A 288,358-nucleotide genomic window follows, 5' to 3' on the forward strand; every position below is an offset into this window, starting at 1 on the left:
ATTATATGCAGAGCTCATGTTTCTGAATGATGGTGCTGGCAGTGGGGTCTTTATACCAATATCAGATAATGTAGAATAAGAATAATTATATTGCACATCCTCATTTCTGTAATTTTCTTTATTCTAATCAACTTTAATAGGTATCAAATGAAAAATAGAATCATGGTTAAATAGGCCTTATTGTGCGCAATAACCTAATTCTGTTGAATTTTAAGTTCTGGTTTTTATGTTTCTAATGAATCCCCATATTTAATGCATATGTATGTTTAAGAATCACACATATATTCAGACTGATTTGTTAATGAAACATTCAGACGAATTTGTGAATCAGTTAGAAAGACTTGTTAAAAAAAATACAATACGAAAATAACAGACTCAAATGAATATAACTGGAGATTATATAATTACTCTCAATAAGCAAGCAGATTAAATATTTAAAAGCCTTTTAACTAGAAACACATACGGCATACCCATTATAGAAATTCCTATGAGTTTTTCATGGATTTATTTACAGATTTAGGTTAGAACATCCAGTATATTTCAGTAACATTAAGCCCATTTGATGAGTATGGAAAACAAATATCAGTAATTCAGTACCGTAAGAACTTGTCAATGAATATTAATTATCCTCATTTCAGAAAACATAATGACTATCTAGCTGCTTCTGTTCTTGGGGTGTATTCTATGAAATGAGAGTACACAGTACAATATTAAATTGATTATCATAAATCACTACTCAGGCATTTCAGGCACTTTGTTTACCAGCACTGACTAAATTAGAACATTTTTTCTAGGGGTAAAGTTTCTAGAATTGTTTCGCTGTGTTGTCTAGACGTCACTCCCTTGAGAGATTGTCTGACCTGCATTCTGTCACGAGGAACAAGATTGCAAGGAAATTCTGTTGGACATTGTTAATAATCAGATTGTAGTGTTGGTTAATTAAACATTTTATTCTGCTGCAAGTTAAGTATATTGTTCAGGATGCGACCGAAGTGAAGATTATCATAAAATCATGGAAAATAACATTAAAATACTTTCATGTTGAAAGCTGATTCTACAGACAAGTGGGCCCATCTGCAAACCAAAAGGCATAAATGTCACTTCTAGTGAAATCAGTGTCACTTCGTGCTGCTTGTCAGCATGTCTCAGTTCTGACACTTCCTTCATGCCAAGCAGTTTTGTTTAAAAGGCATTATATCTGTAAACACTCATAAAATGTCTTGCTTCCCACAAATTTATTTTCATTTGCAAATTTATCTTTATTTCTTATCTATTTATAAGTGAAACATGCAGCATTTCTAGCAGCGTCAAGCACGGGAATATTCAGCAATCATGGTTGTTTTCAGAAAGCTTGAAAATAAGTCGAACCCTCAAGCACGATGTGTTTACAACAAACTGCGGTGAACACAAATCAGACTATTTTGAGATGTGCATTTGAATATTTGCATTCGATTTAAACCAGCTTACACGATGATTACCCTTAAACAGGGATAGATTGTGTATTGTGTGATACACAGATTGTGTATCACCTGTTAAAAGTGTTGTTTATATTCCAAGGGTCAACAAGACCACCTTTTTCTAAACAGGTAATTTTATAGACGTCACCGAATGTCTCCAGCACAGAGCACCAGTATGATTCTGCATACACCTAATTACATTTGACCAGTTGGATAACAAGATAATGTTTCATCCTCTTTGGCATATGAGAGTCTGTGAGAGATATGAGAGTGTCAAATAATGAAATAAGGTGAGAACAGGCATTCAAGCAAGAACCTCAGCAAATTGCTGCATGTTTGTTTTCTACTTGTCATCTCGACTGTTGAGGTTTGTAAGATGCTTCTTATGCTCTCCAGATTGATGTGTAGTCATGATACGTCTAGCTACAATCTGTTTTTTTTTTACATTTTCTTTTCCTTGTAGTTGTTTTGTTTTCCGAACACTACTGTTCAAAAGTTTCATGTCAGTTATTCTTTTTTAATGAATTGAAGTTTATGTTCACCAAGGCTGCCTTTTTGGTCAAATACATTTAAAAAGGTAATATTGTGAATTATTGCTACAATTTAAAATAACTGCTTTAATATATATTTTAAAGTGTTATTTATTCCTGTGACTCCTTGCCATTACTCCAGTCTTCAGATGATGATCTACATTTACATGATCCTTCAGAAATCATTCGAATATGCTTATTTAAACATTTGTGTTTTTAATATCTTTGCTGAAAACTTGATCTTTTCGCAGGATTGTTTAATAAATAGAATAATTAAAAGGACAGTGTTACTGTCACTTTTGACCAATTTAAAGCATCATATTATTTATTTAAAAAATAAAACTGACCCCAAATTTTTGAATGGTAGTGTATATGTAACTGAAGATTTAACCTGCAGCATGAGTTAAACCTTGTTGCTCTTAATGAAACTGAATGGTGCATCTGACTTTATTATTTATATATAAATGGCTCAAAGTACATTAAATAAATATATAAATAGCTCAAAGCATTCACATAAGCTCTGATCTGGAAGCACTACACAATTAGACCATGCAAATAATGATGTGTGATTGTTGCACCAAAGGACTCTCCACTTGCAAGCTCTTCAGATGTGTGGTGCAGTGTTTCGTCTCTGAGCCCTTGGGGGCGAAAAGGGTTTCTGTATGCTCATTTAACCCACCGTGCATTATGCAAGTTTATGCAATTCTTTGAAGGGAGGGTAAGTTGAGTTAAAATGAGTCCTCTGACTAAAACCCGGAGAATTACTCATCAGCTATAATCTAATAAACCTGCACAAAACATCACAGACAGCTGAAATTTCTGCAGGTTGGATTGTTTGAAAGGTAATTTGAATTGAAACCCATTGATGTTGTAAGGTCTTCATATTATGGGACTTTTAAATATTACAACTGATATTCAGTTAGCATCCTGTTAGCACATAGCATAGTGGGATACAAAATGGAAAGTCCTTGCAAAAGCAAGGCCACAAAGATACATTCAAGCTTTAACAGTGTTTCTGTCTAACACTTGAAATAAACCCAAGTAGTCTTACAAAACATTGTGTTTATGGTCAAATTATGTTGTCACATGACTCTTTGGCGGATGTTCAAAAATGTGGCTTGGAAATTGAGCTGTAGATGTTGTTCCACTGAAGTGTAGTTTAGTGGCACATTTCCTGTTGCTTGTGTTGTGCGTTAGATCCTAGATACGGAGCAGGCAGTCTGGAGACATGTTTTATGTAAGCAAAATAACTTTTGTAAACCAGTGTCTGGATAATGTTTACTTTACAACTGTAATCAGTTCTCTACAGCTGTCTGACCAAACCATGCAGCTCTGTAGCTTTGTTTCCATTACGAAACAGCTCCTGTTAAGGTTTTTGAGAACATTATTAAAGACCAGATCACTTTGAGCAATCATTCTATTAATGTTACTGGAAGAATGATTGTTAATAACTTACAGAGCATTTCGCCAGATCATGAGCCAAATTTCTGAGAATGTTTCCTTTTGAGCTGGAGGGATGGCATGGACTTTTTGGATGAATTATGTCTTTAAATATATTCAACTGTCAATTCTTTTTGTGTGGATTAGAGGCTGGAAAGAGTGAAAGAGAAAATGATCAGTTCAGCTATATTTCATGATCAAGCCATTGATCTAGGTCGTAGGAAACACAAAAACCACCTCTGTAAAAACCGTGCTGCCTCGACACACTGAATGCAGCTGTTGCCATGCCAGTGTGTAAAATGTGGATTAATTGCAGCTTTTCATTCTCTGATTTGCATATTCCTCTATAAAGGGGAGTGAGCAGCTTTTCTCATTCCTGATGGAACTGGATGAAACCCAGACAAGAGAAAAGGGTGATCTGTCTCTTTCTTTCATACCAACAAATGCAAACACACACATAAACACACAAACCGAGAACAAAGCAGAAAATGACAGTAAGCACAGCCAGAATAAAATTGAACAGAATTTGTGATGAGGATGATGGTGACAGATCTGAGGACAGAAAAAATCAAAAGCTGGTGAATCACACTCATTTAAGTTCCTTTGTGGATTGTATTGCTTTGTTTCGAAGTTTTTCTTGTTTTGAATGAAGCAAATAAGGAATGTCTTTTTATAGTGCTTCCCATCTGATGTGTGAAAAAATGCCATACTTCGATATTTGAAAATTAGATTGAGTTTCTTTTGCACCTTCAGAATGTAGGTGTATATTAAATTATTCTGCAGGAACCATAAACAGCAGTCACTTTAAATGTTCATATTTTGACATTACTTTTAGATTGTGTTTAGTAGTTATTTTTAATCAATTAATTTGAATTAATAATACGTATTATTTTCAGATGACCCTTGGTAAACCATCTTCTTTGAATAATGTTGTCCCTGTCTTAACTAGCTTGACCATCAAGATATCTTTGTTTAGCCTAGTTAATCTAGACCAGCACGAAACCAGCCTTGACAAACATTGCAGTTCATTCTGGTTTAAACTTGCCTTTTCAGTTGGTAGGGCTCTTTGATATATAACTAATTATTCTGTCAGACTAACTGAAGTGCTGTTACTAAAAGCTAAATTACTGACATTTAGAGAGAGGCTCTAACTCCTGTCTAGCCACAGTCAGCATGACACAGATAAATTTGTCTCAGGTTTGAGACCTGTTCTATAGGAGAAAGCTACTTCTGAAGCACATCTCTCATCCTTTCTCGTTTCCACAGACGGAGTGGATGGTTCACCTCACAGACATGCTAATTTGCATTTTTACTGTTAGTGAGTAGATATTTCTTTCAGAGACCTGAATGAATGAATGATCGTTTAGTTCCCTTTATTGTAAATTATTGTGACAACCACTGCGCATGATTATTTACCCAAAGCAGACTGAGAAATATTCAGCTGTCACTGAATATCACACCTGGTTCATATTAATTGATGCAATCAGTTCTCGTAGCAATGTGTGTGTGTGTGTGTGTGTGATAAATGGTGGTTTTGTGAATGACTGACCATCTTATCAGACATGAAAAGTCAGATTGCTTATGGGCTTTGTTGCCATTAGATTGGCTGGAACAGATAAAGCATTTGCATGAATTTTGCCTGATTAAAATGACCACTTTTTTGTTGGTAGTCCAAGTCCAAATCCATCCCGAGTTCGAATCCCAGCTTGAAGACCTTTCCCGAAGGGAAATTATGTTATATGTGAAGTTTGCCAAAATAAAATCTTTAAATAATTTCCATAAAGAGACTTTTCTCAGCAAATACTGATATATGCAATTAATTCATTTTATGTAATTAATTATAATAAAATGTTTTTTTTTTAAATGAATTTAGCTATAGAAAATGCACAAAACAGCACAAATAATTAAAGTATTTGATTTTCAGATATAATATGATGGCATTTTTTGGAAAAATTGTCAGTTAAACTACACTCTCACATATTTGTGTAGACCTTTATTTATTATTATTATTTTTTTGTGTGGTTTATGAAACACGTTTGCAAAAGACTTGCTCCTGGGTTCTGACACTTGCGCTGATAGAGCTATAAAAAGCACAGGATATGTTCTAAACCAAAGATTGATCAATTAAAAGCCAGGTTGAGTAAAGCGGCAGCTTGGGCGTTTTTAGTTTTTGTTTTTTTCTGTTAGACTTTGAACTTATCCTCATGGAACATCATTCTACATTCTGTTCTGTTCTGTTCCTTAGACAGTTAGTGTAGGAGTTTGTGTGTCCCACAGTTTCATCATTCACTGATGGCTCCTCAGGGAGCAGATCCTTCTAACCACGAAGTGAGACATGTCAACTTCTCCACACAGCCTCTGATCCCCAACGTGTGAACTCTGAGTACTTACACTTCAGCCCGTGTCACTTCCTGTTTGATATGTGCAATGGTGTTATTGCAGCTATAGTCACTAATGACTGTTTCATTACTAAGAAGAACAGAAATTGTATTTGGCATGAAGTAACACGCAGCTTTGAAATTCTGAAAGACCACAAATGTATATGCATCCATTTAATAGAACAAGTCCAAAGAATTTCCACCTTTTAATTTGGAGAAATCCCAAACTGTAAAGTTCACAAAGCAAAATACAGCAGCAACTGATTTTTAATCATCTGCTAGTTTATTTTAGCAGTCTCTGGGAAGCATCACCTGAAAGGAATCTCCTGCTGCAGATTGTTGAATGATTCAGTCATTCAAACAGATGAAAGTATCTCAGGAACAAGGAAAGAGATTCATTGCCATTATGAAGGTTCAGTTATGTAATGGGAATCTACTTTCAATCATGTTTACGGATATAGCAACTTCAGCATCCTGCAAAATGGTGACAAAGCATGTTTTAGCAAATTCATTTTAAAACTGAGCTAAATGAATAAATCCATCCATCTGTTAGATGTCGCCCTGTGTTATCACACATAGCAAAGGTATATTTCATTCAGCTTATCCACATAAGTCACATTTAAAAAAAACATTTTGTTGAATAGAACCATCATCTAGTATCTCAGTAGTCATCTATAATGAAAATCACTTTTTACAGTCACTCTTTTGTATGCATAATAGGAAATAGTTTCATCCTTGTGATGCCACTTGTTAGACAGAGAGCTCTCTTTACAAGGAAACACTGACATGCTTTGACACTGTACCTTTTTTCTTGCTTACACTGTCTGGTTGCCAAATGAGAGAGAGTAATACAAACCATCACCATCATTTTATAAATCATAATCTGTGCCCCGGTCACTGTCTCAGTATAACTTGTAGATATGTCTCTGGTCTATAAGATACATATCTGTTGGAAATGGCAAAGCATTCACAAGGTCTCCTATAAGATTTAATGAGTAGCATGGCTTCTACTCTCACATGACCGTTGTCTACAAAGAACCAATATAAATGTTAAGCAGCCAGTAAACCAAATCAGTTTCGATGAGGGCTCTTTTGCTTGCATTTTAATTCTGCTGTTTCCTCACAGATCAGATCAACATTCAATGATTTCATGACACACGTTTTAAAACAGAAGGTGCTCCTTAAGGTTACATGACAAACTAGGGTGTAGTTTGAAGGATAGCCATGCAGGACTAAGGCCAGTGACCTTTTAATCCAAGTAAACATTTGGTTTCATGTGATGCAGTGAACGTTGTTGTAAATGTCACTATGGTATAATATGGTATAATATGGTAATGTTTTGCACCATATACCATCACTTTCCAATGACTGAGTTCTACACATTCTTTTATTAATTTAAAATGTATTAAAATCAATTAGGACCCTGCACTAACTATACCTACATTCATTATACTTTTTCAACCAATCTGCTGCTAAATAAGCTTCTGTTTGGGCAGTTTGCTTGTTGTCAAATTGTTTAGCTTGCCTGAGTGCTTATATACAGAGTCACAGTTCAATTAATTCAGGCTGTGGTGGCTTTAGAACCTGGACATTAACTCTTTCATAGCCATTGTTCTTCAGAACAGCAGCTTAAAACCAGTAGATGGAAACTGAAGAGACTGGATTACAATGATCTTGAAAGTCAAATGAGGCTAAAACTGATGCCTGTATAAAAAAAAAAAAAAAAAGTGTGTGTGTGTGTGTGTGTGTGTAATATTCGCAACAAGCTGATCTGTGTTGCTGTTTTTAAATGTGTCTTCTAAAAGTAAAGTTAAAAATACATTTTTTTTTAAAGCAGTTAGGAATGTGACCGTTTTTATTACAGCGCCATCTATTGACTCATAAACATTTTTCTGCTAAACAAAACTCTTCTTGGTTTGAATAAAAGAGAGCAGTTCTGGGTGAATCTGATATGTGTGCTTTACGGATTTATAACATTGCATTTCTTGTAAGATATAATGCAAGCATTTAGGCATGCAATCTTAGGTTTCTAAAAATAATGATATTTAAATTGTTGCATGTCTCTAAAGTGGACACAAGAGGGCGGTTCAGAGCTATTTACAATCTAACTTCACAGTCACAGCTGAGAAAAAAAAATATTATTACATTTATATACTTTAAGGCTGTTTTCTTTACACATGTGTTTTCCTTAAAAAAACGTACTGCATAAAAAGTAAAGCAACTTTGATAATATTAAATATAGCATTTTTACCACTTGGTAGGCTTTAGTAGTAGCAGAATTACATTGTTTTGGGTGACTTTCTCAAGAGCATAGTGGTGATAAAACAGGATCGACTTTTTGTCAGGCTACCATGAAATGAACAATAATATGTTAAAAAACTAGACTTAAAGTAGATTCAAAGTAATCTGACATGATTAGCCATGGTTAAAAATCTATGTTGGTTCTGAACATTCAGCCGAGATGGTGTAACGTCTTTAGGTAAATGGGAATTCAAAATCTGAATAGTTCTGTACCTTAAGATGTAGAATAGGCCTACCTGTAAATACCGGTTCATCCACTCAACATAAAAAAAAGAAAGAAGAAAAACCTCAATCCCGGCCTCGAGGCAGATATTTTGGACTGTATAGTGTCATACCTGCTGCTAAGTCTAGTGGAAAAAGCTTAACTTTTGGAACTTTTGAGCAGCTCAATGAAAGATTAATGTTGCGCCTAATTAATGCCAAGCAGGGAACAGTGAAAATATTTTTGTCAACCCCAAAACAAACCAGCATTAGCCACCATTGATGTTAATCTTTAAAAGGCAGTTCGACAGCTCACTAAAATGCTTAAACTGTTCTCTGTGCAGTATTGACATTTGTTTTTTGTATATATATATATATATATATATATATATATAGAGAGAGAGAGAGAGAGAGAGAGAGAGAGAGAGAGAGAGAGAGAGATACTCATAAAAACATACATCAGAAACAGTTTTTTTAAGAATGTGGTATGCAGTGTTATGCAAAAAAAAATAAAATATATTCATTAAAAAAGCACTTACAGACCTTGGTTACTCGTTTATTTATTTATTTATTTTTTTGACAGACTCGTTAAGTGATTCTATGTGGGTAGATGAAAGGGACGATGGCATTTGCAAAATGTAATTTTCACTTTTTTCATCCAACAAGAAAAAAACCTTTTTACTAGGAGCCATAAAAAACCAAAACATCTCAAACAAACAGTGTACACTATTATACAATGTGAGATAAAACCATTTGAAATTAAATATTTATGTGTTATAGACCTTGTAGGCTTTCAGAACTCTATAATAAGAAAAATATTTATGCAAAAGAATTTTCTTTCCACAGTGTAGCCTACTGCAGTATAGTGTGGATATACGGCATGTGCTGGGTTTAGAGTCCATTGGGCAGAAATTGTATCGTGCTGGGTGTGGACATAGATTTGGCCCAAAGCAGGATTAGAACAGGTGACCCCAACTGCGCCTTACTGACCACAGAACAGCTGGAGGCCTTGAGACTTATTAACAAATGTTTAAATGTTTAGGGTGTTAAGGGTTTCTCTTGAGTGAGCTTGTTTTATAACCGAGTAACTCCTGATGTTAATTATCTATGACTAATTTATTTCTAAGCGCCTCCTCCGGCACAACTATAATGTGAATTTATCTTTCTGCTCATTACTATTTCAGCATCACTTATCACTCTCATCTCATACAAATATGGTTTGAGGCCATATGTGAGCATTTCAAAGCAAGATATTAGTAGATAAATCACATTAATGGAGTTTAATATAATGTAAGTAAACCACTTTAATTAAAATAACTGTTATTAGAGATAGTTTTAACTTTAAAAATCTATTTAGGTATGGAATTTGTGTTATACACTCCAATTCAAAGTCAATAAGATTGTATTTTAAAAGATGTCAATATGTTCAAATGTTTTTACTCAGCAAGGATGCATTAAATTGATCATATATGTGTGTGTGTGTGTATGTGTGTGTGTGTACATACATAAACATATACATTTACACACATTTGCAACAGTAGTATATCTTTTAAATTGATGTAAAGGTAGTTTAGATGAGATGTAGGTGAGAATAGGATCATTTATATCCAGCTAAGCCTAGAAACTGCAGTGACTTCATAGCAATTCCCAGAGACTCTCATTAAAACAATTTTAGAAGCATTTTGTGCAAATGCATATGAACAATACAGCTTGATAGCATTTGGCTGTAGAACTTTTTAACATCTTCATAATTATAGAGGATACTTTCTTTGATGTTTTCACTCCCAGTCATCACTCCTCAACCATTTCCTTAGTCTCAAAGACAAGCCCAGACATTTGCACCTCTGACATATTCTGTTGTGACCCCTGTTTGCTGACCTGAACACATCTGTCATAAAAATTGTGTAGACATGTTTTAACAACAAACTTCCCTCGTCCAGCAGGAGAGCATGTCCAATCAAACACAGGCCATACCCGGTGAACTAAAATAGCACTAATGATGAACCGAGTGCATTTTGCAGGCAAAAAATAGACCTGATAAGCTCGGCGATTGTTGCAGTGGAAAGACTGAATGACAACTGCGATGCTTGGCAGCTATGAAAGTTGAATTCCACGTGGAAAATCAGCAGCATCACAGAGTCAAAGTCAAAGATGTCAAAGTTATTCATTTGTCCTGTTAAGCCACCTTAAACTATTTTAATCTTAATTTATAGGCTAATGATTTAAATGTAAGACAAATCCTGCTTTTATTCTTCAACATATTTGATTCCACCACAGGAAAATTTGTGCCAGGTAGTTGATTTCATTGTTGAAAAATGTCTGTAAAACTATAGTGATTTTTTTTCTTCTTCTTTTTTCGCTTGAGGAAACTCAATAATTCACAAATGCATGAAAGGCATTGCTTTTAGAGTTACAGTACCTGAGTTGCCTTGTTTTGTCTGTTTGCATGCTTTAATATTTTATGAACTCGTAGAAAGCATGCCGCAGCATCTGTTTTTAAATAGCTAAAAACAGTCAAACATGACCATGAAATATGTAAATTAGTTATGTTATTTAACATTAGAACAATGTAATGTTAAAAAGCCTCAGATCGTACTTGGGTTCTTTGTGCATTTTCCAGTAGTGTTAAAGTCCTTGAAGAAGCATTTAAGTTGAATAATGATCTGATTAATTAAACCACAAAGTAAATGAGATTTACAGTATATATTGTGCACAGATTTATACTACTGTTAAAATGCTTGGATACATTTTGAAAGAAGTTTCTGACCAAAATACAGTAAAAATTAAATATTGTGTTATATTATAATTTCTAATAACTTATGTTTTATTTTATTTTAAAATGTAATTTATTCTTGTGATAATATCAAAGCTGATATTTCAGCAGCCATCACTCCAGTATTTTAAAGAAATCTCGAAACAATTGTGCTTCCACAAATGTTTTATGAACAGAAAGTTCAAAAGAAAAGCATTTATTTGTAACATAAATCTTTTGTAGCATTGTACATGTCTTTACTGTCTTTTAAGGCATTTTTCCAAATAAATTAATTTCTGTATTTTAAATAAATAAATAAATAACGCCCCAAACTTTTGAGTGGTGTTGTATGTGGCGTGAAGTGACCAGGTGTACGTACCCCCTCGGGGCCAAATGTCCTCCTGAATAACAATCATCCAAGACGTCAAGTCTAGGCACACAAGTGATGTTCTGGAAACTCTAAAAGAAGATGAACCGCTATAATGTCCGGTGGCAAAGTACGTTTATCATGTCAAGGAAGGGGTATTCTTAAATCAAGCCAGGAAGAGAACATAAAATCCTGAGTGGAAAGTCCCCTGGAGGAAGCGCTTTGGTGAGTATATGGGTTTGAATAGAGCCCAGGTAATGCTGGGTTTATACACTACAGAGATGTAGAGAACTCATGCTGTAATTGACGAGTTGGATCAGACTAAGGTAATGACAATAATCTGGGGATGTAGGAAGTATTACAGTCTATTTACTGTTACAAGACTTTATCACCACTAGCAAAATAAATGTAAAAGACTGACATGTATAAGAGTGCATTTCATAGAAAAGTATAAGTGTAATATCTGTTTTAAATACACATGATAATGCAGACAAGCTAACGTTCGAACTGCTGACTGTTTCCCTGCTGTCTTTCATCTTTTGAGAACATCTGCAGCTTCCTCCATATCCAATAAAACCAAAATAATCATTATGTTAAACACAGGACAGCAGCTGGGTGATAATAAACACTCCTAGAGCTTTCACTTTGCCCATTTCCCTGAAGTCAGTGTTGGAAAAGCTTTTTTTATTCTTCACGCAAGTCAAAAGTGAGATAGCTCTATACCGTATTAATTGTGTCATATTCAATTACGACCATTGAAGCTCTTCTGATTGTGCATTACAAGTAGAAAATTGCAAATCTCGAGAATGGATAATAGATCCATAAATCAGCACTAGGCACCTCTAATCTGATCTGTCTGATTCACACTGGGGGTGTTGACAGGGCTGAATTCCTCTGTGAAGTGCATAATTTTAAGCCTTACTGGAAACATCAGCCAAACAGCAGGATGCCAGAATAGTTGGCTGTCTGAGTTTGTGTGACTGTGTGTGTGTGTGTGTGTGTGTGTGTGTGTGTGTGTGGATGGAGCTTTCTTTGTGCATTTATGGTATTTCTCAGTAAGAACGCTTAACTCTCAGGGTTATTCAAAAATACCATTGGTTGAAATTGGTCTCAACTAAATTATCATTTATCATAAATGATTTTACACTGGCATTTGTTGATTGAAATTAAAAAAGCATTAAAAATTTTAATATAAAAGGCAATAACTCTTTGTATCCCCTATATTTAATAAACACTTGCTTTTATAATTTACCATGCAGCCATTATTGTATTTCACACAAGTTTCGATGCATTGATCAAATAAAATATAAAGATATGGTTTGTAAAGACCATTGTTGAGTGTATTATCTTCATTCATGTCTCTCTCTCTCTCTCTCTCTCTCTCTCTCTCTCGCGCGCTCTCTCTCGCTCTCTCTCCAACACCTGCTCTCTTCTCTCACATCCTTTGGCAGCTGCACAAAAAGATGTGCACATCTTATCAGTCAATAAAACCCATCACATGTGTGAAATGCAGCTATAGTCCCAAGAAACATTTGACCTAAATAACTGACATACCTGATTTAGTGTCTCATTTTGGGGGTATCATACACCTTAACTGAAATAGAACAATACAGGACTATTTGAATGACATAGATTATATCACTATGGGGGTTTTACATTTTATTTCATTTATTTATTTATTTTATGCAGAAGAATCCAAATGTATATATATTTAGATTTAAATAGGCTTGTATGTGGAAAATATTTATTTTGTATCAACAGGGTGGCTTTTTTCTTTCCAATGTTACAGCAATGTAAGTTTAAAATATTTAATTTCCAAAATAATAATAATGACAATAATAATTTAGTCCAGTTGATTATCTTTGCATTTTTTTTCTTCTTTTTTCTTTTACCACAGTGAAGTTCATGGTTTTCTTTTTCACCACCAGAGAGAGCTGGCACAATGCACAGCGCCTATCATTCAAATCAGACCATTATAGAAAGGAAAAGGCCTTTACATTATCTTACCCTTTGATCTTTTGTTTTATTTCATTTCTGCTTTCTCACATTTTTTTCACTTTATTTGATACTGCCTCAACATAAAAAAGCACCAGGAAATGTTTATTTTATATATTTATTTACTTTATTTTATCTATTTATTTATTTATTTGAATATTTAATGAAAGTGAAGAACAAAAAACTTTCTGACCAAGTCAGTTTGATTGCCTTTGCTCTCGTGAAGTGAAGCATTCTCCTTTCCAGTGCAGACTGTGAGCCAGGATCAATTAAGAAGGCTACACTGAGGTAATAAGATGTATGACTGGATGAGTCGCTTTTATTCTTTCGGTTTTTCTAGGAAAAAAGTACACGAAGCCATATAATAACTAAAAATAGATATGCCTACTAGTTATTTTAAAGGAAGGAATGCTAAAACGGCTTGCCATAATATGCCACAACAAGTTATTCCTTCTGAATTCATGCAGATCTGTCCCCACTTGCCTTTGTGTGACACTGTTTGCGACCAATCAGAGCACTCTGGACGCATTCCATCGTAAACGTCAGCCAATAGCGTGAGAGCGGGGCGTGATTTCCCTCGCACGGCTCCGCGAGGCATGAAGTTTATTCGGAGTGCGAGCTGGTCAGAGAGAATGATGCACCTTTGCGTGGATGCGAATGGGCGATATTTCTGTTGTGCGCTTTAACTTTTTCCACTTTCTCATCTAGCCACGGATTGTGCCGAACGTGTTGTAGTAATTCTGGCTCGCATCACAAATGGCTCGAAGTATTACAGAGCAGCGGCAACGTAGAGCGTTTCATGTGCACTTGTTTCTCTTTATACTGACTTTGTTTCGCGATGCATCTGCACAGGGATTTGAGAGTTTGGGATTAACGTACGGTTTAAGATCTGAACTTTCAGAGGATGCTATTCTTGTTGCCAATAATGGAATACGGGTTCCTTTCGGTAGATCTGTCTATATTGATCCAATCAATGACCTGGTTACCCAAGTTCAGCCCGGAGACAAGTGCATCATAACAGTTCTGGATAATGACCCGCTGTCACAGAGACCGGGACAGCTGTCCCCGAAAAAGTTTCCTTGTGAATTTGGTCCCAATGATGTAAAATACTCGCATTTCGGATCCAGGAGCCCTTCAAAAGACAGAGTAAGACTTCAGCTCAGATATGATACTCAGACTGATACGGTCATCATTCCCTTTATGATGGAAGTTGAGGTGATTTTCACTCAGCTTGAGATTCTCACCAAACACATGCCTGTAACTGTAGAGAAACTGCTTGGAATGAGTAATCCTATTGATAAGAAAATCCTGGAGTTTACTTATGATAGAAATGCTCATTTATGTAAAGTTACATCTTTGGCCAGTGGCAGCTCATTACCCAGGTATGGAAAGCTGATTGATAATGGAAAATTGGGGAAACCTGTGGGTTGTGATGAATTTGTCAGGATGGACATTCGCTATCAGCACACTTTTGCACATCGTTCTCCAAACCGAGATTATATTCCGATGTATTTAGAGTTACAAGACAAAGAAGCAAATGTACTGAAGCAAGAGTTTTTCCAAATTGTGGTGCTTATAAAAGAGGGTGAGGAAAACACAGCTCCTAAACCGAGTTTTGTGGCAATGATGATGATGGAAGTTGACCAGTTTGTAATGACTGCTATAACCTACGATATGCTTGCCGCTGAGGATGTGGAATCTAATCCTGATGATTTAATCTTCAACATCACTTCCCCGCTGTCCTTTGAGGAGGGCTACATTGTGAGCACGGATGACCGGAATTTGCCCATCACGTCGTTTTATCAAGCAGACCTGAAAGATCTTAAAATAGCCTATAAGCCTCCATCTGTGGATTCGGATGTGGAGAGAATTTTCCAAATTGAATTTGAAGTTGTAGACACTGAGGGGGCTATATCAGATCCCTTTGCATTTATGATAGTGGTTAAACCTATGAACACTCTAGCACCGGTCGTGACCCGTAACACTGGCCAATTGCTTTATGAGGGTCAGTCCAGGCCACTGTCCAGCTCACAAAACCTGCAAATTAGTGACGAGGACAATTTAGACAATGTCCAAATCACAGTTATTAATGGACTTCGCCATGGAGAGCTCACCGTTCTGGGGTCCAGGCGAAAATTCTTCACCCCAGCAGATCTTGATGTAGGGAGCGTCATCTACCAGCATGATGGCAGCGATACATACAGCGATAATATAATTTTCAGAATGACAGATGGAAAAAATGAAGTTGAGTTTTTATTTCCCATTACAGTGGTGCCAACTGATGATGAACCTCCCATAATCAATGCCAACACAGGCTTAGTTTTGTTTAAAAACCAAATGATGCCCATTTCTCCTTTAATGCTTAGTGCAGCAGACATAGACTCTGAGGATTCAACTATTAAGTTCATCATGGTGCCTCCCTACTCTACTATTGGAGAAGTCATACTTCGTCAATCAGATGCACCGGAGGATCCATCCACATGGAGGTTCAATTCCGTGGATGAGATGTATGAAAAAGTAGTGACAGAATGGTTCCAGCAGGACATCACAGAAGGCAAGCTGTTTTACAGGCATATTGGACCACATAATACAAAGACCATCATGGACCAGTTTGTTTTCCGTGTGCAAGATGACAACGACCCACCGAACCAATCAGGTGAGAACTCTTTCATCATCAAAGTTCTCCCCATTGATGATATCCCCCCAGAGCTCTATCCTGGGACCACTCTTCAAGTGACCGTTCATGAGTACCAACTCACCTATTTCCAAAAAAAGTTATTGCGCTACACAGACTTAGACTCAGAAGACAGAGACTTGAAATACACAATTACCCAGCCACCCACTGACACAGATGAGAACAGCCCTGGCATTCTAGGAAGCATCGTTTTAACTGAGAGTCCAAACTCAGAAGTCACCGAGTTCACTCAGGCGCAGATAAATCATCACAAGATAGCTTACAGACCTCCTGATCTAGAGCTTGGAATAACCCCGCATGTGGTGCAGTTCCATTACAAAGTTGAGGACACGGCGGGAAACAGCGTCAATGGAGTTTTCACTATATTTTTACAGCCGGTTGACAACAAGCCTCCCCAGATCACCAACACAGGCTTTACCATTCAAGAACGAGGGGCACACGTCATCACACGCGCCGAGCTGGACACCACAGATGCCGACACGGACAGCTCACAGATTCTGTTTACAATCACCCAGCCTCCAAAGCACGGCCAGGTTAAGTACACATTCACTGATATGACTAAAGGGAAGTCATTCAATTTGGATGATATATCTAATGGCAGAATATCTTACATTCATAATGGTGATGAGTCAACCAGCGATTTCTTCCAGCTGGATGTCAGTGACGGTGTCCACGTTGTCACAATCACGGTTAGGATCAACGTAAGGCCTATTGATGACGAAGCACCAACCATCAACCTTCCAGAGGGCACTATCGGTTCTTACATAGATGTACTGGAGAACGGAGTGACTGAGATCACTACCAACGTCATTCAGGGTCGGGACGAGGACACTGATGACCTCAGGCTGACCTTTATCGTAGAAGATCCCCCAGTGTTTGGTGAAATATTAGTGAATGGTGTGCCCTCCAATAGGTTCACTCAAGCAGACATCATTAGTGGCTTGGTAGTATATGCCCATAATAGTGGAGAAATTGGTTTGACAACAAAACATGACTTCTTTAATCTTACACTTACCGATATGTCTGATGAATGGACAGTTGGGGGAAATAAAATCAAAGGGGTTCGTGTGCAGGTCACCATTTTGCCTTTGGACAGTCAGGCCCCTGAGGTCTTTGTGGGCCCCCAATTCATTGTCGTAGAAGGTGAGAAAAGTGTTATAGAAATTTTGCATATTAGTGCTAATGACATTGACAGCCCTAATGATGATCTACTTTGCACAATTATTGTGCAGCCCACCTCAGGCTACATAGAAAACATCTCCCCTGCACCAGGCTCTGAAAAATCCAGATCTGGGATGGCTATTAGTGCTTTCACGATTAAAAACATTCGGGAAAACCACATTTTTTATGTGCAAAGTATTCATAAAGGTGTCGAGCCAGTCGAGGACAGGTTTACTTTCAGGTGTTCAGATGGGATAAACTTTTCAGAGAGACACTTTTTCCCAATCGTGATAATCCCATGCAATGATGAAAAGCCAGAGATCCATATGAGAGAGTTTGTTGTGATGGAAGGCATGAACATTGTGATTGACACTCCAATATTAAACGGGGCTGATGCTGATGTTCCAGCGGATGAGCTCACGTTTATCATTTCAAAACCTCCGAAACATGGATATATCCTCAATCAGTTAACCTCAGGCACCATTCCTGTGGCAAACTTCACTCTTGATCAGATACGAGAGGCTTCAAGTATTGTCTACGAGCATGATGATTCAGAAACCACAGAGGATAGTTTTGATGTTCTGCTTACTGATGGGAAATTCATAGTGGAGAAAACCGTCATGATTATGATAATTTTGGTTGATGATGAAACACCAAGGATGGCGATTAATGATGGCCTTGAAATAGAAGTAGGAGAGGTCAAAATAATCAACAATAATGTTTTAAAAGCCACCGATCTGGATACAGAAGACAGCATTCTGACCTACATCATCCGTTATGGTCCAAATCAAGGGTTTTTACAAAAGCGAACACCATTTGGAACATTTGAAAACATAACCGTTGGAATGAACTTCACACAAAATGAGATCGACCAAGATATGATCATGTACATTCACAATGGACAAGAGGGAGTTCGGGACCTTATCAAATTTGATGTCACTGATGGCATTAACCCTTTGATTGACAGGTATTTCTATGTAACTGTGGGTGGGATAGACATGGTGTTCCCTGATGTGATCAGCAAAGGTGTTTCTCTGAAAGAAGGAGGAAGGGTCACTCTAACCACTGACCTGCTCAGCACTAGTGATCATAACAGCCCTGATGAACACTTGGTGTTCACTATCACACGTGCCCCTATACGAGGACACTTAGAGTGCACTGATGTTCCAGGGATGCCCATTAGTTTGTTCACTCAGCTTCAACTAGCTGGGAATAAAATCTACTACATCCATACTGCTGATGATGAGGTAAAGATGGACAGCTTTGAGTTTGAAGTGACCGATGGTTACAATCCTGTCTTCCGCACCTTCCGTGTGTCCATTACGGATGTGGACAACAAAAAGCCTGTGGTCACAATTCATGGACTTGTCGTTAATGAAGGTGAAAATAAGTTAATCACTCCTTTTGAGTTGACAGTGGAGGACCGTGATACTGTCGATCACCTTTTAAAGTTTACAATCACCCAGGTTCCTGTACATGGCAAGTTGCTGTTTAACAACACCCGTCCTGTCACATCTTTCACCAAGCAGGATCTGAATGAAAACATGATACGTTATAAACACGATGGAACCGAGTCTGCTTCCGACAGCTTCTCATTTACTGTTACCGATGGAACTCACACAGACTTTTATGTGTTCCCTGACACAGTTTATGCAACTCGCAAACCCCAGATGATGAAAATAAGAATTTATCCAGTGGACAATGGAGTTCCACAGGTTGTGACTAATAAGGGTGGTACCACATTAAGGATTCTCCCTACTGGTCACCTTGGGTTCCTTATCACTAGTAAAATACTAAAGGCAGAGGACAGAGACAGCCTTCATGGAGCAGTGACTTTTAAAATTACTGTGGCCGCTGAGCATGGCTACCTCATTGACTTGGGGAAAGGGAATGCCACTATCACCACATTCACCCAAGGTAAGTTGTATTATGTCAGTTTAATAGAATATGCTGTGTTTATTAAAAAAAATTTTCAAATGAATTAGTGGTACTGGTAGATTAATACTTAGTGTATTGGCATAGTATATGAAAAAATATTGGGCTAACATAAATGTGAGAATACTGTATTAAAGGGATAGCTCATGCAAAAATAAAAGTACTGTGATTATTTATTCACCCCCATGTCATTCCATAAAGGGCTTTCTTTCTTTAATGCACAAAAGGTGATATTTTTGAAGAATATCTTGATTACTCATTTACATACAGTAAAAGTGTCTGTCAATGCCTGCTTGAAAAGAAATAAATCAATCAATACAAATATGATTAAAGTTTGTCATCTGATCACCCAGCCTGACCAGAAGCAAAGTTCCTAGGACTAGGAGACTGACGAACAAGCTTCGGTTGTTTTATTTATTTATTTATTTTATTTTGTTCGGCAGGGCAGTTACAAAAAAAAAAAAAAAAAAATCAATTATCAAAAAAGTATTCTGTACACTGGTTTAGTTTGTCTCTTGACAAAATTACGTAAATGACAATAGTCTGAGTTTTGAGAGCTAGTGCAGATGGGACAATTTCTTTTTAGTGAAAAAGTAAGTCTGTTCATCACAGAAACATATATAAAGTGCTTTTTCCATTTTGGAACCGGACAGGATCTTTCATTATTATTTTATGGAAAGGAGTATCCAGGATGGGAGGGTGAATAAATTACAGCAATTTTCATTTTTGTGCGAGCTGTTTTAAGATTCTAAATAATAAGTCTTATTCTAAATAGTCTTATAAAGGAATATTTCTGCTGAAATAATGAAAGGTATCTGGAAAAGTGCAAATATTGTGACACAATGCACACAAAACGTTTTTGCCTTCAAAAAAGACCAGTATAGTACTCATGGGTAAAATAAGTCTTTTTCTCCAACGGAGAGTGCAAAGCAAATAGCTGTTATTGTCATAGAATGATAGTAAAGGCCCAAGCTCTCAAGCCTTAGTATAGTTTTAAAAAATGTGTAAATGTCAAAACTAGCAGGGGACATGCTCAACTTGCCACTGTGCTTCCCCTTTCTAAACAAGCTCCTTTTTTAGGATTCTCTTTGAATATTTCAAGGGAATTTCACACAGTTGGGGGTGGGGGGTGGGCTACTGACAGTAAATAAAGTTGCTGCTCCCTTGTGGGCATTTGAAAATGATGGGCTTACATTTTTATGAGCTGGCCGCTTTGAAGAGAAATGTTTTGACATCAAATATTGAAGATAGGCTGGCACTGTGGTAACACCCTCTCAGAAAAACCCACGTACATGAAATGCACTCCAAAGTCTGAGCACAAGAAAGGGTGGTGGAGAAATTAATAGATGGGTGCCAGTTGGAGACCTGCTGCTCTTTGTGGCTCCTTTCAGTCAGAAGGGAATTGATGTGTCACGGCTTCAGTGCTTCATATTTCTTTCAGTCTAAATTAAACACTGCCCAGTTGATAAATCTCAGACATAATGCGGTTTGGTGCCTGCAGCTCTCTGTGAAGGAGCAGATGGGCAAAATGCCCTTATTTGAAAGTGCCTTTCAATCTGGTCCATATAGAACCTGTCCCAAATGGCACCCTCCTCCTCCTCAGAGTTTGACACTTTGACACATGCGCTGTTGGTAATGGTTCCTGTGGAGTTCAAGTGGGCCATCTGGGTCAGGGCTACACTTTTAGGACAAAATAGCAACAATTGTACATTTAGGGGAGTGTCTTTGTGCCTTCTCTACCCCATGGTGCGCATTACTACCTTAAAAGCAGTGCTGGGGAAAGTTACTTGAAGTAATGTGTTACAGTACTGGGTTACTCCAAAAAAAGTAACCAATTACATTAGTTATTTAGAGTTTATGGAAGTAATGCATTACGTTACTTTTTGTCATCTGGGCTAGGCTTGCGTTTTTTTTTTTTAAAACAAGGGCAACTGTAAATGTAAACCAAAAGTGTAATTAATAAGCATCAGACTGAAGTAAGTGCCTCTGGTTTGCACCGCATTCCCAATTTCTCTCATCATGGGACAGGAGAGATGAAAAGTAACTCAGATATTTTCTTGTAAATTTAAAAGTAATGTGTTTCTTCACTAGTTACGTGAAATAAGTAATCTGATTGCGTAACTGGCGTTACTTGTAATGTGTTGCCCCCAACACTGCTTAAGAGTAACTGGAGTCCAGCAGCGACCCACAGTGAAATCTATTTATTTATTTATCATTTTAGTTTAGTGCAATGATAGCACAATTGCCAATTTCTGAATTTTTAATACCACACACTTACTATTTTTTTCTTTACCAGTCCTAATTGGTCTTAAAATATACTGTATAGCTGCCTTCATATATTTGGATACTTCTGAAACAAATCTCTCTGGAGTACTTGATTTTGGTTTGGTCATTCTGACAAAAAAAATAAAATAAAATCGATGTTGATTTAGTATTTTGTGCATCCCAACTTAATTTAGAATATAATATAGTTTCAAAAGTAACTAATCCTTTGAATATTTTTCCTTCTTCAGCTGACATCAATGACATGCATATATGCTATGTGCTTCGAGACGGAGACAATGCCACAAGCGACACATTCCGCTTTTCCATCGAAGACAGTGGTAAGATTTTTCAACCTTATTGTTTTGGCCTCAGGATGTTTCAAATAAAACTAGTTGGATTACAGACGTGTGCATTCCTATCTGCATCATCCTTCATTTCTTCGTGTGCCCACCCATTGCTTGAGAAGGTGTTACTGTGCGAGAGCAATAACTAAAATCTGTGCACGCTAGTTCCTTCTGGGATGTCTTTTGATTGACACGTTGGCATATTGAACTGGAAAACTTGAATAGATCTTTGGTTGGGTTTTAATCATTTTATTGAAAAACATTTTTCAATCTCAAACTTTCTTTGATGGGTTGAGTGAAACTGGCCAATTACAAACCTGCCAAGTGCACTTGCAGAAAGCATTATTAAAGACTTATTGCTTGACTGCCAAAAGAATTTTAGCTGATATGTTAGAAACAAGTGCTCCACTTTGAAGATGACTTGCGTGATGAAATCTTTTGTCTATATTTAGCCACCATAATATCATTTTGAGAAGGTGATTGATGACCACCATTGTCAGGCTAATTAGGTAATGCTAAATAAGTTTTATGATAGTTTTGTTTGAAATTCTGATAGATTAGATACATTTTTACAAAGATCAACTCCTTTCCCTTATTATTTGATTTTCTTGCAAATCTATCATCCTACTTGTCTTTCTTCCTTTCTTTTTGTATACATCCCACTTCAAAACATTAAAGGCTTCCGATTTTTACGTATGCAAATGCCAATCTCTTCTTTTAGTGGGCATTGTGTATGCTTTACATTTCAGAGACCCTTCTGACAGCCTGTTCATTGTTCTCCTACGCCATGGCTATAAAGAAACACACTGTTTTATGATGGCACGGCTCTCTTTTCCCAGGAATATGAAAAAAATGCTCTCACCTCCCACTCCCAATCTTCTGCAGCCACAGTGGAATCATCTGGTGTAAACCAGTGTCATTTCACACGGTTCTGGATGAAAAATGTACTGGAGATAGATCATTTTTAAAGTGGATGGGACAAGACTAAATCAAAGTGTTGTGCATGGTTTAGTTTGGTCAGTATAATCTGAAATGTGAGTTAAAACTCTTCCTGAGAAGGTTAATTTGTTAATCTTTTTTATCATAAAAGCATTAGATGAAGACTGACTTGGTTTTTATGGATTTGGCAATCAAATGCTGTTGTTCTACGTGCATGCTAATTAGATTATTCATTCGCTAAGTCAATTGACTGGCACAAAGAGCCTGTGTCTAACAGAAGTTGGCACGAGATGTGTGTGTCTTCTGAAGTTTGGCAACTATACAATGGGATTCTGCAGAATGTTGTTGCATGCACTCCTTTCAGAAAGGGTTCAAGATGCCCTCATTGTGTCTTGTGGCACTTGTTTGTTTTCTAAATGAAGTTTTCTCTTTTTCAGTTGACTGCTTGTCAAATGATTAGGAATCGTGCGCTTCTTCAGTTATTAAGTCTCAAGACTGCATTTATTTGACCAAAAATACAGTAAAAACAGTAGTATTTAAAAATTGTGCCGCTTAATGTTTTGTGTGAAACTATTAAGTTTTGTGTGAAATCAGTTTAATACATCCTTGTAATTAAAGTAATTAATAAAGTAATTCATTTCTTAAAAAAAAGAAAAAAAAGAGTACTAACCCCCAAAATTTTGAACAGAATCGTACATTCATAAATGTTTGTATTAATTTTTGTGTATACTGTAACTAGGTACTGTAAGTTACCTTGATGTTTTCTCTTTCAGTAGAACTTTATTAGTGGCAAAATTTTAAATTTGTTAGAAATTATGCCTCAATTGAGGGACGTGGGTTATAAAAAGGAGCTTGATTTCCAAACGCCAAGAACTTCTGTTTGTATTCAGTGTGCAGCTTCTTAGAATGGTTTGCACCTCCTTAAATAGACAGAATTTGTCCTCACCCTCATGAAACATCCATGAAATGGACTTGATAAGATCTAGAGGGCCCACTGGACCCTCATATGCCTCAAGTATGCCTTAACATTTGCTCACTGGTGAGTGCTCATGTTCCTTACATGTTTAAAATTGTGCCCTCCAGGTGTGGTCACTTTTTCCCACCTATAGTGCAAGTGGTTACCTTAATCGTATTGGACATTTTCATTAACCATTCATTAGTCTTAGCGCCTACCCAATTCCCTACTCATTTGATTCATTTTGGGGCTTTTTCATACTGTCTAGCCGTGAAAGTACACATATTGGGATGCAGGGAGTGTTATTAGATATTTAACCTGACCCGGAGTCAGTTTTCAGAATTTAATTTGTGAATCGTGTGCTTACGAAACTCTAATACAGAATCATTGATAGCGTGGCTGCCAGGCTGCTGATGTTATTTGTAGGCATGAGAGCCACTGTGTGGCAGCCACACTAATTCCCCAGGTACCCCCTGCGGCTGTGTATCAGGCAGCCGTGCTGGATTGTGAGTGTTCAGACACAGCTGTATCCTGTCATGTTCCAGCAGCCAAAACCACTCTGCAGGTAGTGCCCTAATATTAAGAAAGAAAATGGAGATGAATTCAAGGGCCTGTTTAGGCTTTATCTTAATGCAACACTGCAGTAAATCTCATACAGGTTGTAAAATAGGACATTTTTGTTGCTTGTAAAGATTAAGCATTGGTTTATATAATGTTTATTTAGACTAAGCCGAATAGTCAAGTCAAGAAAATGCTTTTAGTTGTGTGGTCAGGTTTGTTTTATAAGGCATTACTGGGTTTAAATATGTATCTGCCTCGTCAAATAAATATGTTTTAATCTCAGCCGTGAGCTGGTTGGAAATTAAGCCCGTCGTACTGGAAAAACAACAACATCAGTTTTCCCTGTCAATTCGCTTGGGGGTTCGCTTTCAGAATTACAATAAGATTTCATGTCTGTTAGCCAAGTAAGTTACACATACAGGGATTTGGCAACAAAGAACACATGGAATATGTAGTACTCTTGATATAACATAACATATGTATATACAGTACATATATGGGGTGTATAAATTATATTGTACAGAAGATGCACTATAGCCATTTATTGAGTTGAATTATACCTGAATGCATATATGATCCAGTATTATTAGTACTAGAGTTTGACTTAAGTATGATTTGATTTTAATTGCGAAAGAAATTTGTGGTTAAGTGGTTGACAATGTCAAAATTAATTTGTCGCCAATAACCTTTGTCCTTCTTCTACTCTAATGGAGGCCAAATTACAACAAGTTCAGTAATTCATCAACATCATTTAATGAAAGGAGTTGAAATTGCCCTTCAAATTAATGCTGTTAGTTGGCAGCAGATTCTTTAGTAGAGTTGTCCTAAAAGCGGAGTAAATGATTTGGCTCAGATTCCCAGTGAGAAATATAATTGGTCTCCCAGAGGATTATTAAGTTTGCAAACTTTGACACAGATATCAGCAGGTGGTTAATGAAGGATTCAAAGTTGATGATGGTTTTTGGATGATTCCAATTTCTTACTATTTGGGGAAGTGGTTACATTGCCAAAAGCATGCCAGATGATGAATGCTTGAAGATTAAATTTTGATAAAGCTTTGTGCGTGTGAGGCTAATGCAAATTCCATGTTCTTTGGCAAACTGGGATGCGAATGTTCTCCGCACTGATCCGTGAACAAAAAGTTTAGTTTGTGACCTAAAAACAGAACAGCAAAAACCTGAGGTGATTAAAAAAGCAGAGATATTATTCTTTTTGCTTCCAAATTAAGATGTTGATGCTCGGTTTTCTGAAAGCAAGTTTAAGAATGGCCTAGTTGGAATCTGAAATGCTTTGAGCACTCTTAGACAGTCGGAAGGATTTTAAAGTATAAATGTGTTTGAATTGGATCGCAAGATTTCCATATTAACATATGGAATTCTTTTCTAAATGTTTTCATTGTGATGTTAGTGTTTGAGTTGCTTGCGGGTGTGATGAATTGCTGAGTCCTTGCACAGATCTGTCAAGGGACTGATGATGGTCTTGTTGCGCCGTGATTTATTTTAGCTTCAAAAATGCTCACAGCCTTCAGTGAGAATAGAGGAAACATTGTTGTGACTAGGTGGTTCTGATTTGATCAAAAGTGCTAAGAAAAAAAAAAAGGTTTGAGAAGCACCGTTCTGCCTTTTTCAATTCCCTCTGGAGTTATTCAATACAGTTTCAGACGAAAACTGCTCAACAAAGAACAGATGAGTATGACTTGTCATGTTGCCAAATAAACTTGGAAAATAGCACTCTTACCTGAAGGCACCTCGTGAAATCCTCAGTGAAGTTTTGTGAAATGTTTGTCTGGCCTCTCAAATAGTCTAGTGGCTCATTTAATGTTGAGTCAGGCAACAAAATCTTGACTTTGCTCTGACCTTCTAATTTTTGAGAAATAATACTCTCTTTTCATCAGGCACAATAATCTTTACCACACCTTTGCATTTGTTTGAATAAAGGAAGCTGCTAAGCTGCATTTTTTATTTTTTTTATGGTATTAAGCCATTGAATTGGAGGCAAAAGTGGCGGTAATTTGTGAGACCTGCCAGGTTGCTGATGTGAGATGAACTGAGAGTGGTTCCTTGTGCTTCAGAAAACTCTCACCTTTGTCTGTACAGCTTCCCCTCACCACTGGTCAGGCTATGGAGACTGTGTGGATAAAGATACAGTACCTTGTCTGGTTTTTGTTTTGTAGATGGACATAGAGGCCCAGGGGCCATTTTTTGGCATGTTTGCTCACTTCATTGTTCTGTGCAGCCACCTTAACCCCTCCCTTTCATTTTGCCCTCTGATTCTTCTCCTCCTTCCCGGTAAATTGAGCTTGCCTGAGCACACACAAGTTCTAGCACTGCCTGTGGGTTGTTTGTGGAGCTTTAGAAGAGCTGTCTGCCTCCAACCTCTAATCCACTCAGTCAGTCAGCGGAGGAGACGTCCCCACTGACAGATTCCCGCCTGCACCTTGCTCTTTGTTTTCAATTCCTGCCTTTTCTTACTCTCTCTCTCTCTTTCTCATTCTCACTTTACCTTCTTGTTAGTCTCTGTTCTTCCACCTCTTGTGTCCATGGAGGCTTGTTTTCTCAATTTGTGTAGAGGAATACACACATCGAGTATGAATTAATTTTGCATCTTTTCATGTTTATTTGATCCTGGGATTTGCGGTGGATTGATTTTATATATATATATATATATATATATATATATATATATATATATATATGTCTGTGCAGTATAATTGTTAACTGTTTTCTTTACATGTCAGAATTCTTTTTTCGAGACAAAGACGACAAAGAATCCAACAATACAACCAGTTTGCATGGATGCTTCCTCAACTCATATAACTAAACTTTTATAGTGAGAAAATATATGACCCACAAACTTTAAAAAAATAAAGTTCTACTATAAGCGAAAAACTTCGCTACAAATATTTTGCTCATGTTCAGATTTGTCTCACCAATTCATCAGTTTGACCAACAAAAATCTGCTTGGTTTGCAAGATACTTCTGCTTGGTCTATCTGTTAACAACAGACAACAATCATTGCCAATGAAATCTGAATGCATCTTTAGTTTGCAAGTATTACCGTAAAACCACAAAACACATTGGGGTAAATTCACCGAACAGAGCAGTGGATTTTTTTATTGTTAAAGGGAATGTTCAAGTCACGTAGCCTTGCAAATCCATACACAAGCATTGATCGCTCAACACAAAACTTTTGTGTTCATTCATAGCCATTGACAGTGGAGGGTTTCTTTCCAGCTCATCTCTGAAGCACAACCTCTCTCCGATCTCAGGTTAGCTGAAGGATTATGTTTCACCACATGCCATGAGGTGCTACGAAGACAACAAGCTCATACATGCACCGTTCAGGTCAAAGAGTCTCTAACAGCCTTTATCCTTCATCTTCACAGCACAGGATGTGCATAGATCAGCATATTTTTTTCCACTCTCTCATCTGTTCACATTCCATTATTAATGAAAATACCACCTTTGGCTTGAATGCTGCTTTAGCGGTGGTACAGATCCTCCAGCGATTAGAGCAAAGTCCTTCATAATTACAGGTTAAGCACAATCATAAATCGCTGCAACCTATTTCAGGCAATAAACAAAAGCATGCTGTTTGGCACATTTCATTGACGGCAGGCTGTGTAAGTAGTGATTTTGACTTTATAGACACGGATTCACATAAACCATCTGGTCTCGGATTATAGACCATACAGGTAACATCTGCTGCCCACAAGGGTGTCATTATTATTTTCCTGGATTGACGCATTGTTGAAGAAAATAAAATGTGAAGTGGTTTGATTTGAATATCTCTTCAGCTTCCATATCCACTATCTGGAAACATACAGAAGGCTCTGGAAATATAGGAGTTACTGTACACTTGTTGCCATTACAGATGCTTCCTCGTCCTCCTCTGCACACTTGTTCTGCACAGCAGTACCTTCAGTACTCTTGAGTGGGAGTTATGTTTCTCAGCAGCGTAGCTTGCTTACAAATACATGAGGTTAGCGGGTCATGAGAGCACAGCTTGTACTCCATTGCCATCTGTATCTGTTCTTTTGCCTGTCCGTGAATTGAATGCTTTAACACTGGGGTTTGTGTTGTGCATCTCAAGTAGGAACTGTAAAAATAGGGTAACTGTCACTGTACTGTTGATTGTTAGCTTTCTATAGCTGGCAGACCTGGTTATGTTAACGCCACAATAAATTGGTACCATATCAGCTATTTGATAGATATTAGAGATATTGTTTAATTTGGCGGTATTGGTTAAGATTGATTTAGTGATTATTCATGCCCCCCCCCCCCCCCAATCTTATAATTGGACTAACTTTGCATTATTTAGCAATCTTAATCTTTTATCTTTAACATTGATATTGTATGTTCATAATGTACGTGATAATGTTGTGATACCTTATTTAACTTAAACACTCTGAGAAAATAGTTACAACGCTGTCACTGGGGCAATATCCTAAGGTACAAAAGCTAAAAGGTACATGTTTGTACCTCATTTATCTCTAAAGAAGGTACAGTTGAGAATAGGGGTGTTATTCTTTGTCATATTGTGCCCTAGAGCAAGCATTTAACCCTAGGATTCTCTAAGATGAGACTTTCTGGAGACTGGAATGGATTGTAAATCACTTCAAATCCAAATAACTAAAACTGTCAGTTGACAAAAGGGAGTTGAAATGAACTTGATATGGTAACTAAATTCGGATGGTCTTCCTGGTCAAATTCTAGCTGTGAAGTCAACAAGATGTCAACCTTAATCCTTTCTCTGTATATCGTCTTTGTACTGAAATAGTGTTTTAGGGTCTCTGCCGGGGTTTGCGTGCCCGACACATATTATCCCCATTCTGTCCAGACTTGCCCCGCCGGATCATTCAGAGTGTCGTCATTCCCTCCCTCAGGATGTTGCTCTTGTATTGGAGGGTTTGAAGACGAGTTTTTACCAGGCTGCACATTCCATTCCAAAATCAAAGTTTACAGAAAACCAGCTATTAAACTGGGTCAGTTTTTCCATGCCAGTGCACCTCAAGACCTGTTCTGCTGAGAAAACTGGATATTTAAATATGGAGTAGGGCTTTGAAGTATACATATATATGCTTTATCATATTTGACCATGGACCACAAAACCAGTGGTGTCTTAAAGGTACAATTTGTAAGATATCTGAAGTAAAATATCAAAAAAACACTAGGCTAGTGTTATATATTTTGTCCAGCTGAAGAAACTGAAAAAAGCACAAATATCAGGGCATGACAAAACTTCCCCAGGCCCCAAAAGACTCAAAGACTTCAAAATTGAGATTTATACATCATGTGAAAGCTGAATAAATAAGTTTTCCAATGGATGTATGGTTTATTAGGATCAGACAGTATTTGGCCGAGATACACCTATTTGAAAATCTGGAATCTGAGAGTGCAAAAAAATCAAAATACTGAGAAAATCGCTTTTGAAAGTGAAAAAGTGACGTGACATTCAGCCAAGTATGGTGACCCATACTCAGAATTTGTGCTCTGCATTTAACCCATCCGAAATGCACACACACAGAGCAGTGAACACACACACACACAGTGAGCAGTGGGCAGCCATTTATGCTGCGGCACCCGGGGAGCAGTTGGGGGTTCGATGCCTTGCTCAAGGACACCTAAGTCATGGTATTGAAGGTGGAGAGAGAACTGTATATGCACTCCCCCCGCCCACAATTCCATCTGGCCCAAGACTAGAACCCACAACCCTTCGATTGGGAGTCCAACCCTCTAACCATTAGGCCACGACTTCCCCGCGACTATTCATATGGACAACTTTTGAAGTTGTCCATATGAATCCTTAGCAAAGCATATTACTAATCAAAAATTAAGTTTTTATACATTACAGTATGAAATATCTTCATGGAACATGATCTTTACTTAATATCCTAATGATTTTGGCAAAAAAGAAAAATATTTATAAGCAACTTAAGATTGGCTTTGTGGTCCAGGGTCACAAATAATATGATATATATATATATATATATATATATATATATATATATATATATATATATATATATATATATATATATATATATATATATATATATATATATATATATATATATATATATATATATATATATATATATATATATATATATATTCATGCACACAATCTTTCATTAAAATATTTTTCGTCAGTAATACTTCTTGTCTTTGAAAAAGTATTTTATGCTCGCCATGGCTGCATTTATTTGATCAGAAATACAGTAAAAACAGCAATGGTGTGAAATACTATTACAAATGAAAAGAACTGGTTTTATTTTAATATATTTTGAAATGTTGTTTATTCCTGTAATGAGAAAAATGAATTGTCAGCCTCCATTACCTTAGTCATCAGTGTCACATGATGCTTCTTATCAACCTTATCAAAGCATATTCAACATTTTGTGTAATTTTATATTGCCTACAATATAATTGCAGTTATATTTTAAATATTAAATATATTGCCCAACACTAGTTAAATATCCAATGTGAGTGTGACATTTCCAAAACATATTGTCTAGAACCACCAAAATAGACTTGACAATGACAGCATGGTAACTATGACACAATGTATGATACACTGTCAGGGATACAGTTTTCTTGTTGGCACATGAATACCTCTGTATGGTAAAGCCAATCTTTCATCTTATTTCTGTGGGCCTCAGTCATGGTTTTCAAAGGTAATATCCCACAAACAAAAAGACCTTGTTTGCTGTTCTTTCTGATGGCCCAGTGCTGCAGACACGCTGTCACTCTGCATATGTAAGCCTAGCACTATCACTCAATACATCAGGCTACATAATTCTTCCCTAGGCCTTCGGTTTCTAACCGCCTCCTTCCTGCTTCTGTCTTTGAGGAGCTGCTGACAACCTGGGCCAGGCTGCAATCTCGCAGTCCCTTCCCACAGGGCCTGGGTGCCTTGATTCAAATCTGACAAGCCTTCCTTCCCCCCGCCTCGCTCTCTCTTACCCTCCTACTTACTGACATGGGCTGAAAGTGATAGCTCACCTCAGCGTACATCTCCTTCAGAACACTGTACCATCTTGAGAGTTTGGAGAGAAATGAAATCCTGTCTGTATTCCTCGTATAAAGATGTAGGTGTTGTGTGGTGCTGTCCAGTGTGGAATCAAGTGTTGGAAATGTTATTCTTGGACTGCAGGATCTTTGTAACAAAAATGTGAGATTTGACTTTTTCCTACAAATGTTTACAATAAAAGAATAAAATAAAATAAATATATAAAATGTAAATAAAATGTAATTACATAAAAAAATAAAAAAATAATACTTAAAAGTTAATTTAATTTAATTTAATTTTATTCCTAATGGTCAGAGACTTTCAGATTCCTCTATACCAGTGGAAAATCTTGTCTAATATTTTGTATGGTGCTGTCTAGTATAGAATAATATTTGAAATGTTAGTTTTGGATGACAGGATCTTTGACAGTAGCATAACATTTTTTTAGATGACATTTAATTTTTTAATAAAAATAAATACAATTTATACATTATTTTATTTTTATTTTTTTATTTACTTTATAATTTTTTAAATTTTTTCACTAATGGTCGGAGACTTATGGTTACCATTTTCCACTATACCAGTGGGATATTCCATCCAAATTACTGTTATGAAGATGTAGGTTATTTTTTGTACTGTCTAGTATGAAAAGTGTTTGAATTGATGGTTTTGGACTGCGGAATCTTTGACAGTGGTGTAAACAAATATAAAACTTTTTCTTGAAAAAATAAATTGCAGAATAATAAAAAAAAAATGTGCCCACTCTAATGCTTCCGAGCTGCCCTGTATGTTCTGGCACTGTTCAGTGGTATCTCAGGGGAAGTAGTTGTGAGTAGCCGGTGCTGTTGAGCATCTTCTCCAGGGAGTCGACCTGCGAAGCACTACCCACCTGCCCCCGCCTCCACCTCCCCTCGGGATAAGGGAATTTTTAGAGCTGTGTAATGACTGGAAGGAAGTGCAGAGGGAGATGAAAGATAGAGAAGTGGCTCAATCCCTTGTAGTGGTTATGAGCAACTTCCTAAAGCCCTGAGCCATGTCACGCCATTCTTTCATACTGTTGCCTCAAATAAATTCTAATTTCAGACTTCTGGCTATTTACTGTTACGTGGCTCTTCCGAAAAAGTGCTCAGTTGAAAAGAAAAGCACAGTTTAGTTTCGTTCTGGATATTCTTATAGGATTAGTTCGCCCCAGAATGAAAATTCTGTCATCATTTACTCATCCTCGTGTCGTTCCGATCCTATATGGCTTTTTCCTGTGGAACATAAAAGAAGTAATTTTAAAGACTTGTAATGTTGACTGAGGCTTTCATGGTTCGAAGCGGATGCAAAGGAATCATAAAAATAGTTCATATGACTCATGCTCTATATTCAAAATCGTATGAAACCATGCAGTACTTTTGTGTGAGAAACAGGCCGAAATCGAAGTTATTAAACATTTAGTTATTCACCTTAGCATCCATTGATGTGTTAATGAGAGAAGTAGAGATGTCTGATTTGTGAACAAATTATTCTTTTGAATAGGATATTTTCAATGAAACAGGTTTGAAGGATTTGTTCAGACTTCTTGTTCAGGAATTGACTCTGTTTTCAGTTTGCAGAGGTTAAAGGTTCACTGAAAGATTACTGGTGAAATAAAGTTTTAAATATGTGCGAGTTTTAAAAACGATACCGTTATTGCCTACGAAAAAGCACATTTTTGAAAATGGTGATATCATCAGCATGCATATTATATGTTCAAAAAGTGTTGCTCTACCAAAATGTCATTGCCAACTACTGGCCTGGCATACATAATGCAGCATTTTAAGTCATTTTTTGTGTTCTGTATGTGGAAAAACTACAAGTCGTCATGTAAACTTACTGTAAATATTGTTTCACATCTGCATATCAGAAAGGATTGCTTTCATGCTAACTCAGAACCAGACTGTTGCCTCCCATTTTCAAGGTGTTATTCGAGAAATAGTTTTTATACTAACTAAACTAACTAATATTTGACACACAACACGACCAGACTTGTTACTCAACTACAGCTGAAAATGCCTTAAAATTGAATCCTAGTGTTCTGGATGACACCAGTACTCATTAACATGAATGATGAGCACTGTGACTGAACTGCTTTAAGTACCATGAGGGTTAAAGCTAATGAAAGGACAGGCTTTGCAGCAGCAAAGTGAAGTTTCTTTTTTCCTCCATTCAGTCAGTTTATTTATTCATTTATTCATGATTAGTCAATAGATGTCGTTAACACTGCATGTCTTTAGCACTTGTCTAATCATCAGTCAACGCCTTTGCCCAAGCTGTAGCACTTTTTGCCGCTGTCCTCATAACCTTGAGTTTTACAAGTAACTAAAGGGGATTTAGCGCATGTTGCAGACTGTGAAAGAGCCATCAGCGAGTGCAGCCCAATCCCAGGGGATGAAAGTCAATCTGTCCTGGCTGTGAGTGTAACCTTCGTCCTGTAAATCAATGACACGCACACTGACCGCCTCTTCAAGCCCCAGGACAGCAGCGTGAGCACCTTAGTTTGTTAAAACTGCACTGCCTTTCCTACTCACTGCTCTTCTTCATAGCGCTGTATATATGCGCAAGCTTCAGCATGCCTTTTTTGCCCTACTAAATCAAGTAAATCACTTGATTTATGTGTTTTATGTGTCACTGGGGCTTTAGTCTGTTTGGGAACATGTACAGTATGGCCTATGTTTAACAATATGTATTTACATAGCACTAAGATGAATTGATATTTAGATATTTAAATTCAAGGGTCATTACTTCACCTGGACTTTTTTTACTCCAGAGTATTGGGCTGCAATTACAGCTTCAGGAAATGTTTGTGAACCCTTTGTACTTGTTTCACGTGAGAAGCAGTGTTTTTATACTGTAGGTCAGACTGGATCTGATCAACACCTTCCATCTTGTCGCAGTGTTTGAACTCCAGGTTAATTAACCCTTGAGCTTAGTTACCCTTTAAAGTCATCGGTTTAGGGATTTATATACTTTTTCCAGTCTGTACTGTGAATGTTTACACAGTGAAATTATTCGTAGCACAACAGTTTGTCTGTTAAAATTAGTACCCATAGTTACATTTACTTTATGATAAGTACACTACAAATGTATTTTCATATTTATAAAAAATACCCTGCTATTGTACTTTTAGTATACTAAACTGGTATACTTAGGGCCAGATTTACAGTCAGTTTGCACCATAGTGCACGCTAGGGGTGTGACGGTTAGTATATAACCGTGAGACCGGCGGTTATAGTTGAACACCGTCATTAGAACTCTATAACCGCCAAAACCGTGTCATTAAAATATTTTTTACAAACATTTTTTAGATAGGATCATAAGATGCGCAATATATCGGGAGACATGGTTTTTACCACTTAATGAAGTTTTGTAAATCGTCAGACATGATATTTACCACTTCATAAAATTTTGCTTTGTAGAAAACCTTTCTTAAAAACGAATTTCGTTTTGTACAAATTTTGTCTTAATTTTAATAAATGTTTCATCAACCAATTGCGTGTATTTTAATAAATAAAAAGCAAATATAGCAGACAATGATAACCGACATGGAAGCACCAGCGTTCACTTGCACTGCACTAGAGCGCATCTCATCGCAAATGAAACTCAGCGTAGGCCTATGCCTCATACAATAGCATTAAATATCTTTGCTGCATCCTTTCTAGAACAGACAATGGCATTTTTTTTTGCGACTCGCATCAGCAAAGCATTGCATGGCCATAGACCGCAAAACAATCAACGGATGGCGGGTGGGTGCGGCTTTGAAATTTGCTCCAAAAACGTTGGCTCGGATGATGAGTTTTGTGACCGATCTCCTTAATAAATGGAGGTCTGAAATCTCTGCCCCTTTACCGATCAGAGCGCGCGCTGACACGGAGTTAACCCGCTATCTCCAAGAACAACCAATTGACTCTACGGTAGATCCACTAACCCCCCCCCCCCCCCCCCCCGACGGTTATGTTATGAACCGTCACATTTGACTCACGTCATAACCGTCATCACCAATTCTGAAACCGGCACACCCCTAGTGCACGCCCTTAATTGGTATTAAAACTACTGTCAGGATATACTAAAAAAATGCAGTGGGAAATTAGCACTAAAAAGGCATGGACATTTTTGTGACTTAACTTGTTGAATAAACATTTGTAGGAGTTTCCATTTTGACAAGTACATTTATTGGAGGAGAGTATTTAAATGAATCACACAACCTGATTTAAGATTTGCAGTAGTCACTACAATGGTATCTGGCGATAATTTGTGCCGCTTTTGGTAGATTGCGCTGATCATTCTGGAAATAAGTTATTTATTTCGTGTTCTTTAAATGCACCTTGTCAGTAAATCACTCGCAGAATTTTTCCCCTCCCATCAGCGCTTTTATGGAATTGCGCTCTAACGCTAATTTTCCCCGTTTAGTAAATCTGGCCCTTGAAGGAGACCCCTTTAACGTCTGATAAAGTAGAACAACTAATTTTGTGCCCAATGCTCTTTAATTGTGCAGAAGTAATGCTGAAGTCCAACTAAAGATACAGAATTATATTTGAATGTACTATTTTGTGGAACTGTTGCAAGTATACTTTATGCTTTTAAAGACCAATATTATTCAAAAATCATAAAATCCTCCCCAAAAGTGACATTAAAACACATTTTAGGCTTAAATAGTAGGAAATGTGCATTGTGCACATGTAGAACTCCAAATAAAAGTTTAATTATAATTTTTATTGCAGTAATTCTTAAGCGATATATGAGTAAATATGTTAACAGATTTGAACAGTATTTAAAAAAAAGAAAAAAAAAAAAAACCTTGCCATATATTGGACATCTTTAATTGTGACATTTTAAGATCAGATCAAATTTCATTGCTTGTTTATCACTGAAAATCTACATTGTCTTGTATCTTACCCTTATTCAGAGGTTTTTTGATTGTCTGTTCTTCCACCCAGCTGTGTTTCTCTTCTGCTTTTCACAGCTTTCTAAGTGGAGTTAGAAATGGCACCCTTAATACCACTTTTCAGAGAAAAGGTCACCGACTGTCCAGAATGCATCAGCATGCCACTTCAGAACATGGTAGTGGCCTTTCACGCTTGTGCACTGGGAAAGTTAAGGGCAATGTTCATTTTTAGCCACTCTTAAGGTCTGTGTACACATTATCTGTCAGACTACTCTGCTGTGATGCTCACTGTGTAATATTATATTACATCAATCCATTGTTCTTCTTAATGATAATAATTTTGACAGACTTCCTTCTTGTCTTCTAGCTTTATTTGCTTCTTTTCAGTATGTAGGAACCACAAAGTATTACACATCCAGAGATGTTATCCTAGTGTTTTAGACTTCAGTTTGTTCTCAAGTGAAAGTCTTTGGATGAGGGAGATGAATGGGATAGAGTTTCATGGCAGACAGGGAATAAACTAGGCTTATACTGAATTAACTCGGACTTCGTCAGTCCCATTTAGAAGTTTATTAGCCTCTGGAGTGAGACCGAAAGGGACATGATGGACATTTGGAGACTTTGTTTAGAGCACTTTGTTTAGAGGGTTTTTATGGTGTGCTTTAAAACCAAATAGAGCCATTTGAAATAAAGTCTCTTTTGAATGCTCTGAAAATTCACATCTTTGGTGATAAGCAGGGAAGTGGTTGCATTTAATTAGCTGTGATGAAAGAACAGTGTTTAAAAGCATAAATATGTGTTTTGACTGCTGCTTGCATTTACGGATAAGTGTTAACTGATAAATCTAATATGAAACATTTATTTGCATGTCAGTTAAAAAATAAATTGACCAAAGGAACATGTTGCTTTGCTGTATTGTTTATATATACAAAAAATATAGGGTAAATCCATAGATTTTCAGCAAGATTTCTGATGTTTCAAGTTGCTTTTATTTGATAAAAATAAATTAAAAACTATTTAAAATAGTTTTCTGTTTTAATATATTTTAATATATAATTTATTTATGTGATCGCAAAGCTGAATTTTAGAATCGTAACTCTTCAGAATCACAGGATCCTTCAGAAATCTTTCTAATATGCTGATATTGTGCTTGAGAAACATTGTGTATTATTATAAATGTTGAAAACGGTTTTCTCATTCTTTTACAAATAGAAAGTTAAAAACAGCATTTATTTCAAAGAGAAGTATTTTGCAACATTATACAGGTGCATTTCAATAAATTAGAATGTCGGGGAAAAGTTCATTTATTTCAGTAATTAAACTCAAATTGTGAAACTTCTGTATTAAATAAATTCAGTGCACACAGACTGAAATAGTTTAAGTCTTTTGTTATTTTAATCATGATGATTTGGACTCACATTTAACAAAAACCCACTGATCACTATCTCAACAAATATGGTGACATGCCAATCAGCTAATCAACTCAAAACACCTGTAAACGTTTCCTGAGCCATCAGTCTCTCAGTTTGGTTCACTAGGATACACAATCATAGGGAAGACTGATGATTTGACAGTTGTCCTCAAAAGAATCATTGACACCCTTCACAAAGAGGATAAGCCACAAACATTTATTGCCAAAGAAGCTGGCTGTTCACAGAGTGCTGTATCCAAGCATGTTAACAGAAAGTTGAGTTGGAGGACAAAAGTGTGGAGACAAAAAAGCACTTCATGCTTCCTTTTGCTGAACAGCTTTTTGAAGATGCTGATTTCATTTTCCAGCAGGATTTGGCACCTGCTCACACTGCCAAAATCACCAAAAGATGGTTAAATGACCATGGTGCAAGTGTGCTCGACTGGCCAGCAAACTCACCAGACCTGAACCCCAGAGAAAATCTATGGGGAATTGTCAAGAAAAATTGTCAACAATTCACAAAAAATTTTTTATTGGTCTTATGAAGCATTCTAATTTGTTGAGATAGTGAATTGGTGTTTTTTTGTTAAATGTGAGCCAAAATCATTACAGTTTAAATAACCAAAGACTTAAACTACTTCAGTCTGTGTTCATTGAATTTATTTAATACAGGAGTTTCATAATCTGAGTTGAATTACTGAAATAAATTAACTTTTCTAATTTATTGAGATCAGCTGTAAATGTCTTTACTGTGATTTTTGGATGGCAATGTACCTAAAACATATTAAATTTCCACACTTATGAAAAGTACTAGCTGCCTCTACATTATCAATTTCCGGAAGTACTGTTACTCCAGTATGCTCTGCTTTTTTTTAATTATTTTTTTTATTATCCTCTCCTGCGTGTTATGCACTTGAATCTTGCATCAAATATACCAATGTTTCTCATTTTAATCACTCCAACAACACAGAAACTCCCTTTAAATCTTGTGCTTTCGAAGCGCTTTCTGTTTTTGTCTTCCCAAAATGTTAATTTATTTCATAAGCTGTCCAGTTTCATATAGAACCACTTTAAAATCTGAGCTTCTTTCCAGTAGCTAGTTTAAGTTAAGAAACCTCACCACAGGCAGTCCAGTAATTCCCCATGTTACCTTTTTGACAGGTTGAAAGCAGTTGTTTCAAGCGACACAAATTGGCATTCTCTCTCTGCATGAATTTGCAGGAGAGATCCTTCTTTTTGAGAAAAGATTTTTGGCAAACCACTCAAAAAAGTAACAAGTGACTAATGCTGTTCAAACATGTCCTTCCAAAAGAGGCGGCTCAGTTGGATCTCTCCCAGAAGGGAGAATAGGCTCACCACAAACAACCTGAGAGCTATTAGCATGAAGCTCCACAGTCAGGGGGCCCAGATTTACTCGCCGTGTCCTTGTGCTGAAGCCATTCAGCAAACAAGCTGTCATTATTCCGCCTGATGAGCCGGCAAACACTTGGCATTGAGGGGTCAAGAAAAACCACAGTCCTGCTCTCATTGTCACGTCCCTCTTATCCTGAATCGTAATATGCCTGAGTTGTTTTTTCCTTTCTGCATCTAGTGTTCTCACTCTGACCCCTTCGCCGCCTCCTCTTCAAGTCCTGTTAAGATTGGCACCGGTTCGACATTAAGGAGTTTAGTACAGTAAGTTTACAGGAGTTTAGTTGGTTTAGTTCACAACAAAAAGTTGGTTTTATACTTACTTTGATTATTTTTTCTTGTTTCCAGCCAAAATATAGAAAAATTCCTAAATCAAGAAGGATTTTCTAAACAAGTAACATTTATTGTCTAGTTTTCAGAAAAAAATAAGTCAAAATTAAGTGAGTTTTTGTTTGAAAGAAGCAAAAGAATCTGCCAATGGAGTAAGCAAAATAAAAATGTTTTGTTTGAATTAAGATTGTTTTGCTTATCCTATTGGTATTTTTAGATATTTTGGCTGGAAACAAGACAAAAAAATCTAAGTAAGAAAGGCATTTATTTGGTTCTTTAAACCAGTTGACATGTTAGTGTAGACTTAGCAAAACTTGAAATGACATGCTACCATGCGTGACTTCAGTAATGAAACACTTTTTACTTTAGGGGCATATTGATGAAACATTGGCAGTGTAGCAATTGAACTGAATTTCATAAATTAAATTTCAATTTAATTTAATTAGAAAATGGAAAAAAATCATATATATATATATATATATATATATATATATATATATATATATATATATATATATATATATATATATATATATATATAGTGTTTCTGTAGCTCAATTAGTAGAGCATTGCGCTATGAAGCGCAAGGTTGGGGGTTTGATTCCCCGGGAACACATGATGTTAGCCTGAATGCACTGTAAGTCGCTTTGGATAAAAGCGTCTGCTAAATGCATAAATGTCAAATGTAAATATATATTTATTTATTTATTTATTTATTATTATTTTTCTCTTACAAAAGAAACTGTGGCCTCCACTGGGTCAGGTAATAATAACATCAACCTGCTAAAATGTCCATGTCATGCTTTGGTTATATACAAGTGTTTTTGAAGTGCATTTGACACACCAGTATCAGCTCACAGTATTTCTGAAACCTTTGATTAATGTCACCTCAGTAGAGATGTCCTTTTTGAGTGTGCAGAGGCTGTGCATAATTGCTACTTTCAATATTTAATCGTCAGTGACCTTTATGTGTGCACATGAGGTTCTGCCATGCTAAAAAACTACACTTTATTGTTGTTTCCAGTGCCACCATGAATTCCTGATCTTAACATCACAACAAAGGTGGTAATTAAACTACTCAGTGGGTGGAGAGGACTTTCCTACGGATATAATAGCTACACAAGGACATAAATGAATGTTTTTGAAGTCTCTCATCATGAACCGGTTCTTCAGACTGCAAGATAATTCCCTTATTCTATTTCCGCGGTAGTTTTCCATTAGCCAAAAAGTGGATCCGCAGTGGCATTACAGCGAGTTATGAATACAATGATGTCATGTCAGACAAAGGGATTAGGAATATATTTCTGCTATTAATTGCTAAACTATTTCTTGCTATAGATATAGAAAAGGGTTGGATTATCCTCGAGAGGTTATGTTATCTAAAACTGAAGAAAGGAGAGATTTATTTTTTTTTAGGAGGAGGAGAGTTTACATTAGAAGAGGCTCAATAATGTGGATTACACCTACTATCGCTTACTTGTATTCAAACACTTGCTTGATCCCAGAGAAACTGTTTCAGAGCGGGCCATTCAATCAAAAAGCAGTGAAAGAAAGCACTGTTTAATAATCTTGTGTCCATCCAAGTCTGTGCTCTAATCCTCTTTTTTTAATGAGCAGTGGTCAGGGATAAGACCCGACCTTGGTGCTTTGGAATGACATTCTGCCTTTCTCTGCCTTTAAAGGAGATCACAGGGAAAGGAGAGAGAACGTTTCTTCCACTTAGTCTATGGTTTTGTGGCATAAAGATAATATATATATATATCCATCCATCCATCCAATAGTAATTTCGTTTAATAATAATTTTTAGTAATAAAATAATGATTGAATAATGAATAAATAATTAAATTATTACATTATTAATTATTTTTATATTTGTAATTATTTTAGCAATCATGCACAAAGTGAGTTTTTATGCTCTAGCACCACTTTTGCTTGCTTCAACAGTTTTGCCTATAAATCATGCTAATTTCATATACCTGAGAAAGGGACTGGTTTGAGTCTAGCATGAACTTGTGTGAAGGAAATATTGCTAATAGGATTAGACTCCAAATTACAGGATTTAGTTTTTGTGTGCCAGTGTTATCCAGGCATATAGTGAACACTGACCTTCATAAATCCCCCTGCCCAGTGTGATAGCAGAGTGCATGCACAGCGATACCCGCAAATGCAATGCACTAAACGAAGGATGTGCACTGCAGATTTGTCCTTTAAAATGTTTAAAGAATGTTAAAACACTTTGCACAGCTGAGAGGTGAGGAACAGCTGCAGACAGGCTTTATTGGTGAGAAGCTTTTACCGACAGTCTGTCTTTCTAGACTCTTACAGGATTTAGTGCTTTTAGAAGCTTCTACAGCCTCTTAGAGTGTTCTTTTTCCATTTGAAAAGGTAAGTAGTGAAAGGTAGTTTGCAATGAAAAGACAAGCAAGGTATTTTAAGGCACTTCCTCCGTCGGTCTGTGTGTATGGGGGGTTGGGAACTTGGGATGGCAGGGGACTTAAGGCGATGTGTAAGAGAACTGATCTCAGCGGCGATTGCAAATGCAGTCACTAGAGCATGGTGCAACTCCCAAGGCTCAGGTTGACCTTTAGCCACAAACACTCTTGATTTCTCACTCCCTGTCTGCTTGAAACACACGTAAACGAGCCGCGCTGACTTCAGTGAATTCCAGCCAGCTCCTCCTCACAAGAGTGCATGGGAATCCTGCTTTTGTGACCCAGGAAGTGAGCATCAGAATGGTTTCCACAACAACCCTGCTTTGCAATGTAGAATCAAAATCAAATAAATAGGCACGAGAGAGAAAGACCGACGCATTTTTGAAAAATGATAAATTACATCTATTTAATATCTCATCTGCTTCTCAGGAATGGGTCTCTGTGTTTTAATCAGAGCAAAATACCCTTTTAATATGTTAATAATTATTACATTTCATAATTCAATTGAATATATATATATATATATATATATATATACTGTGTGTATATATACCACAGTTTACACAAAGATATTAACCAGCACTATTGATTTTAGAATTTATATAATAATAATAAAAATGTTTCCTGAGCACCATTTAACAAATTGGACAGAGGACTGGAGTGAAGGCTGCTAATTAATTAATTCATCACAGGATTAAATTATATTTAAAATATTATATTAAAATAGAATTTAAGAATGCTGTAATTACCTTAAAAAGTAAAGAAAGCAAAATGAAAGTAATGAAAAAACAGGAAAATTGGGTTTTATTTATATTCTATAATGGTAGCCACAGACTTTCCATTTTGCTCCAAGTTGTTTAGGCACAGACAGCTCAGTGTTCGGCAGTAGCAGGTTTGTCTGATGGAAGGAGAATGATGGTGGGCACTGTGGGCCCCTCGCTCTTCTCTGTGACCAAATAAGGGCAGTCTGCAGACTCTGTGCTTACGGAGGAGACAGGGGGCACAGAGTTGGCACATCTCAGGCTTAGCAGAGCCTTCGGTCTCATTCATAACAAATCTGTCCATCAAAAGCTGATGTCATGCTTATTATGTTCTGGTGAGAGACAAGACATGCTATGTTAGGCCTGTAGTGATTACTAAATCTAGATTAGCTGTACACAGAGGAACTTAAAGGCATACATTTGTTAGTGACATAATTTCTGTAATGCATAAAGTGACGAGCAGTTGTTCATGAAATGGAAGCTCACCATATGCATATTATTGACCTTGCATATGCATTTCATTATTGCATATATTTACATTACTGCTTTTTTTTTTAAATCAAAGTTTGTAATTTTTAATTAAAATGTCATCAGAGTGAAGTATGCCAGACTTCTCTAATCATTTAGTCTGCTTAAATCCCAAAACTTTCTCGCAATCAATCACTTACGCACATTCAGATCTGCTTCCTTCCAATCAAAAACAGATTAAATGAACCAAGTCTATTTATTTCTATTTTGACAGTTTGTTTCACTCTGTTGTACATCACAATACAAAAGACAAGAGCTGTTGCTACTACCGTTAGGTTGGGACTTAGATTATGATTTAGATTTTCGACTTTAAAAACCATTACATATATACGGGTAATTTTAATTTAATTTAATTCTAATTATTTTAATTTTTTCCCCAAAAATATGAAGCATAAGAGGTAAAAAGATAGTGTCAGCACGTATTGTCCATGAGTTTTTTAATAAGGTGATATAAAGTGCGATTGGTCTAAAATTAAATTAAAAATTAAATTAAATTAAATTAAATTAAATTAAATTAAATTAAATTAAATTAAATTAAATTAAAGTTAAATTAAATTAATATGATTTTTTATGTCCCCCAAAATTTGCTGAATAAGAAGTAAAAGGATACAGTGTCAGTAACTGTGAGTGTTTTAACAAGGTGATATAAAGTGTGCTTGTTTTAAATTAAATTAGTAATTTAGTTTTCTTAACATATTGCTTTCAGGAACCAACATAGCATCAAAGAGAAATGGGGGGGGGGTAATTTTAAGCTTTTTTTCAAAGCAGTGGGTAGTGCCTGCCTGCACTTTACAAAAGGGGGTTCGGGAAAAAGCATTAGACTGAGACCTAGAAGGAGGACCTTGAGAAAACATTGGTGTTAACAAAACCCCTGCTCAGCAATCTTAACCTTCGGTTGTAGATTAACTGGGAGGTTTTCCTTGAACTCTTTGAAGTGGGTTTATTCAGCTGAAACGCAATCTCGCCTCCAATACCTGAACTGTGGGCCGGATCTAGAACAATGGTAGACCTACCGTATGTTGGTTAAACATAACTTATCATATTGCATGTGCATAAAAAACAAAGCTTGAGCTGGTCTTTATGTGGTAAACATGTGTTGTTCTTGAGATTGCCTCTGAAAATGCTCTTTGAAGGTCCCTTGCAGATAAGGCTTAGTGAATGAACATGCTGGATTTATTTGTTTTTTCAATCTGACAGACACACTATTGAATGTTTAACTGAATAAATTTTCTATAGCATATGAACCTGCCGCCTGATCTCTCCCACTCGCAAAACAACTCCCATACAAACCTCCAAGGAGACTATTGAGTTCATTTTGTGCAACCAAAAGTCTTTTCGATTTGCGAAAAGGAGAATGTGATTAGTTTTGAGTTGGAACTTTGACATACAGTAGTTCTGTATTTTGTCATTAGGAGGAACAAATCCTCTAGAGACAGAACCAACATTTCATCTCACGTCTTTCCTCAAAGGTGAAGTGAATCCTGTTTATTCGCCGTGTAACAGGCTTCGGTGAAGTCCAAAAATCTTTGTATTCTGCGAATCTCGAATTCTCTTTCATCAAAAGCACGTTGACACAGCCAATTATTCTGCAAAATGTCGGACTTTGAAGGTGAGCCAGGTACTTCAGCTCAGATCTGAATCTTCTGTCATTCTCGGTTAATTTCTTTGAAGTGAGGGTTTCATCAAACTCACTTTCTTGCAGTTTGGAGATGTTTTCTCTGCCGGTGCTTGTTACGGTTCATAAAAGCAGCTCTCACAAATGCTTCAAATGAAACTTTATGATTGGAAAGTGTCTTGTTGTTTTCTTGATCCATATTTGTCAAGGTTAGAATGTGAAACATATGCGATGACACCCTTTTAAAGGGTATTTGTTGAGGTATCTTACTTTTCTTTTGTGAATCTTCTTTACGGACCATGCTATATGTTTGGATGAAAGTTTTTTTTTTTTTTAGAATTATAGGTGTAAAAATACTTAGAACAGGTGCTACTATTCAGCTTTACACGCATTCATGTTCATGTGAACTCTAAAACACCTGGACGTGTGTGTCTTGCCCTTTGCATGAAAGGGAAATGGGGATTGTTGAACGTGACAGGTTTGCAGAGCGTGACTGGACAGTGGAGGAAGGAGAGAAGGAGTGCGGGCTGGGTATGGCCTGTGTAGTGCTGCCAAAAGCAAACATACCGCAGTCCACTGATAGCTCAGTACAAAGAAGCCAGAACAGAGCAGACCTATAGATTGAAGTCTCTCTCTTTCTCTTTTCCCACTTCCTCTTTATCTCTTATTCTCTCTTTACATGCCAGCTGGACTGGGCCGGACAAACGATACATGCCAAATTCTGATTGGACAGGTCCATCATACAGATCAAGCTTTCTCTTTGCTATACAAAGATTTGTGTGTGTGTGTGTGGTGTGTGTGTGTGTGTCCCTTATGAAACAAAAATATATTGCAGTATATTGGAAAATATCATGTAATATATTAGGCATATATTCTTATATATATTTATTTTTTCCAATATATTGCAATGTATTGAAAGTGGCAATCATTTGTATATTTTGCAATATATTACATAATATATGTATCATCATTTTATTATTAAATGTATTCAAATATATAAAATATTAGAAAATAAAAAGGAAAAATAATATATTACAATATATCACAATATATTTTAAGAAATATATTGGTAAATATATTTTCCTTTCGTAAGGGGTGTGTGTGTGTGTGTGTGTGCCTGTGTGTGTTTGTGTGTGTGTGTGTGTGTGTGTGTGTGTGTGTGTGTGTGTGTGTGTGTAAAACATTAAATTACTGATGTTCATTTTAACCGGTTAACTGACTATAAGAATTTTGACCAATTAATAAATCAGTTAAACGATTTAAAAAGTAAAAATACAAAATAATTTAGTAATTTATCAAAATATTAAAAAAGTTTTGTTGCATGGTTAAAATACGCTACCCGTAGAATTTTTTTAGAGAGCCTGAGAAAAAAAAAAACATTAGTCACGTATTAAGTCGCTTTTTTATTTAATTCAGAAATAGACCTAATGGCAATGCGAAATGTTTACAAACATTATATTAACCACTGTAAACATAGCTAAGCTATTTTAGTTCGCCTCACTCCAAAACAAATCCTTTCAATTGATCATATGCACAAAACGCTATTTAGAACTTCCGGATAAAGATAATCCAGCTCGTAATCTTTTGGTGAACCTCATTTTATATGTGCCATACATGGGTTGAGATTCTCACAGAAACCTCTCCTGCCTCATTCTAATCGGAAACTGAAAAACAAAACAATTGCATTGATAGCGGATTTAACATACAATTTCATGTTATTAAAGAACATATAATTTTATATGCAGAGTCTGTTAATCCCAGGAAAGTACCCAGTTTTTTATAAAGTCTGTGACCCAGACACATAACTGTACATTTGAATGCTGACAAATAAACACTATCGAAACTGTTTAGGCAGTTATGCTAATCTCTTAAACTACATCATAATGGTTTTCTCGATAATCAATCTCTTACATTCATGAACATTTTTAAAATACAAATTTAAACCATTTATTATTTCTCAGTGTTGTGCAGTTAATAATTTAAATTATTAAAGGTTCACTTTCTTATTCATGAGGATGACATGAAGAAATGTGCCAAAACGTGTCTCTGTGAAAAATAAAGACTTTTTAAGATGAAAATGAAATTACTCATTGGCTGCAGCTGCAATTTCAACACCTAATTGTTTTCACATCTTTTGATTTATTATAAAATAAATATTATAACAAATGTAGTACTTTATCACACTATAGCAAGTCCAGTAAGTCACAAAGTCACTTGTCAATTAAAGAAATACATAAGGCCAGATAGTAATGCTGTAATAATGCATAACAGCCTATAATGCTGAATTATTTGAATACCTATATAGTTACATACAGATTAAATAAGTTAGAACAAATAAATAATGCACTGAATATTTTGAAATGTTAAGATTTAATTTGAAAACTACATAATTTAAGTTTTATCCAACACAGACTTGCTGCAGTAGTTTTGTTAGTCTGTATAACTTAATGCACAGCTCTATTTTAACATCGGCTCGTCAGATGGCTCTTTCCGTTGCCACTGTCAATCATGACTCGCGGCCTGATTTAATGGATTCTGACGCGGAAATTTTTAATTTGTGTTTGTCATTCCAGAAATGGTATATGTGGATAATTGGTCATCTTAGATAAACAAAACTTTTCTCCAAATTGTGAATGGATTATGTAGAGAAACCGAGCAAAGGGTGCTCCCTTTACGGCACAGTACAGCTGACCGAAAATGACTGAGCTGACTTATCTAAAACCAGGAAGTAATTTTGCATATGGTCAATTAACAGTATTTAGAAAATAACAAGAATTAATAAAAATATAAGAAGCTAAAGCCATATAAATGACAAGCCAAAATCAATTCATTTAGACTAAAAACAAACTGAAGCCAAAATTGGGTCTCTAATTCGGCACAAAATCAAATGTTTCCATGTTTGCGATGTATCCAAAGGCAAAATATTATTTATTACCTATGTACTTCACTCACTTTCCAACATCCATGTTAAACAAAATGTTTTGCATAACATCACCCTGGTACAGTGATAACCCTTAACGGCACAGATGTTACTACATATTTGAACTGAGCAGTTTGTTTTTTTTTCCATATGTTTGACTGACTGTATTATATTATGATAATGAACAGGCTGCATTGTCAACTATGTGCGTGCATGCGGCGCAATCACTTGAATTATTTCCTTCTAACAGTGGAAGCAATTACTTTTACCTTTTAGTCATGAAGATAATTGGAATTGTAAAAGGTTTGGCTTTATTTGTTTACATTCACAATAAAAGCAAATCTTTGTGCTTTTGTAAAATAAGCCTTGAGAAAAATAGGATGCCGCTTTCTGCCATCTGTGCATAAAACGGTTACCAAAGCTTAAAGACAAGGTCAAAATGCCACAAAATTCCAATTTAGTTTTTATTAAACCATATCTTGTATTTGCATAATTATGCCTGAATTGTGAATATTTAACATAGATTGTGTAGACATATTGCATTTTATAGTATAGGTTGTTATTTTGTATAATAGTTGTGTTCCACATTCTGTGCATAAAATTGTTCCCAAAGCTTACCAGAAAGGTCAAAAAGCCACACAATTCCAATTTAGATTTTATTAAACCCTATCCTGTATTTACATAATTGTATCTGAATTCTGAATGTTTAACTGAGCATAGATGGACTAGACATATTGCACTTTTCCAGTATTTGCATCCCTACATGGCCAAGAAAGCCGTGTTTGTGTGTGTTTGATGTCTGTGTGTGCAGATTTTAACTGGTAGGGATGCCCTCCAGGAGCGAGCCCTCACTTTGAATCCCACTTCAAACGCTGATGATAAAACAGACGAACACAGATAGAAAGCAGACAATCCTTTTTTATTTTAATTAGAAAAGAAGCAATTAGACCTGCGCTTCCCCTCTCGTCTGTATCATAGTTTTTGACTGATATCACACTGTTCTTGTTGAGATGAATAAGGTACCCCGTATGAATTGGAGGAGTCAGCTCCATTAAACCTCAGTGGGCCATATTAAGGCTATTACTTCAAAGAGAAAGCCTTAGCATACTTCTGACAATAAAAAAATGCATAGAGCGATGTCTAACTTTTGCACATTTTGTACAAGGATTGATACAATCAATACACAGCAAACAGTTCTATTCAAATCATCACTGCACCTTTGATACTAATATATACCTGAGTCTATGTTCAAAATGTTTCTTCTGTTTGCTCTGTAGGGGGCAACAAGCTGAAAAACCAACATTTCCGACTAAACTGGGCTTGGATCTCCCTGGAGAAAGAGTACTACCAGGTGGATGAGGAGAGCAAGTTTCTGGAGGTCGTCTTGAGACGCAGAGGTTACCTTGGCGAAACTTCATTTGTTAGTAAGTGATGTTAAGAGAGTGCTTAATTTTCCATAATGCATTACTGATAACATTTTATCAAGCCTCTCTGTAGTGGTAAATAACCGTGACCTCTAATTTGCTGATTTGAGTCTCTTTATAATGTGGCTTTTTCAGGCTCTTTGAACTTATATTGATGTTGCTCCTCATCTCTTCTAATTTGGTTGCTTGGTTTGCAAGACTTTGTTATTCTTCCGCCTACATACACACTGATAATACTAGTTTTTATGACTCATAACAGTAGAAATAAAAATCAGCAACCTACATATTATTCAATTGGCAGTCGAGTTTCCACGGTCAGCAGAAAAAACGTTCAATTCATTGAGGGACAAGAACCTTCCATGAGAAAAGTCATAAATCAAAGTTAAGCCATGGTTTTCTATATGCACTTAAAAAGCACATAATTCAAGCAAGGCAACTTCATTATAATGAGTTTCTGTTGTGTTGATAAGATATGCTCAATTTTGTATACTAAAGAATCACTTATTTCATTGGCCTCCAGAATATATGATTTAATCATAGCCTTCTCCAGAATATATGATTTAATCATAGCCTTCTATGTTAATTTTTTTTAATGACCATTTAACTTTTTTAAACTCCACTGACCCTGGTATACAATAACCTATGTAGTAATGCAAGTTTTATATCTCTTTCAGCACTACAGGGTCTTTCTTTATTTTGCAGTCATTTACTGGTTGACTGTACACTACCATTCAAATGTAGGTCAAAATTCTATATTCATTTATTTATATAAAGAAATTAGTACTTTATGTCAGCAAGCAGAGGTTAAATTGATCAAAAGTAACAGTAAAATTTTTTACATTGTTGCAAAAGATTTATATTTCAAATAAGTGCTGTTCATATTAAGTAATATTTAGTAATATAATATTTAATTCTATTTTTTTCATTGTTCAACATTTTTACTGTTTTTATTGTATTTGTTTTATAAATAAATTCCCTAAGAGAGACCTTTTTTCAAAAATGTGGAGAAAAAAATCCCCAAATTTACAGTGGTAATACAGATATAGAGGTAATAAGTGTACCTCAACTTCAAGAATTCTGGATGAACAGTAAAACTTCATGAATTTGAGAAAGACTGAACTCGTATCTCAAAACTATATCAAATATTTAAAATATGACTGCAAAATGTAAACAGATAAATACATAATAACTGATTAATTTCATAATATTTTCTTCTAAACCAATAGCTTAGGATCTAGTTTAGTATTGTTTTAATTATTTGGACAACGTTCTATGTACTTTATTTTAAATGCTTAGGAAAAATTGAAATTACTGATGTAAAAACAGCCCTGAAAGTCATTGAAATGTTACGCCTTAATATAATTTTTTCTCTTCTTGAATGATATTTTATTAGATTTTAAGCTAAATCAGTTCCAATAGCCCAACACAGCATGACGCTAGCAACACCAAAGTCATGAGATGGACTCCCAGAGAGCATCAGCAGTTCAGTCATCCCCAAAAGGGAGTTTTTCATTTGCATGAGCTACAACCTAGCATGGAAAACACTGTAAAAATGAGAGTTACACTGTCAGGATCACACTGACAGCCTTCCACAAGCTCTGATGAAACAGATGAATATTCCATCCACATGCTGAGCTTGACCAGCAGTCCACGACTCACCTCGGTTCCGGTCCAGGACCTCTCGATGAGACGAGCTGCTTGCCTGCTGTTCATCTGCCACTCGCTGGGTCTGGATCAGAGACCTTCCTGTACTGAAGTGGGGAGATGAGGAAGTCTTTGAAATGATGATTTTTATTCAGCTATTATTTTGATTTTTCACTCCCTTCCTCAGTTTCTCTTCAAGGACTGCATTTTATACAGGCACGTGATCTGACATGACAGGACCCCTCCTTTTTTGTGATGTACCTTAATATCAAAGTGCCTTTTTCTAAAAATTGCTTCAAAGAAGTCTGTTTTTATTTTCTTTGGCAACCCAATTTCTACTCCGTTGCCAAAGCTTTTTCCTAATCTGGTCTTTCCTCTGGCAGTTTCCCCCAAAAATGATTCTTCAATCTGATTTTTTTTTTTTTTGTGCGATATATAAATATATCATTATACATTGGTGACCTTTGAGATCTCTGTGGTGGGAAGATAGTGTTATCTGCTAGCTAATAATGCCCACCTGGCAACACCTGCTGTGAAGCTGCTGGCGCCAGACAAACCTTTGTCAACCCAAGTGGACAGAGATCTGCCAGTGGGAATGCAGGGCTAGGATGAGCATCTGATCTTCTGAGGGATGTGGAAGGACTAGACTTTATATTCTTGGCTTTATTCTCTTTCCAAAGAATGGCACACCGCACTCTTTGAAGCTTTTATTACAGAATGGTTGCGTCACGCACACTGCAACATCTCTACATTGGCTGTTAACAAAGCTCTTCTGTGATTTATAGAAACACAGACGAGGTGATATAAACAGGAGTTTTCTCAATCCCTTGACAGTGGTCTTCATTGGCTAGCACACAAACTTGTATATAGCAGTTTATTGAAAAGACACTAACAATGTTTTTGTCAATGTACATCTGTAAAAAATATCTTCTTTTCACTCCAATCCACTAGAAAAGATATTTATTATTTATTGTATTTTTTTTATTGCGTTTATTTATATAGTTCTAATGTGAAAACAATTTTAGCCCAGAGGTATTCATTTTCTGGCATTTGCAGAAGTTTGGTTATTTTTACAGTTCCAATACAACATGCAACATAAAACACACAAAACATTTTATTTTATAAGTCATTGTATTGTATTTTAGATGTTCTTTGCTTTTTCCATTTGTAATTTTATTTTATTTTATTTCATTTTTATTGTAGATTTTATATATATTTTATAATCTTTGTAGTTTTATAGTTTATAGTTATATATATTGAGCCACTTAACCACAATTATAAAATAATTTGCTTACATTTCTTTTCTTTATTTAATGTTTATTTACTCTTTTATTCTTAAGGTATTGGTACCAAAGATGGTACGGCTGAAAAGGACAAAGATTTCAGAGGGAAAGCCCAGAAACAAGTCCAGTTTAACCCAGGTCAGACCACTGCTACCTGGAAAGTGCGCATCTTATCAGACAACCTATATGAGCAGTCCGAGACCTTCCAGATTGTCCTGTCAGAGCCTGTCATGGGAGCACTGGAGTTCCCAGAGGCAGCAACCGTGGAAATTGTTGACCCCGGAGATGGTGAGCTCACAAAACAAATTCAAAACATGGGTTCCAGGTGCTGGGAATGGGTTGGGGTGTCAACAAAGGTCAGTATGTGGGTTCAAAAGCCAGCCTTATTGAGACAAACTTCAACACCAAGCAAACAAGTTCAGACTTCAACAAATCAATAGAAACGTTGCTTTAACATGACATATATTTAGTCTAACATAGGTTATGTGTTTAGTCTGTTACTCAGTCTAGTCTTATTCAATCTAAGGATGCTGATCCACTATTTTTCAAAGGTTGGTAGTTGGCAAGATTTTAAAATCTTTTTCAAATAAGTCATTTAAGCTCACCAAGGTTGTGATTATATGATAAAAATACAGTAAAAACAGAAATTTTGTTAAAAATTACATTACATTTATTCTAATATATTTGAAAATGAAAAAGAACATATTCCTTTTAAAAATTCTTACATAGTAGTGAAAATATTTGCAGTATGGAAATCTGTTTCTGCCACTGAAAAAAAAAGTAATTGCGACATTTTATCTCACAATTCAGACTTTTTTTGGAGAATTCCATGATACAAACTCGCAAATCTGACATGTTTTCTCATAATAGAGATAAAAAAAAATTTTTGTAGAATTGCATGATATACAGTAAACTAGTAAAACTTATAAAGCTCGCAATTGCGAGGAAAAAATTATAATTGAGATATTTAGACTCAATATTTAGAAATAAAGTCACAATTCGGAGCACATATTCTTTTTTCACTTTCAGGATTGGACTTTATAACTTACAATTGCAAGTTTATAACTCACAGTTCTAAGAGGCAAAGTAAGAGTTGTAAGAAAAAAGTCAGAAATGCTAGATATAAACTGGTATTTTTGAGAAAAAAAAGTTATGAGATGTTAACTCGCAATTGCGAGAAAAAAAATCAGAATTGTGAGATAAAAACTTGTAATTATTATTCATTGGCGGAAACAGGCTTCTATATTTTAGACTTTCGATATCAGTCAAATCTGAACTGACAGCTCAAATGTCAAATATTAAAGCCAACATGAAATGTCATTTGCAACCTATTTTACTTCTGTGAGCTGAGTTATTTCTAACTGAAACAGATGAGAAACTGTAGGACGGGACTTGATGTTATCAATAAGGAATTAATTGGATTTCGAAAAAGTGGCTGGAGGGGATGGGTTGAAAAATAAAAGTGATTGGCTATGTCAGCCGAAAAGGAACGCTATATTTCTTGGGAATAACTTGCAATGATGAAACTAAGATTACATGTATTTAGACAGTAAATTAGGGCATTTTTATTGAATTTTTACTCTAGCAGATTAATAAAATTAGATGTATTGTATTTTAGATTTCATTTGCTGAGAGAGTGTTCCTTGTAGGCAATGTAATAAGTTGTGCATGAGACAAATAGTCCAACCAAGCAAAGGTAAGCCAGAAAATGTAAAAAAAGGAGTGTCGGTGGGGGCGGACATCACAGCTGTCACCCGTCTGTACATTGTAATCATAGCATAATATCTCCAGAACATCTGAATAACATCCTGGTGCCTCCCCATCAAAACACAGCAGCCAAGCCTCTGAAGTTGTGGCAGGATCTTTGGCTGATTTAGCAGGAGCAGTCCCTTTGTTCTCTGATCTGACTGAATGAGCGCTTTCTCCGTAGATCTTACACTTACACTGCTTAAGATGGCAAAACTCATATGTGTGTGTGTGTAAAGCATAACTTATATGTAACTTGTGTATAACTTTGCCTCAGAAAACACGCCTTTTAAGCCACATTCATCAAAGATCAATTTCGATCTTCTCAGTCTTTTTTTCATTACTTACTTAAGAGGATAACATTACATAGTCTATTTGAGCTGAAGTGCAGAGATCGATGGAGAGGCGTATAACGCTGCAGCCACTGTGGCCTCATATGACATTTATCAGTTACAGAGATAAGTCTGTGTAGTTCCTTTGCACAAGGAGATAAAAACAACTTAATGCCACAGTCTGAAAGGTTAAACCTCGTTTAATTATCCTCAGCCTCTAAGTGCAAAGAAAGCTTCATGCAGATTTGAACGAAGCATATAATTGAGTCTTTTTTTAAAGAAACCCCACATAGATGTCCTTAGAGAGCTGCTCGGTCATATATCATCTCAATATAGCCTGAAAATCTAATTTTATACACATAAAGGAAATGAATTTATTTGAAAAGTGGTGACCCTGAAGTTGGCATAAGTTTTGAACTCACAAATGCTCACAAATAGTAACTTTCATGCTGTCTTCTGGGTTTTCATCTAGGATTCATGTGATTGTTTTAGCCGTTCCCGACCCGTCTGATAAGGGTGTTCATATCTCTCCCACTACAAAACATCAATGGTTGAGGATTTCTTATCATGAAACTTGGGTCTGTCAAATTATTATACAGTTCTGATCCTTTTGACAGCAATAGAGAGAGATCAATCCCGCTTTAAAAAAGCTGTAACAGAATCTAAGCTAAACATACATTTTTTAAAAGTTAGAAACTTTGAGAACTAAAATGTCAAGCTCTGAAAGAGCTTCACATCTGAAATGCAACTGAATCCACCTGGACTCCTCACACAAACGATGATTTCAGTAACTTCACTAACATCTATTTACAGTTTCTATTTAAAATTAGCATAATGCTAAATTTGATGGTTGCTTTTTCTCCTAGAATCCACAGTGTTCATCCCATTGTCTACATACTCGATTGAAGAAGATATTGGAGAACTTCTGATTCCTGTGCGAAGATCTGGAGATGTCAGTCAAGAGCTCATGGTTATCTGCTTCACACAACAAGGTGAGCGATAATAAGAAGCTTAACTTAAAGGTGTTTCCATTTCTTACAAACCAAATCAAACTTTATGAATTGAAACTTTCAAGCTCATCAGATTTCTTCAACTACATTTTTGAACTTTTAAGTGGCGTTTATCCCTGACTAAACCCGTGAGATTCAATTTGAATGTTCACAACTTCCTCTAATCTTGCCTTTATTCTCATCCGTGCAGGTACAGCCAAGGGCACGGTTCCCACCACGGTGCTTTCCTATTCTGACTACATTTCTCGACCCGAGGAACACCACAGCGTGCTGCGTTTCGATAAGGGCGAGACGGAGAAGCACTGCCGTGTGGTCGTCATCGATGACTCACTCTACGAGCCAGAGGAAAGCTTTAATGTCACCCTCAGCATGCCCATGGGCGGCCATCTGGGTCAGGAGTTCCCCACCACCAGGGTCACCATCCTGCCTGATATGGATGACGGTAAGATACTTCACTGTGTTGGATGTTTTAGACTTGTTTGGTATTTATATGTAAGTTTTGCAATGTTTCGCCAAGAGAGCAAGTATATTTTGAGTTTGATGATCAGAGGATTTAAAAAATGAGGCAAATGATCCAGTGGGATTCAGTTCTGCTGTGCATGGTGGAAAATATAATTGCAAGAGTTTCTAACAGTTGCAGGACTTTTTGAGTGGGATTTAACTTAATCAGTAGTGTTTTAGACTGTTTAAGTAATGCACAAGGAAGACTGGAATATTCTTAATCTTGAAATATTTATGAGCTTTCTAAAGTTTTCCAGGCAGGTAATCAAATAAAAACAAACTATTCTTTTAAATCTTTGGGGCACTTGCAGGCTAAGAGACGCTTGAAAACATTTTCTTGACAGTTGCTTCCATTCGCGGCTGCAGCTTGGGAAGCTGTCGGAGGCTTTGTTTTAACACGGGCAATCCCTTGGCGATCTTGCTCAGAAATTTGAAGGCGAGATCACACTGAATGTTTAATCTAAATTCATAGGATTTATTGAACACCACAGCAAACCTTGAAATGATTTTCCAGCCATAATTCATGAAGTATGAAAGCAAAGAATGGTGGAGTCTCACCTTAAAGTGGGGAGAATGGATTATTTTGCCTGTAGAGAGATAGTATTATTCCAATATGGTGTGGATTTCTTTCTTTCTTTTTGTGCCTGAAAGAGCCACCTGTCTGAACCTTTCAGAGTGAAGTTTAGCTTGAAAAAAATGGTTTGTGGGAAAATTGTAATTTAATTATTATTGTTTGAAAATGTTCAGGCTCAGAAAAATTAAACAGACTTACATTTTTTCATATATATATATATATATATATATATATATATATATATATATATATATATATATATATATATATACAGTGTGGATCGAAAGTTTGGGCACCCCTTGCAGAACCTGTGAAAATATGAGTAATTTTCAAAAAATAAGAGAGATCATACTAAAAGCATGTTATTTTTTATTTAGTACTGTCCTGAGTAGGATATTGTACATAAAAGATATTAACATTTAGTCCTCAAGACAAAAAAATTGCTGAAATTATTAAAATAACCCCACTCAAAAGTTTGGGAACCCTTGGTTCTTAGTACTGTGTTCTGTTACCTGATGATCCTCGACTGTCTTTCTGTTTTGTGATGGTTGTGCATGAGTCCCTTGTTTGTTCTGAACAGTTAAACTGAGCAGCGTTCTTCAGAAAAATCTTTAAGGTCCTGCAGATTCTTCAGTTTTCCAGCATCTTTGCATATTTGAACCCTTTCCAGCAGTGACTGTATGATTTTGAGATGCATCTTTTCAGACTGAGGACATTTGAGGGACTCAAACACAACTATTTAAAAAGATTCAAACATTCACTGATGCTCCAGAAGGAAACAAGATGCATTAAGAGCTGGGGGTGAAAACTTTTGGAATTTGAAGATAAGGTAAATTGTACTTAATTTGTGTACCGGGAAACATACAAGTATCTTCTGTTGCTTACGAAGGGCAGAACTAAATGGAAAAAAATATATATTTCAACAAAATAAGAAAAATTTGGCCATCTTTATTGTGTTCAAAAGTTTTCACCTCCCCCCCCCCCCCCCCAGCTCTTAATGCATCTTGTTTCCTTCTGGAGCATCAGTGAATGCTTGAATCTTTTTAAATAGTTGTGTTTGAGTCTCTCAAATGTCCTCAGTGTGATAAGGTGCATCTCAAAATCATAAAGTCACTGCTGGAAAGGGTTCAAATATGCAAAGATGCCGGAAAACTGCAGGACCTTAAAGATTTTTCTGAAGAACGCTGCTCAGTTTAACTGTTCAGAACAAACAAGGGACTCATGCACAACCATCACAAAACAGAAAGACAGCCGAGGATCATCAGGTGACCACACACAGTATTAAGAACCAAGGGTTCCCAAACTTTTGAATGGGGTTATTTTAATAATTTCAGCATTTTTTTTTGTCTTGTGGACTAAATGTTAATATATTTTATGTACAATATCTTACTCAGGACAGTACTAAATTAAATATAACATGCATTTAGTATGATCTGTCTTATTTTTTGAAAATCACTCATATTTTCACAGATTCTGCAAAGGGTGCCCAAACTTTCGATCCCCACTAAATATATATATATATATATATATATATATATATATATATATATATATATATATATATATATATATATATATATATATATATATATAATATATATATATATATATATATATAAATTAAAAATTTATTTAATTTTATTCAATTTTATGCATAATAAGAAATTCTAGAAAATCTTCAAATAAAATTAAAATAATCTACTCACTTGGATATTGCTCATAATATGTATTTTCTATTTAATACACTGGAATTTAATAAAATTTACTGACTTTTATAACAATACTAAATCTATAAAATAGCTATGTAATAACATTAAATGAATATGGGGTATTATGTGCAAAAAGATATTAATATGGGGTTCAAGCAACATGATAAATATTAGATGATCATATGATTTAGTTTTTAGGTGAACTGTCCCTTTAAGAAAATCAATTTTTTAATGACCTTTAATTATAAACAAAACATAACAGATCCGGTCATGTATATTTTATCCTTGAGCCTTTTTTAAGGTTCGAGTTCATCTAATATGACTTTAAATGTGCATAAAAAACAGGGCTATCCATTTTGAAGCTGAAAGCTTTCCTCAGGCGTGTACATGTCTGTGTTGCACATCTGTGCCCCAGAAAGCACCTTATCGCTCATCTGCAGGCATAGTTACAGGTGCTGTTCTCTATCATATCTCCCCACGGTGCCTCTTTGTTCAGCAACACCTCCGGGCCTCCCCTCTTCTCACAGCTGCCTGGCTATCTCCTGAGACCGATGCTTATCCTGCACAGACAGGGTAGACTGGAAGAAAAGATCCAACAAAACCGCTGATTTTTTAATTCTACCTATACATGAAACTCAGATTCTCCTTGAAAGAAGGAGCCCTCGAGTTTGTGGGAGGTCTGAAATCTATTTGCATTTATACACACACACACACACACACACACACACACACATACACACATACATAAGCCAGAAGAAAATGTATTTGGAAAAATTAAATTTATTCAGTTTGCTTTTGATGTGAAACAGCATTTGAAGTTATTTGGTTTCATACAAGCAAATCTTCTATTAAAAATCTCATGGAAAACAAAATGTTGATGGATCAGATGATGGACAGCTTATGTATTGAAGCTCTCCTATCTCTGGGCAATTGAATTGTAGATAGATTGCATTTATTACTATTTATGGAAGGGTTTTATGGTGGTGAAAGTGTCCTTTTAAGAGGACAGGGGTTACATGCCTGAAATTCCCAACAGTTGGTCGCTGCAATGTAATTTAAAACGTTGCGTGTCGAAACACTGTGTTTGAGTCTCCAGGGTCAGCTCTAGAGGCGTCAGCACAAATGTGGTGCCACACTGATGTCTCTGTCAAGGTTTTTTTTATGAGGGTAGACTTCATGGAATATTTTTTCAATCTGTAAACCTGTCCTGAATGTCACCAAGCCATTCCAAATGTCTGAAATACTGACAGGAAACATTTGGAGATCAAGTGGCTGGAAAAGTGATGGTTACATTCATAGTTCAAAGAAAGAAAGAAAGAAAGAAAGAGACGGACGGACGGACGGATAGATAGATAGATAGATAGATAGATAGATAGATAGATAGATAGATAGATAGATAGATAGATAGATAGATAGATAGATAGATAGATAGATAGATAGATAGATAGATAGATAGATAGATAGATAGATACTTATTCATTTATGTACGTTTTTTTATTCAGATTTTCATAGTCTCTGGTAATGTTTAAGCTTGCTGAAATAGGAAAAAAAATATGTTTTGTTTATCGCTTTTTGGTTTCACCTCAGCTCTTGATTTTCAAGGTGAGGTAAATGACAATTGGAAGCCTCTTACACATATCAGTTTGCAGGTTGATCCTATTTCTTACGGCTGATTTGTCAAGTATCAACACACAGGGTGGAGGACAGCACTGCCGTGTAGAAACTGGCTTTGTTTGCATCTTCATTGTTATCTTGTTTTCCAATCCAGATTCTTGGCTGATGTCAAGAATTTCAGCAAGGAGGAGTAAAAAAAAAAAAAAAAAAAAAAAAGGAGAGAAAGAGAAAAAACATTGCCTGGAGCTACTGTCTGACAGCAGTGCAGGTTCACTTTTGCAAATGACGCATACACCTGAAACCTGATCGACTGTTTTTAGAAAAGACAGCACCATGTCAGCTTATTGAGTGCCACCTACTTAGAGTACTCAGAGCACGCACAGACAGCTACAACTCCTGGTAAAAATAGTCTGTTTAGACTGGACTTTACTGCAGTTGGTTAACAAATTAGCATGGATGGAAATGTCTTAACATGAAACATACAAACAGTCAAACAGACAGAAAACAGATTTATTAGAAATAAAAAAAAATAATGATTCCATTGCATAAGTATTCATACCCTTTTCTGGGACAGTTGAAATTTTTCTCAGGAGCATTCATATCGCTTGTAGATGTTACTAAACTTCTAGTGGCGTTAACCTCTGTCAAATTCAGTTGAATGAGTATGATTTGGAAAGGCACACACCTCTCAATAAAAGGTCTAATAGCTGAAAATGCATATCAGAGCAAAAACCAAGCCTTGAAGTCAAAAGAACTGCCTGTAGAACTCAGAGATAGGATTAAATCAAGCCACACATCTAGGGAAGAGTTCAGAAAAATTCTGCTGCATTGAAGGTTCACAGAAGCATGTAGTGTCCATTTCTCTTAGTGGAAGAAGTCTGAAAAAACTAGGACTCTTCCTAGAGCTGGCCTCTAGTTGAGCTCCATGATCATATATGCAGATGGGAGACACTTACAGAAGGACAAATATCACTGCATCACTCCACCAATCCTCAGTGAAGACACATGAAAACACACTTAGAATTTGCAACAAAGCACCTAAAGAACCCCTCAGATTGTGAGAAACTAGATTCTCTAGTCTGATGAAATGCAATTCCAAGCATCATGTTTGGAGGAAACCGGGCATTGCTCATCAGCTGTGGAGTAGCATCCCAAAAGTAAAGTGTGCTGGTAGCAGCTTCATGCTGTGGGGCTGTTTTTCAGTGGATGGGACTGAGAGACTCGTCAGAGTAAAAGAAAAGCTCAGTGCACCAAAATATTGAGATATCCCTGATGAAAACCCAGTCCAGAACATTCAGAACCTTAGGCTGGGCAGAAGGTTCACCTTCCAACAGGACAATGACCCTAAGCACACAGCAAGACTGGCTTATAGACAACTCAGTGAATGTTCTTGAGTGGCCCACCCAGAGCCTGAGCTTTAACCCAATCAAACATTTCTGGAGAAACCTGAAAATGTGCATCTACCTGATATAGCTTGAGAGTTGAGGTAAGGACAGGAATGGCAGATAATTAAAAAATTAGATGTGCAAAGATTGTCGCATCACACTAAAACGACTTGAGACTGTAAAGGTGCTTCAACTGAGTACTAAGTTAAGGGTATGAATACTTATGCAATGTATGTATTTCAGTGTTTGAATTTTAATACATTTGCAAAGTTGTCATATCTGTGTAGACTGACGTGGAAAAAAAAGTTATTTAAAGCAGTTTAACATAAGGCTGTGACAAAAAAATGGGAAAAAAAGGGTATGAATACTTTTTATAGGCACTGTAGATAGACAGACAGACAGACAGACAGACAGACAGATAGATGAGATAGATAGATACTCTATTCTGTCTGTACTGAGTTTCTCACCCACACGTTTGGTTTTCTATCTAAGTTGAGACTTTCAAATGATTTCTATTGTTTTATACAGAGAAAAGGGCATTTTGGTTACAAGAATCAGCTGGCAAAATCATCTGTGTGTTGAAATTAGTGCGGTGGGACGTGTTCTCGCACGTTGTGGTAACTGCCGCTGGATACGACAAAAATCACCATCGCATGCATCGAGGGAGAACCACATTTGAGTTATTGTAACTGCAAAACAAGAGGATACTTGTACTTCAGGATCAGGCTCACTATTTATACTGCTGTGAATGTGTGCTGGGTTAATAAAGCTATGATTATGGACCACTTGGAGAGAAAGATGTGAAGGGAGGATCCGGAGGGAGCAAAATTAGCGTAGGTGGCTGTCTGTCTGGAGCCTATTATTAAGATCCAGTCTTCTGATTCTGGGTCAGCCTGGAGGAGACGAGGCGGATGTCCTGTGGAGAAGCTGGTGATTGAAGCAAGTTGTTAGGTCACATTTCTTTTACCGTCTGTTTGTTGATTCCTGGCTTTACATCAATTGAAGAAATATTTTGTCAACAGTAACAAAAATTATGGTTCAAGGCAAAATTTTAATGGATTGTTCACACAAAAATTCAAACAGTTGACAGTAACCATTGAGTTTCATAGCTGTATAAAAATCTAATGCATAGAATCTACCGTTTGGTTACTAGCATTCTTATATATATTTTGTGTTTAACAGGAAAAAACTCATACTGTTTTGGAACAACATGAAGGGAGAGTAAATGATGAAAAAAATCATTTTGGGTGAATTATTTCTTTAAATGGTTTTAAATTAATACATAAAGTTGATGCAAAAATATAACAAGAGTATGAAAGAGCAGTTGAAATTATGTCTGAAATCTTTAATTTGGTCTTTACAGTACATGCAGGTCATTTTTTAAACAGTCATAAATAGTGGCAACGTAATATGGCATTAGCCAGCAATCACAGATTTGGCATTGTCAATCACAGAAAGCACCCTGGCGAGTCGATTGAAATACACGTGTCCGGATGCTTTTTGCAAGAGAATCACCCGTTCTGGTGCTTTTTTAAAACGAAAATTAGAGCAAATCAATTCCGCTCCTGTGGAAATGTGTACAGTGTGTTCTCGCTAAGAAACACTTAGCGCTGTGTTAATGTGCTCTGCCATTTTCTCCTACCCAGAGGTCTTTTTATAAATTGCTGTCTCTCTGTGGGAATGCTAAGGAAAGTTCAAGCACACGTCTGCATGTAGACGTGTGAAGTGCACACTAGACTCCCAGAGTAGATTCTCTCACTGTGTGTGCACTTACATAATTTCATATCCTATTATAATGTTATGTGATTTATAATAATCATATAAAATTATAATGTGATATGTATATTTGTGTGTGTGTGTGTGTGTATATATATATATATATTTATATACAGTGTGTATATATATATATATATATATTAATTATAAACATACTATACATATAAATATATATTAGGGCTGTCAATCGATTAAAATTTTTTATCAGATTAATCACACAATTCATGAAATTAAGCACAGGCCATGTATCTTGTTTCAAATGTTTATTTTTACATTATTTGCTACATCCAGAAAAGTAAACCAAAAGACTAAAGGGTGATTCTCAAAAATCTGTATTTTCTTTCAACATAAATTTAGATGTCTTTTCAAAAAAGACACTTAGAAAATCTGAAAGGACACCAAAGGAGCCCATATAAGTATGAAAGAAAGAAAAAAAACTGAATTTTATAGTTTGTGTACAGTGCAACAGGAAATTATTTTAATTCGTTAAGGATTGTAAAATTATTGTAAAAAAGTAATCACACGCATTAACACGCCAACGATGAAAGCCCTAATATATATATATATATATATATATATATATATATATATATATATATATATATATATATATATATATATATATATATATATATATATATATATATATATATATATATATATAGTAAAAATATTATTTTATAGTTATGTAGTTTTATATTGTGCCTGAAAATACATGTTTTGATTTTACATATAAAAATTTATTTTATTTTTCCAAAATAATAAAAAAAAAATATCAGGTTCATACAATTGTAATGGTATCATAATGAAGAAAAAGTCTCAGTTAAAGAAGAATTCTTGAAAAAGATTCTATTAAAAACTAGATTATCTGCAACCCAATTTAGATGTTGTTTGTTTGTTTGTTTGTTTGATAACTGTACTTTTAAATTTATACAGTTTAAAATAAGTAAATAAGGAAAATTTTACTTTTTTTTTATCATGGACATTCAAGACGAAACATTTTGAACCGAATCTATCCCTCTACTTATGAAACAGTTACAACCTCTACTGTGCAAAAGCACAATCAGCAAACTCTGAAGAATAATTCTGATGTTCGAACTGATGTGCAGTTATTATGAAGAATTCGTCAGAGAGGAAACGTTGACAAAAAAATCTAATAAACTGCCAGGGGTGGGCGTTATACACTAAACAATAATTTTCCTTGATTACATTTCCCTGGCTTTTTTGATTACATTTACTTTGGCTTTTTCCACCAGGAGGTTTAATTACAGTGAGTTGAAATGAGGTGAGAGGAAGCTGTGCGTTAATGTCTCCAGGGGCCATCCTTGTGAAAGCTTTGCTGGCTAGAGCTACTTTGAAGAGCTGCTTTTGACCAAAGTTGTCAACCGTGCAGTGAAATAGATAGAATACAGTTAAGAGTGAGTGTCAGAGCATACTATAGTGTTCAGGCCAGATCATTTAAGTTTTGGAAAGCTAATGCATTAATGTTCCAGTCTGCAGTTCCTATGAAGGAAAGAAAACCCTCAGTAGTTCAAATTTAGCCTACTAGCACCATGGCAGCCTGCCACACGGGTAACCTAATCCACTCAGTGGAGCAGTTGAGTTTGGGTTTGGGTCGTGTAGGAGCCAATGGTTTGCTTTTCAGTTAATGGACTGTGGTGCTTTGAAGCTCACTGTTTGTCCCTTTTACAAATGATCCTTATCTGATTGTGGGAGCAGCGAGACACACACCAAAGAGCATCCACACAACAAGCCAAACAAAAGAACTCATTTCATATCACCTTCCGATCGCCCACAGCGCTTTATATCTCTGCAGGGACAGGCGCTGGCAGTGCCAAGGCCAATCATGCAATTATATTTAATGTGTCTCCAAGACTAGATAAAGCTAGAGATAACTGCTTCAGGTTTTGTTTTTCTTTTAGTTTTTTTGAAGTGTGCACTTTATAATGGGATTTTCACCATGTGAACAATTTAGTTATTTTCGCCCTTGGACTCAAACCTCTAGGCAGTGCCTAAAGATGTATTTGCCCCTCGAGAGCTTTAACCCAGCTTCACACGAACGTAACGTGCATTTTATTGCAGGTAAAACACTGAGTTTGTTAAGCTTAGCCTTTGATCATTAATGAAAGTTGGTAATTTAGTAGTTTCAGCACATTAAAGAGGAAACATAAAACACAATATAATTAATATTGCTCTTAGTTTGGCAGTAGTAATCAGCTGCATTGGGACGGCAAGTTTGGAATAGAAAAGCAAGTTTGATGTTGGTATTTATACATTGTTTCTATTTCATATGGGACCCTGGTTTTCTACATAAAACCATCCTTCATAAGGTAAAGAACATTCTGTGAAAATGTAGCCTTGAAATCAAACTTTGATGCTTATATCTTATAACTTTTTTACCTTATAAATAACTTTACTGTCACTTTTGATCGGTTTAATGCATTCCTGCTTAATTAAAAGTTTTAATTTCCTTAAAAATAATTAATAAAATATTTAAAAATTATTGTAAAATCTTACTGACCCCAAACAATGGTGTACACTTTGGTTTAATTTAATTTAATTTAATTTAATTTAATTTAATTTAATTTAATTTAATTTAATTTAATTTAATTTAATTTAATTTAATTTAATTTAATTTAATTTAATTTATAAAAATACCTTAATGTGACATTACAAACTGTATACTGTATGGTTATAAAACTGAGGATTTATTCGTTTTCCTTGCCTTGTTAACCATGTAATAACAAACCTGTGTCTTATTTATTTATGCATTTCTATTGTTTTTTATTTTATTTTTTCATTTATTGCAGAATGTCCAAGCTGCTCTGTTTATTCACGCTCATATCCACTTCTAAACATCCAAACTTGTCACTCACAAGACATGCCTTCAAACATCAAACCTGCCATCATGTGGCATGAGATATTTGTCATAGTTTTTTTCATTTTTTCAGTGAACTCTTTCTGTCAGTCAAACACTCTTCTCTGTCCCCATCAGTATTTTCTTGTTTCACTTTTCATGGTTGCTGAGTTCATAATATAAGAGTTGGAGCTTGAATAACCCTTCAGGGGCAGGTAAAATCATTCAATAATAGGGTCTAACAAAAGCTCAAATGTTGAAGATGTTTAATGGAAAAAGTGCAATTACAACAAACCAGACTCACCTCATTAGTGCATTCCATCCTAATGTGTCAACAGTTCAGTGTTGGTTTAGGGGTAAAAAGGAACCTTCTGTTTTTTTATCACGTCGCCTGTGAGGCCTCCAAGCCACACAGGAATAAAACAAGTGAAAAAAAAGTCTCATTACACATATTGTTTATTTTCCTTAGGCTTAGATGCGCTTCCTACCGTGGACATATAGCAGCTTAAACTCTCTCAACACCCTCAGTGTCTTACCCTCAATCAGTTTCAGTACATGACACAGTGTCTTCCAAGAAAACACATTTGGAAGCTAAGTGTGACATAGACCTTTCAGCAGCAGACAGGGTGTTAGGGAGCTATGAACAAGGATTTGTCCATGGATTCTAAGTCGGGTAAAGTGTTAATTGCAAACAGACAGGTCCACGCTAGCCCGTCTATCTCCACATCCCCCGTACCTTCTGTTAGAGCCACCTCAGACAGCTCCTCACTCTTAAAAAGACACTTCACCCATCATTTACTCACTTACTCACCAAATGTCATAACCAGACTTTATTTCTTCACCAGAACACAAAATATATTTTGAAAAAAAGGCTGTCTTAAAGGGATAGTTCACCCAAAAATCTTATATGTTTTTATTTTTTTTATTTTATGTGGAACACAAAATCTATTTTGGAAATAAATATATAATAAATAATCCATATAAATATAAATTCAGAGGTGTTTGGACCCCACTGAATTTTATTATATGAACAAAAACTGATTCAAAACTGTTTTTCCTTGAGTGTTATGACTAGTATTATTTTAATATCATTGATGTGATATATAGTATTTTTATTTTTCATATTTTCATTTTAATTTTAGTAATTGTATTGTGTTTTTGTCCTTTTTATCAGTTTTTGGAGTTGTCCATATGGATTTTCTCGGTTTTTATTTCAGTTTCTGATGTACAAGTGTCAGATTTGGCAATTTACTCAACTTGCTACATTTATTTCAAGTAACAGAATTGATATGGCTTATTTATGTTAGTTTTATTTAACTATTCCATGGTTAGATTAATGATAATTTAGTGATCAAACTTACATCTTGTTCCATCAATAAAACACCTCTCTTTGTTGTCCAACAGCGCCAGTGTTTTACTTTGGAGAAACTGAGTACCATGTGGATGAGAGTGATGGTTATGTCGAAGTCCGGGTTTGGAGAACCGGAAGTGACCTTTCCAAAACCGGAACGGTCACAGTACGGTCTCGAAAAACTGAGCCAGTTTCAGCCGAAGGTATGTAGCAGACAGATTGCGTATGCCAGTTCCTAGTATTACATGTGTAGACGCTTTCATATATAATTACTGTAAACATTCTTGGTTGATCTAATACATTATCTAGCCTGTATTCCGAGACATCTACACCAATAATATGTTGCTACAGGCCCCTCAGGCTTCAACAATAGACAGTGCCAGACAACAAAAGCCCATCCTATGACTTACTGACAAGATGTAAACACAACATGGTCTTCAGTGCCTCTTTCTAACATGATCTGGAAATACTAATGTTGTACAAACATCCACATTTACAGTCTTTTGAACACTCTCCAGATTGTTGAAAGGGTTGTCTTCAAACAGTTTAATCATAGAGTCAGACTATCGACTGTCTGGTTCATGTTGTAGCTCATTCTGGCCAGGAAAGGTCCAGTCCTGTTCAACAACAGTGAGTGAAGTTAAAATGAATGTCACCACAATAAAAGGCCAGCATATAACTAAACGGCAGCTCATTCAAACAGTTGAACACGCTAAAATACCTAGTGGAAAATAATTTCAGTTTATTCAATAAAAAAGAAATAAATAAACACCTTGTTAATGTTAAAGCAAACTTGATTAAAATAAATCAAATTAAATTTGATGAAAACATGAAAAAATCTGCAAAAAAATGGATTGGCAAAATACACTTTAATTATTATTTCACTAGTAATAACCAATGTTATTTATTCATTTTTACTAAGATAATACACTATTGCATGTCTGATATAAAGGTCAATGTATTTAAGGAATGAGTACATAGCAGTAAACTTAATAATTATTTGCACAGCAGGTCAGAAATATAAAGTATCTCCATAAAAGTATTCTCTCACAGGTCTAGTGTCAGTATACTTTTTTTTTTCTTTTTGTGGAGAAAAAAGTTTGGTCAGTTCTGCGCTTGAGAGAGGTTTATTTTCTCTGTTATTTAACCTCTGATAACTTATTTATGTGCAGTTGATATTTCTAACATATTACTACAATTCTGTAAACCTTAACACAGCTGGCGTGGACTACGTTGGGATTAGTAAGAACCTAGACTTTTCCCCGGGCGTCAACATGCAGACGTTCAAGGTTACAATCCTGGATGACCTGGGCCAGCCGGTGCTGGAGGGGCCAGAGAAATTTGAGCTGGTTCTCCGTATGCCAATGAACGGCATATTGGGTGAACCAGGAAAAGCTACGATCTACATCAACGACTCCATCTCAGATTGTGAGTGATCTTACACTAAACCATAAAAAGGCTAAATATAGCATACCGTTTCATTCTTATTATCTTAGACAAGAAAAAAACAAAATAAATAAGATTTGGGTTTGAATATAACACTTTTTTTAAGTGCCCAAGGTGCAGTTCCGAGATCCTACGTACACAGGTAAAGAGAACGATGGACAGATATCTGCTATTGTGTACCGGAGTGGAGATTTGAGCTACAAGTCCAGTGTGCGGTGCTACAGCCGTCAAGGTTCGGCCCAAGTCATGATGGACTTCAACGAGAGGCCGAACACGGACATCTCCACCATTGTCTTTTTACCAGGTATTATTTTTGACTTATTATTAAGAGTGTTTATCTCTATAAAAGATGAAGAAACCCAGTAATTTATTCCCAATTTGAAGTGTTGACATTTGTATGCATACTAAATAACAACTCCGTATTGATTGCTTGCATAGGAGAGGTGGAGAAGCCTTGTGTCCTCATCCTTGTGGATGACACCGAACATGAGGAAGACGAGGAGCTGAGATTGGTGCTGGGAAGTCCCAAGAGCGAGTCTCCATTTGGGGCCTCCATAGGGGCTCAGAATGAGACACTAGTCAAGATAAAGGACGATGCTGACAGTAAGACATTCATCTTCCACTTTATCACATTTCTGTGCCGACTTTTGTTCCACTTGCAATTCCTGTTATCTGTCGGAGTCCTAGAAAGTTCTGAATGAACTGTAAGGCAGTGTTTTTTTGTTCAGGAAAAATGCAGATATTTAAGGTATATAGAAGTATGCATTATTTCATAATAAATATTTAAAATAGTATGAAAGAGACTAATGTAAAATTTAATTGCACACTAAGATCAGGATAAATGTATTATGTCAACATTTATAGGCACAATTCCAAATATATAGATTCAAATCTCATAAATCTGGACTAGAGGCTACAAAACTCTCATTTTGATTTCATGTGATCTTTAATCATCTTTCTTCTGATGATAGGTTCATATCAACCCCAAGTTAAGTGATATTCTGGTGCTGACATACATCTCTCCTTTCCCATGATCTTTTTTCCCCAGAGGCCATTATCAGGTTTGGAGCAACCAAGTTTAGTGTCAGTGAACCCAGTGAGTCTGGGCAGATCTCAGAGGTGAGGATCCCGGTTCAGAGGACAGGAGACACATCCAAAGTGTCTGTGGTTCGGGTCCACACAAAGGATGGCTCGGCTTCCTCTGGAGAAGATTACCATCCCATCTCTGAAGGTGGCTTCAAACACAACATCATAGCATGGTTTTCTGAGACAGCTCACTGGGGAATCTCACCAAACCTCCCAATGACATATCTAGTTCCTATTTTACCCCATAATCATTCTTTTTTACCTAAAAAAATCTCTCGATCAAAGAATAATATGCTTATTTCTAGACCATTTATTATTAATATTTTTAATTGACTATTTTAAAGTCTTTAGAATTTTTTTTCTATAAAAACATTCACTGTATTGTTATATAAACAATAAAAGACAGACAATAATATGTACAAAAATATAATTTTTATTACTGTAAAAAATGTTTAAGTATTATACATCTTAATAGTATTTATGTTATATTTACCCAATTTATGGTAATTTAAATATAACAAGTACTAATGTTGTTAATACTACTATACATGTATGTATAATTGTGTGATTATTATTTGCCTAAATTATGCCGATTTATATCAAAAATTTTATTTGTATTTTTTTACACTAGTGCTTTTAATATGTTTGCATTACAGTATTGAGAATTAATGAGAATCATCACTGAGAATAACTGTTTTTACAAAAATACAAAACTAAAATATCTAAAGATATTGAGTTATGAGAATTTGGGAAGAACATTTATTTAGTTTTTATAAAAACAATGTTACAATGCAAGTAATTGCAAGACTTTTCATTTCTAGAACAAGATTTTTTATATTTTTAAATTGTTAGTGATGCATGAGCTGGACATGTTTTCTTTTACATATATGTTGTCAAACACTGGTTATTTATCACACTTTAAAAAAGACCTTGTAATGTACTGTACATATAGAACACGTACAAAATCAAACATGAAAATGAAAATTTTCCAACTGCAGATGTGGAGTTTAAAGAAGGAGAGACTGAGCACATAGTGGTGGTGGAAATTCTGTATGATGGTGTACGAGAGATGAGAGAGGCCTTCACTGTCCACCTCAAACCTGATGAGAACATGGTAGCTGAGATTCAGGTACTCATACGTAATATGTGCACAAACTGATAGTCACCACTTATAAGCTATTAGCATATTTTCTGAACTATAAGTCGCACTTTTTTCATAGTTTGGCTGGTCCTGCGACTTTAAAATTAATTTGACATGAACCAAGAGAAATGAACCAAGAGAAAACATTACCGTCTACAGCCTTGAGAGGGCGCTCTATACTAGCGCCCTCTTGCAGTAAATGTTTTCTCTTGGTTCTTGGTTCTAAATAAATGCAACTTATAGTCCAGTGCGACTTATAAATGCTTTTTTTCCTCATCATGACGTATTTTTGGACTGATGCGACTTATACCCAGGTGCGACTTATAGTCCGAAAAAATATGGTACTAAATATTGTAGAAACATAATTTTCTGTAAAGTTGCTTTGTAACGATTTGTATTGTAAAAAGCGCTATACAAAAAACTTGAATACTCCAAAATATGCCAAAAAATGTCTTTGTGTAATCAGAAGTATTATATCTGTTTTTATTTAATTACCCATGAAGGATCCACACTGTTTTCATTATTTCTGCTTTTTCTAATCTTCAGGTCACCAAAGCCATCATCTACATTGAAGAGACGAACAGTATGGCCGATGTGACCTTCCCTGCGGTGCCAGTTGTTGTGTCTCTGTTGCAGTATGATGATTCAAGCAGCACTAGAGATTCTCAGCCAGTCGCAGGATATCCTGTAGTCTGTGTCACGGTAGGTTCACTACATAGACAAAGTAATTGTAATTTAGACACAGTGAATGTGTGTAAACCTACTTAACAAAAATAATCGAAATATAAAATAATCTGTTCAAACCCTTTGTGATTTATATGTACATATTCCTATATTTATTTTAGTCGTGCAACCCCAAGTATGCTGGCTTTGACCGTACGGGCTCCATCTGTGTTGCTGAGCACATCAATAACACCCTGACCCGGTACCGCTGGCTGGTCAGTGCCCCGACAGGTCCTGACGGTGTGACCAGCCCCATGAAGGAAGTGGATTTTGACACCTTCTTCACCTCCTCCAAAACGATCACATTAGACTCAGTGTACTTCCAGGCAGGTTCGCGTGTGCAATGTGCAGCCCGGGCTGTCAACTCCAACGGGGATGAAGGCCTAGAGCTCACCAGCCCCATAGTCTCCATCAGCCAGGAAGACGGTGAGTTAATTGTTTTACAGAATTAACACCAATATTGAGAATGATCTAATGATGAAAATGTACCTGTGGGAGCTTTTTGCAAGACACAATATATGGAGCGCCATGTATATTTCGTGAAATGTCCACTTTTTTTTTCTGGAACAGATGAATGTACATATGGTATGTTTTGCTGCATGTGATGCTGGTTTTGTAGGTGTCACCATGGTTCTGACTTGAAATTTTTATTGAGTGACTCTATAAGTCCAATGCGCTGTGACGTTTTAAATAATAACATACCATCTGCACTACACCTAAACCTACCCGATAGTATGAACAAAAGCAAATCTGATGTAAAAAACACAGACGCAAGCATGCCGTTTTAGCTTGTTTTTCGATCTCTCATCTTTCAGCTTTTTCATCGTGAGTCATGTTTTTCACAGGATTCGTACCCAAGGGAAACGTACCCAAGTATTCTGCATCCTAAGTCCAATTCCGTGCCAGCCGAGTTATAGTGCAAGCTTATTACGTCCAGAAAGTGAAACATATGCAGCTGTAATCATAACTGTATACAAAAACGATTAAAATAGCTTGTTGTTTTACCGCCTCTAGCGTTAATTTGAAACTGAACTGATATGTGCTTGTTATTGGTATGTATTTCGTGTTTTGTGAAAAAGTTCCCACAGGTATGTTTTCATGATGAGATCAGGTTGCCAATATTAGACGATTTCTAGGCACACAAATGAGATAAAAAGAAAAGTGACAATCTGACTTTTTTTTTTTTTAGAGCTCTTCATCATTTGAACCTGATAAAAATCCAAATTTTCTTCTTGCTATGCTATTTTTCAGGGCTGCTATCATTTTCACAGCTAATTTCTTTATAGAGTACGATGATATTTTTTCTTTCTTATTTTTTTACCCAAAGTCCACTTATGTTAGTCATGTTCAGAATTTCTTTAAATGTTTACTGTATGTAATTCACACACAATAATCTGATCCAATTTCCAATGGATTGAAATTAATACTGCCTTAAAAAAAATGTTGATTGAATATACTATTTCAAACTGGGCTGTTAACTTTGTTTCATGTTCCTTGACAGTGTTTTTCCTAAGTATACGGCTCCCTTAAACTGCTGCCGTTTCATTTTTTTTTTGTGATCAGGTATGTGCCAGCCTCGGCATGTTGGCACAGTTGGAGCCGAGCCTTTCTCTGCCAGACTGCGCTACACTGGAGCAGAAGATCCCGACCACCCAAACCTTATTAAACTGACTGTTACCATGCCCCATATTGACGGTCAGTGCACCTGCACACCAATTTTATCACAGTGAAAGGCAGATTTGGCTTCATGCAGATTAATTATAAAATTAGAAAGGATTAAAAAATGCTTTTCACTTTCCGTGTCATATCAGATGCATAAATGTTACATCATTCTCCTCATTCCCTTTGACAGGAATGTTACCTGTAGTCTCCACTCGGCCGCTCTCCAACTTTGAGCTGACTCTGAGTCCAGACGGTACGCGTGTAGGAAACCATCGCTGCTCTAACCTGCTGGACTACACAGAGGTTCAGACACGCTACGGCTTCATCACAGACGCCACCCGCAATCCAGATGCCATCGGTGGGACTGCGCCCTACCAGTACAACACAGCCCTCAGGGGCCAAAGCACCCTACGATTCTATCGAAACCTGCATCTGGAGGCCTGCTTGTGGGAGTTTGTCAGCTACTATGACATGTCTGAACTTCTCAACGATTGTGGAGGGACCATCGGGACTGATGGACAGGTGAGGAAAGAGAAGGAATTTTTTCTATTTAAATCATGCCATGCCTTTAGCCTTTTAGCGTCAGCCAAAGTACATATATAGCTATAGTACATACACTACCATTCAAAGGATTTCTTTTAACTTTTTGAATTATAACTTATTATATTTTACTTATTATATATTAACGTTATAAATATTTTATAACAAAATTATTACTTTTATTGGACAAGGACACATTAAATTGATCAAAAGTGAAAGTAAAGAGTTTAATAATATTACAAATTATTTAGATTTCAAAAAATATTATTTTGACCTTTTCTATTCTTCAAAGTATCCTAAAAAAAACATTTTCTACAAAAAAATCTAACAATGCAACTGTTCTCATCTGTGATAATGCTGCAGCAAATCAGCATATTAGAATGATTTTTGAAGGATCATGTGACACTGTACAATGGAGTAATGGCTGAATATTCAAAATGCATAAATTACACTAAAATCTATTTAAATAGATAACAGTTATTTTAAATTGTAATAATATTTCACAATATTGCTGTTATAACAGTTGTTTTAATCACATAAATGCAGCCTGGGTGAGTATAAGAGACTTAATTAAAACATCTTAAAAATCGTACTGACTTTTGAACAGAAGTTTAAAATGTTTTGTGCCCTTAAAAGGGGTTAACATGTCCTTGTCTCTCTTTTGTTTTTTTTTCAGTGTCAGTTTAGGAATTTATTCAAACGTTTTAAGGTTTAGACTCCTGCTCTTGATATATGGATTCCATGTCTTTGCCAAACATTTTAAAGGAAAGACTGTTTTCACAGTTGTGAGATCACATCAATCCATTATACTGTAGCTGGCCATTTTAGCTTATTGGCAAAGGCATTTGTTTTATGTACCCCTTTAAGCCACTTACTGCTTGTCTTTCGCCGACAATGAATCAAAACTGACCTTTAGATCATAAAAAGTGTCTCGTTTTTCTTTCCTCCTCTTCAAACAGTTAGCTAAAAGAATGTATAGCTCTTTAAACAAGCTTTAGACAACTGTTTACATGCCTGTTTGAGCCTGTCGTTTGTCTTCACCATGGACACAAGCTATGTTGGTTTACTCTGCAGTTAATTAAAGTGGACAAGCGTCACTAAACAGAAATGGATGGGTGTACAGGACACATTCAAGTTCAGGGAAGTTGATCAGTGAATTTATCCAAAATTTTCCTGGAGAGTAGCAGTTAGTGGATAGCAGTTAAAGTCAAATTAAACTGACATTTTTAACATTAATTTGCAAGGAAATTCTAAAGATTTTAGGATTTTTTTGAACCTTTCAATTAAATGTTTGTGATTCTGAAACCTAAAGAGAACCTGTGTAAAACATTCTCTAATAGTTATTTTTATAACCACTAACTATCCTTCCTAAAAGCATATAATAACTCTGCATTGTTAGCTGGGTAGTTATTATACCCTGAAGTATTGCCCTTTCTGTCCTGTGTAGGTGCTGAACCTGGTGCAGTCTTACGTGACCCTGCGCGTGCCCCTGCACGTGTCATACGTCTTTCACTCGCCCGTCGGCGCTGGCGGCTGGCAGCACTTTGACCTGCAGTCTGAGCTGCGCCTCACTTTTGTTTACGATACTGCCATCTTGTGGAGAGATGGCATCGGTAGTCCACCGGAAGCTGAATTACAAGGCAAGACAGCATGTTTTTTTTCTTTATCTAAATGCAAGACACAGTGTAATAAATCTAGCAATATATATTTTTTACTATTTTAGAAAAAAATTTTTATTATTATTTTATTTTTTATTATTAGTCAGTAATTTTGTTTGTTTGTTTTTGTAGTGAGCTTCTTATGTAGAAGACTGCTTTTATTTGATCAGAAATACAGTATATATATATATAAAAAAACTACTATTATAAAATATTTTTGCTGCTTTCTATTTGAATATATTCTAAAATGTAATTTATTTATTTTTAGGTGCCCTCTATCCTACAAGCATGCGCATCAATGAACAAGGCCGTTTGGTCGTCAACTTCCGTACAGAAGCACGTTTTCGGGGATTGTTTGTCACTGCACATTCAGGTGTGTTATTAAACATACTATATATAGTACCTATAAATGATTTTATCTGGTTCTAATAATTATTTTTTATTTGCTGGTATTTCACTCAAATATCGAAATGAATTAACAAGAAATTGTATTTTGAATATAGAAAATTAAGCTTATTTTTGGAAGCAGAAATTGTTTTTGACATTTTTTTTTACTAGAATTTATTTACAATTTAGTTATTTAAACATTCATATTTAAACATCTAATTAATTTAATTTATGCTAAAAGTGTGTTAAAAAAATTATCGTAAAATTTTTTCCCCCTTTTAAAAAACATTATAAATGCTAAATATAGTGTTTTTACATTTTAAATTTTGCTTTTGGGGTGAAACATTTTTCATATTTAGTATTAAGTAAAAAAAAAAAAATACAAATTGAACCAGTTATGATGAGATAGTGTCTTGCATTCATAACAAATAATAACATTTGTTTCAACACAGCCTCCCCTATGACTTCCATGGTCATGTGTGCGGACCATCCCGGGCTGACCTTTAACCTTAGCTTAGTGAGAAGTGAGCCGACATACAACCAGCCGATGCAGCAGTGGACCTTCATCTCTGACTTTGCTGTAAGTCTTTAGGATGTCTCTTTCTGCCATTTTTCTTTATTCAAAGCAAAATCTGCTCTTGATATGCTCATGATTGGATTTGTCATTATTGGGTTCCTTTACTGTCTCTTCTAATACAGTAAATGTTGAAATACTTTCACTGCAGGTGAGGGATTACTCAGGAACGTACACGGTGAAACTGGTTCCCTGCATGGCTCCTCCCGGTTTTGAGTACAGCTTCCGTCCCGTGTGCCACCCCAGAGAGCCAATTACCTTTGATCTGGACATACGCTTCCAACAGGTCATTACTGAATCACAAGCACTCATCAAAGGCTGTATAGCCAAGCTCAGAGACAAGGGTTAAAGCAAAAACCAAAAACCCATTCCACAGCCATAACTGTCACACACCCAGTTTAAGAGCAGTTTTTTAATCTTGTAATTAGGAGCGCTTGTCCTCCTAATTAAAAAATTAGGAGCACCTTCTTATAAATAATAAAAAATTCTGATAAAAAAAATTAGCCTTCCTAATAGGAGGTGACATTTGACTTAAGGTGATGTACAGGGTCATTTTCTTTTTACCTTTGTAATGGCATTTTTCTAATTTTATTAAATGTATACAGTGTTTCCTAGGATTTTTTCCAGCTGTGGTGACTGGACTATATCTCATAGACCACGCCCCCTCCCCACCCAAGAATCACGCGCACTCAGAATTGAATTAATTTGAACTAAAAAACGCAAGTAGATATTAAATAATAAAATAGGAACAAATAAATTAATGACCATTAATAGCACAAACAAAGAAAATAAGATACAAATTAAATGAACAGTACTTACATCTAACTATAATCTATTTAACTGTGAAATAACACTGGGCAGTCTTCACTCTAATGAAAAGCAGAGGCAGGTTTATTTAGGCTGCTGTCTCTTTAAGACCTCGTGCACAGATCTTATATACTGTTACACATGGCTCTATTCTTACTTTTCTTTTTAGCAGTGCTTGTCCTCCTAATTTAAAACATTAAGGAGCACCTTCTGATCAATAATCACAAATTCTGATAAAAAATCATCCTTCCTAATATGAGATGACATTTGAATCCTAAAAGTGACGTACAGGGGTATTTTCTTTTTACCTTTGTAATGTCATCATTTTCATCTGTCAAATTCAAAGATGTATGCTTGTAAGCTTTTTAAAAATTGATATTTAAAACAGTACAGTAAGAAGTAGAATAAGACAAATAAGTTACCAATCATATGAAATTAGTATTAATAAAAAAATTGTTTGTACTACAGAGGTGGCATGAGTGCAGTTAAATTCAAACATTCGTGTGGAGATTCAGGTTTTAAATAAATTTTGTATACAGAAATATTACATTATTTTAAATAACTGAAATTATATGCTAAAAATGTAACTAAACTTTTATCTTGTCTGACTATATTTGTACGGCTACTTTGTTCAACTTAATTTATTTTATGTTTATTAATAAAGATGAAGCTATTACCTTTAAAACAAAATCTAAAACTATACAATATGTTAAGAATAATGATAATTTGCAAAACACGATCCCTTCAAAAGCCACTAAAATTAAGTATTAGCTTTAAGACAGACAAGAAAATCTGACATATACTCAAGTTTTCCTAAGAAGAGTAACTTTTGTGTTGATGACTCTAGGTGAGTGATCCAGTCTCCGCAGAGTTCAGTCTAAACACACAGATGCTGCTGCTTTCAAAAAAGACTCTCTGGTTGTCAGACGGCTCCATGGGCTTTGGTCAGGAGAGTGATACGGCTTTCTCAGAGGGTAAAATGCTACGACCAACTATTTATTTCTGCTTGAGTATTTGAAATATGACACCTGTCATTTATTTATGGGTGCTGCATTGTTTAGGAGATGTCATCTACGGCCGTGTAATGGTGGATCCCGTTCAGAATCTTGGAGACTCCTTCATCTGTAACATTGAGAAGGTGTTCCTGTGCACAGGGGCGGATGGATACATCCCAAAATACAACCCTGACAACTTTGAGTATGGCTGTCTAGCTGATTCACCGTCTCTTCTGTACCGATTTAAGATCATTGTGAGTATGCACACTGTTTTAAGGAAGCCCAAACCATGCATAAAAAGTTAAACAACCTAGATTAGATGTCCAATATTATTGATTTAATAAAAATTTTTTAAAAAAGCAAATAGCACATTTTGAAAACCGCAAAGCCACCAGGAAAATGTAGGAATTTTGTTAAAATTTAATTTGCATATTTACTTATAAAGTGCAAACTTGTCATAAATATAAATCAATCTCTAATTTAAAGTATGTTTTCTTAGACTCGAAAAACAACTTACCTGCAGTAGCATCTAGGAAATACATACAAACAGTTGCAAAGTTACAAATAATCATATTTACGAAATTTTGCAGACATACAATGAAAGTAAATATTACAGCTGAAATCTAGATCGAGCTGATACAGTGTTAGTTTAGTATCTATAATTTATTATTAGTGTTTTTCTATATATGTGGCCCTGGACCACAAAACAAGTCTTAAGTTGCTGGGGTATATTTTTAGCAATAGCCCAAAAAACATGTATGGGTCAAAATTATTGATTTTTCTTTTATGCCAAAAATCATTAGGATATTAAGTAAAGATCACGTTACATGAACATGTTTTGTAAATTTCTTAACGTAAATATAACAAAACCTAATTTTTGATTAGTACGTAAATATGCATTGCTAAGAACATTTGGACAACTTTAAAGGCGATTTTCTCAGTATTTTTTAAAAAAAAAATTTATGCACCCTCAGATTCCAGATGTTCCAATAGTTGTATCTCAGCCAAATATTGTCCTATCCTAACAAACCATACATCAACCGAAAGCTTATTTCATTTTGAAAAATGTACACTTTGGTTTTGTGGTCCAGAGTCACATATATTTTTCGTTTTCATGTTAGGTTTAAATTTTAACAATTTTGTTTTGTTTTTGTAATCTGAATTAATTTGTATTTATACATTTAAAAAAAAGCTTATATACATATATGTGTGTGTGTGTGTGTATTTGTTTTTTATTCATTTTTATTCATTCGTTTTGTTGTTGTTTTCAGTTAACAAATGTTTTATATTTAGAATCGTTGTATTAATTGTAATACTTTCAGTAAAATATAACACTGTTCAGTTCTAATAATTGTTCATCAGAGTCACAAATAAAACTCTAAATTTAATGTTGAATATTTTTCATGTCAAGTAGATCTAACGTTTCCTTTAATATGGAGAACATTCTTGATTATTAGGCAGAATAATGTGCAATTTTAAACTCATTCTGCTTTGCAGGACAAAGCTCAGCCAGAAACTCAGGCGAGAACATTTGGCAGCATTAGTTTCAATGCTTTCCTCGCTGTAGACGATCCTGAGGCGCTGCCGCTGGTGAGGCAGCCAGGCTCTGATGGCTTTAGGTTGGATTCCACAGCTTTGTTTCAGGTAAGAGAGATACAACAGCTGCCAAAATTAAGAAACACTGTGATAATGTTGTGATTCTAACACTATAACACTGTCCAGGTGTCGGTAGGCAGGGAGTGGTACATTCACACCATCTACACTGTCCGGTCCAGAGACAACGCTAATCGAGGCATCGGGAAAAGGAGCCTGGACTATCATTCTGTGACACACAGCCACTCGATTTCCAAAAGGTCAGCCAACCGCGCTCCAGATTTGGCTCAGGATATTGGCACAGAAAATAACCGTGGCACAAACATCTTACATATAGCGCTGGAACGCAGCGCTCAGAAACATCCCAACCTTCATGAGGAATCCCAGGCGGAGGGTATCATACCTAGAGAATTGAATCAAAGGGACTCTAGTGACGACCAGCTTGTCTTGATCATAGGAATCTTGGTAGGTCTTCTCTTCACCATCCTCCTCGTCATTCTCGTCGTTCTGGTGGTGCGGTCTAGACGGAACAAGAACATCACAGAGTCCCCGAAAGGCTCCAGCAGCACAGAGCCCATGATGACACAAGGCCTCAATAGCAATGACAGCTCAGAGGTTTGATTCCCCAACAGTGGACCCTTTTATTCAAATCACTTTTCTTTTGCAAGTGCCTCTTGTTCATTTGCTCGGGCACGCAAGGACACATAGTGAATGGGAGTGGTTGCGCTCTACCTCTCCTCTGGATTTGGTCCCAAAGTGTACTTGAATTTCAAAAGCACTTCTTTTCTCACTGCTTTAATAATTGTAGTAAACTACTACTGCTTGATCGCATTGATATTCATCCAAATGAAAGTTTTACTTTATATCCAAAGGTGCTAGATGAAAGAATGGTATTATGGGAAAGATGATATTGTATAAATACAGGTTGTTTTCAGTCACTGATCATTTTTTTAATGACTTGTTAGTATTATAAGGTTGAAAGAATCTAATTTTAGTCTATACCTGATGGGTGATGCATAAATAGTTTTTTTTTTCACTACTATTGTTTCTACTTTGCAAATGAAATGGACTCTAATACAATAACGTCAAGAACATCAAACGAGTGTTTTTGCTTTAAATCAAGTTTCCAGAAGAGTGAAATAGTTTCAGTTTTGGCACAACAAAAGCACATTAGTATTCTTTTTCTGTATTTTACATTATGGTCACTATCAATTTTGCATGGTTTTATTTTTAGTTTTTATCTAAACTTACTGTGTATAAATGTATTATAGTGTATTATAAGTCAGATAAAGTGTTTGGGGAATGATCAGTGATTTTTGCCATGTAACATTTCTTTGATGTTTCACAGTCAGCCATTTTTTGTTTGTTTGTGGGGGTATTTTTGAGACCGTTGTCATGACTTTTGTACTGTAATGTGATGCTAATTAGCATGGTATCAAATGAACATTAATCAGATAAAAGTGAGCTTTTCTTTGAGATGCCTCAACACGCATACAGTCGTGGCCAAAAGTTTTGAGAATTACATAAATATTGGAAATTGGAAAAGTTGCTGCTTAAGTTTTTATAACAGCAAATTGCATATACTCCAGAATGTTATGAAGAGTGGTCAGATTAATTGCATAGTCCTTCTTTGCCATGAAAATTAACTTCATCCCAAAAAAACCTTTCCACTGCATTTCATTGCTGTCGTTAAAGGACCTGCTGAGATCATTTCAGTAATCGTCTTGTTAACTCAGGTGAGAATGCTGACGAACACAAGGCTGGAGATCATTATGTCAGGCTGATTGGGTTAGAATGGCAGACTTGACATGTTAAAAGAAGGGTGATGCTTGAAATCATTGTTCTTCCATTGTTAACCATGGTGACCTGCAAAGAAACATGTGCAGCCATCATTGCTTTGCATAAAAATGGCTTCACAGGCAAGGATATTGTGGCTACTAAGATTGCACCTAAATCAACAATTTATAGGATCATCAAGAACTTCAAGGAAAGAGGTTAAATTCTTGTAAAGAAGGCTTCAGGGCGTCCAAGAAAGTCCAGCAAGCGCCAGGATCGTCTCCTAAGGAGGATTCAGCTGCGGGATCGGAGTGCCACCAGTGCAGAGCTTGCTCAGGAATGGCAGCAGGCAGGTGTGAGCGCATCTGCACGCACAGTGAGGCCAAGACTTTTGGAAGATGGCCTGGTGTCAAGACGGTCAGCAAAGAAGCCACTTCTCTCCAAAAAAAAACATCAGGGACAGATTGATCTTCTGCAGAAAGTATAGTGAATGGACTGCTGAGGACTGGGGCAAAGTCATATTCTCAGATGAAGCCCCTTTCCAATTGTTTGGGGCATCTGGAAAAAGGCTTGCCCGGAGAAGAAAAGGTGAGCGCTACCATCAGTCCTGTGTCATGCCAACAGTAAAGCATCCTGGCACCATTCATGTGTGGGGTTGCTTCTCATCCAAGGGAGTGGGCTCGCTCACAATTCTGCCCAAAAACACAGCCATGAATAAAGAATGGTACCAAGACACCCTCCAACAGCAACTTCTTCCAACAACCAACAACAGTTTGGTGAAGAACAATGCATTTTCCAGCACGATGGAGCACCGTGCCATAAGGCAAAAGTGACAACTAAGTTGCTCGGGGACCACAATGTTGAAATTTTGGGTCCATGGCCTGGAAACTTCCCAGATCTTAATCCCATTGAGAACTTGTGGTCAATCCTCAAGAGGCAGGTAGACAAACAAAAACCCACTAATTCTGACAAACTCCAAGAAGTGATTATGAAAGAATGGGTTGCTATCAGTCAGGATTTGGCCCAGAAGTTGATTGAGAGCATGCCCAGTCGAATTGCAGAGGTCCTGAAAAAGGGCCAACACTGCAAATACTGACTCTTTGCATAAATGTCATGTAATTGTCGATAAAAGCCTTTGAAACGTATGAAGTGCTTGTAATTATATTTCAGTACATCACAGAAACGACTGAAACAAAAGATCTAAAAGCAGTTTAGCAGCAAACTTTTTGAAAACTAATATTTATGTAATTCTCAAAACTTTTGGCCAGGACTGTACATGCACTAAAACCCTACTGACTAATTGGTCAAACAATGTGACTCTTGGAAGTCTTAAGTATTAATACTTTTTATATAAATTTGTCCAGGAGTATAGAACAGTATATACAATAGATGCAGCTCTATAAAAAAAAAAAAAAAAAACAATAAGAGACCGCTTCAAAATTATCAGTTTCACTGGCTTTCCTATTTATAGGTATGTGGGTAGCACTTTATTTTACAGTCCTGTTCCTCATGTACATACCATGTACATATTATAGTAATTACAATATGTAATAACTAGGTACTAACCCTGAACCTAACCCTACCCATGTAGTTACCTTGTATTACCAGAACTTTCTTAGATAAATACACCAAGTACATGTACTGTAAAATAAAGTGCAACCGGTATGTGACTAATGCCGCGTTCCAGGCAACCAGTAACCCATGTTTTTCCAACCTTAAACCCGTAAGAGTACACTGGAACGGCAGTCAAACCCGTGACTTCCCACCTGTGAACTCGTACTAAATCGATTTACTCCGAGTTCTGACGTCACAGCACGCGAAACACCAATGGCAGCCCCTACACACAGATAATATTGCCTACAGATACGTAAAAAAAAATTAAAACGATTTTAGGACAATGTAACGTTGCAATAAAATTAATAATCTAGCTACAATTCCTTGCACTCAGGTATGAAGGTATTTTTGATTCAAAACAACTGAACACCTGTGGCAGTGTGATTTGTAGTTGTAAAGAAAAGCCACACATGTGTATCAGTAAATTTGAAGTCAAAGAGATAAATGTTTTAAGAGTTGCAAACCTGTAGACTTTTTTTCTCTCCCACAAACACAACACAACAGTTACACCTTCTCAAATTCTTCATTCCAGGTGCACAAATCCTATTCTACAAATCACACATTTAGAAACTCGTACGCTCACATTTTTGAAACAATTGCTGCAGTGAATGTGGTGCAAAACGCATTTACACACCCGCATCAAGAAATGTGAAGTCGTGGAGAAATGTTGAACATCCGCAAATCAATACGTGAATTCATCAAATGAGAGTTGCACACTTGCAGAACATTTTCTCAGAAATGTCTTGTATATTTTTCTAACACAAACACAAAGTACATAACTACAGCTGCTTGAATCTGCTGCGATGAATCTCAAACACTGTTTTTCGCTTTCAAGTGACAAGTTTCGCGCTCTCCCTTTTGCACCGAGATATTTGGTTCAAAAGTGATTTGTGCATCTGTAGAGGTAGTGGGCGGGACTGTTTAGAGATTAGTGAATTTCAGCCAATCAGAAGAGCTACTTTGGCTCGTTGCTGAGTAGGTGGAGGCTTGGGAACTGTAGCCGGTAGATATACGCCCCAAGCAGTTTTACGCCCCTGTTGTTCCTCATGCGTCCAGTAGGGTGTCCAGGAGGCTGCAGACCAATGACCTACTGTAAAATGTATTATTTATGTTTATTTATAAACTGTTTTTATATACAGGAGACTGACTGATATGTGATGTTGTGAATTTATATTAAGTTATATTTAGATATTAACCATATTCAGGCCATTAGACATACAGTACTGTGTAATCATATGGATCCTAAATGAAATATTTGCTGTACAATTCACAATTGCTCGTCATACAGCAACAAAACATGTCCTACACAGCATTTTATGAAGACAAACACAATGTAACCCTTTTCTAAAGGGTCATTTCAAAGAAAGAGACAACATTGTTGTTCAAAAAAGATATTTATTTTTTAACACCATGACTTGGTTATTTCTTAACAGCATGACTCCTGTAGATGACTCTCCTATGGCTTGCCACTCTTCTTTAATTGTTTCTTTATCCTGCTGTCAAAGTGCTCCCACTCACTGATAAAAATAAATAAAAAAGCAAAAGTTGCATAGTGGTATAAACAATTGTTATTTATATATTATGGCAGGATGTCATGTTTCAACATTTTGTCCTTTATAGGATCCTTACAGTAGCTTGCATCAATGACAGGTCCTCGCAGGAATTTCTCCTCAGCCTCCAAGATGGACACATGTTTCACAACAGCAAGAGCACAGATGATGGACTACCAGAGAAAGATTTATCACAGCCCAAATAAACCAGCATCATTTAGCATTTTTATTTTTTATTTTTTTACAACAAAATCAAAAGTGCCTTTTCTATATTAAGAACAAAACTATTATTTTTTAGCAATGGTCTAACATTATGGATAAACTATTTGACATTAAAAACAATGTGAATATGACACCATGAGTCTATGCTCAGCAACGAGCCAAAGTAGCTCTTCTGATTGGCTGAAATTCACTAATCTCAAAACAGTCCCGCCCACTACCTCTACAGATGCACAAATCACTTTTGAACCAAATATCTCGGTGCAAAAGGGAGAGCGCGAAACTTGTCACTTGAAAGCGAAAAACAGTGTTTGAGATTCATCGCAGCAGATTCAAGCAGCTGTAGTTATGTACTTTGTGTTTGTGTTAGAAAAATATACAAGACATTTCTGAGAAAATATTCTGCAAGTGTGCAACTCTCATTTGATGAATTCACGTATTGATTTGCGGATGTTCAACATTTCTCCACGACTTCACATTTCTTGATGCGGGTGTGTAAATGCGTTTTGCACCACATTCACTGCAGCAATTGTTTAAAAAATGTGAGCGTACGAGTTTCTAAATGTGTGATTTGTAGAATAGGATTTGTGCACCTGGAATGAAGAATTTGAGAAGGTGTAACTGTTGTGTTGTGTTTGTGGGAGAGAAAAAAAAGTCTACAGGTTTGCAACTCTTAAAACATTTATCTCTGTGACTTTAAATTTACTGATACACATGTGTGGCTTTTCTTTACAACTACAAATCACACTGCCACAGGTGTTCAGTTGTTTAGAATCAAAAATACCTTCATACTCAGGAAGTTTGGTCAGACTTTTCTGCAACGGTACAAAGTCTTTAATCGTTGTTTGAAATCTGGACTTGCGAGCTCAAAAACCGGCTTGGGACGCAGCATAATGTTGGGTTGTTGGGTGAATCTTTGCCACTCCAGGCACAAAACTTAAAGCAACTCTGCTCTGGTTGTCCGCATTTTAGGGGCTAAATATCACGTTATTGGTATTGCTTCGAACCACGGACATGAAAAACAACCGCAGACTTGGCAACACTGGTTCAGGTGGAGCGGCAGTTACTACACAGAGCCGTAGTCTACCGACAACTTAACAAAAAAAAAAAAAAAAGCTTTCAAAATCGGCAAAGAATCGCCACCGATTTTAACACTAGAACTACCAAGGCAGTCATTTTGACCGTTTTAAAGAATTGCAATGTAATAACTTTGTTGAAATAAAACCCATATAACTACAGTTCCATAACTTTTCTTAAGTTAATGTAAATTTTATTTTAACATTGTTATTTTATTAAAATTACAAAACAAAGGAGTTGAGTATTTCTACCTTGAATGGCCATAGCGGTCAATTTGACCGCACATATTTACAGGCGTTGTATCTCCTCAGCACTTTTTCCTGCCGTTAAAGATGTGCGTAGCTGTTGCCTAGCAACCTTTCTCTGGCAGTTTTGTATGCTTTTGCTAAGCTAAAACTTAGCTTTACCGTCAAAATGGCAACAAGAAAGAAAATGACTGTCACTAAGGTTTTATCCTTGCTTGAGAACATTGATGATACAGAGTCTGATGGAGGAGCAGAGAGCGATGTCTCTCGACACTTTGTCTGACACTGATTCAGAGATAATTCCGGTTCGTAAAACAAACAAAAAAAGGAGTAGTAGTAAATATAACATGACAAAAATGACATTCACTGCTGTCTGGTATGAACAGTCAAAATGACCGCTATTGGCAGTTCTAGTAGTTATAGAATTCCGCTAGTGCTAAAATCGATTTTGTGTAGATTGTCAGTGAATTACGGCTCTGTGTAGTAAATGCCAACCAATGTTGCCAAGTCTGTGGCTGTTTTTCATGTCCGCGGGTCGAAGGGACCCCGGTACAATAACATGATATTTAGCCCCTAAAATGAGAACTTTACCAAGGCAACCATGCCATAAAACTTACATTTTAATCCTGGAAAGTAGGGATGCACCGAAATGAAAATTCTTGGCCGATACCGAAAACCGAAAAAGAGAAAACCAAGGCCGAAAACCGAAACCGAAACACCGAAAGAAATTATGCCAATTATTAGTACCATTGCATTTATTGCTATGACCGTGTACTAACTTTACTAAAATTAAGACATTGCAATTGCATAAATTAACATTAAAGTTTCAAAGATAATTACAATTACATAACTTATTTAAAAAAATAAAATAAAAATACATAATTACAAATGATGCAAATATTTATTAAGCACATTGCAACAATGCACAGTATAAATTAAAATTCAAACCAAAAATGTATCCCACTCATGAGTATATTTAATGATAATGTACAGGCCTACTGGCCTGCAGAAAGGTTTTAAAATGAACAGTTCTCTCATAAAAACAAAGTGCATTTAGGTGAAGTGCATTTGAAATTGTTCTGCATTACTTCTCCAGTATAGGCAAGAGGGTTGTCACTTCTGGGGATGGGGACTTCACAGCGATATAAAAACACCCGTGCCTCGTTTTGATATTTAAACATAAATGTAAGGAATTATTATTATTAAACGTGCAGTACATTATGTAACGTTACGTTACTCATGTTTATTTAACGAAGCCTTTTTGAAAATCGATCAGTTTTAAAATTGTGGGGAGTCTCCAAAAATAAATAAATGTATGAGAAACACATCCCGCAGCACAGCCACCTGAGCCCAACTTCAGTCTACTCATCACCTTGGCTTTAACTGCGTTTGTAGATGGCACCGCAGCCATACCGATATACACAACACAGACCGGAAGTTAACTTAGGTCCAGGCGCGTGCGCCCGTTGAAACCGTCTATAGCTTCTTATCGCCCGCTGTAATCTCAAACAAACTGCTGAAAAACAGTGAGTGACACCAATAAATATGACCCCACAATTACCGTATACATAATATGCAGGGCTGCCAACTCATGAGTTAAACTTAAGAGTGAGAGTTCCCACAAATTGGGTGGAGTGTTTTACTGTGGTTGTTTTGTTATTAAACAAGTGTTATTAAATTACGGGCATACTTCATAGTTAAAGTCACAGAGACTGGTACTGTTTTTAATTATAATATTATGCAATGCTGCAAAACAAATGCTTTTTCACCACAACAAGAATAGCAGTACATGGTAAGAGAACAACAAGATTGACAAGTCATTACTTGTTTGCAACAAATAATTGCAAAATTATAATCAAAATATTTTTCTATAAATCTATCAGTATGCATTTCCATTGCTTAATGCAGTCTATTTATCAAATTATATTTATAACCATTAAAAGCTGTTACATCATTGCAATCTCACAAAGTTATGTCTAACTTGAATGCCTCTGATTGGCCATTGCTTTCATGAAATTAAACATATGTCTGTGATGGTCTTCATCGTACAGGGCTAAAAAACATGTTTGTCTCTCAGGCACTAGGTTGCATTTTAGGTTGTAAAATTGCGGGTGCTACAGACAAAATAAGTCCACAAATCACTCGGTAAAACCCGGCCGAAACTGGAGTGTATAAACGAAGACAACATTTTTAGCAATTAGCAAACTGAGATTGTAAGATCTGTAAAATATGAGTTTTGACTATGGAATTAGCTGAAACACATTTCCCAACATCTCTGTACTGTACTTTTCTCGGTTAAAGTCTTAACCATCATACAAATATTTTCATTTCCAAGAGAACAATTTTTTGATGATGCTCTTCTCTCCATTGAGATGCACAGCCACCTGAGCCTCACCGACCCACAGCAGGAGGAAACGCACAGAGTAGGAGCCGTTGAGCAGGTCCAGCACCTCCCCAAACACACTGGCCTGTGACAGAGGAACATTCTCAATACAACTCTCTCTCTCTCTGATCCAGATGCAGAGTTTAAAGACAACAGACCAGTAGTTCAAGAATCTACACAGAATCTTGTAGATTACAATCTGCAACTAGATGGATGTACTGTTACTTCCTCTACAGTCAGAAATCTGGGTGTTATATTAGACAGCAATTTTGACTTTTGAAAGGCATTTCCAATGTTACAAAAACTGCATTGTTCCATCTTAGAAACATTGCCAAGCTACGAAACATGTTATCTGTTTCTGATGCAGAAAAGCTAGTTCATGCATTCATGACCTCTAGACTGGACTATTGTAATGTACTTCTAGGTGGTTGTCCTGCTTCGTCAATAAACAAGCAACAGGTAGTCCAAAATGCAGCAGCTAGAGTCCTTACGAGGTCAAGAAAATATGATCATATTACCCCAATTTTACAGTGTCTGCACTGGCTACCTATTAAGTTCCGTATCAGTTACAAATTATCATTACTTACCTATAAGGCCCTAAATGGTTTAGCTCCAGCGTACCTAACTAGCCTTCTACCACGCTACAACCCATCACGCACCCTAAGGTCACAAAACGCTGGACTTTTGGTAGTTCCTAGGATAGCAAAGTCCACTAAAGGAGGTAGGGCTTTTTCACAGTTGGCTCCCAAACTCTGGAATAGCCTTCCTGATAATGTTCGGGGTTCAGACACACTCTCTGTTTAAATCTAGATTAAAAACACATCTTTCACCAAGCATTCGAATAATGCATCTTAAACTGAGTGTAGTTGCATCTGATCAAGTGTGCATCTTTATTCATTAGCTTGGGTTAAACTAATTTTAGATTGTTGGATCAGCAGCTATGCTAATGATGTCTATTTTGTTTCTATGTTTTGCCACGGGATTTACATCCCGGGGTAGCTAGGATTTACACAAGCTCCAGTCTGGATCCAGAACACCTGAGAAGAGATGATGCTGACCCTCAGAGGACCTCAGATGATGCTAACCCTGAATCAACAAACAGAACTAACAAATATTGCTACAAGTGTAACTGCATCATATAACAATTATTAATATTAATAATGTTCATCGTCTAGCTGACTACGTCTTGTAATAATTTTTTCTAAAAATCCTGTCAAACGTGCACAAACTGACAGTCACCACCATAAGCTACTAAATATTGTAGAAACATAAATTTCTGTAAAGTTGCTTTGTAACGATTCGTATTGTAAAGCGCTATACAAATAAACTTGAATTGAAGTAAAATAACGTTTACAGTCACTGACCTTAGTTTTAGACCAGAACAGCTTGGCTTGAAAAAAGTGGCCTCCATAACTCTTGTATTTATTCTCAATGTCCTTTGCGTGCACCGTAAAGTTAAGTTAAATTCTCTTCCAATTTGGGAGCTGTCTTCAGGTTCGCTATGATGAATTTAGTGTGAGCTGGACTAGCACTTATGGACACATTTGTGATTGATCTTTCTGGCTCTGCCCATTTAACAGCCTGCTGTAACCTGGAGTAGGCATCTGCACTAATTCCTAATTCAGAATAAAAAGAGCTTGTGTGTCTGAAAACTGATTCCTGAATTGATTTCTGCAGAAGAGCTGGAGTTTGAAGAGCTAGTGTTCTACTGCGTGCAGAGACAAAAAGCTGGGTGGAGGGCGTTTCTCTCTTTTGTTTCATCATACAAGACCATAAAACTTACAAAAATAAAGTAAATCGTTATCATCTTGCTTGTTTGGTGGTTACTGAACTAACATGGATATCTTCTAAAAGAACTGCATTTCAATAATAAAAAAAAAAAATTGAAACGTTATCTAGTCACTTTTGTTTTTTTTGCATACAAAAAAATTTCACTGCTTCATAATGTAACAGTTGAACCACTGATGGCAGATGAAATATTGTGACAATGGTTTTCATACTCTCTGGACTTTAACAGTCTAATTTACAATATTTGGCAATCTATGGGGCAGTCACAATAAGCCTCCCAGTTTACCTCCAAAATCTCTTAAATTGAATTCCAAAGATGAACAAAGCTTTTATGGGTTTGGAACGACATGGTGGTAAGTGATCAATGACAAAACTCAAATTTTAGGGTGGAGTATCCCTTTAAGTAAAGAGTGCCTGAGAAAAATGAGCTGTCCCGATCCAGTATCTGTGGTCAGATGAGATGCAAACAAGCTTGATGTCAGTGCCATTTTTTCATTTTCATAACATGTTATGAAATAAAAAGTATATTTCCTCAGAAAAATTAACTACCCAGCCAGATGTTATAACGTACTCATAGCGCACACTCCGATAGCACGTGTGAATGTGGTGTCGTGCTATGTATATATATATATATTTTTTTTTTAATTATTATTATTAACTGAGCTAATCAGAGTATGTTAGTTAATATAAGAATAAACAAACATGCCATTTTTCATGAATATTTCATTTAATATTAATTACGAAAGCTCAGACAATGAAGATGCAGGAGAATCATTAACAGGCCAAACAAGTGCAGCCATTACACACCCCGATTTGGACTCGCATTTATAGCCAATTATTTATAGCCAATTATATGAACCTAGTGAAATGAACCAAGAGAAGACATTACCGTCAGCCGCGAGAGGGCGCTCTATGCTGCTCAGTGCTCCTGTAGCCTACCAAAGAAAGCATAGAGCTCCCTCTCATGGCTGTAGACAGTAATGTCTTCTCTTGGTTCATTTCACTCGGTTCATGTCAAATTAATTTTGATAAATAAGTCGCACCTGCCGATAAGTCACAGGACCAGCCAAACTATGAAAAAAAAGTGCGACTTCTAGTCCGGAAAACAAGGTACTTGAGTCTTCGATCGGCATCGAACCAACACTATTGAACCTCCGCTTAGCGGTGCATGGAATTGAATGCAAGACCCTGAGTTTATGTCCGCTAACAACATTTTTAAAGGAGTTTTCAAACATATTCGATGATCCGGTACAGTCAGAACATCACATTACCCTCCGATTTCATCAGAAGACCAGCAAATACTGAAGTGGTCTGCTCCACTTGACCCTGCAACCTGAAAGGATTATTATACAAGGTGTGGTATGACATAGTTACACTTTGCACGAAGAGGGAATCGACAACTTATGCCAGACTTGTTTGAACTAAAGAGATAAAAGGTACAAAATTTATTACGTTGACATGTAACCCTCTGAGGTCAAGGCGGGTTTTGAGGGCCTGGAGAAGTTTTGACATGCCCTGACTTTTGTGCTTTTTTCAGTTGCTTATAAACATACACATGGCTAAAGTCTGAAAACACTGTATTCAGTACAAACTGGGCTACAATAATATATAAAGGAAATGAAAACCCACTGGAGGTCAACAGGGAAAATCAGAGGGGCGCTTTGAAGAAGCCACATGTACCCAGTTTCTTCACTAGAGAAATCTCTGCAAACTCCCACCTGACGCAAAAAACTATCTGCAACGTGAGAAGAAATTTGAAGATAATGTCAAGATATGATAAAGCACTGTTCCTTTGGGCATTAATCAGCTGTCAAATGCTACAGAGAATGTGCAAAGAAGCTGGGTTGCGATCGTCCTACACCATCACTAAACAGAAAATGCTGGAGTGCAGTACCAGCATCAGATCAATCAGAAACCACACCAGGAAAAAAAAAATAAAGGACTTTCTCTGAATAACGAATTTAGCAGGAAGCATGATAGCTATACGACAACGTACAAATAAATGTGAACAGTTCATCCGAGAACCACTACTCACTGTAAATCAGAAATGTAATAGATTGAGCAAACTGTAATTGTTTAATGAAAAACAAAAATAATTTTTATTATAATGACTGACTTTTTAAAAGATAAACCTGACTTTGAGAGGAAAAACAAAAACCTTAGGAACAAAAAATGTATATAAATATATCTGATGTTATGAAATGCTGATTACTTTTGAGGGAAAAATATCAGTTGTTTAACTAGCCTTTTTGTATACGTTAATGTTGCAGAAGATGCTGGAAATTAATTTCTTATAATTGCATACAATAGTTTGACTAAACTAGTAAAAATGTTGTCAAGTTAGACCTATAAATCAGTATAAACTCATACATATTAGTCTAGCATCGCGGTCTCTCGCTCTCATTCAGATGCTTGTCTTGCCACATTGTTTCTCTTATAACTTCATAAATAAACCAGACTGAAGCTGGTTTATATCATATTGTATCAAGACATGCCCTTGATACAAATTCTAAAAGTGATAGCTCATATAAGGTAAAGGGCTTGGGGCTTGATAAACACGTGAAAACGTGGGCCCCAACAAGGCCAAACCACTTGTGATGTTAATGTATGAAGGTAAATCAGTTGCAAAACTCGAGAGGTTGTAAGCAGTGTTGGGGCTAGTTACTCAAAAAAGTAATATATTACATATTACATATTACTCTCAAAAATAGTAATGCCTTACTTTACTTTATTACTCCCTGGAGAAAGTAACTAGTTATATTACTAGTTATATTACTAGTTACATCTTTTTTTCTTAATTACTCTATGATTGCCTGAGATGCATCAGATGGAGGGAGAACATACAAAGGAGGAGTGTTCTTTAGGGTCTTTATCAGTGGCGGCTCCTGCCAATTCTCTCAGGGGGGGCAAATGTTTGCTCTATTAATGAGGATAGGTCACCCATTCAATTGATAAATTAACGGGTAGTTAAAGATGTAAAGGGAACAGAACTACTGTAGTATTAATTAAAAATAAACTGACATTAGGAATCAATCTCTTGCACTCCTTATTTTTCTATATCCGTGTTAACACTATTCAGCAGCATATGAAGACTAACACCAGGATGTGGTTTTTCCAAAAAATACTTTTTACTTTTCGATTTCAGTTTAATAAGAAATAATTGAAGTCACATAAATCACTGTTTACACAACTCACTTATATTACTGCTCGTCAGTACACCTGTTCTCTAATCAGCGGTTAATTCCATCAGGTGCGTGATTTCACATAGAGCAGCTGTTACTACACAGAGCCGTTATTAACTGAGAAGATGCGCAAATCCACGTTCATTTTCAGCGTTTATTGGCACGGTTGTATGAACATATGGTTCACGCACCTGATGGAATAAACCGCTTTAGAGAACCGGCTTTACTGAGATGCGCATTAACGAGCGGCCGATCGTGATCGGAACACTCCTACAAAATAATTACTGAATCTCCACCCGTCGAAACTAGCTTTCTGTTGCTGGGAACCTTCCTCTGAAAAAGAGCTTGCCGTTGTTGACGCTTCCATTTTTCCCCATCTGTCTGAGCGTGCCGCTCTGTCTGCTGCCGGCTGTCGACCAATCAGTGATGGTAAATGATACCTCGTGCCAAACCCAGACCAATCACTGTTCCATTCACGCCCTCCTTCCCTTCCCTTCTGTTCTCTGTGTTGTGTGCCTTGTGTATGATGAAGGTGCTACTGGCAAATGTAACGCAAGTAACTAGCTTGGGAAAACTGTAATAATATTACCATTTTCAGACGAGTAATGCCTTACACTACTAGTTACTGAAAAAAGTAATATTATTACAGTAACGCGTTACTTTGTAACGCGTTACACCCAACACTGGTTGTAAGTTGGAATTTGAGAACTTGTCATATTAATATTTGTATTTGTAAATTGAAATTTACACTCACGACCCTGATGTGAAAAGCTGAATCTTTCGATTTGCACACACAGACAATGATCAAAACACCCCTGTTTAAAGCTGAACTTGCAGATTAAAAGTTACAAATGTGTAAAATGTCATTCACATGTACAAAATGACAGACACAAATGTGTGTATTTTGCACTTTACTTCAGTTTCGCTGTACAACCTCAAGTCGGCGCTTACAACCTCTCAGATCTGGCAGTACAAGTTCAATTCCTGGCGCTTTGACTTTTGCTACTCTTTTTGCGATACTCCTGTTGCAAAACTGACTTGTGCACTTGTAAACGCAGACGCGAGAGAACACGGGGAGGGGAGGGGGGTTGGTATGAAGGTATTTTTGATTCAAAACAACTGAACACCTGTGACAGTGCGATTTGTAGTTGTAAAGAAAAGCCACACATGTGTATCAGTAAATTTGAAGTCACAGAGATAAATGTTTTAAGAGTTGCAAACCTGTAGACTTTTTTTCTCTCCCACAAACATAACACAACAGTTACACCTTCTCAAATTCTTCATTGCAGGTGCACAAATCCTATTCTACAAATCACACATTTAAAAACTCATACGCTCACATTTTTGAAACAATTGCTGCAGTGAATGTGGTGCAAAACGCATTTACACGCCCGCATCAAGAAATGTGAAGTCGTGGAGAAATGTTGAACATCCGCAAATCAATACGTGAATTCATCCAATGAGAGTTGCACACTTGTAGAATATTTTCTCAGAAATGTCTTGTATATTTTTCTAACACAAACACAAAGTACATAACTACATCTGCTTGAATCTGCTGCGATGAATCTCAAACAATGTTTTTCGCTTTCAAGTGACAAGTTTCGCGCTCTCCCTTTTGCACCGAGATATTTGGTTCAAAAGTGATTTGTGCATCTGTAGAGGTAGTGGGCGGGACTGTTTAGAGATTAGAGAATTTCAGCCAATCACAAGAGCTACTTTGGCTCGTTGCTGAGCATAGACTCATGGGGCCCTATCTTGCACCCAGCGCAATTGACTTTGTACACCGACGCATGTGTCATTCCTATTTTGCACCTGCGCAAAGCGCGCTTTTCCCTCCACAGAAGCACGTCGCTAAACTAGTGAATGAACTTGCGCTCCCTGGGCGGTTCAGCGCAAAAAAGGAGGCGTGTTCCGGCGCAAACAATCCCTGGTGCTATTTTGCTGTTCCATTAAACAATTGCGCCACTGACCAGAAAAAACCTAGTCTAAAGTCAGTGGCGCGTTGCGCGTTGTTCCTTATGCTATTTTAAGGGCGCATGCTTGACCATAATGTATAGCGTGCACAACGCGCATACACTTTGCTCATGTAATCTACACAGATGCAACAGTTATTTTTGCAAATCATAAATTGTTACACTAAAAAAATATTAACACTTGAGATGACGGAAATCATTGTGGTGTGCCACGAAGAAATAATAGGCATAAATCTAGCTTTGAAATTATTCAGGCTAATTGTAGTAATTAAGGATCAGACATGTTTGAGGTCATATATGTATATAAGGACATCTGACAAATTGGTTTGTCCGTCAGGAACCAGGAAAAAAAATCGATGAAACAATTGTGGCTATTTCCTCCCATGCCTGTTTAACCGACGCTATTTTGGGTGGGTTTCTCCCATCCCCATACAACACAACTTCTCTGTCTTTCACTGCTCTTACAAGAACATCAGTCTCCTCGGCTGTGAACCGCTCCTGGCGTGCGCCTGGTAAATACGCCATAATAATAGCAATCCATAATGGAACTTGCGCACCTGCTTTTAAAGGGAATGTTGGATGACGCTCTGATTGGTTTATTTCACGTTACGCCCAAACCACACCTATGAATAATGAAGCTACTTCAGACCAACCCATTTTAGATTTGCGCCGGGCGCAAGAGCCATTTATCCCGCCGGGAAAATAGCAACAGCGCCGAGACCCGCCCACAAAGTTACTTGCGCTTCGCGCTTTGACACTTGCGTTTCAGATCGTTAAAATAGGGCCCATGGTGTCATATTCACATTGTTTTTAATGTCAAATAGTTTATCCATAATGTTAGACCATTGCTAAAAAAGAATAGTTTGTGCTTAATATAGAAAAGGCACTTTTGATTTTGTTGTAAAAAAATAAAAAATAAATATGCCAAATGATGCTGGTTTATTTGGGCTGTGATAAATCTTTCTCTGGTAGTCCATCATCTGTGCTCTTGCTGTTGTGAAACATGTGTCCATCTTGGAGGCTGAGGAGAAATTCCTTCGAGGACCTGTCATTGATGCAAGCTACTGTAAGGATCCTATAAAGAACAAAATGTTGAAACATGACATCCTGCCATAATATATAAATAACAATTGTTTATACCACTATGCAACTTTTGCTTTTTTATTTATTTTTATCAGTGAGTGGGATCACTTTGACAGCAGGATAAAGAAACAATTAAAGAAGAGTGGCAAGCCATAGGAGAGTCATCTACAGGAGTCATGCTGTTAAGAAATAACCAAGTCATGGTGTTAATAAATAAATATTTTTTTTGAACAACAATGTTGTCTCTTTCTTTGAAATGACCCTTGGAACTTTAGAAAAGGGTTAAATTGTGTTTGTCTTCATAAAATGCTGTGTAGGACATGTTTTGTTGCTGTATGACGAGCAATTGTGAATTGTACAGCAAATATTTCATTTAGGATCCATATGATTACACAGTACTGTATGTCTAATGGCCTGAATATGGTTAATATCTAAATATAACTTAATATAAATTCACAACATCACATATCAGTCAGTCTCCTGTATATAAAAACAGTTTATAAATAAACATAAATAATACATTTTACAGTAGGTCATTGGTCTGCAGCCTCCTGGACACCCTACTGGACGCATGCGGAACAACAGGGGCGTAAAACTGCTTGGGGCGTATATCTACCGGCTACAGTTCCCAAGCCTCCACCTACTCAGCAACGAGCCAAAGTAGCTCTTCTGATTGGCTGAAATTCACTAATCTCTAAACAGTCCCGCCCACTACCTCTACAGATGCACAAATCACTTTTGAACCAAATATCTCGGTGCAAAAGGGAGAGCACGAAACTTGTCACTTGAAAGTGAAAGGTGTTTGAGATTCATCGCTGCAGATTCAAGCAAATGTAGTTATGTACTTTGTGTTTGTGTTAGAAAAATATACAAGACATTTCTGAGAAAATATTCTACAAGTGTGCAACTCATTTGATGAATTCACGTATTGATTTGCGGATGTTCAACATTTCTCCACGACTTCACATTTCTTGATGCGGGTGTGTAAATGCGTTTTGCACCACATTCACTGCAGCAATTGTTTCAAAAATGTGAGCGTACGAGTTTCTAAATGTGTGATTTGTAGAATAGGATTTGTGCACCTGGAATGAAGAATTTGAGAAGGTGTAACTGTTGTGTTGTGTTTGTGGGAGAGAAAAAAAGTCTACAGGTTTGCAACTCTTAAAACATTTATCTCTGTGACTTCAAATTTACTGATACACATGTGTGGCTTTTCTTTACAACTACAAATCACACTATCACAGGTGTTCAGTTGTTTTGAATCAAAAATACCTTCATAGGTTGGGGGGTGATTGAATCCGTTTTATTGGTCGATGCCTGACCAATGAACAACGCCAGCCAGTGCGACTTGTCATGCTGAAAAAAAAACATTTTTATGCATATGTATGCTTCATTTTTAAAACACTTGGACAATATTTTCATTAAATATCCTGACGGGATTTTATATTGCACTAAAAAAAAAAATTCGTTTATTGGTTGGAGCCAATGAAATGGGACGTTTTTATGTATGCGATGACGTCACTTCATAGAGCAGATCGCGCCGTTTGGCGGTCAATGTAGCAGTCTGTCATCACGATGGAGGCATCAAACAATCCCAGGGTAGGTTTTTATTTTTAATAAATTAAGACGGTTTCAAAAATCAAATCATTATTATGTTTTCCTTGACTGATATGTTTCACTGATGACGACTACCATCCACACAAAAATAACTTTTTGCCATTTGTTTAAATGTGGGTGTAAAGCCAAAGTGACAGACGTGTGTAAAGCCGTTGTAATAAATGGTTCAACAACAATTCCTGCAAGATGATATGAATATATCAATATATCTGCAAGTTCAGCTTTAAAACAGGGGTGTTTTGATCATTGTCTGTGTGTGCAAATCGAAAGATTCAGCTTTTCACATCAGGGTCGTGAGTGTAAATTTCAATTTACAAATACAAATATTAATATGACAAGTTCTCAAATTCCAACTTACAACCTCTCGAGTTTTGCAACTGATTTACCTTCATATTAATGCTCTGAAATTTAAATATTGTTTGTGATATTACAGTTGTGTGGAAGGACAAACTGTAAACCCTTTTCACACCGGATGACAGTGAAAAGTAGTGTGTGCGCATTTCTTTGAGACTCTTTTGGCTCCATACAAGTCTGCTTTATGGTCAATTCTTCTACGTGTACAGTACATAGACAACTGAAACTGCGTTACTTTCAGACCTTTGGTGCATACAGCTAACACTAACAGTTGAACATTAAAGACATAAAATATAAAAAAGGACAACTATACAAATACACAAATGTAAGAAGGATAATAAATCATATGATAAATGTACATATTAAAGCTCACCAAAATCTACATTGAGACACTTTTAGTGCACTAGAGATCAGTTTCATTACAAAAAGTTACAGAAATAAAATATATTAAAAAAAATAATAATTAAGTTACTTATTTTAAATAAAAAAAAGCATTTCAATTAAGATAAATCATTAAATGCAAAAAGTCTGGCTGTGCTTTTTTTGTACCCTTTAAAGCACACCCCTGTTCCCATAAACTCACATCATGTTTTATTAAAAATGTAAAAAGGAGATCAAACAGGTTTTATATTTTCAGCCAAAACACAATTTTAATTTGTCCTGTGTAGGGCTGTGCGATTAATCGAAATCGAATCAATCGCGATTTGAGACGTTGCGATTTGCTAATCGCCAAAGCCTGCGATGTGGACACGATCTTACTCTGCTCCGGAGCATATGCATGCAGGACTGTCAGTCTTCATCCGTTTAAAAAAATAAAAAAAATAAAAAATTAAAACTAAAAGAAAAACGTTATGTAACTTAAGCTTTGAAAAGACAACGAAAAAAAAACACTAACAAGAGCTGCGTCACAATGAAGAGCATATCTTATTGCATGTTCGCTATTCCCTGTGTCTCTGAATGCCTCATACTCGCTCCTCTCTTCCCCACGCGGCGCGAATCCCGCGTCACGGACGAGTTGTTGCCGCACTCACGCAGCCCGTTTCGTATGGTTATATTCGCGCGCGCGCACTGCACCGCAAATCTCCACGAGCGCATTTGGCTATGGAAGGCCATGAGGGTCAAATACACGTTAGTTTTAACACGTCAACAACACGTTAAACGTGTTAAACGTGTAGTATGGAATTTTTGGAATTTTTGGCCACCAGGGGTCACTCAATCAAAATAATAACATAAGACGTACTTTGACGACGTCGGGAAAAAGCCTAAGGCTCATGGGTGTTGTTGTTCAGTGGAACACGCGCTCTATCGCTCCCTGTCATTCCTCACTCATTCTAACTTAGTATTTTGACAATCATGTCTTTTCCAACGGAGAGATATAGACTGTTTCAACGGCAACAACATAAACAAACGTTACTGCGCATGAGCGCTTTTGTGACAACAGTAAAGTCCCTCTAGAGAAGATATTTTTTGATAACAAACAAAATGTTTGCTGCGTGGATCATGTGGACTTAATGAAAATGCAAATTCATTATTTGCCAACAGGAGATGTTTTAAAGCATAGACATAAAGCGCGAGAAATAGAGGTTTCCCCAGTAACAGCTGTAAACGAAGCAGAGCTGGTACGCTCATACGCTGCTATCAGGCATATAACACGCAAGTCTTCCTTCAAAAATACAGCGACATAAAAACACCTGTGCCTCGCTTTGATATTTAAACATATAAATGTAAGGAATTATTATTATTTAACGTGCAGTACGTAACGTTACTCAATGAAGCCTTTTTGAAAAAAGATCAGTTTTAAAATTGTGGCGAGTCTCCAAAAATAAATAAATGTATGGGAAACACATCCCACAGCTCAACCACCTGAGCCCAACTTCAGTCTACTCATCACCTTGCCTTTAACTGAGTTTGTAGAAGGCACCGCAGCCAGACCGATATACACAACACAGACCGGAAGTTAACTTAGGTCCAGGCGCGTGCGCCCGATGAAACCGTCTATATGAATTATGAGACCCCTATCAAATCAATATTCCATCTAGCTAGTAGTAATATATGTTAAAAAACACGGTCGCCTTTCGTTAAAAATTATAATTACGTTATACTATGATATCGAACAAGTTAGAGAAATGCATTTGAAGCTACTTTATTCAGCTAGATGTAGAACACATGTAGATTTACATGAGAGCTAGTCCGTCTGCGTTTCTTGTCTGCGTTTTACACAAGAAATCATCGTTTAACAAAATATACGGATAGATACAGTTACGTTAGCTGAATGGGTGCATACCTGTTTATCAGAATGCAAGCGAGTTCGGCATCTCTCTGTAGTTTCAGCTTGTCACGAAGCTCTCTCTATCTTGGAAATGCAACTCCAATATTTACCGTGTCTTGTTGCTTCTCTTGTCCCAAAACCATCTCGCGTCATTTATTTCACCCGTGCGTTTGTGCTTCACAGAACGTGCAGGCAAAGCATAATCATGATCCATAACAAAGTTATTGATTGAGGTTTAAATATAAATATAAACAATATAAATATAAAATATAATAGTCTCGATAAAGGCAACTACTTTTTCTTCTTCGTCTCATCTTTGTTTCTGTTCGCCTTTGTATTTGGCAGTTCCGCAGGAAGTTAGATAAACTAGAGGGGTCAAAGTTTATATGACGCCATAGACGGGCGACAAAACGGAAATAAAGAAACGTGCCGTGTCTTCTAATTAAACTATAATTTTCTCCGGATTTGAAAGTTCGTGGAAACTGTCGGGATGATGCAAGTACACAACTAAAAAATATATATATAACATACATATAGTGATTTCTGCTATTTTTAAAGCAGAAAAATTACATATTGCGCCTTTAAATACACGAGAAATACACGTTAAAAATCAGTTTGAACGGGTCAATGTCATTGGCTGCTGAGGACTTGGGTCAAACCACTTCTGTGAGCTTAGAGGGGTGTACCATTCACAGACAGGCAACCATCATTTAACATGCTATCGATCAACTTATTCAGCCTTATTTGGTCTTTTTTTTTTGTATAGCCTGTAGAATTAATTTATTTATTTAAATTGCAGTTTTATGAAATATTTAATATACACAAAATGTGTATGTGCCATACACAAAAATACCAACTCATAACTCCACGAATATAGCAAGGAGAGTCAAAAGTTATAGTCTGATTCTACTGTGACGATCCAAGGGGCTGTAGTATTTTATTTTGTCCAGCAGGTGTCTCGGGGTAACACTTTGAGTCTTTAGGTTAAGTGCTGTGATGCAGGTGTGGAAAATTGATTGTGATTTACCATGCTGCCTATAAGATGCTGGCTTTCTTACCCTCTGGAGGGAAGGAGATTGGGGCTTGGTCTCTGCTGGTCTTGCCGTTTGGTGGTCAGGTGGACTCTCATGCGCTCCAGTCGAAGGCTTGATGTTGTGTTTTTGTATCTTTATATTTTTTGTTTTACCTCAATGTAGCTGTTGTCTGTTTGTCAATATCTGTTTTCTGATTAAAATACATATTTGTGCAATTTTGATTATGTTGTATGGACTCTCCATTCATGTTGCTACTCCTTTGTCCAAGGGGTTGGATCAAAATATAAAGATACAAAAACACATCAAGCCTTGGACTGGAGAGCGTGAGAAAGTCCGCCTGACCACCAAACAGCAAGACCAGCAGAGACCATAGCAACAGCTATGAAATACTTTTCTTATTGTTGACGCACTAATGCAGTGTGATTTTCAGTATTCCCTTTAAGCTCACCTTAAAACACGAAATCTTTACAAATTACAGTGTAAAACCACAGACCAGCAATAAACTGTCAATTTATATTATGGATTTAACAATTTCAAGTCAGCCTGTGAAGAAATATTCGCGTAGCACAGTCTTCTACTGTACAGCTTGTGACGTCTTTCTGAGTTCGGTAAAACTGGCAAGATATTCACATATTCGACTTTTCCGGATCAATAACTCGCGAGCAAAACGTTTTTGGTACACGAATTATGCCTCTTTTTACTCGTAGTGATGTAATAAACGAGCTACAAGCGAGTTTGCCTGAAAACAAGCTTTCCTCCGCTCTGTACAAAATACGCTGATCTCAATGCGCTGGCGTCTGAGCGACAAGTCCTAAGGGACCGTCTGCAAAGTGCGAAACGTGAAAAAGGTTACTAATAAAATACTCAATAACTTCACAGTAACACACTGTAGTGTCACCAAATTCAGTTCACACATCACTGCTCTCCTGCTGCTTATACTACAATGTTGGTTTTAAATATAGTTGCTTTTGCACAATTTTTATAATTTTTTTTATTATGAAAACGTTAATAACGTTACTGTAATACACTGTACTTTCACCAAATTCAGTTCACACATCACTGCTCTCCTACTGGTTATACTATAACACTTATATTGAAAATAGTTGCTTTTGCACAATTTTTATGATTTTTTTGTTATGAAAAACAGTTAATAACTTTACTGTAACACACTGTACTTTCACCAAATTCAGTTCATACATCACTGGTCTCCTGCTGGTTATTCTACAACAATCATTTTGAAATTAAATGATGTTGCACATTTTGTATTATGAAAAATAGTTAATAACTTCACCGTTATAGAACATAATAGTTAATAACTTTAATTTAACACACTGTACTTTCACCAAATTCAGTTCAAACATCACTGCTCTCCTGCTGGTTATACTACAACTTTCATTTAGAAAGTAATTGCAACATTTTTTTTAATTTTTATTATGAAGAATAGTTAATGAATTCACCATTATTGGACATAATAGTGAATAACTTTAATGTAACACACTGTACATTCATCAAAATCAGATCACACATCACTGCTGTCCTGCTGGTTTTACTACAACACTCACATTGAAAATAATTGCTTTGGCACATTTTTTATTATTTTTTATTATGAAAAATAGTTAATAACTTTACTGTTACAAACTGTACTTTCACCAAATTCAGTTCACACATCACTGCTCTCCTGCTGGTTATACTAAAACTTTCATTTTGAAAGTAATTGCTTTGGCACATTTTTAGAATTTTTATTATGAAAAATAGTTAATGAATTCACCATTATTGGACATAATAGTTAATAACTTTAATATAACACACGGTACTTCCACCAAATGCAGTTCACAAATCACTGCTTTCCTGCTGGTTATACTACAACTTTCATTTTGAATGTAATTGCTTTACAAATTTTTTATGATTTTTTTATTATTAAAATTTGTTAAAAACTTCACCATTTTTGAAAATAATAGTTCATAACTTTACTGTAAAAGAGTGTACTTCCACCAAATTCAGTTCACACATCAATGCTCTACTGCTGGTTATACTACAACTTTGATTTTAAAAGTAATTGCTTTGGCTCATTTGTTATGATTTTTTATTAAGAAAAACTGCTAATAACTTTACTGTAACACACTGTTTTTCAACCAAATTCAGTTCACATATCATCTCTCTACTGCTGGTTATACTACAACTTTCATTTTGAAAGTAATTGCTTTGGCACAGTTTTTATATTTTTTTATTTGGAAAAATAGTTAATAACTTCACCATTATTGAACATAACAGTTAATAACTTTACTGTAACACACTGTACTTTCACCAAATTCAGTTCACACATCACTGCTCTCCTGCTGGTTATTCTACAACACTCATTTTGAAATTAATTGATGTTGCACATTTTTTATTATGAAAAAAGTTAATAACTTCACCGTTATAGAGCAAAATAGTTAATAAGTTTACTGTGACACACTGTACTTTCAACAAATCACTGCTCTCCTGCTGGTTATATTACAACTTTCATTTTGAAAGAAATTGCTTTGGCACATTCTTTAGAATTTTTATTATGAAAAATAGTTAATGAATTCACTATTATTGGACATAATAGCTAATAACTTTAATGTAACACACTGTACATTCATCAAATTCAGTTCACAAATCACTGCTTTCCTGCTGGTTATACTACAACTTTCGTTTGGAATGTAATTGCTTTTGCAAATTTTTAATGATTTTTTATTATTAAAAATAGTTACACTTCACCGTTATTGAACATAATAGTTAATAAGTTTACTGTAACACACTGTACTTCCACCAAATTCAGTTCACACATCACTGCACTCCTGCAGGTTATACTAACATCGATTTAAAAAAAAAGTTGCTTTTGCACATTTTTTAAAGATTTTTTTCTTATTAAAAATACTTAACGTCACCGTTATTGAACATAATAGTTAATAACTTCACTGTAACACAATGTATTTTCACCAAATTCAGTTTACACATCACTGCTCTCTGGCACAAAACACTTTGCAAAAATTTTATTCTTTTTCAAATTAAAAATGTCCAGTAACTTCACTGTAACACATTGCACTTTCAGGAAATACTGTTCTCACATCACTGTTGGTTAGGTTCTCTCCTGCTGGTTAGGTTGACAAAATGTGCTTTTGCATAATTTATATGGTATAAAAAATATATAAGGATTTCACAGTTGTATTAACTCTGTTTTATTAATGTCACTAGTCCCACTTTATATTAGGTGGCCTTAACTACTATGTACTTACATCAAAAAATAAGTACAATGTACTTATTGTGTTCATACTGTATTGTAAAACACTTTTGCTGCTGTTGAGGTGGGATAGGGGTAAGGTTAGGGAGAGGGATGGAGGTATGGGTAAGTTTAAGGGTGGGTTAAGGTGTAAAGTATGGGTCAACAGTGTAATTATAAATGTAATCACAGAAATTAAATACTGATGTAATTACATGTCATTTTTTTAAATATAAGTACAATGTAAAAACATGTACACAATATGTACATTGTACTAAATTATTAATTAAAATGTAAGTACATAGTAGTTAAGGCCACTTAATATAAAGTGGGTCCATGTCACTGTTATACACTTTAATACTTTCAACTTCATTTAACACACACATGAAGCCTTGCTGGTTTAAGTACAACCTTTTGCACTTTGACACTTTTACAGAGATCAACAAGAGATAATAGTAATGAGAATCACACTGCCCTAGAGCTTCTCTATTTGGCTTTCGCACAACACACAAAAAAAAAGTGAAGTGAAATTCAGCCAAGTATGCTGAATTTGTGCTCTGCATTTAACCCATCCGAAATGCACACACACACACTGTGAGCACACACCCGGAGCAGTGGGCAGCCATTTATGCTGCGGCGCCTGGGGAGCAGTTGGGGGTTCAATGTCTTGCTCAAGGGCACCTAAGTCGTGGTATTGAAGGTGGAGAGAGAGCCGTTCATGCAATCCCCCCACCCACAATTCCGTCCGGCCCGAGACTAGAACTCACAACCCTTCGATTGGGAGTCCAACCCTCTAACCATTAGGCCACGACTTCCCTTTGGTATTTGTGTTTCTGTCATTCCAAGGCACTGTGTGTGGAACCATCTTGCACATGTTCCACACTGAATCTGTATGGGGATGATTGTTATTTATATTAATGAAGGGTTACGTTTAGGAATCCTTTATTGCATAGAATAATTCATTACTTTAAAGCTATCCCTAGAATTTCACTCCAGATGTTTTACAGAATATCCACTAGACTGTTTTAAACATTTTATTTTTTAAAACATTTAAACAATAAATCTCACCCAAACAGCATCCACTGGTTTTGGCAAGTCCTCTTTTCCACAGTAGGAACAGAAATCTTCCTTTGAAATTGAAAACAAAAATATACACAAATAAATAACACATAAATTAGTAAAATAAAATGTTTGCATTAATGTAAAAAAAAAAAAAATAGATGTGTATGTGCATACATTACTGTTAGGTATGTAAGAAGTACTCCATATAAATAAATTACAATGATACCTGATCCATTTAGAATTTCCTCAGCCATGTCTCTTCTTAGATTTTGTACAGATTGTTTTGATGGGTCAATGTCAAACATTTCTGGAATGTTCGGTAATTCCATCACCGTCATCTTGGCCATCTGTATGGATGGAATAAGTACACAAGAATTTACACTGTCTTACACAGTAAAAATACATGTTATGGCATCTATCATAATGTTAACAATGCTGCATATGTAGATTTACCTGCATCACAAAGACTCCACAACTGGTACAATCTTTTTGGAAGGTGTGGGTTATTTTTCCGGGTTGCCACTTGATGTTAACCCAGTCTTTCTTTGACAGTCTATTACGACGCAATACTTGAAATACTGTCTAAAAGACAAAATTAAAATGTTTATTTTTATTTTTCTTATTTATAACTGTCCTTTATTTCCCAAAATCTGTCTTACATTACCCAAATTTGTAGCCAGCCTGTTTGGAGTCCTCAACTTCATTTGAACCTTGCATGGGGTCAACCACAAAAAATGTGGTTTGAAAGGGCATGAAGATACTGTTACAAAAAAAACCCACATGTCATTGTAGCATTCCTTCAGCTTATATATATATATACACACACACACACACACACATTTCAATATGAGGGTTGTAGTATAACCAGCAGGAGAGCAGTGATGTGTGAACTGAATTTGGTGAAAGTACAGTGTGTTACAGTAAAGTTATTAACTATTATGTTAAAAAACGGTGAAGTTATTAACTATTTTTCATTAAAAAAAAATCATAAAAAATGTGCCAAAGCAATTACTTTCAAAATGAAAGCTGTAGTATCACCAGCAGGAGAGCAGTGATGTGTGAACTGAATTTGATGGAAGTACAGTGTGTTACAGTAAAGTTATTAACTATTATGTCCAATAATGATGAATTCATTAACTTTTTTTTTTCATAATAAAAATTAAAAAAAAAAAAAATGTACCAAAGCAATTACATTCAAAATGAAAGTTGTAGTATAACCAGCAGGAAAGCAGTGATGTGTGAACTGAATTTGGTGGAAGTAGAGTGTGTTACAGTAAAGTTATTAACTGTTATGTTCAATAATGGTGATGTTTTTAACTATTTTTCATAATAAAAAAATCATAAAAAATGTGCCAAAGCAATTACTTTCAAAATGAAAGTTGTAGTATAACCAGCAGGAGAGCAGTGATGTGTGAACTGAATTTGGTTAATATACAGTGTGTTACAGTAAAGTTATTAACTATTATGTTCTATAATGGTGAAGTTATTAACTATTTTTCATAATAAAAAATGCAACATCAATTAATTTAAAAATGAGTGTTGTAGAATAACCAGCAGGAGAGCAGTGATGTGTGAACTGAATTTGGTGAAAGTACAGTGTGTTACAGTAAAATTATTAACTGTTTTTCATAATTAAAAAAAATCATAAATGGTGCAAAAGCAACTATTTTCAATATAAGTGTTGTAGTATAACCAGTAGGAGAGCAGTGATGTGTGAACTGAATTTGGTGAAAGTACAGTGTGTTACAGTAACGTTATTAACGTTTTCATAATAAAAAAAAAAAATATTGTGCAAAAGCAACTATTTTTAAAACCAGCATTGTAGTATAACCAGCAGGAGAGCAGTGATGTGTGAACTGAATTTGGTGACACTACAGTGTGTTACTGTGAAGTTATTGAGTATTTTATTAGTAACCTTTTTCGCGTTTCGCACTTTGCAGACGGTCCCTTAGGACTTGTCTCTCAGACGCCAGCGCATTGAGATCAACGTATTTTGTACAGAGCGGAGGAAAGCTTGTTTTCAGGCAAACTCGCTTGTAGCTCGTTTATTACATCACTACGAGTAAAAAGAGGCATAATTCGTGTACCAAAAACGTTTTGCTCGCGAGTTATTGATCCGGAAAAGTCGAATCTGTGAATATCTTGCCAGTCAGAGAATAGGAATTTTGGGTTTTCATGAGCTGTATGCCAAAATCATCAGTATTAAAACAATAAAAGACCTGAAATATTTCAGTTGGTGTGCAATGAATCTAAAATATATGAAAGTTTAATTTTTATCATTACATTATGGAAAATAATGAACTTTATCACAATATGCTAATTGTTTTGAGAAGGACCTGTATGTTATAGACTTTTCATTAAGCCCCTAAAGAATCATATCAATTTAAATCAAATGGGCATCCGATGACCCCTTTAACAATTGGGCAAAATGGCAACTTTAAAGCATATCCCAGATGTTTATTAATTAGTCAGTCACATTTATTAAGCGTTGCACAGAAACATAAAATAGAAAAATAAATCAAAATCATCAAATTCAATCATTCAAAATGCAATATTTTGAGGCAGACAATAGGTGGTGAAAGAAATGCCCAAATGTACCTTTTTGAAGATGTTTTCAGCTTGATAGGAGGTCATTTTTCCAGGTCCCTTGTGGTGATGGTGGAATCAAATGAAGTAGGAGACAAATTTATGCAATATTGCTTTCCTATTCTAAATAACAGATATGACAACTTCAGGAAAAAATGCACGAACACATAATATAGATAATGCAAGAATATAAATAATCTTATTTTGAAATATAATCTAACCTTATACATCGATTTCATCCTCCTTTACAGCTGATTCCGAGATCAGTAGGGTCCTTTAAGGTCTTGATAGAAGCTAGGAACTTGGCTTCTTGATGAAAAAAAAATAATGATGTCAATGATATCTTTTTTAAGGAACCATTCTGCTAAGTTGATTGTGAAGTCACACAGTGGCTCTGTTCACACCTAGCATTAACACACATCTTGGGTGATGCACAAGTCAACAGACACAAGATGCATATGGCCATATTCTTTTATTACATGGTTATTTAAAAAATTCAATTTTTTACTCACCCAAGACTTTTGTTATCTCTGAAACACAATTGAAGATATTTGCATAAAATATAAGATTTCTGTCCCTTGAATGACCATCCACCATTTTGAGATTTTAAAAATATCATACAGAGATCTAATCTATAGAGAACTAATCCATACGTACCATGTGGTTTATTAAAAATTTTGTGTTTTTCTGTTTATATTCCCTGTTTAATTTTTAAATGTGAGAAGAAGAAAAAAAAATCTGTTCATTGTATAAAGCGATCAAGTCTCTTCAGAAAATGTGGACTAAATCTTTCAATGCATTTGGATTAGTTTTTTTGATCTCTTTATGAACTTCTTGAAGTGTCAAAGTCTTAGCTGTGTAGACTGTCGATGGAAGGACAGAAAACTTTGTTTTCATTTAAAATATCTTAATTGGTTTTTTGAAAATTAAATTTGCAGGTTTGGAATGACAGAGAGTGAGTGTCAGTCCTGTGTTTTCTTCCCCTCACATGCTCCATGACCCAGTTTCACTATCATTTTGATTGTTTATTGATTTCAGGTGTTCCTCATTGTGTACTCCAGTCCCCAAGTTTAGCCTAGAGAGGCTCCAGTCCCTGAGTCCAGCCCAAGGAGGACTCCACTTCCCAAGTATTTTTTAAGGGGGGGGGGGGGGGGGGGTTATAAGGCTCCATGCCAAGGCCAATATCCCACATTATCAAGTTAAAATTGGTAAAAGGGTATTGGTAACGGTGGATGGAGAGTTCTCGACCAGTGAATGTGATGATATGCTCAGATTCTTTCTCAGTATTACCAAGTCTGATTAGTGGGAGATGCTCAAGACAAGATATTCTGTATTAAATTCTGTTTAAGTATATACAGGGTAAATACATTAGGAAGTAAGATATGTTTCCTGTGGATTCCAGCACATGTGGGCGTAGATGGAAATGAGGAAGTGGATCATCTAGCAAAGGAGGCGCTGAAATTATCTTCTATATAATGTAATATTCCACATTGTAATGAAGAAGTTAAGGCGTAACAGCTATAAAATGCAATTGGCAAGTACAAAGAAATGAGGAGGAAAAAGGAAGACATCTTTATCAGATTCAAAATAAAATTGGTGGTGAAAGAGAAAGTTGTGACAGTTGAAGAGAAAACACAATCATTACCAGGCTTCGACTTGGGTATACAGTTCTTAATTATTCCCTGTATAAAATAAACAAACATGAGTCTGGGAATTGCAAACTGTAGAGCATGTATCAATATATTGCACTTATCAAAATGAAAGGATAATCCTGGTGGAAGAGTTAAAAGAAAAGTGTATATTAAATATTACACTTAAAAAACAGCTGAATAATGGATTGGAAGGTTGAAGAGCATATAAAGCATTAATGAAATATTTAAGAGAGGTGCATCTGTTTAATAGGATTTAGAAACCAATTTATTAATAGGTTGTTTTTTTTTTTTTGTCAGATTAGTCTTTCTTCTTTTTCCATTAATGAATCACACTCCAGCTCAGTAGGGTGAATGCACCTTTTCGTTTGTTTGCCAAACACCATAAAAAGCCAGAAGAAGAAGAGAAAAGGAGAGCCGACAACTTATTGTGGACGAACCAGCAAAGAGCGTCTCTGTGTCTTATCCTGTGTGTTCTGTTTTTTTTCTCTCTCTCTCTCTCTCTCTTTCTTGTCAGTTGTTGTCCCTAATTGGTTGATAAGCTTGTCTCAACTGTTACGTTACATTAAGTGAGTGAATAAATATTCTTGAACAGTTACATCACACTCATTCTTGTTTATGTTACATAATCTGTCTCTTTTTTCTGAACCATTTAATGAGAGGTTGTAACATAAAACGGGGGCTCGTCCTGATAATTGGATTGCATTGTAGGGATGAAGTAAGTAAACGCTTTGGTTAGTCAGAGTAACCTGACCATGTTTAGTGGGGACTTTCCATCAGATTACTGTTTTTTTGTTTTGAGTTTTTTGTTTTATTTTTGGATGTACTCCAGGGAAGAGATTTATCTCTTAACTGTTAATCCTCTGAACACTAGGAAGGTTGTAGCTAGTATTGTGAGTAGGAAGTTAAGTCTGAGATGTGCTTGTTTGATTCTTATGTAAACGCAGCAGTAAGTAATGGCAACGTTTGAGATGAAAAACTTTATTAAGCAACCAAGTTTTGAAAAAATTGACAACTATCCAAAGGATGATTTGATCATTTTTGCTCAGCATTATGAGATACTTGTTTCTAGAGGATTACTTAAAAAGGTGGTAAAGGCTTGTTTGCTGGCTGGTCTTATTGAAAAAGGGGGGTTACCTGATGCTGAATTAACAGAACAGGAGGAACCATCAGCTGCTGTTATAGAGTCTCTAGTAGGTCCTGTTGCTCCATTAGATGCTCGCAAGGTAAGGTCATCATTGTCTATGCCAAAATTTTAGCCTTTGTTACTTTCTACTGATATATCCATTACCTCCTACGAAAAAGCTCAAGCACAAAGAGATGAGTTTCAACATCAATTGGATAAACATCATATCGAGGCAGATACTAGAATTTGGTTATGACAGTTGGAATTACAGGTAAAACAAGAAGAGACCAGGTTAGAAAGTAGTTCATATGTAGATCCTATTGGTCATGTGAACTCTGTTGCTGTTTCTACTGATTTCTGTAATAATCCTGTGTCCACGTCGATGTCTGTATCGAATGATTCTCCGTTAGCAGTGCCATTTAATGTGGCAAATAATATTTCCTTAGTGCCGCCTTTTCGAGAGAAAGTGGTTGAAGCATACTTTCAGGCTTTTGAGCATAGCTATGGCTTTAAAATGTGTAAGCTCACTGGGAAAGCTTAGGAAGTGTGTGCTTCACTATCTTTGGAGGAGAGCATTTAAAATGAGGCAGTAAAGTATGCAAGCATACGAGTTGGTGCCGGAGCACTATAGACAATGTTTTTGAGTAACTAAAAAATCCGCTTCTGAAACATTTGTTGAATTTGCTTGGGAAAAGTGTGTATTATTTGACAGATGGATTAGAGCATTCAAGGTTAGTGATTATAATTCTTTGCACAGACTTTTACTTATTGATTTTTTTATTGAGTTTATAAACTGTTCCAGAATTATTTGAACAAACAAAAAGTGACTACTGTGCAACAGGCTGCTATTTTGCAGATGAATACACCTTGATGCATAAAACTGTGTTTGTTAGACACCAGTCGGAACCAGAAAAGAAAATGTTATGTAAGTAAAGTCTTCAGGGTTGAAATTCAGGAGACAATGCAGTTACTGTCATAAAGTAGGACACACTACGGCTGACTGCTATAGTCTGAAGAGAAAACAAACACGACAGGATGTGGTAAGTCAGTCTTGAGCAGTGGTATTGCTTAAAACCATGTCTAGCTGTCTAACTCCAACTTTCTCTGATCTGGCCGATGATACTGAGGACTGTTTCAAACCTTTCGTGTTTGAGGGTTTTGTTTCTTTGATGGGCAAGGTTGATGATCAGCATTTTGTGAAGATATTGCATAATACATCGATGTGACACATTCATACATGTGAAATATTTAAAGGTCACGGCATAGAATCTTTCAAATATGTCAGAGAGTTTTACACACGGGTCTGTTGTTGTGGCGACATTTCCATGCCTCGAAACATGACGATGAACGAAACAAAACGAAAACTGTGATTGGTTGTTGGACATGTCGGTCAATGAAAGCTGCCATGAATACCAGACCTTCAGCCTGAAGATCTGGTTACACAAGACTTCATCTGCCTTAATATTCTCTTAAAGTTTCCATGTTCCCTTACAAATAATAACCATAATTTTACTACTACTACAAAAAAAAATGGTTCTTGTAGCAATGGAAATGAACCATGGCTTTGATACTTCAAATTACTTCAAATAATAATTTACTAAGTATTCAGATAATATTTTTGTGGTAATAAAAACAGATCTAAGCGAACAACCTTGCCATAAAATGCATTATAAAAAACAATTAGGCAATAAAGATTGGTTAACTGATTCCATAAAACTTTTAAAATACATAATTTAATACAAAATTAACAATTTATGTACATTACATAGGCTATTATTACAAATACCTGCAAAGGGTGCCAAAGGCCTGATAATTGCTGTTGTAACAGGATGATCAAATCCTTGTTTAATATTGACCAAACATTTAATTAAAGGGGGGGTGAAATGCTATTTCATGCATACTGAGTTTTTTACACTGTTAAAGAGTTGGATTCCCATGCTAAACATGGACAAAGTTTCCAAAATTAAGTTGTACGCTTGAAGGAGTATTTTTGTTCCAAAAAAACCTCTTCCGGTTTGTCACAAGTTTCGGAAAGTTTTTTTCGAGTATGGCTCTGTGTGACGTTAGATGGAGCGGAATTTCCTTATATGGGTCCTAAGTGCAGAGCGCGCGCTCGAGTATAGCAGAGCAGAGAGAGGCTGTGCACAGCCTGATCAGAGCGAGAGCGTCGCGAAAAGTCACAAAAGAAGTGTGTTTTTGGTTGCCAGGGCAAGACAACCCTGCACAGATTACCAAAAGAGAAACAGCATTAAGGGACCAGTGGATGGAGTTTATTTTTACAGAGCATCAACGGAGTTGTGCAAGTATTTTTGTTTGTTCCCTGCATTTCGGATTGCACATCGTTTATTTCTTAAGGATAATGCAGTCCCAACGGAAAAGGGTCAGGATTGTGTGTTGGAACCACATGCGGTGAGTAAAACTGCTTCAAATATCTCTGTGTTGTTAACTTAGCTATCAGCTCATAAGCACATCAAGTAAACAACATGCGATGTTGTCATCAAACTGCACTTTCCACATGTACAGCTTAAAAAAAAAGAAGAAGAAAAAAAAGACGACATAAAGTGGAACTTAGTCATTTTCCAAAACCGCTAAGCAAATATATACAGTTTCAGTACATACACATAGCATACCGCCTTTGCAGATTCTGCTCGTTCAATTTCAGCCTCTGGATCTGTGTCACAGCTTCCACATGCTCTCAACTCAAAAGCCTACTGGCGCTCGTGATTCTTTAGCTCCGCCCACAAGTCACGCCTCTAGGCGCTCGTGTTTTTCCGGGAAAAATCGGTACAGACTATCTTTCTCTTATTAATATAATAAAAATAAAGACTTTTTGGAGTTATGAAGGATGCAGTACTACTCTATAGGTACTCAAGATTAACAGGATATTGAGTGAAAACGAGCATTTCACCCCCCCTTTAAAATATCCACTTAATCTTTAATTTTTGGCATTCTTTGTGATAGAAATGCTAGACTCTATAATTTTTTCAACAAAAACGTGGACATCACAACCCTTACAAAAACTAATCCTTGGTTTTATTGAAGTAAAAATTTATAAAATCAAACAGACAACTTTAGTAGTGCAATCATAGCCATAGGCAACTGTCTAGCTACAACTGTAATTTTTAAATAAAATTTAATTACAATTGAGTTATTTACTCTTATATTTTACTAAAGTTCTATTTTGACCCCTATGGTAGCCCTAGTAAAATCTTTTAAATTAATTCTTGCAAATAAAAGAGAGTAAAATGTCAATCTCATTTTTGATGATGACAGGGCCTGGATGGATGTCTTCTTTGTTGTAGTGACAGGCTGTCATTTGCCACACATCCAAAATATAAACACCAACATCCTGAAAAGCCCACCGCAGAATTCTGTCCAACTGTAGAGAATACCAGTCACTGCCGAAAATATCCTATTATAAAGACAGAGGAACCCAACGTCAACCCTGAACCTGCCATCACTGTGTTGTCCTTGTATGTGAACATATGATACAGTATAAGCTTACCTTATAGCCAGTGTTGACAGTCTTGATTATAACAGTAGTGTCAGGGGCCCGCTGTAACAATGCTAGAACAGCTTTGCGGATCCTCAACACTCTCTGGGTGAAGAACTCCAGAGGGTACGTGGTGAAATGGGGCCCCAGATTGAATATAATGACCGTGTGGGGTCCTCCTGCCAGGTCATCGATCTCATTACTGATGTAGTGCAGATTAGCAATTGCTGTTTTCATACAGCGCAGAGGAACACCGTGAGCCCTCCAGTGTAAGTCAATGTTGTTCTCCACATCCACTGCTAGGAGCGGCCCTGACTGATATTGGACATGCAGGTTCATCTGCTTCAGCGCTGAAAAATATGATTCCATTTATTGCACATATATAAAACAATTTAATATGTATATATAAACAATAAGCAGCTATTTATCTCACTTGGTACTTCTTTCACAAAGAACTCAAACCACTGCCTCAAAGTCGAGTCTCCCATCATGTAGATGTGTTTGTCTCTCAGGCACTCTGTTGTCGTTTGGGTTGTAAAATGTCTTGTGCTACAGACAAAAGACGTCCACACATCATTCAGGTAAAACCCGGCTGGGACTGGAGTGTGTAAACCAGGACGACATTTTTCTGTTATGTCTGCAGGACGAGTAAAGAGAAACAGTAAGTTGTGTAAAAAAGTTTGCCCAAAATGTATTTAAACTGTTTATTTTAAATTGCGGTGTCAAATTATTAATTACTTTTTTGTGTATGTGTGTGTTTGCAACACATTTCTCAGCATCTCTGCATGTCTGTACTGTACTATTCTGGGTTAAATATTAACCAACATACCATTAGTATCATTCTGATGATGAAAAATTTTGATGATGCTCTTATCTCCATTGATACCTTTATTAGTTTGTGTCCTGCCAAGAGAACATGTTTGTCTGTCATACTGCCTTACATCAATGCATTAAATAAATAAAATATAAATTCAATCAAGAATACTTTAATCTCACATAAGCATCTTGTCATTATTAGTCAAATGGTTTTTATAACCACCCATAGAGTGGTACACAAGGGCACTGCATGGCAGTGATTTGGGTCTCTGACAGCGCCATGTTTCTCCAGTACGGGGATCTTTGTATTCACAGCAACAGTCTCCTGTTCCCGTTCTCTCTAGTCCATTCTTGTCCCACTTCACATTACACTTCATCGTTTCACTCAACCTGGTCTTATTTGGTCCTGGTCCCTCATAATATCCATTAAAGTACACTCTATCAGAGTTAGTATCTCTGTGACGCTTCAGGACCTGCACAGCTTCACTGGAGTGAATGAGACGCACAGCCACCTGAGCCTCACCGACCCACGGCAGGAAGAAACGCACAGAGTACGAGCCGTTGAGCAGGTCCCGCACCTCCCCAAACACACTGGCCTGTGACAGAGGGACATTCTCAATACAATTCTCTCTCTCACTCTCTCTGATCCAGGTGCAGAGTTTAAATACAACAGATTAGTAGTTCCAGTAAAATAACATTTACAGTCACTGACCTTAGTTTTAGACCAGAACAGCTTGGCTTGAAAAAAGTCGCCTCCATAACTTTTAGACTTATTATCAAAATCCTTTGCATGCACTAAAACTAAAAGTTCCTCTCCAATTTGGTAGCTGTCTTTCAGGTTCGCTATGATGAATGTGGTGTGAGCTGGACTAGTACTCATGGACACATTTGTGATTGATCTGTCTGGCTCTGCCCATTTAACAGCCTGCTGTAACCTGGAGTAGGAATCTGAACTGATTCCTAATTCAGAATAAAAAGAATTTATTGGTGACTGAGATTGAGATTTATAAGTTACTGAGACTTCTGAATTGACTGCTGCAGGAGAGCTGGAGTTTGAAGAGTCATGGCGCTCTGCACAGTGCTGAGACAAAAAGCTGGGCGGAGGGCTTTTCTTTCTTTCATTTCCCATATAAGACCATATAACCTACAAATACAAAATAGTCAGTTATTTTCCTGTTTTTTTACTGTTATTAAACATTCAGCCTTCATTTGATTCTAAAACAAATTTTGATAGGGCAGTTTGGAAGGAATCTGTTTTTTAGACAAATCATATCTAATCATTCAAGTTCAAGTCTGCTTTACTGTCAATTTCCATATGTACAGTACATACATACAGAGAATCGAAATTGCGTTACTCTCAGATCCCGGGTGCATACAGATAACCTTAACATTAAAGCCTAAAAAATCTAGATCAAATATAAAATGTAGATACAACTATACAATAACGTAATGTAAAAAAAAAAGGCATATAATAAAATTAAAAATAAAGTTAAATAAAGAAGCACAAGGCAAATGACAGATAAAGTGCAAATCAATGAAGTGAACAACAGTGCAGATAAAAGATTTTTAGTGCAAAAAAAATCCCTTATTAAGAATATCTTATTAAGTCTAATTAAAGTGACAAGTGACAAAGGGCTCAAGAGCAGTTATTTTATTTCAGAGACCTGCATGCATTTTTCAATATAAAAGCTCACTGATCAAAATGTTTTCTATGACTGTGGGGTGGACCTGAACATCACAGACATAAGCTTTAACCCCATACAACCATTTACAGTATAAACACTCAACTCTATAGTTTAATTAAAAGACAATAAAACTTGCATTACATTTTTTATTTGTATAAAAAAATGGTTAATTTGAACCTTGTATTAATATTACTAGAGAACTGAAACAGTATTAAATGTGATTAAAATGATAAGAGAAATAAAACTTATCTGCATAGTAATAATAACACATATTAATATAACTTATTAAATGCATGTAATAATAAAAAGAGTTTAACTTTGTTTATTCTGTAAGAAATGGGGCTGTCAAATTAACTCATTCATTGTGCTATTAATATTTAATGCAGCATCCATTTTTTTCCCCTGACATCCCTTTGTCTTGCATTACAGGCACGCTGTCTGAGAAGCACCTCTCTGTTAATCATGGCTCACTTAAAATCATAGAACTATGAGTGAGGGCTGGTATTTATTTAAGTCACTTTAAGCAATAATGTAAACCTAAATGTACAAAGTACAATGCATAATAAATACCAAGCAAATTGTAAAGGATCTCAGACAAACAAATAATTTGGCCTTATGATGTGTGCAGGAAAATGCATAGCCTTAGGACCAAAATAGCAGTAAATTTGATTTAGGAAACACCTAACAACAGCCACAAAATGATCTTTTCATGAACTCACCAGAAAACACATAACTATCAGTAGACACAACCCAGTAAAAAGCTTCCGTAACCACGATCTTTCCCTGTGAACTGTAAAAGCAATAGCAAGTTACCATATTTTTATTTATTTTTTATTTTTAGTGACCATTCCGTTTTAAAACAGCTTGGAATGATATTAAAAAGAAAATAGACAAAAACATTTATACAAACTGTATATATATATATATATATATTGTGTTTTATTTATTTCAGTCGGTAAAGCTAGCCAGTATGTGTTCTGCACGTCAATACTGGTGTCAAGGGTCAAGTACCTTTTAAACAAAATTGTTTTCTTATAATAATTTGGATAATGTTATTTGAAAAAAACAGGATAAAACCCAAATAATCCAGTGACAATTTACAGTAACTGCAATTTTGTCTGTATATCTTAATATTTGTATTAGCCTACTACTACCAGAGGAAAGACATGTTATTCTGTAATTTCTGTTGTTCTGTCATTTCAGTTTTTATTAAACTTAAATTTAAAAAGAAAATATGAAAATGTAATAATTTTTGGCTAAAATAAAGGACAAAATATGTTTGCACTAACATATTAACAAGGTCGTAGTCAGGTATCTTAATAAAAATAAGAGTAATAGAAAAAAAAATCTAGCTTATATTGTAGCGTTTCTTTTGACCCACCTGTGTGTTACTTTCGTCCCAACCAACAGGGTCGAAAGTAACAACGTGCACGTGCAACTTATGTTCAAAGTTAAATTATACTGAAGTCTTTCTACATTTCTACAAAGTTCCACCTGGTATTGTTAGACCACACTTCTGAGTTACTGGCCACAGAAGAAATATATATCTGTCTACAACATTATCTTTTAAAATAGTTGTTCTGAAAAACTGTACTTTCGCCCCTGCTCTCCCCCAAAGGGACAAAGATGGGTGAAATATGCAGTAAGATAACCCTAAAATAGTATTTTAGATTGATGGAATTTTAAAAACATAGTAATGAGAATGATATCACGTTCTGTAAAGTATATCCAGATCTCATTAAAATGTAGAAAATGTTATTCATTTCCTGTGTTAACATATTGGCTTTAGCGTCATCACATGCTATACTTACTAAATATGTTCATCTAAATATGTTTAAATAAATGTCTAAATATGTTACAGTTTAAAGGTAAATGCATTGTTCCCATGCACTAGTCTTACTCTGTTTATATAAAAGTAGGCTAAATTAACATTTTCTGTGCATTAAAGTGTTTAGCAAACCATTTAATAAGATGAAGAAGCATTCATAAACTTACAGTTTTGTTCCCGAGCTTCAAAGTCCGACTTTTTTAGGTTATGTTTTTGAAAGCATGAAATTAAATCCATTTGGTGCTTTTTGTTTCTAATTTTGTGTGTATTCTGTTCAGCCTGTCTTCGTACATTTGGACTTGTCTACAAGATTTGTACATTTGTTTTATGCTCTCTCTCTCTCTTCTTCTTCTTTTTATTTCCTGTTGTGGCAGTCCAACCTTTTGGGGTACACGTAAGCTGTAGCCTAGCCTACTGGATCATGAAATAATGGGTTAAACTTGTTTACGAAACTGAAGACTTGCCTCATCGGCTCTTATAATAAACGGACAACGGACCATTTTATTACGTTTTCGAAGTGAAACGTCAATCAGAAGCGAATAGCCTACTTTACAGTAGGTTATGTGTTTTGAAGCATCTATTGCGTATTTATCAATACAAATTATTATATTAATATACGCACTCGTAAATCTAAGATTTAACAACCAGGAAGAAAATACTTGTGCGAATTTATATTCATTAGATTAGGCTATTTCAAATGAAAACTTCTGCCATCTGACAACTGAAACTGATACAGCTTTATATTTGCAATCTATAAAACAAGGGCATACAAGAAGGTTAGTGTCTAGTAGCCTACAGCCTTGGACGAACATTTTATGGTCCTACGCCTCCCACAGACGATATAAATAGCCTACATATAGACCTCTTAAGTTATTGATTCCTTTCGCGATGTGAGGAGACTTTCAATCAGAATTACAAAAATATGTGGTAGTACAGGTCCTAGCGCGATATTTAAGACTGAAAAGTCCAAGAAAGAAGAATTGAATTAATCACATTACTAATATTAATACAGATGGCATAAAATAATTTATAAAAGTGTTAGATTGTTGTTTTCTTTTCTTGTTGCCTTTGCTCCAAACAGCTGTTCTCCCTGCTGTGTTTTGTTAGAAACAAGAAGTCTTGTAAATCACATGACCATGTTGTTTTTTTTTTAATTTCCTTCATTTTTTTTTCTTTCTCAGTGTCAAAGCCCGATTTTGTTATGGTGGCCAATAGCCCTTGTACTTTGAGTTAGTAGTAGGTTGGTGATGTTAATAAGTCGAATTACTAACAACTTTTTACAAATTATTATTATTATTATTTTATCCTTTCAGTGTTTATGCTGTTAATGCACTTATTGTTTTTTGTTTGCGTGTTTAATCGATCACTTACGGCACGGATGCTGAGAGCAGTCAAAATGCATGCAAAGAATCCAAGTATAGGCAAGTATAGGTCTCTGGAGAAAAGTAATGGGAGTTACCAGATCAGGGTACATGATTGGCTGACGTCATAGTGATGTTAGGTTTAGGGGTGGGGTTAGGTAAGGGGGATCATTTTGATTGCATGATTTAGAAACCCAGCAGTTTTAAAACATGTTTCCATTATACTTTTGCTTGTTTTAACTTGAATTAGTTATTTTTAGTTTCTAAATACATCAATTTTGTATATATATGCGTAGCACTTCCACTCTGTCCCATATTCTAACATTCATAACACATGTGTCCCATATTCTAACATTCATCACATGTTCCTTTATAGCTTAGCTCATTCTTTCAATTGATATGTATTCAGAGTGACACTTACTATCACTGTCTTCATTTTTATGAATTTCACTGTATAGCTTTGGAGAAAACTAAAAGCAAAAGCACCCCATATACAACAAAATGCGTCCTAGCACTTGCACTGTCCCAGTTTCCAACACTAATAAAAAGTGTTCCTTTATACTATAGGTTAGCTATAGTATTGAGAGGTTAGAGGTTAGCTTGTTAGTATTCAGAGTTATCCAGACTATCACTGTGTTCATTTTCAAGTCATTTTAGTTTTGGAGAAAACTAAAAACAAAAATCATGCAAAACAAAATTTGTCCTATCACTTGCACAGTGTCCCATTTTGCAACACTCATAAGAAGTGTCCATTTATAGATTAGCTATAGTATTGAGGTTAAAGGTTAAAGGTTAGCTGTTAGTATTCAGGGTGACACAGATTATCACTGTATTCATTTTCAAGTCATTTTAAAATAATTTTTTTGAAGCAAAATCACCCAACACATCAAACTCCATTGTTGCACTGATTCTTTTTTGATTGAAATAGAAAGTCAGAGGCAACAAAATGTTTGATAAAACATTTGACCATTTTTTTCTTTTTCTGAGGTTCTAGTGGAGTCCTTATTTATAGATGAATGGAAGCTATAAGTATTTTTACTGTTGTTAACTTTATGTTCTGCCAAAATATTTGGGGATTATTTGAATTAGTAGAGACTGTGCATTTATTTAGCAGCTGCTTAAAGCAGATCTAGTCAGAACTTAAGTCATTAACATTTTTACATATTAGTACTTACAAAGCACATATTCTGCATGACCATATTTCCTAATCTTACCCATTACCTAATCATAACAAGTAATTACAACTGAATACTAATAAGCAGCAAATTAGGAGTTTATTGAGGGAAAAGTGGTAGTTAATGGTTTGTTAGGCCATTTGACCGCCATGTCCAACAACCAATCATAGTTCATTTCATTCATCATATTTCGCGGCATGGAAATGTCACCACAATGACAGACCGGTGTGTAAAACTCTCAGACGTATTCGAAAGATTCTATGCCGCAAACTTTAAATATTTCACATACTTTTGAAAATCCACAGTTTTGTTGATCCTGATAAGCGCTGTTCATCACAGTTGTAAACACGACGGCTTTCTACTTTCTACACATCGGCTTTCTGAGGTGGTTTGGCGCCACGGTATCTTTGTTTCCAGGCAGAACATTAAAGAACGTGACACACACGTCTCGCAGAAATCCTGTAGAATTCAACCAATCCAATAACAACTTCGACATTCCTGAAGTGTTTCCACTTTTGTGTCCCATATGCATCAGATGTTTAGCCAACAGTTCGTGAGCATGATATCTGAGGCTGAGACTAATGGTCTGTTAACAGCAAGAATTGGACCATAAGATAAAGAGTGACCTTATTATCTTTGCAGGTATTTGCTGAGGGGAGAGACCAGGAGGTCATTCGTAGTGATATAAAGATGACAGCCATTGCAACAAAACCTGAGGATCACAGCTATCTTAGTTTGGAACTGGAGCATCAGTTCCTATACAGCTTGAAGAGGCCTTGAAAGTCATATTATGGGACATTACACCTAAGGATGCAAAAAAACAACAACTTTTATTTACTTTATGGCAAGAACGCTACATTTCTCTAAAGCAACTTATGATTGCAAGTTTCGTTGTTTCCAATAAAGTTCAATGGAACGTACCACCATAGCTACAATGCTTTTGGAAAACACACTCTAGCTCTGATGCTTTTTTTCTTCTTTTGGTATGTTTTTACCAGAAAGCTGTACTGTGCTTTATGTTCAATCTAATGTCTTCAAAATAATTATTTCCTCTACTTGTTTGGAGTAAGGGAAAAATTGTGCAGGTGGGAAGAGTGCCCAGAATTGAAATCACAACAGTCAATGTGAACATCAACTTGGACATGGTGCCTTCTTTTCGCCTGATCACCTATTATTTTACAGGCTCTTCGTCAAAAGAAAGAATAGTGGCTGACTCTGGTGGGTCGATGTGAAAGATATCTGCAAAGGCATGGATATATATATATATATATATATATATATATATATATATATATATATATATATATATAAATTGTTGGGGAAGGCCCATCAGGAGCCATTGTTCGCTCAACATCAGGACCCAAACTAGAAGACTTCCTTAAAACTAAGGAAAGCACACAAACACCCTGCAAGCCTAAAAAGGGCAAGAGAAACAAGAGACAGGAAATGACCGAACTACCGGAAGAACCTGCATGCACCATACAGGCGCCAGACCTGCAACCAGAGTCAGAACAAAGAAATGAAGACGGAGGAGCTGACCCTAACGTAATGGAAATGATACAGGCTCTACAGAAGCAGCTGGAAGACTTGACTACTTCACCCGAAAAACAGAAGAAGGAGTAGAGTATAAGAAGGAGGCACAACCAAGCAGAAATCGCTCTTCTCACAACCAACGTGGCTCACACCAGCAGTTGAGACACTGTGAAAGCTTTTCGCATTATATCTTTGACTTTGATAGTTTAAACAACTAAAGTAATTGATTGCTATTTTGCAGTATTTGCTTAGAATATTTTGTATGAGGATTTAAATTGTTTTAATAAAAATTATTATCATTTAAATTCGTCTCACGAGACTCCTTTCGAGGACAAGGCCTCATCCACTTCAAGGTCAAGGTAATTATCTTTATATTATTCCTAGTAAAATCAGGTAGACAATTTGTGTGATATTATACCGTAACAGTATCTGACTGAGCTAATTACTCACAGAGTTACAAGAGAGGATAGGACTAAGTGGATCCTTAGGGATCATCTGCTAGTTACCTGTTAGTGGCAGTTCCATCCTAGAGCACAATCTCTCACAATATATATATATATTGTGGCGGGGTGAGGAACTACACGACAACCGATGGACAGAGAAAGTCCCCGAAGGGTGGATTTATTAAATTAACTGTGCTCTGGGTGAAGGCGGTGCTCTCCGTAGCGCTTCAAGTCCCTCGTGCTCGCTGTGTCCTGAGTGGTGGATCCCGTGCTGTGCTCTCCTTGGTGGGGCTGACGGTCACACGCTGCTCTCTGAAACAGAGGAGGTAAGGGTTAGCGTCTTTGTTGGGAGACATTCCTCCCCACTCTGCCTTCCTCCTCTGCCTAAGTAGGCGCCGCTTGATGAGCTGCAGGTGCGGCCGCTCAGCCCGTGATGAGCTAGTGCCGGTGATTCCAGTGTGTTGCCAGGGCGACGCTGACGAGCGCTCGGGACGCATGTCACACTCCCCCCCCCTAAGCGTCGACCTGCGCCTGCGGGACAATGGGGAGATATGGGGAGGGTGGGGAGTGGGGCCTGACAGACCTGCGAAAGCTGCCCCTATCCTGGAGAGGCCGTCCGCGTTGGCGTTGGCCGTCCCCGCCCGATGTTGTATGGTGAAGTGGAAGTCCTGGAGCGCAAGGAACCAGCGGGTTACCCTGGGGTTGGTGTCCTTTGCGCGGGCCATCCACTGCAGTGGCGCATGGTCTGTCAGCAGGGTGAACCGGCATCCGAGGAGGTAATAGCGGAGCTCCAGGACTGCCCACTTGATGGCCAGTGCTTCCTTCTCCACGGCGGCATACCGTTGTTCGGTCGGGGTCAGCTTCCGGCTAATAAAGATCACCGGATCACCAGGCTGTCTTAGGCTTGGCATCCTTAGACAGGGGGACTTGCCAATACCCTTTGGTGAGGTCGAGAGTCGATATGAACCGGGCCCTTCCTAGTCGATCCAGGAGCTCATCGACGCGGGGCATGGGATAGCCATCGAATTCAGAGACCTCATTTAGGCGGCGGAAGTCGTTACAGAACCTTAGGGTGCCGTCGGGCTTCGGGACCATTACGATGGGGCTGGACCAAGGGCTCCGCGAGGGCTCAATTACCCCCAACTTCAACATCTCCTCTACCTCTGTCTCAATTGCGTGTCGCCGAGCCTCCGGGACACGATAGGGCCGCTGCCGGACGATAACTCCTGGTGGTGTTCGGACTTTGTGCTGGATGACGGTCGTCCGCCCTGGCAGAGGGGAGAACACATCCGAGAACTGACCGACCAGGTGCTGCAGTTCCGTCTTCTGGGCTGCGGAGAGATGGGGATCCATGTCCACAACCACGGGAGAGGTGGCGGCGAGGGCCGAGAGCTGGGGCCCGGTCCCCACCCAGCGCTTCAACAGGTTTATATGATAGAGCTGCTCTTCCCTTCGGCGACCGGGTTGGCGCACTTTTTAGGTGACGGGTCCCACCCGTTCGGTGACCGTATATAGGCCCTGCCAGCGGGCCAGGAACTTACAGGCTGAGGTGGGGACCAGTACCATGACGTGATCTCCCGGCTGGAACTCCCGGGGTTGGGCAGCCCGATTGAAGAGGCGCTGCTGGTCTTGCTGGGCCTTGGTCAGATGCTCCCGGACCAATGGCATGACCCTGTCGATCCGCTCTCTCATGGCCTTGATGTGCTCGAGGGTGGTCCGACATACCGCAGGCTGTTGTTCCCAGGCTTCCCGGGCGACATCTAGGAGCCCTCGGGGTTGGCGGCCGAAGAGGAGCTCGAAGGGCGTGAAGCCGGTGGATGCCTGGGGCACCTCCCGGACCCCGAACAGCACATACGGGATCATCTGGTCCCAGTCGCGTCGGTCCTCTGCCACGACACGCCGCAGCATCTGTTTAAGGGTCTGGTTAAAGCGTTCCACTAGCCCATCGGTTTGTGGATGGTACACGCTGGTCCGGATCTGTCGGACTTTGAGGAGTTTGCAGAGGTCAGCCATGATCCGGGACATGAAAGGGGTGCCCTGGTCGGTCAGGATCTCCGCTGGTAGGCCAACCCGACTACTCAGTAGGAAGAGCTCATGTCCGATGTTCTTGGCGGTGGCCTTGCGGAGGGGAATGGCCTCTGGGTAGCGGGTGGCATAATCCACGATAACCAGGATATGTTCATGCCCCCGGGCGGACTTCGGCAGCGGCCCCACCAGGTCCATCCCGATGCGCTCGAAGGGCACCTCAATGATCGGCAGCGGGATCAGCGGGCTAGGGGGAGGAGTATGAGGCGAGGTCCGTTGGCACGTCGGGCACGCTTGGCAGTACCGTTTGACATCTGCCTCCAGTCCTGGCCAGTGGAAGCGGTCCCGGATCCGTTGCACAGTGTTTTGGGCGCCGAGGGGACCACCCTTCGGGGAAAAGGCGGCGCTCGCTCCCCTATCTCCCGGTGTTGGGCGGCCTCCGCCAGCTCAATGGCCTCCACGAGCCCGTCGAGATCGGTGGGGTTCCTCATGCCAGCCGCCTGCCTCAACGCGCGGGGAAGGGCGCGGAGGAGTCAGTCGATCACCACACGCTCAGCTACCTGGTGTGCGGAGGGACCCCCGGTCAACAGCCAATGTTGGGCCAACCGGGATAGTTCGGCCGCCTGGGCGCGAGCGGGCTTTCGAGCTCGATATTCCCAGTCATGGAACTGCTGCGCCGCACAGATTGGGGAAAGGCCTACTCGGCTCAGGATCTCCTTTTTCACCTCTCCATAGTTCTGGCTTCTCTCGGCCGTCATGGTGAAATACGCCCGCTGCGCTTCCCCGGTCAGCAGCGGCGCGAGGAGTCGGGCCCACTCGTCCTCTGGCCACGCCTCCCGGACTGCGGTGGCCTCAAACATCCGAAGGTACATCTCCACGTCGTCATGCGACGTCATTCGTGGCATCAGCTGGACGGCTTGGACACGGGGGTCAGGCAGCGGCGTGCGGTGGGCGGCGAGCTCACGTTCGGCGTCTCCTTGACGTGAGGCCATGTGCTCCACTATCTGTTGCTGGCGGATGCTCACCTCGGTGAGGTGTTTTAGCAGTTCTTCCATGCCGGGGGAGGAGCGGCCGCCTGTGGAAACAGAGCAGATACAAATGAACGGGGCAAAAAAAAAAAACCAAAAAAAAAAAAACGGGTGGCTTTAACGGTCTCCTCAGGGGTCGGTTGTCGGTGTCCACCTCACACTCTTTGCCCGCATTCTCCACCAGTGTGGCGGGGTGAGGAACTACACGACAACCGATGGACAGAGAAAGTCCCCGAAGGGTGGATTTATTAAATTAACTGTGCTCTGGGTGAAGGCGGTGCTCTCCGTAGCGCTTCAAGTCCCTCGTGCTCGCTGTGTCCTGAGTGGTGGATCCCGTGCTGTGCTCTCCTTGGTGGGGCTGACGGTCACACGCTGCTCTCTGAAACAGAGGAGGTAAGGGTTAGCGTCTTTGTTGGGAGACATTCCTCCCCACTCTGCCTTCCTCCTCTGCCTAAGTAGGCGCTGCTTGATGAGCTGCAGGTGCGGCCGCTCAGCCCGTGATGAGCTAGTGCCGGTGATTCCAGTGTGTTGCCAGGGCGACGCTGACGAGCGCTCGGGACGCATGTCACAATATATATATATATATATATATATATATATATATATATATATATATATATATATATATATATATATATATATATAATAGGCCATAAGAAACGTCAGTCTCAGGTGATCTCATGGTGAGGAAGAGCAAATGTTAAAAATGTATTTTTTAAAAGAACTTTTGTCTAAATCTAACTCTCTGTATTTCTCTCTGTATTCCATGATATTTCCAGAACTTTTTTTTATTATTTGATTATATTGTAAATTGTATGTTATTTTAGGAATAAGCATTAAGCATCAAAATAACAAATAAATATCAAACATAAAATATAAAATAAGGATAAAATAAAAAATAAGAGTAGTTGGGTAACAAATTTAGTCCAAACTTAATAACTTTGACTTAAGAAGAAGTTGTCTTCCAGTAAGCATCACATTTTAGAAGGTAGCCTGTTTCAAAGTACCATGCTATTTCGATCTATCACCAGATGTCATTTCCTGCCTCTGTTTTGTTATAGACAGAGCTGTTGAGAAACAGTTGCGACACGCTTTGATCTTGCCGCCACATGGTCACGAGGTTCATTAAGCTCTCAGTAGTTCCAAACAACTCCGCGCTGTCAATATGTTTGAATGCGTTTAAGTAGGATAGACAGCAGTTTCACCACATTTTCAGTAATTTCTAGTGATTATTAACACATCATGTGCATTTCTACGTTTTCTTCCTTTTGTAATCTCATTTTATTCTGGGGAATGATGAAGAGACAGTATTAATATTTTTTCTAATATGCTTATTATTGATATTACAATTAGTGTAGGAGTTAGGGTTAAAATAGAGAAAAAAATTTGAAATTCCAGTGCAAAGAGGCAAATTAAAGACATTTGGTGGCCAGAAAAATAATATTCCTATGTAATGCCATGGTTTAACCACTAGATGCCCATGTGGCTGTTTAATAAATATAGTCTACATATACTTAGCTCTAGTTTAGTTGCTGTAAAGAGTTTTATCGGTTGTAATAGCGTATTTATTTATTTTATGTTTTGCATTTTATACTTAGACATTGTCAAACACTCAATGTTTATAAGTTTTACTTTTTTAAATGTTGAATTTAAAAAAATTTTTACTCGTGTCCCAGTATTATTTTATGACATTTATGTAAGAAGATAATATAAGTCAATGTTAAAAAAGACCAGTGAATATGGAATTTAACCAAAAAAATAAAATAAAAAAATAACGCAAAAAAAAACAAACAAACAAAAAAAAAAAAAAAAACAGGTAAAACACCAGCTGCATTCAGGGAAACTCTTTCTTTTATTTCTTTAATGGGCAGTCTTCACTGAAACTCATTCCAAATTCCTAAAAGGGAGAGAAAGATTGCAGAAAGACTAAAAACTTACTCTGGTTATGATCACTATTAAGGTATTTCTCATGTTATCTAACTGCAGATATACCATAACTGCTTATTATCTAAAACTAAAACATCCACCTGAGGGTTTAAAATTAGTAAAAACAGTCTGTGTATTGTAAATAACAATGTTTTTTACTTTAATAATTGTGTATAACAACACAAACGTGGTAAATATGCATTTTAAGTTTAGAAACATTTTGAGTCTCCCTCTCCTTTACCTCACAGTGCTTTCTTCTGTTACATCACATAGGCTACACACACACAGTGTCACCAATTTAGTAATCTTGTTGCTAAATTTAGCAACTTTTCAGACTACCCTAGCAACATTTTCGTCCAAAAGCACCTAGCTACAAATTTATACATTTTTATAAATTATTTGACAACTTTTAGCAACTTTTGATAAGTGACCATCCAAATTAACCAAAAGAGGAAACCAAAGATGCCTAGTAGAACATATCACATGAATTGAGTTAGCTGCTGTGCAACTGTCCAATATAATAATAATAATTTAATTATTGTTCATTTACACTTGTACCTGTGATTGTTGATCAGTTAGTACACCGTAAGAAAAATGGAAAAGATATTACTAATTTTCCAGGATATTATCCATTATCCATTGTGACCCTGTAACCCGAGAACACAATGCGTAATTTAAAATGCAGTTATAAAACCAATACAGAAAATTGTTTTATATTAACATGAGTGTAGCATTCTAAGTAACTACTAATACACTGCTTAAAGCATAAGCTAATTGTTGAGAATGTGTACTATTACTCGTTTACTAGCTATTAAAAAACAACAATAAAAAAACAACGTGTAACCATTCAAAAAAAATTATTTTCAATAATTCAATGTATTTAAAAATACAGATATTTATATTTTAATATAATGCTTATTGTTTTACAAATAGTCTAAATGAACATATACAAAATATATATTTCTTGACTGATGTTGTGACAATTTTGCGTTGTGATTATGCAATGATGTCATTGTACAATAACATAAAACTAGCAACTTTAAGCAAGAAATCGACCTTCTTTAAGTTTAGCAATTTCCACTGAAAATTAGTTTGCAGCATTGCACACACAACTTGTGTGACACGTTCGGTGAGAGAAAACAAAGTTTTTGGAACTCCAAGGCTTTCAAGGCTATTTTATTCACTTAAAGGTCTGATTAAATTATTATTTTCTCTTTATAGATGAAGCCAATGTATTTTTCGCTAGGAATAATAACGTTACCTACCTGATGGAAAGGGTTGCCAGGTTTTTTATTTATTTACAACAAATCCCTGCCAATTGCTACCTACTGTAAAACTAACCACCTTTCGAGGGGTTTCCCGGTAAAAATCGAGTTCTGAGGGCCAAAGTACACTTTATTGGAGTTGCTTCAACTCGCAGACATGAAAAACAACCCACAGTCATAAAGTAACACAAGACAAAATTTACGCCCCTGGTTGCACATAATACATAGGTCACAAATGAATTAACCTTTAACATTTGAATGTTTTTTTCTTCTTCTTCACAGAATGTTTAGGGCTCAGAGGTACATGGATCAATATGAAGTCCACCATTATAAAGTCTTTATTTTGCAAAGGTAATAGAAGAGTTTAATTATTCCATGAATCTGATATATATTCTCGGCGTTTTGCTTCGTTTTCAGTTTTTCTTTACTGCTGAATTTAAACATAAATGCCATAATGTGGTTAAACTGGCTCATCAGTATTTATGCAACAAGTCAATACATGATTAAATAAATGGTTTGATTTTATGTCAACAGATCAGTGAGATTCAGTGAGAAACTAAAATCAAATACCGTATTTTCTGGACTATAAGTCACACTTTTTTTCATAGTTTGGCTGGTCCTGCGACCAGGGTCGGCGCCAGGACATACAAAACGCGCGTTGGCTGTCACTGAGCCAGAGACGGACGCGCTTAGAGCTTGTCATATATCACAATTTATATGCAATGTTTTCAACCACATAATATTTATTTTGGTTTCATACATTTAAATATAGATAATCACTAGTAAAACAATACATTGGAAGCATCAAAAACTATCTAATCAAATGTAATTTGCAGACGTGTTTTATTCATATATCAGACACACATAGCAGAACAATAAGGTTTACTCTATTCTTCGCCCAGTTCAACAGCCACTTACTTTCATGTATTTCGGGAGAAACTGGGGAATTCAAGTGCTGTACGTTAAATCCGGCTGACAGGACTGAACTGCAGCGCTCATCTCGTTATAGATCAAGATAATTTATAAAGAAGAATCGGAATATCAGATAGTTGACATGGTAAGCAAGTTTGCATATATATTTTAATAAAAAATGAAAAACTAAATAAAACGAATAGCAATACATCTGTTAGTTATTGTGGCTGCTGTGTGTCACGTGACAATCATGACGCGTCGCCATGGAAACAAGGGGTCATTTAAAATATTTGAACTTACGCGTGAAAGAAAATATAAATATTTTTAAAATCAACCCCAAGTAAACAACAATATCCAAGTTGATTAAATATTTTTTATTGAGACTATAAAAAATAATTCTGTATCTATTTTTACGTGGCTACTCCACTGATCCAAAGCACTGAAGTACAGCCTGCATAGCTCAACTTTATCAATGATGTTGGCTCCAGTTGTTTCTTCAACTACATATTCAGTCAGGTTCTTGTTTACCTGTCGCCTCCGTTTTGCTGAAACAGGTGTATTATTAGTGATTGCTGTAACTGTGTCACAAAGAATGCAGAATTCATCTTCGCTGCGGAGATTGCGCACACATTCGGCAGGTGAAGATACAAGTTTCATCTCAGTTAAAAGGTCTGTATCCTCTGCAGAATGATATTGGCAGGATTGAGCAACAAAATAACCTAGGGTGGCAACGATTTAATTAAAGGTTGCGTTAACTGAAACTGAACATTGAATGATAGGCCTATCTCAAAATGAATGCTGTTTGTCTTTTTTTTTTTTTTTTTTGACATTTAAAAAAATTAAAATAGGCCTAAATAAAACCAGGCTATTTAAACCCATATTACGACTATCTTTAGTCGAACTATTTTAATTTTTTAAAATCCCTTTCAAGTTTAAAGATGTCGTTTATGGCTATAGTAAAATGTCATCAAATTGAATTGAATAATCCTTGCACATTATTCATATTATGAAATAATTTGTAAAAAATTGAGCATTATAAAGCATTTTTAGATTAAGCAAAAAGGGAATGGACCATTTAGTTAAGATCAAGCCTAGTCCCGCTCTGCGGCTGCCCGATCTTGATCTGCGTAGCACTTCTAGCACTAAATTTTCTGCCAGGGTAACTGCTTCCTATCCACTACATAGTGCACTATATGGGGTGTCATTTTGTTGTGCTGTCCGAATTCTGAGTGAACTATTCCATTCCCTAAATTTGTCCACTACTATTATTTTCTAAAATTAGGTACATGTAATATAAAAGTAGGTTACATATGGCAGTGTTTTTGCAACAGCTCCAAGTCTCACTCGCAGTGTAGGCTATACGTTACTGTCCAATTCCGTTAACTTATTTATTTGTTCACTCCTTCCTGATATAGTGAAACTGCCATACACTATGGATTAGTGAATGAGTGAGCGATTTCAGACACAGCATGAGTCTCAACGGCTGAAATCGTGCTCCGAATCAGGGTGGTGTGCTGACTAGAGGTGAGGGGGCACAGTAACCTAGGTGGCCGGGGCAGGCCCCCTGGGGCCCCCTCGTGGCGCCGACCCTGCCTGCGACTTATAGTCAGGTGCGACTTATTTATCAAAATTAATTTGACATGAACCCAGAGAAAAGATTACCGTCTACAGCCGCGAGAGGGCGCTCTATGCTGCTCTGTGCTCCTGTAGTCTAACACTGAGCAGCGTAGAGCGCCCTCTCGCGGCTGTAGACGGTAATCTTTTCTCTTGGTTCTTGGTTCTAAATAAATGTGATTTTTTTTTTTTTTTTTTGGACTGATGTGACTTATACTCAGGTGTAACATACAGATATGTTGACAAGTCTCAGTATACTAATTTATAATTTAAATGTGTTATTTTCTATGGTCTGTGATCAAAATTCTCAGCTCAAGCACCGATGACAGTTTTATGTACTACACGACAGTCACTGATATTCTTCAGGTTGTTATTTTGCTATTTTAAATACTTCATTTTGACGGGTACATTACGCCATCCAGCGGTTAAAAACTTAATGTATAATAATTTAAACAAAATAAATAATAGAAGTAATTTGATCATAGCTTGAATTAGAATATTAGAATATTTTTGAAAATATATTTAAAAAGACAGATAGATAGATAGATAGATAGATAGATAGACACTAATGCTGTTAACATAGAAACTTATTGTAAATGGTTGCTGCATAAATAATACATTAACACTTTTCGTGTTTAAGGAGTGTTGGATTCTGGTGTCCAGAAAGATGCCACACGTCAGAAGATACTGTGCTTATCTTGTGATGAAACGGAGCTTACTATCTGATCCTGGAGAAGGATGGTGTAACATCAGAGCTCAATAAGGAAGCACAACAGTAAGCCTTGAAATCATTTATTGAAAAGACAAAGGAATGGAAATTGCTGTTTTTGATTTGTAAAACATTCTTCTGTTGTTTCTGAAGTTTCAGGTGTGTTGAACAATGACATGATCGAGAAGATACCAGAAGAAAAGAAATGCAAGGCATACACAAGTCGCTCTGCCTGCTGTCTTCTTAATGAATTTATAAAGCAACATTAAACGCTGTGACATTTAGAAGACAAAAACGGAAAATAACCACTTCCATCATGGTAATATGGCTTGGTAAATCATGTGCTTTTATTTCTAGTGCATACTGACATAAAGAGACTGTTACAGTTGTTTGGTACATTGGAAACTATAGAGTCTGAAGCATTTCAGTTCAGTTTTTTACTGTATGTGTGGTTCACTGTTACATAGTCAAAAACCTCTGACATGATGACCTTTACCTTTTCAATGTCACAACCTTCATTTTTAGGGGTACTTCAAGAGATGCAGTTTAAATACTGTTTCAGATGCTTCACGTGTCCCATTGTTGCTATACACTGTACAGTTTTACAACAGAATACTATATTTAGTGGCTTAAACAAGTGGCTTTCACTTTGCACATGTTTGTAAAACCAGAATCATGACACTATATAAAGTACAAATGCTCTCCTGATTCAGAATTCATTGCTTTTGTGGGCCAGAATGATCAAACTGTCATTTCTAATGCAGTATTTATTCATTTTTTATTTGTTTAATACATTCATAGAAAACAAGGAATAAAACTAAATAAAAATAATTTAAAAAACAGTAGTAAATGCTTCAATAATAAGGTTAACTATGGCAAGTACCCTGCAAATTGTTCTTTTATAAATTTGGCAACTTAAAAATGCAACAGTGTCTGTGTAACTTCATTTTCCCTTTTTAATGTTCATATTCTCGGCGTCTTCATATGACATATATGCATTCCCTTTAATGACAAGGTGTCTATCATGTGCATTAAAAAAATCCCAGCTGTACTTCACAACACGTTAGCTTTGCGCACCTTGTGAAAACCACTGAAGGCATTGAACCGCAGATAAACAAAACAACAAAACTTTGAAAAATAACATTATTAACCATTGTTTACAAAATAAATAAACTTGCTTTGTTACCTTTTTTTTCGTGAATAAAATGCATGCGATATGTCAATTGTGCTGTTGTGGTCAGTGATATGTAGAAGGCCATGTGACGTATAGGCGTAGCTTTTGAAATCAGAGGCACGATGAACCTACAAGCAGTTTTATTAAAGCACATTGACAGCCTGGTTACTTTAATATTGAGCTTCAGCGCACTAAGAGAGAGTGGATCTCTAAAGCCATATTACAGCAAATCAATGGCGATCAGATTTACACCATATGATACAAATGCGTACACATGTACTGCAAGTCAGTGCACCGAAGGTCAGTTTGATGTGAGATAGCGCCATCCGTAGGTCATTCTTAAGCTGCTGCATTAATGATTTGCCCGGAAAACATTTATTGACCACTATTTTGTTCCCTGCAATTTAATGGAGGGTTTTTTTTCCAAGCAGCTTTTAGGGTTTTCAAAAAAAGACTTTTGTGAAAGCACAGATAGCTGCCCTCGGTCACTGTTACATTCACAGCGACTGTGTTATTACTTGCTTGGGTTCGATATACATTCATTTAGGAATGGACTGTTAACACAAATCAATGCAAATTGCTCAAATAGGGATGCAACCTTCATGAAGCCCTGGGTTTTCTGACATCAGCATGAGTTAGATGGCTGGAAATTTGTGTGCAGAGACCTGTGCAAAGGAAAACAAGAAATGCCAAAGAAGACTGTGGAGCTTACAGTATATTAACTCTTCCATCACGGTGAGTTTTTACTGCAGGTATCGGTAGACTTTGAAGCAGTGGTTTCCGGAGTCTGCCACGGCCACATGGCCATCAGACGTGAGAGCCAGACCCTGCGGACCGTACAGAGGATCCGCCGTCGTGTTGATGTACGACAGGAAAGAGCCAGAACTGTCAAACACCTAAACAACAAAAGAAACTTTTTAGTAATTAATTAGCATCAACATTTTTAATGAATGTCCATTAAGTGAATTCTAATGTACTATAAAACTTGAATTATTTGCTTAAAGTAAAAATATATAGTTTTTTTTTTTACATTTACAAAAAATCTATAATTTAATTAGAAAATAAAATTAAATAAAGAGTTTAAGAGTTTCTCTCTCTCTCTCTCTCTCTATATATATATATTAAATAATAATAAGAAATTAAAAAAAAAATTAATACAAAATAATCAAATAAAATCAGTTTAAGTGGTTAAAAGTTATTGCAAAAATGACTAAGAAAAGTGGAATAGATTCAAAAAAGTGGATAAAAGTGGATAGATAATGTAAAAATACATTTAAATTAATAAAATACAGCTAGATAGCTGAAAGTTAAAAAAGTTAAATAGATTTTTTTATAGTAAATATTTATTTATATATATATATATATATATATATATATATATATATATATATATATATATATATATATATATATATATAAAATGTTAAAAAAAAAATTTTTTTGGAATAGAAAAAATATGTCTCTGTGAGTAATTACACTTTGCACCTGCTATTATTTTTGATCTTTTGTTATGTAAAGCAATACAATTCATACATTTTGAATTATGTCTCGTGAGTAAATACAGTACTTAAGTCATTGTCTATAAACTGTAAAGTCACTACATAATTTTTTTTATTACTTAAAATAACATGACAAAAACGAATAGCCTACCTGTATCCTACTGTTACCCCAGTCTGCAACAATAATATTCCCATTGCCATCTACAGCCACACCGGTGGGTGCGTTGAACTGGCCGTTCCCCTCGCCGTGTGAGCCAAATTTAAACAGGAACTCGCCATCAGCATTGTAAACCTGCAGGAAGCCATAAATCCAAAATAGTCCAAGTTATGACATGTGGAATAACTTACACAGCGAAAGAGAAAAGCTTAGCGTACCTTAACAGAATGATTGTGGAAGTCTGTCACAACAATTTCATTCTTGTTGTTTATGGCCACAAAATGAGGACCTTATGGCCATAGAAGGAGAAAGACAGAGAGAGGGAGACCATTACATTCTCAACATGTTGTTTCGTTTCTAAGGAACTATCCAGCAACACAGAGAACACTTGATTCATGCAACCCCTACCTACATACCAACAAAATAAAAACCTCTCCTGTGGATAATCAAGTATCCTACAAGGCTTTTTATATCATTCTAGATAACCTCATTCAATAATCAATAATTCAATCTAACTGCACAGAATTAAACTAATAAATCAACTAAAAATTAATCAAATTGAATGCTCACTGAAGGCAGGGGCAGATTTACTCTGTTTTGGCTCTGTCTGTGTATTTGCAGTACTTTTGTCTGCAGAGAAACAGAAAGGAACATCTGATTAAAACATGATCTGGCCATCAGTTAAATCTGATAAGGATATATTACCTGCAAGTTGCCTCTCTAATGTTCCTTTGGCACCAAATTTGGTCACCAGCTTGCCGTTGGATTGGAAAATGAAGACGCAGCAGGCTTTGTTGTCTGCCGTGATAATATGACCATTCTTGTCCACGGCCACTCCTTTAGGACCCATCAGCCGCCCTGCACCGATTTTATTCTGCCAGAAAACCAAGATTAATCAGATCAATGTGGCTAATATTCTTGGAGTAACACAAGCAACATAAATTAGTAAAGGCTATCTGATGTTTGGAAAAAGTTAGTTCGAACTAAATATATATTTTTAAATGTTGACCACAAGAGTTTTGTACTAGTTTTAATATTATATATTAATAATTGCAATTACAAATCGTATTTTTTTGATTACAGTTTTATAATTTTTTTCCCCATGACATATGTCTAGAAATGTCTAGAAATGTCTCAAATATACTTAATACAAGTTTTTGGTCTTAATGCTCTTAATGTTTAAAAGCTGATTCCTTAAATATTTATTATTATAAGTTTTAATTTTTTGATACATAAATAAAATTATTGTAATTTTATATATATATATATATATATATATATATATATATATATATATATATATATATATATATATATATATATATATATATATATATATATATATATAAATAAATATAAAATACGTATTTTTTATTTAATTAAAATTATGAAAGAAATGTAACTGACCTTAAACTTGCCGTCTGGAGAGAAGATGCTGAGCCACCTGTTGTCATAGTCGGCTACAATAATGTCACCATTCATATCCACTGCAATGCCAGTGGGGCGCTGGAGCTGGCCAGGGGAGCGACCTCTGACCCCGAACTTCAGTTTGAATTGACCATCATTGGAAAACACCTGGAAGATCACAGAATGCAGCATAAAAATGATTCTGGCCAAATGGTACACATTTATTCATATATCCATCAGTTAATGGCTGTTATTCTTACCTGTATGCACTGGTTGTTGCTGTCAGCGAGCACGATTCGCCCGTTGCTGGTGGTAGAGATGCCCTGCAGGTTGGAGAACTCCCCCCGCTCTCGACCCCTCGTCCCTGTCACATCAAATAAGACGTCAACTGACAAATTGTGACGCAGGCCAACAATAAATCAGAATGCAGAAATTAGCTTTTCATCTTACTATACTATATATATATATATATATATATATATATATATATATATATATATATATCTAATATATATATATATATATATATATATATATATATATATATATATATACACGATCTGAAATGTATCTGAAAATATGAAATTTGAAATTGAAATTGTTGAAGTAGAGTTTGAGAAAAAACCAACACCAAGCATGCAACTCTTGACTCACCCACTCTGTAGATGAGTTCATCCTCAATGGGATTCTCCTTCTTCTTCGTTGTACTGTACATGCTTGAAGGTCTGCGCACCGCCTTCTGGCGCACATGTCCTCCACCCCCTCCACCTCCGGCGGGAGACTTCACACGTCTCTTCACGTCATCGGGTGACTGCGGGGCGTCGCAGGGTTTGACGGCCCTCAGGCGGAAGGGGCTGCCCCTCACTGGCTGCCCGTAGAGCAGGACAGAGAAGGAGAACTCGCCCTCTGAGCGGAGAGTGTAGCCGATCTCGTAAGTGCCATTCTTGTTGTCTGTTATGTCCGTTTTGGTGACAGTTCCATCTGGACCGCTGATCTGAGCCCTCAGTGCAGCATTTCCAGTCTTTACTAGCTCACCGTCTTTGTCCTAGGGAAGCAGTTGGAGGATTTTGTTACAAACTTAAATCAAGCTACAGCATTTATCACAAGGATAGTCCGTCTGAAATGACCAGTGGTATGTATCTTGCTCAAGGGCACAGTGGTGATTTTCATAGATCAAATTGACATTGCAGATATTAGAAATTTGTATTTTTGTATTACAAAAAAATTACAATTTAAACTTAAATAATATATCTGACAATAAAACAAAAAATAAAACTTAAAAATTATTTATAATCATATATAAATAAATGTATATACTGTGTGTGTGTGTGTATTATAATTTATTTTTATAAAAAAAACTATTATTTTTAAAATTATTTTTCCAATAAATAATTATTTTAACATATGTAAAATTAATGATAAAATAAGTTAAATGAAAAAAAAAAAAATATATATATATATATATATGATTTTCATTTATATATATATATATATATATATATATATATATATATATACTTTTTTACAGATATTAATATTTTTATTATTTAATTTCATATACGGTATTTTTTTTATTACATAACATTTTAATAATAAATAATTTGTCAATAATCAATAAACAATTATTTCAATAAATAAAAATAAAAAATAACATTACTTTTTTTTTTTTAAATCTAGAAATATAACCCTAACCTAACCCTCACCTAAGCAATTATTAATTTATTATAGATTATTTACATATCTGTATCAGGCCAAATTTTGATATCAGTGTGTACAGTAAATTACACAGTGTGTTTTCAAACTGAACTCAAACATCATCACCAACCTTAGTGGTCACTGTAACAGTGGCATTTTGTCCAACAACAGCATGTCTGAGACCCTCTCCAGTGGCCACACTGGTGTGCCCCACAGCGCTGGTGGTGAGCAGGACTCCCAGGTTCTGGATGGAGCGGCGCAGCCCCTCTGTCTCCACCTGACAGTCCAGGTGGCCATTCTCATGGGGCTGCTCAGGGAAGGCGTGGCGGGTCAGGGCGCCCATCCGCTCCCCCATCTGCTTCTGCACCAGGAGCACCTCGGTGGGGCTGCCATGGTTCAACGCCTGCTCGGTGAAGCTACAACTGCTTTGGATGTTTTCTTTCCCTTGAAGTAGTGCAGTGAGCTGTGCCTGCAGCACCTGCAGCAACATAAACATTTGATATAATTACAGATGTCCCTTCAATTCAATAAAACAAAACAAACAAACAAAAAAAATATAAATGTAATAAAATATCTGAGCTTTAAACAAAAAAAGATTCTGCATACAAATAAATGTTAATTTGGCACCTAACTGAGACAAAATAAAAAATACATTTACTAAAATTACTGGAACTAAAACTTGAAAACAAAAACAAACTGAAACTGAAAAAAAAAAAAAAAAAATATATATATATATATTACAAAAAAATCATACAACAAATTTATTAAAACATAAATCAAAGTTCGAATTAAAACTAAAAAATACAAAAGCTAATTCAAATTATTAATAAATAAAAAAAATCAGCTTGATGTAATCATATGCACATCAAATAATACAATAAAATAGAAATTAATGTAACAAAATTAATGTTCATTTTTGTTTTTTATTTTTAGATATTAGAGATGTTAAAAACTATTTTCAATTTCTTTACACAATATTTAAATAATAAATAATTTGTTAATAAATAATTATTTGAATACATAAAATTAAAATCAATGCACGAAAATCAAAATTAAATTTAAAAATAAAAATAATATAAATTATAATTAAATTTGATATGTAGTAATATTAAAATATTAAGTATAATTGTAAGTAGAAAACTGAAAATATACAATTAATTCAAGCTAATTCAAAATAAGAATTAATGCTATAAAATAAATACTATTGCTCTCTCTCTCACTATACATACATACATATATACATATATATATATATATATATATATATACATATATATATATATATATATATATATATAAACACACACACACACACACACACACATGTACTGTATGTAAGGAGTAGGTTTTCACCTTCTGCTTGGTACCGCAGATGTTCTCCAGGTCAGTGATGAGGGCAGTCTTGCGCTGATGCAGTGCTTTCTCCAGTTCCTCGAAAGTATTGCTGATCTCCGTCACTGCCTCATTCTTCCTGTCTGTGAGCTGCTTGGAGATCTCATCTACCAGCTCTATAGCTGCAGTCAACTGAGGAAGCCTGCGGATGCAGAATGACGGCAACATTCAGTCAAACTTCCCAAGGAGAATGTGACTCATGTGACTCAGGCAGCTGAGCTTTGCAAACACAACAGTAACCATATAAGAATGTTAAAAAGAAGGGAAACCAAAGTAGTAGTATTAAAAAGTAACCCCCCCCCAAAAAAAGAAGAAGAATGATTCAGTGTACAGTATAAATAATGGGTTAAATATGAGCTTTAAATACTGGCTCAGTTTAACAGTGAGCTTAGTATTATTTTTGGCTGCATGAACCTGTTGCGAATAGCATCCAGCTGGTTCTTCAGTGCAGCTTTGTGTTGCTCCAGAACATCCCGCAGTGGGACAGTCACGTGTTCTCTGTGCTCTCCTTCTGTGCATTCCAAACACATGGCTGTTTCACAAGACTCGCAGTAAAACTCCATCACCTGCAGAGGGCGACAGAAACTCATTCAAATGCTGCACACTGTGACAAGCTGAGAATTTATTTATTTTTTTTATAATAAATTCACAAAAACTTCGATTGTGTTGTTTTTGTGAATTTGAATGTATTCGTTCAATGTACTGTAATTGTATTGTAATTGTATAATGTATTGTATAAATAAATAAAAAAACGTAAAATAAATTTCCACTATAAATTACTAGTTTTGATATTGTAAACTAAAACAAAAAATGTTTTAGTAAACTTAAAAAATAAATCAATAAAATAATAATTAAAAAATAAGATGAATAACATGAACATTAAAAGTGTTTGTAGCTTAAAATAATAATCAAAAAGGTTTAAGTACTAAGATTATTAAAACTCAAAATTAAAAGGAAACCTGAAAATATAAAAATCAGAACTAATTCAAAATATTAATAAAATACTATAATATTATAAATAATAATAAAATATCACTGCTGGTAAATGAGAATTTGCTAGGGTTATTCCTATGCACATAACTACAAATAATTTATAATAATTTATAATATCTCCGACTTGAAACTCGCAAATGTCCCAATACTAATACACAGTCTTACCACTTGTTCAAAAGTGTGTACTTTTCCTATCAGCAGTGAAGTATGTACATGTCATTCGTAGTAGGTACTGCACTGTCAGGATGTGTGTGTGCATACCTTGCCCTCGTGGTTAGGGCAGGAGAGGGGCGGGGCATATGTAGCAGCACCGGCTGACTCCAGCCCACTAGAGGCCTCGGGACGGGTGCAGTCTTGCTCCCTCTGCAACACCTCCATCAGATTAGTTATGAAGAAATTGTTCTGCAGTGCTGCAACACCCTTTTCAGGCAGGATGGAGGTCTGTCTGCACACCGGGCAGGAGAGGGTCAGGGACTGAGAGGGGATGTAGTTCTGGAGGCATCTGTGATGAAAAGAGTGCAAAAACAAGTGCATGATTTACAAGCAAGCTGTGAAGATTCCCTCCGAGGTCAAATGGATTTTAAATGCACTGGGCGTATCCTGAGACTTGTGGTCTGTCTGTGTTCAATTGTTCAGTCTCATTAAATTACAGTCGTAAATATTTTGACAGGAAGATATAAAGTAAAAAAAAATGAGAGCTATTATCTTTCATGTGAGGACACATGAATTGTTGACAGAAGCGGAAAAAACTGAGGCTCACATTCCAGCTCAGTGACGGCAGAGGGAATACGGTCATCTCTGGTTTTGCCTTAATGGGTGGATTTGAAACATGACATCATATGATAGCCAAAAAAATAAAGCAAAATCCTGCATCTGTGACATTGCTTTGCTTCTATTTAGGTCAAACTGTGCATGTGCACTGGCGTGTTGGAACTGGATAGGGTTTTTTAGCGCTGTTTCCGGGTCCAAGCCTCAACTAATTTCACTTGAGAATACGACCTCAGCAGCCGTTTATGAGCACTGTTTATTCATATTAATAATTTAAGCTAAACACTTTCAAACTTACGGTATATACTACAGTCTTTGTGCTCACAGCATCCCAAACACAAAAAAAGTTTATATATTTTTTTTTATATTTATATTTTCATTGTCTGGCTATCAGGGACTTCAGTATGGAGTTAAAGGTTAAGATTATAACTTTTTCGCTAGTATTCTATCACATTGTGAGTTTATATTAGCACCTTTTGTTGTTTTCTCGTGGTAACTGATAGAGCGTTTGGACACGGAAGCAGTGCTAGGTGACGTCAGATTTAACAAGCGAATAGGAGCAGAGCAGCAGACCAACGGAATAGAACAAGTGGTGAGAGTGTTGAATTTTTAAATTATAGAAATAAAAGACTAAAAACAATGCAAGGCAGCCAATCACTGTGAGGTGAAGGCAGTGGCATCTGTCACAAATATTTACATTTTGTTACATATCACTCAGTAATCATACTCAGTAATTTCATATACATATTACTTATTATTTTAACTCAATATTATATATAATTAATTTCAAATGCAGAATGTTTGTGCACTTAGGCAATTCAAAAATAAATACGGCTTTTATTTTATTATTATTTTAAAATGAATACATATGACATTATTGTGACATATTTTCAATGTGGCTAGGCTGATTCAGATTCGCTAATTCAGAAATTATTATTATTGAATTGAATATATATATATATATATATATATATATATATATATATATATATATATATATATATATATATATATATATATATATATATATATATATATATATAGCTATTTTAAATGTAATATATATATATTACACTATTTTGTACAATTTTCAAAGTGGCAGGATTAAAATGTTTGATTATCACCTTAGTTTGCTCTGCTATAATACAACATTAACAAAAAAATAAGAAGATATTGTACACTGCTATTTGCCAGAAAAGGTATTTTGTACTGAAAAACGTCAAGGTACTATCATGCTACTAAAAATGAGGCTGATTTAGTGTTTTAGTTAGTCATTCCCCACACCGGATCATCTTCAAGTCAACCAGATTCCTGTGATTTTACAGCGTTTTGGGCGCATTTAGTGGATTCTTTCCACACCAGTGAACACAGAGTCCTTAGCATATTGTGAAAGCAGCATTAAGGCTAAGATTGCTTGATTGAAATAATTTGTTCATTCATACATGAGTTTACCTCTCGCAGAAGGTGTGCAGGCAGGGCAGGACTTTGGGATTGTGGTAGTGCTCCAGACAGATGCTGCACACCAGGAACTGCTTGTCTATTTGACGCACCACCGGGCTGGTGCTGCCGCTTTCCCGCTTAGCCATCGTGAGAGGCATTCAGATGAAGAGACAAAGGCCTCTCAGACTACAAGAGAGAGAGAGAAAGAACGGTAATCTCTGAATACAGCTGTAGCTCTGTCTGTTCACATAAGCAAAGGGAAACTTGCGTAAAGGTGCATGACAGGGGTCGACTACATTTTTAAAAGCAGCAGTAAATACAACCATATATATAAATATATATATATATATATATATATATATATATATATATATATATATATATATATATATTTGTGTTTACATAATATACGTATGTATACTGTGTATATTAATAAATGCACACACATACATGTATATATAATTTTATATTTATATTTAATTTATATTTAAATATAAATATTTTATAGATACATATGTCATTTTTCTTCAATATATGTGTGTGGATTTATATAAATATGCACAGTACACACATATATTACGTAAAATAAACTTTTATTTTGGAAGCGATTAATAGCGATTAATCGTTTAACAGCACTATTATTTATTTGTTTGTAAAAGACATTAATACATTTATTTAGCAACATTAAATTGATCAAAAGTGTGACAGAAAACATCTATATTGTTACAAAACATTTATTTTTCTAATTTATGCTGTTATTTTGAATTTTCTATTGATCAAAGAAAAAACAAACGTAACATGTCCACAAAAAAATATTAATTGTTTTCAACATCGATAATTTCTTGAGCACCGAATCAGCATATTAGAAAGATCATGTGACACGAAGATGAAAGACATTTTTATATTATATTAAAATAGAAAACAGCTGCAGCCATCAGCTATATCCATGACACACATCCATGTGAACATCTGTCAGCTCAGACTGAACAGATTAACCCTGATCCCTCCATCTACTAACAACATGTCCCTGTTTCAGTATTAATGAATGTGCATTCAAGCATCAGTTTATCTTCCACAAAAAGAAATGGGAAATAAAATCCCACAATATCCAACACATAACAGTCTTTCTGTTACATGCCAGTCTGTCTGTCTGTGTGGATGTGTTTGTGAGCACGTTTTTTTGTTTGTTTGTTTGCTGTATAAGGGTTCATGCGGTACCTCGTCTGCTGTATTTTTCAATTCTGCCCCACATCTGATTCGGTTTTTTTTTCTTCTCAATTTTAGGATTAGAGTGTGAGGATTTTGTCTACTGAAAATATGACTTTTATATTCCATGTTGCAACACAAGCCACGTGCCAGGCAATTCGCCTTAGACAGCAAGAATGAACAGCTAGAGAAACACTAACTGTACAAATACTGTAAATTAAATGATTTGTCCATGTAACATCTAGTGGGTCATAGGAGGCAAGATCACACTCAATTTTTACAAATCATGTGTATTAAAATTTTGTCTACTTAATTCAGTTATTAATTATAATTTTTTTTATATAATATTATTTTGTCACATTTTGGCCCAGACAACTAAGGAATAAATTTTTTCATTTATTATCATGTAATCAAATTTTTTATACAGTAATTAATTACGTATTATTCATTTAATTATTAATTTATCATTTAGGCATTTTTTTAATATATTATTGTAAATATTACTTCAATAGCTAGACTATGGCAGCATAAAAAAACTTTTTTTTTTTGTTGCCCGTCTTAATTTGTTAGGAAAGACGCTTCAAACAGACTGTATTTCTTTCTCTGACAGCCTCGTTTTTAGTCGTGTCAAATAAAATACGGTCTGTATCTCACATTAATGCAGTCTGATGAATGTGTGAGAAGACTGAAAAACTGCAGACTCCATCCTGAGACTAGAAGCCTCCCCATTCCCTCGTGACTAACCTGTAACGTCAGATGTTCTGTACTTCATGAGTAATCTTTCATTTCCAGCTTGTGGAAAAGCAGTTGATTGCGGCACCCTGGAGCTGCAGAGTTTCACTCTCTCATATTCTGTTCTCTTTATCCTCCCTTAAGCGGTTTACTCAGACTTTAATAAAAAACACATTTGAATTATTATCTATCAAAGTGCTGCACCTCTCATTTCTGTCTTCACAGGAGGAAGGGGAAAAAAGGAAGTCTTTAAATTGCACTTCCTAAAAATCCTCCCAGTTCCTTCCTATGTGTTAACAGCAAGAGAGAGAGACAGAGAGAGAGCTTAACTAGTCATTGCTAGTCATTGGGATGAACAGAAAGAGGAGAAGACTTGTCTCTCTCTGTCCAAAAAAGGCAGCTGTCCTTATTATTACAGCAGAGGGAAAACCCTAGGGAAATTTTACTAACAATAAATTTCACTCGCCGATAACATTGTTTATTTGCACACGTCTGCGGCTGTTTTTTCACTAAAGGAATTATGCAAATCAGGCAACGGTCATCCAAAAAAGCAGCGGACCTCTTGGAATTGGCATACTTTGTTTTGACCAAACAGAATCAGCGCACTGCCTTGCTGTCACCTGAACCAACACTTTTTTTTAAAACGCAAAATATGTTTTCAAGATTTAAAATTGAACTTCTTTTAAATTAAAGGGATATACCCAAAGATGAAAATGTACATTAATTACTCAAATTCATTCCGTTTCAAACCCATAAGACCTTTGTTCATCTTTAGAACACAAATTAAGATATTTTTTATGAAATCCGAGAGCTTTCTGACCCTACCCTACCATGTTCAAGGCTCAAAAAGTTAGTAAGGACATCATTAAAATAGGTCCTGTGACATCAGGGGTTCAATCGTAATGTTATGAAGCTGGGAGAAAACTTTTTGTGTGCAAAGAAAATAAAATAAATGACTTCTATTCAACAAATGTTTCTTTTCTGTGTCAGAATTCGATACACATTCATGACAGTTCTATGACACATGCAAGGATTAAGATTTTTTTTAAATATGTATTTTATGTACAACTTTTACCCAATTAAATATTTTAGCGCTTGACATTTTATTAATTTACATGAATTTTCCAAGCCAAAGATTATTAAATTACACTAAACTAGGCTTCTTCATATATGCAGGTTTTCAAAGAAAAACAAAAAACTGTTTTTAAAAGTGAGAATTAATAAGAAACATCATGATTTAGGTTATAGCTTATTTCAATGCTAGTTTTAGCTTGTATGTTTTGTTTTTTAATATTTTAAGGCATCTGGAAAGTTCACTGAAGCCCCTCTATTGGGCCCCGGGCCCCTGATTGAGAACCACATTTAGTGCATGTTGTTTACATAGAAAAACTATGCAAAAGCAGTCTATTGGTATTGGTTCTGTGTGAACTGCCCCTGCTGCTACCTTGATCAGTAGAAAATGCAAACATCACTTCATCACTTCATTACTTTTTGATAAATAATTGGACTAATTTAGCATAAAAAGCAGTAAAGATAATGAAGACAGAATGAGTGATAGAAGGATGAATGACAGTCGGTGAGACTATTAAACATGTTAAATCCAATCAGTTCCAAAATGGCATAATTTCTGCAGAGACACAGAACAAGGGATCAACAGACAAACCAATACTTTTTCTGACTTCATTTAAGACATACTGCTGCTGCACAGAATAGAAAATGACCGGTAGCAGATCTATACAGGTGGAGCTGGGGAAGGTGTAGGGTCTCAGAAAAACTCTGAAAGCACGCCACAAGAATCTCAAGTGATATTAGCCAGTCAAGCTGTAAGCACATTGGCTGCATATGCAGCATGAACCAATCAGATTGTGCCAACCGGTTTAACTCTCTGAATGTCATCAGCTATGTTAACAACCCGTCAACCTTGCTCCATCTAGAGTTATATATATATTAGCCTTACTGTTTAGTTACTACACACTGGTGTTAATTCCAGTGTATACACACACAAAACAAAACAAAGATTACCCATAGTCATGAAAAACACACCAGACAGGGTTGTGGATTTTCTCCAGCAGAGCTCATTGTCTTGTTTCTAGCATGTTCTAGCCAAGCCCAGTAACCAAGAAACACCAGCGTGGCCCACCTCGCTCTTTCGCCCCACCCCCTTCACCAGCAGCTCAACGCTGACATCACAGCAGCCCTTCCCGCTTTTTTGACCGCTTCTCCCCGTCTCTCCCTCTCTCGTCATGCTCTCTAGATTCTTATGCTGACTCTCAGTAGAAATTTCAAAAGACTAGGCCTTAAGGCTGATTTATACTTCTGCGTCGGCCTACACATAGATGCACTCCCTTACGACGTAGCTTGATGTGCACCTCTTCAGAAATCTAACAGCCCATCAATTCTACCCGGACCAAACGCAATGTGACTGGTCTGCCAGAATCCCTCCCTCCGTATGTACTTGAGTTGTGTGTGTGTTTATGTGCACTTTAATATATCTTAATGTTACACCTTCTTATATAAAATAAAACAAAGCAAAGAAAAAGTGTCATCATTTATTATCTAAATAGCATTATACAACAGTAATTGTCCACGACAAACAATGTTGATCTGCCGTGGTACAAGTCCTTGTGGAGATGGAATCCAATCTTCTCCTGTTCCGTTTTTGTCTCCTTTTGTAGTTTTAAATAATGATTTAATGATTTAATATTTATTTGCCGCTTCTCCGACAAGCCGCTTCTTCTTCGGCTTTTGTCGTGGTACTGCAGGTTACACCAGAAACATGCACGTGGACACTGCAGACTAGTGGTTTGCATGTGTACTGCACATCGATGTATGACAATGGCACAAAAGTATAAATTAAAACTGACGCATAGCCTACGGCGTACTGGCTACGGCATAGGTCTGACACTGAAGTAAAAATCAGCCTTCAGTCTGTCTGTCATTAGAGTCTTACGTCCTAATACACACTTTTTCTTTCGAGTTTTTGTTCAGATGTCATATTCAGACTCAAGCTTAAAATGAAAGTTTGGACATCTTAGCTTAGTTTTTCAAAGGCCATGTTGTCCCACAATATGGGGTAAGTTGTCACAAAGCAATATGCAATATTAAAAGTACATGATGTAATATTAAGAAACTGTTTCTGTTTTAATGTTGCTTAGCGTGTGAAATATAAACTTGTGGCCATAAGCCATATTATGTGATACTCTCACCCAATCTTTCTCACACTGTGTTAATGAGCTTAATGACCCCCCGCAGCCAAAACGGTCATGAACAGTCTGGATCAGATACACGACACCTCTGAAAACACATCCCGACTATATTCACACCCTCTCAAAATCTGGTCTTGAGGAAAATGTTTACCCTTGGTGAAGATATTAAATGAGGTCATTTTTCTGTGTTCAGACAGCCAGCCCATTACTCCAGTGATCCTTCAGAAATCATTCTAAAATGCTGATTTTCTATTCAAGAAACATTTTTTCTCATTGTTGAAAACTGTGCTGTTCACACAGTATATACCACCAAGTGAGCCTCTACCTCAAACTTCACAAGTATGTCTTTAGATGTCCCAGATAGCTTCAGATTCAGAATAATGAGGACCCTCTAGCAAAAACTGCAGTATTGCAAGTACTGCTCTAGAGTACTTTCTACAGCAGTCAGTACAGACTTCACCATGCGCTGATTTATGGTTTCCTGCTGAACAGATATCGTTTATGCATTGTGTTGAAGCATAAATATTAAACAATAGCTATACTTTGTACTTTGTAGTATTCATCATCTGATCTGAATGTTGCTAACGGATAAAAACAGCCAACTAAATGAAAAAAAAAAACTATCAATACTATATAAAAAAATATAGGTTACATAATGCGGCATTTCAACAAGCTAGTAAGCCTTCTGGGTTGTATTATGCACAAGGTTTTAAGGGCCTTTAACATATTTCTTTCTTAATAGCCCATTCTACGACCTTTTCTCGGCAGGGATGGCATTTAATCGGATTGTAACAGAGGCTTACGTCCCCAAAAAAAAAAAAAAAAAATTGGTCTGGTTCTAATCTGCCTGGGACAGAGACCGCCGGCCCCCCCGCCACCTACAGCTCACAAAAAAATAATAAGCTGCCTGTTTAGGACAATAGAGCTGAGCAGAGAGCCCAAATCTGCATCATTTCCATAAACTCCACTTTCTTGCAATTAATCAACATTAGCCAGACAGCTCAGCAAGACAGCATGCGACTCTTTCTATTACCTGGGTCTAATTACAGGATATTGCATGCAGCAAGCAATAAGCAGTTTAACCACAGGCCTGAAGAAAACAATTACAAAAGACCCTCTCGACACAAGAAGTGAGGTCTTAGTACAGATATCTGCATGCTCAGACTTTTAAGGAATCTTTGAAATCTACAGACCACAAGGAAGCAGTTGCACTGACATATAACTAGGCTGATCTTGCATGCTGAGAGAGTTGCATAAGCGGTATTTACAGTGTTGTGTTTGGGGAGATGCCATGAGTCACAGAGCGCTAACAGAAGAGATGCATCTGTGCTTCTTTATCCTTATATGTCAGGTTTAAACTGCAGACGTGGGCTGGAGAGGCTGGAATGAAAGAGTTATTTCCTGATGCTGCATCCACATCCGGTCTGTCTATCCATTAATGATGAACAAACAGGACAGACTGCTTTTAAGATGGCTCGCAGCACTGACTGAGGATTTGTAGTATTGCACTATATGCTTCACAGTTGGACTGTGAACTATGAGTAATGATCTTAGTGTTATTGCTCTGTCTATAAACCTATAAGTTCAAAGTTCAAGGTGCTGTATTTACCATTTGAGTGTATAATTCCACTGCTTATTAAAGGGATAGTTCAGTTTCTGTATAGAGTACAAATAGAGGATAATTAAAGAATCTTTAAACAGTTTTCTTCCACAACAGTTCATGGCGACCATATCTGTCAAAATACAAAAAGGACAAAGAACAGCATAAAAGTGGTATGTATGACTCATGTGCTACATTTGATATCTTCTGAAGACAAATTATATTGCTTCTTGTTTATCCAGTTCACGAACTGGACTGAAAGATCCATTTATAAATCAATAAGATCATTAAGTCAGTGATTTGAATTCAAGAACCAGACCAGGGCTGTGTTTCCCAAAAGAATCATAATCCTAAGTAGATTGATGGAAACACTGGCATCAATAGTGTTCATCTATTTCAGGCCTGTTCAATAACAACAAGGACAATAACAAGCGATAAAGATATAGTTCTGAAAATTATTCCAAATATTAAAGAACATTTAGAAATATAAAAATAATTATAAAGGCAGAGAGATACAATACCATTGGAATCACTTTCAGAACAGTTTTTTTTCCAGCTGACGACAATAAAAACATTGACACCCAAACAGAATCAATCCTGCTATAATGAGCTCGATAATTTAAAAGGGCAGACAAGCATGCATTTAGAATAAACAGACAGATATTGTCCGAACAAATAGACACTGTTGCTGGTGTAGACTGGACACTAACACAGTTTACAGTTATAGTTATCGTTCTTAGTGTTAATGGGCCTTTAAATGAACACTCCACTTTTTTTAGACTCATTTTCCATCTCGAATCGAATCCATTCAGCCGATCTCCAGGTCTGCCGGTAGCACTTTTAGCTAAGCTTAGCATAGATCATTGAATCTGATTAGACCGTTAGCATCTCATTCAATATTGACCAAAGAGTTTCTATATTTTTCCTATTTAAAACTTGACTCTTCTGTAGTTACATCGTGTACTAAGACCAACGGAAAATTAAAAGTTGCAAACTATACTCTAATTCTGGCATAATAATCAAGGAACTTTGCTGCCATGCCATGGGTGCAGCAGGCGCAGTGATATTACGCACTACGCAGTAACATTAGTACCTATTTTCAGACTATTTTTAGTATGAGAGTATAGTTCCTAGCCATGTCAGCCTAGAAAATCACAACTTTTCATTTTCCGTCAATCTTAGTACATGATGTCACTACAGAAGAGTCAAATTCTGTCATTATTGAGTGAGATGCTAACGGTCTAATCAGATTCAATTATCTATGCTAAGCTAAGTTAAAAGTGCTACCATCAGACCCAGAGATCGGCTGAATGGATTTGAAAACAGTAAAACTCAACTGTTTAACTCTAGGGGAGTTGGAAAATTAGCATATTTTCAAAAAGAGTGGAGTGTTCCTTTAACTTACAACTCTTTTGGGAAACGCAACCCAGTCTGATTCATCAGTGAATCATTCGGTATAATTTGTGAACAGAATCAATAATTCAGTGAAAAGAAGTGACTCAAATAAATGATTCGTTCATCAAATCTGACTAGTCCAGTTCAAGTTTAAATCACTGATTCAGTGATTCAGTTGAAATTGTCTTTTTTTGTAATTTTTGGAGCTTGAAAGACAGTCGCTATGATGTTATGATCTGTCAAGGATGTGTGAAGATTCTGATTCTTCACAATGATACTTTTTCTATGAAAAGAGTGTAAATATGACTAAAGAATTATGCCTTGCATAAAAAATATTCTTCTAGTAGTGAAAATTAGAGCATTTACTTTTCGCATTATCAAGAAAAACTACTAGGGAAACTGGTGTGAAAGTAGATGACACAAAAACAAGAGATTTATTTGAAGTGAGCATGTTAATGCAATCAGTGTCACAATAAACAGTCATATAAATGCAGAGTGGCTTATTGAGACAATGATGTCACTCTTTTGGATCTATGTACCATCAGATGAACTAACAGTCACCGGCCATTGTTGCAAGAGAAGATGTGATCCGTCAACCCTGATCTTAATCCACACCCAACCAAGACTGGATATCATCACAAATGAGACAATTCATGAATTTCTTATCACATTTGATCCTGAATAACCCAACAGTGCTGATATGAGGCATGAAGTCCTGCTGCGCCGGCCCAGATGTCAAGTCCATTGAGAGATGCTTGGCTCCCGTTCAGCCTAATGAAAGCCTTGTCTGCTGTTCCGCACAGCTCCCTGCATCCTTAAAACTAGATGGATGAATCTGTCCATTAATGCCAGTTACTCAGTTACTCCATATCATTTACCCAACGATTATTCAACAACATATTGACTCATTAGTACACTGTAACAAGCAGAAGGATAAAAATGAAGCCATTTGTCTTGTGGGAAATGATATAAGATGCAGGGAAATTTGCTGTAGTACAAATTACGTATGACACATTTTCCGAAGCAGACATTAGTCACACAATATCTAAACTTGTGTTACTGTCCACCAGCAGTGTGGTGTGCTCATCTGGACATCTGCACTAACCTACAGTAGCATAACAAAACCGATCTGGGCATGAAAGCAGATTGAGGAAAACGTCATGTTTGTTTGATTGTTTTATTTAAATATGAATTTATTTATAAATATAATTATTTTTATATAATTCATAAAAATAAACTAGTAAAACAATGGTCTGAAAACCCATTTCGAATGGTGTAAATTTATTTATTTGTTTATTTACTTATTACATTTAATAGGATATTGCATGATGCATTAAATATGATATAATTGTAATGAATTACTATTTACACTTTTTAACTAAATTGGGCATTTATAATAATTTATAATTTATTACATATGCCAACTGTAACTGTTTTATTTTTCTTGATATTTACACTTTTCAAATAGGAATTGGTTATTTCTGTAATTTCTTCTTTTAAAAAGACAACAACAGTCTTTGTTGGTAAAATTATGCATATATGCATAAATTAGGTATATTTACATTTATGCAAAGAGAGACTAGCAACCTTAAGCTTAACAGTAGTTTAAATTTGCAACCATTTAAATTTCAAATTAAATGAGCATAAACATAAAATGCATGCTTTTATTTATATTTTACATATTATAATATATTGCATGTTCTATTGTGTGTGGTTGGTTTTTATGTTTGCAGTCCACTGATTATTCATTTCATATGCTGTCAAAAACAGAAATTAAACTAATAAAAAAAATCATTCAGTTGTAAAAACAATACCAGTCAATCTGATAACTACTTTATAATAACTCCAATACTTTATAATGACTCCAAAAAAAACTTATTTTAATGTCTCATTACTTTGAGTGCACAGGTTAATAGAGTTCTCTCTCTCTCTCTCTCTCTCTCTCTCTTAAGAAGGAGATAGATCCAACACATTCAAAAAAATCTATCACACACTACCTAGACAAATCTATAGTCAGCGTGATTGGATTCACTGTGATGCATGAGTGCATTTGTGTGTATCAAGTTAAATTCTGCACACACACACACACACACACACACACACACACAGAAATACACATTTCTGCAAGGTCAAAATATTCCAGACCACCGGGCGCCACCCAGCCCCCTGTCAACTCGATGGCAGGACTGCAGAGTAAACTGTCACTCACACAAAGACGTGATTCCCGCACATCGATTCACCTGATACGTGCTGCTGTCTGTCTGCTTTGCTTGACATCAACCTGTCAGCATCTGTCCAGCGTGAACCTTCACCAGTCCCGGTACAGACACTAACCATGACACGACAAGCAGAATATTGACTTCTCCACAGCTATTCTTCTTGTTGGATAAAATGCACCTTCAACAACAAGCAATCAAATGATTTCATTTTGTTCCAATCATCACGTTCAACACCAATAGCACGTTATCTTCATCACAAATCTTACAGTGAGTGTAGCATCTCACTATCCAACCTGCTAGGCTCAGAATTCAGAAGCATTTAGTAAGCAAACAACAAAAGGCCACTGGATATGCATTTACATCCTACTCAGAGCTAAAGCAAAACATTTCTACATGTCACTGATAATGCAGTTAGATAATGCACAATCTGTAGATAGGGAAAAAATGTGGAACTGCTGACATAAAGACTACTCTTTCATCCTTTTTCTCAAACAGATGAAGACAAAGTATAAGGAACAGCTGAGCATTCACTGTGCCAAAGCGGGTAACAGCTGCAATATTGAGCAGATGGGGCTGGTGAAACTTTCTCAAGACTACTGTTTCTACTTTATTTTAGCAGATTGAAGATTCCCACTTTACATAGATGTTTCTTGTATAAAAGAGGATACGGTATAAGCTTAATGGAAATGGGTTTATGTTATTATTTTATGAAGAGCATTATGTTATTATGCTCTTCATGTTATCTAAAAACTAGTATCTCCTTGGTAACTGAATGGACTTATTGTATCATTTCTGTGGCAAATCCATCCAATGCCACTTGTCTAATGATCGTGTTGGCAGTCTTTCAGTATCTGGACTACAAATCAACATTATATATTTAATCGCTACATGTACTGTATCAACACAACATGGAAACCTGTTCAGCATAATTATACTGCCTTTGTCACCAATGCACCTGTCATTTTTAAAACAATCCCAATTAGTCTTGCGCTGCTTTTACACCAAATGAAATATTTGACATGGGTTTTACTCACTTCGACAAACCGCAAGAATAGTTAAATAACATGGAACATGATGCATGGAACACCGGGCCTAAATTTTTCCCAATTTTCTAGTGAAATTCATGTCATGCATGAGCAATGGTGCATGATGGAGGAAACTGCCTGAAAAAAAAAAACTGTAAAAGCCATTATATATATATAATTGTATAATTTATAATTGTTTATAATATTTACTAAATGTTTATATGTTTATAATATTTACTAAAGACATGCAGTGATATTTTAAAGTATGCATTTTAAAAGTCATATAATGCACCTAATTCAGATCATTTATCAGTAGACATTGCATGAACTTTACAAAATATGTACTTCAGGAGACAAAAGAAGTCTATACAGGAGTGGTTACAGTGTAGGGTGACCACCTGGCTATTGCTCTGTTGCAGGTCAGCAGACCTGATTTTGCGGGACAATGCGGGACACGAGGCAGAGAAATTACTATTATTATACTAGGTGAATAAATATTGATTTTTTTTATTAGATATCTTTTTGCAGTGATGTTAACATGTTTTAAATTGCTAAAAGGGTTTATAAAAATGTTAATGACGGTGCTGACCGGCGCTGTGAACGTCACTAATAATATTTAATAGTAATATCAGTAAAATAAATATCAACATAAATAGCACGTTAACAGCACGTTAACAGAACGTGTGTATTCAATCCAAATAATTAAGTGAAAATAATAATCCAATCGCTACAAAGCACATTTCCAAATAAGCATATAAATTCCATTAGGAAAGACTAGAAAGATTAAATGCGTTCTTACCGGATTCAGTGCATCTTGAATTTATATTTTTTTGTCTGATCTGGCAGCTTAGAGTAGGGCCTTCTCATTCATTATGTGTCATTAGAACTCCTGGCAGGTGTAGCTGTAGTTCACTTTCACCAGGAGTGTTTTTTTTTTTTTTTTTGTGTCTGTGTGGTTTTTTTTTTCTCGGTGTTTTCCTGCTCTGGCTAGCCGCTAGAACCAATAATAACGGCTGCGCTGCCCATGTTCAGTACGTGTTTTCTTATTAACATTTTTTTTATTGTAGAAATGTAATTTAAAGGACGATTAAATAAAATGACGAAGACGAAATTAAAATGCGGGACACTGCTTATGACTTGCGGGACGCGGGACAAAGCTTCAAATTTCGGGACTGTCCCGCAAAATGCGGGACAGGTGGTCACCCTATTACAGTGTAAGCGTATACTAACAGCTATAAAAAAAAGTGCAAATATTATGTGATGGCATGACATTCATTCTGCATTCACAGTGAAACAAAGAAACATGAAGACAGTCACATATACCGTGTCAAACTCGATGACCTAAAGCACAGCCTCATGACATACAGGGGAATGAATCTACATCCTGCTGATATTTTAAGACTTCCTCACATCCTCGGAGATGGTGGACACTGAAACTGTAAAAACCGCGAGGAACGTTTAGAAAGAACAGAGGCTGATTTCAGCCGTAAAACCATAGAGATGCCTGTCTCCTGTACAAATGTCAATGAATTATTCAACATATGTATCAGCGTATTCACCGCAATGACAAAACTAGTGCACTCACGTGAAATTTGGGCCGGGTTTAGAGCAGAGTCATCATGAATAACGAGATGAAGCGTTTTTCATCGTCAATATCTGATAAACAATCCGGGTTTTACGGTTTATTTTGCTTTTTCATGAAAAACTGCAGTCCTTTTCTCCGAATGGGAGAGTCGGTAAGGAGGGGACGGTGAGCTGAGACTGTGGGCGTGTGCGAATAAAAATGATGTTCGTTCATTGGTCAGCAGCGGTATAGGAGGAGCTACGGTAGCCAATGAGAGCTCGTATTTTGGAATATGTAATTATTTAAAATGAAAAGGAGTGATTCGCTGGGCTTGTGATTGATTCCAGTGAGTTGAATCTTTTGAATCCAAAAGAAAGATTCGTTAAGTGATTTGTTCACGATACATTCTGAAGGATGCAACGGTAAATGCCTCAACGTGTAAACAAGTGTTTTCTGTGTTAATAAGTCACCAATCACCCAACCAGTTCGTAAAAAAAAAATCCAAGAGAACTGCAATCATATTACACACTTAATTAATTTCACAGTTTAGGAGACATCGTAGGACCTTGGAAAGACGTCTTGAGATAGGAAAACATCTGGTCCTTTTTTTTGTCCCTTTTTTTTCTTAAACACTATTCTGCCAAAAAGAAAGAAACAAAAGTCAACTTATGACCATAGATTATATGAGTGAATGGCTGTATGGGTGGGGTTATGAGACTGCATAGGGCTGGGCTTTGTTTACAGTTGGGTGGGGGAGGTATGACTGAAGTCTGCTTTCGTTATGAAGGTGGTCGTTGCTATGGAGACTGCATCCAGCCTAATAAGGCAGCCAGATGGCAGAGGCAGACTGTCTCCCGAGCCACGTCAGCAGACATTAAGACATAGACTTAACATTATTACACATCTATCCGACATGTGTGTCATAGTGTCCTCTGCCCCCCAACCACACCCAAAAAAGTCAGCTGATGTTATTTTTCATTAACTAATTTATTCATTTACATTTTATATCACACTTCAAATCAATAGATACAAAATATTGGTTAAAATTGTCTTATGACATTTTCCATTCTACTTGCAACTAATATATTATATAATGGAAATGATAATTTTGTTTTATAAAATATAATTTAACAAATTAAATTATTTCATCTTGAACATATTTGTATTTTATATTATACTTTTAAATACTGGTAAATCAAAATGTGTTTGTGTTTTATATAATAATAATTTAATCATTTGTAAGAATCATTCCAACAATTCTGTTAATCAATTTACAAATGTTTTATTCATATATATGTAAAGAAATTAAACACATCTCTAAACAATTCAAGCATCTGAAATAAACATCATCCAGCATTTGCATGTACTGTAACAGCATGAAATCATACATATCACACAGAGCCATTTTCACTGTCCGCTGTCCTATGACCAGAGCATGTTGTGACATTCAATTAGTGCTTGAGCCTTTAATCTCAGTTCTTTGAAACTGATGATGATTCACACAATCAGCCAAACACCCCTTCCCCCAAAACTCCACCCCCACAGGTTCTCAGGCTGTCTAGAAGGCACTTAGACCACCTAATGCGGACCTGTGGGGACCCTACGACATTATCTATTCTCCCTAACTAAGCCCCAATGTCTTTTTTGAGGATAAGCCCCCTTTAGCTTTTCATTAGTCAGAAGCTCAGCAGGCTAAAACATTTACAACCATCAAGTAGCACAGGATATCTTGTTATAGGTCACATCTACATAACGCACACGCACACACGCACACACAAACACACACACAAATATAGCTGGCCTAAAACAGGAAAAATAACACCATGTAAAAATGCACGTAAACATCTTAATGTACGATTGACTCCTAACTGGAACATGGTCTTCTAAATGTTCTTGAAATCTTGTATTGAAAATCAAATGCAGAGGTCTTACCAGTACTGACTCAAATAAAAGGCCTTCTTTCATTTCTAGAGCACTGAAAACCACAGATTACATGAAACTCTGTATTCCCAAGTTCATCGTGCAGGCGAGTGTTTTGATCCGTCATCATTTCAGACCTACAGTGACCAGTCAGAGGCAATTTTCAGAAACATGATATGGTACGAGCCAGATCAGGTCAATAGAAAATGAATAATAATAACAATGGATAAAAATAAAACATTAAATTCTTCATCAGACAATACAGTGTACATATTTTCAATTAAAAAAAAATTGTTACAATTTTGTTGTTTCTATGTGGCGAATAGCCATCAGGTTTACCAGCTATTTTGATTGCTTAGTATAGAATATAAAATAAGGATATTTTCTCTTAGTCTTGGCATTGTGAATGGTTCATTTTTGCAGATAGAGATGCAGTATCATCATGGAAAATCATGTCGTGTACTGCCCCCTTGTGTTTAAGAAAGCACACTGCAGGTAAAATGTCTAATTTTCTACTGATCTCAACAGTATACTGTTTTTAGATGCTGTGTCCTTTTATAGTAGACATTGAAACAAATTCCTATTCACTGTTTCAGCAAGCAACAGTGAAAGAGCGCCAGCTTCGTTTTTCATAAACGCAGCAAGACACCAAGCATGAATGTCTGAATAAATAGAAATGTTAAGATCATGGGTCTACGCTGTCAGAATCAAGCTCTTTTGATTTTGTATCTTTTTCACGCCAACGCTTAAATAAAGACATTAGGCTGAAGCCCTCTTTAGTGCTTTTAAATGATATTGTTTGGCTATTTCTCTTCCCAGTACTAAACTGCAAGCTAGGCACTGTCTCTTCAGTCTTCGTCTCCGGCTCGACTGATTGTGACTGTGTTGAGTCAACAGAATGGGATTCCTCTTGGGAGTTAAGTGGCGCGGTGTCTGAATCTTTAACCATCTCTGTAGAGTTTTGCAATGTAGCAATCATATCACAATCCACAGATTTCCCTTTTCCAATAACACCTATAGAGGGAGCCGGAGATGCGTTTAGATTACTAGGCACAAACAGATCCTCTTGGCTGGTATTTCCACTACTGGCCTCGGGAAGTGCGATTGTGTGCCGGCGATTGATGATCTGGCCGTTCTGCAGCAGAGAGCTGGATTTAGAGGTGTTTTCTTCTATGGTCATGATCAGCAGTCTTCTGTCTTCTTGGAAGAACGTCTGCCTGGGAGAAAGGATCGGTGACAGGGCCTCACCGGACGAAATGCTACTTCGACTGGACTGGTATTGCAAAACTTTCCGTGACACCTCTCTCATATTTTGCACCTCTATCTCTGTCTGCACATCTTCCTCCTCCTGCACCGTGAATACAGACACATGTTGACTAATTGAGGAATCTTCACTTTTCTGCACAGGGCTTGAGACTGTAATCTCTGGGTGCTTGGGCGTCTCATCTTTATCAACGCTCTCCATGATCAAAGTGGATTGCATGGCACTTTTGACCCAGCTGTCTCTCTTGACCTCTCTGTTGTCAGCGGGGCGTTTCTCCGGCGTGGTGGTCTCAGTAAGATCGCCCCGTGAGGGGGAACTGTTCCCGGCTCTACGGCGGGACTGACGACTATTGTACCTCTGTAGGATGGACTCCAGAGCAACTCCTTCAATGTCTTTGTCTCGTGAGGAGCAGGTGGCGGTAGAACGTCGCTTGGCTGCGATCTGAGTACGCTCTCGCTGTCTGCGCTTCACCTCCACCGTTTCTCGTTCAAGATTCTCCTATATTGATAAGAGAAATGACACGGCCATAAGGTCATTCATTTTTATTAATTACTCACCCTCATGTTTATTCATTTTCAGAACACAAATGAAAGAAAGGAAGTAAGAACATTGTTAAAATAGCCCATGTGACATCAGTGCTTCAAGCTTACGAGAACACTTTTTGTGCACCAAGAAAAAAAAATATTTCAGTACATCAGTTCTCACATATTATTAAATCCATTAGGTATACAAACATTTTACATGTAAAATGTTTGCTTAGAGTACCGAGAATGCATCTTTAGATGGTGCAATCACCTGAACCGCTCGTTTGAACTTCTCACAGAAAGAGTAGAAAATGGAGCAACACTCCTCTAGTTTGAACTGAGCTGGATCCTCACAGAAATACTCCGCTACCGAATCACTCACGGCAGAAAGGTTTTTGAAGGCCGCCTCGGTCTCCTTTAACCTGGTGTCTGCATTCTAAAAAAAAAAAAAGAACAAATAAAAGATAGTCGAAATTTTATTTAACAATAACATTTGTCAATAGACACAATAGTGTTTTACCATAGGGACAAAAAACTTGCATGCTCATATTCAGAGATAAACTAAAAAGGCCTTGAGACAAAACGCCTCACCTGCAGAAAATCCCTCATCTGTTCTTCCAGATCTGGCTGTTTACTACTATTTTGCATTGCCACTTGGACTCTATTCACTTCCTTTTGGAAATCAGTCTCGATTTCCTGCTTATGGATCCTATATTGCAGAAGACAAAGAAACATTTTAAACTCTTTTCTGCATTTTAAGTGCAATTTAGTATTGAGCACAATAAATTGAGCTTAAAAGATCAGTTGAAAGACTTTTGCTAAAGTAAGATTAAGATCTTCAGTGATGAAAAACTTAAACTTATAATCAGAAATGTTTCTTTGGCAGGTAAATGAAAGATTGTGAAATTAAAGGTAAATGAAAGTACAAGTGCTATAATTACTACAACTAAAACTGATATATAATTAACATTTTACTTTAAAGCTAAAATTTTTTTTTTTTTTAAATATAACAAAAAAACTAATGAAAATAACAAAAGAACAACAAAATGACTAACATTTAATTAAAAACTAAAAATGTAATAATAAAAGCTCTTCAAAATACAACAGATTTTTGTAATGTGTGTGTTTTTATATTCAGTTATAATTACATTTATAGCATAAAATAAAATAATTATTTTTCAAAAAGCAATGTGTGGCCTACTGTACCTTGCTGCATCTCCAATGTGTTGTAGTTTTTCTGGGAACTTCAGCAGCGATGCATCAATCTTCTGGGCTTGCTGTGGTAACAGACAAATGAGAAAATAATTCAAATGGAAATAAAGCCGTGTTTCTTGTGGCTCTGGCATCACAGTATAATATCAATCATCATAGCTACCATGGCTACATAGTGCATAAGGTTCATTCCAGGCTTGTTGGCTTTGGTATCTGCTAGCTTGAGAAGCGACGGTATCCGGAATCCCACCGCGCTGCCAGCGTACCCTCCCTGGTGGATGTGAGGAAAGCATCTCATGACAATGGAAACACACTTACATGTGCAGTGCCTTATGCTGTTTTGAGATTGACCAACTTCAATCATTGTTAACAAGCGTCACTAGATACAGTGGCATGATTGTACTCACAGAGTTCATGTAGTTCCCTGTCTTCAAGACCAGACGGATGACTGAATGTAGATCGGCACATTCCAGCAGCTCTGGAAGAAGTTTCATGCATGGGTTAGGTGAAATAAAATAAATAACAATTAGTAATAAACAAAATACTACAGGATTATCATGTTTTTTTTTTTTTACTTTTTTATGTTTCCTGGGAATCAAACTTAGTCATGGTCTAGCTGCTAGCAAATTGCATAAATAGGAAGTAAATAAATAGGATGTTTTTTTAAAGGTGATTTAAATTATAATCAAATATATTTTTAGTAAAATGTCAAAATATGCAGTACTTTAACTTTTTATTACGTACACCTTGCTGGCCACTTTATTAGGTACACCCTTTTGCCTTCAGAACTGCCTTAATTCTTTGTGGCACAGATTCAACAAGGTGTTGGAACATTATTCAGATATTTTGGTCCATATTGACATGATAGCATCATGCAGTTCCTACAGATTTGTCGGCTGTACATCCATGATGCAAATCTCCCATTCCACCATATCAATAAAAGGTGGTTTATTAGATTGAGATCTGGTGACTGTGGAGGCCATTTGAGGAAAGTGAACTCATTGTCATGTTCAAGAAACCTGTCTGAGATGATTTGAGCTTTGTGACATGGTGCATTATCGTGCTGGAAGTAGCCATCAGAAGATGGGTAGACTGTAGTCGTAAAGGGATGGACATGGACAGCAACAATACTCAGGGAGGCTGTGGCATTTAAAAGATGCTCAATTGGTACTAAGGGACCCAAAGTGTGCCAAGAAAATATCCCCCATTACACCACCACCAGAAGCCTGGACCCTTGAGACAAGGCAGGATGGATCCATGCTTTCATGTTCTTCAATTTCTGACCCTACTATCTGAATGTCACAGCAGAAACTGAGACTCATCAGACCAAGCAACGTTTTTCCAATCTTCTATTGTCCAATTTTGGTGAGCCTTCATTTCCTGTTCTTAGCTGACAGGAGCGGCACCCGGTGTGTTCTTCTGCTGCTGTAGCACATCTGCTTCAGGGTTCGATGTGTTGTGCGTTCAGAGATGGTATTCTGTATACCTTGGTTGTAATGAGTGGTTATTTGAGTAACTGTTGCCTTTCTATCATCTCTAACCAGTCTGTCCATTCTCCTCTGACCTCTGACATCAACAAGGCATTTTTGTCCACACAACTGCTGCTCACTTTGATAGTTTCTCTTTTTCGGACCATTCTCTGTGTACTGGCTTTCCAATGCCTTTGCAGTTGATAATAGGAGTAAGCAAGTTTGGAATGCGTACAGGCAGAGTCCATGCAGGCGGATATAGATGCATAAAAATTTCAAATTTATTTGTGAGCTCCATTATAAATGATCTCAAACTTCATGTGGCCTCTCTTTCTTCCAGTGTACACACAAAGCCACACCTTATGGACCGCATACAAATTAGAATCCACTTTGTAAGCTACTCTGTCGTGCGGTCAAAAACCGTGTGCTTCCCAATTACCAACAGCACCCACTTGTTGCTCAGGTGCTCTAATTAAACCTAGCCACAGCACCACCCAGTGGACAAAACACTTTACCATCCCCAAAATGGCTCCTTCACTCTGTAAACCCTAAAGATGGTCATGCATGAAAATCTCATTAGATTAGCAGTATTTGAAATACTCAGACCAGTCCGTCTGGCACCAACAACCATTCCACATTTAAAGTCACTTAAATCCCCTTTCTTCCCCAATCTGATGCTCGGTTTGAACAACAGCAAGTCATCTTCACCACATCTAGATGCCTAAATCCATTGAGCTGCTGCCGTGTGATTGGCTGATTATTAGCAATTTCAAAATAGGTAAGAGGGCATGTTGATAGGAAATAGCAGAGTTTCAATTGTATGTCAATCTTACCTTGTCCAGCAGAGGTCATGACTGCAATAGAGTGATTCACTTCATCCATAAAATGGGGGAATTCCTCTTTGAGTACTAAACTGATCAACCGTTCCTCATAGCTAGAGGAAGAACAAATAAAGAATTTTTTATAATTATGATGGTATATCTAAAGTTCACTCCCATTCAGAGTAATTTGCAGTGACCTACAAATCCACTGTCTTTGATTGATAATCAATACCTGGCGATGGAGATAAAACATGAGCTGTACTGTGCAAATAGCTTAGTATTGAAAGCGCTCTGTGTACAGTTGTGTAAGTGTATATTTGTCTTTCTGTGGCAGTATACACCCACCAAGGAACTTTGACAAGTTGTACCATGAACCGATCTGCCTCAGAGAGAGTTGAACAGTCTCCTTTAAAATCACGAAGCTGACGCACCTATGAAATGAAGCAAATGCAATGCTTTGCAGTACGCTTTCAGTTCAAATCAAATGAAAGTTCAGTTCACAATTCAAATGAAATTGCTGCAAGTACACAAACGTATATTCAAATGCCATTGGCACACTACCAAAGCCTTGGAATTGCTCAACAAGTGAAACTAAAGACTGAACCATATATATTACACCCACCTCTCCATCCTCTGGCAGCAGTTTACACATCTCTTTCAGTTTCCCAGCACCAAATCTTTCTCCTCTGCCGTTGATAATGTCATCAATCATTCCACTCACTGACCTGTGGAGAAAGATGTGGTAGAATGACAGATCAGGACCACTAAAGACTACCGGTATTTAAGGAGTTACAAAATATCACTTTTTTCAGAGATTGAATGGAACTGGATCTCTCATATTATCACTATATAAAACCCCAGTCTTCCTTATGAACCTTAAGGCAGATGCATTATGCAAAAATAAAATAAAATGAAATAAATATGTGATTTTTATTAGGCTTGCAATTCAAATGAAGAAGCCGCATAAAACATTATTATTCTGTTGTAAAATACAAATATATATATCATTGTCAATAAAATGTTTTTCTGCAAAAAAAAAAATTACAATTTATATGCAACATATACAAAAATGATTTTATTTAATTGTTTCATTTTTCTATCTTAAAATGCTCTCTCCTATCCCAGTTTAATGTGGAGTGACAACTAAAATATTTGTAGTACTGTAAATACATGTTGTTTGAGCGGCCAACACAGCAACAGTGACTCAACCAATGGCGTGGGTTTAGGGGCGGAACTACCTGTTTGTCCATCCAACGGCAGCTGTTGAGAAGGTCTGTGAAACTTGTATGAAATCAATCAATACTTTCACCGCTAGTGGAACAGACACACTTCATCTTTGAATAGACTAATAAACATCGTAAAACTCAATTCTAAATTCAGCATTGTTCTCCAAAACAAGTGTCCCGTCCGTAAAAACAGTATAAAGGAAGTGGCCGACACATGGACTTCCACTCTGTGATTCATATTTCACCATGTTCTGACTGCTGCTTACACTTAATCTCAGTTTCCTGGCCAACCATAAAAAAATACCGGGACTAGACAAGCCCAATCTTGCTTTTTTAGAGATACACACAAGCACACCAAACTGGTATCACAAGCTCTAGCACTAAAAGCTGATGTATTCATTAAAGTTAAACTGTCACAATCAACTAATCAATATCTGCAGAGAAATACTGTATGATTAAGGGAACCGCTGATGATGTGAATAATGCAAAACCCCCATCTTATCTTCATGCTTGTACTCGTGTAGAAAAGATATGGACTGCCTGATGTTTTCAGAAAAAAAATTCATTTGGCTTGCAGAGACATGTGAGCAACCTAAAGTATGACTACTGCTCGTTTCCACCCTAGGATCTGCTGATGAAATGGAGAGCTTTTCTTAAAACACCTTCGTGATGCACTCACCTTTTGAACTGTTTGAGGAAGATACCAATGTTCATGTTCTTCTTGGAGTTGAGGATGGTCACCTGGCAAAAGAAAAAAAGCTATTATACTGTATTCTATCAGACCAATCATTTTCTTATGTATATTACATCATTAACATAAATGTAAACAGATTGTACCAAGTATTTGCGTCACCCTAAAGTTTGTCATCATTTATGAACTAATGATGATTAATGAAAACCAACAACCCTGCCTATTAATTTTTTGCATTAAGAATAATCACCGCAACGTTGTGATGATGTGATTCAAGGGTTGTAAAATTAGATGTTCTACATGACAGTGTTTTTAAAATGAAAGCTATTCAACATCAGTGGAGTCCACCTTATGTAAACACTTACAGAAAAAGAAGAAATCACTCCACCTTTAAAGAGAGCTCAGATCAAAGGACAAACACAGTCGAGTGGCATCTATAAATGCCACATCATTGTTTTTTGAATGACTATAAGCATTATTTGTAAGAGAAAGTTACATCAAATCAAGTAACTAGGATGTTTTTTCTGGCTGTGGGACAAAGCATGACTAATCATGATTACGACACTAAAATATGTCAAATCTTTCCAAACATGCTGAAAAAAAAATCACATGGGATTTTTCTGGAAAGCACGGCAGTCCTAATTTCAAATCACTGTTATTTAAATTTCCTTTTAGTAAACTTCTCATTTTCTTTATCTACCTGATTTTAGCAATAGTTACCAATTAGTTCTGTATCATGCGACTTTAGCAGAAGTAAAGCCAGTTTATAAATAGATGTTCTCTGACAAAATGTCATAACCTAGCCACCTTTTGCTAAAATGATTATGCAATATATTAAACTTAAAAAAGCATCCATACTTTACACTATAAGAAGTGATAACATGCAATTTTATTATAATTTATATATATATATATATATATATATATATATATTATTTTAGGTAAAAAAAATTTTTTATAGATTTTATTCAAGTCAAAAAGATAATTTAACCACCGAATCAAGCTAAATCCACTGGTTTGCACACATGCACACACACAAAACTAAAGGGTTAGATCATTTAGAAGTAGCTTTAGTAATAATCTGCAGTACGGTATGTGAAAGATAAATGACCATAAAGAAACGGTTTATGCAAAACTAGCAATTATGACACTTTCTGCATGCAGCATGAAAAGATATGAAGCTTGAATCAACTTCAGCTCTGTAATCTTTACTACAGTGACAGTTATAAAGCCTAAAACAAACTAATTAAGTGAGGTTACAACTAACCAAAAGTCATCTCCATTAGAGTTTGTCTGGGGCAGTCACTGACCCTACCCTGGTGACAAGCTTGATGTAAGCATATGCAAATCTCTCTAATGAAATTAGTCTGGAAACTCCCACTTACTGTAAGCCTGCAGGTACAGAAAAACTTTTCTGGCACATTCTACCTGAACTCACCATTTCGGGTCCTGAGGCATTGCTCGGGGACTGGCGTACACTGCGGCGGTTTGTGGCCTGGACCTGTTTCTGATCATTGCGGCTGAATAACTCCTCCATACGTTTGGTGTCCAACTCAAACTCACTGCTCTTCTCAGCTGTCCATATGTTGTGTTTGCCAAGCACAGTGTCCTTAGGTATGGCGTCCCAATTGAAATTACGCATTCTAGAGGCCCGCATTGGGCCTCTGGTAAACGGGCCTCCACCAGAGAAGAGGGCAGGGGGTGGAGGGGGAGGGGGAGGTGGGGCATTAGGTGGTGGTGGGGGTGGTGGTGGCGGCGGTGGTATCATGATATAGATATCATATGCAAAGATTCTGTTGCAACATCCCTTTAAAAAAAAAAGCCAGAAAACGAAACCATATGAAAACTGTTAACATATAAATGTTAACATATGCTGTCATTCAGCTGAAAAGCGAAGAATAAGTGTAGGGAAGTTAACCAAGAAACTCCAGGACTAGGTAATAACCATTAGTGAGAACATAACTAACAAAACCATGACAGAAAATATAGGTTCTCAAGTTTACATGACCTCTGACTCAGATATAATCATTATATATATATAGTTAGGTTAAATTCTCCACAACATCTGTGATGTGAGGAACTTTTAAAAGGTTAAATAACTTCTCTCAGTACCATGGTTTTTTTTTTTACCAAAGTTCTCTAATGGTAATAATATTGTAGCCTACTTTTTACTCCAGACAGGTACTTAGGTACTAAAGTATAACCTACTCCATGAGGAAAAAACTTTATCGCCCAAGGTCTTTTTGGTAAAACCGTAGTATCTTTGTATTTTGATTCATATAAGTAGTATAATTTAAGTATAAGTATAATTTACTTACTCGTTTGTGAGGTATCCAGACGTCCCCCCAAAAGAAACTGCTATCTGGCAATATCTTAATCTACTCTGGCTACATACTCCAGACGAGAAAAACGTGCTCCATGTTAAGTCTGTCACACGGACTGCTGTTACAGCAAAGCCGTTCTGCGGAAGAATGTTGCAATCATCTGCTCTCTCTCTCTCTCTCTCTGTTACCTGTAGCTCACGCCCAGAACTCGTCCGCGCTTGTTCATGTTTCAGACCTAATCCTTCTTGTCAATGTCACTGTTCGAATTCCAGAAAGTACCATATTAAAATTGTTTATTTGTACAGTTAAGTTGAGTAAAGGCCGTTTTTTGTGTAAATGTTCGAATGGGGAATATAGACAACCAACCATAAAATCCCCCAAAACTTCCTCATTAAAGAATCAGATTTTTTTTTTTATGAAAATTCTATGTGTATTTTAATGTCAAGGGCTGAGTTACTTTTGAAAAAATATTGTACATTTGAGAAGAAAACCATAGCAAATCAGAGAGGTTTTTATTGTGTAGTAAAATGTAGCCTACATAGATTGGTATTTAACTTGGTTTTAGTCAAGAAAATAAAAACCTCTCTGATTTCTGATTTATAGTCTCTGCAAGTAGAAGTGGGCTGTTACCTGAAACAGTATTTTAAGGAGATAAAATACCAGGCTGAATCAATATAAAAAAAACTGTGTAACACAAGGAAAATGTAATTGCAGATGCAACACATTCTTGTTAAGGCGAAGTTCTTCCATCCCTTAAAGCATGACTCAATTTGATTACCACAGTGACACCAAGCCCTTATCTTAGTGGAGTACAGAGTCAAGGGAATAACAATCCAATCTAGGAAAAGTGGTTAATTTTTCTAGGTTTCACCAGTAGCGTTTGGTGGCAGCTAGTCAAAGTTTGAAGATGGAGCTCAGAAACTAAACCTGGCTGCCATGTGGCAGTAAAAGTAATGGAGACACCATTCATATCGCTTTCCAATGTGTTTTAATTTCATAGATAGGACTTCACAATTTACATAAATATAAATATATTATTAACCTTCTTATGACATGTACTGTGAGCAATTTTTATTCTTTTACCACGACACAGTCCTCTTTCAAACAACCTTACATTAAAAACAAACGGCTCTACTCTATGATAAAACAAAGAATATAAATTGGCCTGTGAGGTGCTCACTGTATATGGAACAGTTTTGTGAATAGGACTATGAATGCCTCAGAAAATGTTTACGTTTTTACAGAACATGATTTATGTGATTGATTTGAATTGTAATTTTGCGACATATTATTTTGAATGTATACGATATAGTTAAGGCAGCTGTAAAACGCAACCACAGTTAGTTTCCATAAGCCATTTGGATAAATGTAATATTTATTTCAAGATGTTCTGGGCATCTTTCCAAGGTTTGGCAATGTAAAAACAACTACTTCTTTTATCTGAATCATTCATACAAACCACTTTATCATCCCCGCCCATCCATTTTCGGGTTTCCATGTTCGAGTGTCTCTTTACATTGACAAAGTGATCACTGCTCCTCAAGCCAGGAAGGCTTGTCAGAACCCGGTGGCTTCAATTTCACGTTGAACTGTCTGAGAGTCTGTTCAAGCTGCTGCTGGTTTCCAGCGAAATACGCAGAGACAGCATTATGAAACAGTAGGAGCTGCTTGTGCATCACCTTTACCTGGAGAGTTAAAATATTAAAACTAAGTAATATTTGTGACTCATGAATTTCAAAAGTTGATTTCAACATGGTACCTTATTCTCCTCCAAAAATTTGAGCTTGACGCTGACATCACTGTGTAGTCGTTCATACTTGTCTTTATGGATTTGGTACTGCTGTTGAGCTATCTCAATGCGCACCATTGCTGCAGCGTCCCGCGGACCCACACTCATCTCCTCCAGGTCAGTTCTATAGGCATCGAACTCCAGTCTGAAACATCAGTACTCATAAGTATAAGCTGATTCAATAAACCTAGCATAAAAAATAAAAAAATAGAAATTCTCCTTGATATACAGGCTGCAAATCCCTTAAAGGGGTCATATGATGCGATTTCAATTATTATTTTCTCTATGGAGAAATAACAGCTCGTTCCAACACGCTCCCATATAGCTACATCACTATGTGGGAAGTTTTGCATAATGCCGCCCAAAATGTGAAAGCGAAACTACTTTGTTTGGCCTTCCAAAAGAGGACGATGTCCGCCAGATCATGTCTAGAGCTGATCCATGCTGGGCACTGAGGAAATGCATCAACTTGGCGCTGTGGATCGCCATATCAGCTTTCACCGTGGCCGAAGCCGAGTCCAGCCCGCCGCCGCACACTCGAGCCCATGATGTGATGCTGTGTTTCATTGTGAAAGTGAAACTACTTTGTTTGGCCTTTCCAAAAGAAGACACGACTAGAAATCAGTGGTCAAGTTGTATGGCGCGTTACGCAACGCAATGCATAAAAAGAGTGTATAAGTCATTAATAAATCATGTCCCCACTGGATGCAACAAATGTCTCATTTGTAATGGATGTTATGGATAGTTGGCCAATTAGAGCACACCTCGCTTCTTAGAACGATGAGCTTTGTAAAAATCAACGGGTTTCAGAAAGGCGGGGCTTAGAGGAAAAACAATAGTGTACATTATGATATACTTGTCTTCTGCAACAAATGTAGAAAGTCTTTGATCCATCATCATTTGGGGGGTTCTTAGCTTAGCAAACAATTACATATACAGATTGAAAAAAAGAGAAATTATTTATATATGTGTGTGTGTGTGTGTGTGTGAATGTTTATGTTAATTTGATTAATCAATCTGTATATCGTAATTAACTGGCACAATTTTTGTTAGCCCTAATCTAACTTAAGCAGATATTACAAAAGTTACTTATGTAACATGTAACTCATTAATATCAAATGTTTGATACCTTGCATTCTCATACATCTTGATGGTCATGAGTGTGTCCTCCATGGTTTTGTTGACTAGTGTATTAATGCTGGACACAAAGAAATTGATGGCACCCAGGAGCGTCTCTCCATTTTTGCATAGCAGTCTTTGTGTCTCTGCATTATAGCCAAACTCATCCTGGAAAAAAAAAAATAAAAAAAATAAATAAATAAATAAGGTTTAGGATAATGTTATTTATACAGCTATAAAACCATCAAATAGAGTAAAGGCATATTCATGTTATACTAAAATTTTGTGGAAACAAATATTTTCAGACATTTAGAGAAATGTATATGTAAGTATATATGTAAGCTGCTATGCAATGAAAGAAAAATCTACTCTAAATATAAATGTATAATACAAGATACTGTTTTGGACAGTACGTCTTTTTTGACTTACTGAACTATGTACAAGGCAAAAAAGTGCTGGTAATTCTTTCGTTTGCAAAAACCATTTAAAATGGGACACTATGTTAATATTCAGTGGCGATATGTAACCTAATGGCCAAAAAATATTAGTACCTGCAGTTCTGGTGATTTCTGGCTAAGATCAGCAAAGGTGTCTCCAAGAGCCTGTTGAGTCTGCACCATGTTGTAGAAATGGCTGGTGAGCTCACGTGCTAGTCTCAGAATTTGCTCGTACTTCATCTTAGTCTCTCTTAGCACATCAATCTGAGCCTCAAGCTCCAGGTCCACCGTCTTTGTGCCACGACCGAAGCGCTCCGAAAACATCTGCTTTGTGCACTGGTGAAGAAGAGAAGGCAAGATACTGTACATATAAATCCCTACAGTACACAGTTTATCTTTATAAAGCCTAAATACCTACATAAAGCATTTAAAAAAATACTTGTGATCAGTAAGTAAATGAATAAATTAATACTTTTATGAAGCAAAGACAAGTTCGATTGCTCCAAGGTGACAGAAAGACATTTATAATGATACAAAATTCTTAACTTTTATATATTTTCTAGTCAATGAAGGATCCTAAATGTAAATCACAATTTCCTAAAAATATAAAGCAGCACAATTGTTTTCGCCATTAATGTTTCCTGAGAACCAAATCAGCATATTAGTATGTAGAATGGAGTAATGATTTTGAATATTCAGTTTTGTCATAACAGCAATATATAAATTGTAAAATCTGTTAAAGTAAAAAAAAAAAAAAACACATTTAAATTTTTAATAACATTCCACAATAGTAAGTTTTTTTATACTGTATTTTTGAACAAATTCTGTCTGTGAACATTTAAAACATGAAATTACTGTACCTTGTACGTGTTAATGCTCCACTTTTTCACACTGTCAAATTTCTCAACAGCTACTCCTCTTGTGGCCTCCTCTGACATCATGGATGGGTTGCTGTTACTGTGGTGCATGCTGGGAGCTGAGAGTACAAAATGTAGGTACTTTTATTATAAATAGGGGACCATAGCAAAATACACAATATTATTTCATTCTGGTTTTGAATATCACAACCCGGTTGTGTCTATAAAGGTCACAACAATGACTTCATAGACATCTCATGTAATAGAAATTCTTTGCATAACCAGTCATCTTTAATTCCTCAGACTGGAAAATGAATAGGGACAAGAATAAAAGGTGTGATGACAGTAAATGAGTAATGACTGATAAATAAGGGCTGAAAATGTTGCTGGCAGTGACAGGAGGGGGTGGAGGCCCTGAGATACCTGGGTAATGTCCTGGCTGGTTTGCTATCCGACTGGAGGCTGAATGGCTGGGAGTGATGCCCCTGGATTTGGAACGGATATCTGAAATGAATGAATAACAGTGGACGGGTGGAGGAATGGGATGGAGGTTTAGTTTAAGTGAAAGGCAATTAGGGAAATTGCAACATTTAGTGTTTTGTGGTAATACGGATGAGTAATGCACATGAACTGGGTGGTACGATGATTATTCTGGAGTGGAGATTTTAGTAAACATAATCAAATGCATAATGAGTTCATAGACTGAATAATCAAAATTGATCAAAACAACAATAATATTGGTGATTATGATGTATACATGAAGCATTGTGATGTTTTAACAAAAATGAACAGTGGATTCTTAAAAGGAGAAGTTTTATTAAGGAGGTTTATTTAGGACAAGGTGACCAAAAGAGATTAAAATTGCATCTTTATAAAATGGTTAGGTGATAAAAGTTAGAAGTAGAGGCTGAAACGAATGAAAAACAAGACTGCTGCTAAAAGACTGACTTTGTACAGTGACGGTCAGCATAAATGTGTAAAAAACTGTATACACAAACTACCATTGGTTGGCAAGATTTTTTTCAATGTTTTTTCAAAGTTTCTTATGATCAGTGAGGCTGCATTTATAAAAAACTGTAAAAACTGATCTATTGTCAAATATTACTTACATTTACATTTAAATAGTGTCACATATTTAGAAAATTCTCGTCAGTTTTCAATATATAAAGTCATATTCAACTTAACTGTTTTAATTACTTCACAAATTTCAGAGGACAATAACAACATAAAGGCTCTTCTGATAAACTGACCAAACAGAATGGATATTCAAATGACACAACATATCAAATAAATTTAAATAATACATACAGTATTTTTTTAAATCCTCATGGACCGCCACAGACTGCATCAGTTAGGTTTGTTAATGTTAATGTGTTAAGGCAAGTCATGTTATTGAGCATAAAGAAACACCATTAAAGGAATTATTGTGCATTCCACATATATATAAATCAGCTCACAAACATTTTTGTTACAAACATGTCTACAGTCAATTTAAAACAAACAAGAGGTTTATGTTGCATGAGCAAACATGCATCCACCATGCGACTGTCCTCAGCTCCCTGTAGAAAAAGCCAAACGTTTGCTGTTAAAATGCTGACAAACACATTTTACACCAGGAGAGAGAGAGGACGCTGTAGGGACAAAGATTCTAAAAGAAGATCTTCTGTCAAGTTAGCATGCATATATAATACACAGACACCTGGTTTGGGCGCGTTGCCACATCTTCTGTCAAAATACTCCGGGTTGAAACGTATAGCTGGTCCTAAACATATACGTCAGCAGAGATGTAAGCTGAACCTTGCCAGGCACATGACTTAGATGCTGCATTAGATCAGATCAGAATCGGACACTTGTCTTTACCTTTGATGGAACTGGTGGGTATGATGCCCTCCGCTGCCCCTCCGTAGCCTCCAGACACAATGCTGGTTTCATTCAGGTTTGGTCCAGACACCATCACCTGCTGCAAGTCCTGAATATGATGGGATTTACAGTAATATTACAGAAGATTACAATCTCTAGCAAAGAGACAAAAAACACATTTACCACAAACTGGGCACACTAGGTGGGGAAAAAACATGTGGGTATCAAAAGTGAGGATGAAGCAGTATTATTTATATACTTTTATAATGTTTATAAATTGTTTTTATTAATATATTGGATTTTTTTTGTATTTTCAGTTTTCATCTTCATTTTGCTTTGTCATTTTTTATGTGCTGCTGACACAACTATATATATATATATATATATATATATATATATATATATATATATATATATATATATATATACATATATATATATATATATATTCCCGATTAGCTTTAATTTATTTTAGCTTCTCTGTTCATTTTGATTACATTTTATGTCATCTTGTTCATTTACCAACAATTATTTTGTAAGGTTTTAGTTTTAATCAACAATTAGAAGACTGGGATGATGACAAGAAAAAAATAAGCACACAAAATTCAAAATTATCCTTTAAAAAACATTTCTAGTGTTCATATACTAGACTAAAAACTTATTTTTACTTAAAAATACAGACTTATATTAATATTAAAGCCCTGCCTTCTCAAAACCTTTAAAAATGTGTCGTTTCAAAAAGCTATCAATCAACTAGACATTCTTAGTTCAAGGGAAATCCTATTAAGAAAAGTCACTATAAAACATATGCAAATTAATCTACTGTATTTGCATGACTGTTTTCCAGGTCTCTGCTTGACTTTTCTGTTCCAGTAAACAGCTCCTGTTTATAATAATCCTACACCAACATTTGCCCAAACCCCACGATAAGTCAATGACTACTATGTGTGCAACTATGCAAACCATCAACCACACTAAATCAAAGGGAATGGGGCTCCAACGTACAGGGACACCCACAAACTCTCCCTCACCATGTTCACTGGCAGTGTGCCTACAATTTCATCTAAGCTCCCATCAATCTGTGCACCCTGTGACATGAAGAAACATAAAATGTGAAGACAGTGTCAAAAAAAGATGGTGAGACAGATACATACAGAAGACAAAAATGTGCTGAAATAACGGAAAACAACAGAGTCGCACGACTTAAATTAACAGGGTCTATATTTACAACAGCTCATTAATGTGTGACTGAGCCAACCGTTCAAGGCCTCTCAGAGCCTGCCACACGATATCCACAGGAACACATTTCACATCGCATTCAGGTGCGGTTCGTGGCATAACTGAATGGCAGGCCTGAAAATATGATGTTGATTTTCCTCAGGTTTGGTGGACAGTGGATACTCACCTGCTCAAGACTGTCATCCTCAGCCGTCCTGCTGTCCCCATTACTGTTGATGGGGATTTCCATAGTGGCGGCTTTGCTCAGAATACTATCTGTCATGATGAATATCTGCAAGAAAAGACACATTGCAGATGAATACGACAGACAGACAGACAGACAGAGAGAGAGAGAGAGAGAGAGAGAGAGAGAGAGAGAGAGAGAGAGAGAGAGAGAGAGAGAGACAGCCCTAGATAAACACATACATAAATATAGACAGATATAGAAGAAAGAAAGAAAGAAAGAAAGACAGATAGGTCAAGTGAAACATAGACATGTATATTCTCGTCTACGTTTCACTAGGCTTATCTATATACTGTATGATAAACAGTTATTGTCATCTGTCTATATTCTTGTCTATGATTACTTAGGCCTGTCTATCTATCTATGATAAACAGACAGAAATATAGACAGATATAGAAGTAAGAAAGATGGACAGAGACAGATATTAAGAAAGAAAGCAAAACAGACAGACAGACAGACAGATAGATAGATAGATAGATAGATAGATAGATAGATAGATAGATAGATAGAATTAAGAAAGACAGGTAGATAGATAGATAGATAAAATTACAATAACTGTTTATATTCTTAATACACGTGGTATATATATATATATATATATATATATATATATATATATATATATATATATATATAGTAAATGGGTTTAAGGAAGCATAATGCGTTTTAATATACGAGAAAAATAATAGAAGAATATTAAATAAATTGACAATACCAGATACACAAAGGACGTTTTACCATAAAATCAATATTATATACATTACATGATACAGGCCAGCCTTTAAACACTGGGCACGCAAAAACAGACAAGCAGATTATGTACAGTAGGCATCGGTTGAAACTGTGCCCTGAACCGAAGGTGTCGGGACGGATTATACTCGGTACTACAGTCAGTGTGAACAGACGCCATGACGCGGTTCAGCCGGAGCAGCTACGTGTCACACCGGGACAGACACAAGAGAGGATGCTGGACCACGGATCCATCTGCTGCAGCTTTACTTGCCTGTTTGCCGTCTCAACCGCTGAACCGAACCGCCCGCACCGCATTTAAGATTATTCCATGATGACAATGCGATTTGTGTGTGTTTTTAATGGATGTCTGGAGGGCAAATAATCTCCACAGGCTCTGTCAATCCTCTTGGTCGCTCGGTAACGCAAATCCTCTGTTCTCTCCAAACGGAAGTGACGACGTGACATTCTTCAGGGTTACTGCAGCGTCGCCGCATTACTTAGGAATAAACATCCATGCCTTTATACATTTTCACACAAAATATATTCCAAATAGAATTAATAATTTGTGCAAAGGTTAAAAGTGACAACGTAGCTTAGTGATTAATAGAGGTTTTCTGCTGTACTCAGTATAACCAGGAGGTGTCAGTATTATTTCAGAAACGTGAGCATCATTTGGACAGGGCTCTGGTGAATACTGTTGGGTGAATAGCGCCAGTTGTTGTTGTTAACCCATTACTGCTGTAACTGACTGAAAGCATTCTCTCTCAATAATTGTGCAAAATAATATGTATGCATGTACACATACGTTACATATATTGATGTATTGTTCTTTGTACTAATTATTTATTTACATTTTAATTTATATAGCATCACATGAGGCACATTTTTAGGTACCTGACTGTTTTATGTTTGTTTTTACAGTTTTACATTTGACCAACAAAGTCTGATCCCCCACAAGACTACTACAGTATATGCATACAATTTTAGTCTATGCACATGTCTCCTTTAATAAAGATTAAAGATCTACATGCTTCTTAGTCTCTGCTATGAACCGAGTTTAGATCTGAGTTAATATAATTCTTTCAGACTTTTCCCAGAAGACAATAAATCATAATATCTATGCAGATCATTTAAACAACAATTTTCTGTCTTACAGAATAGGACACATGAGTATTGATGGTTTAGATAAATGTCTATTTTGTAATTCAAGAAAGAATTTCTAAATCAAATTGGATAAATATACTTTACATACAGTACTGCCATTATTTAAAACTAATTGATTAAACCAAGTCCAGAAGCTGCATTGTTATACACATACATATGTGTGTGGTATTATTATCTATTATTATTATTTTAAAAATTTCAATTAATAATATGATTTAGAGGCCAAGCTGAAGACGGAAGGAGCGATTACTGTCTTTTGGATGGGATTAGGTGTTAGCTGATGCGTAAACGGCTCATATCCTTCACCTTTGCAAGCCAATATGCATCAAGCATGAGGAGGAAGTGCAAAATTGGAAAAGTGTGCTTTTGCTTGACCGTTCAAATGAACATCCTTTAACTTTTAACCTTTGACCTCAACATTCTTGTGAGTTCCTGAACCAACCACAGTTAAAAAGCAGTTATTTTGCCCCTTTGCACTGGAAGACTTTGTCTGCCAAAGCAAAGTAGAGAAAATAGCCAAATAAATGATCACTATAACTGAATTTTGGGTGATGATTTGAAAAATATACATTACTAAAAATAATTTCTTGGACTTGGCAATCCATTAAATATCATAGAAATAAAATAACCTGTGGGCAAACATGATCTTTAAAAGGTTATTCTGATTGGGTGATTTGCTATAATACTGCTGGGTTCACCTGGGACCAATAAAGTTAATGTAATAGCAGTTAGGGTTGTAATTCTAAGCACATACCTTATAGAAGTCGTGTCTTCACCACAAGCCTTCTGTTTAGAGCATTTTTTAGTCTGGGAACCTTAGGTTAAATCTGACAGTGAGGCAGACCAAAACAGCCACCCACAGTAGATGTATTTGGATGCAAGTTTACTGGTACACATAAACTGAAAACAAGGCCTGTTAAATTTAAAGTCTCCAGGTTTGAATTCTTCACAAGGACATGCATTACAGAACCATTCCGTGCCTTCGAAAGCCCTGCAGCTTCCCACTCTTTTCCTCCCATTCAGTAAATATCCCGTCACGCTTTTAATGATCATTAAATGTGCCTCCAGATGTTGGTCAGCGGTTCGTCCTCACACAGCCCTTTCTGAGTTCCTCGACTGCAATCAAGACACAGAGACAAGGACCTCAAAGCAAAGCAAGGAAGAAAACATGGCAACACACCACGCTCTAGATTTCTTGCCCGCTATGTCATTATTCCCAAGCAAAATAATTACAAACATTGCTCCGTGTTTACACCGTGTAGCATATGGACCTGGTCCTTTTATAGTTTTCGTAATGTGCCATTTCAAACAAACTGTCAACCTTTTTTCCTCTTGCTTGCTGTTGAATCAGGCTGAGTGCAATTCGTCATTGTTATGGATCCATGATATGCGTGACTGTGAACATCAAACACCAAAACTCTTCCTGAAAACACAAGGTGAAAAGAGAGAAACAACAACGTAATGCTTAGAAATCAGTGCAACATTAAAAAGGAATAGTAAAATAGAAAGTCATTTTTACTGACCCAAACCTGTACAGAATGCTGTTTTTCCCCCAGTGTAAAAATTAAATTAAATTAAATGAATAATGATTGTCAGTTAGGCTTCACTTCATGCAATCTCACCTTAAAGGGATACTCCACCCCAAAAATGAAAATTTTGTCATTAACTACTTACCCTATGTCTTCCAAACCCATAAAAGCTTTGTTCGTCTTCGGAACACAATTTAAGATGTTTTGGATGAAAACCGGGAGGCTTGAGACTGTCCCATAGACTGCCAAGTAAGTTACACTTTCAAGGCCCAGAAAAGTATGAAAAGCATCGTCAGAATAGTCCATCTGCCATCAGTGGTTCAAGTATAAAGTTATGAAGCAATGAGAATACTTTTTGTACGTGAAGAAAACAAAAATACCGACTTTATTCAACAATTCCAATTTCCGCATCAGTGCAGTGTGGCTGACACAGAAGTGCGTTTGCCGCCTACGTCCTGCTCATATTTTCTCCAAAATGGTGCTACGGTGATGTGGGGAGAGACAGAGAACACAAATTGCTGGATAAAGTCATTATTTCTGTTTTCTTTGTGTACAGAAAGTACTCTCGTCACTTTATAATATTACGGTTGAACCACTGATGGCAGATCTGACGATGGTTTTCATACTTTTCTGGACCTTGACAGTGTAACTTATTTGGCAGTCTATGGGACAGTCTCAAGCCTTCTGGATTTTATACAAAATATCTTAAATTGTGTTCCGAGGATGAACAATGCGTTTGGAACGACGTGGGGGTAAGTGATCAATGACAACATTTTCTTGTGACTATAGTAGCTGAATTAATAATCAATGCTGATTTTCAATCTTGCTAATTCTCTTAAGAGGAAAGATCACTTTGAAATTTGAAGAGCAAAGCGATTTTCAGAGCAGCTGTTCTCTCTTTCAGATCTTGGCGAAAAATGACAGTGATGTTATTTTCCATGTCGGCCATCAGCTATATTTCAGGGCTAAATTGGGTGGATTTCAGGCACTGTTTAATCCAGCTGGAATTAGCAAGAGTTATAGCTACGGCGAGGATGAACCCACGGCTGAACCAATTTATGCTGGGAAATTGGGATCATTTGACCAAAAAACAATTATGAAAACGTAGCCAGTGGCATTCCAGAAACTGTGGAGTGTTGTGGGTTTTCATAACTGATAAACAATATTGGTTTTCCAGTTCTATAGTGACATTTTTTCAAGATAATTCTGAGAAACCAAAAAAATCTATTCTGTAAGCAGAACTTCTTGTGTTATACTGACATGGTGGAACCGTATTAATGTAAAATTATTCAGGCTGCTTTCAAGAAGATGAGTTTTACCACAGCTTGTTCCTAACTCACGTCTACAGAAGAGTTTCCTACATGTCAATATTACACGGCTCTTTGCCAGGAATACTGTTTATGTACATAGCTTCTTTTGAATATTAATGAAATTGGTCTTGGCACAAAGGAAGACGACAGACTATTTTCCTAGTGTGTCTTTTTTTCTTTTCTTCTGTACTCACTATTCTCCAGAGTGTCTGTGAAGTCCCAAGCTACATTTCTGCACACAAAAAAGCAAGTTGGTCCAAAACACGATAATCTTATACTTTGCTATCCTCCTTAATTTATAGTCTGGGACTAGAGATACCAAGAAACCACACAGACTTTCACTTGGGAAAATGGTTTGTAACCAGAAAGCCATTGTCTCTTGGTTGTTTACTTTAAACAATTAACATGTTTTGCTTGATTTTGTGGTTGTTTCAATGCCACCCACAGCCCTATATAAGCTTGCATGTTGTAAATGTGCACAGTATCACAGTGTTACTCCATATCCACTCATTTTATTCCATATTAGGACATTTAAAGGGATAAATCACCCAAAAAAAAAATAAAAAAAAAAAAATGTACTTTTTGGACTTCACTATCCATAATCTGAATATGATCATGTTCAGTTTTAGGGATCCCTCATCCCTCTTTCATTTATCATGATTAAAAACCCTTTCCATTCAAAGTTTCTATTGCCAACGTTTGACCCTGTGTGTCGTGACAGCAGCTTGTAAAACCCAGTAACAAGCAGCTCCACCTGTCATGATCCTGCCCTCGTGTCCTTGATTTTTCCTAGTCTTGAGGCAGGATCATGACAGACCCTTGTTTTGTGTACAAGCGCATGGCCTTGTCTTTGGGCCATGTGCTTGTGTTGTCTCGTTCCCTTGCCCCGCCCCCCTTGTTAACCTAGTCGTGTCTTGATTGTCCTATCTGTAACACCTGTCGTGTCTTGATTAGTACCCCTATTTAGATCTCCTAGTGTGCTCTGTCTTGCGTCGGTTCATTGTCATTGAGATTTGTTCCTAAGAATTGTGATTGTTCCTCAAGAAGTGTTTTGTATTTCCGTGAGTGTTTGTTTATAGTTAGTGTTAAGTGTCTTTATCTTGTCTGCCCAGTCTTGTTTTGTTATTTAGTCTTTTCCCTAGCTATTGTTTTCCCCCTCGTGGGTTTTTGTTTTCCCTTTTTGTATAATAAATCCTGTGTTGAGTTAAATCCTGTCTGCACCTGAGTTCCTCCTTGCCAAAACCCTGACACCACCAACCTGCTGGTAACACTGTGACCCTTCATGTTAATTTCACCTGCATAATCAAAATGAGACCAAAAAAGAGCCCGCAAATTTGTATAAAAACTATTTAGGCATCATAAACCCTTTTGGGGTTGTTAGCATAATATCCTAAGTGTTAATTTTGTTTTCTGTGAATACTAGTTGTGGTTGGCTCTCAGCGTCTGCAGACATGGCTTGCACGCAATTTAAAGGCGGCCACGTCCTGTGAAGTTACAGGCAGTAATCTGAGCGCTGTGTGCCATGCATTTTAACTATTTGTGCTGCTTTCTGCTCATAATTAATGTTTCTTCTTATAGCCTTTTAGAACACAGTTCTGTCTAAAGAAGTTACACAGCAAAGAAACACTGGAAATCAAACAACTAACCAATTTTTCAGAATTGAATAAAATACTCATTTACATCAACATTTCTAGTCCAGATTTTTTTTGTAAGCACTGGTTTATTGAGGAAGTTTATTTTTTTTCTTCTATTTATAATTTATGTTTATTTTCTCTGGTACTTCAATGGAGAATTACATTTTACCCCTCCATTTACTCTTTTTAATATCCCCTCAGCTGCCCGTAAATTTTATTGAACGCGGAGTGTGTGTCTGTTTTTGTGTGTGCTGCCCAACCTTGAACTTTCCCTGATTAGTAAAAGGAGAATGCATTCTGTGCTTGCTCATTATATTTACCACATTTCTCCTGACCCTGGCCAAAGTAACATCCAGAAAACTCTCACTGGAAGAAACTGTCCACAGACCAGATGTTCAAGAAATGATTTAAACCTAGAAGAGACATTTGAAAATGCTGTAAACAAGTGAATGATATGACAGAAAATGACTAAAAAACGATCATCGGGTTTTACGCAAACTTGTGAAGTTTATGCAGCACGAAAGATGCGATCACTACTGCCAAGGACGATCGAAATATTAAAACATTATGAAATTAATGTCTTTTTTTTATTTACTAACAAGGCAATCAATCACTAAATAGACAAATAAATAAATGTATAATTAAACATTTAAATAAAATGTATTTAAAAATATATATTAAAAATACAGTATTAATATTTAAACATTTTCTTTAAAAAAAAAAAAAAAATTTTTAAATAATATATTTAATAAAAAATATATATATTTTCCACATCACATCAGACAAATAATTCAAACACATTAGTTAAACCTCACTCTGATTATAAATCTGGACAATGTATGCACAGATATTATATGACGTGAGATGCTCATGTAGGTGAGAACATGAGAAGTTTCTCACATTTTATGTGATATCACACTTTTCTGTCTTGCGCAGTATCACTGCACATGTTGTTTCTCGGCAGGGTAACTGTCACTTATTTCAGGTCATGATCCCTGTAGATTCAAGACTTTTTGTGTCTCTGTGAACAAATAATACATAATATTTCTCAAGAGTTGGTCTAAGGCCAGTTTCCAGTGTTCTCTAAATCCTAAACTTAATATAAAAAGCGGGAAAGAGGAAATGGAAAAAAATAAAGAATAATAACTCAGCAGCAAGGGAATCACGCTGATAACCAGCTAAAGTCATTATATTAATTCCAGCCAAAATGAGGCTACGTCTCCCAGAGTTCACCTATTTTACACACCACCTGCGGACCCAGTTCTGTCATTTCCGGCTGTTTTAAGATTGTTTCTAGCATGATAAAGTGCTTGAGACTTGCATAAGCGCTTACTATTTTTCACAAGTGACTTTAACAAGCCAAACACAAATTTATAACCCTCTACCTGGGTAAGTCTCACAGGGGTGTGCACAGGTTGTTGCTCCTTCCTTAACGTCTCTTCTTACCAAAAAATGACCATGCTAACCTTCAGTTACGTTTATAGAGTTGTTGTAAAGGGCCAAGCAGTATTTCTGATAGGGAAATCTTTCATTTCCATCTTTTTGGAGAGTTTTGGCGTGTAAACAGGCACCCTGACAGGCTATTAATGGAAATGTCTGGCCCTGACAGCTCAGACATGCGTCTTCCTTTGCCTCTGTCACCTCATGCGATTTACATCACACTAGGCTGTTGTGTTTGGCATCAGAGCACAGGCACTTTCTAGACTGCATGCAGATTCAGAGAGCCATAGAGAGGACATCTCATTTTCACAGGACATAAAAGAGACAATATTCCTATTTTCAAAGTAGAGGGAAATACTTCACACTATCTTAATCATCTAGTCTCAAAACATGCTGTGTTTCGAAGGTCTTATGACCTTCCCAGTTCCTAAAAAATATCACTTGGGTTTGGGCTGAACTGATAAACACTAGAAAAAACTGTGTGCAGACAAAAGAACACAGAATGCTGTTTTGGTAGGACTAGGATCTTACATATGTCACAGATAGAGTTGCCAACAAAGGCCGAAATCTGTGCACTGAGGAAAGTCATTATAGGCTTTTAAAAGAGGTCCTTTCTTCTAAAATTAGTGCTTTTGCATATATATATATATATATATATATATATATATATATATATATATATATATATATATATATATATATATATAAATGTTAAAAATGCATTATAATTTGTCTTTAATTAAATAAAAAATAAAGAAATGTATTCTATTTTCATATACTGCAAAATATAATTTATTCATTTGAGACAAAGCTGTTTTTTTTAACAAAATAAATGAATTAAATCAACTTAATTTGAATATTTTTAGCCATTATTTAATCTTTCACAGCAAAATCTTTCTGCAGCAAATAAAAGGTTGTAATGTTGTTATTCACCTCATAGCTGGTTGGTTTGTTTCATGGCTTATACTTACATTAACAAACATTGTTTTTTAAATCCCATTAGACAAAATTGTGGAAAAAAAAAATGGGCAGACACTATTATTTAATTGACCGACCAATCATAATTAAGTGTTTTGATAAAATATAAAAATTTCTGATGAAAAGTGGAGAGTTTGCAGAAGCATGTTAAGTGTTTATTTTAATAGCCTATATATATTATATCAGTAATGCTGTTTTATAACCAATTACTACAACCAAATAGCTTGCCGAAACATTTTATCTTGCTAACCCTGAAGTCACTGGCTTTTGTAAACTCTCGGTTCATCCGAATGGATTTGTGTGGTCTTACTGTAAAGGTTAAATTGCCACCTACAGCAGAGTCTCCGTCTGAGCTGGATTTGTGCTTTGCTGGCATGTGCTCTTCGCAGTAATGGATGTCAGCAATGGTTGAAGCTGCTTTGCTGCATTTCATTTATGGCTTCTGTCTGCTAAACTGATTTAACACCTTCCCTAAAAACGAGACAGAATAAAATCAATTGCCCCTCAGGCAGACGATGTTTGGGACAGGGTAGAAGAGATGTGACAGCCTTGGTTCTGCTTCTTAGCAAAGAAGGATCGCAGCTCTGTGGGGAATCATGAAGTGAGAGAGGAAGTTTTTTTTTTTTTTTTATTTAGCTAGAATAACACTGTAGAACAAGAACGAGAGGGAGCCTCCCTTCAACATGAGCTGATAAATTATACATGAGTTATTGGTTTATTGGCATAAAGGATATATCGCTTGGCTCAGTGCCTTCAGCCTTTGATTTGGTACATACTAGCAGCGGTGGTGTCCAGGTTTAAAATGAAAAAGCAAACCACATCTGCATCTTTATAGGCCTGCATATCAAGGCAATCAAACGTGGTCTTACGATCCTAAAGCACATGTAGGACCCCAGTAACACTGCTGCCCACTGTGGACCACCGGTGAATGAACTTTGGTGTGGAGGGTTAAAGACACACTGGTGTTGTACGAATGTATGGTCTGTTAAAGATAAAGGCAACATATCAATTTGCCGAACAGACTTTATTATTGATTGTGACAGATTTTGGGCTCTCTCTTGAGCCAGAACAAAGAGCAGAGCACCTTTGGTTTTGGAATGCAGCGTGAGAGAGAGAAACAGCACGTTAATTGTCGGTTTTGAAAGGATAAAACACATTAACCTCTCTTAGCCACATTATTAGGTTTCATCGCTGGTTTGCCAGGTTTTCCTCTCCATTCAAGTGAGACCAGCTTTACTAATGCAACTGCTCACACTTAGGGTTATAAAGATTTAAACAAACTTAAGTATTAAACAAAAAGCCTAGACATTGAAATATTACTGTCAAATTACCCCACATTGTGATATACAGATATTAATGATCACTCATCTACTTCAAGTAAATGCTGTTCTGCAAAGTTTTAAACTCTGTATCCACATTTACACAAAAATATTGAGCCTCAAAACTGTTTTCAACATTGATAATAACAAGAAATGTTTCCTAAGCACCAAATCCCAATATTAAAATGATTTCTGAAGGATCATGCGACACTGAAGACTGAAGCGATGGCTGCTGAAAATTCAGCACTGCCATTATAGAAATAAATGAAATGTTAAAATTCATCGAGCCCGAAAATTATTGTTTTACATTATAATCATATTTCCACAATATAACGGTTTTTTACTGTATTTACTGTATTTTACTGTATTATCAAATAAATGCAGCCTTGGTAAGCATAGGGGACTTACCAAAAAATCTAACACAGTATCTTGGATGCAATATTTTTGTAGCTAATATCCATGAAATCAACAATAAATGAATACATAAATTGAAAAAAAAAGACCTATTATTTATTTAACTATTATTTCATTTTCATTACTCCTACAACTGGCTATCAAGTTGCAAATTTCATGGCGTGATTAAAACCTGCTGAATTATTTTTTTTCTTTTTTTTTTACTGCAGTGCTCATAAAGTGATTTCACTGAATCTTTGAGGTGTTCCTCAGACATTTTCTGGTCTTCCAGCTTTGTTTTTCTTTCCACCCACATCCTCTCCATATGCTCACAGATTTGTTTTTCCTCACCCTCCAAGCATTGTTTTAGCTGCCTGTCTGCATGCGAAATGATTTCCTTTATCGGGCAGAGAATAAACAAAAGTTCTGAGGTTCCCAAGTCATTTGTGAGCCCAGGCTACTTGTCAATGACAAACAAACCACCTCCCAGCCTTCCTTCCCCTCACCCTCTTGCTGAAGCCCAACTATGAGCCCCTTTGGGAATGGGAACCGTATGAAGTAGTATAAAATGTTATTGAGAAGGCATGAAAAGGCCAGTGCGCTGCTGGAGATGGTTCTGACTGCAATGGTGTCTCACCTCTATGTGCACTGCATTGTGTTCGCCAAGTTTTACAAGCTTATGAGAGAGCAGAGTGTGTCTGACATGAAACTGGGATCAGTTAACAGGGTCTAGACCAAGGTGCACAATAAATCTCACCTCTTTTTCTTCTTTGGTGTTGGCAAGGTAACATACCATATGAAAGCCTGTATTTGCACATAAATAAAGTGCACAGATAAGTTTACATTAAAGTCTGTTTATACTGTACTTTACGTTATTTTATTAAACTTCTCTGCAACCTTCTCCATGTTTTGTGTGAGCGTACTTATTATTATCTGGTTTGTTACTATACCTCAATTCCTCCTCGTAATTTTTTCCAGCATATGAAAATAAGGCAATTTATAGTCTACTGCGCATACAGTATTAACTGCATATGGTTCATTATTATTAATCAATATTGCATTAATTTTATATATAAGCTGTCAAATACGAACAGAATTGTATTTTCACCTCATCAGCTAGAAAACTGAGCTTAGTCCTCAAATTTCTCCACTTGTCAGAGACTTCACATTGCAATTTATCTGAAAGAGTGGAAACTATCTCAGGAATTTGGCAAACTGAATGTCCATTTCAACTGCACCCCAAACAGAAATCAGCTTACTATGGGCTGGTTTAGCATTTTTAGTGCCCCAAGCAAAGATTGGATTTGGAAGAGTCTTGGATTTGGGAGAGCTCTTCAATGTGTCGTCGAGGGGTCCAACTATTTGACTGAATTATTTTGTAAGTAAATGCCAAGTGTGGTCTGGAATATTCATCTCACCGTATTGTTTCAGAAGAACCAGGGCATAGGAATAATCTGAAAAGTGAAGAGGAGACAATATAAACTTTGGCTGTGCTCATGAATATTAATTATGAGATGCTGACTTAAGTAGAAGAGCAGATGCAGGGTTTCTGAGGGTGTTAAAAAGTCTTTATAATTCCTCCTTGTACAAATGATGGCCTTAAAAAGGTTGTAAATCAAAGCAGAAAGTTACAAATGTAAAAAAGAAAAAAAAAGAATATCTTTCACTGTACTTTTCTTGCTTTCCCATTCAAAAATAGAAACATCCTGGTATCAAGATAAATTTACCTTAGATACAAAATCTAGAAAATCTTTTCTAAGAAACTGAATGAAATAGAAACACTTGTTTTACTTTTAAAGTAAGCTTACATGTCTGACCTTACTGGCAGATATTTGTTTACATTTTAAGTATAAACTAACTTCATTTTACTCAATTTCTACAAAAAATATGTGCATTTAATTTATATCATGATAATAGAACCTTCAGAGATTTTCACTGGAAAGAAACTAAGGAATAACGTCACCATTTTTCCCAGTGTTTTCATGCTGCATATAGAGTTAAGCTATTTTTTGTAATCAGTTCATTTAAATCTGAAGGAAGTAGAATTTTTAACTTAAAAGTGTTGCTAATTCAACCCATTGTGCACTCCCTTTACATTTAGAGAACATATTGACGTATCTAATTGGTCTCAAAAAGTCTTACATTTAAATACAGAAAACCAGCAGAAACCCTGAGATGTTTGTATGTATGTAGGCACTAGTCATAGTAGAATTACTGTTTACATTTTGCAAGTTCATTCAGTTTGGTGCTAATACTACCATTTTTTTTTCATCCAGTCTTTATGCATGAGTGATGGTAGCTTCTGTTACTGGTTACAAAGTGTACAGTTTAAAATTGATATTGCATGTTATTTGTTGTCAGCACCCAATTCATCTTTTCTGAAGCATAAACAGTCTATAAGTGCTCCTTAAAAAAATACAGCATATTTGTGCAGCTCAAACACTGTGTCAATAGTTAGATGGAAAAATTCCTCCACTGTGGCCTTGCCTCCACTTACTGTACCCTCCTGATGTTGGCTGAGCGATCCCACACTTCAGACCTCTGACTCCATGGGATTTCTCTCACAGGACCTTTCCAAAGACCAATCACAGTTGGTGTCTCTCTTCACTAACACCTTTCTTAAGTTTAGCCCACCCTGCCTGTAACCAATTTCTTACTTCTATGCTGTTATTGAGCCGATTTTTAATCATATTAAATGTTAGCTAGCCACTGTGGATAAAAGAGTTCTCCTTTAAGCCCTTGATTTCTGCGCTATTCTAACCCCCATGTCTGTATTGCTTTTAAAATGTCATTAAACATTGGCTTTGCTCCAGCTGCTATACTGTGAAGTCGCAGCAGATTTATTTTCTTGAAGGGTTAATGTATTCCCCCCCCCCCCCCCCCCTTCACTTTATCGCAAAACCGTTAAAATTTTCACTTGTGAATTTTGTAATAAAACAGTCGGGAGTCAAGTAACCTGTTTTATGACTTTCACATGAGCGCAGAAAAAAACACCCCAGAGCATGTTTCAGCTGAAATGTGCCTTGAATTCATGAAAGCGGTCAGTTTGACAGGCAACGCTTAAGAGCGCAGGGTATCTGATGGCCTCATTAAGATTTAAAGAGATGCAATTAGAGGTGCAAAATAAATTCTTTTAATTAGCAACAGAAAAATCTCAAGAAGCATTGTAGGGGGCAGGTGTGTTTGTATCAAATTTGTGGCCACAATCCTAGGATGCTGTGCATGCTTGCAAGGTTGTCGCTAAGGTGTTCTTAGGTCTTGTCATCCCTGGGAGTCAATTTTGGTAGTTTTATCATTTATCATATAAAAAAATTTATTTAATAAATTTTTCTCAATTAACTGCACAATTTAAGGTACAGTATCATTCATGTTCAAAGCATAAAATTCAGAGGAAAACAAAAACAAAACTCAGTACTTAAGTTAAGGAGTTTAGAACAAATTATTATTAAACTAAGAATAAGCAAAAATAGTCATTTCTGAGAGTGGTGTAATTTATTATGAAACATATTTTAGTATGAAACTGGAAATTTTTTGACTTGCTCAGCACTCTAGAGTAACTTTTGACAGTGTTCGATGGTCTGACTGAGAGAAAAAAAAAGTTAAACTTGGCTTTATTTTTATTACCAGTCCAAGTGTGATTCTGGCATTGTTTTTAATTTTCCACTGTTGTTTCTGTTTTTTTCACAGGGAGTCCAGTCACACCCTGGAAAAATAGAATTTCCATAATGAACATTCCTGTTTATCAAAACAAACTCAAATTAATAAGGATCATTTGCTATCAGTGATATACTGTGTGTATGTTGGATTTAAAGAGTTAATAGAAAAAAGAAAAAAAAAACGGGTCAAAATGCAATATATTGTTAAAAAGTATAATATACTATCGTATAAGTTATTTTTATTATATAATTGTATCACCTGCTGCAGGGAATTACTAGCTCGCAAAACTATTGCAAAGGACTAGATTAATGAGAAATTTTGTCTGCAAGGATTTCAACTAAGTGAAAATTGACTGAAATTAAGTTGAAATTGAAATAATGTTTTTAACCAACAAGTAGCTAGAGATTTTGGTTGACAATATTTAATTCAACATTGTATGAATTACCATCTTCATCTATCTATTTGCTTAGGTTAGAAGTTATAAATTTACATCTGTGATTTATTATATACAGCAGTGAGAGGGGGAAAAAAACTAGTTTGCTATTTTTGGACCTGTTTTTATCTTTTGGGAGGCCAATGTGACGATAACCACATGGAAAATGCAGCAGCGGGAATAAAAGGGCCTATTCTGTGAAACTTCTTATTTAGATTACTTCCAGTCTTGCTAGAGAGTGGCTGGATTAAGTTGTCTGTGGAGTCACATGACCAGCTGTCCAGTGGAGTAGCTGGGATATCAGAGTGTTTAATGTCCTCTTTACTCTCTGTTTAGACTGTTTGCAGCAGCACTTTCTCTGAAGAGTGAACAAAACAATCATTCTCCTGTTTTCTCTCCTCTCTCCATGTCACCAAGGGACTGGAAGCCGTCTGCGTTCACTCCATCAATCTCACTCTCTCTCTCCAACCCAAAGCTCTGATCCAGTTTGAGACCCAGAGTACCATGGACATACAGAACTAAGGAAAGTAGCCCTGTCTTGCACTAGCAAGGTTAGATAAATACAGTGTCTGCTCAAGAATAACAAAAAAGATGACAAAAAAAGAAGGAACTTAAAAAAAAACTATATAAATATATATATATATATATATATATACACACACACACACACACACACACACACACACACATACACCTAATATAAATGGTCAACTGGGGACATACAGTACAGGTAAGTACAGGACTGTAAAGTTTATTATTCCACCCAGTAATTTGTTTTTGTATTATGCCAGTTGCTGATATATGCAGCGCAGCCTCAGTGGCTTGCCACACGTAGTCTACCAGTTGCTGCAACTTAATCAAATTAATCATCCAAACGTTTTTACAAGTCCTCAGAGAGCACCTTAACTGAACCTAAAGTGTGTTTATGAAAGGAAACACATTTGAAAAGTTAATTTTTACCATATAAGAAAATGAGGAGTGGTTTCTATCATTCAGCACAGTGGTTCTCAGCTAGTGGGTCATGACCTAAAAATCTGTTCTGAAAGAGTCATGGTGGATAGTGGGTGAAAAAAACAGTGCTAAACGGTGCTTTAAAAGTCATTAACCAGATAGTACTAGATAGGTTGGACAGCAAACTTGATCAGTTTTTTTTTAAACTTTCTACATTTTTTAAAAGTATGCTGGACACATTTCCTTTTTATTTATTTATTTATTCATTTTGTGTACATCAGAGGCTGCGCATCCAATCAGACTCTACTTCGGCGCAAGTTCATCTGTCACCAAGTAGAAATTAGAAATTATTAACAGAAGTAAACCAGAATAGGTAGATGCACGTAACCATGAACTAAACAAATGCAAAACAAAATACATCCCAGACTAGATTAAAGCTCATTAGCATTAGCAGAATACATGAACCAGGTGGACATGTATGTGGATGTATTTTTGTATGCATCATTTTTATACCCTCTAGGCCTCAAAAACAGTGCACTTCCTTACATTAAAATCACAATAGCACACTTCAGAGGCCACGGACTTCGAAGACCAGGCGTCTGAAGTGCACGATGGGCCGTCTAAAGTGTGTGAGATGCTCCGCCTTTTCAGGATTTCCTAATTCTGCCACCAGGTGTTTCCGATTACCGCTCTGTCACATAGCAATGGTGCGAGGAGAGCTGATGAAAGGACAATCCTGCCCGAATAGGTGGAGCCAGAATTGCAGATTTTAGTTTTTATGCTTTACATCATAATGGAGGAGACGGTGATGTACCAGACCAAGGCCAGGTAAATTACACTGGTTCACTGCGTTCTTTGTTGGATTACAACTTTAAATACAGGTTCTGGCTTGGAGCTTACTTGAATAATGTAATGATACATATGAAAAACTACAAAATACACACGCACATAGCAGTTCAAATGCTGACTGATATCTTACAAAGGTGCGATTTTATGTAGTTTATTGTCTTGACTGTGGTGATCATATGTAGACAGTTTTGCAACCCAGATTTTTTAGGCAGGTAACCATAAAAATAAAACTGAAAAAAAAGAAAAAAAATTGGGTATAGCCCAGTTTAATGTTTAGCGGCAGCTGTGATCCTTCAGATGCTGTCTTTCATATAGTTAGCAATCATTTATTAATATTCTGACAATAAATGATTCAAGATTTTTATTCGTCACATACACAATTATATAGAGCATATATAACCAGCAGTGAAATGTGAGTAAAACATGCAGGCGTATTATTGGCCGAAAGAAGGCAGAACTGACTGATACTTCTAAATAAGATGCTCAAGGTGGGCTCATCCGGGATTTGAACCCAGGACCTCTCACACCCAAAGCGAGAATCATACCCCTAGACCAATGAGCCAAATGTTATTATCATTTTCAAATAATCATGGGTGGACTGTAAGTACATTCGTTAAGTATAATAGTACAAATATAAAGTACTACGTTTTTTTATTTGTATTTTTTTTCACAGAACAGCAGCACTACAAAAATATGGTCTTTTACAACATGACGACGCATTGTTTAAATTTAATAACCTTGAACATATTTAGAAGTAAAATGCAACATGCGCAGTAGTTTTTTTCAGAACAATACTGTACATACCTTTACTTTTACTTTCAATACCTTAAGTATATTAGAGTATGCAAAATGATACTTTTACTGAAAGGATAGTTCAGCCAAAAATTTTTAATCTGTGATCATATACTCAGCCAGGTTTGGAATTTTCATTTTTGGGTGAACTATCCCTTTGGCTAAGGTTTTGATGATGATTTCTTTAAGTCTGTTGGTATTGGTCAAAAACAAGCAGACACCAGCAGGGGTATCACACTGATCTGACAAAATCTAATGAGTGTGTCTGTTGCCATTTGTCGGCATCTGTTGTCACAGTGTGAATTGTCCTTATCAGGTGTTTCATACTGTACATCACAACTTGAATATACAGCATGTAAAATTAAAATAAGGATGCTAAATCATTTATTATAATTCACTATAGATTTGCTTTTTGCCCATATAGATTTTATAATATTACCTATTTTATAGATCAATGTTTCCACGGTGTTTCAAATCAACACACCCCGTCAACCTCACGAATCTTCAACAATTTATTTTCCGACTCACAAATACGCCTTTGCTTGGTCAAAGTGCTATATCGAAAACTGTTGTTTACTTCAAACACACAAAAAACAGTGACCTCTAAAAGACTTTGCACTGTTTTTTCAATCAACATAATCTCCAGTGTTTTCAGTTTCGCACTGAGTCAAACTGAGTAAATATGCTAGATGACTATACATGACCACAGAACAGTGTCTATGAGTTCAAAATCATAAGTATTGTCATCAATTAGCCCATGTCAGCTTTGGACCCAGTAGCCAAGCAAGACTCTAGTTAATGAAAATGAATTGCGAGTGATTGAGGCACACCAAGCATCATATTTTCATCACGGCAAACTCTTTTCCTACAAAAGAGAGAAAAGAAATGAATCAAAATACAGCAAAGCGTGGAAGTCTGAAATACAAGCAGCTGGAGCCACTAACGAGAACCAGCCGCAGGTGGTTGCTAAGTGACAGTGTCTGAGTGGCAGGCCTGGAGCCCGGGCCGCAGTCGCTCACCTCCCGAGCCGCCCGCCTGCCTGCCTCTCTCTCCTCACTGCAGTGGCTCTCACTCTGGCAGGGCAAGACAGGGAAGCAGGGCGGCCTGAAATGAGAACCAGACCCCTTCAACCCTACAATTGGCTCTCTTCCCCTGGCTGTTTTTTTTTTCCATGTGTGTCTAAAGTTGAGAGAAAAAAGGAGCACGCTCCAAAAATAGATTAGGGATCGCGTGCCAATGGGTTTTGAAGACTCACTTTTTTCGCTCCCTCTAGTCACGCAAGTAGCCTGGCAAGACTTTGGAAAGCAAATCAGGAAAAAACAAAACTCGCTCAAAAAGACAGAAGGAAAGACAAAAGGCCCTCTGGAGGTTGTAAAGACCTTTGTATCTCATTCTATTGCACAAATATGGAAGTGGGTGGAGCTAATATTTGAAACCCCACCCCACAATGAATCCACTTCACATGACAGATGTAAAAGTGTATATGAAGTCTCATTTTGACATTTAAGCTCTCTTTCATAGGCCTAAAGAGACTGGGCTGCAATCTGATGGATGGAAATCTAGACAATATTTAAAGAAAGCACATTATGGGGCCCTTGGCGACTAGAAATATCCGTCTTTGTGGGACTGCCAAGCTTGGTCGGCATCGTTATGAAAGAAACCTTTAGACAAAGGGCAAAATAGACTCTCTTTTTCTTCCCCTTCTGCTAAAATCATTAAATTCGACAGTCGTTATTGTCATTACATTTTCAAAAACCCATGCCAGGCCTACCCAGCGAAGAAAGCCGGCGAGCCCCTTGGAAAGGTTGACTAAAAGGTTACTTTTCAAGCTAACTTTGTTATGAAGGGCCACAAGACTTTTTAAAGCCATCAAAGCAGTATGTCAGAATAAATTAGTCTCAGACCAGTTGTTCTAAGAGGCACCATCACAACAAAGCTTAATGTGTCTCCATATTGACCCATGCAGACACAACAAACTGACCTCATCAAAGCGAAAAACGTCAGATGCCATACACAAACATTTAACAAAATTGATGATGCATCATCAAAAGCCTTGCAATTAACCAACACAGTTATTCACAAAGTCTATTTTGCTTTCGAATGAGTGTTGTTGTGTCCAGAAATACAGTCCACATGGCCTGAGTGCTTTGACAGTGGTGTTTAACTCCAGCAAACACAAAGAGTGTGTCAACAGCAGAAACTGGTGTGAAAAAAATACAAGCTCTCCTACTGTGTGCTTTCCAACACACATAAAAAATGTCAAACTGAATTTCCACAAAAAGTTCTTGCATGTGAATTAGCTGATGTTCAAATAAGTGAAATGGACTCTCCATCACCCTCTTGTGTAATAGGAAAAAATGAATCCTCAGCGACCTTCCCCAAAACACCTCAATGAACTTTCAAACGAAGTGAAATAAAGACTAGTCTAAAGTGCTGTGCTGGCTGAAGCATGATAGATTTTTGTCATAGTTTACATCAGTAAATATTCATACCTTGTCTGCTGACAACAGTAGTGGATTTGAGTTTGCACAGAGCAAGCAAATGTTGAATCCCCTGATAGCACGCGTACATCATGGAGACGTCTATTTGACATCTGCATTTACATCTGCAAGATGTATTTTTTAGTGTTATCTCATCTGCAATAAACCTAATAGGACACTTCCTATAAGATGTCAAATAGATGTTTATTAGATGCCTTTAAGATGTTTAAGATTTAGAATGTACGTAAAACTGACATCTTACAGACATCTGTCAGATGCTTATACATAGCAGATGCTTTCCAGATCAAGTGATCTTTAACAGACATCTTGCAGAAGTGTGCAATCTGGGTCCTCACAAAATGCAGTTTTAATTGGCATCGTCCAACAAATGATGCAATGCTTTTTTGAAAGTAAATTAAATGCTTCTCCTTAACCTCATAAAGTTTCAGACAGCATGGATTTATGAATGCATCTTTACAGTTTATGTTTACAGTTTCTATTTTGAACAATGCAATCTTGCCTGAAGCATCCAAATATGCATTTCAAAGTGAAACTACCAAAAAAAATAAATACATTTTAATTCTTCATTTCTGTGCACAGAACAAGTTTTTGTGTTTAGAAATGTGATATGCAATGTTAAAAAGTCACTTAACTCGGCGGCCATGTTTGAAATGCCTCAAAGTCATACACCCACAGCTCTCTTTAAATGGGGAAATATAAAATTCTTCAAAGCTATTCATAAAGCTCACAGTTAAATTAAATATTTGAAATCACCAAAATTTAAATCTGCCAACAACTGTCTCATAAAGTTTGTTTCCTATGCTAAAAGCATATAAAAATGTAAGGCTAGTAGACCAGCTAATGTGCATGCACAAGGCAACCTTAAGCTCACGTCTCAATGCTGTCAACAATGATATAAAGCAACCAGAGATTAAAGTGCCGTGATGATTTTACCAATTAGCCATTGGCTTTTCTAGAAGGTTGTGCTTTCTCCCATTCATAAGTAATGTGCACCTCATATATCTTAAGTCTTTGAACTGACTCACGTTCTTTAAATTTGATGTAGCTTCTCAAGAAGTGCCTACTGCACATGCGGGACATGCTGAATCAGCAGCAAGGTCAAATACGTCCATTTAGCTAGCGCATATTTACATAGAAATCTTGTGAGGTAGGCCTTAAAAACTTTCGGTTTCAATGTTTTTGTCCAACGAATGTCCTTGGGTTTCAATGTTTTAGTCAAACCCACATTCAACAACTAGTTTCAGTGAGTCAAAATATTTTGTGGTTAAATGCTAGACGGTTCTTTGTGTCTCCATGGCAATACTCAAAGGCAAGTCTTCATAAACACAGTGTATGACATGTCCTGTAATCCAAGCTGTCTATGGCATGGCTCTAATGATATGTTCTGAAAGATCCACAAATCATTAAGGTCTGCGTATGAGTATGGATGAATAATGACTAAATTCTTCCCCTTGTGTGGTAAGGTTTCTTACTGCCCCATTTTTTTTGGAATGTGTTACAGGCTCTGTGATTTAAAACCTTATTTTTTGGCTTTTTAAAGAATTAATTATAAGGCACCGGCTGTGAGAGATACTGTATCTAGTGTGCTGTATGTCTTTGCTCTCTACAGAGACAGGTTGGAAGAGACAAATTATCTGGTACTTCCTCTGCAGGACAGGTGGAAAGACAGAATTTTTCCCTCATCAATCTATGCATGAGCTTTGAGACCTGATGGAAACACATAAACATTAGCTAAACTAGGATTCGGTGGTCTTTGTATGCCTGCAGTTTCTTTCATGAACCACATATTAGCTATCCCATATGTAAAGTATTTATTTTATTCAAGGGGGAATCACACATATTTTTATTTGATGTACTAACAGTAAATCTACATCAATATTTCTCCCATATCTGGCTTTACATCTGGATTCTATTTGGAGTTCGTAATTTTGTTTCTCCATGTTGAAACTACAGTAGATGACAGGACTACAACTACTTATGAACATCCTTAAAGGCGCAATATGTAATTTTTCTGCTTTAAAAATAGCAGAAATCACTATATCTATGTTATATATATTTTTTAGTTGTGTACTTACATCATCCCGACAGTTTCCACGAACTTTCAAATCCGGAGAAAATTATAGTTTAATTAAAAGACACGGCACGTTTCTTTATTTCCGTTTTGTCGCCCGTCTATGGCGTCATATAAACTTTGACCCCTCTAGTTTATCTAACTTCCTGCGGAACTGCCAAATACAAAGGTGAACAGAAACAAAGACGAGATGAAGAAGAAAAAGTAGTAGCCTTGATCGAGACTATTATATTTTATATTTATATTGTTTATATTCGTATTTAAACCTCAATCAATAACTTAGTTATGGATCATGATTATGCTTTGCCTGCACGTTCTATGAAGCACAAACGCACGGGTTAAATAAATGACCCGAGATGGTTTTGGGACAAGAGAAGCAACAAGACACGGGTAAATATTGGAGTTGCATTTCCAAGATAGAGAGAGCTTCGTGACAAGCTGAAACTACAGAGAGATGCCGAACTCGCTTGCATTCTGATAAACAGGTATGCATCCATTCAACTAACTTTATCTATCTGTATATTTTGTGAAACGATGATGTCTTGTGTAAAACGCAGACGGACTAGCTCTCATGTAAATCTACATTTGTTCTATATCTAGCTGAATAAAGTAGCTTCAAATGCAGTTCTCTAACTTCGATATCATAGTATAACGTAATTATAATTATTAACGAAAGGCGAAAGGTTTTTTAACATATATTACTACTAGCTAGATGGAATATTGATTTGATAGGGGTCTCATAATTCATATAGACGGTTTCATCTGGCGCACGCGCCTGGACCTAAGTTATCTTCCGGTCTGTGTTGTGTATATCGGTCTGGCTGCGGTGCCTTCTACAAACGCAGTTAAAGGCAAGGTGATGAGTAGACTGAAGTTGGGCTCAGGTGGTTGAGCTGTGGGATGTGTTTCCCATACATTTATTTATTTTTGGAGACTCGCCACAATTTTAAAACTGATCTTTTTTCAAAAAAGGTTTCATTGAATAAACATGAGTAACGTTACTTAATGCACGTTAAATAATAATAATTTCTTACATTTGTATGTTTAAATATCAAAACGAGGCACAGGTGTTTTTATATCGCTGTATTTCTTAAGGAAAACTTACATGTTATATGCCTGATAGCAGCGTATGAGCGTACCAGCTCTGTTTCGTTTACAGCTGTTACTGGGGAAACCTCTATTTCTCGCGCTTTATGTCTATGCTTTAAAACATCTCCTGTTGGCAAAGAATGAATTTGCATTTTCATTAAGTCCACCTGATCCACGCAGCAAACATTTTGTTTGTTATCAAAAATATCTACTCTAGAGGGACTTGGCTGTTGTTATTGATTCTATTTGGAAGTCTACCGGAAGTTAAGTTAGGTCCACAAAAGCGCTCATGCGCAGTAACGTTTGTTTATGTTGTTGCCATTGAAACCGTCTCTCCGTTCGAAAAGACGTGATTGTCAAAATGTTAAGTTAGAATGAGTGAGGAATGATAGGGAGCGACAGAGCGCGTGTTCCAATGAACAACAACTCCCATGAGCCTTACGCTCTTTCCCGAAGTCATCAAAGTACGTCTTATGTTATTATTTTGATTGAGTGACCCCTGGTGGCCAAAAATTCCATATTGTACGTTTAAAGGCTAAAATAGAGGCTATTTCTGCAATTGTAGGTAGAGTAAAAATAAAACACTTTTCATTTTAGCATGTTCTACACAATACACCTGGTGAAAATAAATATTGTAACTTATGAAGATTTATAGTTGAAAAACAATTAAAATTGCCCATGCAGTTCATATAATGTATTGTTTTAGGTATAAAAGAACATGTAAACCCTATTAACACAGAAATAAACAACATAATTTTGAAAAAAACAATGATGTTTAAGACTCATTATTGGAAATACATTTTAATCAGGCACATTGTTAAGTATATAAAAAAGTATGTTTCAAAAGATTAAGGTGGAAACTGAATGAAAAAAACAGTGTTTTCTGATCATTATTTACAATAAAATTGCCACCACTTATCATAGCAGTGCCCTTTGGATTATACTGGGTACAAAGGTAAGACAAATGGCTGGCCAATATTTTTGGACCACAGTGCTACTCAAAAGTAATGTAAACAGATTTCCTTCACCTATAACTGAACAGTGACTTAAACATCATGAGAAACTTTTTAAACTGAACATTATTTATTTTCCTTCAAGGCAGCACAGATATAACATTTTCACAGTTACGAGTGAGGAATTGTTCGTGTACAAAAGTGAAGTATCTGCCATAAATATAGGATACTTGAACAAGAACAGAGATTTTGTATCCTTACGAAACACTGAAATTCTTCTGTGACGTTGAGAATCTGAACAAAGAAAAATGTTAACAATCAGTTATAAACACAATCATGATTTTCTTCAATAGGCACTGTGGATTTTCAAAAATTATAAGTTGAGCCTTTCAACGAACCTCAAAATATGTTGACAAAAACAATATGGAAGAAAAAAAAAACCTCTAGTAATAACACTAGTAAACTTTCGAGCACAGAAATGAAGTACGGTCAAAAGGCAACATTTACAATCATTTTCAAAGTGTTAGAAAATAATTTACAAAATATGTTTCACGATCTTGCTAGAAGAATGTTCAATGCTGCTATTATTTAGTTTGACATTGTACAAACTGTACATTGTAGGAACAAAGACATAACTCAAACCAAATCACCAGTGCTTTTCAACAAATATGGGTGTCATAATATTATTCAGCCATGTCATTTACATACACAAAGTAAAGTAATCCAGCATTTTATGGAATAATGAGCAACATTGACCAATTATTTCGAGTAATGACTGAAATATGCTACACATTTTTTTTACCTAAATGTACCTAGTTTCAAATGAAATTTTCTATTTGCTCAAAGTAAGTATAATTGGATAGCTTGATGTATTTTATTCAAACATAAACATCCAGTAAAAATTATCAGTCTAAGCCCATGAAAAAAAAAAAAAACAAGAAGTTATCAGGTTATCAGCCTATATATTGTAACAACAACATGATAACAATTTTCACTGGCCTTGAGAATATGTGTGAGACTCTGTTTTCAAAGAAAGACTTGATAACAAACATGAGTATAAAAAGGACAATACATTATTTCCAGTTACATTGGCAGCTCTTTCAAGGTGCTGTTAAGAGCTGCCATGACAATATTTTCCATTTCTGTTACTGTTATTTCTTTGCAGTTTTACAAATTTCCTGACACAGATAGCTTGTCTTAGCTAATTAAGTAGCAACCTGGTGCTTGATTTTATAATTCTCACAAAACGGGGAAAAACATTTTTATTATTATTATTTTTTTTTACATTTACATTTATTTTCATTAGCTACAATTGTGTTCCCATTAGTCAAGCTAAGGGAGGGGAAGCAGCATGTAGAAATCAATATGATCACTGTGGTCTGCAACAAAAACTTCAAAGACTGTGTACATTGCCATTTTTGCAGATACTGTACATTTTCTTATTTTTTTTTTTTTTTACTGTATTTATATAAATACTAACAGAAAATCATATTCCCCAAATATTTAAGAGCTTAATACTGAACATACTTAGAACACTTTAGAATGGCAACTGTTAATAAACTAAAACAAGCTCTGATAACAAACATACTGGTACGGCAACATATATACAAATATAAATGTATGTCAATAAAATCACAGGTTATAGCAACCGCTTGACACATGTCATTCAACAAACAAAAAAAAAACATCAGTACAAAAATATAAAATACAAAAAGTGTTTTCTCTTACAAAACATTGACATCAAACATAACTGTCCTTTAAAATGTGCAAATGCTGGGCTAAGAAAATTGCCATTTGATCTTCAGGATCGTTAGAACAGCATTATAAACAACTCAAGTCAGTGAGTCTAAAGAAGGGTGGCAAAAGCACCACTTTCTGAAACCTCTGGCCAGCCAGTGGGGCAACATTACATACAACATGATATTGAGGACTATGCCAGAGGAGAGGCATTTTTAGAGTACCTGAGCAGGTGGGAATGCTTTCTGGTGAGCTCTCCTTAGACAGCATTAAATCCTCAGTTCTGTCTCCTCGTGTTCTAAGGAGTGCTCATTTGTACCCATAATGGAGGACGAGTGACCTCCAAAGGGAGCAATGGCTGGGGAATGGGCAGCAAGTGGCGAAAGTGATGGAGAAAAACTCGGAGACATGGCTATTGAAGAAACAGTGCCATCATGGTCGATGGGAGATCGGCGCAATGAGGACAGGTGTGGAAATGTTCGGCCTACAGCAGGTTTCGGCAAAACTGTTTTGGCCCCTGGATGTGCTACAGAGGTAATAAGGGGAGGAGGGTCAATTCTGGGCTTGGGATCTGTCTTTGCTTTGGGATGAAATGGTCGCCGAGGGTTAGGTGGCGCATTCTCATCTTTTAATCTGGCAATTTCTGTAAAGACATTAGCCAGAGGCTGAAATTGAGGGCACCAATCGAGGAGGTAGTCCCAGTTGTAGCTGCCCCTAAGTTCCTCATCACTAGCCACAATAGCTGTAAGAGAACCATCTACAGCAGGCTTACCATCCTCCGGGAAAGCATAATCTTTCGGCTGCGAGATATTAAGCCCTCTTCCAACCCCAAGATAACCACCTCCTTCATCCCGATAAGCTGGCAATTGGCTTGATAGTAGTGTCCCACTTAAACTTCCCAATTTTTTCCCTTTAAACCATTGATTTGCATCCATCCCCGGCTCACAGGAAATGTCAGACAGCTGGTCTGCATCTTGCTGGATACCAGAGTCGGGCCCACGAGCAGCTATGTGTTCCTGCATGGAGGAGGAGATGCTGGAAACTTGAGGATATTCATTAATCATCCGGATCTCATCATCTTCTGCTGCTTCCGCTTCGGCAGAACCACGTCCACTGGAGTGAGATGGGTCAAGAGACCCACCTCGTGCGTAGGTACCTCCTCCACTCCCTGTTTGGTCTGTTGCATACCCAGGAAGAGTCTGATGATACAGCTTATCACCCCCTGGAACTTTCGATTCTTCAAGACTCTCCAGAACGGTACCGTGGGATACTATTCTAGCACAAGCCTCTTGTTCTTTGTACCTTTGGGATCTCAAGAGGAATATCACCACAACAACTATGATCAGGAACACAATGGCTGCCAAGGAAGCTGTTATAGCACTGGCAAGTACCACATTTATGTCTGTGTTCAAGCCGAAGGATGTATGAGTGACGTCAATTGTGACTTGGGCAGAAACTTTTCGGGAATTCTCCAAAGGACTGTGAGCAGTAACATCCAACGTCATCTGACGTGTCTCTCTTTTGGACCGGCTTGTATGTCGATGATATGCATCCATCTTGAGGGATATCACTCCTGTAGATGTGTTGACCTCAAAGTAAGGCGAACTGTTTGCAAGTGTGTAGAGGACAATGCCGTCCACCCCTCCATCCTCATCATTAGCATTTACTTGCCCAATGCTTTGCCCTTTTTTGGCTCCCTCAGGTACATGGAAGGTGAAATCTGAGTTAGTGAAAACTGGGTCATACTCATCTTCACCAGTCACAAAGACTTGAACTGTGACTGTGGCCGAGTAGTTGCCTGCATCCATTGCCATAGCAATAAAATTGAAAGTGTTTACCTTCTCAAAGTCCAATGTAAAGCGGGTTCGCACCTCACCGGAAGTTTGGTTCACTAGGAAGGAATCTTTACCACTGCCGGAATTATACATGAGGAAATATCTCAATTCTCCATATGCTCCTTTGTCATGGTCAATGGCATGTAGTATGGTAACTAGAGCATTTTGGGGCTGGTTTTCACGAATGCTTGCAGTAAGTGATTTAAGAGGGAAGTAAGGCCTGTTATTATTGATGTTCTTGACCTCAACAGTTACAGGAGCAAGAGCGAAGTGGCCCTGACCGTCTGAGGCCTGAATGATGAATACATGAGAGGACTGTTTCTCACTATCAAGAGACCTCCGCAAACCAATGGACCCAGTCCAGCGATCTATAGAAAAGAGCTCAGACTCATCTCCAGAACTGATTGAGTATTGGACCTGCCCATTAGATGTTGAGTCAGGGTCCACTGCAAAAAGCTGAAGTATTTCTTTTCCCGTTTCTGCTCGTTCATTGACAATAACGTTGTACTCAGGCCTACTGAAGGATGGAGGGTTATCATTGGTGTCTATTACAGTGATTAAAACTGGAACACTTGAGCTTCGTTGTGGTATGCCGCGATCTGAGACCACAATAGTGAGATTGTAACAATTTGCACTCTCAAAGTCAAGCTTATCAACTAATATCAGCATTCCAACTGTCTGAAATCCATGGCCCTCAAGGAAACGAACACTGCTCTCGATTTGGAAGGCATTACCAATGTTGCCACTGGCAATGGCGAAATCAAACCCGCAGTTGTCCCTAGACAAGTCCCCATCCACTGCTTCTAGGGTGAGGATGGTTGAACCAGGAACTTCGTCTTCAGATACAGAGGCTCTGTACTCAGTCTGGTGGAATACAGGTGCATTGTCATTGATATCAGACACATGCACCTGAACTGTGGTAATGGCAGTCAACGGAGGTGTTCCACTATCACTGGCTTCAATCACCACTAAAATGGAGGGGCGCTGTGAGTCAAACTCAACCTTCTTCTTGATGAACAGAGTACCTATATAAAAAAAATTACATTATAAGGTAAGATCGGGGCTTTTACTAAATGCTTCAAAACAGTAGTTCTTAACAGTAGTGGGTTTCAACCCAAAAATGATATCCTGGACAGGGTCCTGGACTGCTGTGCATCAAACTATAGAGTATTTGGGCATAAACTGATCTATCACTTGTAATATAGTTAATAACAACACAATAATCGGAATAGTGTTTTTAAAATTATTTAGGCTTGTAAATCACATTTCTTCTGTTGTTAATGATTTGCATATTCTCCAAACATTTTTTCTATTCAGTATCACTATACATATTTTGTGATCTCTGTAGTTCACATAACTACATTTGGATGAAGAATAATAAACAAAAGGAAAACAACAAGCACAAAATTACAAATTACCATTGCTTGGGTCAATGTAGAACATGTCCTTTGTTGACACAACCCTGTATGTTATCCTTCCGTTGTCTCCAGAGTCCTTATCCATAGCAGTAACTGTGATAACTGAGCTTCCTGCTGGGGAGCGTTCTGCTAGAGTCACCTGCCAAAGACATAAATCGGTCTTAACACTGACGGCTTTGAGTAGTACACAGCATCGATTTACTATGATTTATTAGAATATCAAAGTTAGTGTAATCTGTTATTATTGCAAGGCTCCCTAAAATACGTTTGATTGGTCAAATAACTGTTTACTATGTATTATTAAAACATCTTGGGTACCAGTCTTGGGAAAGTTACTTTGGAAATGTAATAAGTTACTGATGACCACTTACACTATTTGAATTTTAATATGCAGTGTAACTATTTCACTTACTTTTTAAAGTAACGTAACTTTTCTAAATTTCTAATGAATGTTTTCAAAACCAGGCAGGGTTACCCTTACAGTAGTACTCAACACTGATTAATACACATCAAATTAATTAAGATTATAAAAATTTTATTTTAAAGCACAGCCAACACAAAATCAGACTCTAGCACCTCTTTTTACTTTGAGATCTATCTGAGGTTAAATACTGATTTAAGATCATGACAAGATAATAGTTTAATAAATATGATACTGTTTTTGAAATCAAATCTTTGCATTGCTATGACCCACTTTGTAATCATTAACATTTTCATAAGTAACTGTAATTTACCTACACATTTTTTCTTAGTAATTGTAACTGTTTACATTCACATTGATTTTGTAATTAAATTACGTAATTTGGTTACATGTAACTAGTTACACCCCAACATTGTTGGGTACTTGGGTACATCTTAATGTTCTTTATCTATCAGTGTTCATCCTAAACGTGTGCTTTTTCTTTACATACCTCATAAAGGTCCTGGGAGAAGACTGGAGCATTATCATTCACATCCTCCACAAGCACGGTCAGATTTGCGTAAGTCTGTTGTCTGGAGTCCGAGGAGCTGACGGTCAGCATGTACCATGTTCTATCTTCAAAGTCAAGAGGGGCAGTCAAAGACACTCCACCTCCATAGCGATGTATTCCAAACTTTCCTTGAGTGTCTAAGTCCAGAAGTAGGGAATAGGAGAGAGCCGGCCCAGAGTCAACATCATTCCCTGTGACCTGAGTGATCACGGTCCCAATCAAGGTATCTAGAGAGAGAAATACACAATCCTGATAACCCAGTGTGAAATGTAATTTATTGTTTCCGTTTGTGGTTGCACCTTTCAAAAGTATTACATATTGCTGGACAACGCCCACATTTATTGGATACATTGTACAACATCAGTGACAGGAAATAACCATTAAGGACCTTGGCGAGAAAAACGCCTGGTAATTGAGTCAATCTTTCAGCACGGTGTGCCTCACTGTTTGTCTGCCAGAAAAAATAGGAAACTTACTTCATTGATTACAGGAGTGATATAAAGTTCAAACAGAAGTCAACTTACTCTCAGGGACTCGGACTTCACGTGGAACAGGGATGGTGGGACTGTTGTCATTCAGGTCTACGATGATCACAGTGAGAGTGGCAGAACCTGCTAACCGAGGACTGCCTCTGTCCGTTGCCATAATAACCAGGCTGGAGACACAACAACAAAATTAGAGTCAAGAGTCTGGACATTCTCACAGACTATTTTTATGCTGAGGGGAAAGAAATTTCAAGAGGTTTTAAAGTGCAAACTCTAATAATAATAAGCTTATTTTCAGGGAATTTAAAAGTTTGAACTGCATCAAAGGAACTGCATTCCATCAATAAATACATGGGCATGAAATTTGTTTTCTTAGCTATTTAAAATGTAAAAATATATTACTTTTCAATCACTTTTGTTTAAGGATAAAGAAGGTAAAAGGAAATAATCTAAACTGCTTTAAAAGCAGATGTACTTGGTCTGTGTCCAGATCTCTCTGTCCATGATGGCAGCGGTGGATATACTGCCTGTGACAGGGTCGATCTTGAAAAGGCCGCTCATGGACGATGACCTTATGGAGTATGTCACCTGTCCGTTCTGACCCTGGTCCAGGTCATTCGCCAACACCTGAGGAAATTACCGGTGAAATTGGCAATGAAAATACAGACAGATTCACAACAGCTGCTCGAGCGTAACATGAACCTCTAAGCAATGTTGGGCTTGGAACTCAAATTATTTAGAAAAAAGAAAAAAAAAATGTTGAAAAAGGGAATTGGTTGTGGCTATGTGGGACAGCTGAGCCTATATTCTCACCATGGACAATGAAAACATTGTGGGAAACGCAAAGGAAACTCTTTTGGCTTGCACTGAAAATATGCTGCTTTAGGCCAAGGGATGTTGTACTCCACAGCTTTAATGAAGACTCAACCACTGAGAAAACAAATGGGAGATTACTGTACCTGAATGATAGGATGATCATAGCCCTGGGCCTCACGAACATAAGCAATGTAGTTGTGAAGTTGAAAGCGTGGTAAGTTGTCATTGACATCCTGTAGGAGAAGGTTAACTGCCATGAAGGAACTGGAGGATGCGGTTTCAGCCTTGACCACCAGGCGGAGTCGTGGGGTCTCCTCAAAGTCCAGATCTTTGGAGCTCTCTACCCAAATCTCACCTAAATAAGGAATGTATTATGACTAATACTGAAACAACGTTCCCCATTACAAAGACTACTATCCCAATAATTTCATGCATTGACTTAGATTACCTGTCTGGGGGCTGATGCTAAAGGACTGCTGCTTGTTGCCACTAAAAATGCTATAGTTGATGCCACTGGTAGATCCATCAGGATAGTGAGCCTGTATCTGAACAACTGCTGTACCTATAAGGAAAAAATAAATTTTCCATCAAATTGGCATGTATGATAGATTTAGTGATGCACAATATATTATAACCATATCAGTTAACTTCTGATGTTTTATTTCATCATGCATCTCATTTCCCTTCACAATATTTATCTTTAAAAACTTCAGTTAATTAAAGTTGAATGTAATCTTTAGCAAACCTCAGAATTAATATCCATTTTTCATACTGTACTCTGAAATATTCTGATGCCTAAATTTACTTGTAGTTTTTAAAACGAACTGATTTTAGCTGTTACTGTTTTATTTTTTACAGTATTTATAAAGCAGTCACAAGTGTGTTAACATTGCTGCGTTCTATTCTAAACTAGACATTCATATCCAATTTTGGCAGACGATTTTACCCAAAGCAACTGTTAATTGAACCCATGACTTTGGTGTTGCTAGTGCCATGCTCAACAGTTTAAGCTACAGGAATATCAGTTGGATCACTGATGTACAGGGTCATTATCACACCTTTAGCAGCATTCTCCTGCAGGCTGACATCCCTGGTGTTGCGAGCGAAGCGGATGCCCTGGTAACTCTGCTCTCTGATGTACACGATCACAACTCCCAGAGAGGACTGCGATGGGTTACCCTGATCCATGGCCTCCACAATGAGGGTCCGCTGGCTCTGGGTCATCGTGTGGAGCTTTTCAGTGGCCTGGATGTCCCCAGTCAAGGAGTTTATGGTGAAGCCTTTGACAGGATTTGCAAACCGATAAAATACAGATCCATTTGCACCGAAGTCTTTATCTTCGGCTCTCATGGTGGCCAGCACCTTGTGGTTGGAAAGACTACTGCTGGACACATTGATGATGAGCGGGTCTGTGATGAAGAAGGGGGCATTGTCGTTTACATCTAAGATGTGGACGGTGACTTCAGCAGAGGTGTTTCGGGGGTTGGAGGCTGAGGAGTCTATGGCGTAGACTTTGAAGCTGTAGGAAGCTACTTTTTCTCGGTCGAGGGCTGCTGCTGTAATAATACGACCCGTGTGTTGGTCCACAATGAACATACCTCTGGATTCGTGGCTCAGAAAGTAGACCACCTGACTGTTGGAGCCTTCGTCCTTGTCAGAGGCTGAAACCTCCAGAACAGGAGACCCTTCTGATGCATCTTCTGATACCTCCACCGAGTAGCTGCTGCTGGGGAACACTGGGCTGTTGTCATTCAGGTCCAAGACACTGATGTCCAAAGTGACACTGCTGGTGAGGGATGGTATTCCTTGATCTTGGGCCTCCACGGTGAGGGTGTACTTTGCTCTGGACTCTCTGTCCAAAGACCTGGAAGTGGACAGCACACCTGATTTCCTGTCCAGGTGGAAATCACCAAAATGGTCTCCGTCTAAGGAAAGAAAGTTATGAAAATAATGTTGTCATCTGGCCTGTTAGTGTCTTCCCTCCCCGGGATCAATTTCATAAATGCTGACCAATGAAGGGTACAATTGTGTGTATATATATATATATATATATATATATATATATATATATATATATATATCCTAATTTAGGAGGAATAAATAACTTTTCTTTCCTTTAAACTGTTACTTTATCAAATCACAAAGAACACTAAGAAAAAACTAACTGAATCAATTTAAGCAAAATATAATAAAATATTCATAACTATGATAGTTGGGTACCGTATTTTTCGGACTATAAGTATAAGTCGCATCAGTCCAAAAATACGTCATGACGAGGAAAAAAACATATGTAAGTCGCACTGGACTATAAGTCGCATTTATTTAGAACCATGAACCAAGAGGAAACCTTACCGTCTACAGCCACGAGAAGGTGCTCTATGTTTTCAGTGTAGACTACAGGAGCACTGAGCAGCATAGAGCGCCCTCTCGCGGCTGTAGACGGTAATGTTTTCTCTTTGTTCATTTCTCTTAGTTCATTTCTCTTGGTTCATGTCAAATTAATTTTGATAAATAAGTCGCACCTGACTATAAGTCGCAGGACCAGCCAAACTATGAAAAAAAGTGCGACTTATAGTCCGGAAAATACAGTATATTTCTTGTACTTACGTTGGTACAGGCTGCCACATAATGTTTGACAAACTTTTGTGGAATGATGTGGAATAATGAATATTTACTGCAAAATGATCCATAACAATCTTTAAAGAAGTGACTAGAAGTACATTATTGTTCAAAAGTTTTCAAGCTGTTCTTTTTTGTAAATAATTTTTTATTTAGTATGGATGAATTAAATTATGGATGAATTAAATTGATCAAAAGTGACTTTAAATACATTATTAATATTATTTAGCTGCACAACTGCTTTCAACATTGTTAATAATAGGAAATGTAAACAGTGTTATTTATGTCTCTTAGAATCAAATAAGCATATCAGAATGATTTTGGAAGGAGATTGTGACACTGAAGACCGCAGTAATGGCTGCCAATAAATTCATCTTTGCTATTATATGAATAAATTACCATGTAAGATATATTAAAATAAAAATGATGAGTTCTGATAAGGATTAATGGGTATCTGTAGAACTGAAAATGATTTTAGGCATGAGCTAAACATATATGAAAAACTGTTTGTATACAATATATAATAATGATAAACATATATTATACAACAACATGTGTATTGCTCATGGCATTAATACCAGTGATTTTGTAGTGCACCAGTCCACTGTCCCCGAAGTCTTGATCCGTGGCTCTAATGGTGAAGAGCGTCACAGGTTCCTGGTTCTCAGGTACCTCCAGACTATAGTACACTCTCCCAAAAGCCGGTCTATTGTCATTCTCATCCAGCACTGTGACGCGCACTGTGGTCTTGGCAAAATTGGGCGGAGAACCACCATCTCTGGCATAAACTGTTTATGAGAGAGAGGTTTTAAACTGGCTAAACAAATGCGTGCACAACCGTGACATGACATTGGCAGAAACACAAAACTTCAATCTATGCTCTTAAAAGCACATCATTCTCTTTTGCAATTAAGTGACTGTGTTTTATCTGAAGTACCTGTCACAGCATAAACCCCTTGGGCTTCCCTGTCCAAAGCCTTGGTGGTTGTTATGACTCCTGTCACCGGATGAATACTGAAATCATCTCCTACAATACTTCCATATGTCACAATTCCATTGGTCCCTAAGAAACAAGCATAAAGGCATTATAAGAGATGAATCTACACAGTTTTCTTGAATGCAAGTCCAAAATATCACATCTGTGAAAAGCCCATCATTCTTAAGAGGCTGTGTTCACTTTGCGCAATGGACTTTTCTCACGGAATGGGTAAACACGCGGCGCACCCTGTTTTTATTTGCTTGTAGTTAATACCGCTGTCTAAGCAGTTGGTCTCAATCGCCCTCCCCTGGTCCTTGGATAGCAGATCACGTGCAAAAGGCGAGCAATCTGGCAGAGTGTCACCTGTTTACCTCGCTAATTGTTCATGGAGAGAAAGTTTATGATCCTTCTGTTTTATTTGCCCCTGAGTAAGTCCAAGAGAATGCAGCACTCCCCCCGCCCGGCCTGGCACCAATTAAAACCACACACTTTTATTTGTGATGGATTTGGCTGTGGTATCCAGTGTTTCAGAGAAATGTTAGACAAACATTCGTGTCACTTTTAAAGAGGATGGTGTGACCACCGCCGACCTCAGAAGGTGGGAATGAACTCTTCTCACTCAATGCGTGCGTTCACAGACAGTACCGTTTAGCATCACATCATCAAGTATATACAGTATGAGCCATTGTGTGGCAGAGATACAAAAGAATGTAAACAGAATTATTACGGCTGCCAATTTACTGTTAATTTAGTGTGATCAATTAAATAAAGAACGTATTGTGATACAAAATTAACGTAATTAATCATGCTCCTGACCCAGATGTACATTCCACACAGGATTTTCCTACCATCAAGATTAAAGTACCAACTTCAAGTTTTCATGAGTTCAGGTTGCACAGAATGAGTAAAGGAGACATTTGCACAAAATGTGTTCTTGTTTGTAATTAATCAGCAAGATGTTTTGTTGAACTACTTTTATATGTGACACACCATCTTATAAACGTGGCACTCATGATGTAGTCTAGATTGATTTACATAGCAGTGTTGTTTTTGTTAACGAAAAAAGTTTTTGTTATTGAAATAAAGCTAAGATAAAGTAAATGTTAAATATTAGAGGAAATTAAATTTACAGAAAGAACACTATAAACTAAAAATATTAATAAATACTAAAATGTCGCTAAAATTATGCTTATAAACAGTGAAGCAACAACCCCACTGGATATATTCTATTTTCATTAATGAACAATTATTTTCTAAATTGAATATCAATATTTATTATTACCTTATATATATATATATATATATATATATATATATATATATATATATATATTTTTTTTTTTTTTAAATTCTAATTTAATTATTTATTTATTTTTACGATGAAAGGACAGTATTTAGACAGGAAGCAAGAGAGAGTGGAAGAGAGAGAGGAGAAACAGAACTAGGAAAGGTCCATGGGCCGGGAATTGAACTTGGGTTGCACGAAGCGCAACAATGCTATACATCGGCATGCTGCACACAAGGCTATTGGCGCCAACACAAACTTTTCTTTACAATTAAATTAATTTTATTAGTTAAAATCAATAAAATATTGCTTAATATAATTAAAAAATAATGAAATATGAAAGTGAAAGCAGTGACATTTGCCAAGTATGGTTACCCATACTTGGAATTGGTGCTCTGCATTTATCCCATCCAAGTGCACACACACAGCAGTGAGAAGTGAACACACACCCGGAGCAGTGGGCAGCTATAGATCCAGCGCCCAGAGAATATATTATATATTCTTCATTCATTCTTCATTAATATTATAAATACACCACCATAGGTCATTATACAAATAACTGCCATGTTTATATGTCAGACATATATAGGAGCGTACTTTACCTTGGTCCAAATCAGAAGCTGAAACCACAAGCACAGTAGTTCCTGGAGGCTGATTCTCTGCAATAAAAGCTTCATATTCACTTTCCTCAAAGTATGGCGCCTCATCATTTATGTCAATCACCTGGATTGACAGTAACTGGGAGCTGCTGTGCGGTTGTAAACCGTGGTCTTCTGCCACTATGGTCAGGTTGTAGAGGTCTTGCTCTTCACGGTCAATTGGTCTAAGAATAGACAAAGACCCTACAGGAGAAATAAGCAAAAGTGTTAGGCAACCATATGATTAATGTGATAAGCATAGTGTCTGGTATTTCTTTTAAGTGATCGCCTAGTGAACTGCATTTAAACAATTACACAATAATGAAGCCATGGTGTAAATTGTTTAAAGTAAAACCACTCGCACTTAAGCAAAGCCTCATTCACACGCTCGCACGATGAACGATTTCCATCTTGTAGCACACTTTGATCTCGCATAAGCAACATCACAGTACTAAAAGCTGACGCCTTTCCGTTATGTTAAAAATGAGAATGGAAGTCATGCTGCGAATTAAAAAAATTACTCTTTTTTTTTTTATCTCCATGCACAGCCCTCCCTACCTGAACACTCACTGAGGCACTGTAACAGCTCAACTATCTGGCCGCAGTTTATGAGTTTTTTCCACAGCAAACAGAAAGAGCGCATAAATAAGCACTCTAGACACGCAACGGCCCGGCCTACCGTGCCCTGCTCAAATTTGGGGGTGCCAGTGCCCCTGTTGTTAACCTACCACAAGCGAGCGGTGCTCCTATTGATCCAATCTTAATTTCATGCTTTTAAAGAACCAGACGCAATGATTCAAAGCAGGCTGTAAAGGCATGATGGGAACTGAGACACTAGAGGGTGTTTTCGTTCTGTTTCGACTTACTTTCCCCTCTCTTCTATCTCCACAACGCTGAGCTAACATGCCTCTGAGGTCTTAATCTGGTAAGAATTACAAGTTTGAATATTTTCAGACAATCTGACTCCTCACCAGTCATGCTCTGATAATGTAAGGGGAAACCAAGTGGAAGAAAGAAGATGATTTGTTTTTCTATTCTAATATTAATAGTTGAAGGCATTCATAATGAGTTTCCCAGGCAAGTGAGAATTTGCAAGATCGGTTTGTCATTTATAAAGCAGACAAGTGTTATTTTAAAGAGACAGACCACCTAAAATTAAACATCCTTTGATCATTTTCTTAGCCCTGTCATACAAAACCTGTAGGATTACAAATAATGTGGTATGATCTAGCTCCATATTTTAATAAATTCTGGTTAAGTGTGGGGTCCATAAGCATATCAAGGTCCACAATAACAGAGAAACACAATCTGTTAGTGGTAAAACATGCTGTCAATAGCTACCGGCTGAGTGGTGTGTACTGTCTTAGGCCCCGTTTACATTACTGCATTTTCGTTTTAAAATGCATAACTTTTGCAGCATCGTTTACACTACTCCGGTGTTTTCGACCCTCGAAAATGGAGACTTTAGAAAATGCTGCAGACCTTGTTTTACTTTGAAAACTCCGGGGTTGTGTTTCAGTGTAAATGGACCAAAACTGAGACTTTTGAAAACGATGGCGTGGCTGCCCACATGCGTATCCTTGATGACCGTGTAAACAATAACATCATGCGTATTGTTGTCAAACACGTAGATGCATCCGCTATCTAAATAATAGGGAATCTAGATATTCATATATATGGCTGTACTTGCATGAATGGTCATGTGACATGCGTTTTAGGCTGTGTAGTGTAAACGGAGATCTCTTCTGAAAGACAGCGGAAATGCAAACACAATTTCTGGAAATGGATGAGATGTTAAATTGGCGGTTTTTAGGATTAAGAGAACTAAAGGGCATTTAGAAGATTGCAACTTGGGAGGAGAGGAAAGATGTGAGTCAAGCAGAAATGCAGAATCAAAATGAAATGTGCATTTTGCATGCAATCCAATCTTCCCCAGAAAAAAAGGAAGTCATAAGGGTCTGGAAAAACATGAGGGTGAGGAAATGATAGAAATTGAACAAATCCCTTAATGTCCTTTTCACACACATTTAATCATAAACAGTTTGCTGCAACTGCTGCATGTTCTGATGTTACTGGTGTGGTGAGTATTGGCCATAGTATTTTAAAATCACTCAAAATTCAAGATGCATCAAATACCAAGGTTTCAAAAGAAGATAAACAAACAAGATACAAAAATATGCTTGCACTGCAGTTGTGCTTACTATTCTCAATTTTACACAACTTCCTCACACAATCTGTATAATGTGTAGCATAATCTTATAAAATAAGAGAGAAAAATCACTGTTTAAAAACAATGTGTTTAAAATCCATTGTTTTGTCTTGTGGAATAAATGTAAATATACACCATCGTTTAAAATATCACAGGAATAAATTACATTTCTAAATATTTTGAAATGAAAAACAATTACTAAAAATGTTAGTAATATTTCAGAACACTACTACTTTTTACTCTATTTTTGATCAGATAGATCGAATGGAAATCTTACTGACCACAAACTTTTCATTGGTGGTGTATATTTTGTAGAGCCGGGACTTTAACGCGTTAATTGAGATTAATTAATTACACAAAAAATAACGCGTTAACTAAGATTTTAATTACAGAAAAAAATTTCCCGAATTTTTAATAACTTATTTTTGCACCGCGGAACGTTTCTCACTGGATGAGTTTCGGCGGACCGATTATACTGAAGCACCAACTAGCGTTCGCTTCGCATATCACCGCAGCAGCACATCGAGCCTCAAGTATCACCTCAACGCAAAACATATAGCAGCTAGCGTGGACTTTACACTTTATGTTGAACTATGTATTATTTTGTTGGTGCAACAGTTTATCTTGAACTCTTTAATGTTTTGGCCAAGGTTATTGAGAGTTGGACTTAGTATGTTATGGCCTCTGAAGCAACAGAGAGATGTTTTCTAATAGTCAGGGTTTCCAGTGTTCTGAATGTAATTGACAGTATTGTGTTTTAATTAAAAAAATACTTTACAGAAGGTTCCAGCACCTATAAGCTTCCTGAATTTCTGAAATGTACTATTTCTAAATTGTTTCTAAATATGCTATTGCTATACTTCATGGCAAAAATTGCACTGGTCTGGCTAGACTTTGTTGAACAAAAATAAACAATATTTTGTTGCTTAAGCTTATGTATTCAGTCATAATTCAATGGTATACTATAAATCCATGTGAAAAAAAATTACTTCTCACTGTTCTCAGATCAAATATTAAATGCGATTAAAATGTGATTAATTTCGATTAATTAATTACAAAGCCTCTAATTAATTAGATTAATTTTTTTAATCGAGTCCCGGCCCTAATATTTTGTCAAACAGCTTTATCGGGGCTTCAATTAAAAAAAAAAATGTAATTATCAAATTGTATTTAAATTTAGAGCATAAATATATAGTGAACATCAAGAATTTCATTCAGATGAAGCTTTTGATTGGTTTACCTGTATCTGGGTTAAGGCTGAATGTTCCTCCAGTGTTTCCGCTCTGGATACGATACGTCACACGTCCGTTCTCTCCCTGGTCTGCATCTACGGCCATGATATAGACCACGACAAAGCCCACAGGCTGGTCCTCCATCACACTCACCACAGACGGTGAGATGAACACAGGGTCATTATCATTCACGTCAGTGACAAATATGCGGGCTGTGACCGTCCCACGGCGCTGCTGACCGACATCGGGGGCCGAATCCATCGCCTGAACCACCAAGAGTAGCGAAGAGGTCCTCTCATGATCCAACATCATTCCCAGAGAAAGAACTCCTGTGGTTGGATCCAGGAACAGGAGATCTGGAATGTTTGGCCACTGCTGCAGGATTGAGTAATGTACTTCACTGTTGGGTCCGCTTCCGTCTTTATCAATGGCCTGGAAGATGTAGATAGATGATCCAGGATCTGTGTTCTCAGGGACGACTATGATAATGGGGTCTTCAGGAAACTCGGGAGCATGATCGTTGCTGTCCTGGACATCGATTACCAATGTAACAAAGTGACTTTTGGGGAGAGGCATGGAGAAGTCATCAACCTCAATCTGGAGAGTGTATCGAGGAGCTTTTTCGAAATCAAGCTCACGAGCCAGGTAAACATCACCCGTCTGGCGGTCCACCACAAAGGTGCCGTCGCAGTCTGTGCCTCCCACCACAGTATACGTGACCTGGCCTACTTCAGGAAGAGTCTGAGAATCAGGTGAACGAACAGATCCCAAGATTGAGCCGGGTTTAGCTCCCTCTACTGAATTCAACATTATTGGTTGGGAGTTAGCGGCGGGTGATCCTTTATTTGAGCTTACAACCTGTAAGAAAGACGTTTATGTATTAAATTTAGAAACTGAAATGATGAATGCAAAGCACAGCTAAATGTTAGACAACAGGCATGTAATATTGGGATAATACTGTACATGATTCATTGCATTAAACTCATGCTTTACAGATAAAATATATATATATATATATATATATATATAATGTTAGAATTCCTATTCAGTTTTTTGTAAGTTTTGCATCATGTTAGTCCTGTGGTTTTGGTAAGACAATAAAAGCCATTTTATAGATTTGTGTACTATATTATTGTAGAATTACTTTTTTCTTTAAGACCTAGATTTTACATGGTATTTAAAAAAGGTTTCTTTTTGTTTATTTAAATCAAAACGAAAATCACACACACACAAATTATTACTTGAAATAAAATATTAAAAACCTATTTCAGCTAAATAATCATTCATATTTTCTTTACATAATTTTGTTTGTTTATTTTATGAAGGTAAACTAAATAAAATCCTATATAATTTTTATTACCATAAAACATGTCTTACATTCATTTTTTTTTTTTGATTTGTCTTTTAATTAATTTTAAACTACATATCAGAACAGACTTGTAACCCATTTTAAAACTGCATCTTGCTAGTTGCATGTTAATGAAATACAACAGAACAGAAACAAACTGCAGCCAACATTTTCTTCTCTTTTACAAGGAATGAAAAACTTTTGGGGGGGGGATTTACAAGCTCAAACAACAAACCTGCTAGCATTAATCAGAGTTTATTTGATGGATCTGTGACTGCCAGGAAAAATAATACTGGATTAAAATAAACATAATCATAATAGGAAACTGTTAGAACGTTCAAATGTGCAAATATCCTTAATAAAAATACAGAATCCTCATAGATGACTCAGAAACACTTCAAAGCAAAATAACCTCGCTTCCTAATATGGAAGCCTGCAGTTTCTCTTAGCAGATGAGACATTGTTTTGATAGTTGTACGTGACGAACACAGAGAGAGAGAGAGAGAGAAAACTCAAAACCTATGCAAGTTTGAAAATAAAAGTATGCACTACAACACAGGTGCTCATGGAAAACCTATTATTTTTTGTACTATATGATTAAATCATCATTATGCACCGGTGTGATTAGTATATTGGCAGTAACGAGATTCTTGAGGCCAAGTCTTCTAATGAAACATAATAGGACAGAGGGGTAATTAATCCCACATTAAGCGGTAAATGACATGTCAAAGCACCTTCCAACAAAATATCTACTTTTTTACACAGCTGCTTTTGACTCAAACTATTGATTTCTGAAAGAATCAAAGCCTTGCCAGGGCTCTTTTATTCTAATTAGATCTCATTTATGAACTTTATTATTTGTCTTGGCACATCCATAACAACACTGAATGGTTATACAGCATAAATGTGTTTTCCAGGCATTTGCACGCTGGAATTTACTACTGCTGCTGTCCGTTGTGTCTGTTTCCACTCCGTTGACTCGTTCGAGAAATATTAATTTGATCACTGGGGTATTTCACAAGGAGTTTTCTGTTCTTCAAAGGGCTACTGAACTGTATTACGAGACTTTGACGCAGCATAGCAGAAAGCACAGCTGGCACTTGTATCGGTGCAGCTGGGAGCAGGTCACTCCTACTTTGAGTGTTTTACACCGTAATATCTCGCTTAAAATGTTGCAGACAACAACGAAAAAAAAAAAAAAGTCTAGGTTAAGACATTCATCTTTGAGAACCTAAAATTAGCCAGCTGAGAGTATTTTTCCCGGCATTGCTTGGGGAAGGTTACACGACTTGGACTAGGAGAGATGAGTTGGCTATGGAAATTAGCAATGCAAGAATCTAAGCCTTGATTAGGCCAACTAGATCACTTCATATTTCCTTTGCATGATGTTTAACCTGAAAGCTGATGTAAACGGATCCATTCCTGTAGAGGATAATTTACAAGTTCATATTTTCATATAACAGTATTAAATAAATCATTTTGCATATAATGAAAAGGTGATGAGTAGATCCATGTGGCGGACGGAAGGAGTTATTTTTAACTTGAGACAAAGCCAATCTCTGATATGACCAAAGACCATTGTGTTAACTTCACTTTTTGAAGGTTTATAGCCATAACTAATCAAGGCACAATATGCATTGCTAGGAAATTTGTCAGGAAACCTGCCAAAGCATGAGGGTCCAGAAAGGCTGAAGGCGAATTACTGCTCAGATGTTTAATCCATCTGTCATTCCGTGGATTTCATTTGCATGATTTAGAATGGTTAACAGACTCTAGGTGTATCTCAACCTAGTCACCGTTTCATCTGACCTGAATTTTCAATGTTATGGTGGAGCTCTGAGGGGGTGAACCTCGGTCCGAGGCCAGAACGATGAAATTATACTCCGGACGCTCTGAATGGCTCAAAGGGGAAGAGGAGCGCAGCTCTCCTGTGTTTGGGTTCAGTGTGAAGCGTTCGGCTCTGGGACCTACAGCAAAGACAGGATGGAACGGGTCAGGTTTGTGTGCATCAGCGTGATAAAGAATGGACTGACCATTTTTCTATTGTAGAAAGTGTGCATGACTTCAGTGTTGATCCCATCTGGGTTTGATTTACAGATAAATAACAGAATGAAACAGTTATGTGTCAAATTCAGTAAATGTGTTACAAAACATATTTAATGATCTCACACGTCAACACATTACCTTCTACACTTCACGTCATGCTGTCATAGCTGATGAGCTTCGATGAATAGCAGAATCTTATGGCATGGGTCAGGTATGATATATTTTTGTTACCAGCATGAGTTTTAATATCAATATCAGTGCAAGCCTAACAATAAACGAAATCTTATATTTTTTAATTAAATCAGAAGTTTCCTGTTCATCGTTGACAGACAATATTCTTTACATCTGGTTTCGACACACTGTAAGACATCCAAACAACATGTTTTGATTCAGTGCATCTTTCTTACCAGACATGGAGTAGAAAATGGTTCCATTTTCTCCTTCATCAGGGTCTTTTGCATGAATGGTTCCCAGAAGAAATCCAGATGGCTGACCTTCTAACGCCTGTACAGAGATTTCAGTTAACACTTTTATCAATACAGCTCACTTCTGTATCTGTATCATTTTTAATCTGTAAAATCTTTGTAGAAATTTTTGAATATACAATATTTCATTCAAGGGTTTCGTAAACATTTTAAAGGTTTTAAAAGAAATTTCTTATTCTCACCCAGGCTGCATTAATTTAATCAAAAATACATAAAACTTAAAAACAATTTAACAGTTTTTTACTTTGATGCTAAAACAGAAATTTCATCAGCCATAACTCCTACTTTAAGTGTCACATGAGCCTCAAGAAATATTCTTAATGACTCCAAAATCAAGAGTTTTATTGCTTTTAGCCCATGTTTATTATCCATGACATGAACTCTTTGACAAAGCTAACCTGGCTGTAGCACATATACTGTGCGCATTTAAAATGTAGTCTTTCTCCTCTGGAAGACATAGCTTTGAGATTTAATATTATATCTCATACCTGCAGCAAGAGCTCTCTGCCTGCATGGATGAAGGAGGGCGCATTATCATTCTCATCCAGAACCGCGATCAAAGCAGTGCCTGTAGCACTGCGGGGAGGGGTCCCTCCATCCTGGGCCACCACCATGAGCTGGCAGCTGGACTGAAGTTCACGGTCGAGGGAGAGTTTTGTGCTTATCTCACCTATAAAAGAACAGAACAGATGGAAAAACACACAGAGAGAGAGTAAGACAAACTATTTTATTGCACTATTTCATCTGTGGCAGAAGGCACAGATGGTACATCCTGACTTCACCAAGAGGAACCCCCACAGTTAGCATGGTGCCAGAAGTCTGGAGCTGTGTGTGCTGGCTAGTATGTTCGACAGCTCCACATTATGGATTGGTCAGAACAGTCAAATAGTCATTCGATAACGGACTACAGGTTCACTGAGGTGGGCTAGTTTGCATATTTAGATTTCTACAGTTTTTAAAAATGGCAGATTTTCATGTTTTCCTGTCGAAATGTCTAAGAAAGCATGCTAACAAGAAGTCAGAATAACATTGTTTTCTGAAATTAAAGGTTATAGTAATTATTTTACCCATTTGTTAAATATCTGTCAGTTTGTATGCTAACAATCAGTACATGTTAGACTATCAGCATGACAAATCTCTCTTTGGAAAGACTTTCCTGTACATTTAAACTCAAACATTTACCACCTTCAAAATCAGACTTCAAATTCTTTGAGTAATATTCTCTATTTTTAGTGAGGACTGTAACTTGGTTATAGTTACAGTATTTTGCATTTCGAATATCTTTCAGTTAGCATGCTAACAATCAGTAACTGTCAGACTATCAGCACACTAAAACTGAAACTAAAGCTGCTACACAAAATTCACAAGTTCACCACCTACAAAATTACAACTGCAGTTGAAATCACATGGTTTTAGCAATGATTGTGAGGAGTGTGAAAGATTGGTTATAGTTGTTTAGCCTATTTATTTGTTGAAAATCTTTCAGTTAGCATCCTAGCAATAAGTAAATAAAAAAATACAGGCTGACTAAAAATCTATTTAGAATTTATACTCTGAATTTAAAATCAAAAATTCATATCCATCAAAACGAACCCTGAAACTTCAAATTACTTGCCTTTTTTTGTATAAACTATACAAGCTTGGTTATAGTTACTTAGCCTATTTATGTGCGAAATATCTTAGCAACAAGACATATAATGAACATGATACAAACCAGCCAACTTATATACTGCTTCCTTAAGACCAACTAGCGGACTAATTCATAAACAACTCACCAACTAGTCAATTTTTTAAATACATAGTTTCAAACATTTCCAACTCTATACACACAAAGATAATAACACTAGACTTGTCTAGGTGCCAAGATGATCTTGTCATCTTGGTCTTTAGGACCACATTTGAAACTCACCTGTGTGGGAGTTGATCTGGAAATGGCGATCCAGATGGAGCAGGCGGTAGCTCAGCCGACCATTGAGACCAGCATCCCGATCGCTGGCAGACACCCGGCCAAAGCCAGTGCCTGCAGGCAAGTTCTCACGGACTGCCAGGAACACTCTCTCTTGGGTAAACCGAGGGGTATTGTCATTTTCATCCATCACTGACACACGCACTGTAGCACTACCCGTTTTCTTCAGCTGTCCGTTGCCTGATGTGGCCAGTACAGTGAGCAGGTACATCTCCTTGGCTTCTCTGTCCAGGGCACTTTTCACAAACAGCCAGCCGCTGTCAGACACAATGCCAAACCCTGCAGCGTCACCGTCTGGGTGCAGGTGGTAGGCTAGTGGGGTGGAAGACGTAGAAGATGGCCCAGGGGTGATGCCACCATCTCGGTTTACAGCTCGTACCTGCAGGAAGCGAGTGTTGAGAGGTGTGCTTTCCTTCAGTTCTACCCGGTACGTGAGACTATCGAACATAGGGCCTTGGCCGTTTTCTGCTTGCACGTGGATGACCAGGGTGAAGGTAGAACTTAGCTGAGGTGCTCCGCTATCTTTAGCAATCACCTGCAGGTCATAGCGAGGCATGGCCTCGTACGACAAACTTCCAATCAGGCGGATTTGTCCGCTGTTGCGATCAATGCTGAAGGTTCTCTGGGCACCGCCGGTGAACAGGTCAAAACTCAGAAGACCATTAGGTCCAGAATCGTGGTCTTCTGCTTGGACCTTATACACCACTGTACCCATCCGGGTGTCTTCAGGCAGAATTAGTGACTCGGAAGATGAGGGCAAGAAGACAGGCGCATTGTCGTTGACGTCAGACACTGTAATTCGTACCCTAGTCTGGCCAAAGGCAGGGGGGTTACCGCAGTGCGCCTGGACTTCCAGATTCAAGCTGGGTTGGGCCTCGTGATCCAGAGGCAAGCTTGTTCTCAAAGCCCCAGTCTCAGAATCAATAGTGAAGTAGCCTGTGGGGTCACCAGAACTAATAGTGTAGGAGATATCCTTCGAGACACCTGAGTAGAAACAGGCAAATGGCCAGAGATCCATTACTTCACAGTGTAGGATGAAAACAAAGACGAAGAGTTATTTTTCAACACATGAGACCAGAATTTAGTGCTTCAAATATCCAAAGCAAATTGTTAAAAAACTAAGCGGTGAAACAGAATCAATGATTAATGTCGATTGTAAATGAGGTGTGTACAGTGGTTCCATGCATATTTGTACAAGTGGTCCACCATGGAGAAAAAAAGAAAAGAAGACGTCTTTCAGCACACTTGAACACAGTCCAATGTGACTGATAAATGTGGGTACACACTGAAGTCTGGTTTATGTGTTTTAACGTGTTGAATAGGGATTTGTGACCAAAGGGGGGAATAAAAAACCTCTGAGATTAGCTCACCCACCATTCTTAGTGCTGGCCCGCACAACACCAACTTTTGTTCCACGCAGGGCATCCTCAGAGACCATGAAGAAGTACTGAGCTTGCTCAAACACAGGGGGGGCGACCAGTCCTGCCACTATGCTGATGTTGACCCTGGCATTGACTGGAGCAGTAAGGCCCCCACCATCTTGGGCTGAGACCACCATCGTAATGACTGAGTTTGCCTTTCCATGTAGAGCACGCGACAGTGAAATCACTCCTGAGAAAATGCACACCCAGAAGAAATATTTTCATTAGGTTTAGAGGACTCAGAATACATCAAGACACAAAGCACATTATCTCTTCATCCTATACACACAACCTACCATTCTAGTTTGGGATCAGTATAATTAAAAAAAAGTTAAGAAAATAATTCTCTTAATACTTTTCTGGTGTAAAAGTTTCTGAAAATTCAGCTTTGCTGCCATTAAAATATCAAATTGTTATTTTAAATTGTAATAATACTGCTATTATACTGTTGTGATCTAGTAAATGCAGCCTTGTTAAGCACAAGTCTTATTTGAAAACATTTTAAAATACCAACCTTTACATTTTTTAATGGTAGAAATTCATCAAAGCAATTAATAACTGAAATTGTTTACTTTTAATAGTCTTACCAGTATCTTTGTTGAGGGTGAAGAAAGGTGAGCTCCCTCCAGGTACAGTACCATATGTCACTCTGCCGTTATCTCCAGCATCTGGATCATGAGCAGTCACCTTCAGGACAGAGGTTCCTGGGGTGCTCTGCGTACTCAGGCTCACTGCATAGTTCAGAGGGTAGAACGCTGGTCGATTGTCATTTATGTCTATCAAGTCCACACGCACATAGGCCACTGAACTCAGTCCACCCTAGAAAAACACAACCAAGATTAAATGTTCGTAAGTTCACTAGCTATATAACAATACAACCAGCTGATGAAGGCTGACTCCATAGCCTTCAAATCTTAAGCCACAGGAAACATTCACAACTGACTAAAGTAACTATACTAGACAAAATATTTGGATTTAAAATTTGCAAGAAACACTGAAACACTTCAAAGGCTACTTCTAGGGAGAAAAAAGATTGGTTATATTCCCTGTAGAGAACTGCAATCTGCCAAGGGCACAGTGTACATGTGGGATACGGTTCTTGCTGCTAAACATCTTGCCCGCCTGGCATCCCATATGGAGCAAATGGCATGTCAGGAAAAGCCTCAACTTATTAAATATTACAAGCTGATGCTCTTTAGGGGCCAGCTGCCCTTGATTGCTTTAATGTGTCTCCTGAAATTTCCTTTCTTTGACGCCTAGCGCTTTAAAGTATTACTTAGGCACAGGATGCTAAACCGCTACTGAAGAATTACTATGCAGGCAATTTTTTCCTTACTGGCTTCCTAAATAGACAATATTTGGTGAACTTCTGAAAACAATCCAGTCACAGGTGATGTCACAGTTGAATTGGTGAGGGATGTGGTTGCTGGGAATCACTGAACACTCACCCCATCCACAGCTGTGATGGGGAAGTCGTAGTTGGCTGGTCCCTGGTCACGATCCAGGCTGGTGGTAGTACAGATCTGTCCATTGTGCTTGCCAACGGTGAACTGAGATGGGGTCACACTGCCTGGACCAGAGCCCAGAGAGTAGGAGATGGAGCCAAAAGAGCCGCCATCCGCATCAGTAGCTGTAACCTGGAAGACAAGAGAACACATTAGATTAATGTTTAGCCAAATGTCCTGAAAAGCTTAAGGAGAAAAGCCAGACACTACTCAAGTATCAATGGTATTTAATCAAAGGTCCTAACCTTTATTTATATTAAACAGTGATTGTCTTTACACCAAATATAAATAATTATCTAAGAATTGATATCCAACCAGCAGTAGATGACTTTTGTGAGTAGGCTGAGTGTACAAATAATAATAATAATAAAAAAAAAAAGAAATCTTATAATTTTTGAAAAAATAAATTAAAAATTGAAAAAAAAAAAATATATATATCTATAAATATATATAATATAGTAAAAAATAATATATATATGAATGATAATAAATTATATTTATATACTTAAATATACCAATATGATAATACTTAAATATGATACTACTAAAATCGATACGACTTCGATAATACAAAAACAAAATCAATTCAGTATTTACCAAAATATATTTTTATTTTTAAACATTTAGGTAAAAATGTAAACAAATTATTGAATCTAAGGTTGATTTAAAGCAAGTTCATTAAAACAGCTTGAAGAAATGAAACTTTCACTGCTAAAACTGAGTTGAGACTATACTATATATTAAAAATGTATGTTAAGTATATAAATTAGTTATTTGATCTTCAGGAAACATGTCTCAATAATATGTGCTTTGTAATACAATGTTGAATAAAATCAAAGAAAAAATCTTTTAAAAAAAGTAGATGTAATATATATTGTGAATATTCAACATACCCTCCAGTTCTAGCTTGAATTTACATTTTTATATTCTTCATTTTATATTTCAACAACACTCAGTACTTTCCTGTCACAAATAAACCTGTGACTCCACTGAGCAATACCACTGAACACATTTATCTAACTTGGTTCACAGCATTTGGCAATCAAACGCTGCTCTGGTGCTCTGCGGCAGGTACATATACTGCGGTAAACTAAGAGAGCACATGGAGAGCTCCTCTGCAACACTTGGGTTTGATCAATCAAGCCAAAAGGAGGGAAGCTACTGGCAGCTAGCAGACATAAAGACTTTCACAGTCACAGCGCACGGCTCAGGAGAGAACATCAGACAGATGGAAACAAGAGAGAGAGAAATAAAGACAGAAAGAGACTTGTATAGAGGTGATGGCTATCTGGGAGAAAATAAAATGCCATTCCACGCAAATACGGAAAGTGAAATTACTTTCTTTTCAGCTTCTTATCCATCAAATAAAAGGAAAAATACAGCTTCGGCTGACATTTACCAACTCAAACAACATTACACTTCGGCCAAGGGCCGTCTGGAGTGGATGATGGCTAAAACTGTTCAAACAGATCCTGATGACATTGAGATGAGGGTATCTGAGTCAGAGATCGAGTTCTGGCAGAGGCCGTGGAGCAAGTGTAGGAAAAATAATCATCATGAAGACGAGAAGTCTCAGCACACAGCGGAGAGATGTTCAACCTTTTAACCATCCAAGCCTCTGAAGCAAACCTTGATATTTTACAACCCAGGGTGGGGGTGGGCACAATATTCATAAACACCACACTACCTATCTTTATTCCCCTCATGCTGGCTTGACAGAAGTTGGACGCCTGAGGCCTGAACAGCGAAGGCTTGAAGTAACAAACCATGGAAGGGGCGGTTTGACCAAGGATCTGCTTCATGGACAAAGCCATTTTCCATAAAAGCCTGGCTTGGGCAGAGCGAGCTGGGAAATGTCTGGGGGACTTGTGGGTCTCAATGTAATCCAACTAAAGAGCTCTAAAGCAGCACTATAAGATAAATATTTCCTCTCGGTCACAGAGCTGCTTGAACAGAAAAGGAAGCTTGTTGGTCACAATAAGAAATCATGTATTTATTACTGTACTCAACAAGCCAGCTTTAAAACATGTGTCAGCTTGACTATACGTATGGTACATGCAATAAGTCGATGGAAAACAATCTGTATTAAGCACGTAAAAGCTTCAAAGGTAGATGACTGAAACCAGAAGTGGGATAGAGTTTCTTTTTCCATCTCGCCAACAAAAAGGATTTAAATAAAGTGGCTTCTCAAAAATGGGGAGAAACCCAAGCTCATAATTTTTTAGAGTGTGTTTGAATATGTGGTGAGATGCCAGTAATAATGATGACTGATTGAATGATTGTCTTTTTGGGTCCTGAGGGGGCACCTAAAGTGCATGCAAACACAAAAATACGCATATACGTTTCACACACACACAGGAGCCGAGGGATTTGGGGATGTACTGTTCAAGAACTGGGATGCCTTTGCCAGTACAATAACAGTTCATAAGAAGTTTAGTGGAATCTCAATCTTGACTGAATCATAAGTGGGTCAAAGAGTGCTTGTGCTGCTTTCTCGAAATCTCTGCTAAATCCTCTGTGCTTTTCCTCACCTTAACTCATGAAGACACGTACACTCAGACACGCCATCAGCACACAAGAGCTAGTTCTAGATGACCTCAAAAACGGAATTTCACCCAATAAATTTCTTAACTCATCTCAAAAGTTATAAACACTACATCAAAGTTGTTTAAAAAAGCCCAAATGTGTAATTTCTGCACCACTGAAGTGAATTCCAAACTTCAAATCACATTCTCTCCCTCTTACATTAGTTGGAAAAACCAATAGTCCCGCCCCCAAAGTCGATCCATTGGTTGAGCCAATGTTACTGCCTTGGGATACTCAAACAAACAGAGGTTTGGTCTTTAAGTTAAGTGTGGTTTAAATGTCATACATAATTTCTTTTCAGGGTGTGAAAGTGAGGCAAGAGTGAGGACATTGGACACATTTTGGAGCTCTAACAGTTCCCTTGTCTCTCTCTCCTTGTGCGAGTGAAAGATGCGAACCGCCCTGAGCGAGCCAAGCGAGACTTTGGCTGGTCAAATTGTTACTGAGAAACAAGCCAAAGGAATCCAATGCTAACTTGTAGAGTTTTGTGGTTCACCCACCGTTCTTCTTGACTCCTTTTTTTGGGGAGAAAAAGAAACATTCAAGTAAGCGAACATAAGATTAATAGGGAGAAAAAATAAAGTTGTCCAGTTCTTGTTAGTTTTTGCTAATGCAATGGATCTGGTTTCACTGCATTGGGTTTTCTCAAGGCTACACAGCTCATTTAGTGACTAATGTATAACTGAGAGACCTGACTGATGCTTTCCCAAGAGGAACTGCTGTATATGACAACGGAGGTTTTTGATTTGCTAATTGAGCACCTTGGAATGAAAATGCACAGCTTTTACTTGGATGTCTGTAAAATGTCTTTTCGACAAACCACTGACTCAAGGTCACCTCTAAGTTGGTCATTTGATCACAATATTGCTTGGTTTTGTGATTGATAGAGGACTGTGAAACTGTTCTGTGGAACAATTTCCATGCAAATGAAGTTCAAGATCTATCATCTAACAATGTTACAAGATAAGTAGATTTGTTGCGTATAGCTCATTTAGCATGCAGAACTGCTTCATTTAATTCTGTGGCACATTCCCATTCAAACAAACCATCTTACAGTATTGCTTTCGCAAAGCCTGTTCTGTACAACTGATCTTCCCAGTGAAGACATCAATAAACATAAAACCAAAGATTAGATCAGCCAAACACAGACAAAACCCCCAAATAACAGCGGTACAAGACAGCGAGTTGGTGTAACTTGGCACTGGGGTCATCTGGAGCGACGTCTCTTATACAAACATGACATGGGGAGAGTACAGTGGTGACTTTGCTTAAATAACAAGCAACCCACAGAGTGATCCAACTGAAACAGCATGATCTCACGTAAAAGAGCTCAGTTTCAAACATCTTGCCTTCTTTGCAGCGAATGTCAAGAGCTTTGACTGAAAGAAATAGTTGTTTTTAATTTAAATGTTACACAAACTTGCAGCAAGTTCCACATATGGGAACTGTGGTTATGTTGGGAAACTATAAAAGGCTAAAACACAATACAGGAACTAACAAAAATTAAAGAAATAGTTCACTCAAAAATAAATGGCTCAATTTCAAAGCAGATATTTGCAGAACAATGAAATTAGTGGGGTATGAGACTGTCAAACCACAAAAAAGGACCAAAAAGCAATTGAAAAAAGCATTGTAAAAGCTGTTACCAACTATGTGTCTAATGCAGAGTTTGATGAAAACAGAAAAACAAGATTGAAAATGACAAGATTTCAATTTGGGGGTAAACTGACCAACCAAGGCCTCTAGTTTAAAAGTGGTGCTTAAATACAGGTTACTGTCTGAAATAGAGTTAATATCAAAAGTCTCTCAGTTTAAGCCACAATATGGCTTTCATATTTTCAATCTGGTGCTATATCTCATTTCATTCCAATGCGGGGAAGATAAGAGATCAAACAGAAAACAGCACATTCTTTTCTCAGAAGGATACTTACAGACAAAGCCAAGAACACCATAAACATACTATGCTCCCAATAATTTCAATACAGCATTTTATTGAAGCTATCATTCACATCATATGACTTCAGACAGACTAAAACTGCACACTGATGAACGATTCCCAAACCCACGGGAGGACATGCACGGACAATGACTGATGGATAGATACAAATATGAACACTGGGGCTGAGTAAAAATAGAGATGGATGGAAGTGTAAAGAGAGCGCTGAAAGGGGACAGAAAGACATGGAATGATATATATTGAAGGACATGCTATGAGTTATTACAGCTGTTTATTGAGCCATCTCCCCCTTTTGTTTTTCTTCTTGGCATGACTTCAGAGAGCTGAGGACGAGGGGGAAACGGGATACCTCCTACTACTTTCTGGCCCACTTGACCGGCGGCCGAGTGAAAGCCGCACATCCCTTCGGCTCATTACAGCCACAGAGCTGAAGCATCTGACAAAAACAAATCTACGAGTAAGCATTCTTTATTTTATCCATGTTGCAAATTTATTTTATGTAATTTTATTTTATTGTTGCCTCTAGGGAAACTGAAGTGGCTCTTTTATAAAATATAATAAATGACTCGGTGTTTAGAACTTATGACTGGGAACGAAAGGTTATTATTATTTAACAGCAACATGTTTAATTTCTTTTTGGTGATTTTTTTTTAGGTATATCCAAGGCTACGTTTAAACTTGCACGTTTTCGTTTCAAAATGCATAACTTTAGCTATGGTTACACCATTCATTTACAACACTCGGACTATTTTCGAACCTCGAGAACTGCTGAGAACACATGCTGTTCCAAAGCCATGTGACATGCTTTCTTCTGAAATATATCTGAAATATCAAAGGAAATATTTAATGAACGGCTGACTGAATAATGAATGGAATTGTTCGCCTGCTTCTTCAGTGCAAAAGTTGCAGTCCTGCCACCTCTGAGCTGAAAAGTACTGGATGGCAGACAATAGAATAGCTAATAGTGGTCATCATGCTTAAAGTATAAATGATTACCAATTTGGGTTGTGTTTTAGTCTAAACCAGTTGAAACATGTATTGCTTTAATTATTGAGGTTAGCTATGGTGTACACTGCCACTGTACTTAATGCAGAGATAGTCATTAAATGATCTCATTTTGTGTGCCAAAAGATTTAAATGAGATGACTTGAATAAACAATGGCAAAGCTTTCATTTTTAGCTGAACTATACCTTTAAAAACTGCTGTTTATCACAGTTGTTTCTGACAATCACATCTTCCAATAAGCTATCCCGCTGTCAAAGCAGCTTAAAGCTTGATAAAACATAACAGATTCACTGCATTCACTCACTGCCAAGAGTTGCTCAAAAATCACCAATGGACGTCCATTTGGACGAAAACAGCAAATAACACAACACAGACACGTGTTATGAAACATACCAGATGCATTCTCTCCGTAGTGAATATTTTTATGACGCGCTTTCATGTGACTGGCAGTAACCCCAAAGGTCACCGTGACCTGCATCTACTGCAAAGTTACACCTCCGAACAAGCTGTCAATGGGCGCAATATGGCGGTTTCATATTAGCAAACATCACTTGTACATATTTCCTTCCTTTGAGTAATGGATCGGGCATGACATCATCGGAGCGCTCCTCCAGATCTGTGAAGTATACGCGGCATTCTCCAGATGTCCATTAAAAGGGATCTGCAGTATAATGGGATGCCTGTAAAACATCATATACATGTCAAGATCACTGAGCACACTAATTATTTCTTCATGCAAGGAAGCTGGGCTCCATCCCGGTCCAAGCTGCCCGCCAGGACACTATTCATCGGGAAATGTCCAGAAAGAGTCAAAAAGTCTTGGGTTGAAAGAAGCAGCTGACACGGACAGGTCATGTTTCGCATTTATATCAGATGCAGACTCGTATTCTGGTAGTCGACCGCAATTTATGTCAGGTATGGTGTAAATGTCGGAGTTTTGGATGTAAATATTGAGGTTGGAAGAATTTTGAAAGGTGTTGGTTTCTAAAATAACACAGCTTCGAGCTTTTTATCTCTGGCCTTGACGGGGAAGGGGAGGGGTAGCAGCAGGTATTTTCGGCTGGGGTAAGGTGCAGATTTTTGGCAGAAGATCACAGAAGGGCCAATTCAGCATAAAGAGGACTAATGACACCAGGAGGACCGGTGCAGAGGGACTATAGAGTACAGTTTCCCCGTATTCTCTCATGTCTCCATAACTGTGAGTGTTTGTCTTTCATCTGGCCTCCACAGCTGGAGGTGATTAAGGCATCAAACCGTGTACGGAGAAAAGTGATAGATTGGGGATATCAGAGAGGAGAAGCAGAGACAGAGGGGTTAATGGCTGCAAGAGGAGTTATGGCCTCAAAATGGACTCTGGGTAATAATAACTCGATGTGCTTTCAGAGAATGTGACATTCAGATAAATGTTTGAAAATGCATTTGCATAAACACTGATGTGCTGACAATGTCTGCGCAGTTTAGTCAAGAGATCAAATTAGACTCAAAAATGAAAATTCTGTCAGTAATTATTCTCTCTCATGATGTTCCAAAACCAGAGGCAGTTTTTGTCCCCCCAATAAACACAAAAATATTCTTTTAGCTCTTTCCATACAAAGATTTCATAACAAATTCACACCGAGCATGTCCATTAGGCTCTAAAAAGATCAAAAACCTGAAAATATCTTAACAGTAGTCAAGTCAATATATATATATATATATATATATATATATATATATATATATATATATATAGATTGACTTGACTACTGTTAAGATATTTTCATGTTTTTGATCTGCTTCTCCTCTCTGATATCCCCAATCTATCACTTATAATTTATTGCACACAAACTTTTATATTATATTATATTATATTATATTATATTATATTATATCAGACAGACCGTTAATACAGCTTTTGATTCATTTTTTTTTATAGGCAGGTTATCTACTTGTATAAAAAAATGTTAAGAGCTGGCTGTGTTTACTATTGACCTCTCTAAGGTCTACTAAAACTCAGAGTGAGCAGGAAGCCAACCCTATCAAAACTAAGACTCGTGCCACCTCTGACAAATCTTCCCGTTGAGAATTAAAAGAGCAAGAATTTCCAGTGGTCATTTTAACAGGAAAAATAAACATGCCAAAAGCACCTCTGGAAATGTACGCCGGGTGACCCTTTGCACTGACCCCCATCACGCCTTACGTCTCAGAAGAACTCTGTGCTAGAGTCCCAATCACTGTCAGTTCAATTTTTGAAATGCAACACGAGACACGGCTCTTTTACGTTTTCACACAAGCATGAAAGCACATGCCTTTGTTAAAAAAACAGAAAATGCAATGGTAAAATCATATGAGATGGTGATTATTTTGAACAACAACCTGCTAAGCGGATGTGCATATTGATGTTTTAATAAATGCATAAAATAAAATGTAATATAATACATAAAAATTTTTTTTTAAAAAATTGGATTTAATTGATTGATTAATTAATTCTTCTTATTTTTTTTGACCACCCTAATTTGGAAAAATGGCCAAATAGTTTATCTATTTCCAGCATATTGTTGACCAATTTTTAGCCTTTGAAACTGTAAACCAACTCCACTCTTTAGAAACTTGAATGAACCCATATGAATTGCACTGAGAGTTTAGTGGGATGCTGAAGGGATGTCAGCAAAGATGGAATAATGCGAACCATGCTCGCTATGGGATCTAACGGTACTGATGTGGCTTATGGCACCGCTCTGCTGGTCAATAACTCCCTCGCAGGACTGCTTGCACAAACGCAACACGCACACGGTAGCAAATTCCACCCGCAGCCCTGCCGCCTGGCACCCGTGTTGGATGGGTTGTTGAGAGGCCAGTTGCAGAGAACAGCAGGGATTTTCCGATGGATTGCGGCCGTCGCACGCCTTCATTGAAAAAAGTCAGAGAGCACAGCTTTTATACGGGTCAAATGTAGTACGGGCCGGTGCTTTTGAAGTATGACAGTGGTAAAATTGTCTGTGGCTTACATGAAAATACATGGAATGTAAGTAGACTTGACAGTATGCACATATCATTTGAGTACAAGGTATATTGCTTTCATTTCATTGTCATTTTAGATGCTGGTCAGTAGGACTCACTGGCCACATCACTCATAAATGTCCTCAAGGCAAAAGCTAATAGCCCTTCTCCTGAACTCAGTCTGGCCTGGTATCAATATAGCACAGCACAGCAGAGGGAGCCAGATCAGGCTGTCCACAGGTTGATCGTTTCAAAGTGATCTGTGAGTGGCTACTGACAGTGTAATAATTTGCATATTCCTAGCCCGGAGATAATGGATTTGCATCTAATGGAAAGGGAGGTACTTTTTCCACAATTTTACTTTCCCTCTTTTCCTGAAACACTGAGCAATATGAAAATTTGACATTTCTATTAGCAGACTCAAATATATTAACTAAAAAAAAAAAAAAAACTATTTTGGTGTAGATTTTTGCATTTCTACTAAATGTAAAAATGATTATATAGTATCTATCTATCTATCCATCTATCTATCTATCTATCTATCTATCTATCTATCTATCTATCTATCTATCTATCATTACCATAAATACACACATATGGCCCAAAGTGGACTTTATTTGAAACACTCATCCACTCATCTGTTTCCATTATGCCATTCCATTATCAGCTTATATACTTTATGTACAGTATACTGCATCTGTTTTTGAGTGTGTTTTTGAGTTATAGCAATCGTGTTCTCCTCCTAAAGATGCATGAATGCTGGGTTGCTGTCATGGCCAGATGTCTTTGATTTGTTCATGGTTGTTTCCAATTTGTAAATCAACTTTCAAAGCATACATTTATGAGAAAACAAACAAAATCAACAATGCCCACAAAAAAAATTCCTCCATGGCATGGGTCTTATTTATTGAAAAACAGCTATTGTGAGTTTAAAGGAGAAATAATACGGAACTATAAACATGTCAAGTAAGGTATGAATTTAGATGTATTTCAATCAAAAAGACCTACTACAATAGATCTGATGTTTTGACTTTACAGCTGTCACCAAACACGTAATTCCAACAAACCAATAGCTACAAATTTAAAACTATGGTGTATAATTTGACTCAAAATGTGTGATGAGAACAGACCACACAATATCACACAAGCTTAAGATGAAAATCTCACAGACAATGTAAAAAACAAACGCATATTCTATAAAAATGTAGTTGGTAATATCTTTTAAATATCTTTTTGCCACTTTGTTGTTTGAAATAGTGAAAAAAGCTTGTATTGCTTACTCACAATGTGTCGTTCCATATGCACTAACATCTAGGCTCAAAATATTTCTATTAACATCTGACATCAACTTCTTACAACCTCTATAGAAATGCTCCCTGAGCAGAAAATTCCACGATTCCATTGTTTTTACATGACACTCTGAAACAATAAGATCCTGAAATGGGATGCAGTAAACTCTTGCTTTTTCTCTGTGGCTGCAGGCACTTCATGGTCCAGATACATATGACAATGGAAAGGTGCTTTACTGTTGCAAAGGGACCTGGAAACCACTTCACAAACACGCTCTTTAATTTCAGAAGGCTTTAATCACAGTCTCTGCTGGAGAGAAAGCACTCACTTGCCTCAAGCTCATCACAAACTGGCACACTGAGATCAGTTTGCTGCATAGTATGGGAATGGAAACTTCTATTGACACCACAATTCTGTTTAAAAGCACATTTGGTTTTGGTTTCTTCTGTGAAGACGTTTTTTGTAAAATATTTTGTGGGTTTTCATACAATGGAGTCCAGCGTTATTTAAGACCTCATTGACTTTGATAACATGGACAAAAACATTCTTATAAATACATTATTTTGGGTTTCACTGACAAAAGTAAGTCAAAGTTATGCTAACATGGCATGAGAAATCATATAATGTTCAGTAAATAAACTGAGTATAAAGCTAAATGAAGTGCCAACTGTTAAACAAACAGCTGGTTTTTACCCAAATGATGAATTGTTATACGGAGCCCCGCACATGACATGCAGGAAAAAAATATAAGGCTAAATCGTGTGCACGATTTACTAATTTGTTCCCTCAATGAACTAAAAAGTGCACATGATTACTATAGCGTTCCCTCGATTTACTATTGCGTTCCGTCGATTTACTAAATCGTGCGCACAATTTATGTATTTTTTCTTTCATGTCATGTGCGGGGCTCCGTACTGTTATCTAAAACTTTGAAAAACATTTTTTTTACTGAAATAAAGCTGAAATAAAATAGTGTAAATATTAGATGAAAAACTAACAAAAATTAGAAATGTTCCCTATTTAGTTTAGTTGGAGTTGAAATACTAAAACTGATAAAAGCTGAAACTAAAAATAAAAAATGAAAGCTAAACAGAAGTGTTAAAAATAATAATAAAAACTCAAACTCAAACTCAAAAAAGTAAAGGAAAATAAAAACCTAAAATATTAAAAGCTAAAATAAAGTTTAGTTAAAATCTAAAAATAAAACCTAATTCAAATAATTATTAAAAACTGTAACCATAAAAAACTACGCACACACACACACACACACACACACACACACTCACACACAAAATACCTTATTCTTTACATAAAAATCATATTACACATTTTCTCCAAGATTCATATAACATCTTGTATTTCTTTTCCTTCATTAAAGTGCCCCTATTATATCATTTCCTTCCTGCATTCGTTCGAAACAGTTTTAAGATTCAATTTCTCTAAACCCCTCCTTTCTGTAAGCCTACTCTGCTCTCATTGGTCAGATGGACTAGTCTGTTGTGATTGATCTGCCCTGTACAGCGTCTGTCAGAAACAATACTCCCATTTGCCACAGTTCCGTAATTTGATATAAACGTCTAATATTTATCATACTTACAGGTTGTGATTAAGCTGAGTCAGCTCGTCCAAATAAACTGGGTACTGAGCCATCTTTCAAGAGCAAGCGCTTTGTGAATCCCACATTAAATTCCCCAAGATTAGAGAAGCAGTTGTCAGTAAAAAGATGTGTTCAATGGTGAGTCAAGTTGTTTGTGGCCGGCCAATATAGAATGGGAATGGAAATGGCATTTTAATTACTAATGTCTTATTTACACTGTTCAGAAATGATTGTCTTTCTTTTGGGAGACAATAACTTTATTTTTCGTGCACTTTTGGCTTTGCAACTTTGCAGATCGCTGCATTGCACACTGCATGAAAGGCAGTATAATAGATGGTATAATGGGGCACTTAAAATTTTAAGTTGTCGTTACCCATTCCAAGGTTCTTTTATCCTGCCTGTCCATCATTTTCCCCACATCTTTTAATCTCAAAAACAATATATTTATGATTACAGTGCATAACAACCCCTAAAGATTTGTTAAGATCTGAACCAGCAACGTTTGGTACAGAGGGCCATTATTGTGTGTGGCGGGCCGGACGCAATCATTTTAAAATAACTGTTTAGGTCACACAGTTAATATCAGTTCTCTGGAGCCGTCCTTATAAACACATATGGGCCCGTGCCACTGGCCGATAAACACAGCTTTCTGTGAGGCCCGCTGGGGCTGCTTACTGGCATGTGCCAAGCCATTCTATGATGCTCAGACGACTGTTTTTAGATCAGTGGGACGGTCCCAGCAGAGGTCATTCCTCCTCCGGTTCAAGCCAGGGTCGAGTATAGAAAACACACAGTTTGGTGAAGGAGACGGCACAGCTAGAGTGTGTTTAGATCAATTTCTTCGGTTTCGCTGGCACTTGTTCGCGCAAGTAAACAGACTATTCATTTAGCAGCCTACACATGGTCGCTAGAGGAATAATGACCTCTGTAAAAATGACAGTGAAGTTGCTTTTAAAAGCGACGCAAAAAAACTGAATCTGTTGGGCCAAGTCAGTAGACATCTCGAAATAAAAAAACATGCGATAGAGATTCACAGTTTCTTATAGCTTGGAATGTATTAATGTTTGACATATTATAAATAAGTGACACGAATCTGGGTGGTGTATATTATAACAGATGAAGTGATTAATGCACATCTGTATGTACAAAATCGTTTGAAAATGAACAAAAATAAAATTAAATCTCTTCTCAGATACAAAATAATTATGCTGTCTGCATCAACGCACCCATTAATTAACTTTTTCACTAGGAAATATTTAACTTAAGCCTAAACATTTATAATGATGAGTGATCAGAATGTAACTTATGCAACTGTCACGTAAATACAAGCACACTTCTTTCATTATATAGAATTAACTGCATAATTATATTGTAAAATAAGCTGTACATAATATATAGCATTGAGAGGAGACAAATAAATCACTTTCTTGACAAATAAATCCAAAAAACAGGAGGTAGCCTATCAACAACTGTATAGTTTGATGCATTCTCTGTTATTTTCAGTCATCCAAGTTTCACTGTATTGGCAGACAGAGAGTTTAGCCTCTGCTATGTGTTAACTTCTGTTTTGTTTTGTTTTTTGCCACAATGCCATTTTTCGCACTCATGAAGAGCTCCAAAAGCTCAGAGACAGAGTTTGTGCTTCAGTACCTGCCAATTATTCTCTTGCTAAAAAAAAAAAAACAGTCTAAGATGGTTTACCAGACTTAGATGGTGTCTCAGTCTGGTTTGAGGGTTTTAAAGGAGTTTTGGAACTGAGCAGCCAGCTAGAAATTAGTCTGCCAGATCTAGAGAACTTAAATCAGCTAAGATCAGCAAAACTCTTGAAGCTGGACTCACTGGTTGAAGATGTCAACATTACATCATTGGTAAGCTAAACAAATTGTTTAGTGCTGTGGTAACACACACACACACACACACACGACTCTGTGTTATGTAATACAGAACCAGTGTTCTGGTCCAGCTGCTTCAGGCAGATCCCAGCCGCTTCTTTAGAGAGAAAACCAAAAGAAATGGCGTGTGTTTTCTCACGAAACAACAGCTGGTGCCCAGATAGAACTTCTATTTCTCTGTTATGGGGTTTTTCATCATGTGGGATTTCAATCATTTTGGAATGAAGACAGCTCTATCGTAAAGGGATACGTTATCCAAAAAAATAAAAAAATGATATAATGACTTACTCACCCTCATGTTCTAATCCTGACTGTATCTCATCTATCGAACACAAAAGAAGATATTTTCATCAAACTTGGCATCAAAACAATACTGAACCCCATTGATTTTTACTGTATGAACAAATAAACAATTTAAATTAATTACATATTTGTGCTGATCAGGGTTATTATAGTTAACTAAAACCAAAACCATAAAAAACACTTTTGTTACTTGAAATAAATGTAAGATGAAATAAAAATACTTTTTTATTATTTATAAATTTATACAATTTATAAAACCTATATAGACATATTAGAAAAGCTATAATAAAAACACAAAACTTAAAAAAAAAAAAAAAAAAAAAAATTATATCAAAAGAGATTTCATTCATCTATTATACCATTTATGTAGTTTTGTTCGCTTGGCTGTTTCCTTATGAAAGTCTAGAATTTTGTCAAGTTTTTCGTCAGGTGTCTATTTTAATTATACGATGTCATTACGTTGCTGTCTTGCCACCAGCCAATCGCTGCATTGCTGATCGTGGTTTCGAATATCGATAAATCTGCCCTTTTCGGGGGAACACGACAACACACACTAATCTTAGACAACCTATTCCAGATATTTTAATTAAGTCTGCAAATTCATTTGAAGAACCAAATTAGCCAGTGATCAGTTATCACGATTACTAGATCTGGAATCTTTCAAATCATCTCAGATGTATTAAGCAAGGAACTTGGAGCGCCTTACAAAAATGAAACTAAACTCAACGTATAGGCTACTTGGTTCACATACATGAGAAATATATTATTATATTATATAGAAAGCTTCAAATGTCTACTTTAAAAAGAAATAACTAAAATCGAAAGATCTTCATGCAAACATCTTCATCTGTCAAACTACAGTCAAAATTGAAAGGAATTGTTAAATTTCCATTTGATTACATTTTAAAAGATGAAACAATCCAAGTCAATGTTTTATGTTTGTAATAAATTACAGACACAGAAATATTAAAACAACATAATTTCTGAAATTTCTAATAAAATTTAAGACTTATAAATTCACAACTTATCAGACTTGTTTTAAGATTAATCATAACATTTAATTAACCCATTAAATTAGAATCTAGGAAAATTAAAAACGGAAGTTCTTATGACATTTAAGAGTAGAAATTATATACTTAATCACTGTTATAATTATGAAGGGGTCCTTGGAAAATGTTCTCTCCTGTAAGGGGTCCCTGGCCCCGAAAAGCCTGAGAACCCCTGCTCTACATCATTTAATACACCCCCTGTTAATTTACAGCACAGTTATAGTTGAGTCACTAAGATGATGCACTTCTTGAGGCATCTTAAAAACAAGCTCTCCCATCCTGGTCCAGACCTACATAAAACATCCTCAAATCTTCAGCATCCTCCCATTCCCTCACGTTATCATTCTGTGGGGATTTGAAATTTACTTTAGAGAAAACTATCACTTATACAGTTAAATATTTTAGTTTGTCTTATGGTTTCTGTCGGTATATGGATGATACAACATGAGTGCTTTTCTTCCATCGTGATGACTATCCTAAGGATCACTTGTGATGTATAAGCCTTCTTATATTCAAATAAACAGATCTGATTCTGATTCATGATTCTTGTGAATATGGAATTTGTAAGTACAAACTGTCTGCTAGTCTTTCAAAAGCAAAGCCAAATGCACTTAACCTGAGGGTCAGCCATGAGTACATGATGGCAATAAATACTTCTGAGTTAAACTGTAAAAGGATATGACCGTTATTATAGGTCTGTGTCTGCAATATCCAGGAGATGTCTTAAATATGATTTACTCATCTGCAAAAACAATTAAAAGGTCATTCTGATTTAATTTTTATGTGGTTTAAAGGAATACTTCACTCAAATGTAAATTTGCCGAAAATTTACTCATCCTCAGGCCATCCAAGATGAAGATGATTTTGTTCACAACTTGTTGATTACTCAAACTACTTATGGATTATTGTGATGGTTTTATCAGCTGTTTGGACTCACATTCTGATGGCACCCATTCACTGTAGGTAAGTAATGCTAATAAATATAACATTATGCACTTTTAAAGTTCTCTAAAATTCCATTTCAAATGTCATTACAATGTGTCATTGTCATTAAAAAAAAAAAAAAAAAAACATCAGTTTCACTTGAAAAAAGATGATGAAGTCTTCACAGCATCCCTCTCTTGGAGGAAATTTACTAAAATTCATACAAATATGTTACAGATATAAGCTGCACATATTGAGCATCACAAATTGAACATTTTAACACTGTGTCCTCTGCAGTTCAGAACTGCTTGCAGGGAGATGAAATAAACCTTCAGCAAAACTTTGTTCAAAAAGAAGTCTGCATGCCCTGCATCATTTATTAGGTTTGCTTAATGGTACGAGGGGTAATAAATTATTTCCTATGATAACTAAACTGAGGCACAACCGGGCATCCACACACTCAACCCTAATGTATCACAGTTCCCCTTCAGTCAGGCACGTTCGAGGGTTACATAAGTAACCGAGATGATGTGATGATAACACTTTATCTAATCGCACACAGTCAGAGAATGTGTCGGACACAAGTGAGGACTGTGATATCACACATTCTCTAGATAGAGAGATGTCACTGAAAACGTTTCAAGGTTCATACGTGCAGCCAGAAACTGTGAGTTATTAGATTGGCTCATGAATATTAATTCGGTGACCTAAGCGTTCGCATTCTCTCGGTTTATATAAACCAGTACAAACCACAATCTCACCTAAGCCTTCTAAAAACACAAATATAAAGTGTTTTGACTATTTATTATATTAAAGAGATAAGACATGTCAGGGAACTGAATAATAAACCCACTTAATGATATAAAACTATTTAGTTGTCACACTGTAAAGGCTGAGTGCTCGGTTATATTTTATACTGGCTCCTCGTGGCAGATTAAACTAAGACTAATCTGATCAGTCGTGGGTGTGACTGCCATATGAGGTCTGGGATCAAAGGTCAGCTAAACAGCCACCTGCCCCCTGTGACCTTTAACCCCAACACTATCCATTCTGTCTTTTATGTGCAACCCAAGCACATAGCACATGGTGGGTGTCTGTATCTACCTGCATTAGGATGGGAAAACGGAGATGTCCAGATCAGTTTCTAGAAAGAAAGGTAATACAAAAACAGGAAAGAACTAGGAAAAATTCTAACAATTTCTTGAATTATAGCTCTCACCTTGTGATATAATTTTTTCATTTTTTTTTTTAAATACAATAACGTTCAAAAGCTTGGGGTCAATAAGATGTTTTAATATGTTTGAAAGCAGATAGCAGGCTGTATATATTTGATAAAAAATACAGTAAAAAAAGATTACGTTTTAATTTAACAACGGTTCCATTTTAATATTTTTTTATGTTTATTTTAATATTTACATTTCTTTTTTTTAACACATGATAGGTAAAAAAAATTGATAGCCTGAATGCACTGTAAGTCGCTTTGGATAAAAGCGTCTGCTAAATGCATACATTTAAATTTAAATTAAATTTTTAATTTAATTTAATTGAAATTTAATTTTTTGTGGTAGCAAAGCTGAAATTTCAGCAGCCATTACTCCAGTCTTCAGTAACATAAGATCCTTCACAAAAAAAAGAAAAAAAAGAAATATTATATATTTTTATTTCTATATATATATATAATATGATAATTTGATGCTTAAGAAATATTTCTTATTATTCTCAATGTTGAAAACAGTTAATATTTTCGTGGAAACCATGAAAGATTTTTTTAAGCATTTTTAGATCAACTGGAATTAAGTAAAATTCTTTATCACTTTTAATACATTTTATATATCCTTTATAAAGATATTAATAAAAATAGAAAAATCTTACAAAGTCTTCCATGAAATACAACAAATCCATGTCCATATGTTTTCTTTTTTTTAATTTTCCGTTTTTAAAATTCAAATGCTATTTTTGCATCTTTGTTATTCTCATCTGCCTCTGTAATAAAGTATATGCAATATCTCCTGCCTCTAAATAAAGCAATGATCTTTAACTCAAGTCATTATTAAAGGAGAAACCCAGCAATGGAAAGTTTTCAGTGAGCGCAAATATAATTTTTCAGCCTTAATATGAGACAGTGCTGTTTAAAGTCTAATCCTACAGTAGAACCTTCAGAATGAATTTAGAATCCTTGAGGATTGTCTGAACCACACAACTCCGTCCCAGGCTGGGATCAGATTCAACTGTTACTTTGCCATTTTTCTGAAGTGGCTTTTTCATCTAAAAACATTTCTTTTTCACTGAGCCTGGTGTTCCTCATAAATCAGAGCCTCTATCACAGCCTGCTCTATTGTTATTAGTTAGGTATTAGGTATTAGTGATTCGTCGCTTCAATGACTTTGGACGGGTCACAGTTTGAGTTAAGACATCTGGGTCTTTTAATGTCAGGGCATATATTGTTATCTCCATGAAAACATTACATGCAACAGCTTAGGCATATTAAAGAGATGACCGTAAAAAAAATCTAGACAGGACGTGTGCGTTTGATTTCCAATGATGACTGTGTCCACGCAGTGACCAATGCCGTTTAAGAGGGGGACGGGTTATAACAACACACACATGCTGGGCAATTTGTCTTTCAGGCCATATCTGTCACAAGACACTCAAGCAATACATGCAAAAGGAAATTAAACATGTGCAGCACACACCTGCAAAAAGATGGACTTTGAATTCTGATTGGATGAGCCTTGTTTGAAGTCTTCAATCATCAATTCATTTCTATATGAATGCAGCCATAAACAACCTTTAATAACTAGTTTCTTTTCATCTTGACATGTATAGGACACGTTCTGCACGATTTAAATGAAGTGAAGCAGTCATATGCCATGAATAAATTTATCATGGTATAAATGGTGTAGGTAAATCTCTAGCAGACACTCCATATACCATCCAGCCCAGCTTATACACGTTCAAAAACTTGCTGACAGCCGGCTTGCAGCTCTCCAGAGACTTGACCCGTAACTTGACTCACTGCCCTTTCCACTTTCTTTGTTTAATTGAGTGGAGATGCAATAATAAGAACATGTCCATAAGGTTTACGCTGATGAACACCACACTAAATACCTTGTGTTTGCTTTCCAGATGTTTTATATGAGATTTGAATGCTAAATCACAAGAAATCTTGGAAGTTTTATATCATAAAGCTTAAAGACAACACGAAACATTCAATTTGTAGGCCATTTAAGCTGCCTAATGAGATATCTATCCAAATAAAATGTAATAATCAGTGAGAATTATCCACTTGATTCATTAGGTTAAGAAATTATTGGATAAAAATGGTTATTGGGTAATATTATTTCTCCACGCCCACATGGACTGCCACATGCATCTGCAAAAGTGGATTTAGAGAAAGTTATTACATTTTGATGAAAGATTATAAAAATAAGCATTTTTATTGTATATCAATATTTTTTTAAACTGAACGCATTATAAAATAACAATTGGGTAAATTGTTTATGTCTTAGTCAATTTTCAGATGCACTTTGGTCTCTAGCCTACTTATTTCATTCATCTTGTTTCTAACTACACAAATATATAGAGGTAACAATATGTAAAAACTAATAATTTGCTAAAATAACCTATAAAAAATTAATTTTAATACCAATGGATTTCAGGTGAAAATAAAATACATTTAATTCAATAATACATTTATTTTTTATTTATTTTTCATTAAAGAATAATACATTTGAAATAAAAAATATATATTATTATATTAATTATTGAAATTCTAAACTGTTTATTTTCTGTTTATTTTTCCAACTCTCTGGGGTCATATGGTTCAGCTAATCCCACATTCCTACAAGATCATCCTTTTCGCTTCCTCTTTCCCTTTCATCTTGACTTCCGTCCTTCTGTTCTCAAGTTACGCAATACTGTGAATTGCATTTTAAGACTTCAAGCACAAGCATGAATGTGCATAACAGAGAATGTGGTCTCAAGACAGGAAGATTTATGTCATCTGTAATACACCTCTATACGGACATCCACGTGAGGCTGCATATGGTCTTCATATCAGAAGCAGTAAACGGGCTAGATTCGTAAAGCACCTGTAACATGAAAGACGCCCGTATCTGCGTGTGTTGTGTTCTGACTTTGTAGGGGCAGCTTCTGAAGCCTCTTTCCAACACAGGCCTCTCGGTATTAAACTGTCAGTATGCTTCCTCAGCCGGATGCAGCCTTGCTGGAGTAATATTGAGAGGTTTACTGACCCAAACTATTAAAGTTAGAGTTATTATAACCAAACAAGCATAGACAGAGGGAGATGGAGGAAGATAGATTATTTATTTATTTTTGTTCTATTTAATAATTTCCTATTTGTATCAATGTAAAAACATGTTTCTCTTGAGTAGATCAGCAAACAGTAGACAAAGAAGAAAACACTGAAGGAATAGGGTTCAAACTTCCAGTTGGCACTGCAGAAATTACAGGTCTTACGGGAAGATTTGAGAGTGTTGGACTGAAATCTACTGAAGCTTTGCAACACTTAAGGGAAATTATGGTTTTTCTATTTTTCCGGCTTAAAGGGGAAATCTGCTGATGGGGCAAAAAGAACCACTGGTCACAGAGACTGAACCACATTAAAACGCATGTACACGACCTTAAATTACAGAGAGCCAATATTAGGTCACCGTTAACTTTAATTATTTAGCAGTAATTGCAAATCTACAGCATTGCATTTTCCAAAAAAGAAAGTAAGAACCGTTCAACGATGACTACTGTATGCATTGCAATGTATTTAATTGCCATGTTAGCGGGAAAAATCATCATAGGTCACTAACCGCCACATATAAAAACATCAGATCAGTGAACCTGGGAGGTCCTGGTCTGTCTCTAATAACAAGAGACGAAGCATCATTATTTTCTTTTTCTGTACTGAAATAACATGTTATGAATAATATAATTTGGGTTTAGTTTATTAAATCCAATGCATCACCGATAACTAGTCACTTCTTTATGAATTAAAGATAAGACTCTATCCCAAAACCTTGAAAGCCATGAGTATGCATAGCAGAAAATAAATGTATAAAAAACATGCATTAACACACAAAATAGGCACAACAATACACAAACAGCGTTTTTAACTTTTAACATTTTTAACTATACTGAATTATTATTTTAAAAATGTTTTTATACTGAATGTAATAAGTGCATACACACTCTAAAAAAACAAACAAAAAAAAAACAATTAAAAAATGATTGAATACTTCTCTCGACCGATCTCATCACCATGCATTCCGGGATTGTTTTTCAGGAAAAAAAAACACAATTCTGTATTAGATTTTTGCCTAAAGAAGCTTTCTTTGCACCTGGAGTGCTTTCTATAAAGTCATAAAATGTTGCCTAAATAGGCAGTTTACTAAGGCTGAATCCTTGCATACTGTTCGCACTACTACTGCCATATAAAGATAAGGTAGAATAAAAGATACGGCAGATACAGTATGAAAAATATTGCTGAATGCTCTTCGGAATACGGCTTATGGAACGTCACTGGAGGAGGTCAAAGGTTATGAAACTTTAACTTTATATCAAAATCCCTGCTATTTAATTTAAAGTGCTCCCTGGAAGCATAAGATGCTGTTGTCACAATTGGTTTGGCTAACTTTTTAAATTGCCTTACATTTTAAAACAAAAAATTTGAGTTCACTCTAAAGGTCCGAAAATCTTTTTGCACGCTAAAAAATAAATACGACCTCACATTGTGTTAATCATGTTTAACTTCTATCCATCATAAAAAAAGCATTTTGATAGGATGATGAATATGAAAAAAAAGAAACGCATGAACATTTTGGACTCAGTGTGCAATGACCTTAAGAGATTTTTTTTTGCTAGATGTGACATTTTTAAGTAATCCGGCATTTATAAGAAATTTTGAAAAAGTTCCCAAAACACAAACACATGGAACTAAGGTTTAACTTATTCACATAAACAGCAGAATTGGGGTTAATGAGGGATTTGAACATGCTTTCTGTAAGACTGAGTGGTGCTCAGGACAGGCAAGTGTTAAGTAGAAAAGCTGAACTCACTCAAAGAACAAGTGTATTGTGCTCGTGAACGACAGAAAGAGAGAGATGAAGAAAAAACGAAGGGAGAGACGGATTAATGATGAATCATGGGATCTAGCACACTTTGCCTCACCAGTAAAACCTAAGCTCATTTGATGGGTTAAAGACTCAGGTCTCACATGATAGCCAATGTACTTTGAGAAGGAAAAAACAGCAGAAAGTGTGTGAAGGGTATGGAGAAGGAAGGGGTCCGATACTCAAAGAGGATTACGTCTCATTTCTGGTACATGGCGAAGGGCTAAAGGCAGCCCGACACCACCAGATAAAAGCTACGAGGAGCTAAAGAGTTGATGCTGGACTCTTATAATACATTAAGACAGAATGGGGGGCCACAGCTGTCATCCCAACGGTTTGGTTGAATTAAAGATGGGTTGAGCTGACACAGAGACCAAACTTTTGAGCCTTCACTACTAATCTCTCAGTAACTTCAAAACCACATTTAAAATCCAAATTGGCCATTACAGTGAGGTTTTATTTTTTATAATGGCATATGAAGACATCGAGTTGCATTTGAACTTGAAATAAATTCAACTTTTTACAATCTGCAAACGCCATACACTTTGTATTCTGTGAATTATGCGTATCCCGAGAGCTAGTTCTTTGTTTTTGAAGACATAAAGGCCTAACTGGAGCCAGTATATGTGTGAAAGTACTGTTTTTAAGGCTTCTGCTGTACTTTTAACAGTGTGTATAACACATATTAACACCAAAATACCAATCTCAAGACTTCTTACAGCTCAGAGTTTTGTTGTGAGGGCAGCTGAGATGCAAGATGCAAGATGCATGATTTGTGGGTTGTGTGGATGGAATGTTTCTTGCATTTTTTTGTCCTCATCAATCATGAACACCGCTGACACTGCACTTTTGTCCATTCACAAGTACATCCACAAAGAGGTCTATCCAAGAAACGCAGCATAATGTGAATATAAACCGCTATGGTAGGGAAATCACTTTATGTCCGTTCCTTCGCCTTTCTCTTGACAAAGTCACGGAAAAAAGCACTTGTTTTGATTTATTGCTGCTTACAGAGACTATTTCTGACAGCATATATCTCACGTTTAACTACACACTTAAGGAGGCTAGACGTATGCAACTGCGCAAGCGAGTTCTCAAACAAAGGCCAAAAAACGAAATTCCTTGGACCATCTTGGACTACACAATATCCACAAATACAGAGTTAACTGTGGTTCTCATAGGAAATAGTGCAGTTTTATCCGCTCTTCTTGTTCCATGTTCACAGTTCTCTGGTTTTACATAACACATTAACATTTTTTCAGGAGTATTGCTTAATACTGTTTTCTTGCCTGCACCAGACGTTCAGAGAGAAACATTGTTAACCTTATTTTTATTCAACATTCAGAAAGTACAGCATTTTTCTAATCAGTTTAGAAGTAAACACAAGCTTTGATTAAAATGTTCTCACCTGTAAACATTTATTTAATTTTACATTATCAGAGATCATTCCTCCTCAGTTTTTGCAATCTGTCTTGAGCAATCGACATGGCGCTTTTCTTGTTTTCTAAAGCTACATTGTGTTGTTCAAGATCAAACTCCTTATTAAACAGGCTTTTGAGAAGCAGATGAAATCACTAATTGGCAAGAGTGCTGGGTACAGCGGTCAGTGAAAACCAACATAAGATTTGGCAAGAGCGTGTCGGTGACAAACGAAAAGAGTTGCAGGTACGCTAATAAAAGTCCGTGAGGATATGTTATGACAGGCCAGATATATCTACTGGGAAACAAATGCAATACAAATGATGCAAAGCATGTCATAACATCTCAGAAATATGAACTAACTGCAATTTATTGAGACCCTTGAACCTGAATTATGAGCGACTATAACCTGAATATGGTACAAATTAGATATTAAATAGCCCATACAAATGATAAATGAGTATTTACATCAGCTCCTACAGGTTTCTCAATCTGTATGGTATGTATTGAAAGAGCATGAGGTAATCTTTACAAACAAAACTGCAGTAAACCTAGCAAAACCTGAACTATCAAACCAAGTATAAACAACTTCCTCTGCGAAGACAACATGACCTCTCACAACCTTCCGTACAGGAATGTGACTAATGTTCACTTAACTGTAATCAGTGACGTGCAGAATTAAGATGTATGCCATATTTTATATTAAGGCCTATGCAAGCATATGCCTTTCATAAAGACTTGGGACAACTCCATGAACGCCGCGATCCAAGAGTGGGTTCACTCTGGGTTCAGGGAGTCTTGCAGTGTATATAATTCACATGTAAAATAAGGTCAGCGTGAATGGAAATATGGTCCCTGGTGTACTCGAGACACTGTTTGTCTTTACTCCCAAAGATTTGGGAGGTGAAGAGGGAGGTAACTGAAGCCCTGTGCACTTGAAGGGACAGTATCATGAAGATAAATTTAGCTTTTAACTAACTAAATAGCCAAGTTTCATCTGTGGTATACGTGCATCTATGGCAAGCCTATAGGGAATGTTTTTCTCTTTGCTCCATAAAGTTCAGCCATTTTATATTCAAAAGATGGTACTGAAACAGTACTGATGTAAACTACTATCAATATTTGCTTCATATTGTTCCAAATCTGTTTATTTTAAAGAATGTCTCCATTGTATTTTGTCCTTAAACTGATACAATAATGAACATCACTGGACCTCACAGACTTATATCGACAAAGAACTACACACATATATAGACATTTTTCAAAATACACAACAGTTCAAAATTTTGGGGTCAGTCAGGTTTTTGTAAGATGGGGTCAGCATGAATGCATTAAATTCATCAAGAGTGACAGTAAAGTTCTATTTGATAATATTACTGTTTTATAGTATTTTCGATCAGATAAATGTAGACTTGGTGAGGATAAGGTACTTCTTTCAAAAACATAAAAAAAAATTTACTCCAGGTTTAGATCAAGATGAGGTTGCTTATAACAGCGTGTACTGCTTAGAGAAACCCAATTTCAGAAGTAGCTTAAATTTAAGGATAGTCAAACCAATGTGTGATCATGCGTGAAACCACACGGTCATAAAACTTCGGTGGGGATGCTGAAAATTACACCATAGTTCTAGTGGACTGTAAAGACAGGATTAGCTTATAATTACAGCTGACTGACCAGTCTTTGAACGTATTCTTGTTTGCCGTGCATGCGAAGAGGGGCTCCAGATGTCCTTGACTTTATTGATTCTCCAGATGTTACATATAGAATGGATAATGGATTCGCTGGCCCAGAACATACGTTTTCAGTATTTACAGTGAAAGGTATTTAAGGGTAAGAAAACACTGACCTCACGCAACCATTCCAAGTGATGGGTTATAGTCAAAAAAGTCTCTTCAATAAAATATTAAACACTTGCAGTTATACTTGCTAGCTGTCCCATGGTGTGCACCAATTCATATTTCTGTTGTATGTGAACTGCATGTTAAAGCCAGACCCTTTGAAGCCAACTCTCAAGCAAAAGTATACCAGTGACTGTTTAAGAGAACAAAAAGTCCTTTGTCTTTCTTTAAACACTGGGAAATTGCCTTGAGAACTAGTTGATATCTACTGTAGCATTACACCAAATTCTTCTCATGTTCTCTACAATGCCTGCATTTTCTTTCATATCTCTGTGTTCTTCTCACACACACACACACACACACACACACAACCTATTCATTTGCTAGTTGTTGACTCTCCTAGTAGAGTGATGTGAACTCAAGGCAAACTGCCCAGTGTAGCTGTAATATTAAGGATTCTTCGTTTCATTACATTGTAAAAAGCAAAAAGTGCTGTTGTGATCTTTAGGAGCCATTTCGAACCAATCTGACCCTTAAACATGACCTTTGTTTGTCTGATCCAGTGCATTCTCATTGATTCTCCATGAACGCTCATGGAGAAATCTGAGCTGAGCTCAGCCATAGAAAATAATTCAAACTGTCTCTCAGTTTGCAAAAACAAAAAACAAAATGTGTTGACAGTTACGTGGTTACAATGGAAGTCTACGGGGCAAATGTACAATAGCCACAAAGGCTTCCATTGTAAGTGGATTTCTGTCAGCATGTTGTTTTGTTTGTTTTTACAAACTGAGGGATTATTTACTGTTAACTCCAAATAAATGGATTACATATGCAACAAGCAAATATGCATTTGATCCTCAGATCATTTATAAAAGCCATACTAGTTCCTGACACAAGAAAACTTAAAAAAAAAAAGCTTCCAATGATCATCACATGCAGGAATGAGCATTTCACACTAGTTTTTGTTGTACGAATGTTAGAAACAAGTTTTACCTTCCATATACTCTTTTATTTCATATTTTGTCTCTGAAATGCAGCAAACAGCAGTGCAAGGCCCATGTTACGCTATCAGTGCCAAAGAGAAGCTTATCGCAAACAATGCAATGTGTTCTGAAAAACAGCAGTGAAACCCTAAAACCGCAATACATTTTGGAAGTGTGAAAACGTTTTGTGCAGTTCATATCTCAAATGCGAGGATTATCTTTGAAGAACTAATTAAAATGCCAGAGGAAAGACCTTGAAGTCAGTTAGAAATATATATTTAAAAAAAGTTATTAAGTCCAGGTATCAAACTACAGAAGAATGTTGAACGACTTCCCAAAGTGGGTCTTGCACTGAAAATGTGTGGAACTTGTCAAAATAACTGACAAATAAAGATGAACATCAGAATCTGAAACTTATATAGTGGTGTGGTTTCTTGTCTATATGTGTGTAATGTATGTCTAAACATTTAGTTAGAAAAGTTTATACAACTAGTGAAACAAGAGTCTGCTCAAGTGTCTCACATCTGTGGTATTTTCTTGTGTGTTTATGGGACTCCTGGGAAATCTTTGGATGTAATGTAGCCTAATGTCGGTTTGAGGCGACTAACAACTGTGTTACATCAACCAGCAGGAGGCAGGTGAAATTTAATCCATTTAGTCTGGTTTATCTTGTGTGTTTTTGAAACAAGAGTAAACTGAAGCATGTCTTAAAAGTTCAGAAGGGACAAAGAAACTACGGGGTAACATCCAGATGCAGCATGATGAAGTGATAAAAGCTCTTTCTTCAGTTTCAATCTGAGCTGTTTCCCAACCAGCTGTGGCCAAAACAAGTGACAAGGACAATCGTATGAGGGATAAATAAAAACAGAAAAAGGTACAAATGTGAATGCCGACAGGTTTTGCGTTGCTGTGGTAATCGGTCAACAGTTGCCAGGGCGATGTGTCGTCATGCAGAAGGAACATTAGCAGGTCTGCCCAAACCAATGAACCATGATGATGAACCCATACAAAAGCACCTTTTTTTTTTTTGCAATAGCTTCAATGAAGAACAGATTCCAAGTATTCCTCTAAGTGAATGCATATAATCTTAATTGACATGCAACAGAGTAATTTAACCCTATAAATTACCACACCCATGTCCATTTATCACAATTTGCAAATTAAACCCATTCTTGCATGGTCCCTAAATGTCTAGAGTATTAAATAAAGGCTGTCAATGAGTAAAACATGAAAATTAGTTAATTAACCATATTGAATATTAATAAACAGTATATTAATTATGACCATTAAAACCACTAAAAGCCCTTGCATTTAAGTTCATGCATGACTGTGTTGTAGTTATTGTTTTTCATAATTTTATTATAAAAATAATTACTGCACTAAAATGAAACATTAAAGAAGCTGTTTTTTTAAACAAAAAAGTGTAGTTAAAAAGAGCAGAATTTATTTGAAATATAATCTTTTGTAACATTATAAATGTCTTTATTGTCACTTTTGATCAATTTAATTCCTCCTTACTTACTAAATGTATGAATTTCTTTTAAAAAAAACCTCTTCCAACCCCAATATTATGAACAGTAGTAGCTATACATAAACAGCGCACAAAGGTAATCAGTCTTAAAAAGCAATAAACACCAATCAACCACCCCTCATGTATGTGAATTGTTGTGTAATCATCTAATAAGCATGTGTTGGGTAACATTTGTGAGCTATTTCTGTACTAATGTTGTTTAGCAACGCCTTACCTGACAGCTTTGCATATTTGGTTGTTCTTACTGCAGGGTTTGTGGTGAGATGAGTGGGTTTAATTGTCAGGTAATCTATGGTTACCGCATTCCACCGAGATGAATGCAACACTCTGGAAACCAAGCAAGCCATTATTCTCAGGTCAGAAGAAGTCTTTAGGGCTCCATTCTCACACATAAAGCTCTAGAAAGTGTATATGTGGCTGTGTTGAGTGGGAGAGGGGGTATTTGAAAGAGCAAGCGAGGAATGAAAGAACAGAAAGAGCAAGATCTGAAAAACATCATCTATATTGCAAATACGTCAACATGTCTACCAGGCAAATCAGCTCTTTTAATTAATAAAACAACATCAGAGCCTGCATTGTGCGTGTGTGAATAATTGGTGTGATCAGAAACCTTGGGGGCTGTTAAATAATCATGACATTAGTAAATCAAAGGCTCAGAGAAACCATATAGAAGTAACAGCACCAGTCCAAATCACAAGTCCCATTTGTTTTCAATCACATAAGTCAACTTTCCTTTCATTACATTTACACTTTAGCTTTTGGGGTTGGCAGCAGCTGATTAATCTACCGCATTAAAACCAGAACAAACACCCCGCTTCCAAGCTTGCTTCCAGTGGGCTCTGACAGTTTCCCGGGCCAACAAATTAGGGATGGATGGCGTGTGTGCAGAAATCCTGTTAGGCTCTCTGTTGATGGCTTGAGACTTTGTGACAGTGGAGACAATGGCTCTGCTCTCCGCACCGGGGTCATTTTCATCAATTAGCCCACATAGTGCTCAAAAGCTAATCCAATAGCCCGCCAAAAGTGTTCTCACGGTTACAGGGTGCTGTCTGAATTAGGCCGGTGGGCCAGCAGCCCAGGAGACGCAGACACACAACAATGCAGTCTTCAAAATGAGATTTGGACAGAAAGAGAGAGCGCTGCGAGGAAATATACGATGGATACGAAAAGTATTTGCACAATAGGGCTGTAACTGGATTATGCATATTTTAGAAATGTATGTTTTATATATTTATCTTTATATTACTTATAATGAAAGAAAATTCATGAATTTTTAAATGTGGTTTAAAGGAGTAGTTCACTTCCAAAACAAATATTTCCTGATAACAAAAATGTACTCACCTCCACGTTATCCAAGATGTTAAAGGTGCTGTATGTAGGATTGACACAGTGTGGTTGAACTGGGTATTGCAGTCCAAATTAAAAATATTGTAGATGGGTTTTTTTTTTCACTCTGCCACTCCCCTTTAGATTTGACGCACATGCAGGTTGCCAGATTGACGACACCAACAGGAACGAGTGCACTTGACGATGAATTAAATGAATTACGTTGTGTTTCTACCAACTGGCAACCCCGGGTGCCGAAATACAATTGGGTAAACTGGCAGTGGGTGGGTTCCACAAACCAAAACAGAGACTGACATTCTGGCCCGGAACACAAATTTTCATGGAAGAATAACAGACTGTAGCATTGTTTTTCAAATGTTAACTTAGCATGTTTCATAAATATATGCAAACATATTATGGTATTTTTATGCTTTAGTAGAGTCAAAAACTTACATACAGCACATTTAATGACTCCCTTTTTGCAGTCACAAAGAAATTAAGTCTTTTGAGGAAAACTTTCCTTGAATTTTCTCCATATAATGGATTTTAATGGTGGCCTATGGGTTGAAGGTCCAACCCTGTTGGAAAAGTCACAGGCAGTTAGTTCTTTGTCTGTGTAGTTTGGTTAAAAAAGGTAGGACAAAAACTACATCATATTTTCTCCTCCAACTTCAAAATCGTGTAAAGCCCTTTGAATCTGAAACTGCAATTTGGACTTTCAACCCTTGTTCACCTTTGAAGTCCACTGTATGGAGAAAAATCCTGTAATGTTATCCTCAAAAGCCTTAATTTCTTCTGAAGAAAGAAAGACATGAACATCTTGGATGACATGGGGGTCAGAAAATTCTCATTCTGGAAGTGAACTTTTCCTTTAAGTGTCCAAATACTTTTGGGGCTAAGAGAGAGAGAAAAAAACCCTTCATGACTCACACAAACCACTCTCGGTTTCTTTATACAAAGATTATGTAGAGGTTAGCCAGGGTCATGCTGACGTTTGCCACCAGGGCAATAACTCATCTGAACAGTCAATATAAAACATCGAACAATATGACTGAAAATGATGGAATACCAAAATCTGCCAACTAAAATTATGCTTTAATGTCTACAACTTTTGAAACAAGCAACCAGTCACCATGAATGTCCCAATTGTCCTTTTTTGGCTGAGTAGCGAGACTCTATTTACAAAGGCTGTGGAAACAGAAGATAACTTTTGGAGTAAAGCCTACTTTTTTTTGGAAAGACATGAGGTAAAACACTGAGTCACTATGTTGTATCAGTCAGACTGGGCCAATAGCACTTCACTTAGCATGAGCAATAAATACATTTACAATCAAAACAATTATAGGAGATTCTAGATTTAAACCTTCTGTTAGCATTTGGCTAAATATCACAGACAACTTAAGAGAGCTATAAGATATAATGTAACTTTCAATTAATTGATCATTTATTTACAAAACCTATCCAAACTGGAGCAATGCTAAGTATTGATGGAAATCCTGCTAAAAACTAGCATCACTGCTAAAACTGGCATTTCAATGTGATGGCACTCCAAAATTCGTGCAAAGGGCTAGATAGATCCGCCCATCTGGACCACAATATTCAGGCAGTTTGGTCCAACTGTGTGATTGCCAAGCTAACAACAATGCTAACTGGCAGCCACAACCACACGATTTCTTCCAGGAATTGTATAATTTGTGTTACTCAACAAGTGTCATGGCATTCAAGCCAGGTGCTTCATTTCCAAAGGCCGCACAATGAGGTTCAACTTGGGCGAGTAGATGAATTAGATTCCGTGATTTATTAACAAAGCAAAAATATACGCGGATTTGGCAGTCGACATGTGAAGCTCAAAGGATTTTGTTTGATCGCAAACAAGGCCAAATCAGTCATCTGAGAAATTGCCCCAGTCTGTTATTTTAGAAATCTAATTTATTACTGTTACTTGGAATTGATGCTCTTATTTATTTTTCTGCAGACATCCACAGAAGGTATTTCATTCAAAACTTTTATTTGATTTCAAAGAACATCCAGATTCTGACATTCACTGAACAATATGTAAGTAGTTAACATCAGTGGTTGCTAAAAACACTAAGAACAACTTAGGATGTTGCTATGTGGTTGCAAGAGCGGTTAGGGTGATTGCTAAGGTTGCTAAGGTGTTGTGAACAGTGTTTCGAATGTTTTTAGCAAGATGCAACACAATTAAAAACGTTTTATGATAGTTGCTAGGGCACATGGTTGCTAAAGTGGTTTAAAGGTTTTTTTTTATTATTATTTTGTTTTTGAGATTTATATTTGCCATTTTTTGCCTTTATTATGATAGGCCAGATCAGAGCTGTGGGGTTGGGGCGGGGTTGGGAAAGGTCCTTGAGTTGGGATTCGAACTTGGGATGCCTGAAGCGCAATGATGCTGTATGTTATTATGCAGTTGCAAAAATGTCCTGGGTGCTTGTTAAGGCAATTTAATATGGCTGATAGGGCATTCTGGTTGCTTCTATAGTCTACTGCAGCATGTATAAAACTATCATTCACGTCTGTAGCACTGCACTCTGAGATGATTGCATGCTGAAAAGCCATTAATTAGATCAATTGGCCTTTATATTTATATTTGTTTAAATGTGAACATTAGTATCAGTGATGCCAATACCAGTGAATAATGGTGAACTGGGTAAAAGGTGAAGCCATGACGATGTGAATGAAGATTTGTGAGGTCAACTACAATGTACTAGAACGAATAAAGCAGCAGAAGTCAAAGACGTACAGATAAGGCTGGAAGTTATTGCAGCTGCTGCCCTGAAACACCTCCCACACACACACACTTTATCAGTCTGGTGTATCCTGAAGATACCAGCTGAATAGTTTGTAAACACACTGAGAGAAAGCAGAAACAAAAGAGCAAAAGTAACTTAGATAGCAAGTTAATTAGAAACATACATGATTTACTATTTTAAATACATTTTTTATTTCAGTTCCAACTGAATTTTTATTTTGTAATCCCAAGTTCAGTTTGGGTCATGAGAAACCCTCTATGTGGCTCTTAACCGAAGTGTTTGAGAAAGACGCACGCAACTGCCAAGCAGTGCAAGTGAAAAGATTAAAATCAGCGGAATCGGAGCCTTGCGGAGTGCCTCCAGTGTATCGCTGGATTTGGACACGATTTGTAGGAATGTGAGGAAGCTAAAAGACTAACTGAACCTGTCGGACAATCTTAGAAAAATATTGTTCCCCGGTCTAGTCAGACCACAACAGGCAACTGGACTAACTCACTCTGACGTTCACCTCTTATATCCCCGTCCATCCGCTACCCCTGCCAGACCAGAATTTGAACCTGTGGGATGATGACTAGGGGGGTGATAGTTGTGGGGCGCAGACATCCCTCCTCTCCATTTCAATCCTCCGGGAGTCGCGCTCTCCTAGCATTTCATAAACAACCTCAAGAAGTGTGATTCAGGATGTGGGGGTTGGGAGGTGAACGACACCACAGATGAATGAAGAAGGGCATGGAAATGCACGGAAGGGCAGCTCAGTTCTCAAGACCCAGCGACCCGAGCGTCTGAAGCCCAACAACAATCTCTCTTTGTTAGGCATGAAATGTGGAGAAAATTCAAACAAATTCAATCTATAAACTCAAGCTGTTGACTGATATGTTAGCACACTTGCTAAACCGCTCATTTGTAAGCGGATCACCAAAGGTGTGAGTGAAGTGTGTGTGTATGTGTGTCAAGATGTGTGAAGCCAACCAAATGTGCCGCTGTGTGTGGTCATATCACACACTCTCGGCTTCGACATGTGGGCCTTTGTTTGGGTGTGGCAAATGATCTGCACTACATAATAGCGCACACATCTCACCAGGCTTAGCTCAGACAACCAGACGCAAATGCATGAGCAGGCCAAGCCCTGCATGATGAGATGAATATTACAAATCTGAGCTGAGGGGAAGACACATGAGGGGGAGTAAGAGTCAGGACAGCTGGCCTCGGAAGCACCCTTTGGACGCCTCAGACTGTGTTGCTGTGGAATCGCAGAGAGTTATGCTAACCTTTCCACTGGACAAACAAAATGAAAAAGGGGTTGATGCTCTTAAGGTTGACCAATGAAGCCTGTTCTAGAGGTTTCATCTAGTCTAGTCAACTCAAAAATGTCATCATTTATTAACTCATGTCGATACACACCAGTATGACTGCACAAGACAAACATGTTTTTTTATACAATAAATCGGGTTTAAAACAACACCAGACCACATTACATTTTACTGTATGGAAAGAATATTGTTTTATTTGCTTATTTAAAAAAGTCAACTTACTGGCAACATAAAACATACTGATTAGCAGCATCCTGGCAACACACTGGCAACTATCCAGCATACTTTCAAGTCAGCATGTAATGAAGCATTGTATAGATCTTACTGTGAACTATTGATTCGTATGTATGATTTATTCCTAAAAAGATTCTTTGACCTCATAATTCTTAATCAAACTGTCATAACTCAATTGGTGAAAAATTACAGACTTTGCTCTGGAGACATATGCTTGACTTCTCAAGTCATTTAGTCCATTTAAACCCCATCCCTCCACAACTGACAAAGCTTGCATTTATTTTTTAATTTCTCAAAACTCAATCAACAACCTATGTATAGAAAGCGCTCTGCTGATTGGCTTGCACAACAATGCATCATACAAATTTTTCTATCAAACTGAAATGTTTCATTTTATAAAGAAAGTGTGAGCCGTATATCTTGTGTTCGCGCCAATCCCGTCATCCAATTCGTGTCACCTTGTGCAAATTTGTGTCTTTGCACTGACTTTGTATCCAGAAGTCAATCAAACCCTAGTTTTTACAGACAAGTATGATCAATAAACATTTTACATTTTAAACAAAGCTTGTCAAGGTAACATCCTTACAAACTACAGTTACATGAACTGCAATTCTACTTACTGATAAAAAAAGCGAGATTCACTCCATGCGGGGGTGTGGGAGGACAAAGATATTATGAACCAGAGAGAGATTTTTGTGGTATACACTGGTGTCATCTGACATGATGTCTGACACTTCGAGGTTGAGGCCTTTAGTGAAGGATATTAACCTCTGGCACTGCCTGGCTTTCCCCAGGAGATATGTAATAAGGGAGGGGAAATCTGTGCACCATCTCTAATTTCAGTGCCAGGCAGCTGGGTTTCTGACATGAGTCTATTCCCTCTAACTAATGACAGAGGGCTATCTATGGCCTATTGACTCCTAGAGCTTCGGCGAGAAGAGCCCTTGCATGCTTGTTCTGCCCGACTCATTTTGGGCGGCTTTGCGAAGAGACTCTTAATTTCCTCCCTAGTGCAGAACTAAGAGCAGACGTCCAGTATCCCACAAACCCCAGGGGCAGGACTGCACTAAACTTACCCTTTTTCCTTGACGAGAAACTTTCTAATGGCTCACATCGGATGTCTTTGTGTGCGTCTCAGACAGATATTAAGTTCAGAGATGGGCGTTTTATCTTCATGCAAGACCTGCTAATATTACTTTGGATCCTGGTGCTTTAGGTCTTTCACGCTAAGCGGATATGATTGGCTCACATCTTTTTGATAGCTAAAGGCTATATTAAACTTCCATAGTCCTTTGTGGCATTAGTTTTGACCCAAATAAATTCAAACTATAAGAAAAAGAACTTTCTTCCTCTGGTTTTGCTCCATTGGAATTTCCATGTTAATGCATTGCCTTTGATGTCAGTTATGTTTCATTTTAAAGCTTTTGTTTCTATAAGACATTATCATTTAAAAAATCCATGTCTAAGATCATTTTGTCGAGAATAAAAATGTAAAAACAGGGTAATTAAATATGTTTGGCACATATAGTATAATATATCATGGATAGATAAAACTTTCTTAAAAATCTCTTCTACAGAAGTGACCTGGCCAAGATGCAGCACTACATTTCATAAGAAGAACATTAAAACATGTTGAAAACAATTCAAAACACTTAAAAAATAATTCTTCCTTTAACAGCTCATTAATCAAGAATTTCTAATTGTTCATTGACACTAAGGTCTTCAACTTGTAAAAAGTTCCAATCATTGAGCGTTTCAAACTGAAAAAGCTTGTTTATGCAAATGGAATCAAAATAATGTCCAAGTCCTGTGAGTGCAGGGAATAAGCTCCAGGAGCTTTAGGCTGGGTGAAGAAACAAAGATATGGAGGCAGTAAACCCAATATTGATTTATAAATAAACATGTACCAGTGATTAGGTCTGTGTGTTAATAATGATATCTAACTAACTCTATTATACAAATCACAATGATGAGTACTAACAATACAATTTAATATAAATCTGAGCGTGAAGAAAACCTAAAAGTTTGGTAGACGCCGATTTATACAGAATGTCTCCATAATCAAAGACTGGCATACATTTTTGCAAAAACCAAACTTCTTCTTGCCTCAGATGAAAAGCAGGGTTAATTTCTGTAATAGAACCTAAGCTTTACATTTAGTTTTGTCCTTAGTTGATTAATACAGGATTTAAAAGATAAGGAGTCATCAACATAAAACCAAGATATTTATATTCTGTCACTACATCAACTATAGTACCCTGTGAGGTTTTGAGTGTTTTTTTTTTATCCTGAAAATAACATGGCTTTAGTTTTAGTAACATTCACAGTCCGTTTTAGGCCACAAAGCCTTCATTGCACAACTTCAAAAGCACTCTGGAGTAAATACACAACTTGGTGTAATTTAGGTGCACTACAATAAATCAAAGTGTAATCAGCATTAAAATTAAAATTAATTTGACCAATATTCAAATCAAGATTAATCATATAAATAATAAAAAGCAGAGGCCCCAAAACAGATCCCTGAGGAACAAGGGTGCAGATGACTGGCCTTCCATTTGCACAAATTGTGTTCTACCCACTAAATATCATCATCTAATGCTTATTTAAAATGCTTAAAAATAATAAAAAAAACTAATAATTCATTACATTTATATTGTGGTTATGCATTTAGCAGACTCTTTTAACCAAAGCCACTTATGCAAAAACAATTTGTCAAAGAGCCAACAATATTCATAATATACCATACACTTCCAGGCCTGTGAGAAAACTCAAATTGGAAGCCAAGCTAGAGATAAGAAGAAATGCAGAAAAGAAATAGAATGTTTATACTACTTTCATGTTACTATTACTGCATATAATTCATTTGTATTAATTATTAATATTAACAGGAATATTAATTGAACAATTCCAAAATTAATATAATTAAAAAATATATGTATGTAAATATCTGAAATTATCATCCATTTATTTTTTATCATCCACAACATGACAATAATTATTGGCTTATTGGTACCTGCCAACATTTTTAAACCATTCTATGTATATATTATAATAATTATCAGTCTTTATTTTAGCAATTACTGCTTGGAGACACTAGTAGTGATGCACCAGTTGACCAGCCATTAATCGGAACCGGACTGTTTTTGCTTCAAATACGCGATCGGCAATCGGCCGTTTTTTGGTCTTTTTTTTGCAGATTTTTCCGGAAGTGAGCCCATGTGCACAGACTACATTGTAATCATTCACTATCATGTAATTTTTGTATAAGTATTTTGAAATCTGTGCGCAAGACAGGATTTAGAAATCACCTGCTGTCATTCATCCAATTAAAACATTTTAGGGAAATGATTCACATCTATTTTTTTTAACTTGAGACAATAGTCATTTATTTTTCATTGGCTCAAGTAAAAAAATAGATGTGAATCATTTTGTGAATCATCTTTTTTTAATTGGACGAATTAAACACTTTGCAACTTTTTTTTTATTCGCACCAACATTATTTTATTTTAACATTTTTGAATAATTTATTTATATAGCATACTTTTATTTAATCTCACTGGTAAATACCTTTTTTTAATTTAAAATCAAATTTAAAAACTAAAACAAATACTGAATGCTGATTAAGAAACATCTTATTGAATGTGTGTTGATTGTGTTGTTTGGACTGTAGAACTATGAAGTCGTCACCTTTAATTTCACATGGTTACAGTTAATCTTTTCATTTAAGGCCAGTTCTATGTAGTTTCAGCCCAATTCAAAAACAAAAGCTAAATGCTGACGTCTGTACCATCTATGTTTGTATTAAATGTAGGCTACTTGCTGTGCAGATCCTGCTGTTAATTTTAGATGGTTACCGATATTGTTTTCAATAGCCAAAAGCCAGTTTGGCCCATTAAATACCAAATAAACTTTGTTTATGCATAATTTCCTTCTTGTTTGTTGCTTAAAGAAAAAAAAAATCGGATATCGGTATCGGAATCAGCCAGTTTGCTTGTAAAAATTTTTTTATTGGAATCATCCATGAAAAATCATGATCGATGCATCCCTAGACACTAGGTCAAAAAATCTGAAAGTACTACTGAGCAGCAATACTGAACGGGCTCTCTAAATAATAAGGATCCCATCTTTGATCTTCTGTATGCCATTCATCACAGCCTGCACCTATTCACACTGTTTTCTCAGGAGCCGCTGCAATTCATTGGCAATTTAAATCGACTTTAACCAAACAGAGCACGGTGACAGTCTGTCCAACATGAAAAGGCAGACCCAATCAACTCCACACATAGTGCTTGACAAAATTAGCCTCATTACCCTCATAAGCCATTGTTTTCTTAAGAATAATGAGCAGACAGTTACTGCCGAGCAGAGGTTCCATGTCGCATTAAAGAGGTCGAGTTTGTCTTAAAATAAACACACCACATTAACAAATCTAGACCTACATCAGCTTCATCCTAAAGCAATTACATACAAATGGTAAAGCTGAGTTGGTGTTTTTCCATTTTAAAAGATCATCTATTTCTCCCCACATTTACACTCAATGTCCTTCCCCCATCCATTCACTTTTTTTTCACTATTCCATGGGCAGATGACAGTTTCTGATGAATTGGACTGTGGTTGGATGAAGCAGGCTCACAGAAAGATTGCTACCAGATGAAGTGTCTTAACTTCTGCCTGGAGATAAAGTCATCGGCCCCTGTTTTCCTTCAAGAGATGGTACACTCGACGCTCAAATATCAAAATGAATGGTGTCCCGACTCAGAACTGAGGGCTTGGTTTGGTAATAAAATATTTAGGCAAACAAAAACCCCATTTGGTAAAGCCACGTCTAGTCCTCAGGCTCAGCAGGTTTCCAGGGTAACACATTATGCGGTGACATTTACTGCATATACGCAACAGGAATAATATGCTAAATACTCTTAAAGAATTTGCAATAATGAAATGGACTGCCATCCTGCGGCATGAGAGATTTTTTTAGGAAGGTGTCAAGGAGAAGACAAAAAGAGACTGAAAACAGTTCACTGTTTGAGTTGGAGAAGTCAATAAAAAGGTGGCAGAAGACTGGAGATGGTGACAGATATTCCAGAACAAGACCAACAGTGTAAGAAAGGATAGCGGCCAGTTGTTATAAAGTAAAATGAAGTAAGTGCTTTTCGGAGTGCCTAAAACAACCAAAACCTATCCACATTAATCAAATGACCTACAGAGAACAAAAACACACCAAATGGAACAAAGACATAGAAAGGCAGATACTCCTAACCATTATCTACAGTAATGAGACCCAACTGTTCATTGGATTGTACAAAATGTGATTAACTAAAGAAGAAATTCATCTATCAGATCTGAAAGAATACATTTGCAGGTATAAAAAGTAAAAACACCCACACAGAGCTAATATCACTTTGATATCAGTCGGGTATGCAATACCAGGAATAAATTATGAATGGGTTAAGTAGCGAGCACTAATGCACATTAACATGCTAAATGTATGTGTTTATAAATAAATGTACATGTGTGTGTGTGTGTGTGTGGTTATATTACAGAAAAAAAGTTGAAATAAATTGTTTTACAAACAGAAAACTAGCAGCCCCTGTTTAAACACATACATACAATCAGAGAAGCAGTGTCAAGAAGACATACGGAGAGAAATGAAATATTGTCCTTAAAGAGCTAACAGAATCCAGATGTTCCTCTGTAAAAAGAAGAGAAAAAATGGCATACGATCTCCTTAATCCACTTAAAATCTAAAATTTCCAACTGTTACGAAAATATTTTCCCATTAAATGCATTCCATATGAGGATGTATATACAGTTCTGTTGCATTTCCCTGCTGCATTCAAGTTAATTGCAAATTCACTAATGCTACCTGGCATGTCCTAATGGAGTAAATATGCAACTCAAGTCACTCAAATCTAAGTGAAATAGTCTTTTCTACTCATACACAAAAACCTTTCTGTTCTGATTGAAAGCTTATCTAATGTGACGTTTTCCTGAATGCAAATCAAACAATGCTTTGCTTCAGCTGTTTTGCTATGAGAAGAACCCAAAGAAGCAATGTTGTAAGTGATGAAGTCATCAGCTAAAGGGTCACTGCATCCCCTCAGGGTTGTGTCAGGTGGAACAGGCCCCTCTTTACAGAAACCAATGCTTCGGTGGATCTTTTTCTGTTTAAATGGCAGAGTCATGAGTATCAGTCTGACTCATTTTATCCATTTGCAGTCTGCTGGGTCAGTGTCAAGAACTGTAGAGACTCTTTAATCAAATGTTGGACCGTTCCTCGGTGACGTCTCTCTGAAAACTGGGTTAGCAAGACTTTCTGCTCGGATTTGCTGCTATCTTAGCCTTTTGCAGACTGGATATGACACCCTTAAAAATAAAGGTTCTTTATTGGCATCTACAGTTCCATGAAGATCCTTTTACACATGGAAACTTTCGACTTAATAAAAGTTTCTTTATAGTGGAAAAAGTTTCTTTAGATTATTGAAATGTTCTTATAACTAACAAAATAATTATAATAATTTCTTTAAAAAGAAATATTCCCAAAATGGTTCTTTCTGTATCATCACTGAAATTTTTAAGAGTGATATGACAAAAGGGGGTTTCGCAATGGAGGTCATTTTCCACAGTTCCTTCATTTACCTGTTGTCTCCAGCATTATATGCCTTTCTTAGCCTTGATGATACTGTACGTGACACTGCATGCTGTCATAGATTTTCGTGCTCTTTCAATTGTAAATTGTGAGTTTACGTTCCACCTCTATTATTACAAAACACAACACACAACAAGAACAGCGCCAATCACGGCACCCTCCATTCAACGGATGTTGATGTTTGCAAATGCTGCGAATAAAGAGGTTGATGACAGCCGCTTCAAAATTCTTGCTGCTTGTGCGAATGCAACCAGAAAAACGACAGAAAGAGAAATTGGTTCACTAGGAACCATCATGCTGGCCAGTTCCTAGAACTATGCTGTGCAAAAGCCCCATAGAAGAACCATTTTTGTTCCCCAAAGACCCTTTCAGTGAACAGTTCCTTAAAAAAAAAAAAAAAAACTTTCCTCATATTTTGATCATCTAAATAACTTTTTTTTCCCACTATAAAGAACCTTTTGTGAAATTTTTGCATGGATATTTTTTAAGAACTTTTGTTTTTAAGAGTGTAGATCAACACACTTCAATAGTGAAATACAGTTTTAACTCAAAAGCTATCTATAGTTTGTAGTAGCTTTAGACCCCCAAGTGAAGAGGTACAACAGAATCTGCAACAAGATGGTTTTGTGGTCTGGCCCCTCCCGCTCCTGGGGCCCGCCTGAGCAAGGGGAGTGTGGCGCCTGAGAGGTTAGCGGGCGGCCCTCATCAAGACACCATCTCTATCCAGACTCTATTTTTATTTCAGTCGCTATCAGACCCCATACCCTTCTATTTTCCACTTTTACCCCTCGTTTTTTATGTCTCCACAACTTTTTAGATCTGTCACTCCTTTTTATCCTGATCTCGTGAGTTTGTGTCTCTGGAAAACAGACAAAAATGTTGGTTTCTGGATCCCAATACATTTTAACAAGTATTTGTTTTCCTTGCCAATCCTTCTCTCCGGCACACCATGGCAGCTGTAGTCGAGTCCAAATGCATTATACAAAGTTCTGTCGCATTGCATGCTCTGATGACTTTTCTATCGCCGTCTCTCAAAGTCTATGCTACACAATGGCATGCATTCACCAAACGAGGGATGTCTCGACACTTCCGCATGGGGCATTTTAAGTGGATGCTTTCAGGGTTGCCAAGCATGCCGTTGTGATCATCGCTCTGAACGGTGTGTAGAAATGGAGCTGGCGGATGCTGAAAGGACCATGGTGGCCCTTTCTGAGACCTGCATTCAAATACGTTAAATGTCACGATTGTGCATCGGAGGAAAAGGATCACTGTATTTAACCAGCTAATCCAACATGAGGAGTCAATTCACGTACAATGTGGTTATGTGTATGACCCCAGCTGGGGATCCCTCTGCTTTCAGACGGGATGTTTACCATCACAATATGGTCATCCCGCATCCATTCCCCCGGGAGACAGAGACACAACCTGGTGTTGATGATTCAAATATAAAGGTTTAAACAAGAGATCTACCCCACTTCAAATGATCTTCGAGTTGTGGATGTCAGTTTGCATGATGATATGTTGTCACAAAATAAGTTGAGTCAGTCAACAGTCAAATCGACTGTTTGGATGAGGAGGGGATTTGTGTGCCAATGAAGACTCAGTATTAGCATTGTGAGCTTAAAGGATCAGTATGCATACAATGTTAAGCTACACAGTTCTCTTTGTTCACAATGAGGTGACAGATCATACTTGTGAGACTCAACAGTGAGCCATAGAAGTTTCTTAAAAAAGCCCAAGTGACAGAATCAAAACTATCTTGAGTTTTATTTGAAATTATTTATGAAATGAGTCTCATAATTACCAAAAATGTCACTAATGTTTCAAACTAATGAGCTCATATCAAAGAATGTAAGAACTTGAGATTTGCTTTCTGAATCTTGAAAGATATATTCTCACACTTTGCACTACTGTTCAAAAGTTTGGTTTCAAAGATTTTTTGAAAGAAAACTATTTTTCTATTTGAAGTTTAAAATATAGTAATACAGAAAACTGTAATAATATTTCACTGTTTCACTAAATAAAAATTGATCAAATAAATGCATCCCTGTTGAGCCTAAGAGATTATTCAAAAACATTTAAAAAACACTCATTAAACAATCTTTTGAGTTAGTGGCGTGCACTTGTACCCTGCTACCCCCGCCAATTGTTCTTCATCAAAGTAGTCTCCATCGCAACTGAGCCCAAACAGACTTTCTTCCTCTGAGAGATTTTGAGAGGGGAGCTAAAGAGAGGGATTTGGGGTTCGGCTAAATTCATTTGAATGAATTATGCTGTAAGTAGGGGTTGCTGCGACTAGTCGACTTTAAAGCTCTGCCATGACACTTAAGCTTGATAGCTTCCACATTTACACTCTGTTTCCAACAAGTTTAAATTACAAATAAATGCATACTCCGAAATACGAAGCAGTTCAAATCTGCATATAAGGAAGTTCAAATGGCGTGGTTACATCAACAATTGAGTTTTTAAATGAGTTTTGCGTTTGTTAACACTACCAGGCAGGTTTAGGGTTTGGTTTGGTGTAGGGCATATTTCCAACACCATAGAGTATTAACTTTTTGCAACAGTCCCTGGATATTTGAATTCTGAACCAGAATTCTGAAAGCAACATGATAAAAACACAGCAATACAAACCTATATCAACATAATAAAAATGTGCCATGGTTCACAAATTAAACCAGTGTTTTAGTGCCACTCAGTGGACATTTGTCTTTCAAACTCCAGCGAAACGTTCAGTAAGGTATGTAAAAAACGGTATTGCACAAAAAGTGCACAGAGGTACATATTTTTATGAGACCAGTTACGATAAATGACAGAATAATATATTTATACACACACACACACACACACACACACACACACACACACACACACACACACACACACACACACACATATATATATAAAATATAATTTAAAATGCCCCATTAGAAGTTCTAACACTCGCAACGCCTACAACTGAGATGGTTGTCTTTTGAAGTTGAAAAGTAGGCATTAATATTGTAATACTTACAGAAAGAACCCTGATTTTCCATTAGAGATCCCCTGACATCACACAGCTAATACGGTCACCACAACACGCCAGCTTTTCTCAAAGACCACACCAAACCCTGGTGTCTCCAGCATTGCTGAGCCTAAGCTACCAGTTGACTTTAATGAGCTTCATTATTTGAGCCAGCGATGGTCTGCGATATGGAAAAACGATGGTTGCTTAGCATGAGAAAGCAGCCGCCTCCACCACCACAAGTCATATCAAAGCACTGAAAGTGAAAGCAGAGTCTGAAGTGTTCATTAAAACTATGCTAGTCTCAGAACCAAAACCTCGGAGGCTAATGAACTCAACAGGGAGAATATGCACACAGTGGAAAAAGTGTCACAAAGGGTCTAAAATGCGACATGTTCTTAAAAGCTTTTAATCTGGGACTGCTTTTTTAGTTATATCTTAAAAAAAAAAAAAAAAAACTTTAATTCTCCAATATAGTGCACTTCAAACCACCTGCCAGAAGGAAACAAAGAGGCAGCTGCCATGTTAATGAAACAAATTAAAGCATTTTCAAGTAAGCAAGGATGTACAATATTAGCTAATCTCTGGTTCTTAGAGGAAGAGTTGGGCTTTAACAGTCCTCTAGTTGTGTAGACACTGGTTCAAAAGCGAAAATATTCATTTTAAATTATTCTTTGGTGTATAATGCTCTCAACCAGTGGGAATTAATCTGTATTTCACTGGGAGAGACACAAGAACTAATCTTTTACAAAACACCAAATTGCCTGTATCAAAGGTAGTTCGTAATTTATTACCTACTAAGTGCTATAAATATTTAAGAACATCTCCAATTACAATCGTCAACACTTTCTCTGAACAAATTAAAACAGATGGTATATATAAGGATCTGTGTGGGGTTCTTTTCTTCTAAAAATTCAGACCAAAAAAAAAACCAATCAGTTCACTGAATGAGATGATGATGAATGGATTGTTTTGGAGACTCCTATGTCTGTGTTGGACCAGAGAGCTCAACTCTACTATGGAATATCATGAGAGTCTAGTGCCTGGATTCAAGTTCCTGACAAACAAAATGTGACATAAAATCAAATCACTTAAGCTTTACTGGTTTCGCTCCAGGGAGAAAATCAGAAAATTAATTAAAGGATGGATTGCGAGGTGTTTTAATGGATGTCAGCTCTAGCCACCTTGATCGACACTCCAGCATTTTTGGTGCCAAAAAAAATCCTCACCATTTGTGTGTTTTGGCCAATGTTTTGACAACGTTCACAGACGCAAAGTAAGCCAAATCCTGTAGATTTTGCAGTTTCTTACAAGGAAAGAACATAACTCAGTGAAAGCTAAATTGGAAAACAAAGATCTCTCTACCATGTCAACATTGAATTCATTGTAGCAATTCATTGTGGTTTCATTCATTCCATTGATATTGTTATTAGGATCAATGATGAATTGGGCGTCAATGAAAAAAGAAAGAAAATATATTTTAAATACAATTAAAAATAGATTGTTTTGCAAAAAAAGGTTTACTCTAACAATGTAATGTGGTGTAAAAAGTTAAAATATCAATATATTTCCTTTACATATCACTTACATGTGAACAAAAAAAGAATTACATTTTAATATATATATATATATATATATATATATATATATATATATATATTATTTTACAAATACATAAGAAATATTTAAATATGGCATATATATATATATATATATATATATATATATATATTTATTTGTAAATATTGTAAATAAATAATACAAATATACGAATCAACCACAATATATGAGTCACACCACATAATGCTTATTATAATCAAATCAATGAATGCATACCATTTTTAAATGTATTTTCTAAATAAATAAACAGATATGCAAAATAAATTACAATAAGCATCATATACAGTATATATGACCCATTAACAACCCTAGCTGGCAGTGATTGCTTATCAGTGAAAATAAGTACAAGTGTTGTTTGCTTCGATAGCGCCTCACTTCTTCTCCGTTTGGTGGAAAACAGATAATAAATTTATTCTAATCATGATGGCACCTCCTCAGACCACCCAGATCTCTTATCAGGACCCCTGGGAGACAGATCCACAAAGACAAGGAAGTCACCTCATATGTACACAAATGGGAAACAAAGAAGAGAAAGAAGCAGAGGAGGAAGGGGGGGAGATGAGTCTGCCGGTGTGTACTTTGAGTTTGGCCATCAGTGACCCATGCCCTGCTGCTGCCACTGTCGGCCAGGCATACATCACACATGATAAACACACAGAGTGAGCAGGCTTTCATTCAACAGACTGAATGTGCTCTTAAACAGCTCATTGATTTTCTGTAGAATAAACTCCCTCACTTGGAGACATAATCCACTAATAGCTAAGCAGCCTTTGATGAGTATATTGAATAAGACATGTTCACAATGAAGAACTTCACAAAGACAGAGATGCTCTATTTTCTTAACCAATAAAGAGTCTAGAAGTGGTGGTCATAGTAAAGCATAATTAAGGAACAGCAGCACAAAAAATGGCACTCTCAAAATGAAACTTTCTTCTTATCATGCACACTTTGTGGGTCCCATGCACTGATGCGCAGAAAAGGTTTAACAAAATTTTTAAATGCTCTTATCCACCAATGCTGCATTTATATTTTTCTGTCATGCCATGGTTATGTACATGACAATGTTAATGTGTTTGGTCTTGGCAGAATAGATCTGCTTACGCTGCTGCTGTGACAGAGCAAGTACCGAGACTTGCTACTGCCACTATATCCAGTGGTGGCTAAGGAAATTACCCTCTTCTATGTAAAGCGCTTTGAGTGCCAAGAAAAGCGATATAAGTGTAAAGATTAAGAATTATTAATTATATCCACAACATGCTGCTGTGAGCATGTAAGAAATACTGCCGCTGCAAATATACAGTAACATATATGGAATAACCTCCATACAGCATACATGAGTCACCCCATAGCAGATCTATACAGGTGGAGCTGGGGAAGGTGGAGGGTTTCTGAAGTGTGCTGCAACTGCTACAGCAAGCACTAGTCAAGTATTTGAATGTTGAGCATCAAGCTCATTGCCTGCTGATACAAAAAAAAAAAAAAAACAACAGTCATCTGTGTCATGATAATGATGTGATTGTGGCATATTGAGTTTGACCAATTGGACTACACCATGTTTCATGACAGAAATTTGGATTAATATTGTAAAAAATATATTACATTTTAAAATTATTGTCTGTATTTTAATATATTTTTAAATCGTATGTATTACTTATTTATTACTGAATTTTCAGCAGCTATTACTGCAGTCATCCGTGTCACATTACCTAGAAATCATTTTAATATGCTCATTTGATGCCCAAAAACATTTCTTATAACTGTCAATGTTGAAATCTTTTCTGCTTAATATTTTTGAGGAAATCAAGAACAGCTTTCTCAACTATCGCTTTTGATTAATTTAATGAGTCCTTGATGAATAAATGTATTAATAAAAAAAATAAAAAAAACTGCAATAAACTTATTGATGATTCATAATTTCAGCATAAAAAATGCATGTAACTACAGGGAATAAAGCCCAGGCCAAAAATAAAATCTAAGAAAGAAAAGCCTCCATAGGGTAAACCTAGTTAGCAATACGATAGCAGTCCCCTTCAAAACTGAAGAAAGACAGATCAAAAGTCTGTTCTCATTGTCATGTCAACCAATACTGCAGCCCAATTCCTAAGATGGCTATTGCTCATCACAGTGAGTTGTTTAAAAGTCCCTCCACCTTTCTTTATTTTGTCTTCTCTATCTGAGCCTCCATCAATCAGTATTGCTCTACTTTTTTGGAGCCTTCGCCACTGCATGCCAATCACCTCCTTCCTGCTCTTTGTTCTGTTCGCTCATATTTTCCGGACTTGTCCCAATCCATTTTTCTCTTTATTTTCTCCGCCTTCAGTGGCCGCTCCGCACACTACCCGTGCCAAGGAATGATGAATAGCTGTAAGTCATTTCATCGATGGCAAATGCAGATTAATAGGGATATTTAAAGCCTTTACTTATGCTAAAATCCATTGCGAGACATCAACAAAAACCCTCACAAGTTTCTCCTGTAACCCACGTCATTAGGCCCAGATTCAAACAACCCGCAGCGGCACCTCTTACTCGATCATAAACCTTTTCGGCAGCTGCCAGTGGTCATTTTTCCTTTTGAGCCTACCAAGTGTGGTTCTCCGAGATGATGTGCTGACAGAGCTTCAATTGAGATTGGAATAAAGACAGAAACGTCATTTTTTCTCTGTATACTTTTCGAGTTTACATACATGCAAATCAACAACTATAACAAACCTTTGCTAATGTCATTTGCAATGATCTGGACATTTGAATTGGAATCCAAGGTTAATTAACTTTCTGGTTAATATAAGGAATAAATGAGAAATATATGCCTCTGTAATGGATCCTCCAGGATACTAAACTCGGCAAGCCAGGGAAAGGTCATAAATAATCACATTTGAGTAAGCATAGATGATGGTTAGCAGTGTTAGAGTTTATAGACACTGACACCAGTACAGATTTATGCCACACAGACTTATAGAAAAGAAAACCGCATTGCAGCGTGTTTGCTGTAGTTGAATTAAAGCACAGTACTGAACGCATTTTTTAATATTTCAAAGTCAAGATGAAGCATTATTCTTTGCCATCCAGCAACCCATTCAACATATTTTAGAGTGAAGCAAGACATTTAATAGGAAAAAAATACTTTTTATAACAAGCTCAAAATGTCTGTAAAACCAGCCAACAGACCAGCTTGACCATTCTAGGACCAATAAGCCAGTTTAGGCTGGTTTAAGATGGGTTTCTTCAGAAGGGATTTAGCTGTGCAAACTACTGTTAACGCTTTAGAAAAGCTGCAATAATATATTTGGTTCACGCTGGACTTTTGAGATGATGTTAATGGAAAAATCTTTGAAAGATAGAACGTCATCAAATTTTGATAAGTATTTTTCTTTTAAATGAAGATTTGTCAACAAAAACACCAGAAACCTGTCCAAAGAAATAAATACGGTCCATTTTGTTTTCATATTGTCTTTAAAGAATAGTTTCTGAGTGCCATCCAGGAGAAGAGGTGATCAAGTTTGTGTTTGAGGATTCTGCCTAAAATGTCAGAAGCACTTCTCAAACAAAAAAAGGAAGGCTTTGATAAAGCAGTCAGGTTTACACTTGAACCAGACTTCAAACAGAAAGAAGAATCGCTATTGCATCAGAACCCGGTACATCTACATTTTCTTCCCTGAGTCAAGCAACTCTATTCTGACAGCATTAATGTTTTTGATTCGAGACAGTTGATGACATGACATGTCCTGAAATTTTTGCCCTGTACAAGGTGCATAAGAAATGCATAAATCATCTTGTGTGGGATACCTCCTGGCTGTCTGATATGAGGAATAAATTTGAAGGGAAAAGCAAGGTTGCAGTTGAAACGGCACAGGGATGCTAAAAGATCAAAGCGTTGATGCTTCAGAAGATGACTGTGCACTGATCTGATTCTGAGATCGGATTCCAGCGGGACACCTAATGAAAATACATTAGACCAGTGGTCTCAAACGGTGCTGATGCGCAGTTGACAAGCCTCATGAAAATTACGACATAAAAAAATATATATAAACATAATAAAAATTGTTAATGTTATTTTACCACATTTGATATCTTATTTTGGAACTACATGCGATTTTTATATTTAGGGATGCACAATAAATATTGCGCAATATTTAATTTGCATCAACCACGATCATATTTTGTGCAGCTTTTCAGTGAACAATGGCTCGGTGTTGTAAATGCAGCTCCACATGAAATCATGCACGTGTAGAGATTTACCACTGATGACAGAACCAGCTTTGCTGACAAGATGTAGGGCTGGGCGAAATATCGCATGTGATGATCACCCGCATCTCGTCAGTAAAGCCGGTTCCATGATTATTGTCTTTAAGTGTCTAAGTGCATAGCATATATTTGTACTTTCTTACAGAAAAAAAGCTTCAACCAGCCTAAGCAAATTTTTCTGGTCTTAGCTGGTCTCCCAAACTAGTCGGGCAAATCACACTGGCTAGTTTTAAAGAGGTTTGGGACGTTTTGACCAGAGAGACAACTTGACCAAGTTTTGAAAACCAGCATAATCCAGCTGAAACCAGCAACCTGACTGGTGTGGCCACTCTGCTTTAAAAATATATATATAAATAATAATTGGAAAAAATGTATCAACTAACAAAAAGGCATTTTTCATTTTGCTTTTAAATTTATTTTAAAATAACATATAAAATATTAAAGAATACTATTAGTCAAAATATGGAATTATGCTGCTCACAAAATAAGCTTTTCTCAATGCTAAAGCATGACTGAGAACATTTGTGGCGAGTAAGTGGTTCTTATCATACGTACTGATTAGCTGTTGACTGATATTTGCAAATATTTGCCTTTTTTGTTTTTGGTCAATAAATGTCAAAAGCTTGACTTCTAATCTAGAAATGTAAAATAAATACAAATTGAATTGCAGCATGTTATGCTATTTATTATCTCAATTAAATAGTGGGCTATTATAAACATTATACCAGCCATCGCCACCCTGCTCTTTAAGATATCGGTAATAAAAAACACATCAGTTGACCAGTAGTTCTAGTTTGATCACAGGTGGAAAAGTTTGAGAAGCACTGCATTAGACCATTCATTTCCTCTCCAGCACTCCATCATGAAGCCCCGATGGATTCTGACTTGAGGCAGAGCTGGAAACATGTGTCCAACCCCTGCTACCCTCTCAGTAACATCGCGCCTGTTTTACAGAATCATTGACAAGCCCTCTGCGCTCCTAGCTACCGCCTCTAGCCTCTTTAAATGGAGCCGAGGAGGATTTGAGAAAGATGAAGGTACTGTCATTGAAGACAACGTTTCTGGGCAATCCACCATGAAGTCTTTCGAGACTGCACTGCCCTACTCGAGAAGAGGGAAAAAAGTTACTCCAACACCTAGTAAAAACTCAGGAGTGGAGGGTCACTGGTTTTCCATTCGATCGGCAAAAAGTCCTAAAGATCCTTCCTCCTCAAGGAGGGATGCTTTAATTCCCCTATTATTTATGAGCTGTGAGGGATGGCGTATGGAACATCATTTTCAGGAGTGAAAAAGCTTTAAGATCACTAAGCTTGACACTCATTCTTTCGGAAGCTAAGACTATCTGAGTAGTTCCCCAGCTTACCATAAATCTGATTCTCTCCTGGATTCCTCCTGGAGATTGTGTCCCACAGGTGCATTTGGGTTGATCTAGAGAGGAATCTAAGGCAGATTATGATGTCCCTTCCCACCTTAACACCTTACGATTATACAAATCACCTACGAAGATGTCCTCAAGAGATCTTCTAATGATGATTTATAACACAACTGTGATTTTTATGAAAGCACATCCGATTTACTCTAAAACTATGAGGGCACATCTGATTTACAGCACAATTATACATCTTCATGGATGCACTCAAAAACATCCTAAAACAAGCCTTTTGGTTTCTGAAGCATCAAATAGACATTTTTATTAATGTAATCAAATAGTGATGTGAGCTGAGTTCACAACTCTTAAAGTACATAAAGAAATCAATTTTAAAAATGCCAAAATGTCAAATCTTCTTTCACCTTTTCTGATGCAGGACATCTTGTGTGTTCTGCTGTTTGTATATATGCTGTACTTAACCTTGAGATTTACAGATGTGTTTCTTTCAAGTAAGCAATACACTTTCAAACATCTTATTCTCAGCGTTATTTAACATGGACCCAAGTCATAAATAAAGCAAAGTCAAACAAAATTATGTTCTCTCACCTTTACACTAACAATTACTCATCTCACTGAACTCAAAGTAATCCTACTCACAATGAGAAACAGGACAATCTTACTTGGGTTCAGTTCCAGAGCACAGCCTGCTTGGTAGCATTATTGCATTCTCGTTATTGCAACTGGCAGAGTTTAATCAGGGGCCTGAGGTTGCTGGCAGACATAAAGGATGCATTCTTTAAAGCTGCAACGCTCGGAATATGGAGACAATTTGCTCAGCGGTTATGATGTTTAGGCCGGAATATATATAAAAAGACAAGAAGAATTACGAGAGGGCACTTCCATGAAATTATAGTGCGCATTGCAACAAGATGTGCCTGAAATGTAAGGAAGCCCATTTCCGCCCCAGAGCAAAAAATAAAACCGATAATTGTGAGATGATTTTTTTACAAATTATTTTTGGGAGAGCCATATTGTGAGACGTAAAAACCCAATTCTAAGTAACATTTATTTATTTAGGTAACAGACTTATATTAAATGTGTTAAATAATTCTGAAATAAGTAAATTTACCTTGTTTAGATATTTTAGCTTGAAAAGAAGAGTCAAATAACATTTATATTAAATGTTTTTTGTGAGTGAAAGAGAAGGCCAAAATAAAGAAGAATAAGAAGAAGAATAAAGAGACGCCATGAAAAAATTGGATAGAGGAAGAGACACCGGTGGGGAAGCATTCACAGCTAACTCCAGCTGCTGATTTGAGGCTTCTCTCCAACTGCTCAGACACCACTGTCCCTCTGGAGTGTATTTTCCTTACTCTCTTTTGCCGCTCATCCATCACTATTTTGGCAGTGATCTTCAGAGGTCCTGCTCACCTGCAGCACAAAGTCTGGCAAAAAAACCCCGCATCTAATGACAAGCACCCAAACAGCACTACCCCCCGATTCCAGATGTGAGCTTTGGACCCCCAAAACCATAGTAAAATCCTGTCCCTCAAGACCCATTTGCTTCCAAAAGAATGCAACTCTGTCAAATATAAAAGAAAAACAAGTGTTTGCTCTTGTGAATGACACTAAAAATTAGGGATGCACCGGTTGACCGGCCATAAATCGGAACCGGACGGTTTTTGCTTAAAATACGCGTTTGGCAATCGGCCAGTTCTTGGTCTTTTTTCGGCCGATTTTTCCGGAAGTGCGCCCGCGCGCACAGACTGCATTGTAATCATTCGCTATCATGTCATTTGTGTGGAAGTATTTCGAAATCTGTGCACAGGACATGGGTAGCCGTTCAGCACTGGAAGTGCAGAGCTACATGTCTGAGGCACAGACAGCAGGAAGTGGACTGCACAAAAAAAGAGTCTCTTTCCAGTTCACTGAAGCTGAATCGGCCAGTTAGCTTGTAAAATAATCGGTATCAGAATCGGCCATGAAAAATCATGATCGTGCATCCCTACTAAAAATCAAATCAAATTAAGGAAATATCCTGTTTGTCAATCTGCTGTAAAAACAAGCTGATAATTGCTTATACACAGAGTTTTTAAAGATTTATTTTAAGTGAGCATTAAGCGATGACAAAGGTAATCTAAATTGTAAAAATAAAGGAAATGAGCATGCATAATATAAACCGATATCTGAAAATCTCCAGTACTGTCTGCTTAGCCTCACATTTTCATTTTTGTCAAACTTAATATGGCATCTACCTTGACTGAGATTCAATGCCTGACTAGTGACTACCAAACAGCTGTAATGAAAACACAGAGCAAACCACAAGAACTGTCCCAAGTAACTATTCAAAAATCTCTAATACCAAAACAACCGAGGGGTCCATAAGTCTTTCATCTCCCTCTTTCTTGCTGTTGTCTTACCACACAAATACATCTTAAATTTGTCACAGCTAAGCAATGCACTGTGAGCTCTTTCCTTCACACCCTAGTAAGTCAAACATTTCCCCCCCACTTTGCTACAGTTGGACAGATGCATTGGATTTGAATTGATGGGCTCTACGTGCTATAAAAACACAGGCAGTTGCCTCAAGTAGAGCAACTTTGACCTGGACACCCACAAAACGTCCAGATGTGCGTCCATGTTTATATTCGCTTCAGTGCGCCCGCTTGGCCTCAAACAAAGTGCTCGAGGAAGTATTATATTTGCAAACACATTAAGTAGTACATCTCGTTTCCTGCAATTTGGCTGCTCTGTGTAAATACTGTACTAAACCACAGAGCCGGGGTAGCAGGGGCATGGCAGTTAGCGGCAGGAAAGAGCAGCATGGAGGAGAACTAAAAACAGCGGAGGCTTGGCCCGAAAGTGATAGAGCGCCTGCAGGGGAGAGGACAGGAGTATGCCACCAAGACTGTCTAGATGGCTTTCCCTCTTCTTGTATTTGCTTATTAGTTATATTGACTGCAAGGTTTGCCTGTAAACAACGGCACACAACTAAACAGGGAGCTCAGATGTTAATATTAGCAAGGCAACATTCAACAACATGAAGAGAATTTGGAACTGTTCAATGGGCATTTCTTTTTTTCTGTTTATGCAAAAACATCTACAAAACTTGCAAACATTTGGAAGCTACTTGTAATTGTTTAAACTATACAGTGTAATGACAACAGCAATTTATCAAAGTGCACAAAACAACCCAATAAGTGTGTGTGTGTGTGCGCATTTTTTCCCAGTGTATTGCCTTGCCTTTTTTGATATGTTTACTTACTCTTTAATATATACATGATAACTGCATTTTATTGAAGTATATATGGTATTTAGATAACACTTCAGTGCAGGGACCAATTCTTTATTATTAACATTTGTTTATTAGCACTTATAAAGCACATAGTTTGCGTTGCTGTATTCTACATCCCTAATCCTAATCAATTCCTAAACTTAATAACTACCTAACTAACTAACTATCAATAAGCAGCAAATTAGGAGTTTATTGAGGCAAAAGACATAGTTCATCATTGTTTGTAAATAACGAGAATTGGACATTAAAAAGTGTGACTGATATTTGCTAAAATGTGAACCTAGACCACAAAACCTCAAGTTGCTTGTAGCTATTGTAGCTATTGCCAAAAATACATTGTATGTATGCATTTTATACCAAAAATTATTTGGATATTAAGTAAAGATCATGTTCCATGAAGATATTTTGAAAATTTCCTACCATAAATATATTAAAACTTATCTCTGATAAGTGATATAAATTGCTAAGAATTTCACTTGGACAACGTTAAAGGCGATTTCCTCAATATTTAGATTTTTTGCACCCTCAGATTGCAGATATTCTAATAGTTGTATCTTGGCTAAATATTGTCCTATCCTAACCATACATTTATGAAAAATTTACCCTTATGACTGTTTTTGTGGTCCAGGGTAATAAATATAGATAGCAAACCAATAAAAAAAAATGTAAAAAAGTTATATTATATATATATATATATATATATATATATATATATATATATATATATATATATATATATATATATATATATATATATATATGTTTGTAAAAAATTTCCTTGTCAACTAAAAGAATCACTACAAACACTGCATTTTGCATTCGCGCAAATAAACAGCATTCAAATCGGTAGATTCTGTCCAAATCTCTTTATTCTTTCAAAAACCAACTACATAAATATCAACTTCCATAACCAAAAGTGCCCATGTTGAGCTCCCCATGAATTCTCTACACAGTTTCTGCTTCAGAATCCAAAGAGATTTATCAAAAAATGGTTGCTTTGATCCTCTTATTCAAGTCTGTTGTGAAAACGAGCAAAAACTATGCAAAGTTGTCTGGCACCAAACCAGACTGGAGGAATGATCATCTTTTGTGTCCACTAAAGCAGTGTGACCAAGTCATTGGAAAAGCAGAGAATGGCTTTTGGAGACTGGGGGAAAGAGGCAACATCTGAGGCATATTCTGAAACAAAAAAAAAACTGGACATCTGATCAAGAGAAAAATGCCATATGGTAGTATGTGTGCAGCTTAATGAGGCATGCAGACATCCACTCCTCTCAGCCCAGGAACCAGGTCCATGCAAAAGCCTACTGAGCTCCGCTTGTCGATATTTTGTGTCCAGCATTCAAAGAAAAACTGATCCAGTGAGTAAAAGCATATAGCAGTGAGTTAAATGTAAATTTGCTGTAAACAATTTTTTGAAGCAACACACCAAAAACGGATTACATTAAATGCATATAATTTCTGAAAGTTCTAAAATATTCATAGACTGTCACTCCTTTAGATCCTATTTCATCAAATAAATGTTTTGGTATTTGGAAACAGATGACTCAAATTGATTTAGAGTGCTTGTACATAATATGTAAAAATGAATTGAAGGCCAGTACTGTAGAAAATTCAGAAACACAAAGTAATTCAGGAAATAGAAACAAAATAAATAAATAAATAAAAATATTAAAATAAAAAAGTCTCATTTTAGATGCTTGTTTATAAATATATACATTTATGAGAAATGTTTCATAGTCCATGCATTCTGGATCTTCTCAGTGTTCTACTAATTGCTATGGAAAAGTGTGGGAAATAAGTAAGCTAAGGAACTGCACATACTACTATCAAGCTTTTGGACAGCAGTTGCTGTCAGTATCCGGAAACCTCTTTCTGCTTCTGACTTTCCAACAATTTGGCTGATTTAATGTCTAAAGATGGAGGAAAAGAGACACAGCTGGAGTGCACTTGTCTGAAGCTGTGAGTGATCACATCTCTGGCTGTAGTGATATGAGTAATATGCCCCAAATTGTCCCGAACACGAATACACCTTTGAAAAACCTGGCAACGAGGTAAAGACATATAGTGCTGCCCCTGACCAAAGAAAGCCCTGCAAGTCTATTTTTTAAGGCACGGGGGCAATCAAAGACTGTGGAAGATAAATGGAACAATATCAGTGATGTCTTTTCAAGGACAGTGCAGGGCTTGGAGTTCACTTCCAGCAGAGAGTTGCCAAGGCACGAATTAGACAGGAAATGTCTTTGAGGCTATAAAGGAAAGCTGATAGACGCGCAAGTTGTACTCAGTGTTCTGAAACAGGCAAATGCCAAAATATTTTAGTTTGGCTCAAATATTCGGACTCCTCTCAAGTTCTTAAAGAGCCTCCAGTGTTGACAGATTTCTCTAAGAAGTTTTTGGGGTGATGAGGTTGGTCTGACACCCTCCTAATGAGCTGTGAAGTCAGATCAGATAAGGAGCTGTGGAGACACACAGCTCCCCATGAGGAAGAAAGAACTTCCCATAAAAACCGAGGAAACTTTTGCAATGACAGTAGAGGACTGTTGGCACTCATTTTGCTTTCTTAAATTACTATACGACTTGAAGATCAAATTTATGTTAATATTTCTGACATAAGAGATCCAGAATGCATATGGACTATGAAACATTTCTCATAAATTAATATATTTATAAACAAACATCTATATATATATATATATAAATATGATGATGAAAACAAATGGTTCAATCAGAGTTTGGAATCAATTCACTAAAATCGATTCAAAGAAACTGATTCAGTGATTCACTTAATCTATTCCTTGAAACACGAAACTTAAAAAAAAAAACTGCTTAATATATAACGGTAAAAGAATTACTGCTTATATACCCTTAATATTCAATTTATCTCCAGCCATACTGGGCATGAGAACGGTACTGATTTCTGGAGCCCATTATTTATCATAGAAAAAGAGCACAAACAAGCACAAAGATGAGTGTTTCAGGGGGAAAAAAGGCAAATAAAGGGGTTTAGAAATAGAATGCCATGCTAACAAGACTACGCTAACAGATGATTGTTCAGGGCCCTCAATGAATCTGAATAGGACAAAGGCCTTTCCTGGCTTATTGTGCTGTGGAGACCTGTCGAGCAACCACACTCCATCTTTTTCACAGCTCTCTCAATTCAAACCATTAAGAAAAGGGAGACTTGACTAAATGTACCAATTATGCAGCTGCCTCACACAGAGTGAAAAACGCTCGTCACCCCGGTGGTGAACATGTCCAAGTCCGCAGTTGGAGTGTGTTGTGAATAGTAGCCTTTAAAAGTGAAGTGTCCTAGCAGAGGAGACAAAACAGCAGCTGAGTTCAAGCCATTCTTGTGCATTTACCAAGGAGAAGCCTTTCATCTGTGTCCTCCATAGGAGCACCAAACTCTCAGACTGGTTAGAGGGTTCTAATAATTACACAATAGCAGGGTTGGATCAATACAGAAATTTTACCAGCTGGGATCGTGGCTTACGTACTACATAAACGGCCTCAACTGATGAAATGACTGCTGATAAAAGTTTGTCAAGTATTACAGTAAAAAACTCAAAAAATGTTCTACATGAAAATTACAGATGCACAGATCGACCTGCCAGGGACCAGAATCAGCCAGTTCTCCACACGATCGGCCTATTTTGACGACTTCACACCTATGCTCACATCTGCATGTAAAAATGTCGTCAACATGGACATTCTTCACTGTGAGTGAATGTGTATTGCCATAGTAAACATTAAGCCCCTTTCACACTGCACGTCGGACCTGTCACATTGCCGGAACATGCCGGGTCGCCTTCTGTGTGAAAGCAACCACGTCCCGGGATTGATTCCCGCATTGAACCCGGGTCGGGGACCTAGTAACATTGCCAGACTCAACCCGGGATGAGCGCTGTGTAAACAAAAGCCAGATCTAATTCCGTGTCGAAGTGATGATGCGATATCGCGCGACTCTTTTACCAGCTGTTTTGAAGTAAGATCAACGTTCGCGCCGAAAAAATATGTGCAAACAGTAATGAAGCAGAGATCAGTTAGTTCCTCACTTTACACGCTAACGCCGAGATCGTTCGCTTGCTTCAGTGAAAGTATAACGTGCCTAATGTTTTCGACTCGTACATTACCCGTCACGCCCTGATGTCATGTGTCGTTACGGGATCTTTACGGGTTGTGTGTGAAAGCACATGCGGGAATTGTAATTCTTAATCATTTATTTTATTATGTCATTAAGTTTGTAAAAATGTAGATTTTTGTTTGTGTATGCTGTCAATTATAGCTCAGAATCCGCAAAAATCGGTATAGGCAGGAAAAAATTGGAAATCAGAATCAACCAAGAAAATTTCAATCGGTGCAGCCTTAACGAAAATTAATAAAACAACAACTAGCATAACTGGGAAAAAATAATCATATTATAAAGCAAAATCTTTACAACTTGCCTCCATTAATAATAAAAAGCCACTTAACACAAATAACACTAGACTATGAAAAGAAACTGAATTGAACTGAATTGAATTTAAATGGAATGACACCAGTTAGCACAACTTTGGCAGCCCTACAATACTAAAACTTAAATAAAACCATATTGAAGCAGGAATACTCCACAACTAACAATGATATCATATAAATGAGTGAAAACAAAATTGACTGATAATTAGCTCAGTTTTATGCTTTATTAATAATAGTGTGTAGTAATTGAAAGCAGAGTTCTGGTCATAACAATTTAGTAACATATTTGATCATTTTAGTCACCCTTGATTCCAATGCCACAAGTCTTTTGCATGTTATCTTTACGGTTAAAATAAAACTGGGTATAGTCGCAAGAGTTTTCACACTACAAAGGGTGGAAATTCCACCAAAAGAAAAATAAAACCCAGTTAATTATTCCTCAGCCCAATGGCAGCTACGCACAAGTAAAGTGACAAAACCTAAAATGTAGTAAATCTGCAGTGCCAGTACACATTAAACTAATCATGCTCCGCTGAGAGGGATACACTGGAAAAAATGAAATCAAGCCCAGTTCAGATGTTAAATGAATGATCACAATAGCCCCATTGTAATGGCATTTGGACAGAAGCTTTGATTCAGAAAAAGGGAGGCGGTGGGAACTCTGCGCTCAGGGATCTCTGATGAAGGGAAAAAAGCAACTCATCAAGTACCGTGCTGTGATGCTTGGATGTGGATTTGGCAGTGATTTCTGCAGTCTGTGCATCATCAAACTCCCAACTGCTCTTGAGTGGCATGCCAGCTCCCATCTACAGCAGTCGTTCATGCCACAGCCTGAGAGACAGTTGGTTTGGACCTCGTCCTTGGCAAGTTCGCTTTGATGGTTGTAAGGATAGACTTAGTAACTCCTTATATTGTTCTGGTGTTGAAAACTGAAGTCTTTTGGCAACTGTCTGTAAACCATTAGCACTCGTTCAATGAGGATGGAAACTGACAGCAAGACAGGAGCCACTCGATCAGATATGGTTTGCACTTGATTTGTAGACCCGAGTGCTGCTGATCCGATTCCTAATTCCGAACTTAAGTAATACCACTTTAAACTTCTATTTTTACTCCCAGACCTCCCACTTGACCCTGCGCAGCTACTATTCCCACTCTACAGCAGAAAGGAGTCAGCCAGTCCCAAAACCTCTCCCAGGCACGATCCTCCCTCTCTCCGGAGAAACCCCAGGGCCAAGTTCCCGTCTGCTGGGCCCTCTGTCAGCTCGCTGGAGTGTGTCTCAACCCCCGCCAGCACAAATCCACCACAGAGAAAGCATTAATGTGCCTTCACTTGATATGTGACCATGTGAAATTACAAGTTTTGATTTACTAGGAAATGTATTACGAGCTTTGAATTTGCCTGTGGAGAAAATTATTAGGAAAACACTTTGAAGTACCTGTACAGACAGTGATAAAACACAGAGAACAAAAAAAAAATTGGTGTCTTTTATAGTCAGCAGACAAAAGGGACTATGAATTCAAGGCCAGAAGAGACCAAAGTGCAAACCTCAACTGACCTCTTTTCACACGACTAGTAAGGTTATGAATCTAGAGTTAGTTCTTTGTAAATACCAGAACCAAAAGAGGTTCATCCACAAATGTGGACAGAATACCATATTAAAGTAATCTGGCAGAGTTTCCAACATTACTTGTTCAGTGACGCACAACACCTACTGAATCTACAGCTTGAAACAGAGAGCAAGACTAGTCCAATTACAGAACAAATAACTCTAATGATTTGGTTCACCGTTGTGAGAATAGTCAAACTGACTCTTTATCCCGCAATAGAATAATTTTTTCAAGAAATATTTTTAGATTTAATATTTAACTTAATATTTAATAAAAAATAACTAAAATAATCACTAATGGAACCATAAAAAAATATTGTGAGGTCTATGGAGGACAAGAAATTACTCAAGTATAAATAAATGCAGAAATAAATACATAAATGAATAAATGTACAAATACATAAATAAATGAATGTTGTTACAGTATCAAAATTTCAGTATTCGGTACCGATGCCAGTGAAAATCCATGGTTCTCGATACCAAAAAACACAAAAACATGCTAACTAAAACATTTGACTATACCTTCATTAAATTCAAACTGTGTACATATTTAATTTTAAAGAGCTTTTGAAATAATATTTGAGTTGTTCAGCGAAGAGTAACATCTAAGTTAGCTAAAAAAAAAAGTATGTGTACTGTGTATATTTATTATGTTTATATAAATACACACACATTAAAGGCAAAGATAATACTTTCTTTTTTTTTTTCAAATGTGCACACCACTTTTACAAGCTATTTAAAAGTGAGGAAAAGAGGGAATGCCTCCTTCCCTTCCCCAAGGTGATACCGGTATTATTGGTATTGTCACACATCGATTAACCAGTGGGAAAATTTCCTTACCATCACAACCCTAATTCCAGTGAAATCTACTATTGATTTTTACCGTTGACTGATTTTGCAGAACATCTAGACAGATATGCATACTGCGCATATGCGGCTAGTTTGTCACAGGACATTATACAAAATACATTATTTTATATTAAACAGTAATTTATCAGTATGTTTGAAAGTATATTTTTTTAGATTATTGGTGCTTCCATAGGCTCACTCTCATGCACCAGCATGGTTTAAAACACTAAATAGTTATGATATGACAAGTACAGAGAGAATCTCTTTTGCCCATCCATGCACGAGAATATTGTGCATTGTCGATCTCATGGACTGACCATATGCTGATTAAAAAAATTACCATATTGCCCAACACTATTCCTGTAAGCTATCATGGCATGTACCCTAAATTGCAACCAGGGTGCTCTAAAATACCAATTGGTATTCTATTTAAAATTTATTATAAGAACATGAATTAACTTTGTACATTACATAAGTGGTCGACTGATATTGGTTTTTTGACAGCTGATGCCGATATCTTTGAAACCTCTGAAATTATTATTATTTTTTTTTAAATCATTTGACAATGGAATTAAAAAATGTGTAAAATAAACATATAAGGTAACACTATGACAATGGGCGAATGCATAAGCAGCATCATTTGAAATCAGGTTTAAAATTTAAAGCATTCAATTAACATAGGCCAACCGTCACACAGAGAATATGCTATCATGCTGGATAAAAATGCACACTTCACAAGATCTCACAGCTGGATCTCACCGTTTGTAAATGATTTGTTTAAATGAAATAAATGCGTATTTGCTTAATGCTACCTCGAACACATCGGCCAAGCAGAAAAACGTATCGGCCAATACATCGGCATTGGCAATATATTTGTCGACCACTACATTACATGCATAATTTCTTTGCCTTTGAGGTTCACATCACCTGACAGCTGCAATGGTTCCAGGTGTGTTAGTCTGGAAGACTAGCCTGGCTGTTATCAATGATTGCCTAGTATGTTATGACAAAATAGCCATAATAATAATAATAATAATAATAATAATAATAATAATAATAATAATAATAATGGCTATTATTATTTTTATGCTAGTCTTATGCGTACAGGCTAATTTTAGCCCTGACAAAACTGATATTGTGAAATAAAACAAACTAATTAGGTTTTTTTCTTTTTCTTTCTTTCCTTTTTTTTTACGACTTTTTATTACCCATGCTATTTATTCATAAATCCAATTCCAGTTGTGGCTGCATAGAATTGTTTCCGATTTATGTGATCCAAACATTTCTAATAACTCCAGAGCGTTGTAAAGTACAAAAGTAAAAATATATTGAAAAAAGATGCATGTAATCACTTCCGAAATTCACAACATATTTTATCTACAGAAATATTCTGCTTCAGTTCATATTTGTTGGCATTTAGACGTTCAAATACAAAATTTTCACTGCATTGAAAAACTTTTGCTCTCCCGCTTGCGGGACACAAAGTGAGACACGCACATTCAGGAGTGATCTACGTAGCTCTTACACAATTATTATTTTTTTTTTTATCTAGTATGAATGGTCAGAATGACTGCAATGGCCATTCTAGTAGTTATATAATTCCAGCAGTTCTATTGTTAAACACATATCATTAGCAATGGTACTTAAAAAAACTGCCATATTTAACAGAACTAGTATCCACAGTAGTCCAGCCATAATGATAATTATCCAGTTTAACCAATCCTGCACTGAGAGAGGTAGGGACCGCCTACCTTATTAACATACGGACACAGAAATACAGAAATAAATAAATGTAGAAGTGCATAAATAAATGTACAAATAAATAAATGTAGAAATACATAAATAAATGTAGAAATAAATGTAATATAGCACAATGGTACAAAAATATCATAATTAGATAATTTATTTTTTCATTGATTTATGCATATCTGCATTTATACATTTATTTAGTTCACTATTTTATTATTTAATTATTCATTTATTTATTTCATAATTTAGTTTATTTATTCAATTAAATATTTATTCAATTAATTATTTATTCAATTAATTATTTATTTATTTCTGCATTTTTATTTTTATTTTTTTATACGCAAGTCATTTCTCATTCTCCATAGAGGTGTAAGTAAAAACAGCTAGTAAAAAACAATCCCCACACAGCCTGAGGAGAGTGAGTAACTCCCAACTGACACAGTCCAATCTAAACAAAGCTTACTTAAGCTCGCTCCCCAATATCTTACAATTTATCATGCTGGTTTCCAAGTCAATTTCCTAAAATGACTATTTCCATTTACTCAGTTTACACACTTTAAAAGTGCTCTCTAACAATCTGTCTTAAATAGACAGACATTCTGCATTGGGGTTTTCACACACTTCATGCCCAAAAACCTCAGAAGTCGGCATATTAACCAGTATAATACAAATGTAGCTTTTCTAGACAAAGAAATAATAGTCCTACCTCCATGAAACAGGTCCCTGCTGCTGTGTTCTCCTTAATGGATGCATTGTAGAACTTGCTGCCAAACACAGGTTCATTATCATTAATATCCTGAAGAATCACTTTGACCACAGCTGTAGAAGATAAAGGTGGTTGACCCCTGTCAGCAGCAACCACAGTTACACTTGGCATAGGGTCCGCTTCGTAGTCGAGTTGGGTCAAGGTGGTGACGATACCAGTGACTGCGTCAATACCGAACCAGTCTGAATGAGTTTCTTCATTCTGTAGGATGCTGTACTGAACATCTCCGTTGGGTCCCTGGTCTTTGTCCCGTGCTGTAACCTGTACAACAAAACTTCCTGGAAATGCAACCTCTGGAATAACCTGGGTGTATTCTGGCTGGTCAAACAAAGGTGGGTTGTCGTTAACATCCATGACCTGAATGGTAAATGAAGACTCTGCCCGTAAAGGAGGAGTGCCAGAATCCGTGGCCAAGACTCTGAGTTCATAATGGTCTTGCTCTTCACGATCAAGGATCTGATCTACACAGATGAGATAGATGATGCTGTCTTTGGTGGTCAAAGCAAACTTTCCATCACCCCCTTCCAAAGACACATTCACATTGGCATATTCTCCATAATCAGGGTCTGTGACCGAAATCCTTGCCACGTACTGGCCAGGCTGTGCTCCTTCAGAGATGTGTGGAGAACCATCCTCGCTGAGGAAGATGATGGTCATGGTGGGCTGGTTGTCATTGTAGTCTCGCACCTGGATGGTCACGAAGGCATTGGTGACCTCTGGTTGACTGGCATTGTCCCGAGCCTGTACCACAAGCTCGTGAACTCTTCTCATCTCGAAATCCAAAGGCTTGTTCAGAGTAATAACCCCAGTTCGAGTGTCAATGACAAAGTAGCGATCAGGATCACTCTGTCTCCTGTTGATGTCATAGAGCACCAACCCATTGTCGCCATCATCAGCATCTGAAGCAAACACCTGCAGTATATTGTTCCCAGGTTGAAGGTTCTCTGAGATCACTGCATGGTAGCGACTCTGGTTGAAGACTGGGGCATTATCATTGATGTCCTGCACAATCACATCCAGGATCATTTGTCCCGTCCTCTTGGGCGAACCACCATCAAATGCTTCCAAGAGTAGAGTGTATGAAGATCTCGTCTCTCTGTCCAAAACTGTATTGACTACCAAATCCAAGTAGAGCACTTTGTTGGATCCTCGTTTGGTTTCAAGAAGAAAAGCCTGTCCTACATTTCCATCCGTTATGATGTAGCCTTGCGTAGTGAGCTGGTCCTCATCTGCATCCAAAGCAGGCTCAAGAGGAAACTTGGTGCCAATGGTTGTCTGTTCTGGAATCTTAAACGTGGCTCTTTTTCTTGGGAACACTGGAGCATGGTCGTTGATGT

General features: G+C 36.7%; 6 protein-coding genes, 3 long non-coding RNA genes and 1 other non-coding gene across 22 annotated transcripts in view; 3 read left to right on the forward strand and 7 right to left on the reverse strand.

Annotated features, from left to right (window-relative positions):
- The first annotated feature begins 14,177 nt into the window (after nucleotides 1-14,177).
- Nucleotides 14,178-80,882, forward strand: LOC113114788 (FRAS1-related extracellular matrix protein 2-like). The gene is made up of 24 exons (XM_026281808.1): nucleotides 14,178-19,194; nucleotides 21,726-21,815; nucleotides 48,878-49,024; nucleotides 52,009-52,239; nucleotides 54,896-55,021; nucleotides 55,230-55,481; nucleotides 66,860-67,009; nucleotides 68,025-68,234; nucleotides 68,359-68,556; nucleotides 68,691-68,855; nucleotides 69,301-69,483; nucleotides 70,337-70,467; nucleotides 71,026-71,181; nucleotides 71,325-71,628; nucleotides 72,766-72,897; nucleotides 73,055-73,386; nucleotides 74,852-75,044; nucleotides 75,331-75,435; nucleotides 75,902-76,029; nucleotides 76,175-76,309; nucleotides 77,678-77,804; nucleotides 77,892-78,079; nucleotides 79,323-79,469; nucleotides 79,548-80,882. The coding sequence occupies exons 1-24, from the start codon at nucleotides 14,178-14,180 to the stop codon at nucleotides 80,037-80,039; spliced, it is 9,339 nt and encodes a 3,112-aa protein (XP_026137593.1). The 3' UTR covers nucleotides 80,040-80,882.
- A 24,645-nt stretch (nucleotides 80,883-105,527) lies between these two features.
- LOC113114789 (uncharacterized) lies at nucleotides 105,528-113,191 on the reverse strand. Of its 2 annotated transcripts, none has more exons than XR_003293784.1 (7): nucleotides 108,696-113,191; nucleotides 108,487-108,534; nucleotides 106,553-106,648; nucleotides 106,342-106,470; nucleotides 106,115-106,235; nucleotides 105,895-105,954; nucleotides 105,528-105,714 (listed from the first exon to the last, which is right to left on the reverse strand). It is a non-coding gene; the product is annotated as an uncharacterized LOC113114789 (long non-coding RNA). The 2 variants fall into 2 exon arrangements; XR_003293783.1 differs by having other exon boundaries at nucleotides 105,529-105,714; nucleotides 108,487-108,597.
- Nucleotides 113,192-114,260: 1,069 nt separating this feature from the next.
- Nucleotides 114,261-120,560, reverse strand: LOC113114790 (NXPE family member 3-like). 3 transcript variants are annotated; one of them, XM_026281809.1, is made up of 8 exons: nucleotides 120,443-120,560; nucleotides 117,963-118,033; nucleotides 116,271-116,702; nucleotides 115,739-116,154; nucleotides 115,572-115,645; nucleotides 115,176-115,379; nucleotides 114,755-115,092; nucleotides 114,261-114,661 (listed from the first exon to the last, which is right to left on the reverse strand). In XM_026281809.1, the coding sequence occupies exons 1-8, from the start codon at nucleotides 120,543-120,545 to the stop codon at nucleotides 114,467-114,469; spliced, it is 1,833 nt and encodes a 610-aa protein (XP_026137594.1). In that variant the 5' UTR covers nucleotides 120,546-120,560; the 3' UTR covers nucleotides 114,261-114,466. The 3 variants fall into 3 exon arrangements, with proteins under 3 accessions (XP_026137594.1, XP_026137595.1, XP_026137596.1); XM_026281810.1 differs by lacking the exon at nucleotides 120,443-120,560 and adding an exon at nucleotides 119,239-119,447; XM_026281811.1 differs by lacking the exons at nucleotides 117,963-118,033; nucleotides 120,443-120,560 and adding an exon at nucleotides 119,239-119,375.
- LOC113114791 (uncharacterized) lies at nucleotides 119,539-122,530 on the forward strand. Its single transcript, XR_003293785.1, has 2 exons — nucleotides 119,539-119,625; nucleotides 122,250-122,530. It is a non-coding gene; the product is annotated as an uncharacterized LOC113114791 (long non-coding RNA).
- A 4,753-nt stretch (nucleotides 122,531-127,283) lies between these two features.
- Nucleotides 127,284-134,678, forward strand: LOC113114793 (uncharacterized). Of its 3 annotated transcripts, XR_003293786.1 has the most exons (4): nucleotides 127,284-127,319; nucleotides 130,110-130,178; nucleotides 132,155-132,349; nucleotides 132,994-134,678. It is a non-coding gene; the product is annotated as an uncharacterized LOC113114793 (long non-coding RNA). The 3 variants fall into 3 exon arrangements; XR_003293787.1 differs by lacking the exons at nucleotides 127,284-127,319; nucleotides 130,110-130,178 and adding an exon at nucleotides 131,117-131,408; XR_003293788.1 differs by lacking the exons at nucleotides 127,284-127,319; nucleotides 132,155-132,349 and having other exon boundaries at nucleotides 130,105-130,178.
- LOC113114792 (tripartite motif-containing protein 3-like) lies at nucleotides 133,383-156,746 on the reverse strand. Of its 2 annotated transcripts, none has more exons than XM_026281812.1 (14): nucleotides 156,556-156,746; nucleotides 143,600-143,773; nucleotides 141,641-141,881; nucleotides 140,801-140,952; nucleotides 140,348-140,528; nucleotides 139,125-139,472; nucleotides 137,954-138,344; nucleotides 137,560-137,663; nucleotides 137,300-137,467; nucleotides 136,598-136,766; nucleotides 136,463-136,522; nucleotides 136,111-136,181; nucleotides 135,887-136,027; nucleotides 133,383-135,132 (listed from the first exon to the last, which is right to left on the reverse strand). In XM_026281812.1, exons 2-14 carry the CDS (start codon nucleotides 143,743-143,745, stop codon nucleotides 134,980-134,982), a joined length of 2,325 nt encoding a protein of 774 aa, XP_026137597.1. In that variant the 5' UTR covers nucleotides 143,746-143,773; nucleotides 156,556-156,746; the 3' UTR covers nucleotides 133,383-134,979. The 2 variants fall into 2 exon arrangements, with proteins under 2 accessions (XP_026137597.1, XP_026137598.1); XM_026281813.1 differs by lacking the exon at nucleotides 156,556-156,746 and adding an exon at nucleotides 145,538-145,737.
- Nucleotides 156,747-157,800: 1,054 nt separating this feature from the next.
- On the reverse strand, nucleotides 157,801-168,137 carry LOC113114794 (FH2 domain-containing protein 1). Its single transcript, XM_026281815.1, has 12 exons — nucleotides 167,980-168,137; nucleotides 167,100-167,468; nucleotides 165,650-165,711; nucleotides 164,367-164,469; nucleotides 164,090-164,175; nucleotides 163,757-163,857; nucleotides 161,862-161,932; nucleotides 161,618-161,725; nucleotides 161,449-161,519; nucleotides 160,834-160,951; nucleotides 160,514-160,678; nucleotides 157,801-160,216 (listed from the first exon to the last, which is right to left on the reverse strand). Exons 2-12 carry the CDS (start codon nucleotides 167,427-167,429, stop codon nucleotides 159,140-159,142), a joined length of 2,292 nt encoding a protein of 763 aa, XP_026137600.1. The 5' UTR covers nucleotides 167,430-167,468; nucleotides 167,980-168,137; the 3' UTR covers nucleotides 157,801-159,139.
- Nucleotides 168,138-168,956: 819 nt separating this feature from the next.
- LOC113114795 (arfaptin-2-like) lies at nucleotides 168,957-176,759 on the reverse strand. 7 transcript variants are annotated; one of them, XM_026281816.1, is made up of 11 exons: nucleotides 176,513-176,753; nucleotides 175,453-175,557; nucleotides 175,079-175,135; nucleotides 174,048-174,156; nucleotides 173,887-173,949; nucleotides 172,611-172,691; nucleotides 172,191-172,306; nucleotides 171,445-171,666; nucleotides 170,904-171,061; nucleotides 169,745-169,919; nucleotides 168,957-169,670 (listed from the first exon to the last, which is right to left on the reverse strand). In XM_026281816.1, the coding sequence occupies exons 2-11, from the start codon at nucleotides 175,546-175,548 to the stop codon at nucleotides 169,515-169,517; spliced, it is 1,233 nt and encodes a 410-aa protein (XP_026137601.1). In that variant the 5' UTR covers nucleotides 175,549-175,557; nucleotides 176,513-176,753; the 3' UTR covers nucleotides 168,957-169,514. The 7 variants fall into 7 exon arrangements, with proteins under 7 accessions (XP_026137601.1, XP_026137606.1, XP_026137608.1 ...); XM_026281817.1 differs by lacking the exon at nucleotides 175,079-175,135 and having other exon boundaries at nucleotides 169,515-169,670; nucleotides 176,513-176,759; XM_026281818.1 differs by lacking the exon at nucleotides 173,887-173,949 and having other exon boundaries at nucleotides 169,515-169,670; nucleotides 176,513-176,754.
- A 15,629-nt stretch (nucleotides 176,760-192,388) lies between these two features.
- On the reverse strand, nucleotides 192,389-192,460 carry trnap-ugg (transfer RNA proline (anticodon UGG)). The gene has a single exon. It is a non-coding gene; the product is annotated as a tRNA-Pro (tRNA).
- A 6,955-nt stretch (nucleotides 192,461-199,415) lies between these two features.
- Nucleotides 199,416-288,358, reverse strand: part of LOC113114796 (protocadherin-16-like) — a 99,515-nt gene continuing 10,572 nt past the window's right edge. Inside the window, exons 2-21 of the mRNA XM_026281824.1 lie at nucleotides 286,962-288,358; nucleotides 224,243-224,431; nucleotides 223,382-223,613; nucleotides 222,748-222,984; nucleotides 221,317-222,357; nucleotides 219,896-220,077; nucleotides 219,330-219,426; nucleotides 218,686-218,843; nucleotides 215,537-216,386; nucleotides 212,052-212,291; nucleotides 210,123-210,248; nucleotides 209,764-209,973; nucleotides 207,625-208,491; nucleotides 207,015-207,128; nucleotides 206,710-206,921; nucleotides 206,226-206,377; nucleotides 205,790-205,920; nucleotides 205,206-205,492; nucleotides 204,295-204,433; nucleotides 199,416-203,901 (exon numbers count right to left, since the gene is read on the reverse strand). The exon at nucleotides 286,962-288,358 is cut by the window's right edge and continues 403 nt beyond it. Coding sequence (XP_026137609.1) covers nucleotides 201,311-203,901; nucleotides 204,295-204,433; nucleotides 205,206-205,492; nucleotides 205,790-205,920; nucleotides 206,226-206,377; nucleotides 206,710-206,921; nucleotides 207,015-207,128; nucleotides 207,625-208,491; nucleotides 209,764-209,973; nucleotides 210,123-210,248; nucleotides 212,052-212,291; nucleotides 215,537-216,386; nucleotides 218,686-218,843; nucleotides 219,330-219,426; nucleotides 219,896-220,077; nucleotides 221,317-222,357; nucleotides 222,748-222,984; nucleotides 223,382-223,613; nucleotides 224,243-224,431; nucleotides 286,962-288,358 — 9,452 coding nt within the window. The 3' untranslated portion in view covers nucleotides 199,416-201,310. The remainder of the gene's footprint in view (nucleotides 203,902-204,294; nucleotides 204,434-205,205; nucleotides 205,493-205,789; nucleotides 205,921-206,225; nucleotides 206,378-206,709; nucleotides 206,922-207,014; nucleotides 207,129-207,624; nucleotides 208,492-209,763; nucleotides 209,974-210,122; nucleotides 210,249-212,051; nucleotides 212,292-215,536; nucleotides 216,387-218,685; nucleotides 218,844-219,329; nucleotides 219,427-219,895; nucleotides 220,078-221,316; nucleotides 222,358-222,747; nucleotides 222,985-223,381; nucleotides 223,614-224,242; nucleotides 224,432-286,961) is intronic.

Source organism: Carassius auratus, chromosome 15 (assembly GCF_003368295.1).
Source record: "Carassius auratus strain Wakin chromosome 15, ASM336829v1, whole genome shotgun sequence".
NCBI classification, from domain to species: Eukaryota; Metazoa; Chordata; class Actinopteri; order Cypriniformes; family Cyprinidae; genus Carassius; species Carassius auratus.

Coding starts and splice junctions, on each gene's coding strand:
- LOC113114788 (XM_026281808.1), top strand. CDS start 14,178: ATGGCTCGAAGTATTACAGAGCAGCGGCAACGTAGAGCGTTTCATGTG. Junction 68,557..68,690: donor CACCATTGTCTTTTTACCAG/GTATTATTTTTG, acceptor TTGCTTGCATAG/GAGAGGTGGAGAAGCCTTGT. Junction 71,629..72,765: donor CTCCATCAGCCAGGAAGACG/GTGAGTTAATTG, acceptor TTTTGTGATCAG/GTATGTGCCAGCCTCGGCAT.
- LOC113114790 (XM_026281809.1), bottom strand. CDS start 120,545: ATGTACCCTGATCTGGTAACTCCCATTACTTTTCTCCAGAGACCTATA. Junction 116,155..116,270: donor TGTTCTGGTCTAAAACTAAG/GTCAGTGACTGT, acceptor CCTCTGTCACAG/GCCAGTGTGTTTGGGGAGGT. Junction 115,380..115,571: donor TCATCAGAATGATACTAATG/GTATGTTGGTTA, acceptor CTCGTCCTGCAG/ACATAACAGAAAAATGTCGT.
- LOC113114792 (XM_026281812.1), bottom strand. CDS start 143,745: ATGCCTCTCACGATGGCTAAGCGGGAAAGCGGCAGCACCAGCCCGGTG. Junction 136,523..136,597: donor ATTAGAGAGGCAACTTGCAG/GTAATATATCCT, acceptor GTTTCTCTGCAG/ACAAAAGTACTGCAAATACA. Junction 136,182..136,462: donor TAAATCTGCCCCTGCCTTCA/GTGAGCATTCAA, acceptor TATGGCCATAAG/GTCCTCATTTTGTGGCCATA.
- LOC113114794 (XM_026281815.1), bottom strand. CDS start 167,429: ATGATACCACCGCCGCCACCACCACCCCCACCACCACCTAATGCCCCA. Junction 164,470..165,649: donor TTCCTCAAACAGTTCAAAAG/GTGAGTGCATCA, acceptor CTTTCTCCACAG/GTCAGTGAGTGGAATGATTG. Junction 160,679..160,833: donor AGATGAGGGATTTTCTGCAG/GTGAGGCGTTTT, acceptor TTTTTTTTTTAG/AATGCAGACACCAGGTTAAA.
- LOC113114795 (XM_026281816.1), bottom strand. CDS start 175,548: ATGACAGATAGTATTCTGAGCAAAGCCGCCACTATGGAAATCCCCATC. Junction 172,692..173,886: donor TGGCAACGCGCCCAAACCAG/GTGTCTGTGTAT, acceptor CATTCATTTCAG/ATATCCGTTCCAAATCCAGG. Junction 171,062..171,444: donor AGAAATCACCAGAACTGCAG/GTACTAATATTT, acceptor TTTTTTTTCCAG/GATGAGTTTGGCTATAATGC.